At 40.5% G+C, this 232411-nt stretch overlaps 3 protein-coding genes, 1 long non-coding RNA gene, 1 other non-coding gene and 2 pseudogenes across 12 annotated transcripts; 4 read left to right on the forward strand and 3 right to left on the reverse strand.

Moving 5' to 3' along the window:
* The window catches only part of LOC117023122 (cleavage and polyadenylation specificity factor subunit 7-like), a 15036-nt pseudogene extending 1395 nt beyond the window's left edge, over nucleotides 1-13641 (forward strand).
* A 20698-nt stretch (nucleotides 13642-34339) lies between these two features.
* On the reverse strand, nucleotides 34340-34443 carry LOC117024366 (U6 spliceosomal RNA). The gene has a single exon (XR_004423435.1). It is a non-coding gene; the product is annotated as a U6 spliceosomal RNA (small nuclear RNA).
* Nucleotides 34444-44174: 9731 nt separating this feature from the next.
* On the forward strand, nucleotides 44175-148617 carry TRIM9 (tripartite motif containing 9). 8 transcript variants are annotated; one of them, XM_033107761.1, is made up of 13 exons: nucleotides 44195-45562; nucleotides 98949-99044; nucleotides 101316-101438; nucleotides 115694-115804; nucleotides 116922-117186; nucleotides 123718-123875; nucleotides 125302-125440; nucleotides 137519-137707; nucleotides 140256-140297; nucleotides 140699-140722; nucleotides 141573-141822; nucleotides 144245-144407; nucleotides 146424-148616. In XM_033107761.1, the coding sequence occupies exons 1-13, from the start codon at nucleotides 44741-44743 to the stop codon at nucleotides 146484-146486; spliced, it is 2445 nt and encodes an 814-aa protein (XP_032963652.1). In that variant the 5' UTR covers nucleotides 44195-44740; the 3' UTR covers nucleotides 146487-148616. The 8 variants fall into 8 exon arrangements, with proteins under 8 accessions (XP_032963657.1, XP_032963654.1, XP_032963652.1 ...); XM_033107760.1 differs by having other exon boundaries at nucleotides 44196-45562; nucleotides 141573-141876; XM_033107767.1 differs by having other exon boundaries at nucleotides 44203-45562; nucleotides 116922-117075; nucleotides 146424-148613.
* LOC117024040 (chromobox protein homolog 3-like) lies at nucleotides 112159-112760 on the reverse strand (annotated as a pseudogene).
* A 10298-nt stretch (nucleotides 148618-158915) lies between the features above and the next one.
* LOC117023647 (uncharacterized) lies at nucleotides 158916-160544 on the forward strand. The gene is made up of 3 exons (XR_004423236.1): nucleotides 158916-159047; nucleotides 159441-159553; nucleotides 160308-160544. It is a non-coding gene; the product is annotated as an uncharacterized LOC117023647 (long non-coding RNA).
* A 7304-nt stretch (nucleotides 160545-167848) lies between these two features.
* On the forward strand, nucleotides 167849-215072 carry PYGL (glycogen phosphorylase L). The gene is made up of 21 exons (XM_033107510.1): nucleotides 167849-168238; nucleotides 173196-173297; nucleotides 175533-175611; nucleotides 178721-178824; nucleotides 184981-185112; nucleotides 188329-188440; nucleotides 188879-188961; nucleotides 193387-193530; nucleotides 193743-193835; nucleotides 194541-194687; nucleotides 195025-195188; nucleotides 195668-195782; nucleotides 196326-196427; nucleotides 196554-196701; nucleotides 196821-196879; nucleotides 196985-197126; nucleotides 198542-198749; nucleotides 199656-199790; nucleotides 200231-200297; nucleotides 202825-202997; nucleotides 214610-215072. Exons 1-21 carry the CDS (start codon nucleotides 167996-167998, stop codon nucleotides 214620-214622), a joined length of 2565 nt encoding a protein of 854 aa, XP_032963401.1. The 5' UTR covers nucleotides 167849-167995; the 3' UTR covers nucleotides 214623-215072.
* ABHD12B (abhydrolase domain containing 12B) lies at nucleotides 203004-223744 on the reverse strand. Its single transcript, XM_033107511.1, has 13 exons — nucleotides 223611-223744; nucleotides 219214-219341; nucleotides 218274-218376; nucleotides 216443-216562; nucleotides 214457-214487; nucleotides 212054-212099; nucleotides 211819-211948; nucleotides 211361-211398; nucleotides 208336-208415; nucleotides 205720-205802; nucleotides 204498-204576; nucleotides 203788-203906; nucleotides 203004-203667 (listed from the first exon to the last, which is right to left on the reverse strand). The coding sequence occupies exons 1-13, from the start codon at nucleotides 223670-223672 to the stop codon at nucleotides 203640-203642; spliced, it is 1047 nt and encodes a 348-aa protein (XP_032963402.1). The 5' UTR covers nucleotides 223673-223744; the 3' UTR covers nucleotides 203004-203639.
* Nucleotides 223745-232411: the final 8667 nt, after the last annotated feature.

A 232411-nucleotide genomic window follows, 5' to 3' on the forward strand; every position in this document is an offset into this window, starting at 1 on the left:
CCCAGGTGTTCGTTCCTCTTAAAAGGTCCACACACGGACTTGCTGACTGATGGACTCACTCACTCTGAGCTCCAGCACTGGGGCAGCAGCTAGAAAGGCACCAGGGACACACAGGGAGGAGCTGAATTGTCTGGCTTCAGGACGAGGGCTGGAGGGGCAGCTTTCTCCCGGAAGGACCAATTATGCTTTAACTGCTGTCATCTCCCTAGATTCGGGTTCTTCTAACTCCCCTTTGAGTTTTTGGTGCTCCACACCCCTTATTTAATAGATGTAACTGCTTTATCAATGATCATTCTCTAAGATCTGACCCCCAAACTTTCAGGACAATTATTCTACAACTTTCTCTCCTTTTTTCATGGAGAAAGAAGCAGCACATGAGAAAGGCTTAATACATTTGCTTAGAAAGAACTGGGTTTTCATTACTGCAATTTACACAAGAGTTTTTTGTTTAGTGGTGGACAATGTGAAATGAAATATCTGCTACTGTGACATGATGCTAAGTGAAGGAACAGCCCTCCACAGACAACGTGTCAGTAAATTGATTCCCTGCTGTTATTGTAACTGTTCTGAGAATCTCAGTCATCATCCCCCTTTATGAATAATTCTCTATTCGCATATATGGGTGTCTGACAGTTTGTTTACACGCACATTGGGGAGAAAAGCCAAAATTATTTGGCTTGGCGTCAAAAACTGCCTCTATTTTTGTTGTCTGCTGTGCTCTCATTCAATGCATTTTAATAAGTTTTGAACAATGTGTGAATTTGAGTCAGAGGAGCTAGAGGAAAGGCTGGGATGACACGCACTTATTATAGGATATAAATGGATGAGACGTCATCTATTGTTTGCCATGCCAACAAACCTTAAATTAATGCCCTTTCTCCTTCACAATTGAATTGTTCTCATTATGGCATCTGGGCACAAGCAGCTTGGCATAATTTGGTGATTTCCTTTAAGAGGTTTTAAATCTGAAGTCATGCTTGAGTTAATCTCTAAGTTCTATCTCAACCAGATTTTATCAGTTTTCTTTAGGGGTTGGGCTTTGGAAGGCTTCTTCCACATATGGCCCTTAGACGTTTGTAGTTCATTGTGTGGGGATTTATCCTGACCCAACCAAAGGCAGAAAGAAGTGCAATATTGGATTCCTTAGGGGATGGAATCTCCCTTTTTTTGCACACTGCCCTCCTGCCCTTTGGCACAATATTAAACCAACAGTGAAACAAACTAAAATTTAAAAAGCATTGGAACACATTAATTTTTTTTCATAAGTGAAAAAGTAACTTGGACTCTCTCATTTAAGTCTTATTGAGTAGCCCCTTAAAATTCAGACTCTACCTCTAGCAACAGAAAGAAACTTCAGGTAGCTTAAATATCCTTGTTTGTCTTTCTGTTGCTAGAGGTAGAGTCTGAATTTTAAGTTGCTGAAACTGAAAAACTGCTATTTGGGGGTCCATAACTAATTTCTGCATGTTAAAATGTAAATTGGAATCTATTCTGTGGACAAGCCCTTGTTAGGTTTTGCATTGCAGATAAATGTAAAGCAAATAACTCCACATTAATTTTGGGAAATCCCCAAACCACTGAAATAATACAAATATTGATGCTTTAGACTGAGATGTTTCACTCAGTTTAGAAATGGGAATTGGACATGTTTTAGTAAGACTGTGTCCTTGAAGAAAAATGTCTTTTTTCTAGATATATATTTGAGCTGCACTGAATGTGTCCCAAAAGGGTAGTTATTTAGGACTGAATAACCTAAACTTTGATTGATACGTTGCCATTAATTGTGTGATTGCATTGCAATAGACGGGATGGAGCATCAGACTACACTGAGTTTCCCACCTGTCATTCATACTAGGATGGAAAAAAGAAAGGTGGGTTTTATTTTATTTTATTTATTTTTTTTAATTTATTTTTAATTTATTGGGGTGACAATTGTTAGTAAAATTACATAGATTTCAGGTGTGCAATTCTGTATCACATCATCCATAAATCACACTGTGTGTTCACCACCCAGAGTCAGCTCCCCTTCCATCACCATACATTTGATCCCCCTCACCCTCATCCCCCACCCCCCAACCCCTTTACCTTCTGGTAACCACCAAATTACGTTCCCCAGATTAATTTTCAAGCCCGTGGCCATCCTATGGTCACCGATTGCCCTCCAGTCCCCTCACCCTCCCCCCCACCCCCCCACCCCTCCCGCCCATCTAGCAACCCTCAGTTTTTCCTCATTGTCTCCCAAACTGTTTCTGATTAGTTCATTCACTTATTCTTTTCTTTAGAATCCGCAAATAAGTGAGATCATATGGTACTTATCTTTCTCTGTCTGACTTATTTCACTTAACATAATGTTCTCTAGATCCATCCATGTTGTTGCAAATGGTAAGATTTCTTTCTTCTTTATGGCTGCATAATACTCCATTGTATAAATGTACCACAGTTTCTTAATCCAGTCATCTACCGATGGGCATTTTGGTTGTTTCCATGTCTTAGCTATTGTGTATAGTGCTGCAATAAACATAGGAGTGCATAAAGATTTTTGAATTGAAGTTTTGGATTTCTCCGGATAGATACCTAGGAGTGGAATTACTGGATCATAAGGTAGTTCCATTTTCAGATTTTTGAGATACCTCCATACTGTTTTCCATAGCGGCTGCACCAATCTGCAATCCCACCAACAGTGCACAAGCGTTCCCTTTTCTCCACATCCGCGCCAGCACTTGTTGTTTGTTGATTTATTGATGATAGCCATTTTGACTGGGGTGAGGTGGTATATCATTGTGGTTTTTATTTGCATTTCTCTGATGGTTAGTGAGGTTGAGCATTTCTTCATATGTCTGTTTGCCATCTGTATGTCCTTTTTAGAAAAATGTCTCTTCAAGTCCTCTGCCCATTTTTTAATTGGATCGTTTGTTTTTTTGGAGTTGAGTTGAGTGAGTTTTCCATAGATTTGTGATATTAATCCCTTATCAGATATATCATTGGCAAATATCTTTTCCCATTCAGTAGGATCCCTTCTTGTTTTATTGATGGTTTCCTTTGCTGTGAAAAAACTTTTTAGTTTGATATAATCCCACATGTTTATTTTTTCTCTTAGTTCCCTCGAGCGAGGGTATATATCAGTAAAAATCTTACTCCGGGTAATGTCTGAGAAGTTTCTTCCTATATTTTCTTCTAGGTATTTTATGGTTTCAGATCTTACATTTAAGTCTTTAAGCCATTTTGAATTTATTTTTGTATATGGTGTAAGGAGGTGGTCCAACTTCATTTTTTTGCATGTGTCTGTCCAGGTTTCCCAGCACCATTTATTGAATAGACTGTCATTACTCCATCATACATTCTTGCTTCCATTGTCGTAGATTAAATGGCCATATAGGCGTGGATTTATTTCTGGACTCTCTATTCTGTTCCATTGATCTATGTGTCTGTTTTTATGCCAGTACCATGCTGTTTTGATTACTGTAGCCTTGTAGTATAATTTGAAGTCAGGTATTGTTATACCTCCCACTTTGTTCTTATTTCTCAAGATTGCCTTTGCTATTCGGGGTCTTTTATGGTCCCATATAAATTTTAGGATTATATGTTCTATTTCTGTGAAAAACGACGTTGGCAGTTTGATAGGAATTGCATTGAATATGTATATTGCCTTAGGCAGTATGGACATTTTAACTATATTAATTCTTCCTATCCATGAACATGATATGTGTTTCCATCTATTTATATCTTCCTTCATTCCTTTCTTCAGTGTCTTATAATTTTCTGAGTATAGATCTTTTACTTCTTTGGTTAAATTTATTCCCAGGTATTTTATAGTCTTTGGAGCGATTGTAAATGGGATTGTTTTTTTAATTTCTCCTTCTGATGTTTTATTATTGGTATATACAAATGCAACTGATTTCTGAATATTAATTTTGTATCCTGCTACTTTACTAAATTCATCTATCAGCTCTAATAGCTTCTTGGTGGAGTCTTTAGGGTTCTCTCTATATAGTATCACATCGTCTGCATACAATGATAACTTTACTTCCTCCTTACCAATCTGGATGCCTTTTATTTCTTTTTCTTGTCTGATTGCTGTGGCAAGAACTTCCAGGACTATGTTGAATAGAAGCGGAGATAGCGGGCAACCTTGCCTTGTTCCTGATCTTAGGGGGAATGGTTTTAGCTTTTCCCCATTGAGTATGATGTTAGCTGTGGGTTTGTCATATATGGCCTTTATTATGTTGAGATAAGATCCCTCTATTCCCACTTTCTTAAGGGTTTTTATCATAAATGGCTGTTGGATTTTATCAAATGCTTTTTCTGCATCTATTGATATGATCATGTGATTTTTATTTTTCATTTTGTTAATGTGGTGTATCACATTAATAGATTTGTGGATGTTGAACCACCCCTGCATACCAGGGATGAATCCCACTTGGTCATGGTGAATGATCTTTTTAATGTATTGCTGAATTCTGTTCGCTAATATTTTGTTGAGGATTTTTGCATCTATGTTCATTAAAGATATTGGCCTGTAGTTTTCTTTTTTTGTGGTGTCTTTGTCTGATTTTGGGATCAGGGTGATAGTGGCTTCGTAAAAAGTGTTTGGGAGTCTTCCCTCCTTCTGGATTTTTTGGAAGAGCTTGAGGAGAATTGGTGATAATTCTTTTTTGAACGCTTTGTAAAATTCACTTGTAAAGCCATCTGGTCCAGGGCTTTTGTTTGTTGGGAGACTGTTGATTACTGATTCAATTTCCGTGGTGGTAATCAGTCTATTCAGGTTTTCTGTTTCTTCTTGAGTTAGCCTTGGAAGGTTGTACGCCTCTAGAAAATTGTCCATTTCTTCCAAATTGTCAAATTTGTTGGCATATAGTTGCTCATAGTAACTTCTTAAAACTCTTTGTATTTCTGCAGTGTCCGTTGTCACTTCTCCTCTTTCATTTCTGATTTTATTAATTTGGGTCCTCTCTCTCTTTTTTTTAATGAGTCTGGCTAAAGGTTTGTCGATTTTGTTTATCTTCTCTAAGAACCAACTCTTGGATTCATTGATCTTTTGTATTGTTTTTCTGGTTTCTATTTCATTTATTTCTGCTCTGATCTTTATTATCTCCTTCCTTGTGTTCCCTTTGGGCTTATTTTGCTGTTCTTTTTCCAAATCCCTTAAATGTGAAGATAAACTGTTGATTAGTGATGTTTCTTGTTTCTTTAGGTAGGCCTGCAAAGCTATGAATTTCCCTCTTAGGACTGCTTTCGCGGCATCCCATAGATTTTGGGTCGTCGTGTTTTCATTTTCGTTTATCTCGAGATATCTTTTGATTTCTTCCTTGATCTCCTGTTTGACCCATTCATTATTTAGTAATAAGTTATTCAGCCTCCATGAATTGATGTGTCTTCCAGTTTTTTTCCTGTAGTTCATTTCTAATTTCATAGCATTGTGATCAGAGAAGACAATTGGTATGATTTCAATTTTCTTAAATTTATCAAGACTTGTTTTGTGGCCTAACATATGATCTATCTTGGAAAATGTTCCATGTGCGCTTGAGAAAAAGGTGTATTTTGCAGCATTGGGGTGAAATGTTCTGAAAATATCGATTAAATCCAAGTGGTCCAATGTATCATTTAAGGCTGTTGTTTCCATATTGATTTTCTGTCTGGAAGACCTGTCCCTTGTGGTCAGAGGTGTGTTGAAGTCCCCGACTATAATAGTGTTACTGTTGATCTCTGCCTTTATGTCAGTCAGTACCTGTTTTATATATTTAGGTGCTCCTATGTTGGGTGCATAGATGTTTACTAGGGTTATGTCCTCTTGTCGGATCGATCCCTTTATTATTATATAGTGCCCATCGTTATCTTTTAGTATGTTCTTCATTTTAAAGTCTATTTTGTCAGATATAAGTATTGCAACTCCAGCTTTTTTCTCGTTTCCATTTGCATGAAATATGTTACTCCAACCCTTCACTTTCAGCCTGTGTGTGTCTTTTGTTCTGAGGTGAGTCTCTTGTATACAGCATATACAAGGGTCTTGCTGTCTTATCCAGTCAGCCACCCTATGTCTCTTGATTGGAGCATTTAATCCATTTACATTTAAAGTGATTATTGATAGGTACATAGATATTGCCATTTTTAAATTTGTAGTTAGGTTGTTTTGATCTTTCTTCTATTTACAGAAGTCCTTTTAGTATTTCTTGCAATGCTGGCTTGGTGGTGATAAATTCCTTTAGCTTATTTTTTTCTGGAAAGCTCTTTATCTCTCCATCAACTTTAAATGATAGCCTTGCTGGATAAAGCAATCTAGGTTGTAGGCCTTTGTTTTCCATCAAGAAAGGTGGGTTTTAGACTGAGGGAAGGAGATTCTCTCTCTCTCTCTCTCTCTCTCTCTCTCTCTCTCTCTCTGAATGGCTGAGAGAGGTGAGAAACTAGGCTCTTGGAAAAAAAGAACATGGGAAGTACTATTTTGGGGAATAAGCATGTGTCTGCATATAGTGACAGATCAGGAGAAATGACCTGTAGGGGACCTCTGTGACGGGGCATGGTCCATGGACTCTACTTAACTTTTCCAGCCCAGAATTTCCTAAACTTATTCAAATAAGGAAGCCCTATGTAGCATAATACTTGTTCATATGCCACAGAATACTTTTCTGAAGAATACACTATGGGAAATGGTGTTAGCCAGACTTCCTCCTAGCATGTATTAGAATCACCCAGATGGCTTGTCAGACCACAGATTTCTGGCTCCACTCCCAAAGTTTCAGATCCAGTAAGTCTGGGGTGGGCCTGGAAGATTTACATTTCTAACAAGTTCTGGTGCACATGCTGATGCTGCTGGTCCAGGAACCACACTTTTCGAATGAATCACAGACTGAAATAGTCTGATTTTTTTTCTCTCTGGAGTAACACAGATAAAATCAAGAAGTAGTCATTGAAATAAAGGCCAAAAATGAAAAGCCCATAACTAACATACTCAATGGCAAAAAACTCAAAGCTTTTCCTCTAAGATCAGGATAAAGGCAAGGATGTCCACTCTTGAACACTTTTCTATTCAACATACTACTGGAAGTCCTCACCAGAGCAATTAGGCAAGAAAAAGAAAAGCCATCCAAATTAGAAAGGAAGAAGTAAAATTATCCCTGTTTGAAGATGACATCTTAATCTTACTATATAGAAAACCTTAAAGACTCCACAAGAAAACTATTATAATTAATAAACTAATTTAGTAAAGTTGCAGGATACAAAATCAATATACAAAAGTTCAGTTGTGTTTATATACACTAACAAAAAGCAATCTGAAAAGGAAATTAAGGGGAAAAAATCACATTTACAATAGCACCAAAAAGAATAAAATGTTTGTTAATAAATTTAACTATGTAATTTTACTAACAATTGTCACCGCAATAAATTAAAAAAAAAAATTTAACCAAGGAGGTGAAAGACTTGTATACTGAAACTACAAAACATTGATGAAAGAAATGAAAGGAGACACAAATGGAAAGACATCTCATATTCATGTATTGGAAGACTTAATATTGTTAAAATGTTCATGCTGTCCAAAGCAAGCTACAGATTCAGTGCAATCCCTATCAAAATCCCACTGGCATTTTTTACAAAAATAGGACAAAAGAATTCTACACTTATATGGAATGAAAAGCCATGGTAGCCAAATCAATCTTGAGAAAGACCAAAACTAGAGCCATCACACTTTCTGATTTCAAAATATATTATAAAGCTGCCATAATCAAAACAATATGGTACTAGCATAAAGACAGACATATAGACCAATGGAACAGAATAAAGTCCAGAAATAAATCGACACACACAAGGTCAACTTCAACAAAAGTGCCAAGAATACACAATGGGGAAAGGATAGTTTCTTCAACAAATGGTGTTGGGAAAACTGGATACCCACATCCAAATAATGAAATTGGACCCTTGTCTTACACCATACAAAAATCAACTCAAAAAATAAAGATTTAAATGTAACATTTAAAACTGTAAAACTCCTAAAAGAAAACATAGAGGGGAAACTTCATGACATTGGTCTATGCAGTCATTTCATGGATATGACACCAAAGACATAGGCAACAAAAACAAAAATAAACAATTGAAATTACATCAGACAATCAACAGAGTGAAAAGGCAATGTATAAAATGGGAGAAAATATTTATAAATTGTCTGATAAAGGGTTAATCTCCAAATATATAATGAATGCCTATAATTCAACAGAAAAGAAAAAAAAAAACCAACAACACATAAATAACGTGATTGAAAACTGGACTAAGGGACTTGAATAAACATTTCTCTAATGAACACACATAAATTTTTTCACATATATATGAAAAAATGCTCAATGTCATTAATCATCAGGGAAATACAAATCACAGCCACAATGAGATATTACCTCATATCTGTCAGGATGGCTGTTATCAAAATAACAAAAGACAACAACTGTTGGCAAGGATGTGGAGAAATTTAAACCCTTGCACACTGTTGGTGGGAATACAAAATGGTGCAGGCACTATGGAAAACAGTATGGAGATTATTTTAAAAATTAAAAATAGAATTAATGTATAATCCACTAATCCCACTTACAGGAATTTAGCCAAAAGAACTGAAGTCAAGATCTCAAAGAGATAGTAATACTTCCTTCCATGTTTGTTGCAGCACTACTCACAATAGCCAAATGTGGAAACAATATAAATGTCTATCGACAGATGAAAAGATAAAGAAAATATGGTATATACATACAATGGAATGTTCTGTAGTCTTAAAAAAGAAGGAAATCCAGCAATATGAATTTGACATATTGGAGTGACAACATGGAGGAAAGTTGAGGACATTAGGTGAAGTGACATAAGCCAATCACAGACAACAAATACTGCATGACTCTATTTATATGAAGTATCTAAAATAGCTACGTTCATAGACTCAAAGAGTAGAATGGTGGTTGCCAGGGACTGGGGAGAAGGAGAAATGGGGAGTTACTAATTTAAAAACATACAGTTTCAGTTAAGCAAAGTGAAGGAGCTCTAGAGATCTGTACAACGTTGTACCTATAGTCAACGATAATGTATTTTACACTTAAAAATTTATTAAGAGGGTGGATCTTACATTGATGTTACCACAATAAAAAAAGAAAACTAAACTAAAAGAGAAATAGTCATTGAATTCATATCATGAGCAGGGTATAGAAGGTTTGTTCTGCCCCAGAAGTGAAAACGCACATTGATGAAGAACATCCCAGAGAAAAAGTTTTAAAACAGTGACCCCTCAGTTATAGCAAGGTAATTTTTAAAATTAACAAGTACTTACTATATTATCCATGCTTTCTGGCTATTTTGACCATTTTACAATTTAATTGTGTTTTTATTTCAAGTGTAAAATAATTGAGAGGAGTTTTACTAATTAATATTAGCTATAGTAAATTTTCTGCAATCTTGCCACCTTAAGCGCCATTTGGGCATGCTGGTTTATATTATCACAGCAGTTCAACATCCAGTCAATTAAATCTGAAGAAGCCCAGTTAGTCATTAGACGATTTGAATGCATAACAATCAACAACTGGGTTTGTTGATTGCTTTGGCTGAATTGATTAAATGCCTCAGAGAAATAGTAGAAACACTTCAGTTTGTATGGCAGCGTTACATTTCTGCTTTCCAGTAATTATAATCTCTGATGAGCCAACACTTCCAAAGGAAAAACTGAACATTTCTGAATTGGCGTCTCATTTACAATATATTATTATCTTCATTATATTTACCTGAAATAGAGAATTAGCAAAAACAAAACCAAAGTACAGCAGAATAGATGAGCTACCTGTTCCCAGCCAGAATTCATCTAGAGTAGTTAAATATGCACACAATCACTATTTCTATGTGTGCTTCATTCCAAGTAGCTTTAGGCCTTGCCTCTTGGCACATCTGCCTATAGTGATGAACTTCAAGAAAATGTCAAGGTCACACTTAGGGAGCCATTCAACTACACATCTTGTAATGTGCATCTTAATGACTATGGCAGCCCTGAACTTGTGCTGCTCAAATATCCGCTGTGATGAGCATAATTGACTATGGTCCTAGTAGCTGCTCCTCTGAATACACCACGGCATTTGCACTAAGGTCACAAATCCCACAGTCAGTGACTGAGCATGATGCAGGTACAAATATGAGCCGGTTCCTCTGCAACGTGAGACTCCTTCCATGGGTAACTTGGCTCAAGGACTCCCCGTTGGTTTGGCTGACTCTCTCTTGGAACTGCACTGCAGTCTTAGACTCTTACCACCCAACTGTCCTTCCCCCTCTGCTTCCAAGGGGTCAGAACTTTGTTTCCCTCCAAGGACTCTTTCTGCCTACTCCAGCTCTCTCCCCCTTTATCCGTGACAGCTGTTACCTTCTCTTGTGCCGCTAACCCCGTCTTGATGTCTGCTTCTTGGAGGACCCAAACTCACAATGACCATGATCTCTATACTATCTCAAAGCAAAATCAAGGTAACCTGTGGTTTATGAATGAATTTTAAATAATGGGAAAAATAATGCTGGACCTAGAGTAAAATAAAAATCTGAAAGTTTAATAATTTTCTTGTCAGGATCACAAATTAACTATAAAACTGGTTGATATTTTCTGGTGTTACTTCCTTTTATTTTGCATGGCAAAAATATCCACAGCAGCACATCGCAATGATAAAAAGTCTGGCTTCTCCTGATTTGCCCCCTCTATTATTCAAAGATGGATGTAGAGATATTGAAAACTCTTTTGTGTTAGAATTTATAGCTTTTCACTAATTCAAAAAAATATATGCATCCCTATGTTTATTGCAGTGCTATTTACAATAACCAGGACATGGAAACAACCGAAATGCCCACTGGTAGACGACTGGATTAAGAAACTGTGGTACATTTATACAATGGAGTATTACTCGGCCATAAAGAAAAATGAAATCTCACCATTTGCAATGATATGGATGGACCTAGAGAACATTATGCTAAGTGAAATAAGTCAGATGGAGAAAGACAAATACCATATGATTTCACTTATATGTGGAATCTAAAGAATAGACTAAATGAACAAACCAATCAGAAAAAAAGAATTTATAGTTTTTGATTAACTAATACGTTTTAGAACAGTATTTAAAAAAAAAAATTAAAAACCACCACCTAGTTCAAAGATACCATGACAACCATAGTTACCATTTTAGTATGCTTTTTTCCTGTATTTTTTCTATGCATATATTTATACCTACAAAGATGAGATAATAGTTTATGCATAAATTTAGTATCCTGCTTTTGCCCACGGTATTAAAAATTTTTATAGACTACTTTTAATGGCTGCATAATATTGCAGTATGCATTATCCTATCATTTCATTTTATTATTTACTCAACTATTTGTTTATTTTTAGAATTCAGATAATTTCTAATTTTTCTGGCTATTGTAAACAGCCTATAATGATATCCTTGTAGTCTGCATTTGGGGATTTTTTTCTTCCTTTATATACTCATAGATCCCTAGAAGTCCTTCCTGGTTTCCTGATAAGCTTGCAGCTTGAGAAGAATCAAACAGCCTTACTCCCCACATCCACACAGCATGTTAGAAGGACATGGGCCTAGCACGCAGAAGCCTCCTTATTCCACTAACTATGTGGAGGTCCTACACAAGTCTCTTTACCTCAGAGTCCATGAGTATAAAATCAGGGAGTTGAATTAGATTATCCTTATCATTCCACCCATGTTTAATATTGCTTAAAGTTTCATTTAGTAGACCTAGCTCCTATCCAGCACCATACTTCTTCTCCTCATACAGTTAGGGCTGTATAGACACAAAGGAATGCCGCTGGTAATGGATCCCAGGATATTACTGTATTACTATCTTTGTGCCACAAAGAACCCTCAACATTATATAGGAATATGGTTGGTCTTGTGACTCACCCTCTCAAACGCATATTACTTATTGTTTGTGTGTTTTCCCATTACTTTTGGCTTCTAAGTATTAAGAAGTATATTATAGCTCTGTGAACCTGCTCACTGATCCTTCCAATATTAACCCAAGGCAAAATGTTGTTCACCTGCTAGATATTAAGATATCGTATTTAAAATTTTTTCTTCTGTGTTCCCTGAATTTACATCTGGCTCAGTCTTCATATAAAGACTATATTAAGTGTTCCTCTGTGCATGAGCCTGTGCTAGGAATTACAAAGACATTTATTTTGATGAGGAGGAATTTCTAATTAAAAAACCACAACACTGATGACAAAGGAGCATCTAAACAACCAGGAAAGGAGCGTTCTGAGGAATTGAGTTTGGGGAGGCTGGAGCTTCTGCAATATTGTGCTCCTCAGAGAGAAGATAGGATTCCAGAAGCTTTTCAAATGAAGTGGCAAGGCTTAGGGTCTGCCAGAGAGAGAACATTTCAAGATCTGGGATCTAAACTAGGAAAGCTATTTTTCCTGATAAAGGTGGAAAGAGCCGTCTAATGTTTTACAGATTGAAAATAACTCAGATACAGAATAAATAGGAATGATAACTTTAGGAAAGGCAGGTCTTAGCAAATGGCGCTGCAAACAAGTAATGGGAGTTAGTGTGGAGACCAGCAGCTGATCCAGGTTATTCCCTTTGTAGGAGTCTGATGTGGTGGAATTGAAATTTGCAGAGAATGCACCCAATGGGCGATCGGAGGGGTCTGCCTCTGAAGGAGGAGGTGGCAGCCTCTGAAAACTCTGTCCGCAAATTGTTGGAACTCCTGCCAGGAAAAGTTCTTAAAGGAAAAAAGTGGATGTGAGACCAGCCACCTAGAAGAACCTGTCACAGTTTAAGGCACGAGCTGAGAAATGTGAGTATGTTTGAATGTCCAGAGTGGGAATAGCTCAATCATGCCCCAGATTCTAGTAATTCTGCTTATGGATGAGCCATACCCTCTGAGAACCTTGTACCTACTCCTTCAGGTTTTTACCTGATGCATCTGCCCCCACCCCCATTTCCGTCCACCACTTTCTGTCCTCAAACTTTGGAGTCCCTCCTCCTCATTCTGGCATCCACTACTAGCATCTCATGTCTTTTCCATTACTTCATTTAGCTGTACCGCCCCCTGGGCCATTTCACCGGCCCTTCACCTTAATTCAGCCTTCTTTCCCCACCAAATGCTATGGTGAGGCTGTGGGGACAGAGCCAGGAGTGCAGTTTCCAGGCTCTCGGCCTCACGTGGAAAGGTGCTGGCTCGGGTAGTAAACTGGGATTGGATGGCCATCAGCTGTGGCTAGTTGGCCGTCAGCTGTAACCAGTGAGCCATTGGACACTGATAGAACTGCTGTGGCTACGCTAGCAGAAAAATGGGGGCCAGCAAGAAGATGGTGGCTGAGCTAGCAAGGGGCGCAGTGAGGGATTGCGAAAAGTGTGGCTCCTGCTTCCTGTGTCTCCAACCCAGCCGCCAGTGAGACTATAGTGGTATGACTCCCCCATCTATGGCTCTGTGGGTGTTCCTTTTTGGCCTCACCATGTCCTGCGTTCTTATGTGGGGAGCAGGAGCAGAGACCCCGCAGGCTGCCCCGCACGACAGAGGCCTCCACCAGATATTTACACGAAGGCTTTTGAACTCTCTAACCACCATGGAAGCCAAGATTTGGGCATTCCTCCCTCTATGGTGAGTGAAGCTGAATTTGAAGAGATCATGAAGTGATTTTTGTGTCTGTATTCATCAGAGATACTGGTTTGTAGTTTTCTTTTTTTGTGTTATCCTTACCAAATGTTAGTATCAGGGTAATGTTGGCCTCATAAAATAAGTTAGGAAGTATTGCCTCTTCTTCAATTTTTTGGAAAAATTTGAGAAAGACAGGTATTAAATCATCTTTGAATGTTTGGTAGAATTCACTAGTGAAACCATCTGGTCCTGGACTTTTGCTTTTGGAGGGGTTTTGGGCGATTGTTTCTATTTCCTTACTGTTGATCAGTCTATTTAGATTTTCCAGTTCTTCATTACTCAGTCTAGACAGGTTATATATTTCTAAAAACTTGTCCATTTCTTCTAGTTTATTGAATTTGGTGGCATATAGTCTTTCAAAGTACTGTTACATGATCCTTTTTATTTCTGTGGCATCTGTTGTAACTTCTCTTTAATTTCTGATTTTGGGTTTTTTTGTGTCTTTTCTCTTTTTTCCTTAGTGAGACTAGCCAGGGGTTTGTCAATTTTATTAATCTTTCAAAGAACCAGCTCTTTGTTGCAATTTTTATTATTTCTTTCCTTCTGCTGATTTTGGGTTTCATTTCGTCTTCCTTTTCTAGTTCTTTAAGATGTAATGTTAGGTTGTTTACTTGGGATTTTTCTTATTTCTTGAGATAGGCCTGTAATGATACAAATTTCCCTCTTATTACTGTTTTGGCAGCATCTTAAAAGTTTTGATATGTTGTATTTTCATTCACATGTGTTTCTATCTTTCTTTTGATGTCTCCTTTTATTTCATCTTTGACCTAGTTGTTCTTTAGTAACATGTTGTTTCATTCCTACATATTTTTGGTTTATCCTGCTTTCTTTTTGCATTTGATCTCCAATTTCAAAGCATTGTGGTCAGAGAATATGCTTGGTATGATTTCAATCTTGTTAAATTTGTTGAGGCTGGTTTTGAAACAGAGCAATTTCCAGCAATTCCATTTCCAAAGCGATGTCTGGAACCAGTGCAGGGGATTACAGGGACTCTCCTGAGATGCTGCTCACAGCCACTTTGTTGTCAAACAGTCTCAGATGGTCAGTGGTGAGCACTGACAACCTCCTCATCTCCTCTCTTAAAAGTGGTCTTCATCACATTGATGCCAAGTCCTACAGGGTGGGTGCCAGCAGGAGCTCTTCCCAAAACAGACATCTGTCCCGGAAGAGGTCACCTAGCTAGCCACGTAGCCAGAAGAGCAGCAGGATTCACTGGAACCTGCTTCATAATGAAGATTAGCCTGATGATTATTTCCAAGACAGGAGCCAAGAACATGGGAGATAGAGATAGCAGAGTGGAGAATGGGACCCGCTTCACTGAGAAAGGAGTCTGGTTGGAAGCAAATGCTGTTTTTGGGGGGTTTTTTAGCCTATTTGAATTTTATTTTTTATTTTATTTTATGATTTCACATTTTATTTTTCTGATAATTTTTTTAACCTTCATGTTTGCATAATAGTTTCTTTTTTTTTTATTAGTTCCAGGTGCACAAGACAAAGTAATACTTAGACGTTTATCATTTATATCCCTCACACTGTGTGAACCCCCCTCCCCCATCCACTCTCCCTCTGACATCGCACCGAGCCATTACATTTCCACTGTCTCTATTCCTAATGCTGTACTCCACTCCTAATTCTGTAAGTATATACATATATATATACATATATATATATATATAAAATTATAGTTGGCATTCATTATTGTTCAGCTTCAGCTTCAGGTGTACAGTGCAGTGATCAGGCATCTACATCATCCCTGAGGTGGTCTCCCAAATGGGACAAGTGTCCATCGGATACCCTACAAGAAGCAAATGCTTTTTAATGGACTTGTATCTCTTCCCTTTAATCAGGACTAAAGCACCGAGGCCTCTCCACCGCTTCCCCTTCCTCCAAGCCCTTAACCCCCTCCAGACATGCAAAGAACAACCTTTGCCCTACAGCAATGAAAATTTTCTGGCATCTCTCTCCCACATGTCCTCTTTGCCAGTGTAAAGAATCTATCAGATAGACTGTAAGGAAAAGAAAGGGATGATCAGGTTAAAACTTAAAATGCCTTTTTTTTTTTTTTACTGGGCAAGACTATCTTATAATGTCCAGGGACGTTTTATCATAATTGGGTGGTAAAGCTATTTGCAAAGCAGCAAAATAACCGTAAAAGTAATTGGGGAAGAAACTGTTCATCATTGGAATTGGGCTCATGGAAAGGGCTTCTGAAATGGAAGGCAACGTTTTATTTTTTGACAGTAATAGTAGTTACTACAATGTTCACTTTTATAAAAATTCATGCTGTACATTTTTGTGTAATTTTCTATATCTTTATTTTATATTCCAATAAAAAATTGTGTTAAAAGAGAGAATGATACTTAGGAGACACAGCAACCAAATATATTATGTGGAATTTGTTTGGACCCTGATTTGAACAAACCAATTATAAAAGATTTATGAGCTAATCAGAAAAATTAGAATGTTGACTGGATCTTTGTTGATATTTAGGGATTATTGTTTAACTTTAGATGTGACCATGCTACTGTATATTTTAGAAAAAAGAGTTTATTATTTAAAGATCCATTGAGGGTAGAAATGGCAGGTTGGGGTATAAATGAAACAAATTTGGCCATATGTTGGTAATTGGTGAGACTGGTTGCAGAATACATGGGGCTTCATTGTATTATTCCCTCTACTTTTGTGGATGTTTGAAAATTTTCATAACAAGAAATTTCATTTATTGATATGATTTGGATGAGGAGTTCATAAGTAAACGAAAGATGATGGACCCCATAGGTTCTATGTGGGGGTGCTCAAGCAGCTTCCTCTCTTCAATGAACTGTGCTGAAAATTCTCCCTGCATAGGATAATTGTTTAAGTAAACCAAAATTTTAGGGCCAGGTGTCATTTGTCAGGTAAAATGGTCCTGAATACTAAATATCCCAATGCTTCTTTCAAATCACACGGGCAAAATAAACCTGTTTGAATTTCTCTCTGGAAGGCTGGAGACAGTGAAGCACAGGCTGAACTGCAGTGAGTATATTGTCCAGGAGGATGCACCTTATAGGACACCACCTTCCGTTCCATTTGGCAGAGTTTCAGGTCCAGACCTAAAATCTGTCTCTGAAACGCCTCCCACACTTGTCGAGCAGCTGCTCAGTCTCAAGTTAGCACCCAAGTAAAACATAATAATGTGGGTTGTTTTTTAAAGCCTCACTCCCTTAATTTTGTCATGCTGGCATCAGCACCATATGCCTACTGGTGTGACAAATTGAGAAGAAAATGTTTCTATGACTGTGTGGCTGGTTTTTAAAATAACTTATCTAATGAGCCAGCTGTGATTAGACAAAAAAAAATTAATCATTTCTGCAGTTTATTTTATCCTAAACAGTTCTCAAATATTATTCTATCTTTTCAAAACTGTAACACAGATATCATAAAGATGGCCCATTTGATGGATTCTATCTTAAACAAGCCACCTAGTTGATCACTGTTTTTATCAAAAAGTACGAAAATTATCCCAGGTCAAATGGGAAGAACTAACATAAATCATCACTTTGACGAAATGACATACATTTGATAAAATAGTGTTGTCAGTTCCTGGAGATACAGTGAGTTGTCCCCCTGGAACTTGAAAATAAGGGAAATAAAGATTGACTTGAGTATGAAACCATGCAATAAATATATAGTGATCAGGACTGAGAATGCAAATCTACTTACAGACCAAGTAGCTGTCAGGTCAGCAGGACTGGGCTGTGAAAGAATGAATATATTATACTTAAAGAATTTGTTCATCAAAGGTGTGTGGAAGGGGGTGATGTTAGCCTGTCCTAGAAATCTAGGAAAGTGAATATCACTAAGGCAAGTGTTGGCTGTGGGCGTCTCAACACTGTTCAGGGGACAGGGAGCCTTCACCAATAGCTCTGAGTTACTTGAGTGTCATAGCAAGACCACCCTCTCCTTGCACAAGATGCATCAACCTATGGAAACTCAAGGCAGCTCACACACTGGCGTGCTGGACACCTAACCTGGCTGACAGATGGATTTGTCTGGCTCCTGTAGGTTTTCTTTTTCATATTCAAATTAACTGGAAACATTTTCTTAAATGAAAAGATGTTATATAAGATTCTCCATTTATTAATTTTCTTGAAAAATCTGGTATTCCCACGTGGCACCAGTTAGCTAGAACTGTGTAAGAACTGTCCCATGCAGACAGCGCTCCGGCTCTACACGGCCCCCACCCGCATCACTCAGCTCTCTTACTTGCCTGGCCCCCATTTAATACCTTTAGCTCATCAGTGGGTCTCACTTCCTGTGTTTGGAGTCCATGCTCATCATACAGTCTTCTGGTGCCAGCCTGACTTCCGTTGTTAGTCTTCTACAGAGAGGAAATGACCTGGTCATGTCAATGTGAGGATTTCTGCCCATGTGACAGTTTTATGTTGCATGGTACAGTAAGAAACTGGCATTTTGATTTTACATGTCAGTCTCCAGTAAGTCAGCCTGGAGCGATGGATCCACTCTTGGTGTAAAAACAAAACCTGTGTCAGTCTCTAAGGCTGAGGATCAAAACCCCATTGCTGCTAAACACAGTGGCATGCTCCCTGGTACAGTGACTTGGCACTGAACAACCCACTGTCACCATATGGAATCTTCCACAGAGAGGAAACTTTCTCATTTTAATTTTATATTTGGAAGGTACTTCATACTCTAATTTTGTTTTATAAATCATATTTGCTTACATTATACTTTTGTATGTAGGGGTGTGTGTGTGTGTGTGTGTGTGTGTGTGTGCGTGTGTGTAAAATCCAATGACGGAAGATAAGGTTAGTGGAAGAGGATACAAAATGAAAGTTTTGGTTCAAAAACAAAATGATCTTTGCCTTTCTGGCACTCCTCCTGCAGAGTGCTGGGTGTATGTTTTTGGTTGCTTTATTCTTTCTATTAGTATCACATTTCATGGCTCTTTATTAATTGTGAAAGAATTACTGCGTTTTCTAACTCTCAAAGCTTATCTTCTCTACTTTGTTAATGTCATTGCCTCTGCCATCACCCACTAGCCTCCTATACTTTATCATTTAGAAAATGCCCACCTACATATTGCATCTCAATTGTGTCATCTGCCAGAAAGCAAGATGATTGGGAAAGAAAATTTTAAAAACACTTCCTACACATTCACACATTGCAGAGACTTTACCTCACAGGCACTTGGGAGTCCCACTGTGTCTGGGAGAAGTTGAGAATGATTCATAGAGGAAACAACTTGGGAAAAGGTGAACTCTCAAAGATTCTCTTTGGCATGGGTGTTGTTTTGCTGACTCATGTAGCAACTCTGAGATATTTAAGATCCTCCAACTCTTTCCCCATTTTGGCCATACACATAGACATCTCATTCATTCATTTTTGAAAAACGGTTTTGCAGGTGACCAAAGATACCATTTCCCTGAAAATAAGACCTAGCCGGACCATCAGCTCTAATGCATCTTTTAGAGCAAAACTTAATATGAGACCCGGTATTATATTATATTATATTATATTATATTATATTATATTATATAAAACCTGGTCTTATGTTATAGTAAAATAAGACCGGGTCTTATATTAATTTTAGCTCCAAAAGATGCATTAGAGCTGATTGTCCAACTAGGTCTTATTTTCAGGGAAATACGGTATACCTAAAGCCAATAGGAAGTGGTTTTCCTAAACTTAATATTAAGGATCATAATAATGATAGTGACAACAATAAAACAGATAAGAACATTTTTGCCTTTGCAACCACATATGTGATTTCAATTGTTTCGTTTTCTGCACTACAAGATATAGGCTCTAGGGCAGCTTACAAGAATTTCCAGAAAGTGCCAAGTAGATCTATACTTAAGATTTGTGTTTTCCTTCTGTAAAGATGTGTCTTTGGACATCAAATTGAAGTTTACTACAAAACACAGGCTGAAAGCTGGCAACTACTTAAGGAATGTTTCTCAATATTGCTTCCAAATAATTTTGAAAACATACCAGACTGCCAGAAGCTCATTTTCTATCTCTGTCCCCCCGATATCATTTCTATATCAGCATCACTTATGGTTGAAGCATCTTAAATGAAAAGTCAATATGTGGCATATTGAGAAATAATAAATAGATCTCCTAAAATTATTTTTTTGAAATTATGTATGCATTTGATTAATAAGTCGGGCTCACATAAAAGGATCCTAACTGTGCAACTTCTCAGACCTTTCATCTTTACAAAATAGAATAGTTCTAAAGCTGACATTTCAATGACTAAAATACCTCTTCGATGACAGAGATGTGCTGGGGCCAATTCTTTATCAGGGTTACAGACTTGAAGTTTATTTTAGATCTTGCTTCCTAAGAATCAAAGAGAATGATAAAAGAACAGAAAAATGACCACATTTTTGAAGGACTAAATATTGATGTTGTAACTATAGAATTGACAGTCCAGCTCCAGCAGAATAAGGCACCTAGCATTGGCCAAGGAGTAGGTTTTATCCCATAAAGATGTTATGTTTCTTGCCTTTAATGAGTACTTAGAATTCAGATAGAGACAGGAACATCAGAGATATAATTTTAATATAAACATTATTCAAAGTGGGATTTTTTTTTTTTTTCCTAAAATAGATCTGCCTGTTCCTTCTCCTGTAAACTCTGTCAGCAACAAGACAAGGAATTTAACCCTGACAAATAGAGTTCTGGAAGTTATGTGAGATTGTGTGTTGTTAAAACTGTTAACTTTTAAATCACAACTGCGCTAGTTTATCATAGGGACAAAACAATGACTCTGTGAGTTCCACCTGGGAACCCTGCAATGAACTTTAAAACTACCTTAGCTTACCCGGCAGGTAAGCTTAGAGCTCTGACAGCCAGTGACGATATTTGATGGCTTCACAGGGATGGGTTTGATATGGTACTTTGTAATAGAAGGGAAAACAATATCAAGCTGAATGTGAAGTACTAGGCATTTGTAAGTAACCACAGAATGACCTGCTGGGAGGTAGCATGCACATTTACCTGTACTATGCGAGCTTCTCTGAACTTGAAGGACAGAAGGCAGGTGATTCCCCTGCCTTGGCAAAGCAAGGACTGCAGTGGGATCTATTCCGCTCAAAACCCTTGGGCTTCAGATTTGGGCACTTAGGATTTTTGGGACCTTGACCAGTTTCTATAACCGGAACCTAAATTTTTTTGTCTATAAAATGATTGTGTTCAATCTATAAAAATAGGCTAGAAATACCTATCCCACAAGAATGGGAGGCTGTTGTAAGGGTACCGTGAGGGAGAAACATGCTTAGCAATGTACCTGGTGGATAGTAAATGCTCGGCAAACGAGCATTTCCTACACACCGCCTGCCGCTGCTGGAAGCAAAGGAACAGAGCTGCCCATTTGCTTTACTTGACCTGATCGAAGCGGTCACCGCAGCTGAACTACAGCAGCTCTGGTTTCTTCCTAAAGGAAGACAGGGATATGGAACAAAATGTGTGTGAGTCCCCCTTACTGAGACACCAAGAAAGAGAGATGGTTTTCCTGAGGAGGGTTGACTGAGGGGCAATAAGTGTATCGACTTCTTGTGGCGGTGTGTGCTGGCCACCCCAGTATAATTTAGAATGCCACTTGTGCACTTAGGAAATACAGGTGAAAACCATTTTTCTCATTATGAATGAGATTGAACTTCTCCCCCGACCACGAGTATTTTCCAATTCAGGTCGTTGCTTAAATATCTTAAATATCACTGTCTCAGTGAGGCCTCCTCTGACTACCATGTTGAAATTGCAACCCACCAACCCGTACTGATTCTCATTCCTGAATGTTTTCTTCTTCCTTTACTAATCTAATGGAAAATACTGTTTTCAAATTGATTACATCTATTGCGTATCATCTGTCTCTTCCAGCTAGAATGTAATCTTTTGAGGGACAGGAATCGTTGTTTTATGCCTGGAACACTTGATAACTTATTGAATGAAGAAAGAAATAAATAGGTTTATTCATATTTGCTTCTATATGCACAGAGAAACTCTGGAAAGCTGACTGAGAAAATAATAACAGTTGTTACTTGGGCAGGGAAAGTGGGAGAGGTGATCTTTATGAATTGGGGTCAAGGGTGGGAGGGAGATCTCAATTTTTTTTTGTATAAAAATATATGAATGATTTTATACATATCAGACATCACTGTTTCTAAAGTCACCTGCCATCACTGACTTCCTTTACTTTCCCTTAAGAGACCTCTCTTCCTTCTTTTCCTGTACCCCCTAATGTCTCTGTCAAGCCTCAAAATAGCAAGTTTTCTTCCTGCTACATATGCATATGCATCTGTACATATCTTTTCTGTGTCAATGAATGTTGTAAGAAAAAAATGGAACTTCAGTTTCAAAACAGAGATATTTTACTCAAATACAGAATGTAACCAAAAGTCTTTGGTAAAGGCTTACTGAACAAAAGCAACAACAAAAAGGTGAATCCAAAGAGGAATGCCAACCAGATGAGCAGTGGTGACTTTAGAGGGTTTGATAAACTGATGACACATGATGACGACTCCATTGCCGGGCACTGGACTTCACTCCCTGGGGTCCCTTGATGGAAGGCCCATGGGGTTACAGGAGAAGTGGCCTCTGGGCTGGGAATAGGTGCTCTGGGATTCTCCTTGCTGAGCATTTCCCTGAGGCCAGGATATCTGCTTTGGGCCTCACCCTCCGCCATTCTGTGAAAGGACTCATTGGTTTTAAGGCATCTGAGGCAAATGCTTCAGAGAGACTGAGAGAACACAAACGAGCCGAACTGCCACGTGGTGTGAAGAAAACAGAAGGGACACATGAGTTGGGACGTGTTAAACATTATGAATTTATTTACATAGTCACCAGTGGAAGCAACATGATCTGAAGTCAAGACGAAGCCAAGAGCCTTGCCTTTCAATCTCCAATGTGTTAGAACATAAGTAAAATTTTAAAATATAGATGCTTTATTTTTTCCTTTCAGCTTCCTTTTCAACTACCCTCCCATGTGTGCCAGGCAGTTCTAGGCAAGTGAATTACTATTCTAGTCACATTCCTGTAAGAAAGAAAGAATAAACTCAATCCATCTTCATTTCTCTCCTTTTACAAAGTAGGTAAAACAGTGATAATATCAGTCTTTTAACTCACTGGATTTTGCTAGTGTGGATTTAATGAGTATTCGTTAACACACTGTGATAAGCAATGCAAAAATATGAAGCACAGCAAAGTGATAAAGGCCATAAATTATAAATTCCTAAACCCTTATTATGCAGAAAACCAATTTCTTGTTACTACATTAAGATCTATCTGACCATCTCTAGACCCAATGCCTTTTATGTACTCCTATGAAAGAAGTTATTTTAAATACAAGAATTTATTCCTAATTTCCCACAAAATCATTTCTCTTTCTAAAAAAAAAGTAAGTGAACAGTAGTCCAGCCCTGAAAATCACCAGTCACATACCACAACGACCTATAAATGTCTTGTATGAAAAGAAAGTCTAAAAAGAATTTCTAAATCAACTCGTTAGACTGTATGTTGTCTTTAAGCCACTCATTTGGGAAATCATGTTAATTAATTAGAAATTGAAAGCAACATTTTCTAGATTGTTGCTAGTTTTTTCTCAGTGTTGGCTGTTGCTTCTATCCTGGACCATTATAATGACACCACCCCTTGAGACCCTGCCCCCAAAACAAGACTGTTGGTCACATGATGTCTGAGCAGCTATCATTTCTTTGCTTCCCTTTTACTTGCTGCCATGACTGTCGTTATTTTTTCATTGTAGGGGTCACACAATGAAAAAGGAGCAGACCCATCACACCTCCGGGTTACAGAAGCACCCAGCCCAGATTCACCCAGAAGCACCCAGATTCTCCGAGCAGCACCCACAGCTAGAGGACTTCAAACCCCCAAGTAGAAGCTTTGCTCTGAGCAGCAAAAAGAAGGCACAGTTCTGTTTGTGATACTCGTATTCAGAAACTGCAGCCCACTCTGTGAAATGGACTTTCCTAGTGCATGAAACAGAAGTCATGCTTCAGCAGTCCACTGCTGGACCAAAACACAATCAAAAGCTCTAGCAGTTGCCATGGCAGCAGCAACAGGACCCAGAAAGGTTTCCAGAAACAGGTCTGTCTCGGGAATTTATAATGCAATCACATGCTGTCTGTGTTTAACACATGCCGAAGGAAGACAGATACAGTCTGTTTTCCAACTCCCTCTGTCAGTTCGCATTAAGATTATCTGGAGTGGCAAGTGTGATGTGTTCTCTGACCCAGGTCTTCAAGTTAGTCTGCAGCGAAGGCTCAGGCCTTGCCTCCCAGCCTGTGTAGGCAATGCAGCACAAGCCAGTCACTGATGTAGGGTTAGCTCTGTTGGCTCTGACTTCCGATTATACTGGAACACGTACCAGTCTCTAAGTGCACAGTGATTGATCTAACAACAAAACTGATTCGATCCCTATAGTATTAATTGGCAATATTAAGGGCTAATACACATGGAGCTGGGAAATGTTCTTTGAATCTGAATTTGTTTCAGAAAGAGCAACAACGGGATTTTTTTTTCTTTATTCCTCTCTAAGTGAAAACTAGGCTCTGATTGTATATGTCAACTTTTTCCTGGTATAAAAGGCCAGACCTTTAGATGTGGGTTCATTCTCTAGATAAATTTTACCATTCCCCTATCCTGGGGGGACTGAGTTACTTTTGTTTATTGTGGCAAAAGGCACATGACTTAAAATTTACCATTTTAACCATTTTTAAGGGCACAATTAGTGGCATTACATACACTCGCAATGTCGTGTAACCATCACCACTATCTATTTCTAGAACTTTTTCATCATCCCAAACAGAAACTCTGTACCCATTAAACACTAACTCCCCATTACAGCCCCCACCCCACTCCAGCCCCTGGCAACCACTCTTCTCCTTTCAGTCTCAATAAATATGCCTGTTCTCAGTACCTCATATAAATGAAATCATACAACAAATGACTTTTTATGTCTGACTTTTTTCACTTAGTATAATGTTGTCAAGGTTCATCCAGGTTTTTGCATATATCAGAAGGCTGCATATTTATAAGGCTGAATAATATATAATAATTATAGTAATATACACACCTTGTATGTACGTTTTTATCCATCCCTCTGTTGATGGACATTTGTGTGGTTTCTACCTTTTGTCCTGAAGAGTGCTGCTGTGAACATGTGGTGTCAAGTATCTGTTTAAGCCCCTACTTTCATTTCTTTAGGGTATATATCCAGAAGTTGAATTACTGGATCATATTCATAAACATATTCTATGTTTAACGTTTTTGGGGAACCACCAAACTGTTCCTCACAGCGGCTGCACCATTTTACATTCCCATAAATTTCCCCCTTTTAATACCTTTGGAAAGATACAACCTGTCTGCCACTTTCCCAAATTTCAAGGTGCTGGGGGAAGATTGCCAGTGGAGCCAACCCTGTAAGTCTGTGTTGATAGATTTCCCTGATGTCACACTGAAATCCTGTGAACTAAAAGTCAGTAAACGTGTTGAATGCCTATTATGAGCTAGGCAAAGTGCCAGGCGTTAGATGTACAAAGAGCTCATAACTTAGGAAGACAGACATTTAAATGCAAAAGTGTAGTGTGATGAATGCACTAATAGAAGGGTGTGTACAGCGATACAATAGCAGAAAAAGCTTTGCAGAAGGGATGACTGGCCTGGGTTTTGAATAATGAATTAGTTTGCAAGGTGGGAGGAAGGAGAATAGCCTAAGTAGAAAATAAGTTCAAAGAAGTTCCGAGAGAAGGATCAGGCAAAGTTTACTTGCTCTATAAAGCCTGCAGGAGAGCAAGAGTTAACAAGAGGACTTTTATCTAATGTAATGTAACATAATCATGGAATGACATCCCATCTCCTTTGCCATATTCTGTTGAGTGGAGGTAAGTTACAGATCTCACTCCCACTCAAAGGGAGGAGATTATACAGGGCATGGTTACCAGAAAACAGGGATCATTGCAGACCACTTTAGGGGCTGTCCACCACCGAGGTACATTATGTAGTGCCACATCCCAGGAATATCTATAAGGAGGTTTCTCACCAACATCAAAGCAGAGTACTGACTGCCCATGTCACCTTTGGCGTGCTAGTGACATAGTTTGTCCCATAGCCACAGTATTGCCCCGAAAATAAGACCTAGCTTGCTCATCAGCTCTAATGTGCCTTTTGGAGCAAAAATTCATATAAGATCAAATATTATAAAGACTCAGTCATATATTATAGTGAAATAAAACTGGGTCTTATATTAAGTTTTGCTCCAAAAGACACATTAGAACTGATTGTCCAGCTAGGTCTTATTTTCGGGGAAACACGGCATTACCTACAAATGTTGAAGAACACAAGATTTATTAGTTTTTAATTTGTGTATTTTATGAAAGCTCTAAATATGGAGACATTTCAAACAGGACAGACAAGTATAAGGACCAAGGACAGATTCTTTATCTCCTTTCCTATTCACAAACCCCCAGTACCACTCCTCAGCAGTAATCTTCGGAAATAGTTTCTGGATAGTGCAGGATATCAAGACTATCACCATTTCAGGAAAACAAAAGCACCATCTGTCAAAAGAGAAAATGGAAATCGTCCTGGGCAAGGTCAGCTATTTAGTTTGCTGAGGTACCCAACGTGAACATCAAAGCGTAGGAGATTGGTTAAGGCAGCAAGAGGGGCAACAGGGAACAGCAGAAGCAGCCTCCATTGTACTCAGAGTACCAAGTTCAGTGGTAGCTTAAGGAGAGGTTAAAACCTAAAGGTTAATTACAAAATAAGAGAATTAAAAGGAGCGAAATAAAGAAATTTACATAGGAAGAAAACCAAGAGATTATTTGAAGAAGAAAAATAGTAATATGAAAAGAGTGCAACGTAAATAAAGGGCAAAAGTTAACACCACACTGCAAGTTGAAAGTCAAAACAAAGAATTACAAAAGTTAGGCTTATTTTTTTTTTAATATGGATGAAGAGATTAACTGACAATTTACGAGAAACACAGATGGTCTATCTATGTGGGAAATGTGTATCTGAATCTCTCTTTAACCAAAAAAATTAATAAAAATCACAAGATACTATTTCTCACACATTGATTAAGAAAGATTCAAAAGTTTGATAACATGAGGAAAACAAGTCTCATACACTGTTGGTAGGAATATAAATTTCTGTGGCCTGTTTAGATGGCAATTTGAGAATATCTATAATAATTTTTAAAGCTGCTTGAATTAGCAGTTCCACTTCTAAGAATATCTTGTAAGTATATTTGCATGGTATGCACATATAAATACACAATTTATCTTTAGACACAATATAGATAGATAGATAGATAGATAGATAGATAGATAGATAGATAGATAGATAGATAGATAGATGATAGATACAGATACATAGATTCATAGATGGGTCATCATTGATTGAGATAGAGAAATGGTAGAACAACCTACATGTCTATTAATTGAGAACTGGTAACATAAATGATTATATCTCCATTAAATATGGCTTATTTTTACAATACAGCATTTACCCACCTGAAATGGGTTTCCCTTCATTCTCCTCCTACAGGAAGCCTTCTCAGGTTATTCCACATCTTAATGATGGTTTCTTTAGTAGATGCTAAGGTGTTACCCACCATATCAATTTTCACTAACTTTAACTTCAGGGAAGTTAAACTTCAGGGAAGTTAAAGTCCCAATCAATGGCCTCCACGGTCATTACCTGAATGGTCCCAATCAATGTCCTCTCTTATGCATGCCCTCTGACTTGCCACTCTAGTTCTGGCCCAATTTGAATCTAGGTTTGGCCATGTGACCTGTTTAGGCCAATAGGAAAATAGTAAACTTGACACACACACACACACACACACACACACACACACACACACACAGGCTTGAAAAAAGCTTCTGCTGGACCCCTGTGATTGCCGAAAAAACATGACTAGGCTAGCCTGCTGAGGATGAGATATGTGGAGTGAAACCCAGCCATCCCAGCTGAAGCCATCCTAGAGCCACAAACTGCCAGCTAATTGTCAAGCCAGTGATTCAGCCTCAGCTAAAATCAAAGCATCAGCCAAACCAAGTGAAGATTAGCAGAACCACCCAATTGGCACGTAGATTAGTAAGAAATAATAAGTGGTGGTTGTTTTAAACTACTGTATTTTGGAGTTGTTTGTTATACAGGAATAGCTAACTGACATATTTGCCAATTTACCTTTTTCAAAAATATGTATATATTCCTAAGCTACTTGTGCTTATTAACTACCGTAGCATTCACTATCTTTAGAAACAATCTATCATTAAGTTCAGGATACTGTATTATCAATTATATAATTATACCTTATTGAACCTAGAGTTTTTTTTTATGATGTAGTTGTTTCTTTTACTCTTCTTAAATCAACCTCCATTAATCTTTTTTAAAACCAAGCTACATTATGTTCAACAATGTGGCAATTAAGAGGATAGTGATTGTGAGCAAAGGAAAGAAAAATCTCTGGAGAGGAATTCCTAAAGTCACCAGTGTGGGGGTTTCTTTTTACTCTCATCTCCGTTTCATTAGTGACTCAGGACCTCAGTTAACACTGAACTGGTTTCAAATAAAGGGGAAAGAGGTGTATGCACAATCAAATACCATGGTAAGAAAAGTTTAAAAAAAAAAAAAGCAGGAGCCTTTCAGATGGAGGTGTGTATGCCTTCATTTTGATCTTGAAACAACATCAAGCATTTTTTGCAGTTGTATACAACACAAATTGATTTCATACGCTGTCCTCACATTTATACTTTTAAAAGCCTATGGAAAATACGTACTACAAAAAGGAGAAGATGCAAATATTAACATTCTAAAACTCTAACTTTTAAATCCATCAGTTTTTTCTTTCTGCTCAGTGCCTTTTCTAGAATCTGTCTTTTTTTTTTTTAAAACCATCTTCAATTCTCTGAAACAAAGGAGGATTGATTACAACTTTCACTAATGCTTTAGGTGCCCCATTCTTGGAGGATGAAATGCTTCAAAAATCCTTTCTAAACAAGCTCTCAAGTCAATTACTCTCCTTTTTTGATAATGTAAAATAAATTGTACCATTAGTCATTTAACACCAGCAAAATGTCTTTCCCTTTGTGAAAATCACCAAGCCATTTGCTTTAAAAAACTAAAGGCTAAATCACATCTATCTAATGGAACAAATCTGATAATTCCTCCATATGTTATTCCTAAAATTGACATAGCAGAAGTTGCCAAGAGGACACAATAAATGGTACCTCTAAAGAAAAAAAAATCTTTCTTGAATACTCATTAAACATATCTTTGTTTTAAAGTGTCACTCTGTTTCCACCAAGAAATTGACATTTTCATTAGACTTTTGCCTAAAATTAAACAGCTTTAAGTGAGCTGTTTTCAGAATAACTATCCCTAAAGCCAGTCTTTGGGAAAAGCAACATTGCCAAGTTCCTTTTCATGATTCTTAGTTTACCAACCAGTGGCTTGTGAGTGTGCCCTTTTTATATTTAACAAAGCAACAACAACAACAAAATGCCCACATCTGCATCATTTGTATTCTAAGATAGTCAACCTTTGCACTGAGCATTAAACAAGAAACCTGAACCTTCCAGAGTAAAATGACCTAAGTTCAAATTGCTTTCTCTAAGTCCAACCTGACCTCCTAAGGTCATTGCCCATATTCAAATGTACCCTTACATCTCCTGGCAATTAAGCTATATACCAATGGAGCTTCCTCTAAGAAGCTGAAAATTCTGTTAATTTCATTCAATCTCTTTTGCTATTTGACAGTGTTTTCCCAAAAAAATTAATTGAAACAGCTACAATGGCAACGAAAAATCACTCTTACTCAATGGCAAGATACCACTATTATATATATATATGTATAATATATATGTATAATATATATGTATAATATATACATACATACACACATATATAATATATATAATTATATATAAATCTATAAATTATAAATATATACAATTACATAATATATATGTATATATATATGTGTGTGTGTGTGTGTGTGTGTGTGTGTGTGTATATCCTCATTAGTCTCCTTTGTTTTAATTTTTAAAGTAGTTTATTTTTACCTGTCTGGACAGGTCATGGCAAAGACTGTTTTCTTTTATAATAAAATCACATTCATGTTCTGATTTTTTGAAAAATATCTCCTTCTATGTCCACCAAAGAGAGTTGTGTGATTCAAAGAGAGGGAATTATAAACTAATTTGGTAGTAACCGTGAGCCCAGTGCTTTACGTATAGTATTTTATTTAGTCCTTATAACCACACGATAATTTAAGTATGTTATCTCTGTTTTGTAGTTGAGGAAATTAAGGCTCTTGAATAGATAACTTGCTCAAGACCACCTATGGAGTCAGAATTTGATCCCACATGGCTCTGATTCCAAAGCCAGAGATCTTCCCATTTCTTCTTATTACCCAGTCAGATTTTGATAAAACCCATTTGAATGACATTTGTAAGAAGCCAGCAGGATTCATCTAATTTCATTTTGGATCTAGGATTATTTCCTCGTCTTTTTTATTAAATCTACAACTTGCTTGACCCTTCTTAGTTGTCCAAATGTAATTTAAATTCCAGTCCCCTATTACAAAAACCAAAACATCTGTGACTTACAGGTAAAAGAGGCAAACTCTTGGCAAGCATCATGGTTTAAATTCCTGGCTCTGTCATTAAGCAGGTGGATATTCAAATCCTCAGGGAGTCTGAGGACTAAACAAGGTCATGTGTGTTAGCACCTGAGAGATGTCCAATAAGTAGTAACTTAATGTGACAAATACTAATAGCGTGACAAACAAAACTGAGCTGATTCCCGTCACCATTAGACAGGCCTTGGAAGAGGAGAAAGGGAATGAAAAGAGAAATGGGTAAGAGTCTTAGGGCCACGGGGCCAAATGCATCTGAGGACACACAGAGACCAAAGCTTCCACTTTACAAAGTCAAGGGCTGTGGCTTTTCATTATATCTGGGAATTGGTAAAGCTTCCATCTCCTGTTAGAGAACGTTCCAGTTCCCACTTGAGAGGGAAACAATCAAGCTTGGCAGATAACAAGCAGCTCTGCCGATGACAACACTGCTCAGACATCAAGCCTATTTGACACAACAAGCTGACAAGTTCATACCCTCTCTGCGGAATGGGAATTCTCAAATGTGTTTTGCCTCCTTCAAGTGTGGACAGATGTATGTAGGAAAAAAATGACTTTATTGCAAATGAGATTTTTTTATGTGTTGCTCAGCAGCCCCTGCAGTTTTGACAGGTGCAAGAGAGGCGGTGGAGGTAGGTTTGCAAAGCTAGCCCCAATGCCTCCAACTATGAGAGGGGGTGATTAGCTACATGTGCTGTTTCAGTTCCTGCAGGCATTTGTTCCACCAGGATGTAAGTGACAAGTACTGCTTGGAAGAAGCCTTCCTAGCTAAACTCAGCCCACCTCCATCTTTCATCCTTTAGGGAGCTTTCTGTTCCCAGTGCTGTATATGTAATAAATCATTTTATCATCACATCAGCCTATGAGGGAGCCACTATATTATCCCCATTTTACGAATGAGGAAACAGACACCGAGCAGTTAAGTAACGGTCATATTTGTAAGTGGCTGGGCCATATTTTGAAGCCAAGGAGGAAGACACTGGAGTCCACACTACAGGAAAAGCCTTGTATTTGAGAGGCTAGCAACGCTAGGATTCAGTTCCTCATAGCAGAGGCTACATTCATGGAGTGCATAAAGTGGGCCCCACCCTGTACTAAGCATCATCAACACATTTCTCATTTAATACAACACCTGTAGAAAGTGAATACTATTGTCATCCTTACACGTGAGTTAACTCAGGAATTTGCCCAAGTTTACAAAAGTAATAAGATTTGGAGCCAAAATTAAAAACTTAATCTGTCTGATCCCACAGCCCATGGTCTTAACTACTGCAGTTGGACCCTTATTAGTTGTCTTGAGTATTTGACCTCTAAGCCTCAGTTTCCTCATCTGTGAAATGGGGGTAGTATTAACTACCGTGTTTCCCCCAAAATAAGACCTAGTTTGACAATCAGCTCTAATGCATCTTTTGGAGCAAAAATTAATAAAAGACCTGGTGTTATATTTTATTATATTATATAAGACCCAGTCTTATGTTATATTATACTATATAAGACCCAGTCTTATATTATATATAGGAAAATAAGACTGGGTCTCATATTAATTTTTGCTCCAAAAGACACATGAGAGCTGATTGTCTGTCTAGGTCTTATTTTCAGAGAAACACGGCATCAAAAGACCAATGGGGATGAAACAAAGGAAGGTATAGGAAGATGATCCACAGACTATCATGAACTAGACAATCTTAGTTACTATCATTTCTTTTCTGAATTGCTCTAGATTTGCTCCTTAGCTCTTTCAAATACTTATAAAACCATTCCCCAACTAAAAGCAAGTTTCTGAAGGGTAGAAACAATGGCTTCTCTGCTTGCAATTTTGGCTCCCATAGAGTTTGGATATATAGTTAGGCACCTAGTTAAGACCTAATAAGTGCTTCTTAAATAAGCATAGGCATGTGGAACAGCAATGCCAGACGTTTCGTCTAAGGAGGAAAATTGGTGAAGCCATTTTGCAAAGGCCAATTCAGGCTTTTAGCCAATAGTCCTATTTATAATGATCATGAAATATATGTATATTCTTTTACTTTAAAACAATGCATAAACTAATATAAATCAATCTGAAATCAATGTTGGAAAAGACCCAAAGGAAAACAAAGCCCTGTCATTTCACTGAGTCCCTAAACCTGAGGTGTCCATCCAAGTACAGCACATCCAAAGGAATATGTGTCTAGAACAAATGTAGCAGGACAAGTAAAAATGACTTCCCCCTTTCTTGAATTTTCTAACCTGTTCTCTACAAAGTTAAACTCTCTAAATTGTGTTAATAACAGTATTCTTTCTACTCCTAGTGTGATCAGTGTGTGACGATTATATTATCAATACACACTTTCTAAAAGAAAATTCATATGCTTTTCCAAACAAATTAATTCAGTCCTTCCCAAAGCTGAAGGTTTTGGCATGTGTAACCCCTCACTGATTTATCAGCGAAACACCTTTAGAGGGTGGAGAGGAGGAAAGTGAAGCAGGAGGGCAAACCACTTTGCCTCTGTCTCCCCCACTAAGTGGTTTTGTGCAGGAGAACCCCACGCAATCTCTGCCCCTTTGCTATGTCTTTGGACTTGAACAAGGTAGTGAGCGGCAAATGAGCCTTTTTCCTTCCAACACAGTAAGTTTCTTATATGACAGTGTCTGCGTTTGCTGCTCCTTCTGTCTGAGGCGTTTGTCCCCAGATTTGCCCAGAGCTACCTCTTTTCCGTCTTTCAGGTTTTCTCTCAAGAGGCCTTCATCCCCAGCTATTAGCAGCTCCCCCCTCACTCAAACGTAACCCCGTTTAAGCATCTCCATCACATGACTCTGGACCTGAAGTTATGTTGTGTGTTTACTTGTCTCCCTCAACTTGAGCGTAAGCTCCTTGGGGGCAGGGAACTCTGCTACATCCTCAAATGCTGACAAGAGCAGGTGCTCATTAAATATGTGTGGACTTAACTTTGGGAAGACAAGTCCTCCTCCCTCAGACCCCACTCCCATCTCCACTCATCTCCAAGCCAGAAAGGCTGTGTCAAGAGCACATCTAAGGAAGTGGGGCTCCCTGGTCCCTGGTGGTACCTTGCAGTTTCATTGTGATTGGAGCACCTGAGCTCTGCCTGTGGCAGCCTCGGCTCAAACCCTAATCCACTCACTTGGAGTATTGTTGCAAGGAGTCTATAACGTGACTGCCAGGGTTCAAATTCCTGCTCTGGCTCTTACTAGCTGGGTGATCTTGGGCTACTTATTTAATTCCACTATGCCTGTTTCTTGATGCTTACAGAGGGGATCTATACCCCCTATCCTGCAGGTTGAGAAGATTCACTGAGATGATGAATGGACCAGGCTGAGCCCAGTGCCTGGCACAAGGTAAGATCTCAATGTATTGTAACTCTGAATTTATTAATGATGCGAGAAAATTTAGACTTGAGCCACTAGTTCCTCTCCCATGGTAGACCACACTAGTTGATGATACCATTCTTTCTTTCAAAAAAAAAAAAAACAGCCTCACAACCTTTATAACACCAACGTCGCCTAGACAACCACTACCAATAAATCATTCAGAATTGTTGTGCAAACTGAAATCTATTAGCCTTTCCTAATTCAGGAAGCTCTTAACAGGCCTGTCAAGCAGGATTATTAACATTGAGCTTGGTGTCCGAGAGTAAATTGGTAGTTAATTTTGCCTCTGGACAAGTGGTGAATTCGGCTGTATATATCCATGGACAAACTCACTAGCAGGAAAGGAGGAGAGGAAGTAATGGGAGACCTGCTCTTGATAGATGACGGTAGAGGGGAAGACCCTGCCTCCTCCCATTAGGTTTGGCTACTGAGAGGTTATAAAAATCAGGCCTATCGGAAGGTAGGAGGTGAGCAGCCTCTGATTTACTTTCTGATATATTCCTTTAGATGAAACAGCTCTGATGGAAATTGGGAGTTCACCAGGAAAAATCATCTCATGATTCCTTTGAATTTTTTTATAATTTTTTTATATTTCAATTACAGTTGACATACATTATTATATTAGTTTCAAATGTACAATATAGTAAAAATATGGAGCGCTTCACGCATTTGCATGTCATCCTTATGCAGGGGCCATGCTAATCTTTGTATCGTTCTAATTTTAGTATATGTGCTGCCGAAGTGAGCACACTTTTGAATTCTTCTTATATTAAACATTCCAAACACCTCCTAACAATTTCTGGATTCCAGTCCATATCAGCAGAGTTCTATAATTTTAATTACTTACTTTTAAATGATAGAGAATCTAGCAGGTTATCACTATTTGAGGTGGCACTGTTTTAGAAGTGGCAGTGGGATTAGTTAGAGCTTTTTCTAAGAGCTGAGGAACCTGCCAGACTGAATGGATAGCAACGACATTTTCAGAACAACAATGTGAAGAAGCTAGAGAGACGAACTATAAAAAGAAAAAGAAAAAGTAATGCGCATGTTGCATTTACTTCTGTAAGTCTGGCCCAACCAGAAATAGCAAATTAGGAGATGCCAGGTCTCCAGCATCCTCAGGTCCTCTTTCTTGTTCCCACTTTGGGTGGTTTTTCTTCATTCTTTAAAGGACCTGGTGCCCCAACTTTCTCCATAAGTTTCATCATGAGAATCTTCCTGATGGAAATTACTTGGGGAAAATCGAATTCATACCAGAATGGAAATGTCTATCGGGTTAATATGTCCTCTTATAGGTAATACACAGACTTCATGGCTTAAAGACCATTATGAATTATGTCCCCCGCCCACCAAAATCATATGTTGAAGTCTTAACCCCTAGTAACCCAAAATGTGATTGTTTCTGGGGATAGGGGCTCTAAAGAAGTAATTAAAGTTAAATAAAGTCATTGGGGTGGGACTTAACAGTATGACTAGTATCCTTATAAGAAGAGGAGATTAGGACAGAGATAAGCACAAAGAGAAGACCATCTGAAGGCAAAGGGAAGGCAGCCGTCTATAAACCAAAAAGGCCTCAGAAGAAGCCAATCCTATTGACACTGATCTTGGACTTCTTGCCTCAGAGCTGTGAGGAAATGAATTTCTGTTAAGCCACCTAGGGTGTGGTATTTTGTTATGGCAACCTGAGCAGACTAATACAAGTAAGTAGCTTTGGAATCAGTGAGATTTGTGTTAGACTCACAACTCTTCCCTTTAGTAACTGAAACCTCAGGAAGTTAATTCTCTGAGCTTCAGTTTTCTCAGCCATAACTAGAGATGATATCATGCCTACCTCATGGGTGGTTGTGAGGATTAACTGAGAGAAGACAGTTGGCACAGTGTCTGCATGTTACCTGGCACTTAGCACTTCATAAAGTACTATTTATTATTACTGTTGGACTGGAATTTTAACTGGAGACAGATAGAGGAAACCAGCACTTCTGTACTATCACTTGTATTTGCACAGTAACTACTCCAAAACTATTTATTACTGGATCGCACTGTTCTAGTGGCTTCTCACTCCCAAGGGGCCCTCAGTTCCTATACATGTGCCATCAGAAGCTATAGGTGTAGACTTGGTCTCCAAAATGTAGACAGGAATTGTAGAAAAATATAAGTAAAGTCCATCCTGCAATAAAAGAGGCAGAGAAGAGTCTGCACCAACAAATGAAATCAATTTTAAACTTATAGAAATATGGATGATTATGGTTAAATAGTTTATTAAACCATTAATTCTAATAACGAAGCAATTTGTTTCTAATTAATTTTCTGAGAAAGCCTATTAAACGTAGGTGCTCAAGCAAATATCTTGACACGGAGAATAGTTATCTAATAATTATAGTTTGTGGTCAGGCACATTAAAATTCAGGTAAACATTCTGAATTTTGACATTTAAATAATTTTTAGTATAACTGGTTTCTCTAGCAATCCAAACTCCCAACATAGGGAGGGAAGACATCACTAAAATTTACAGTATTTCTTCTAGCTCACAGCTTTACAAAAAGAGTATGAAACAGATCACAAATCTGTTTACCCACAAGGCATTCTACACAATCAGTGTATGTTATGTTGCCTTATATCCCAACAAGAAGTAGAAACAGAGCCGCTTTGGACTTCTGGGATCAGGGATTTTAGAAGTGAGCACGTTAGCACTCAATGTCTATTGTAAGGCTTTTCCCACGCGCTTATCAATAAATAGAAGTAAAGCTGAGGTTGAACCAGCCAAGTACATGACACCAAAATACAAAACCAGATGTAGTCTTCCCTCTGAGTCTTGTCCTCAATGTACACAGACAGTCTACCCCTAGCCATTCCTTCCCAGCAGCAGACAGCTGTCCCCTCTTTGTCTCTCTGTCCCAGTCTGGCACAAGATGTCTCCATTCATTAATCTTGAGTCTGTAATGTTACCCATCCTGCAGCTGTATGTTCTATTCTGTCCTCCTTGTTCCCTAGGCCCTCGTCTCCAAAACCCACTACACCACCCCTTCTCAATTACTATCTCTTATCTACTTCCCTGTGCAATACAGCTCATCCCATTGTGCAATAGATTCAAGAAATCCTTAGCAGAGAGGCTGAGAGGAGGGGAGAACTGGCTTCCATTCTCACATCAGACCTCTGGGAGTTCCTGGAGCATGGCTGTTAAAAATGTATCATTAGCCTGATAATTCAACACCTCCCAATATCCAGAATTGACCCCAAGTGAATAAACATTCAGATCTTTGGAAAAGGACACTAACAAAAGAAAAACAGACAGAGGTTTGATTTTCTAGACTTCTTTTGTAGTTGATTTCCTCTTCAAGAAGAATGTAAGCAAGATAAGTTGCTTTGAATTGAAGTAAGATTCTTTATTGTGAATGGCTATTTACACGAGCCTTGCAGAAAGCTATTTCTCAACATCTCCATCAGAACAGAAATTACCACAATGATACGTTCACTTAGCTCCTGTTAACCTGGTACCGCCCCCATTGTCAAGCAGAAGAGAAAAGAAAGGCTGACTTGTGGTTATTATAAATGGTATAACTGAAACTTTATTGCATATATATTTTTACAAACTAAATCACTAGTGAAAATGTATATTTTTACCCACCTAGTAAAGATGTATTTGTTTTCTGTTTTTCTCAAGTAATGATAAAGCAATAGGTTTATTTGGCTTAGACTCTCTATGCTGACAACTCATGGTAAATCCTGAGGGTAGAAGAGAGCACCACACTTAACTTCCTTTGTATTGTACCCTTCAATCTCCAAGAAGCTTTTCTCACTGTTCAGATGACCTCACTCCCTAGACTAGCTTAGCTATTTAGGCATAAACTTGTTTTGCAAGTATACACCCATAAGCTTTGATTCAGTGATTCCCCACATCACTGATTTTGCATCTGACTTTCTCTCTTTTCATCGCGTTGTAATTTGTCAATCAATTTGATGACCAGTCAGTGTGTTTTATTTTTTAAATTATTTTAGTCTATACTCTACCGTTGAAAGAAGACAAAAGCTGATAATGTTCTAATCCTCTGAATTTAGGGTTCATGGAGGAATTTGGATTGATGCTACTGGAAGTGACAGCTTCCATGAATGTCCTGTGATGTCTCTTGCAGGACCTGATAAAAATCTTCATATGCTTTCACAAGCATATCTATTATACACGCAAAAGAACCTACCAGAGCATATAATATGAATAGCTCAATTACAGAATTCCCCTAGAACACTAACTAAAGCAATAAAAATAGAGGTTTAAAAATAAATAAAAAGCAGCAAATAAAATGCAGTGATCCCCATAAGCATTTAGTAGATACTCATTAATAGACTGAGAGACAAAGAAGATCCCAAAATGTGACTGAGGTCTGCATCTTCAGAGATGTGCAGTCACTGATAAACCAGATACTTATGATGTGAAGCTTCATCAGCTCCTGCAACAATATAAATGAAGAGATAGACACACACACACACACACACACACACACACACACACACACAAACTGAAAATTCTGGAGCTGAAATTAATATAAAAAGCAGAACGGGCAAAACACTAAAAACGAAGGAATAAATAACAACTTTATGAGATAAAGCTTCCCGTCATGGCCTACGTATGCACACAAAATGGTTACCTTGGTTTGTATTCTTCTCACTCAGACATGCATTTAAGTGTAAGTATTTTATTTGGGGTATGATCCTAAGGAACTGTGTTAAGGAAGTGAAGGAAGAAAAGACAGAGTTTGCCAATAAAAGGAGAGTTACCAAGTTACTTTGGGCAACTTGAGCTGATCCCACTGGGGAACTCGGAGACAGTGAGGAACATGCCGCAAAATCATCTCATCCAGGAGATATTAGGAACCTGGGTATTTACCTACCAAAACTTTCACCTACCCAGCATCTTGGTTGGGGCTGCATCCAGGGGCCTTACCCCCCAGCCCTTCTGGCTTTCCCCATGTCTTGGCTGAGCATGCCCCCTCAGCTGGAACAGCCATCAAAAGCTCACAGCTTTCTGCACTAAGCAGCCTTCAGCATGAAGAGGTTCATACTAAGGAAAAATGGACAGAGCATCAATAGCATCTGAGACAATAGAGGTCTGAATATGTATGTAAGCGATTAAAATGTGACTAGCTGAATAATTTGATTTTTGTCTTTTGATTGCAAGGAAAGAAGGCCCACTTAAGATAACCAAGAAAAATTAAATTTATTTTAAAGTTACCAATATGTTCATGGACTTACAAGTACAGAAACCAAATTAATGCTGGGTCTAGTGGGAACTATTAGCCATTAAGAAATAATGAAGCTACTTCGTCTCTTTCAAGGGCCATTCTCATGACTAGTCTCTGCAGATCTCTTCCATTTATCTCTCTTTACTACTGGATTTAGTCAGGTTAGGCTACACTATGTTGCTGTAACACAAAACCCTCACATCTCTGGCTTAACACAACAAAAGTTAATTTCTCCTCTGTTGTTTTCCAGGCAGTGAATGAACAATTCTGATCGCTGTTTTCCATGTGGAGAGCCAGTGATCCAGGCAGCTTTGATCTTATGCTTTAACAAAATCTCAACACATTTTCCATAACATGGTGCAGGAGGTTTTTACCGACTCAGTTTGGAAGTAACACACATCATTTCTGCATACATTTCTTTGGCCAGAACTGGTCATAAAGTTTTGTCTAACAACAAAAGCTTGGGATGCATAGTCCCCCATAAGCCCAGGCAAGAAAAGAGACCTAGACATTGCTAAGCACGGATAACATCTGCCATGCCAGACATGTTCCTCAAAACTTTAGCTTCCATATAACTATACTGGCTAATTTGGCTTCTAGTACACTTCATGACCTTTCTGCTTACCCCCCCCCCCCACACACACACACACTAATATACTCAGTCTTTCAGGTTTCCAATTTCAAAACGCTAAGAGAAGAATTCCTATATTTAGTGTCTTCTAGCATTACCAAAAGTAGTAACACTAAATTTAAAAGAAATTGTGGTGTAAATGACTTCTGACTTTGAGACTTAAACATCAGAGAAGAGCCCAGGGCAGTGTTTACTGAACACCTAAAGGAAAAGGATTCTGCCAGCACCTTTATTATTCTAACAAACTGTCATCTTCTTAAAGGCAGGAAAACAATATTTGAAAACATACAGTATGTAGAGAAATTCACCAGGAAGACAAACAGCTCCAGAGAACGTTGTAAGGAACAATGGCATTGGAAGTGTATGGGGAAGCTTAAAGGAGAAAGTAGCTATGATTTCAAATAAAGATAGAGTATGTAATGTAAGGTCATATTAACACTATAACAGCAAATATAAAGTAGAATTCCAAAATAGAAGATCTGAAACATAATAGATGCTTCTAAATTCTGGTATATGACAATGACGATTAGATAGGAGAAAAGGTATTACAAGTACAAGGGCTCACACTTCTTCAGAAATTACCTCAAAATTCTTCTAAAAATATTTATTAGATGTTTTTGAAATTATAACATGCTTATTATAAGAAATGAAATAACCTAGTTCAAAGTTGTTTAATGATGTGTGCATATAGAGGGTGGACCTCTACCAGGTTAACCAGTACGAACTTCAGAGGAAAGAGCAATTCCTGGAATTGTAATACAAACAAGTCTCCTTACCTATCTTGAAGATTTCTTTTTTCCTTAAAGAGTTCAAGAATTGTATCTGTATATGCTGTCTTTTTTCATCAAGATTATTTGTAATTCTAAAATCCTTTCAATCTGTAACCTCAGATCTTTCTTTGATTCAGGAAATTATTTTTTCAATTGTGATTTTTTTTTCTTCCATCTGTGCCTTTTCCTATTCTGGGATTCCTGTTATTCACAAGTTGGGTCTCCTGGATTTATCCTCCAACTCTCTTAAATACAAGATTCATTAAACCTCCATCTTTCCAGTTTCCTGTCTACCCTTTCCAAAGTTTTAGTAATAAAATATTTATAGTTAGAAATACTACAGAATTTGGATAAGGTCATCTACCAGTACTAAATGGGCAAAACACTCTTACTACAATAATTGCATAATTAAAAGACAAAGGAATATCAACAATAAATAAATATGAAAATTATTAAAGGATGTCACAAATATAGCAAGCATAAAATTAAATAATAATGGGCTAAATGACCCCATAAAAAGTTTGCTCAGAATTTCTTTTGAAATAGAACATCACCCCAATCGCTTTTCAAATAATATAAATTTCACAAAACACATTCAGCAATATCATTAATCACAAACTAAATACAGAATATTTTTATCTGTGTCTGAGAATCTTAAAGGGCCAGCACCTACAATCAGCTCCTTTCATTGATTTTTCCTGCTGCACTAAAGATTGGTGGCTCTAGGAGAGCATGAAGGGAGATGGGAGAGAATTCTTTCTTCTCTGAGTGTTCGTTCTTTAGAATCAAAAAGACTGTTGTGTTAATAATTAAGCATTGTAGTCAGAAAATAGAAACCCACCTAAATTTTTCATTGGTAAACATTTGTTTAAAAAAAATGGAAATACTGCTAGAACATTTTAAATTTGCTCCGCTCATTGCTAAAGAACATTGTTTGGGTGAATAATTTACTAAGTTTCAGAGGATAATCAGGCACTTGACACAAATGAGAACATCTGCAGTCTCTGCAGGAGTAATGAAATTACAGGGCTATCAATCCTTGTGCTTCAGGGCATGGGCTGATCACCAGCTGGAAGAGAGAAGATATCCCCTAGTATTTCTATAATATCATCAATTACATTCTGATGTTTATTTCCCTTTAAATACAACTCATGGGTGGGGGCAGTTTGAAAGTACATTATGGCCAAATAGTGCAACATGAAGGGAAAATCTTCAAAAGTTTACAGAAATATTTTAAAGAAATTATTATTTTTTTAAATTCCAGGGAAAGTAAGCAGAATAGCATAGAAATTAACAAAGATCATTTTGGGTATTTTATCACACACAGAGCCTGACAGAGAGTAGAACTCAGCGTTTGTTGAATGAATGAATGAATGAATGAATGAATGAACAAAGAAACAAACTTTCATGTGCCTGGGTTCAAATCCCAGCCTCACCAATATTCGACCTTGAGCACTTTGCTTATCTTAGTTTACTCATCTTTAAAATGGAGATAAGTGTACCTACCTCATCTTTTTATTACAGGGACTGAACTAGGTAATGCATGTAAATAAATAAACCCATTGCCTAGAGCAGAGTGAACACACAATAAAAACCAGTCATATTAAGGGCTCTCTTGGGATTGATATGTCTAATTCCTGAGGTCTAACAAATCATCTCAATATATTTCATAATAGATCAAATCTTTGCATATTGGCTATATTATAAATCTGTATTCTATTGAGTCTCTGTGGAAACCAAAAGCATATTACATCACAGACATTCCCTAAGACTATCCCTTATTCTGAACTAAGCATGAGCTTTGTGCTAATAAGCAGACCTCTTAGATGGTGTCTTCATCAGTTTGGGCTGCGGTAACAAATTGTCACAGACTGGGTAGCTTATAAACAACGGAAATTTATTTCTCACAATTCTGAAGTCTGGGAAGTATAAGATCAAGGTGCTGGCAGATTTGGTATCTGATGAGGACCTGTTTTCTCACAGGGTGGAAGGCACAAGGGAGCTTTCTTGGGCCACTTTTATAAGAGCACTAATCCCATACATGGAGGCTCTTTCCCCTGTGACCTAATCCGCTTCCAAAGGCGCCACCTCCTAATACCATCGCACTGGGGATTAGCATTTCAGGATATGAATTTTGGGGAGACACAAAAATTTAATCTATAGCAGATGGTATACTGTGATAAGCAAAATTCAAACTCATAAAAAGAGTAATAGCTGCTCACTTTGAAACGTCCAAAGCCTTGGCCCAAGGTTACTGTGACTTTGGGCCAAATGCATACGAAAGTCATAGAAAGAGTTGTAAATTAGGAGCAGTACTGACAATTCTTCCTAACAGTTTCTTAATACTTACCTGCCTGTTATTAGCAAATTTTCTTGGGACTCCTAAATTAGGTGTATCCTGCAGATACAGATAACGTTCCAAACCCAAACAAAGAAATTCTATGTAAACAGAGTACATATGCCTTTGGATATTCTGGATGCAACTAGCTAAAAGACAGGTTAAAAGTAAATTTTATAGCATTTGTGATAACATAACTTTAAATAACAATGAGAACATTTACCCCCAGTAATCAAGTGCTGTTGTTTGTTATTTTTATAAATTTTTACTGGGGAATATTGGGGAATAGTGTGTTTTTTCCAGGGCCCATCAGCTCCAAGTCAAGTCGCTGTCCTTCAGTCTAGTTGTGGAGGGCACAGCTCACTGGCCCATGTGGGAATCAAACTGGCAACCCTGTTGTTAAGAGCTGGAGTTCTACACAACTGAGCCATCCCGCTGCCCTCAAGTGCTGTTTTCATTGTAACTGAAAAGAGTGTTGGAGGGATAACCTAGTTTATTGGACTATTTTTCCAAGGGCAAGGTTATAAAAAGTCTTTTTTTCTGGGCAATAAAGTGGTTTTAAATTTAAAATGTAGCTGCATATCATCAAATTATCTTTTTTGAGAGATGGAAAATTAGAAGATTTCTTAGAACTTTGAGTTCTTGTTATTTATTTCATGAATCACTCAGCAAAAGGCAACCGTTTCATGAGTTACTACCACAGAATGTCATTATGTCACTTGACTTAACGATTTTTCTTTCTTTTTGTTCTCTATCATGAAATCAACAGTTCTGCTGGCAAGGGGCAGGACCAGATCTCTCCAGCAATGTTTGGGGAGAGGGAGGAGAAGGATGCTTAATATATGAGAACTAACACTAGGAAACCCCCACATCCCCCCACCCCCCATGGTCACTTAAGGAAACAGAAAGAACCCAGCATTCTAAGCTGTGGTAAATGCTCAGGCCACGTGACACCGAATAATGCCGTTTGGAGTCAAATACTGGGGCTCCTCATTAACACCGTGATTCATCTGGAGCTAGTTACTCAACTATGGGCCCTCAGGAATGGGCAATCCTTTCCTGCCTCAGCTGAACCAAAGGTCCTGCTGGCCTTGTGAAAGCTCAGTCAGACGCTGAGAGCCGGATGAGGACAAGCTTTGGGAGGCAGGGAGAGTGAAGAGGGGACCGAAGCACGTTCACACCATACGGTAGGAAGCCACTGGGCTAGCCCGAAGTGAAAGCGGGAAATGAATGGGGCACAGATTTGAACCAATGTACTGAGCCTTTACATAGGTCACGTGGTTTAAATCTCTAGGAAGCCGATACCATTAGACATCAGGGAGTGAGAGGGAAAGACGCTAAGAGGCTCTTGCCAGGGCTCCTGCACGGCGCCCTCAAACTCCCGGAAGGGGAGCGCCAGGGGCAAGCTTCAGCGGGTTCATGAGGAGGACAAAAGCCCGGCTGCCACACAGAAACGTAGGCCTGAGTGAGGACCAGTCAAGGCTGCCAGCAGCGGAAGGATAAGGTCGGCGCAGAGACCATAGCTGGAAGCCAAACGCAGACTGCTGGCGAGAAGCGCCAGCCCACTCGCTGCGCGGAGGGGTTTCTCACGCCCCCTGCTCCTGGGTGACTGCACCGGAGGTCGGAAGGAAGGGGGGCGAGGGATGAGTCATCCCGCCTAATACCTTCTTCCGGGTCCCTTCGCCAACGCACGCCAGCCCCCTCCCGAGATCATGCAGCGGGGAGCAAAGACTCCGCTCATCCTCAGTCCTCCACCAAACCCCCTGTGGCCTGCGGAGGAGAGGAGAAGAACGGGGCGTGTGGCCAATGAGAGCTTCGCTCCGTCGCTGCTGTCCAATGGGCGGGACCTAGGCGGGCAGGAGGGGGCGGTCCCGGGGTGGCGCTCAGCCCCGCGGTGCTGTAGCTCACCGAGAGCGGTTCACAGGGAGTCCGCGCCTCGGCTACGCGAAGAGGCGCCGCCGCTGCCACCGCCGCCGCTGCTGGCCAAGGTGCTGGACACGACAGGCCGGTGGCCACCTCGCCAGCTCAGCCACCCGTTGCAGCCGCCGCTGCCTTGCTCCCAGCCGGGTCCCCATGGAAGAGATGGAAGAAGAGTTAAAATGCCCCGTGTGCGGGTCCTTCTATCGGGAGCCCATCATCCTGCCCTGCTCTCACAATTTATGTCAGGCGTGCGCCCGCAACATCCTGGTGCAAACCCCGGAGTCTGAGTCCCCCCAGAGCCGTCGGGCCTCAGGCTCCGGTGTCTCCGACTATGACTACCTGGACCTGGACAAGATGAGCCTGTACAGCGAGGCGGACAGCGGCTATGGTTCCTACGGGGGTTTCGCCAGCGCCCCCACTACCCCGTGCCAGAAGTCCCCCAACGGCGTCCGCGTGTTTCCCCCGGCTATGCCTCCACCGGCCACCCACCTGTCACCGGCCTTGGCCCCAGTGCCCCGCAACTCCTGTATCACCTGCCCCCAGTGCCACCGCAGCCTCATCCTAGATGACCGGGGGCTCCGCGGCTTCCCCAAGAACCGCGTCCTGGAAGGGGTAATTGACCGCTACCAGCAGAGCAAAGCCGCGGCTCTCAAGTGCCAGCTCTGCGAGAAGGCGCCCAAGGAGGCTACCGTCATGTGCGAACAGTGCGATGTCTTCTACTGCGATCCGTGCCGCTTGCGCTGCCACCCGCCCCGGGGGCCCCTAGCCAAGCACCGCCTGGTGCCCCCGGCCCAGGGCCGCGTGAGCCGACGGCTGAGCCCGCGCAAGGTTTCCACCTGCACAGACCACGAGCTTGAGAACCACAGCATGTACTGCGTGCAGTGCAAGATGCCCGTGTGCTACCAGTGCTTGGAGGAGGGCAAACACTCCAGCCACGAAGTCAAGGCTCTAGGGGCCATGTGGAAACTGCACAAGGTGAGTCCTAAGAAAACCCTGCCCTAACTCCCCGCGCCTCCGATCCTCCAGTTTTGCAGCATAAAGTCCTCTTCTTTTGCGCACAGTGCATCCCAGCTGGGGCGCAATGCAGGTGCCTACAATATTTGCTTCCCCCGTATGGTGCATTGCAGGAATCGCAGGGTGATCTTAAACCACGTACTGGGGAGTTGACTGTCCCCACAGAGTTGTTGCGGGGGTGCTTTAGAGCAGGTCTCCCCGGGCGCGCAGCTTGCGAGGTAGGCGCAGGACGCCCCCTCTCCGCTGCGGATGTGCAGCTCGCGGCTGAGGGCCAGCATGCAGGAAAGCGTTGCGTGACTGGGTAGAGCGGCGCCAGTGCCCTACTAGGCCGACAGTGCCCCTCCAAGGCCGACAGTGCCCCTCCAGAGCAGAGCCGGCTGCGGGGCTCTGGCCGTGGTCCCCGGGAGACGGTGGGGGAGGTTGGGTGGTGCGGACCGCCGGGGGCTGGAGCTGTTAGGCAGGCGCGATGAGTCACCGCCAGGGCGGGAGAAACGCGGCGGGAGGAATATTGATGAGTTCTCGCTGGCCCAGACCCTGCGAACCAGCTAGAGGGGTTGCGAGTCGAGGTGCTATGCTCTCAGGAGGCAGAGGAGTGGGGTGGGGAAATCCTATGGTCGCCTTGGCAACACGGCTTGCAGGCTGCTATCCTAATCCTCCCGGAGGGGACCTGTGGCTGGAATACGTAGCAGCAGGACCGAAGATTTCTGTGTGGTCGAGGCCTGAAAGCTAGTCAGGCGTGTCTTCCAGGGTAACCCCCTCCTCCCAAACACCCACACACCCATTTGTCTGGGAGTCAACCCTTTTCCTCTTTCAGGAGTTGTCTGTGCAGACTTTCAGACACCTGTTACCGGATTTATCTTTCCGGTCTTTTCTGATGGCGCCTACACCAAAGCTCGCTTCAAGAAAAGTGCCTTTAACGTTGTAGGTCATGCCACTCCTCTACTCAAAATCCTCCAATCATCCCCCGTGTTTCTCAGGCAGTCCTTAGAAGGGTCCATCAGGACCTACGGGACCTGTTCCTCTTTGGCCTCATCAACCTCATTTCCTCCCACCCATTCCCTCTGCTCCAGCCACAGTGTCCCTCTTGCTGTTCCCCAACCAACACCAGGTACCTCTGGCCCCAGGGCCTTTGCATTGATGTTCCGTCCACCTGAGATGCTCTTCCCCAAAATCTTATATACATATCCAATTGGCTCACTCTCTCACCTCCTTCAGATCTTTGCTCAGATGTCTTCTTTGCCACAATTGCTAACTTTCCTGAACACAATTGCTGCCACTCACCTCAAACACTCGTTAGTTCCCTCCCTGCTTTTTCTCAATAGTAGTTACCACTACCTGGCATGTATATAGTTTAGTGATCATGTGGTTTTGTATATCTATTGCTTCCCTCCCTGTTCCCCCCACTGGAAAATAAGCTTCAAGAGGAAAGAGATCTTTATGTTATGCCAACATGCTTGGAAGGAAGGGAAGCACTCTTGAGATGTGCCTTAATTTGACTTCTACTTTTTAAATAATCCACTTAGTTGGGGGTGTGAAGGGAAGGGCAGGAGTTTAGGATTCTTCTAGGGAGGGTTTCTTCACATCATTTAATTGTAAGCCTAAGGATAAGGCAGGCAGTAAAGATGGTGTTCAGCCATTCCCTGGAGACTGGAAAGCCTAGCTTTTAAGAGAGGCCATTGATATTTTATTTACAGAGAGAGAAAAAAAAGCACCATTTTCAGCAATCAGGAAGGTTTTCTCAACTCAATATTAATTGAATGTGATTCACGTTTACAGTCATTTGTGTTCTTACATATAACCTGTTAAACCATATTAGTCCTAATGGAGATTTAATTCTGCACAAACTTGAGCCCTACGAGGCATATGTCACTATTTTGAAAATGCTTCAATTTAATTTTTTTAGGAGACACTTAATTTTGAAAGTTTTAAAAATTTAGTTTGTGGCCAACTGTTATTTCATTTTATGATATCACTCTTAAACAGCCAACTATAGCCTATGTAATGCCGGACAAAACTATTCTTGGAACAAAGAAATTAATCACCCTGTCTGGAAAAAGAACTTAGAGCCACACACTAATTATGATGGTCAAACCACAGCATTATTTTTCTGTGAAGAAGAGCCTATACTTCATAGGTTAAGACTAAAAGCAACCTTTAAATCTATCTAGCCCCAAGTAGCTTTGAAATGTTAAACCATTTGTTTTATCAGTAATGAAAGTGTAAGTAGACACTGTGGTGTGGACTTGTTTGAAATTTGGATGTCTGCCAAAAAAGAATAATATTCAAGCTCTTCAAACATGACATAAGTAGGCCAGCAAGGTTATGTTGGTTTATTTAAAAAAAAAAAAAAATTCTTCCCTGATCTTTTGCACATTTCTTCCAAAATGGTAAGTAGATATAATTTTGTTTTGTCAATATCAGGATTATTAAACTTCCAAGAAAAAATAAGGCAGAAGGATGGCAGATTTTAACATTCACTTATCATGTGTTACATGAAAAACAAACATTACTCCCCCACCTTATCTCCTTAATATGGCAGTAAATGGTAAACGCTGGATTTTCTCATACACTCTATTTATGTTCTAGTTAATGATACCTCTATCTTCACAAAAGGTCATGAGCCAGAATTTTTATGCCCTTCAAAATATAGGAGAGAGCAAAGAATTACCCTAGGTAATTCTCCTAAAGTTGGGCAGGTAGTTGTTAACACAGGTGATTATTAGACCTGAAAGTTGTCATTAATATTCTACCATATTAATTAGCCATTTCTAGTGATAAAGAAAATCCTGTGAATAAATCTTTTCCTTGGACACTAAGTTATTATCTTACACACTCAGGACAAAATGTCTGAAGTTAATTTTTTAAGTGGTTTTAAAAACAACTGGCTAACATTCATTAGTTGTCAATTGACCAAATTAAAATGGTTTTCAGATATATATGGCCTTCAAAATCCATCAAAAATAATGCATGAAGTGGCCTTATAAAGTATCTGGTAACAGTTTTTATTTAGTATCAGCATTTGCTATATTCCTTTACCTAACTTTGGTTGGTATAAAGAATTGCTACACACACAAAAAAATGATTTTGTAGACATTGTCAAATAGACAATTGGAATAATTGTTATTACTTTGTTATTTCAACAGTTCACGTTCCTAAATCTAACATTATCCTTGAATTCCTAGTGTGTTTTCTCCATCATTGACTCAATAATATATTTGTAACCGTTCTTTTGTGTTTGTGCTTTTGAACAAGGATTTTGTTTTCCTTTGTATCCTAAACACCTGACTATTCATTCTGAATCTGGTCTCAAATGTTATTTCTTATCTTCTTTTTTTGATGAAGATTTGCAATTTAAACACTTTACAATGAAGTATCAGTTGTTATGCTTTCATTCTCAAAATATTCTGGAAAAAATTTCCTTTGTACTGTGGTGACATTTCATCAAGTATGTCTGTAGCAAAATGTGTCATTTAATGTAACTAAAATAATCAGTTAACTATATATCAACAGTAAACACAATATAATCTAGGTGTTCCTGTGGTAAATAGAACAGGTACATCTGTTGCATGATTTTTAATTTTTAAAAAATTTACCCCTAGTACAATCAGAACATTCTGTGTGCAATGTAAACATTCTTAGAAGTATTAAGGAGAATGTACAGAGACATAAATTGTTCCTCTTTGTACTGAGACATAATGGAAAGAACTCGATGACAGGAGATCTGGGTTCCAGACCTGGTGCTGCCACTTGCTTGCTGGTAATGTTAAGCAAGTCTCATAAGCTCTCTGTGCTTCCTACCCACAAGGATGGAAAGGAGCTAAAACTATATTTGTGAAGGTACTTTGAAAAAATAATTTAAACATTTGTAACTTACTGATTTCAGTTTGACCCAAGAGAAAGTTTTTGTATAAAACAGAAGTTATGGTCTGACTATTCAACAAATACTACATGAAAATCTCATCCCCCAGGTTGGGGTATTTTGCTCCTTTCAAAGCACAGAGTGCAGTACAAAGGCTGCTCTGGAAAGTGGCCTAAAAAAGTGAACTACATCTTTATAGGTCCAGAGAGAGTACTCAGTTGAATTAAGCTCAGGGAATAAGAATGCCACACAAAGACTTATTTATGTATTAAACAAAGGTATCTTTTTCAATAACAAAGCTAAAATGATAACTGATACGACTCAGTTTTTTTCAGATTTTCCAGTAAAGATATTGGTATCAATTTGAAGTTTTGGAAATTGTTCTTTCTGTATATGCCATGAAAATATGCCGTTAATTAGAATTTCAGGTCAAATCACAGTTTGCATAAAGTAAGAGCAAATGATCACAGCCATCTGTTAAGTAATAAGATAATGCATAGGCAAAACTTACCTTTACCATCAGTACTCGTACAACACATTGCACTTCTTTCACCTAAAACCTTTTCAAAGTGTGTATGCATATAACTTAACATTGACACCGAGATAGCATTCATTACAAGATTAAGAACAAAATAGTTTTAAATAATATCATTTTTATCAGTTTTATCAGGGATTGTTGGTTGTAAGGAACAGAAACCCACTTAGGTGATCTCAGAGGAATTGATGGGAAATGAAATAAAATCAACTCACAAGGATAATGGAACTGGAAAGCTAGAAACTAAGTTCACTCTGTATCAGTCAGTTTGGACTAAGTTATCCTGCAGTAACAATTTCCAGATCTCAATGAATTACAAAAACAGCACCTAATTTCCTTCTCATGTCGATATCTCAGCTATGGCCATCCTCCACATCCTCCTTATTCTTGAACTTAGGCTGAAAGAGAATATTTGGGATATGCCAACCTTATGGCAGAGGAAAGAGAGCAAAGCAGAACCACTCACTGTCACTTAAAGGTTCTCCTCAGGTGTGACATGTCACTTCTATTTATATTCCATTGGCTAAGACAAGTCATGTGGTCAAACCTGATGTTCGTGTTTCAGGAATTACATTTGTGGGGACAGAGTCCCAGAGAGCGGTTTCCAGGCTCTCAACCTCATATGGAAAGGTGCTGGCTCAGGTAGTGGATGGCCATCAGCTGTGACTAGCTGGCCATCAGCCATTACCGGTTAGCCGTTAGCCACTAATACAACTGCTGTGGCTACGCAGATTGGTTGGTTGGTTGGCAGGCAGAAAAGCTGACGGCGGATTGTGGATCATGTGGATCCTACTTCTGTGTCTCGCCTGACCACCAGCTAGACTGGGGTGCAGGAAGACTGCTTGTTGGGGTACTGGCGGATGTTTGCTTTTATGTCTCCAACCCAGCCGCCGGTGAGAATATAGTGGTATGACTCCCCTATCTATGGCTCTGTGGGTGTTCCTTTTGGCCTCACCATATCCTGCATGACCAGAGTCCCTGCATGACAACATTCTTTCAACAGAGAAAGGCACAAGAGAGGAGTACTGTAGAGTTGGATAGAGAATATTTTGAACATACAGTACAATCTGCCACATGCTTAGCTTTCTCATTCTCTGTTTCTCTCTCTTGGGATGGGTCTCCTTAGCCTGTACAAGGCCCAACCTGGCTCCTCCAGCCCCAACTCACCATGACATTTCAGTTTAAGTGTCCACTGTCATCTAACTAGTGACTCTGTGTCTCTTTGTTTACATTTTCAAGTTTAGAAAAAGAATCTGATTGGCTCAGCTTGAGTCAGGTGTTTAGTGATGATCGTCTGGCTCATGGCCCCACCCCTTTGGTTAGGTGGGTGCAGAAGACTAGGCACTGACCTCAGGTGCAAAACTTAAGAGGGCACCAAAAACTCAGTATAAAAAATATTGTAATTCAATATCTTAAAAATAAAAATGAATATAAAAAGAATCCACAAGGAGCAAAATATCAACATTTTAAATAAAGACAGGATCAATAACAGTGCCATGCTGAGCTGTACTGTGGCCTGAGTCAAAAGGAAACATCAGTAATATTGATCCTGTTTTTGTTTACAATTTTGATCTTTGTTCACCCTAGATTTTTTTTGCATCAATATTTATTTTTTAAAAATATTGCATTAAAATATTATATATGTTGATTACTGAGGTTTTTGGCACCCCCTTCAATTCTGCGCCGAGGAGAGTGTCTCCCTCACTCACCCTAGCCCTGGCCCTGATGAAGACTCACTTGATGCAGACCTGGGTCCTACTGTCACCCTACAGCAAGTGGACAGCCCAGAGCAGAAAGCCTTGGAGAGCAGTAGGGCCAGTGAGGCACTGGCAAGCCCCTCTTGTACAGTCTAAGAGAAAGGCATTCCGAGTGCAGAATAAAGAAAGCCCTTTTACTCTGCCTAGATCTTCTGCCTTTTAGCTACAACAATTTCTTGAGCTGCTTGGGAAGGGAAACCATAGAGTTGACGATGATGGAAAAGAAAACACAAGTAGAGAGAACACTGGCAGCTGTAGCTCAGTGTGCTTCCTGTCCCAGCAATGCTCCCACCACCAAGTGGTTTGTGCGAATGCTCCTATTATTATTCTGTCTTAGGTGACTGTGGCCACATCAGAGCTAAGTGGTCCCTCACTTTGCAAGTGTAGAAGTAAAGGAAGGAGGGCAGAAGGTGCCCAACATGATTTCGCAATGACTACGCAAAGAGGTGTTTGGCTACCTCTTTTAAAGTATGTAGGTGGGTTGGGAGTGGGAGGAAAATAAACCTATATAGTTTCATTCCAATAATGCCATATATTTGTTAAAAGATAAGAGCTTTAGTAGCCGTGGAGTTTAGTAGTCTGTCTATTCATCCGTTGAGAGCCTTAGTTTGTGGAAATATTTGGAGTATCACACAAGTTTGGGAAACAGGATTGCAGACAATGGTTAGCCAATATGTCAGTAAGGATGTTAAGTGTTCTTAATTTCTTGTGTAGGCAGATTAGACTACTCTAAAATTCCAGGCTCTAGATAAATGTCCATAATAAGCCTACTTAAATCTTATGTTAATTCTTGAAACAGATATTAAAGTCAAAGACAAAGAGGTTAAAAACAATATAAGGTTTTGTAGTATTTACATGCATACGTTGAATATAAATTGACTTGGATATGTGCTGCTTCCCTTTCTATTGTAAATAACTCTTAAAAATGATTTTAGACATCAGTAATACTAATGTAATTAAAAATAACTGCGCGGATCTACTTTGGACTACTTTCAGGCTCTGTACACATGATGCCAAATGACTAGCTTACTTGAGTTTTTCATTAAATTGTGGTGAATAGAAATAGATTGTTTTTAAAGTACTTTTGATAAAGCAAAAAAAGAGAAGCAAAAAAAAAGGTTAAAATTCTAAGTTGCTCCTTAGAGTGACAACATAGCACAACAATTTGTGAAAAGGAATGGAGTAGTGCTTTGCCTATTACATTCCAGGCTTTGCCAATATTTTCATATTGACATTCAGGATCAGTTTTTAACCATGAAGAAAAGTTAGCTATAAAATGGCCGCCAGCAGTGTAACTAGATCATCAGAGACCTACTAGGTTTTGTCAGCAGCATGTTTAATTCATCCCAAAGCACATCTCAAAGCCAAACACATTCCCTGGGGTGTTCTCACAGCTGTTTCATCCCCAAACTTAAACTGGCCCCCTGCCTTAAACTGAGAACTATTTCAGAGTGAGATTACTCAGAAAACAATCCAATATGAATGCACAGCATGCACTTGATATCATCATCAGGGAAATCATCACAGTTTCTATTCCTGTTTGGCCGTGGCTTTGCCATCTTTTTAACTTTTCTGATTTACAGTGCAGCATGTTGGCCACGAATCTAGTCCTAGTCCCTTCTGCCTAAGTTACCTCTTCCTTCCTGACTTTCATGACCTTCCAGCTTCCCCACCGAGCCCTTTCCTCCACCACCTGCCCACCACCAGTGTCTTAGACCAGACCTTCAGATCACCCAGCTAAGCTTGCCAAGCCCCGCTCAGATGAGCCGAACTTGACCCCTCTGTCCCAGACCAGCCCGCCAACCGGGAACCTAGTGCTGCTCCCCATTACACAGAGTTACCACTGCACCAGCAGCACCCCGACCTCAACTGGGTTTGATTATTGAGACACTTTTGAACTGCAGAAAGAGGGTTTTCTTCATTTTGACTGATTTATTTTAAACTGTAAAAGCAAGAAAACTTCTCTTGAGTTTCTAGTCATGAATAAATAAACATCACTGACTTTTCTCTCCTCCTCATGTGCCCCATCTCTAGAGACTCATCCACCCCATGGTTACAACTCCCATTTGTACCCCAATGTCTGAAACAGATCTCGTAATCTCATTCGCCTTCCCTTTCACAGTGTGGTCCCAAGCTTTCCATTGTCTTCTGTCCACCCACCTCCATAGCTCCCATCTCTGTGCTCTAACACGAACATGCTCCCACTGTATTATAAGTGCCTATGTTAGAATCTCCCACTTGACCCTAATAACTCAGTCATGGACTGTTTCTGAAATGTCTTTATTTCCCCCATTTCTGCACTTAGTAGATGTTAGAAAAAGGTTTGTTTAGTGAAAAAAATAATTAGTAGGAAGATTAATGATTAGCAACATGTCCCAATATTTTATTTCTCATAGTAGCCTGACAGTAATCATTAAATTTAAAAATCTATATTTTATAGTTGTTGCCTAAAAGGAACTGAGCACTTGGTATGTGTCAGGAACTGTTCTAAGCTCTTTACAGGCCCTTTGTCATTTCATCTTCAGAATTCACACATCCTCCTCTGAGAAAACTAGGGCACAGAGAGATTCTAAAGTCATACCAGTTGTAAGTGGCAGAACCAGGGTTTGAATCCAGGTTGTCTGAGTCCAGAGCTCATGGATTTAACTGCTATTCTGTGCTACCTGCTGATAATCAGAGGAAATATGTGACCTATACAGCACAGTTTTATGGTTTGATGCATTACAGTGGCATAACTGAGATCTTTTAGTTCTCATGTATGGAAAGTCTGAGAAATTAAAAGTCATTTGTCTCCTAAGTCTTCTTGTGACAAAATAAGTTTAAAGAGGAAAGTACAGGACAGAAAGAAGGGAGAGACATGCTGAGTATTCCATAAACCGGATCACTGGAGGTGCGCTGAGAACGCCAGATTCTCTTGTGAGCGGTCCATCCTGCCTCCTTGTCAGAACCCAGCAAGCAACAGATGGGCAGTAAGGTCCTATCAGCTCAGCCACGGATTCGTTATCCTTCTTCTAACAAAATAATCATCTTAAAATTGATTGACAGAAATGACATAAAAGAATAAGTAGAAGGTTTTTTTGACATTTTTCAGTATCTTTATTTCTGCAGATCTAAAACATTTATAAGTCTATCTTGGAAAACATAAAAATATGTTTAAACCTGTAAGTAGGTATCTGCTGTATGTTTACCTTCAGTTTTTTTCTTGTACCTTTTGCCAAGGTGGTTGAAGGAAAATACATGTATTCCTGTTTAAGAATATATGCCTGACCCGCCTTTTACCATAAATTTAAAAAGGACTATATGAATTGGAAAAGCCTATTGTTTAAGATTGGATTTAAGCACTGTCAAATAGAATTGTTTTTTCATAAGCCTTACATAGGACCAGGATGTGGGTTTTATACTAATAGCTCTGGTCAAAGAAGAAACTGTTCCTTAAAGTAAAATGCTAAATATTGTTGTTTGGTGTGGGAATCGCGACCTTCATTCATTAGCCTGTACACATCGATGGTTAACTCGCATCTACTGCTAATTTATTCATGTGAAGCTGACTTTCCAGCCAGATAGCATCAATTCAGCTTTATTGAGATTTTTATTTATCCTCTCTTTACTCTTACTTTGCTTGCAGCTTGCATTTTAAGAAGCAACTGTTTGACACCAAATACTTATCACTGTTTCCCATGCTCTAAGAAAAACCTGTTCTCACCTGTGCTGAGAGGGGGCCAGACTGTTCTCACCTGTGCTGTACATCAGTCTAAGACATTATCTAGTCTATGAACAAGACAGGTTGAAGAGAGAAATAAATGTAAACATGGGGGGAGGTTTAAACAGTTTCTACCTAAGGCTTTTTGATGTTGGAGGGAGCAAATGCTTGGCAGATCAATTATACACAGGTTCAACTGTAATTGCAACTCACCAACAGCTTGAGGGAAATGAGTTTATAACATAATCTATCATTTTTTGATCATCTATACTTTACTTTTCATCAATGCCAATAACCAACGGCTGATTTTACTACAGATGTGCATAGTGTACTACGTAGTGTTACTGGTGATATTCACGTCATCACCCACCCACACCAATTCATGAAATTGATAAAATGATGTCACTTATGCTCTGCCATCCCCCACCCCTGACGTGTACGAAATGTTATCCCAAGAGCATTAGTCACATCAAATCAAGTATAAAATTGGACTTCCATCCAAACTCATAAATTTTACATGACACAGATAAATCTGCGGTGCTTTTTAACAAGCAGTTGTTATTGATATTATTGACCATCAATCATCTGGCCAAGACTTTGCAAAGAAATATGATAAACACCTTTCAGCACACAATCCATGCAGTATGAAGAAGCTTGATGTTTACATTCAATTCATATTATCTGGCTATCTTCTGCCATTATGGAAGTGCATCTGACATTGGTGGAATTAAAACATCATTCAATATTAAATAAAATTTTCTCTACTTTCTACTTTGAGGACCAAGAAATATAGTATATAAAAACTTGTATGAGCTCTGAATTTCCAAGCTGACTTCAGCCAGCACAATAAGGGTACAGAAAGTAATTACCATTCCCTTACATTTCAAAATTGGTACCTTTACACCTAGATTAGGACATGGATTTCTGAGTCCTCTGGTCACTGCACATAAAAATTTTGTAGAAAAGTTTGAATTGATAGTGAGGTCCCGCTATGTAAATACAAAACATGTGACTAAAACTATTAGTATTAACTGATAAAATCAACACACAAATATTTTACATGAATTTTAAAAACCATAAAACCAAAGAAGAATTCAATGCTTTTTAGCATTGAGAATATCCTTGATTCTTGTTTTCCATAAAGGCTGTTCTATTTTACATTTCTACCAGCAATGTATAAGGGTTCCAATTTCTCCAAAGCCTCCCCAGCACTTGTTATTGTCTGTCCTTTTGATAAGACTCATCCCAGTGGATGTGAAGTGGTGTTTCATTGTGGTTTTGTTTTGCAATTCCCTAATGACTAGTGATATTGAGCACCTTTTCATATGTCTGTTGGCTATTTTTATATCTTTTTTAGAGAAATGTCCGTTCAAAGTCTTTGCCCATTTTTAAATTGTGTTGCTTCTCTTTTAATGTTGAGTTATAAGAGTTATTTTTATATTCTGGGCACTCATTTTTAAAATGGAAGGGACAGAGATGTGAGCCTCTCATCTCTCAGAGATATTTACAGGAAATAAAAAGTAGATACAGAGCTGAGCGTAAGGCAAAACTTGTCAAGACTGGCCCACCAGGACCTACTGCGAATTCCTTGCCCAGCGACCTTTATTAGCCGGTTCTGAGGCAGAACTTGAATAAGCTCTGCCAGGATTGGCTCCTGACAAATAGAAAACATGGAAAAGTGCAAAAGCAGGCGGGGAGAATAATTTAGTTATCAAAGTCCCTGGGTATGGTGGCTGTGCCTCCTTGTTACCTCAAGTTCCACTTCTCCTGACTTCGATAATGCAGTACAGTATGATAAACCTCCAGTGGTGCTATGTTTTCTGTTACTTCTGTGTGTGTTCAGTGAAGCTCAACTGAAACACTAATTCTCTCTTTTGGAGGCTCTCCTGTGCCCCCAACTACAATCACAACTTTTCTTTCTGTACTCCTGACCACAACTATCAAAGTTTACCTTCACCTTGTTACTCTCTCTTTAAGGGAAAATTATATATGTCTATACAATTGAATAATGTTCCTTCATTGTAAGTAAGATTTTATTTTTTTAACATTGGCCTTCAGTATTTGCTCGAAGGATAGGAGGAAACTCCTAATGGTAGGAGTTTCAGCATGAGGCTGGAAAAGGAAAAATTTATAGAGATTAGGTTTGCCTTTGTCCCTTACACAGGGAGAGCTGCTGCATTACAGCATGGCTGTCCCCTTGGATTGGCTGTCTGACTGGCTCCTGCTCTAGCCAAAACCACAAAAGAAGTTTATAGGATGAAGCAAGAGGGTCTCCTTGCCTCTCCCCTGCTGGTGCACTACTTGCCAGCTTTTGTTGGCTCCTTACTGACCACCAGTACTCTGCAGTCCTCCCCTCCGCCTCTAGTCCCTGGTGAATCTTCTGTCTGTAAGCCCTGATTTGGTTCCAATATGTGTGCCTTCTTTCCTAATCATCTCCATGCTTTGTTCTGACTAGTGTGTGTCTGGTCTGCTCATCCAGCTCCAGAACCTTGACCAGCAACTTCTGGGGAGTCTTTCTGTCCAGTCCATCTGGCTTGTGCAGATTCGGCCTCCAGCCTGACACTGGCTTCCCAGCCCTGGCTTCGTTCCCAGTGAAGGTCCAAGTGTTCACAGCTCCTCAAATCCTATCTCATGGGTGGCACCTTCAGGGCTGGCAGGGATCCCAACAAGAGCTCGCTGTAGCGTAGTTGGCTGATCACCTGTAATGTTAAAATAAGATTATAATGTACATATCTGGGCTGTATGAAAATGTACTCACATAACTCTTTTCTTTTGAAACATGCCATAAAATGCTTTAACTCCACACAAACACAGAATCCATTGACATATAGCCACTACTGAAATGAAATATGGTGGCTATTTGGTAGAACTTGGAAGCTCTGCTTATACTGAGGACAAGAAGTACAGAGTAATTTATACATTTCATCTGCTAACAGGGAAGGAATGATTTAGTAGGTAGACTGTTATTACCCAATTTGGAAGCTAGCCAAAGACTGGTCAATTATTCTCTTCTGAGGGGAGCCAAATAGTTCAATTATATTATAGTTTGAGTCCTTTCAAGTCTTCTGTTTACTTTTATGAGAACAAAGTCATCAATTTACCATTTGCATTATTTAATTTGCATATTATGATGGCTTTTGGGTTATGGGCAGTTATCAACTTTTCTAAAACTATATGTACAAAAGGTCATTATTGTGAGATACAGCCATCAAAAATTAACCCAGTATTTTTAGAGAAATTCTTTAATTAGTATGTCTGAAGGGATTGGTATAAAATTTACATAAATACTAGGTTTGAAAATCAATTTCATTTAGTATTTGTTTACATGTCCTGATTTTCTTCAGGGATTAAATTATATTTATCAGTGGTAGACTAAACACATTACATTCCTTCCTGTCATACTGTTCTTTAATCTTCCCAGCCATGCCAAGGAATTTAGATGATCTGTATTTAGGGCTCCATCCTCACTATAACCACCTCTGTGTAGGCCCTGTGTAGGTGGGTGCGGCTTTTCCAGTTGATACAGATTCAGGATACTGACAGTATAGCATGGGACCACTCACTGTTTAGCCAGTATGGAGCTCCCGTTTTATTCAGCTGCTCAACTGGGGAAATTCACACAATAAGGGAGATTTCCAGTTTGATCACATAAACAGAGCATTTTTATATGCCCAGAAAGAGAACTGGTTCAATGGTTACACAGATAATGCTGTGTGACCATTTCAATTCCCAAGTACCTCAGAGAAGAACTAGTTCTTACAACATATTAAAACCAAGGTCATGGAACAGCTAGAACAAGATTTGCTGTGTGAACTGTGCTATGAGATGTGATTTCATATTCGTGTTTTGTCCACCACGAACTATTTCTTTGATTTAACACTGAGGATCATTAGAATTGGGTTAGGAGGACTTTGTGCAAATTGAAGCTGAGGCTGAGGGCCAGGACTTAAGTAAGACAGCTCATGGTCATCTTACCTGAAACCTTAAAATACCCTATTGAAACCACCATGTTACCTACAGGAAACATGAGACTCCGTCCTCCCCACTCCTAAAAAACATGAATCATGTATGTTATTGTGAAGTTGCCACATCAGTACCTTGTTGGATGAGAGCAAATGATGACAGAATTTTGACACTATATATAAGCTAGGAGAATCTGAAATGCACAGCAGGATTTAGCTAACAGACAATAAAATAGTCAGGAGAAACAGGAAATAGAATGAGCATGGCAGAAACGCAAAAACTAGTCTCTAGTTTTTGCCTTTTATGGCAAGCACTAAAATGAGAATTAGGGCCAAAGAACTAGAGCCCAGTTGAAGAGGGCTTTTCATGATAAAGCTATAATGGGGACTGCCTACGTGGTATTGTGCAGCTTAGGGCCAGAAAAGCTGGGTTCTCTTCCTGGATCCACTATTATTCAGGCAGCACGATGGAGGGATTAAGAACGTGGGCCTCGAAGCTGACCACCTGGGTTGAACCCCTGGCTTTTCTGCCATTTAGTTGTGTAAACTTGGGTAAGTCCCTTGGTTTTCTGTAAAATAAAGATAATAACCTCTAACAATTATGAGAATGAAAGGAATGGTAGACAAAAAGCCCTTGGAACAGAGCCTGGCCAGAATAAATGCATGATTTCTGTGAACTAGTGTTACCTTTTAAATGGGGCTGGTAATTTCTGCCTAGACCCAGGATGGTGATAAGGCCTGGATGAGAGAATGATTATATGAAAGCCTTTTATAGTAAATCCAAGTTGTTGTTTTTTTTATTAGTATGATTGTGCATCTATAGAGATGGAGGGCTACGCAGATAATGGAGAAGACAGCTGAAACTCCTGTGATTGGTTCCTTACATATTGGTCCCTACTGGGGGAATGATGGAAAGTTAAGCAGCCAAAGACAGAGCACTTTTCACAGAGAGCCAGAGGATAAAGAAATGGACAATAAAGGAAGGTCCCGGAGATAGAAAATTTTAGCAGGAGGTTAGGACAGTCCCTTAGAGTCATTCCTGACTTTGAGAACATATCATTCCATGAGAGAAGGGGTATAGTACACTGAGAAAGAGCCCAGGCTTTGGATTCAGAAGAGGTCACCTTCTTCACTCATTTGAGTTTATCTTTGTCATTTAACCTATCTGTGACTCAGTTTCCTCATCTGTGAAAACACCTTCCACCTCCTTGAATTATAGAGCAGGCTCAATGAGATTGTTTTTGAAAAGTGCCTAGCATTAGCAGTCCTTCAATAATTAATAGCTATTATTATTCGAAGATCATCCAATAATTTGTTTTGGTGCCCAGGTACTATTGTAGGTGCTGGGAATACAGCAATGAAAAACAGAAAACAAATTTTAAAAATTCCTGGTCGCTAAATTAAAGTTTATATATGGAAACATTTCTTGAATTCTTGCTGTAATCCTCTTTTAGGTTATATGTTCTTTGACAAGAGAGCACATGAACGATTTTTTGCATTCAGTGCATCTTGTACCAAATGAGATAGAAATTGGGTGCATTAGCCAGAGGTCTTCAGAGAATATAATAGAGTCATTAGAATATATATACATACATATATATGTATGTATATATATGTATATATATGATTTATTATAAGGAATTGGCTCATGCGCTCAGGGCCTGAGAAGTCCCATGATCTGCCATCTGTAAGCTGGAGACCCAGGCAATCACCAGAGGAGCCAGTGGTAATAGCTAGTCAGAGAGCAGAAGACCAATTTTCCAGCTCACATAGGCAGCCATAGAGAACAAATTCTCCCTTCCCCCATCTTTTTGTTTTATTCAGGGCCTCAGTGCATTGGATGATGACCATCCACACTGGGGATGGCAATCTGCTTTACTCAGTCTACCGATTGAAATGCTAATCTCATCCAGAAACATCCTCACAGACACACCCAGAAATAATGTTTAAGTATCCAGGCACCCTGTTATCCAGTAAGGTTGACACATAAAACAAACCATCACTTTGGGTTAGTTACAAGTTGGCCAAGAGCATGGAGAAATTCAGATAGATCAGACCCAGCCCCCCAAAGTCTTGAGAGTTGGGACAGCTCAGCCATCTGCATTGCCAAATGTTCCTCCTCAGAGCCTGCTACAAGGCTTCCTGACTCCCACTCACCTGTGGGTGTTTGCAAAGAATTCAGGCCGTGATATGTAAGAGGGCAGCAAAAATGAGAAAAAATTGATAGGCAACAAACTGCTAAGGAAGTTTTCCAAAATGCAGCCCCAAGTGGGCATATGTTCCTTGAAAATTGTGTGGACTACATCATATTTTAAATGTAGCAGAGACATTTTCAATATAAAAATACCTTTAAAATATATGTATTTTCGAATGTAAATATCTGTTGTAAATTCACATTGCCCAGATTCCAGGACACAAACAGGTTAATAACGCCTCAAATTTTGTTTCTGAAAAAGAATGTTTAAAAAAAGAATTGTAAGATACATCCCAATTTCAGAAACATTAACATAGAGTGAGAGTATGCAAAGGGGTCTCCATCAAGGAATTTGGAATGGCGGTGGCCAAGTATAATAGAAAAAGCAGGAGACACGGGGTTAGAGTCCCTGTTCTGATCCTGTGTCCACCTCTTGGGGAACCTACTTGACTGCTCAGGACCTCCAGCTTCTCATGTGTAGAATAAGGATGTAGGATGAGCTGAGCGCTAAGGTCCCAGTCAGGGGCAGATTTAATTGGGATCTAGATTCATTGATGTTTCTCCGGCTCAGTTCCTGACAAGAGTTTCTTGGATAAACACTGTCTGCTTCCTGTTGCGTGTGCCTTTGTAAGAGACACTTTAATTTTCCGTCTATCTCAAGTTTCTCAGTTGGAGCTTCAACATTTGGGGATCAAAGGAAGATAGACCAGGTAGCTACTGCATCTTTCATTCGCCTTATTTTACCGTGGCGGTGGAAGTACAGAGCTATGTGAGAGGGAGGCTGACCATGCAGGAGGCAGCTAAGTGGGGAGAAGAGAGCACATGCTGCCCAGCTTTGAGCTCTGCTTCCAGCTCCCGGGTGAACAACCCACTGGTTGATCTGTAATGTCGACAGACTGCACTCATTGTCTCTTACTTGCAGAGAAAGAAAAGGGCTGGCAGAGGGGTGGTCCAGAAGGAATGAAAAAGCTGTTTTGGACTATTTACTTCCTAAAATGAGAAGTAAGATATGACTGGGAGAGATAAGAGATGAAAACAAAGAGTAAGTGTGCTTATGCCTTCTCACTCTTTCATCCTGAGGATTTCGAAGCTTGAGTTGGGATGTAAACCTGGTCTGCAGTTCCTTATCCCAGGACGAAAACCACACCTTGGTGCTGAACTTCTGAGAGGAGGAATGTATTGTTCATTTAGATGCCAAATTCCTTCAATTTGAAGCAATTACTATTTATGTAGGAGAAACAGATGTGGGGGGGTTGTTGTTGTCATTGCTGTTATTCAGTGCTGTGCTAGTAAATGTGTAAAGCCCTGATTTGTAGCATTTGCCAGGCTGACTTCAAGCTCCCCCGACCTGAGGGCACTGACCTTGGAGTTGGGAAGAGAGTCAGTACAAGCCAGCTCCCGCACACCACTGCTTGTTGTTAGCTCTTTTGCTTTAAGTCAGATGGAAGGAACTGCCAAGCTGTACGTTTTCTAAAATAATTTCTAAAATTATTTAAGCCTGCGCCTGCAAAAAAGAAAAAGATATGTTACAGAAATTTTTTAGCGTAGAAATTATGAATGCACGGCTCAATGAGTTTTCACAAACTTGTCACATCTGTGTAATTAGCACTAAATCAAGAAGCAGAATATTATCAGCCTCCTGGAGCCTTCCTCATGCTCCCTTCCAGTCAACAGTTCCCATCTAACCCCTGCCAAGAGGAACCAGTATCCTGACATCTAACAGCAAATCAGTCTTGCTGGGTTTTGTATTTCACATGAGCGTAAGCAGCAGCACGCACTCTTATACATAGCTTCTTATGCTCAACTTCATGTTTGTTGGATTCATTCATATCACTGCATGTAGTTTTAGATCATTCATTTTTATTGTTTTATAGTATTCCGTTAGGAATATTCCACAATTTATCCATTCTACCGTGGATGGGCATTTGCGCAGTTTCCAGGTTTTGACTATTATTAGCAGTGCAACTGTAAACATTATATACTTGTCCTTTTGGGCACACATATAAGCAGATCTGTTGGGTGTATCCCCAGGAGGGGAATTGCTGGGTGACAGCGTATTCATAAGCTCAGCATTAGTCCATGCTCCCAAGCACTGTTACCGAATGGTGGTACCATAGCACATTCTCACCAGCAGTACTCCTCATTCTCACGAACACTTGCTAGTATGTGTGTTTTCCTTTTTCATTTTAGCTATTCCAAAGGGAATATAGTAGTATCACAGTGTTGTGATAACCAGGGGTATTAAGCATGTTTTCATAAGTTGGTCATTTGAGTATCTTCTTTTATGTGGAGTCTGCCAAGTCATTTGCTCACTTTTCCATTGGGTTGTTTGGCTTTTTCTTACTCATCTTTTAAATTTCTGTTTCATCCACAAATACTAAAAAGCAAAACAAAAAACCCCCATCTAATTCTGAAATAAGCTGCTTTTTCCTTGTGGCCAGAGGTACTAATTAGAAAAGATTTGCCACCTCTGCTTTCTCTTGTAATTTTCTCTAAATGCAAAGCTTCTGCTACACCAGGCATTGTTCTTTATCAAGTCTTTATCAGATTTTGTGCACATTTCAGAGCTTCACTTAGAAATACTATAAAGCAATTTAGGGAAAAGGGTTTTTTTAAGCGCAAACAGTGCAAATGCAAATACATTTTCAAAAGAGAACAATTCTTTCTTAAATGAAAGTAGGAGCTCTTCAAACAGTCTGTAAGAAAATGAATTGGAAACTCAATAACCTCAAAAAATAATTCTGATTTCATATTAAATACGAATTTCAAAATGTTTCCAGAGGTAAGGCTTCTTTTCCCAACCTATTATCTCAATAAAAAGGCTTTCTTCCTTATCTACAAGTCTTTTCTTCTAAACCTTGTACACTAAAAATTGAATTCCTCTTATGTATTGTGTGACCTGTCTTATTTTAAAAATCCTTATTTAGATATGGGAGTGCAATCTGTTAATCCATAACTGATTTTATGGCAAGAAAATAGAAAAATTTAAAGACGAGTTCACTATTTTATAGGTCAAGGAACTTCTTGGATGGATGGATGTGGGTTACACATACCAAACAGACTTTTCATAGAAGCTTAATTGCTTTACCTTCCTTCAGTATTTTTTCTCATGTAATAAAGTACAAAGACTATTATTTCGGTAGCAAGAGTAAAGTCTCCCCATGAAGAAGAAAGTCTTGAAGGTCCAGGCAAATTTCCCCCAAAGCCCTGATCAGCCTGATGGAGCCATGTGTGCCTTTTCACTGCATGCGTGCAGCTTGGGCAGCGCAGAGCGAAACTGGGAAGAATGGGAACTTTCCCTTCCATGCATCTGCTCCCTTTGTCTCTGTGCTGCCCCTTTATGGTACTCCCTCACATTCCTGAGGCCAGGATTGATCGATATACGGCATTTGGCCACTCCTCTGTCTTCTGGCCCCTGGCAGCCATTACTGTCAATCATGACACTTTTTTTCTCAGTGGGTCCAGGTGTAACCCAAATGCAGCTCAGAATTCTTAAGCATACATTGAGAGACCAATACCAGTCTCTCAGATTTGGCATTTGTGATGGTGTTTTACTTGTCATTGCTTTCTTAGGTGATATGATGGTTATTTCGCCTTTCCCATCAGCCCCAAAGTGTAAATGGACAACTTTTCCCAAGGTTGTTTACATTATCTTATATGGCAGTCCCTGTTGTCTGAATCTCTGGCTCATAGTTTTCTATCATGGTTCTGGACACTTTCCATCACACACACACAAAATATGTGCCTAAGACGGTGAGTTGAACCTACAGGGACCAAATGATACAAGTTAAGTAGCAAGGTTTGCACATTTACAGTTTAGACCATAGGAATAGGAATAATAGCAATAGTTTTCAGCTTTAGAAAGAAACACTGCCTCATTTTTCAGGTACATGTAGCCCTAGGTCTATCTTTGGTTTGTCCACTTTTGAAAAAGACATATAGGTGATTTTCATTATTCGAGGTAGTTAGGTTCTATAAACTATGAAAACTGAGTTAGCAAATACTGAACCGTTGCTCCTACGGGAAACACAGAGTTAGGTTCCTGCAAGCTTCTGGTCACAACATTTATGTCAACCTATCAACGTGTAACCTTGTTTTGTGTGTGTTTCTGTTTATAGATACCTTATTTTATATGTCTTGTTAATTTATTATCATTGAACACACGACCAACAGCACTATATGAATGAAGCTTACCTAATACAGGTTAAATTCATTGTCGTAAAGCTATTCATCATATTTCTGTATTATCCTTTTAATGTTCGTAGGATTTGTAATGGAAGAAATATTCTGTCTTTCATTCCTGTTATCAGAATTTGTCTTTTCTGTCTTTGTTTCTTGATCAGTATTTTTCAAAGAACTACTAACTTTAAAATTGTTTTCTATTGTTTATTCTCAATTTCATTGACTTCTAGTCTTTTTCTATCCTTTTTTTTTTTTAGCTTTTGTATCTTTAAAATGCAAATATTTAAAGTATCTCTTTTGTAGACAGCTTATAGTTGGGACCTATTTATTCACTCTGTCAGTTTCTGCCTTTTAATTGGGGTCATTAGACTTAAATTTGATGTAATTATTGATAAAGTTGGATTTAAGTTTACCATTTTCCTGTTTGTCCCATCTGCTTTGCGTTGATTGGTTGGTTGGTTGGTTGGTTGGTTGGTTTCCCTGTTTTTCTTTCCTGCCTTTTTTGGGGGGTCATGAGGTATTTTTTAGTATTTAATTATAATTCCTCTATTGGGTTTTTAGCAAAAGTTGTTAGCGTTATTTTTAGTGGCTGCTCAAGGGAATCTAATATACATCTGCTAATTCCAACATTTGGGTTATCTTGGGTTCTATTTCTGTTGACAGATTTTTTATTCCTTTTTGCTTTTCAATTATGGATCCCATTTCTTATTTCTCCACATGTCTCATAATGTTTTATCATATACTGGAAATTGTAGATGATATATTTTTAAAATTCTGGATTCTGTTATTTCTCTGAAAAGTGTTTTTCCTGATACACATATACATTACTAGGTAATCACATTGATCTTGTAGAAGCTTAATGTTTCAAGGTGTTTATCAACTACTCAAACTTGGATTCATCTTAGAGTCTCTTTATTACTCAAACAGCTCTTCTCATTTACTTCACCCATATAGCTGTTACTAGGTTCCCCTAGGCTCTCCAGAATTTCTCCCATACATCTACAGTTCAGGGATTAGTCAAGCATGTCAGGGGGATTTAAAGGCAGACTTCAGGGATCTGCTCTCTAGCACTCCCCTTTATAGTATTACCCTCTAAATTTCCAGCCACTCTGGCATATATGAACTTTGATTTGACAAAGGAGCCAAAAACATACAATGGAGAAAAGTAGCCTCTTCAATAAATGGTGCTGGGAGAATTGGAAATCCTTGTGCAAAAGAATGAAACTAGACTGCTATCTGTCACCGTGTACCACAATTAACTCAAAATGGATCAAAGACGAAAACATAAGACCTGAAACAATAAACTACATAGAAGAAAACATAGGTACTAAACTTATGGACTTTGGGTTTAAAGAGGATTTTATGAATTTGATCTCAAAGGCAAGGGAAGTAAAAGCTAAACTAAATGAATGGGACTATATCAAACTAAAAAGCTTCTGCACAGCAAAAGAAGCCATCAACAAAATGAAAAGGCAACCAACCGAATGGGAGAAGACTTTTGCAAACAACACCTCCGATAAGGGGCTAATATCCAAAATACATAAAGAACTTTGTATTCCCTAACTGCAGGCCAGTAAGACTTCAGCTTTTTCTAGCTTCCCTTGCTCCAAAGGAAATTCCCTATAACACAGATCTACATGTAATTCCTTCCAGTTTATGTCTGCTTTTGGTCGTTCGCCAAAACCTTTAAGTACTTTTTAAATATATGTTTTGCCCAGAGTTTATAATTGATCCTTGTGTGAGGGTTCTTTCAATAATACCTACTCCATCATTAGCAAAACTGGTACTTTAATTATTATTTTCAATGTGATATCTGGCATACAATCAAAAATTGTGAAAATATGACCCATGGTCAAGACCAGAAGCTGTCAACGTAGCAGACCAAAAGATGGCCCAGATGGTACTATCGGACAGGGGTTTCAAAATATGTATTATAAGCATATTAAAGGATTTAGTAGAAAAGTTGAGTAACATACAAAAACAGGTGAGTGATTTCAGCAGAGAGAGGGAACCCATAAAAAAAGAACCAAAGTTAATACTGAAAATGAAGAATTTATTGATTGGGCCTAATAACAGATGGTACGTAACAGAGGAAAGAGTCAGTGAACTTGAAGAAGAAACCATCTAAACTGAAACACTAAGAGGGAGAAAAGTGAAAACCAACAAACAAAAAAGACAGAACAGAGGGTGTGAAATTTGTGGGATAATATATGGCCTAACATACATAACAATGGAGGCCCGCGATAGTGAAGAAGAAGAGTGGGACAGGATAAATATTTGAAGAGATGATGTCTATGAATTTTCTAAAGTTGAAAAATTACTCCAATCCATGGATCCGAAAAGTGAACAGAACCTCAAGTAGGATAATTGTGCTAAAACAACTGCAGATTGTATATATTAATTAGTTATTTTAAAAATGAACCTTAATCCTACATCAATCTATACACAAATATTAATTTGAATTGGATCATAGACCTAAAAGTATAAGTTGGAACAATAAGTCTTCTAGAAGAAAATATAGTAGAATATATTTCAAGTTTGGAAAGAGCAAAAAATTTTTAAAGAGGATACACAAGTGCTAACCACAAAAGAAAAAAATATGTGAATTAACTTCATCAAAATTTAAAAAATTTTAACAGTGCCTCTGATAAGGGACTAATATCCAAAATATACAAGGAACTCATGCAACTCAACAACAAAAAAACAACCCAATGGAAAAATGGGCAGAGGACCTGAAGAGACATTTCTCCAAAGAGGACATACGAATGGCAAATAGACATATGAAAAAATGCTCAACATCACTAATCATCAGAGAAATGCAAATAAAAACCACAATGAGATATCACCTCACCCCAGTTAGAATGGCTGTCATCAACAAGACAAATAGCAACAAGTGTTGGAGAGGCTGTGGAGAAAAAGGAACCCTCATACACTGTTGGTGGGAATGCAGACTGGTACAGCTGCTATGGAAGGCAGTGTGGAGCTTCCTCAAAAAATTACAAATAGAATTACTGTATGATCCAGCAATCCCTCTCCTGGGTATGTACCCCAAAAATCTGAAAACATTTATCCATAAAGACACGTGTGGTCCAATGTTCATTGCAGCTTTATTTACAGTGGCCAAGACATGGAAACAACCAAAATGTCCTTCGATAGATGAATGGATAAAGAAGTTGTGGTATATACACACAATGGAATACTATTCGGCAGTAAGAAAAGATGAAATAGGACCATTTGTGACAGCATGGATGGATCTTGAGATTATAATGCTAAACAAAATAAGTCAGACAGAAAAAGCAGAGAACCATATGATTTCACTGATGTGTGGTATATGAACCAAAAACAACAAATGAGAAATAGAAACTCATAGACACAGACAATAGTTTAGTGGTTACCAGAGGGTGGGGGGTGGGGTGGTAGATGAGGGTAAAGGGGATCAAATATATGGTGATGGAAGGAGAACTGACTCTGGGTGGTGAACACACTGTGCGATTTGTAGATAATGTAATACAGAATTGTACACCTGAAATCTATGTAACTTTACTAACAATTGTCACCCCAATAAACTTGAATTAAAAAAAAATTTTTTTTTAATTAAAAAAATTTTTCCAAATCAAAAGACATCAAGACACAGACAAGGAAAAAATAAAATATATCAAAGAACTTGAGTCTGGTATATCTAATCCTGCAATAAAAACAAACAATCCAATTTAAAAATGACAAAAGACTTGAGCCAGACACTTTACAAAAAAAAATATGGGAATGGCCATTAACCATATGAAAAGGTATTTAATATCATTAATCATCAAGTAATTGTCAATGCAAATCACAATAAGATAACATTTTATATTATTTATTATTATTTTACACTATATTACATTTTATATAATTTTTATATAATTAAAAAGACTGACAACACGAAATATTAGTATATAAAACAACTAGAACTTTCATTCATTGCTGGTGAGATAATAAAATGATTTTTGGAAAACCAACAATACATTATAAAATCAAACATCTATCTACACTATGAATCAACACTACTACTCTTTGGTATGTACCCAAGGGAAATGAAAACGTATGTCCACAAAAGACTTATACAAGAGTGTTCATAGTCATATTCATGATAGCCTAAAACTGGGAACAACCCAAATGTCCATAAATAGGAGCATGGATAAACCAATCTGTGAAATCTCCACATAGTGGAATACTACTCAGCAATACAAAGGAATGAGCTCACAATACGTGGAACACTATGAATGAATCTCAAAAACTTTCTGTTGAGTAGAAGCAGCTGACACAAGAAAACACACACTGTATGGTTCTACAAAAATAAAAAAATATATGATATATGCAGAGAATGTTATGATGATGACCTAAGAAGTACTGAAAGAGTAAGGAGGTCAGCTAGGTGGTAACAGGAAGATGGGGCAATACAGGACTTTGAGGGGTAGTCTCACGGAATGAGAATTAATCAAACAAAATAGTAATATTTAGATTCTTGACAGATTAAAAAACATGAAAATGCTGTTTCTGAAATATTATCCTGACACTCAAGTACAGTTTGAATTAAAGAAGGAGAAACCAGAAAGCTAGATAACGCATTACAGATTCTGAAGTGTTCCAAGCAGGAGGTGATTCATCTGTGTCTTCCAATTTGATGGAATTCCTTTTCAAATGAGAGACCCATAAAAATCTTCAAGTTAGGGCAAAACATTTCTTTTACAGAATTTATTCCATATTTTCCACTTAATACATTAGTTGGAACCTGGTTTGGGAGACTTGCTAGTAAGGAACATTTTAAAAAGGTACACTGATGGTAATATGTCCAAAGCCATAGTAGAGGAATATTAAATTCCTTAGTTGGGTTGTTTTTTCCCATTCTTTTCATTGTACTCCCAATTCTATTCCTCCATTTCAAATATTGGTAAATAATTAAAAGTAATTGTTGAAAGAAAAAGAGTCCCCATCATACGTATTTTTAACAGGTGGCCTGTACTTCCTATTAATTTATTAATGAAGGCACTAGGATAAATGCTATGTTCATCTAAGATTTCCACAATTGCTGTTTCTGTAAAAATTAATTCCTAAGTCATGTGGTAACCATGGTAACATGAGGCAAAGTTGTAGAAGTCGTGTTTAGGGAGAATGAAAAAATCTCTGCCCTTCTTCTACAATCCAATCTTCTGTGCTCCACTGTTTTCCTCCTTGGAGGAAAGAGTTGATTTCCCAAGAACTATTATGGGGAGGAATCGGGAGGGGGGTGGGAGGAGTTGCTGATACTGGGTTGATCCTTGGCCTAAGTTTCCATTTCATCAGTTCTTCCTTTACAAACATATTCTGAACTGACCTAGAGAACTTGGAGAACCGTGTACTTAGCCCAAGTGTTCCAAAAGCCTTGTTTTCTACAACAATCTCTGAAAAAAAAATGCAAATCATCACATGAGAATTCTTACTTGTTTGTGGAGAGCTAAGAATATAATTTTTAAGCTTAAGAATCAGCAGTATTTTTCTTATTCTTCAAACGTCTCATAACAAATCCCATCTAGAATTTTCGTGGCATTTGTTGTTCTCAATTAGTGTGATAGAAACAAACCACATGCAGCAGAATGGAAGGGGCTTAAACAAGACAGAAATTTATCTCTTTCACATGAAAGTCTGAGCCGAGTGTATTTGTTCTGCTGGAGCAGTCGTCAGAAATCCAGGCACCTTTGGTCTTGCTGCCATCGTCCTCATGGCCCAGGATGGCTCACCACCACACCTGCATTCTCACCGTCACAATGGAAAGAGAGAAAAGGCGGGCATGTCCTGGAGGGTGCACACGTGACTTTCGCTCACATTCCAATGGCCAGAAGTTCTAGGGCCACACTCAGCTTCAAGAGAGACGAAGAAATGCAGTCTTTTTTCTGGTGGAGAGGATTCACATGCAGCTGAATCAATAACCTAACTAACACATACATGATCTCATTTGGTCTTCCCAACTCTAATGTTAATAAAGTAGGCAAGGCAGGAAGAACTCTCCCCATTCTGTGGATGAGAGGCTCCCAGAATGCTAGTAACTGTTAATAGCTCAAGGGCACTCAGATAAGAAGTGGTTATGTCTGGACTAGACTTCCAGTTTCAGCTGAGTTCCAGTGCATGATTGTGTTGTGCTGTAATGCAAGGATACCTGCAGCCCTACTGTGGGAAGTTGAAATCTGCTAGCCAAGGCCCCCAGATTACCACAGGAATTTTCTTCATTTTCACTTGTTTTTCAGTCTCTTTATTAATAGGTTATCAGTTGTTGCCTCTTGCTGCAATCTGTTTACAGAAACGTTACTTTTTGAGTTGTATGAGACTTAGAAACTAAATAATCAGGTTGTTAGAATTTAATTTAAAACCAGAGTAAATTGGCTTGGAATCAGGACCCAAAGTTCTCTCCCTTGAGTAAATTATATTTAAGTGGTCTTTAAACTTACATATCAATTTATTTCTTCAATTCCAGAGAGATGGTTTAGCCTTGTACAAATGCTTTAGTCTCATAAGAATTTTTTAATTTATGGATTTTATAATCTTGGCCTATTTTTTCATCAGTAGACTACATTAGTAAAAGAAAAATAAATTTAATTTATGGATGATGTGATACAGAATTGCACAACTGAAATCTATGTAATTCTACTAACAATTGTCACCCCAATAAATTAAAAATAAATTTAAAAAAATAAAATTAAATTAAATTAAAAAAAAAAAGAAAAATAAATTTAAATTAAAAGACCACAATTTTGATTTTATAACATTACAACAAAAATCAAAACATCATTTTCATACCTTCTGAAAATTGCTGATGTACCATGCTGTTCTGCCCATATGTGTCATATTTTCAGTGGGTCACAAATGAAGTTGACAAGCAGATTTTAAAGATGAAAATAATCTAAGAAAAAAATTTAACTATGACAAAGCAGTATTTTAAATTTAGTGTATTTTATTTTGGCAGATAGAATATTACTACAAGAGATAGGGCACTCGAGTTTTAATATTAATTATGAGGACTTCCAAAAAACAAATCCTTTCATCTACAAGAGGAAATAATATGACTTCCATTATAACCTTGAAGGCAACTGAAGGGATATCTGTAAATTGAGAAGACAGAAACCTTTGAATTCTGTAAAACAGAGCAGCACGCCTAATAATCAGGCTAATAGCAGTAATATTAGTAGAACACTATGTTAGCTCTGTCATTGACTGTCAAGGCCACCCAAGTAATTTGCTTTCCTCGAAAGTGTGAGCGGTGATTTCTACCAAAGAGGGTAGTGGGCTTTTAGAGTAATGAAATAAGAATCAGAAGATTTAAGGCACAGCATCAGCAGCCATGAAGATGTAGCATGTCTGAGGCCCTGTGCTGGCTCCCCACTTACCAGTAGAATACTCCAAAAAGTAAAAGGCTCCAGAATGGTTCTGTTAATGAATGGGAGATGGGTTCGTTTATTCATTCTTTTATCTGATGTGCAGAAGCTCAGATGAGCCAGATGAATATTAACAGGTACAAGACACTGCCTTAAATCTCTATTTCACCTTAATAAATATTTGCTTCTTGATCCTAGAAGCTGGAAACACTGACCTTTGGTATGAAAGAGATAAGGGAAAGGCTTGGGCAAATTGCATTATGTATGACAAGACAGCAATGATAGAGGAAACAAAGCAATAAAAAGAAAAAACCGTTTGCCAGAAAAATCAAGATCTTGGACCAGCTGCAATGAAGATCCTAGAATTGTGAAACTGGAAGGAAGGATAATGGCCTAAGAATAACAAAATAATGGTTTTCTTTGACGGCTTGCTGAGCTGTTGATCCAAACCAATTGCCTGAGTCACCTATTTTGTATTCAGAGTACTATGCCCTCTGAAGGATAGCTTGCTGTGCACGTGTGAGGTGACATTTCCAAACTGCCTGAAAAATGTTGGACTCATTTGTTTAATGTCAAGGTTTTATTTGTGAGATTATGAGATCTGGGATCTTGAGTATAGCGTATCTGGCATTAGGGATTATTTCACGATGAGTTCTTTTGTTTTGTTTTTAGAAATTCAGCTTTGGATTTAGGTCATACAGTTGCAAACTATGCATTTGTATAGAATTAATATATTTATGTGCTGGACTGAGGGCCAACACAAAGAATTTGATATTTTAAAAAAAATTTTAAAGAAAATAAATATCAATGAATGTTTTTTATTTCATTGCATGATAAAGATTCACTGATAACTAATTTCTGGTCTAGTTAGACAGGTTTTTAATACTTTTGAAATATTCTAACTTTGGATATTAATTCATCCTGAATCAAGGATGATGAATGCTTTGCATAACTTTTGTCCCATTGTAAAGGTTTGCTTTTCCATATCTGTAAAAAATAGAAGTGAAGGAAACATCAGAGATCTGAGTGGAGTGTTGAGTAGTGAGGTAGGTTTTTGGACATATTTTTCTGAATTTATACATCCTAATGAAGGTTGTTTCCTGTGGCAGAGGAGTGCATAATTAATCTTTTCAGGATTGTCTAAAATTGTTTATTTATGAATAATATTTTAATAATTCTCATGAATTTACATATCTAGTAAAATATAAATATTATAATTTCAAATTTGTGCAAATTATTAATATATAGTATTCATGGATTCTAAGATGTACATTATATTAGCTTCCTATCCCCACCATACAAATTATACAAACTTAGTAGCTTGAACCAACACTAATATATTATCTTTGACCGTTCTATAGGTTAGAAGGCCGATACGGGTCTCTGTAGGCTAAAGTCAAGGTGTCAGCAGGGCTGCATTCCTTTCTGGAGGCTCTAGATGAGAATCCATTTCTTTGTCTTTTCTGGCTTCTGGAGGCTTCCCACATTTCTTAACTCATAGCCTCTTCCTCCATCTTCAAAGCCAGCAAGATTCTTCTGTGATCACATCTCCCTCTGACTCTTCTGCCCTGTTTTCCACATTCAGGACCCTTGTGGGTACATTGTGATTAAAATCCAGGACAATCTCCCTGTCTGTTGATTAGCAACCTTAATTCTATCTGCAGTTTTAACTCCCTTTTGCCATGTAATGTAACATACCCATGGGTTCTAGGGACCAGGATGAGATCATAACTAGGCACCATTATTCTGCCGACCACACACATTTTTTTTTTTTTTTTTACATTTTATGATCTCCGCAATCGGGATATGTCTTACGATCAATGTGATAACAAAACATTGTTTTATAGTTTAATTGGCAGTGCTTTTCATTCTTACTGGAACAGAAAATAATGGTGCTTCTTACAATTGATGGCATTTAGACTTAATGAAATAACTTTCATAACTTCAAAGTAATAATAAGCCAAATGAGTATAAAGAAGATCCAATCCTTTGTCTTCTGTGTGAGTCATAAATCATACTCTCAAAATGATGTCAAAATGATTTCTAGAGAAAGATTAGTTAATTCTGTGAAAGTCTCTGGACTTCAATAACTACATTTTAAGATAATGAATTTTTAAAATTCAGATTGACCATCTATCTTTGGAGATGGTGGCTGATTAAATTGACAACTTTCTTGAGTAAAAATTTTAAGACAGCAGACCCTTGTAGATTTATCCTTGCCCATAAACTTTTTCTTCATATTTTATAGTTTTTATCTTTGGGTGATAGTTGGTAACTCCTCCCATCCATAAGAATACCTGTTCTGATCAATTTTACAGTTAAGGCTTTGTGTCTGAGATACTCAAAGAAGGTGAAATATGCACTACAAACTGAATGTTGAATTAACTGTTCTGCATTTGAACTGAAGCATCCCCTACTGTCAGCATGCACTGTGTATCACTTCCCCACCAATCAAAGACACCCCCTCCATAAAGACTCAGTTCCTTAGAATAAAGTACCAGGAAGAAGATTTCCCCCAGGACCTTGGTAGGAAATGGACATTTGAAACTTGACTCATCTTGAGACTCTCTGATAAATACTATGAGAGTACCTAAAATAAAGCTCATCTTATTATCATTAATGAAACATTTCATGTATCTGAAATGATAGTGCTTTGTGCAAGGCATTTTTCAAGATTCTTTTTGATTCTGAGTTTTGTTTTCTTTTGTTTTTACTCTAAAGAGAGTAAAAGGATAAATTCTCTCCATCAATGTCAGGAATAAGGTTTGGGGCTAATACATATGGTGCACCAAGAAAGTGGCATGACCTGCTGAACCCTAACTTTCAACAAGTAGAGATTTATGGGCAATGATATCTGAGTCTGGAGTAAAGAGTGAGGGCTTAAGAGGAATCTGCTTAAGTAATAAAAGTCTGAGTACATGGTGGAAACAGCTAAACTAAATGTTATAGAATCCTGGCAACCTCTTTGCCTACATCAAAACTCCTACTTTGAAATCAAGGTCTCATACCATTGAAGAGTGATATGTCAGATCACCTGTGCTGCTTCAGGCAATCAGAATCACAGTCTCCTTTCCATTGAAAATTAAATCCGTAGGGAATAAATACAAATTAAATGTTCCTAATAGCAATGATAGACAGCCAAACATAAATAGTGCTAAAGGATGAGGCTGTTGGTGATAAAATTTAATCTCCAGGAGAAGAGGAATTCCAGCAGACACACCATAGGAGCTAAGAAGATTTTGAAGAGTTCTTAACTAAAAAGTGATTCCTGATCTTGTTCACAGACTTTGGCTTTTTTGTTATTTTTAAAGGGGCTCCATAAGTGTTAGGGCGTTGGTAGTTTGCTTTACAACATTTATAGGTCTTTTTTCTGCCATTGGAAAAATATGTGTTGAGAGGATTAATTTAATGACAAGCCAGATAAGGACATTAATAGAGTTCAGTAGCTGGATCCTTGTGCCTGTCATATAAAAGACTTTAAGTATGGTTTGCTAGACGGTTCAATCCTTTTCTTTGGGGAGCCTTGATACCTCACTAACAATCCAAGTTTGGGATGATTTAGCTATAGGTCGGTGCAAAAGTAATTGCGGTTTAAATGGTTAAAATCAATTCCAAAACTGCAGTTACTTTTGCACCAACCTAATACTTGCATTATACTCCTCTGCTAATTACATCCCCACTAGCAAGTTCCATGAATGCATCTTCACGGTGGTGGTTTGGCTAAGAGAGTCACAGCTCCTCTGAGTGGCCTTGGGTAGGCCAAGGAGGGAGGAAGTGAGAGCAGCTGAGAGGAAAGAAGGGAGCAACAACGAATGGGGGGAGAGAATGAGAGAGAGAGAGACGTTAAAGGGAGAGCCAGGATGGAGGACATGAGATAAATAGGTAGAAGGAAGGAGAAAAGATAGATGAAATTTTCAGGGATAAAGAGGTTTTCCTGTGGTTATCTGGTTTAGATGATATATACATTTTGTAACTGGTAAATCAGAGCGTAGAAGTTCCTTACTAAAAACTCTCCAATGACTTCCCGTCACACTTAGACTTAAATCCAAGATCCATACCGTGATCTACAAAGCTTTGTAGGGTCTAGCTCTTAGACATGACCTAGAGACTATAAAGAATTCATTGTCTCTTACAGTCTCTGTGGGTTAAGAATCATGCACTCCTTGGCTTGGTGGTTCATGAGGTTGCAATCAGATATTAGCTGCTGCCAAAGGCATCTGAAGCCTTGGAGAAGAAGGCTGAATTGTAGCATCCATCTCCAAGGAGCCTCTCTCAAACAGCTGGCAAATTGGTGCTGTTTGCAGGAAGCCTCAGTTCCTCTGAATGTCAGCGTCTCCGAGTGCTGAGCTTCCTCACAATCGGGCAGCTGGGTTCCAATGGTGATCATCCATGGAGAAAAAGAGAGAGGGAGAGAGGGAGGGAGGGCGGCAGAGATAGAGACAGAGACAGATTGGAAGCCAGGCAGAAACTTTATCCTTTTTGCTGCCTAGCCTTGGAAGGCACCTAAGGTCACTTCTGTCATACTCCATTCGTTGGGACAATTCCAAGCTCCTCTCCCCATTAAAGGAGAGGGAACATAGAACCCTTCTTTTGGCGTATCACATTGTTAGAAGTACATCTAGGACAGGATAAGTATCTAGATATGGACATTCTTGGAGAATATAATCTTCTGCAGGGAGGGTTTTATGTGGTTATATGGTTCTAATAATTCTTTTATATAACTGATAAATCAGATCATATAAATCTGTCCAATGGCTTCCCATCAATTACTTCCAAAATTCCTTCCCTACAAAACCGTGCATGACCTAGCCCTTCACCCTTTCCTACATTCTTGACCCACCCACACCTCTCTCCAGGCATATCCATATCCATCTTTTTGCTGTTTCTCACACATACCAAGTACATTCCTTTGCTTAGATTGGTTTTCTCCCAGATAGTCACATGATTTGCTTCCTTGCTTCTCTGTGTAAAAGTTACTCTCTGAGAAGGGCCTTCCCTGTGACCCCGCACTAGCTATGGTTTCCATGCACACCCTCACTTTCTCTCCCTCTGCCTTTCCCCTCTCTACTTTTGTTCAAGGTAGTTATTACTACCTGACGTTATGGATAGACAGCTATATAGATAGAGAGATAGCTAGATAGACATATCTATCTATATAATGTGACATATATAGATAGTGTCATGCATTATATCTATATCTATATTTAGCTATTAATACATCTTTGTTCTTTTGCCTCCCAGCAGAGTGTGAGCTATGTGACGGCAGGGACTCATTTTGTTCACCACCCTCTTTTCCATGCATGGAACACTGTCTCCTCCGGAGTGGATGCTCATTGTGTGTGTGTGGGGTTGTGTGTTTGGGTGTGTGTTGAATGAGTGAATGACAAAGCAAATGGACGGTAATTCTTTGTGTAGGCCATTTCCAAGTTGCTCTGACCAGTAGTAGCAGCACTGTAATGAATGTGTCTGGGAGAAATAGAAGTGGCAGAACTCCACTGTGTGTACAGATTCTAGCTGCCAAGAGGTATTCACAGTACTGCAAGTCACAGTGAGACCCAGGGTAATATTTTCAGTCTTGAAGAAAGAATAAAAGTCCATAATGGTGCTTACACTACACTACGTTCATGCAAATGATAAGACTCAGCTGTAATGACTTTCAATTTGTACATTCAGGATCGAACCCAGCCATTTGCTTTTGAATTTGTTGATTGTTCTTGCCCAAATCAATCATCTCTGAGGCTTTTTAAAATAGTGTAGTGCTATCTTAATGATGATATATCAAAGGATTAAAACTTCAGGGTAAACAGGCCTCTATGAGGGATTTTAAAGCGGTATCACTGGATCTTGTCTCGCATGTCACTGGGTACAAGGTAAATTGTACTGCTAATGAGATGGTAGTTCAGATCTTTTCTGAAAGCCAGAGAATAAAGCCAAGCATAATGCCTGTGCCTGCTAATTTAAGAAATTTAGCAAGAGCTTGATCAGTGATGGCTACATCACTGTTACTACAGGAAACAGAAGAAGCATCAGGAAATCTCTGGACCATGTCCCCTCATCGCCCTGCTGCAGCCATGCTGAACTGTCACCGTTCTTGACCAAGCCAGGCCCATCCTAACCTCCATGCCCATGCTCGCTACATTCCTTCTTCTGGGAACAATTCTTCCCTGCAATTCTCGAGCTTCTCCTCCTCCTCCTCCTCCTCCTCTTCTGAGGCTTCTCTCAACCCACACCCACTGCAAAGTAGAAGTGGGTGCTTTTTTCTGTTAACCCCACGGTACCCTGTACACATCTCTCTCATGGCACTGGAACACTTATGCGTTTATTTAACAGTTTGCATGCCTGCACTCTCCTGGATCACTAGTTTCTTGAAGGCGGAATCTAGGTCATGTTGGTCTTGGTAACCCCTGCTAACAAACCAATAATTTTTACATAGGACATGCTCAACAGAAGGACTTAATGGATGGACAGGCAGGCAGACAGACAAATACATGAAGTTTCTTAATAGTGTCTGCTAACAAGAGCTCTTGAAAGTATATGTGAAGATGCTGAGTAATCAGCATGCCGATAGCACACTCACTGGGGAATCGGTTGGTGGCTCTCTTCCTAGATTGTCACACTGAATATGGCTCCTGTCTGCAAGGTCTGTGAGATGAGAATTCTCAAGACTGCCCTTCGGGGACAGAGCTGCGTGATGTTCAGTCTGGCCTCTACAGCATGTACAGTTAAACATTCATAAGGAAGGGATTACCCGTGCAATGATTCTTCTCTAAACTGCTAGACAACCATTTTAACCCTGAAAACTGCACAGCAAAACAATTGGGGAATTTAATTTGGTTTCGCCGGATATTCATCATTCTAACATTAACAGAGTCTTGCGTGAGTAAAATTTCGGAAATGACATCTTGGAGCAAGCTATTGTCAGGAAGGAAAATGTTACCCTTCGGTGCCTGAATGAAGGCATGTGTTGTACAATGATAAGATTTGCTAAGGGGATATTTTAAAAAGAATAAATGATATAAGAATATATATGCTTAAAATAGATTGTTCTTGTAGGTGTTTTTTAAAATTAGAATTAAATGTAAACTTTTGTTAAAAGCTATATATTTCCATTGAAAGTTTCATTCTTGTTCTCTGAGAGGTGTTGCATTATTTTTACTTGGAAAAGTAAAAAGAATCTCTCAGATTCACCCATCCATCGCATTTGGTTGTTACCCTTCCTTGGCCGTTTTTCTTACCAGATACATATCGTATGTGTGAGTCTTTCCTATCCTAGAACATATGTCCCTTATTCTGTTTGTCTTTGTAGAGCAAGGCCTGGGCCAGTGTTTTGTCCCTGTTAGTGACAACTTGAATAATTTAATTAGTTACCAATCAAATAACTTGCTGCAGACGCTTAATTGTCCTCTCTTGCTTCCTAATTTTGCAACACCCGGCAACCAATCAGCCTCATGATTCCATCATCCGACAGGATGGTTTTCTATGCATTGTCTTCATTCCCCAATAGTCAGTCATTGCTTAATGCACCAGTATTGGCCATCCAAGAGCTCCAATGGGAAACAATGAAAGAATGAGTGCTGCCGCAGAAGTAGATGAAGGTGCAGGCTGGGTGGTGACAGATAGTCCTATGTGGGGCGGGGCAGTTAAGGACAGCATCTCAGGGGAGGTGACATTTGAGCTACAGGGCTTGAGAAATAGCACAATATGCAGACAAATGATGATGCCCCTCTGTGCCCCTCCCCAGCAACATTCCCTTCCCCGTTCCCAGAATTAATTACATCCTGCATTTGTATGTATCACCTCCATGCATTTCTTTATAGCCTTACTCTACACATATGGATCCCTATTCTAGTATCACCTTTTCTCAAACTTCGTATCAGTGGTATCATAGTGTTTATATAATAAGAGCCAACAATCTACTGGTATGCCAGCACTGTTGTAAACATTGTACCTACCTATATTGAGCCAGGTAGCCGTTACAACACTTCGATGATGTGGACAGCTATTGTTATCCCATTTTACTAAAAAAGAAACCAAGGCTGAGAGTTGTTTTCTTGTTTTGTCTTTTTAAAGGCAGTTTTATAATTTTGTTAGACAGTCAACAGTTAGTTCTCATCCACTTTAACTGTAGATTTTTGAAAGTGGTGACAGGTATATAGGTAACCAACGTATAGAGTTTATTTGGTGAATCTTCATCCTCGTTACGCCTTCTGGACAACCACACCTGGATGCGGTATTAGACACGCGTTCTTCCTTTGGCCCAGAGAGCTTTGTTGAGTCTGATGTCAGTGAGCACATCTGGAGTTCCCATCTCCTTCAGGACAAATTTCCGATCTCTGTAAGTGCCTGAGGGGCTCGCTTCTTGAAACCCACTTCATGGATGTGCTTGTGAATGCCGGTGGTGTACACTCTGGTCATTACCTCACTGAGGGTGGAACGGCCCTTCTCGCCACCCTTCTTGTGGGGGCCATTCTGCCAAGCCTAAGGTGGAAAGGAACAGCGTGAGTTATTGTGGGTTCAGAGTTTTTATTTGTCCAAGATGTCACAGATAATAAGTGAGAGAGCCAGGATTCAATCCCAGTCAGTCTGGTTCCAAAGTCTGAATGTTTCCCCATGGCTTTCAAAGTAATTTTCTTAATGAAAATCAGATTGTTTTTTTCTGTGAGAATGAAAAAAAATTATAAGCTTCTATCAGAGAAGAGAAGACCAAGAATATTTTCCAGGTTTTTCACATTTGAAATGATGTTTCCTTTGTTTTTTAATTGAGATGACTATAGCTTCAGATGCAGTTGTGAAAAATAATATAGAGACATCCTTTCTATGCTTTTCCCCAGTTTCCCCAGTGGTAGCGTTTTGCACAGCTGTATAATAGTAAAGTGTCACAATATCACATTGATATGTGACATCGATACAATCCACGGCTTTTATTCGGATCTCCCGATTTTACTTTTACTCATTTGCGTGTGTGTGTGTGAGTGTGTTCTGTACAATTTTAGCATTTGTGTAAGTTTATATAGACATCACCACAGTCAAGATGATCAGTAGGTCCACCCTACAAAGGTCCCTCATGTCGCCTTTGTAAATGACTGAATAACTGTGCGATCATCTCCAAAGAAAAGCCTGTTACAAGCTTGCACGAGCAGGGGTGGGTGATGCGAGCTGACTGCTGAATCTCATTCCCCGCCACCACCTACCCCCACCTCCAACCCCATTCACTCCCAACCTCTGGGACCACTAAACTGTCCTCCATTTCTAAAACGTCATCATTTCAAAGCCTGAATTTTTAGCCTCTCTATTATATTGCAGTTTGTTTTCCAAAGAACATTATATTTCCAAGATGCCATTATGTTGAGGTATGTTGCTCTGGTTCCTCCATTGTAACTGCTGGGTGGTTTTCTCAGATTTACCTTCGCTTCTGCTGATGGACATTGAGGTTGGTTCCAGGGGTGTTTTCACCACTACAAACAATTCCTGAACATGTGTCCTTCCGCATACTGTTGCTTCTTCACTCTTGAATTGGGGTCTGTCTTTGATGACCAAAGAAAGATAAATGAGAAAAATTATTTATTCCAAGTAATAGGCCTGTTTGTTATAATGAAGCTCACTAGAAGGGTCTTATCAGGGCCAGTCACTATTCTCTTGCTAACAAATACTCGAATTACTAGATCTGTTATTTTTAATGAAGGTGTTTGAGTTAAGGCAAACAATGCCACAACATTACTGGCAATAACATCACATGTCCTCTATTCTAACGGGAATTTATGTTACAATGCTCCTTGAATCACAGGATATCTAGTTGGAAGGGAACCTCCAGGTAACCCAGACCCATTGGGTCTTGAATCCCCTCTACCATGTTCCAATATAACCTTGACATCCTTTGCCTAACTTCCAGGGTCAGGTAACTCAGCCCCTCTCCAGGTAGCCCATCACACCTCGTGATAGCTCTGCGAGCTGAAAGTTCTAGTTTATATTAAAATGAAATCTGTTTTGTCCTAAGCACTCATTAGCTAGTGTCATTAGCAGAGTAATTCCTCCACCCCCACCTGCCAATAGGACTAGGCCTCCACTGGCCTCGGAGAGCCGCTCTTACCCTATGGAGGAAGATACCCAATGGGAGGGATGGAAGAAGAGAAGCTTCATCCTAAAAAGATAAATCAGTTTGCCTTTGTGGCCAGCGAAGTCAAACTAATATAATTTTAAGGTCCCCTTTCCTCACCAAAATTATTCCCACTTTTTTCCACATTACCAAAAATTCCCTTAGCTACAAAGTCTTTTGTTTGACAACTAGAAATAAAAGATTTAAAAGGGAAGTTTTTGGTTTAGAAAAAATTTAATGTGAATGAATTTCAATGGAAGGATAATGGATGGGGTAGTTGGCAGATCGTTCTTAAGTGGCTGGTATCAGGTCACTCCTAAGCTTTGAGAGAAAGAAGGAAGAGAGTTGGCATCAGGGGACAGGCTGAAGGGACAAGAAAGGTACACAACACGAGATGAACACTGTAGCAGACTTGGCCATAATTATCTTCTGCTGGGTGGCGACAATGACAGGCGGTGACCTGAGGGATTGCTCTCGAATACTTGCAGTGGCTTTTAAAAACCAGCTCACTTAGCGTGATACACCACAAGCTGGGGGTGGGAAGGAGTTGATGGAGCTACGGAGTTTGCACTTTGCAGAGGGTCCTCGTCCCATTTTGAATATTTGCATCGTTATTCAAAGCTACACTTTTATTTCCCTCCTCAGGTCTCTGTCAGGACACAACCTCACTCTCACAGAACTTCCTGCTTCAGCAGTGAGAACCACTGTTCAGAAGGAAACAAACATGGCTTAATGGATTCAGGAATGGAGCTGATGGAATTTATTTTGTTAATTATCTACCACTAGATTGCTAGCAATGTTTTCCTTACAAATTGGGATTAACCGTGATGATTTGTATAAATGTGATTAGGAAAATATGTTTATAAAGCATTATTTGAAACAACACCATGTTAGGTTTAAAATGAAAATTTAAAAACCTGAAAATGTTTCTATATAATTTTTAAGTAACAAAATAAGACAGATTACTAAGAGGGGGAAATGATGGTAAAGAAGTACAATATCAGTCACAGTTTAACAGAAAAATAGATAATAAACAAATTCATTCCATACTGAATGCCTTTCCAAGGCACTAATAGTTTCTGGAAACCAGAGGAAAGACATTTGAGGGTGAACACTTGCCATTTGCTATGAGGTGCTCTAAAATCTATTCCCTCCACCTCGGATTAAAACATCCTTGAAATTCACAGGAGGGCCAGGCTGTGTAGCCCACACTTGGTGGGTGCCGAGCAGAGCAAGCTGCTGCTCAAAGCAGGCAATTCCCTGCACGTCGCTCTGTCTGTGTGATAATAGCGGCAGATTCAGCAGTCACCTCGCATCACCCACCCCTGCTCGTGCAAGCTTATAACAGGCTTTTCTTTGGAGATGATTGCACAGTTATTTAGTCATTTACAAAACTCAACCCACTCCCATGATGAGATTTATTTCTGTGGGAGTCAAATCTCAGTTTCTAACTAGCAGAGCAAAAATTTGTTGTCATGGAAACCATTCCCATTTATCTAGGCTGGAGCTGCAATTCACTTGCATGGAGATGGAGTGACAAAGATGCAGAGGGGAAGGGTGACGTGGCTTAAATTCATTTTCCTGAACAATATTGATGATCGCTATTCATTTTGCTTTGGATGGAACTTGACCCATAAATATTGGATCCTAATAAAAACCTTTCCATTGGGGGTGGTGCAGGGAGGGCAGAACCTAAACGTGTTTTAGAAGCTATTTAAGATATCTCAAAAAGTTTCTCTTTTGCCAATGAAGAGGATCATATATTAGAATAATAAGATTGTGTTTTACTTTGTTCTCAAAGTAATTAAAACCATAGTACCGCGTTTCCCCGAAATAAGACCTAGCCGGACAATCAGCTCTGATGCGTCTTTTGGAGCAAAAATTAATATGAGACCCGGTATTATATGATAAGACCGGGTCTTATATTATATCATATAAGACCCAGTCTTACATTATATTATGTTGTATAAGACCTGGTCTTATTAATTTTTGCTCCAAAAGACGCATCAGAGCTGATTGTCCGGCTAGGTCTTATTTTGGGGAAAACACGGTACTGACAGGGAGAGTTATATTAAGAATAATTTAACTTCCTAATATTCATTAGGACTCTCAGAGAAGGAATATGTAAATTTATCATCATTATAAAAGGATTACATGTCTCTCAAACTCATAGGCCAAGTAAAGGAACCAAGCACATCTGCATACGAGTTCTTCCTACAAACTTATGGCATCATGTGTTGACCAGGAAGGCACCTGTGTAGTATGAGCCTGCTGGTATTTGTGCCTTCCTACAGGATGGGACATCTCTGAGGGTGGGCAAAGGTATTGGCAGAGGTAGTGTGTGTCCTCCCGTTTCTTACTCCGTGGTCCCAGTCATTCCTGCTCCCCCTGAGGAATCGCCACTTTTCAAATTAGGCATCCATTTCCTTCTAAAGGACTGTCAGCCAGACAATCTTCAAATTTAAAATTATGTGATTGTGAAAGAGCACACAAAGCCGAGTTAGCAGTTGCCATGTGACTAGATTTCAGGTGCTGCTGGGTAGCTGCAACAGAAGAAAAATGACAACTTGCCCAGAGGAAGGGTATGAGAGGTAACTGTCTTTATCCAAGGCCTCTGAGTGGAGCGCTCCCAATATCAAGTATTAAAAAAAAAACTCAGTGAAATCTTTCTATTGGTGCTTGAGGGTTTTGTGGGTATCTATTTAAATCAGAGGGTCAATTGGAAAAAAGAAGAACATCTGAAAAAATACTTTTTTTCTATACAGCATAGACTTCTTAGTAAACAGATAACTTCATCAGGAATATTAATCCTTAGAAAAAACATCCTTTTTTCAAAAGCATAAATTATCTACAGGAAAACATACAAACCTTACATTTGCAGTTCGATAAACTTCTACATACAAATGTATGTAGGTGCATATATAGATATGTAACTACCGCCCAGATTAAGATGTAGAATATATCCCTACCTCAGAGAATGTCCTCTCAACACTTTCCAGTCAATCCGCCCACCTCCACATGTCACCATTTTTCTTACTTCTATCATTGTAAGTTAGTTCTGCCTGTTCTTGATCTTTACATAAAAACAATATGTACTTTTTCGTGTCTGGCTTCTTTTGCTCACCATAATGTTTTGAAATTCATTTGTTTTGCATATATCATTAGCTTATACCTTTTTATCACCAAGTAGTACTCCCTTGTTTGAATATATGCAATTTATTTAGCCATGTTATTATTCATAGACATTTGGGCTGTTTCCAGCTTGGGGCTATTATAAATAAAGCTGCTATGAACATTTTATCAAGTCTTTTGTGGACATAGGCTGTCATGTAGGGTAGGGTATATATTTAACTTGACTAGAACCCACCAGTTTTCCCAAGTGGTTTTCCCATTTTAGCTCCCACTAGTAATGTGTGATTTTCCCCATCCTCACCAATACTCAGGGTTGTCAGTCTAGCAGGTGTGTAGTGGTCTCTCCTTGTGTACCCTTTGTTTTAAAGAAGCTGTGCTAATGTCTGCATCAGGGTTGTAGTAGTGTCCTGAGATAAAAATTAAAATGGAGATATTGTGATTGACATTTTCCAGCCGCTTAATGACCCCATGCCTTTAAAAAAAAAATGTAGCTTTTCTAAGATACATAAAAGTTCAAGTAAGCAGAAATTTCAGGGCAGCCATAAGCTGATGACCAGAACAGATTTAAGTTGGAAAGGAACACTTCGGTATCTGAAACACACATTCATTTAGGCTTCTAAAATGAACAATAGCCACTTGACCTGAGGAGACCAAAAATCTATTCTCTATCCCAATTTTTAAGACATCATTGAAATTCAATAACTGACTCCAGCCTGATGGGGAAGCGTCACTCTTGGTGATTAGCTACAGGACTGTTGAGCCAGTTCAATCTCATGGAATTGCTAGTTTATCAGGAGGTCAGGTGTCTCATGTATATGAAAATAGCTGAATAGCCAGATCTTGTTCCTTCACTCAACCTTGAAATGTGTCCACAGATTGCAGTGTGTCCGATTCTTTATATTCTTTGTGGCCATTTTGCTTTCCATCTAAAGCTCAAAGGGAGAGCAGAAGGTGCCACAAGTGTGGCTTTTATCCCTCCCAAGGTGTCTTGAAGGCTGAAGAATGGATGGTAATGCCACCAGTTATATTTGCCTCCCAGTAAAGTTTAAAGGAAACTTGTGACTTCATTCTCAGATTTTCTACGATCTATTCTTTGATGTTATGAAAAATATTTTTAGAAGAGAGAGAGACCATTATATCTTGCCATGAATCTCATAACTTAATACTGGGAAAAAAAGACACTCTGAAATTACTGAATGTTCAGAACATAAGAACAGTCTGCCTGAGCCATCCTAGATGTAATCACTTAAGTGCAAAAAAAACCCACCTCTTTCTTTTGAGATCTGGTCACCACTGAGATTCAGCTTTGAAAGTTATGAGGAGTGGGAAGGGTTGTATTCCAAGTCTAAGGGGTGCAGGATAGGAAGAAGGGAAAGGTTCCTGGCTTTTCCAGTTTCATCTAAGAACATATCTAGTGGGAACAATGTTATAAAGAGTATTTGGGTTTCCTAGCTAGCCTAAATATCATATTTTAAAAAGCAATGTATTTTCATAACTGTTTCTCCTCATTAATATCTAGATAATTTACAAACTTACGTTTAATTTCCATTTGATCCAGGGGTTATTTAGAATGGTATTTCTTAATTTACAAGAGATACCAAAGATTAAGTGAAGCATTTTGGGGAACGTAATGAAATAGGAGGATCAAAATTATTAATTAACTTTGACTTAGTAATGGACAAATGTAAATTTACATGTGAAGAAAGAGGGGGAAGGTAACAGTTTGCAAAATAGAAAGGTATTGCAAAACATCCAAATTGTTGAGTGGGATTAAGATATTAAAACTGTGATGAAGGTACAGAATTTTAAAAAAACAAGAAAAATGGATTATAACAAATAGATATATAAACAATATCGATGGAATAAAACCAACTATGTCAATTAACACAATAAATGTAAATAGCCCAAATTTTCCTATGACAAAGGAAAAAACCAACATATTGAGTTAAACAAATAGTTTAAAAAAAAAAAAAGCAAAGCTATGCTAGAGAGAGAAAGAGAAAGAGAAAGAGAGAGAGGAAGGTATGTATAATAGTATCAAGTGAAATGGAGTTCAAGGCCAAAAGAACTAAGTGAAACACAGAAGGATGTGATTTAATGTTAAAGGTATAATGAATGCACAAAGAAGATATACCAAACAACAAAGCCATATTACATAAAGCAAAACCTCCTAGAAATAAAGGAGAACATGATCAAAGGACAATTCTTGTGAGAAATTGAATCACCTGTTTATTTTAGAATTTTATAAGTCAAGTAGACAAGTAATAAACAAGAATACAGGGTTTCTGAATAACCCAATTAACAAGTTCAATTATGTTTATGTTTACAAATGTATTTTAAAAGTTTATATTCTGAATATTATTTTTATATTATCTATCTCCTCTCCTATAAGAGAATGTATTCTTCTCTTACACGCATTGAATATTTACCAGAAACTATCATGTACATGCATCTGTCCACAAAATAATGATTATATTGTAAATTCTAAAGAGGAGAGATTTTTTGTGAACCAGACATGTGATCATAATCTACTAAAACTAGTAATCCATGACTTTCCACTTTCTCTCCAACAGACCACCTGAATTTTCCAGTTTCGGGAACCTAAGGCTTTCTTGGTAAACAAACACACGGTGGTGAAGCCAGCCTTGTCTACAGATAGTTATCAGCAGTGGGAAGAAACTAATTTGTTTAACAGACACCATGAGCTAGGACCTCTTCCAAGTGCTTTACAAATAATGCAAGAATTTACACCTTAACTAGGAAAACGATCAGTAAGAAGCTTAAAAAAAAAAAAAAAAAACACCCTCATAATTTTAAAATGCAGATTTGAAAAATGAGATTCCTTTTTTTGCCTATCAGATTACAAATACAAATACAAATCATAATATTTGGAGTGAGATATACAGGCAAGTGTTGACTCTCATGACCTTATAAATTGAATGACCACTCACAGAGACATTTTGATGACATGATCTTAAAAACCCTCTAAATTTAGAGTTTGTTGATCAAGAAATTTCACTTCTGGAAATGAAAATAATTAAGACTGTATTCAGATATTTACTATGTGAATTCCATTTCAGCTCTTTGCAACAAGATGGACACAAAATAAATGTCCTGAAATAGGAGGTTAGTTAAATAAGTTATGATGCACCTACACAGTAGGTTACTCTACAGTTTAGCAGTCAGTAGCACAGATTCTGGCCACAGACTTCCTAGGTTTGAATCCCTGCTCTGCCTTTTAACAGCTTTATGACGTCTGACCACTTAACTTCCCTTGGCTTAATTCTATCACCTATAAAAATTTGAGTAATAATAGTATCCACCTTTGCTGGTTTATTTTATAGGAAAAGATGAGTTAATATGTGTAAAACATTGCAAGTAGCCTAACACTTTTTATCAGTGTTATATAGGGAGTACTAGTATGAGGTCGGGCAATAAAGTATGCGAACTCATCCTAGAAAAAGTGCTATATATTGCTACGGTCACCTTTAAAATACTCCTTTGGGAAGCTATGCACTGACGCCAGTGCCTAATCCACCCTTCAAAGCAATTGTGGAACTCTTTTTCTAGAATGACCATGAGAGCTGTCGTATTACCCTTGATGTCTTGAATGTCATCAAGATGTCTTCCTTTCAATATTTCCTTTATCTTTGGGTAAAGAAAGAAGTCTTTGGGGACCAGATCAGGTGAGTAGGGAGGGTGTTCCAATACAGTTATTTGTTTACTGGCTAAAAATTCCCTCCTAGACAGTGCCGTGTGAGCTGGTGCATTGTCGTGATGCAAGAGCCATGAACTGTTGGCGAAAAGTTCAGGTTGTCTTAACTTTTTCACGCAGTCTTTTCAGCACTTCTAAATAGTAAACTTGGTTAACTGTTTGTCCAGTAGGTACAAACTTATAATGAATAATCCCTCTGATATCAAAAAAGGTTAGCAACATCGTTGAAAACAAGTTTGCGAACTTAATTGTCAGAGCTCATATTTGCATAGTTAGCCAGATGGAAAAATATTTATAGCATCTTAAGTGAAAAGATGGGTTTTAAGAGAGCAATGGGTATATGACATGATCTCTGTTTTGTTGGTATACATTATATAGAGACATACATATCTGCCTATGAATTTATTCAAGATTTCAAAGGTTCATTATCAAGGTTGTTAATAGTGTGAATCTGGTGAAACTGAGGGTTTTATTTTCTTCTTCTTTTAAGTCTTTTTATTTTCTGATTTTTCTGAAATGGGCACATTCTGCTTTTGAATTAAGGGGTAAGAAGTTATTTCTTAAAACAAATAGAAAGTCTTACTCCCTCTAGCTATTTAGTTCTTGTCACTGGAAATCCGAGGGGATGAGTAAGAAGTCATTTTTGATTTAGCACTTAACACCTGACTCTCCGAAAGAGCACAGTAAAAACATTTCTATATGAAAGATAGTTCAGTGGGTTCTTTTTGTTTGTTTTGTTTTTTCACTTTATCACATGTATTTCTAAGAGCATGTTTTTAATTATTTAGTGAAAAGCTCTTATTTGTACAACTGAGAGTTTCTAGCTGAGGCAATTACATACTGTAGAGAAATGAAAATTTATGGATCTCAAATCTGTTTACTTATCTTAAAACTGTTCCCTGGCAGTAACAGACAAAACAGAATGCTATACCACCTGGAAGAACATGGTGGACCGTGAAGTGTGGACGTGAAGGCCGCCAGAGGGGTCAGTAAAGAACACAGTTTTCTGGAAAGGGATTCAAAGCCTGCTGGTTGGGGCCCTAGAATTCTCCAGAGAAAAGACAGCATTTGCACCAAGGAGATCAATCCTGTAGTCCATCTCCAGGATGTGAAATCCAATATTTACACAAAGGCTTAGCCCAAGGAAAGCATATTTTTGATCCTCAGCTGTAAGTACTTAGTAACTGCCTAACAACACACATAGCGTTGTTTAGAGTATCCGCAGAAAGGTATGCTCTCTGACAGAGCCTTGGGCCGAGTCGAGTTGACCTTACAGCCTGTATGCCTGCTGCTTTATTAAAGTTTCATGCCTTCAATCACAACTGCTGCATGAATGCTTTTAAAGCCTCCAGCACTCTAAGCTAAAGCCATAGGGACATGGCAAATCAATTTTCTCCGAAGAAACTATGAACATTGGGTGAGGGAACAGGTTTTTAACAAAATTTTTTTTTTCTGTGCTATGAGGCGAAAACTGGCTCCTCTATCTCATTGCTGAAAAAATCCTCCATGTTGCTTTATATCTCCAGTTTCAAAGTTTCCTGTCCAAGGCAGAGAAATATCTTAAATTTGAAGAGTTTGAAAAGCTCATTAGAGTCTCTCTGGAATTCAAACCCCGGCCCCCACTGGCTACATTGTCCCTGAGTGGTAGAGAAGCTACATTTCTGTTCTTGGTTGTTAGAATATTCTGGTCTTCTTCTGCTTCATTAGAGAAACTCCATGAATATTGCTTAAATTAATAAATCATGAAGGGAAAACTTATCATTGTCATCTGTATTAGTCAGTTTTGCTGCATAGCTACCCCCACAATCTCAGTGGCTCGTGAAACAAAGGTTTATTTCTTATTTATATTAATATCATAGGAGGTCGTCTGAAGTTCTGGGCCACATGTCTTCTTTCTGAGGCTCACAGACTCTGTGTGGGATATGCTGACCTGGCTCGTACCAGCTCCTCTCTCAAAAGAGTGGATGGTGCGCATGTCTTCCCAGCTCCATGTTCGGGGATGTTATTTGGATAAACATCAGCTATGTATTTACACCATGGAAATTGGTAAACATGACAAATCAGAAAGCCACTTTATCTTGTTTTTTGAGAGCTAGCTTAGGAACACACCACCAGATTTATGTGTCAAAGAGGAAGAGCAAAACAGCTGGCAGAAAATCACAGAGTGACGTTTTAGGCCAAAGCAAATCACGTGACCAAGGGTGACAATGAGGCAGGGACACACGCTCTGTCTACAGGAGACCCTGCAAGTCACGTGGCAAAAATGAGGAGGGAGCAAATGGTTGTAAACAATACTACAGTCTACCACACTGAGTAATTGTAATTGAGCAAACCCCAAACTGGGACGTGTGGTATGACAGAGAGTTTTCATGATGTATGTGTATCTTTTAACATAACTTTTATTATAAAAATAATACTATTCATTAAATGTTTACAATATGCCACGTGTTGTATAGAAGAACTTTATATATATATGATTTCGTATAATCTTCAACTCAAGGCAGTGGGGCCCCAGCAGTCACTCATGGGAGACCCAGAAGAGGGCATAGCCTTGAGCAAGGCAGTTCCCTGTTGGCAAGAGCAATTCCTAGTGGAATCGATCAACAGCGATATTCCCAGCAGCCGGAAGAGGGATGCATTGGCCTTTAAAAGGGGCTTGATCTGGACAGAGCATCTCAGTATCCACTACAGTTAGGTAATGTGTCCATGGTCACACAACTAGTCAAAGGCTAGAATTTAAACCTAAGTTCATCTGACCTTCACGTCTGTCCTCTTAACCCCAATGCTACGTTGGTGCCATTGCCCCATCTGTCTCATTCATTTGCTTCTATCTGATGATATAATGGCATTTCTGGTACATGTTATGGTTTAAACAGTGACTGAAACAGAATGTTTGAATTGTTGTTTTTTTAAAAAAAGGGGGTAAATTATGCATTAACTTTGGGTGTGAATGTTTGTGTGCTTGTGTATGCAGATCTAGCACTGCGGAGTGGGAAAGGGGATTATAGGTGACATTGTGTTTGATTAGATTAAAAGTGCATAAGGTCGTCCTTTCTGGCCTCTTCATAAGTTACAGGGGCAGGTTCACAATAGAAACGCTGCGATTTGTTTCATGTACGAGAGATGTGACAGCTTCGGCGGGGAAACTTGGACCCGCTGGGGACGTGCTTCCTCACTCATCCTTAATGTTAGCCTGGGCCTGCTGAAGGGCGGCTCGTTGTCCAGGGATTGCCAGCTCTCCCTAGGTCACAGCCGGGGTTCACCACTGTCAAAGATAAACCAGGCCAGATACTAGTTACATTGATAAGGACAGATTTGAATTAGTAATATACTATTGCAGTAGGGAAAAGCGTCCAGCATGAACTGAGCTCAACTTCAATTTGCGCAGAGGTGACAGGGTGTTTTAAAGGGAGAATGAAGGAGTAGGGAGGGGGAGGGCAGGAACTCAGCAGAGTCAGAGAAGTGAAAAATTACACAAAGTGGGAAGGAGGGGTTGGCCCACGTGACACTCATCCAGGTTTGCTAACTGGCGCTGATCGCTTATCGAGGTTAGACTTCTCTCCCACCGAGACGGGGAGACAAGGGCGCTTTCTTTATGTGATGGCTAGAACAACAGTAAACTCCTCCGGCAGCCTTGAGTTTGTCAGACAGACCCTTTGATGGGGGCTGGTATCATCCTAAGGATGTGGCCTTGAGTTGGTAGCCACTATGTTAATGTTTTATTCAAATCTTCATTGGCCGAAGTTGAGGCCCACTTGAGAAGACAGCTCAGAGGAGCCTAGCTAGAGTCTAGCCACAGAGAGAATCTTTGTCACAACCAATGAGAAATAAGCAGCAGTTTAGTGGACCAAATCCCTACCTGTAGAACTCCTCTGACACCAGGCTTCCCCAAAGCCAGGAGCCTCCCAATACACCACTGATGAGAAATCTCATATGCACACATTCACATGTTCTCACATACTCTTACACTTACACTATCCCCACATTCACACTCGCGCACATATATACACATACAATCACACATAGACTTTCACACACACACGCACACACAGAGCCTCATACGCATTCACATGTACACACACACACACACACACACACACAGACACACACCTCCCCCCCTAATGTGTGTTTCAGTTCCCAGGCTCAGCTACTCAGTTTGCAGATCACACCTATTCACTGCCCAACCCTGCTGCTGGGTTTAGAGCAGGGTGGCATCGCCAGGCAGGCCAGCCTCTGTGGCTCCTGCCCATCTAACTACAGTGAGCTGGGGCTAGGGCAGATCCAGGAACTTTCATCACCACAGAAATCAGGGAGAGATCGCTCCATCGGGCCGGAAGGGTGCAGGCAGGGCAGGAAGAACAGAACTTTGAGCTAGAAAGAGAATCAGGCCATTGGGCAGGTCAACTTGAAGGTTCCCCAAGTACTGGCCACACGGTGAATTCTCCTTCCTTCATCTCATTCCACATTCAGCCCAGTTTCTGACCGAGGTCACATCTCAGGTCAGTAGGTGATAAAGCCAGCACTGGACCCCAATCCAAAGCTTCTTGTCCTCTCCCACGAGGCCCCTCTCTTTGGCAGGGATCCTTTTCAAATTCACCAAAAAACTTTATGCAGAAAAAAGAAGATGAACAGTTCATAGGTTAACTAGCCATGCTATGGTTTACCTGTTGTCTAATTGTGAAGCATAATCTTATTCCCTCATAATCAAGCTCCTCATCATCTCCTCGTCAGTTCAGCTTTGGTTTTACATGCTCTTCCCATAGGTTGTTTTTGTTCCTTCCTGCATGGGTGGGGGAGGAGTTCTCTCCTTCGGGAGGCTGAAACGGAGAATGACTTTGGAGTCAGACAAAGAATTGTGTCCTGGCTCTTCTGTATGTGAGTGATCAAACCTGTCTCACGTGTATCCTCCCTGAGCCTCTGCACAGGGGCAGGGTGGGGATTGGGATTCAATAGGAGACACAGTAAAAATACCCATCCGAGTTCCTGGCTGATAAGAAATGGCCAGTATACTGTAACTATTAGAATTTCTTGCTTTTACTTTTTAATTATATAACGTCAGTAATTGTAGTGAGACTCAAACATCTGTATTTCTTCAAGAAAAATTGTTATTCTCCTGGGGGTGGGGGTGGGGGTAGGGGTGGGCCTTCCTTCAGAATCACATTGCATGGATTGTCACTTTGCTCCTGTGCTGCGTTGACCTTGGGAAGGAGGTGGGATGGGATGCAGTCTTGAGCATCGCGCACTGTGACAGAGCTGCCAGGGGAGGCAGAAAGGTTGTGCGTGTAACTTCAGATCCCAGACAGCCAGGAAGCCTCCTTTCGTTTGCTCCAGTTTGTCTGCATCCAGTAGTAGTAGTAAATTAGGGGGTGGAGGGTTGGGGGGAATGACGACATGAACAATGTTCACAGCAGGGAAAGGAAAGGCGACACTGTCTTCTGTCTGGACGTGCTCAGATGCACGGGCCAGTGAGGAGTTGGTCAGGATGCATAGAATTCCATTTCCCATTTGCTGAGCCTAAATAATAATAGGTTCTGAAATAGCCTCCATGGGCGCTCCCAGACTGAACTCCCCATCTCTTATAACATGCTGTCCTCTGGGAGGTGAGAGGAGCCAGTCCTGGTGGAAGTGGGAGCGGGAATGCAGGAGAGGAGGGAAGGAGGAGGCAGAGTTCTTTGTCTCTTTCAAGCTCCAGACAACTTGCCATCTTTCTGGGAGATCTTGGTTATTTAGAGCATGCTCTGAGCCCTTGACTGGAAATTTGTCACTGCTTCTTTGGCTACATCATTTTTCTACTCTCATTCACTTTCTGATCATGACACCTTTTCAGGAAAATGGAGAACAAATATCCAAGAAATCAGAATGCCATTGCTAAAGCATTATAAACAGCTTCTAATGACATGTATAGCCAAAGATGCCGTAATGGAAACACACGCTTAATATTTGCATCTTCAGTGTTCCAGTATGAATTTACAGGGCTGCACTGTGGTCCTGAATACAGAACATCTCTTAGCACAGAGCAGGAATTTAAATGCTTCCGGAAAACAAAGTCAATCAATAATAATGTTCTTCTACATCAGGCGTAGTTTGTAAATGTGATCAAAAGACTATCCTATAGAAGCAACACACACATAAATGCTTAGAATAAGAGCATTTTCTAGTGATAAATTGTTTCCAGAATTTTTCATTGTCTCCTGCTCAATTTCTGAAAGTTGTCAAAGCTTAAGAAAGAGGTTTCTAGATCTTTCTCTTATAATGCAGTTGTTTATCAAATACCAGAACAGTCATTTGCCAGGTATAAGGTATTCTTGGGACTGAACATAGACACAAAGACAGAAAATCCGCAAATAAATAGATTTTTGCAATTCACTTATTGTTTTGCCATGTAAAATACTGGGAGTGATTTGAATCAGTAGTACTCTTTGTCAACTACGGTATAATTTTTTTTTGGATTATATAGCAGTCAACAATACTTTATGGGTGTCAGGTGTGAATTACATTGTACAGACAATTAATTGCAAGGCTGGAATACAAGAAATCAGGGCGCTTCAGTTCTGGGTAGCTGAATGAGTTTGGCTTCTGTACTCCAACCTCCAAATGTTACTAAGGCACAGGTTATCATAAAAAGGTGGAGAAAACTGTGGTAGCCCAGCCAGCGTTTGCTCATTCAGAAAAAGAAGGGCTATGAATTCTAAAGTAACAATGAAAGAAATATCTCCTTTAGAATATGTCTCTCATTTTATTGCCCGCTCTTCCAAATGAGACCTTCTTTCCTTCCTTCTTCCCCAGAGCGCCTGGTAAAACTTCTTGAGGAGAAAACTTTTACCCCAAATTATAGTGCAGCTGGGACCTAGTGATAAATGAGTAGCCCTTTCAGCAAGGGTAAATCTACTGTGTGCTTTTTCTTACTCAGCTGTGTGGGTCTAGCCTCCCAGCGTCTGAGTCCATAAATCAGAGCACAGGTGATAAAGGATATTCTCCAACAGATCCCATTCCAGGAATCTCCCCTTCAAATGTCCCCAGTCAGTTGGCAGGTATTTGTGAGCAAGAAGGAAGGTCAATAAGAGTTAATAGCAACGAACAATTATTAAGCATCCACCATGCGCCAGCAGGATTCTGGGCTTTAGACATGTGTATCTTGCAATGCCCACAACACCTAAGAGTAACTGTATTCTTCTCATTTTATACATGAGGTAAAACTATGTGTAAAAAGTTGAACAACCAGTAACCGGCAGCGTTTATGAATTCAGAGTAGTTTCCTTAACCACTACCCTTAATTAGCAGGAGATTTCACGTTGATGAATGCACCAAACCCTCACAATAAGCCAACTGCAAAGTATTGTTATTATTCCCATTTTGTCCATTGGAGTAATTCAAGCAGAGGTTAACTTTCTCCAGGTCAGACTTAGTAAGGGGCAGAACCAGAATTTGAACCCTTCCAAAGCCTATGTTCTTTCTACCACCCCACAATGCTTCCACCAAGCATTTGCATGCATATTATCAAAGAGATTTAGTGCCGAACTTTGTATTTTTTAAGTAAATATGCGAAAAATAATCATAAGATCAAGAGATATAATTTTAAGATTCTGTCCTTTTATTGAAATGAAAGAATGGATGAGGCATTGTGTTCACAAGGAGGAGAGTGGGTTTAGTTTTCAAAGAAGGCATGTGGGAAAGGGAGTTTGTCCCTGTAGTTTACAGGACGGAAGGAAGGATATGGCCAAACTGCTAGGACACGGAATTTTGTATCAGGTACAATGATAATGGCTGAAAGTAATGGAAAACTTCAGGACAGGGACTTAGCCAGGAATTTGTTTTCCCCACGTACCAAGAAGCCAAGTGGTAGGAGACTTCAAGTATTGGTTCAAGATGCTCAAAAGATGCCGTTGAAACTCAGGCTCTTTCTCTTTCCACCCCTGCTCTCTTATCATGTTGGCCTTCTTCTCATGAGAGTCACAAAACATTTGCCATAAAGTCAGGAACAAAAGGGAAGAAGAATGCATCAGCCACGCTGGTCCCCTGTTAGCAGAGGCTTTCTCAGACCACCCCCACACACACACCAGCCACCAGCCAACTTCCACTTAGATGCCATCAATCAGCAGTGTATCCCGTAGCCGCCCCAACAGACAGGGAGGCATGTCTAACTTCTCTGGACATGTGGCTCTCCGCAGAACTGCATCCCCATATGGAGGGGGCAGTGTGGGAAATGACAAAGACATCTTGGTTTAGGAGGCTGGTGTGGAGAAGAGTTAGGGTAACAGGGCTCTACTTGGGAACAGGAAGACAGTGTTGATGAGAAAGAATGTTGTGATGTCCTTTGTGATCTATCTTTACAGGGAAATGGTCCCAGAGCATCACACCTTTGATGCTTCGTTCCCTCCCTCATCCTGTTCTCGACACTCTTCATTCTTTGTGCCCCAACCCCAGATCAATTATTTAGACTTCAGGCTAAATAATTTTGATAATTATCTGATCATCTGACTCCCTGGTGTTTTTTTTTAATTCTTGACAAATAATAGGCATTGAATAAATTATTGCTGAATTAATTACTGATGAGATGAGGAAATTCTAAGCAAATATCACCTGGAGAGGGCCTTTGACTGCAGTGGCCAGAGGTTTTCACTACTACAGAGGAGAAACTATTCAGGAGCTATGGAAGGTGTCCGGACGCCATTGTTACCAGAATCCACATGTACAAATGTTGGCCAGGTGGCCCCAGTCAGACAAGAGAAATCTAGGAGGCCGAGGACTCTTGGGTCTCGGGCCCACACAACCCTGTATGGTCTTGTTGCTACTTCATGTGATTATAGCTCCCTGGTTTCCCTCTTGGTCTTTGCAGAGCCAGCTCTCCCAGGCGCTGAACGGGCTGTCGGACAGGGCCAAGGAAGCCAAGGAGTTCCTGGTGCAGCTGCGCAACATGGTCCAGCAGATCCAGGTATGGGCAGCACCTGAGACAGAGCAAACCCTGGAGGATAAGATGTACTGTGCCATGGGGGTGTTTGTCCGTTTCTTCTCTTTTATTTTTATGTGTTGTGAGGAAATTCCTATTTATTTTTTTCTGCTCTGTGTCTTCTAATACATACAAATGCACATGCAGACCAACTTGGAACATACCCCTGCCTGAGGTGGTTATGTTTGCCAACGAGCCAGAAACAACCTGGTTTTCCAAGTGTTTCCTGTCTTCCACACGGAGGTCCTAATTCTCCACTACTGTGTATTTAGGAAGAGATCTATTTCTTTGTGAACTCAGAGTCATTATTGTTTAGTTTTTGAAACTCTATAGGTTCCCAAAACACCTTGCAATAATTATATCTTATTTTGACGGTAACAAACAGGTCATACTTTTCCTTCCTTTTTTCCTTCCTTCCTTCTTTCCTTCCTTCCTTCCTTTTCTAGCTTCCTTCTTTCATTCCTTCCTGCACCATATTCTATTCTTCTCCTCTACTTTGGTACTTAAATTTTTTCAACCATGATCTCCTGGTGACTACAATTTCATATTGCTTTATTTGAACACAATGATCATCAGATCAGCCAGCATTTAGTAGCTCATGAATTCTCCACTATAGGTAAAAGGGATAAGCCATTAACTGCCTGAGACGCTAAAGTAATGAATTTCCCTACTGTTTACCATTCTTATGTTTTGAGATTTGCCTCACAGAAGTAATCTTTCTATAGGTTACTTCTGTAAATTGTCTTTCTAAGTGAATATTTAACCCATGTCAAGGCAGAACTGGCTTTTTCATGTAAGCCAGGTTTCCAAAGCGTCTCACAACTGATTTCTTTGCCCTTTTTTTGGCATGCATGTCCACGTTAAAACTTTTGATTCCAAACAACCTAACAGTTGTACACTTCCTTCTGTTTTCCAAAGCAATAGAGGTTATCAGTCAGTCCCTTCTTTGCTTTTGCTGGCATAAAATATGCAACCCCAGGCTCGCCTCTGTACCTCGCCTCCTCTTCAGAGCAAGGCTTTCTTTCTGGTCTAAATCAGAGCCTATGAGGACAAGGCTCCCCCTCCCTCCCAATATTGCCCTGCGTGGGACATAGAGAGCTCTTAAATGGTGTTTTCCAGGGGATTTCTCTGAGAACTCAAAAGCAATTGCCATGAAAACAAAACTTAATGTTTGTAGACGTCATTGCTCAAGTAATTACTAATGCACACCTTATATAAAGAAGAGCTGGCATTTGAAATTTACCAAATACCTCTCAGTAGGTCATTATGTTAAGAGAGACACACAGTTCTTTATAACTTTGGGAATAAATTAAAATTTAATAGGCTAAGCTGTTTCTTCCTTGCCAACCCCCAGAAGTTTACAGTTTACTCAGTTGGGTGCTATTGTTTTCAGTGCTGTTAGTGTATACGTGAGTATTCAGCTTTCACTTGATATAAATTACAATAGTTTTTCAGATTATGGTTTGAGAGTCAAAATTACATAAGTAACTTATTGAAAGGATTACCTTTAATGGATGCTTATAATTTAGCGAGAGAATTGCTTAAAAACAAAGACGATGGCATGTACAGATTTAGCTCAATCTAAAAGTTTAACTCCAGCATTCAATTTAAACACCACAGGGAAGTTACCATTCATTTCAATCATGGCTACCCTTCCCCCTCAAGCTGTTGGTTCATGTCTGACTTTTACAGCCTACCCGTGTTCACTTTGCTTTCCTTAATGAAAGGAGGAAGTACGTTTGCCCAGGATTATTCTTATAAACTTCTGTTGTCATTGAATTATTGTTTCATATTGGAGACCGCTGCCATCCTCCTTCATCTTTCTTCCCCTGAATTTAGTGATTCTTTGATCTCTCATGCCTCAATAATACCCCACTCCCTTAGGCTTCCAGCCTTTCTGAATGCCACCTGCCACCACACACAGGTGGACATATGCCAGCTTTCAAAAGGATTCATGTTCAACTTTATTTTATTTACTATAATGCAAACTTTGGAGGTGGTGTCCTTTTGATAAAAATGAGTTCATTAAGTAAGATTGATCTGTTTCAATTTAACGTGAAAGCAAAACACTACCACTGTCAAATGAAATTTATCCAGTTATTTTGAAGATGCCGGATGTGCCTCATGGACAGAGTTGCTCTCCATTCCCGTCAGCAGGGGTCTCCACCCCTCAGATGGGTTGGGGAGCTCTGTTCTCTCTGGCAGCCCCAGGGCGCCCGGGCGCCTCATGGCTGAGAGGTGTGCTTCCTCACGCAGGAGAACAGTGTGGAGTTTGAGGCCTGCCTGGTGGCCCAGTGTGATGCCCTCATCGACGCCCTCAACAGAAGGAAAGCCCAGCTGCTTGCCCGCGTCAACAAGGAACATGAGCACAAGCTGAAGGTGAGTGCTGCGCCATGAGGGGACCGGAAAGCCCAGGAGCAGGGCTGCCAGGTCTGTGACCAGGCTCCAGAGGGGGCAGGATGCCCACAGCCTTGGGTGGCCAGGGGCCAGGCTGGCAAGGAGTAGGCATATCTCTTCCTTCACCACTTTCTTCTTCATTTACCTCACCAGTATTTGTTGAGTGACTCCTCTGGGCCAGGAATTGGTTTAGGTAAACGCATAGTAAAATAAATCGCAAAATAAATCCTGCCCTCATAGGGCTTACATTCTGCCAAGAGGGATAAGCAATGAGCAAGATAATTAAGTAAAAATATCCAGTCTACTAGTAAAAAGTGCTAAGAAACAAACAAGGAAAAAAGGATAGGGAGTACTGGAGACGGGAGTTGAAATTTTAGACAGGATATTCAGAGTGACCGTACAGAAGCATAATGTATTTTTTAACTGAGAGATGGAATCTGCACTTTCCAGAAAGCAAACACAATTTGTCTTAACTTCTGAGGTGAACCATGCCATTGGACAGCTGTACAGACTTTTGTTTACACAGTGGAATCAATTGATTACAAGTCTGGGGCACTAACGGCAGAAAGACTGGTCCTCCTGGAGGTACCTGGTATCCCATCCCTTGTCCATTAAAGCAGCCTGGCTGGATGGGAAGAGCCCAGCAGAGGGGAGCTCAGCAGTGGGCAGTCAGCAGACGTCCACATACGTGTCCAGTAAGCCTCAGCGTGGCTACCAGTGGGTGGTGGGTGGGTAGTGTGCAGAATCGGCCCGGGATTGGGTTGAAGGAGGAAGTGAGGTCGGACTATAGACTCTCTGTTGAGGTTGGGCAGTGGACATCAGGGAACTTCAATAGTGGGCAGCAGTGAGTGGACACAACTGTGAGGGAGCTGGTGGCTGGTGAACAGTCCAGATATCCCCAGCAGATTTGGAACAAGCTTTACTCCCTGAAGGACAAGAGAAGGCCCCATTTCTTAAAAAAACAATAGGATTCCAGTAGGAGGAACCAAGGAAGAGTTTGAAAATGAAGAAATAAGACATCACAGCTTACAAGATTTAGGACTAAAGCTTGGTGGCAGGGAAGCTTCACGCAGGGCCAGGACCCAGTTCGTTGTTACCTGGAATAAAGGATGGAAACCAGTTGCTGACAGGGACGTGAGACCTGGGCAAGACCTGCAGCAAGACTGGCAATGCTGAGCCCTGAGCAGCAGGGTCGTCCATGCTTCCTGTGTGCCTACCCCCCCCACACACACACATCAGGACCCAGAGTCCAGGACAGGGAGCTGGGCAGCATGATAAAGAGCAACGTTTCCCCAGGGAAATTCTCTCCAAAGGTGAAGAAAACCCCCACTCTAGCTGCCTTCTCTAAGGCATCGTCCTCCCTCATCGACCTGCTGTTCCTCAAAACACATTTAGAGCCTGCTTCTTCCTTCTCCAAAGCCAGGGCAATAATATGGCTGGAATGGAAACCTTTCTCCCCTGCCTTTGTGACTTTCCCAGCTGTCTCTCTGAAAGGGCCTGTGGAACGGAGGCAGGCAGAAGGCTGAGCTGTGACCACAGGGTCCAAGCCAGAAAGGGCTGGTGAGGCTGTGCCCCATGGTGCGGTTTGCCAGCAAGACCTCCTCTGGTGCTGTCTCAGGGCCATGTCTCTTTGAGTTTCCTCATGAGACGGCAATAGCGCAGTTTTATCAAGGAGAGGCACAGCAGATTCCTTGATAAAAAGAACTGCACATCTTGAAGTTGAATCTGAACCAGGGCTCTAGTGTTCAGAGAGCCTCAGTCTGTTGATTTAGACCGTGAACCAAGGCTGAGGATCATAACGCTCCTTCCAGAGAGGCCAGTAGTGTTTCCTGGTAGTGAGTCTAACTGGAAGACCCTCTCAGGTTCATCTTCGAATGAACTCAAGCCCCTGAGGGGCACCACACTGGCCCCTGCCTCGTGGGGCCCTCGACCTGGACCTGAAGATAATCAGGAAGGCACCAGGCTTTCGAGGGAGTCACCCTCAGTGGCCTGTCTTGTGCACAATTCACTAAGCACTGAACAATGGCAAGTCTTATTGACATGGCTTTCTCTAACCCATCAGTTCCCAGGCTCCAGTCTCCTAAAATCTGTGATCAAATTATTTGCTTATAATTCCCTAAAGGACTGCTGGACGGTGTCTCATGGCAACATGGGTAGTAATTCCTAAAATGCGGAGGAAGAAAGTGGAGGCAGTATTAAAGATACTGTTTTTTACTCAAAACGTTTTACATGTATCAATCTTACATATTTAACTGCAACAATCTGGGAAATGTTAGTAATCCATAAATATTTTCATCCCAGATATTCACACTAGGTTTGAATGAAAAATTCTTCTAGAGTTACCATTTTTTATCTGAATTAAAATCTAGAAATGCTCTCAGATGTGATTCTGTAGTTGCCCAGCGAGCAACATAGAATGAGAATCCCTAGTGACCAAGCTCTGGCTTTCATAATAGCAATAGCTAACATGTGAGGACACTTTCTTTGAGGTGGCACGATACAAATGGTGCTACAGGGATCAACTATTCCGTTCCTCACATCACCTCTTCAAGGTCATTATTACTATTATTCCCATTCTAGAGGCGAGGAAACCATGGCACCATGATATTAAGAACTCGTTCAAGGATCCAGAATTCCTGTCCTAGTAACCTGGCTTCAGAGCCCAGAATCTGGGCCACGGCACTCTACTGCCTCTGGCTGGTAGAGGTACAAGGCAGAGAAGGCTTGTCCCCACCCACATCCATTCGTCAGTCAGCCAGCACCTACAGCACACCTGCTAGGAGCTGAGTGCAGGGCAGGGCGGTGGGGGGAGAGAGTGACACAAAGGTGACTCAGGATGAGTCCTGCCTTTACGGAGCTTTACATTGCAGTGGGTGAAATAAGTCACATCCACAAAGGACTCCAACACAGGCAGAGCGAGCTTCCAGGACAGAGGTGGCCAATGCCATCCATACAAGTTGGGAGGAGGGAAAAATTACTTCCAGCTCAAAGGGTCAGAATGCACCACGGAAGAGCTGGCATTGGAGTAGCCCAAAGTTTAGGAGGTTTGTGTTAATGGCGGCTTACATTCTTGCCTCCAGGATTCGGTAAAGCTGTGAGTGAAGAAGATGGTGGTGATTAGTCCAGTGCACCCTGGTCTTGCTCCATCCAGTGAGTCATGAGGACCCATGGATGTGTTCTGTTCCTGCCACCTACTCTGTTAAAAAAAACTCACTATAGCTCTTCATTTTAGCATGCTTCAGAAACCCAGAATGTTTATTGTTATCGCAGAACTCAAAATGCCATTTGAATCACACACAGCTATCTAAAATAAAAACACAATTGTCTTTAGGAAATGAGCTGGACCCTTGGGGTTCTCCCTCTAAATAGGGGGCCAACCATTTTAGTATGTAGCCATAAAATTTTAACTTTTTCTCAATGGAAATCTCGCTTTTAAAATATTGCAGACACTTTCCTGGCATCTTTAAACAGAAGAAGGTGAATAGTTTGTGGTAAGTCATAGAAATGGTGACTGCAGTGGCGATTCCTCCTATGTGGGAGAGACATAAGGGCAGGAATCCGGATGGAAGAGGGAATCAAAGATTGACAAAGCATCACTTATTTATCATTTATTTATATCGAAAAGTGGCAGAGGGGCGTGAAAGCTCCCAGCCCCCCTTCTCAGTGCTGCCTACGCGGGATGGGACTGTATGAAAATCATTTATGGGCTGTGCTGTGCACGCAGATGGAGACGACACAGGAATGGCTGTAACACGTCGGTCGCTGGGACTCCATGTGCCGTGACAGTGGCCTGCCCCACAAAGTGCACTGAAGCGCTTGGCGGACGCTGAGCTGAGGCAGCTGCCTGCCCTCATTCTACCCTGCCCAGGGCGGAGTTCCCTGCCCCAGATCCCAAAGGGCTACAGAGACAGGTGGCTGGTCATCCCCCATGGCAGCAAAGCTGTTCTGTCTTCTGTCTCAAGCGATTTGTTCCTCTGCTGTTTCAGCTGATTGTATCTGTCACTACTTCTAAAAACAGCCAGCAGTGCCGATGCTGTGACTGCTGATGCCAGCCTCCATGTCTCCTTCCCTCTGCTTTTCCTCTGCCTTTTCCCTTTCTTGTCACTTCTGTTGCTACTCGGATTTGTGAGAAAAGACTGGTCTTTTATAGACATCACTTGCCAAGCGCAGTTCTCTTTTCTGTCTTTGTTGGCTAACCCATCACTCACACTCCGGCAGGGATAATCTTACGGTCTTCCGCTTCCCTTTGGCTGAGTTCTCGGGGGGCCTGCTTTTTGCTGACACAGGAGAGTTGTGTGTGTATTTTTCTGGCAACTTTCTCTTTTTAAGCAAGCCAAAAGGCTACGGATGCTGGAAAGTGAGTGCATATAAAGACAGTCTTTATCATCTACTCAGGCCCCTCTCTGAAAGCACTGATTGCCTGAGCAGATTGAATAGTTCTGCTTCTGAGGCAAGATGGATCTGAGCGGTGAAGAGCCCAGACTGTGTCATAGAGAACAGGGTGTGAGAACACACTTTATCATTTACTAGGTCTCTAACTGCGGGCAAGTGTACATCTCAATTTCTTTCACCTGTGTGTCAAACAAGGCTGAAGTAGTCGTCACCTCATAGGGCCTTGTAAAGCACTGAGCACAGTACGCAATAAATATTAGCTATTCTTATTGGTGTTATCACTGAGAGAGCATGACTGGAAATCTCATTTCATTCAGTACACTGAGGAAGGACTCCAGGGTTTTTCTCCCCATAATACCAGAGTTCATAGCATAGAATTAGCCTATAAATGGGTGTCATGGTCTCTAAACTTAGGAAATTGTTTAGTGGACTGAGTTTGTATTTGATCACCCTATAAAATAGTTCACAGAATTTGGCGATCTATTTTTAAAAGCTGAAAAAAAGGCTTTGAGACATATGCAGATGTGACCATACTTTAGAAACACTGTTTGAAATGTAAATTACAGTTAATGCTAGTCTGTGGTTTAAAAAAACACTGGGACCAAAATATCTATTATATTTTCAAGATGTGATGAACTAAAGCAAATGTCAAAAAGCTACTGGAGAGAAAAATTGCTTTTGTGTTCAAGAAATATTACTAAGTCATATTTGGAACGACTGGGCAATATCTGGTGGCCAACAGAGTAAACTGGATCCCCAGGTTTCTCTCCCTCTGTATGTTTTGTTAACGTCCTTCCCAGGTCTTCCTTGGCTGAGTAAGGACCTAAATTGTCCTCTCTGTCTGTGACCCTCACAGGAAATTTGTGACAACACTTAAAATGCACCATTATGAGATCTGTGCTTTTGGGGGGAACTTTACAAATGTCATTTTTCTTTTAGTAAACTGAAAGAAATATCTGAGAATTATTTTTATTTATGTAATATTCAGAATTTGAAGTTATTCTACAGCCATCTTAAAAGTGTTCTCTCTCCAATATTTTAGAATGAATTCATGTGTTGCAATAGGTGTCTTCTTTGTTACCTTTCAACTCCAATGTCCTCTGGAAAAAGAAAATTATAGTTATTCAAAAACATTCTGGAAAAAAAATCTAATCTTTAATTTCCACGTGTGGTTGGTAAGTTAACATACCAACAAAATTACTCAGTGAGAATGCTGAGGGATAATGATAAAGATTATTGTTTCATAGAGCTTTTCCTTTTTACAGAAGGTTTCCACGTCCCAATTATAGTTACCGGTAGAATGCTTGATTTTGAATCCTACTGTACTGCTGGATTTTGTTAGAATCATTATTATTATTGTCATTGCCGTCTTTGTTATTATTTACCATGTATTGCCTGTTATATTCCCATTATGTTTGCAAAAAAAAATAATTATATGGCCATATCATTGAGTACAAATTTACACTAGGGATATTATTGCTTGTCAAAGTGCTTACTTCAGCTAATTTGCCATTGTTTCATAATAGGTAAGTAAGAGAGAGGGAGAGAGAGGAGAGAGAGGAAAGAGGTGGGGGAGAGAGCAAGGGAGGGAGAGAGGGAAAAAGGAAGGAAGGGAAAAAGGAATACCTGCCCAAGCTCACAAAGAATTTTAAAATAATTAGATAGTATTTGACCGACTACAACCATTACTAAAAAGAAAAGACAACACATTTAAACCAGTAATCAGCTCAATCCCAATAAAACTACTGGAAGGAGGTCAGTTGGTTCATTAAAATGAAGACATTTGGGAAAATTCGGCACACTGTGGTAACTCAAACCCTTCAACTGCCCTCAGCAGAACTCTTTAGGGGTCCAAATCTAATAATTTACCCACAATAATTATTGATTACAAGCCCATCATTAATGAGGAATTCCTTTCAGTCTCATTTGGCAAATTCTGTGATTCCCTGCTTCCCAGCGTGTCGGAGCAAGTCACAGAAAGTCTGTCTGGACTAGAATGTCCAGGGTGCCCATGGAATCACCAGGATGTCATCCCAGGCAGCTGGAGTTCACCATGGTTAGGGGACACACCTTTGAAACTCCCTACCCACCTTGGCAATGCTAATGAAGGGCGGTCACAAAACTTCTTTAACACCCTCTGCCTAAACCCAAGCATGAATGACACTCCTTACCTCCAGAAGGCTTTATACACACTTTGAAGATGATGGAATGATCTATTGTTCTTCACTACGCCTCACATGCTACAGAATGCTGTCCTGCACGCATCACTTTTACTGCACTCACCATTGATGGTACATGTTCTCTTGTGTGGGCGGGACTACACTAACATGCTTACCTCTCCAAATGGCTTGTGTTCTTTCCTTCAGTAACTTTTCTATACCAAGGTATGGTATTCCATGCACTAAGTGCATGCTTTGCATATGCCACTCAGTGTTTATTGATGAGGCTGTCGGTGGCATTCACACTCTAGAATAGAAAGTTCACAGCTTTACTGTTAAAATCTCAAGTCTTCCTCAAAACAGGTACATGTTTTATTTATTTACTAGGCCTAAATGATCCTTTACTTGATTCAAAACTAAAAGCCTCAGGCTTGTCTTTGAAATGGTTACTTGCCAGTGTGGATGAATGAATAACACCAGTACAGAGGGTGATATCAAGAGAATGGGGAAAATATTTGCCTAAAACCATGTGGGAGGATGGTGGCATGTGAGAAAATAAATATGTTCTTTCTTAATTTAAATGTCTCTAAAGTTTCATTGAATATAATGATAATATAGGAGATAACATTCTACTCTAGGAAAAACACAGGAGACTTCTTTATTTTAGTAGATGAATCTAATGGCCAATGCACTTCACCTATAACTCACAGATAGATGAGTCAGTTCCAAGCATTAGTTGGTCATCTTGCCTCACGATGTGATGGAACACATAGAAACTCCCCCTACTGACCAAAAGGACCTATGAAGAATAAATTCTTCAAGCTTGCATCTTTAAAGTACTTGTACCTTTAGAAAAATAGAAAAAAAAAATGCCTAATACATATTTTTAGGGGAAATTGTTTTAAACTGCGATAGGAAGGTATAGATTATATTTTAAAAGAATTTCTTGAAATAGGAGAGAAAGAATATTAGTTACTTAGGCTAAAAATGGTATCCCTTCAGATGCCATGATGAGAAAGAATGATATGAGAAAAAGCATTTATCAGAAAGAAGAAATAAAGAAAACTTTAAAAGAGCCACATGTAAGATACAGAAGCGAATGGAGGAAGGGTGTCAAGGTCAAAATCGAATAAAATAATAAAATTCCCCTTAATTAACCTGAGTTCTTGCTGGTGGATGTATCACATGAGATGAGTGGAAGGAGGAGATTAGCCTGTTAGAGATGGAATGGGAAAATATAGTTGTGGCGAGGCAGAACAAATTTTGTATTTGTATTGTATAAGTTATCATGGGTAGCTCTATGCTGCTGAAAAAGTCTGAGCGTTCAAAGGAACACAACACTCGATTTCTCAGATTCCCCTTTCCAAATAGGTATTAGTGTCATATCCTGACCCAAGAGATGACCTTTATAAATTTTCCACTTAACAAAATAAAGCTGTTCAAATGATTAATAGGCACTCGCCATTCAGAACAGACGGTGAATGCTGATAAAATGGGGAAAGTCTTCTCTGAAACTGTGTCCCACCAATTAATTCACGGTCCCTGGAGACCTGGTTTAGTCTTTAATGAAGATGGAAGCAGGAAGATTGTATCCCAGTCCCTCTTAATGTCAATTGCTGCAACTTGCACGTTTCCTAAGAAAAGGAACTCTTTAATCCAGCCAGCTGCTGCAAGCATGGTGCCAAGGGTTTCTCGGGAACAGCAGAGCCACAGCACAGAAATGTGGAACTCAAAGGAAAAGTGACATGGCCTGGCTGCCTAGGAATTATTTTCCATAAAAAAATACAATGTAGAAATAAATAATAAGGGGTAGAAATAACAGAGTGAAGAAGGCAGCAAGTAAGAGAGCTAATAAGGACACTAAATTAGAGAAAAAATCTTTATAGTCTTAAAAGTTCTAATTATCTGGCTGATTTCCAGAAGATGGGAAATATTGCTAAATTAATTCAGAAACTAGAAGTCAATTATAGCACACCCAAGAATGCTGCTTCCGGGAACCCTGTAGTTTAATTTTTAGCAGTGATTTTTATCACGGGCTATGGTGATTATTGTGAAGTGGTTGGTTAAAATGTAAAAGACAGACCGAAATCCATGGTTGCAACAGTGGGAACTGAGAGCCAGGAACTCAGGAGTATTGAGTCCTTCCAAGAAGCTTGAGCCATGGAATTCAGGAACCAATTCAGCAACCTCCCCATCCCCTTGCACCCCTCCCCTGCAACTCACTGACTCTTTGGCAGTGCAACAATTAAGCTTCTTAGGAGTAGCCAGAGAAAAAAAGAAAAAAAGGGTAGGCAGAGAGCCCCAACACTTGGACAGCTCCTTTGGCACCAAATAATCCTTGCTTGAGAAGGAAATTCATAGAAACAGACATAGAATTTTATGAGGCCTGAGTATTGTATTTATTTCAGCACATTTAAGTCATAAAATTATCATTGAGTTGAATGGTCTGGAAAATAAACCCAACAATTTAGTCTATTTTGCCTCAAAAGCAGACTCACTTTGGGTTACTGTGCTCAGCGCCAGTTTCTACTTGTTATTCGGACTTGCAGTATCAGTCAGGTAGGCGTAGTCCTAGGGTAGATGCCATTTGGGTAGATTCAGTGATTGCTGAGGTTTCTGCTACCTAGCAGTGTTGATGCACTGGCTACCAAGATATAGAAGTGGTTTCTGGGAACAATTTAGTTAAACGTCATATAGCACAGAGCAGTACCGTATTAGCTATAGGTCACTTGTCTTGCATATTTAAATGTTTTACTTAGGGTGATTTTTTTTGTTTTTTTCCTCCCAAGAAGCAGAACCTTAACCTTCTTGTTTCTTTTCTGATTAAAAAAATAAAATAATTTGCCTTCCTTGAGCCCAGGCCAACAAATGGTTGTGATTTGAAACATACTAGATGCCAGCAGAAAATAAACCAACCAGTGAATCTTAAATTTGATTTCCTCCACTCTCCCCACCAAAACAATGAAACAAATAATCTTTATATCAAAGTTGGTTTCTTTAATCCATTCCAACAAAGAGGTTTTATTTTTTTAAAAGGAATACAAAACTATTTCTTGACCGCTGTTACCAGTATTTATAATAAACAATAGTTAGCTGCATAACATTCTGATTACTACCAAGTTATTGTTTTTCCTGGCTTATCCTTACCCGTAACCCAAATACTGAGATTAAGCCTACATGTAAGAAGTGAATTGTCTGTGGGGGGAGGACAAAACATGCAGGTCAAGAAGTGTTTACATTGCAAAAGTTTGTTCACCCATTTATTCCAGCAGGTCCTAAACTGCCAAGTGTCTAACCATCTATAACCTTTGTTCCATGAATGAAGTCATACATTCCGTGAATCCTGACCTTTTTTAGTCAATAGCCACAAGGATTTCAACTTCTTGTAAAGGAATGGTTCACTAGAGGGCTTTTAAATAAGTCTTGCTTGCCTAATTAAAACACACCAGGATTTGCCTAGTTTTCTCATTTGGGTTGTTGGTAGTGACAGAATTTTCCTTTAAGGGGTTTTGCAAATAAACTTGCATTTATATGATTGTAGCTATGGATATGGAGTCTGATATGGCTGCTTTTAAATTGTCCAATTTTAACTGGACATTATATTTTTTACATTATATTTAAATTGTCCAATTTATTACTTTTGCTTCAAATTATCTATGCAATTTCAAAGGTTAAAGCTTCAGGAAAATTTCAATTTAACTTGAAGTGATTTATTTGTTAAGTTGCTGAAAATGATGGCATCCCAGAAAAATGGGCTTATCCATGGTCGTGAAATTCTATTTTTGTTTTAGTAAATGTTTAAAAAAGAAAGAAAAAAAGAAAACCATTTTCACATGTATTCTATGTATACACACCAAAACCCCCTAAATAAACAAAAGACCCAGAGTGATCCTTAGGCATATATGAGTTAAACACAAATTCTGACTGAGTAATGAAAATGGAAATTTCCCCCAACATTTAGAAAAGTTGTTCTCTAATTTAGAGGAAAAAAATATACTGTGATATTAAATGTTCTTTTCTGATAAAGGAAGCAACTACAGAAAGCTTTTGTTCAAAGTAACCAGTGTTACAGATGCAAAAAAACAACTCCCCCAATACTACTTCAAACCAAACATATCAAACTTGATTTTCATTAGAACGTAGTTATTTCTTCACACTAATAAGTCAAAAACACCAAGACCCAGATTATATATGTATGCAAACAATGATTGGGCTTTATCTTCTGAACAAGAGTGCCAAGTTAGTCTCTCTTAAAAAAAAACAATTACAATTTGAGGACAATTCACCATTGCCTCTTTTGCCAGCACCAATCTGCCTCACTTGAATCTTTCCATTTCATAAGAAATATTAATTCTCTATAGTTGTCTGTGGCACCAATTTTTCATTCAGGATCAAGACCTCTGGCAAAGCCTCTTGGTTTATCAGCAGCATCTCTTTTCTTTGCTTTGCTATCATCAGACTCACTGTCAGATACAGATTTTGTTTTTGTACCATCTATTTCTTTAACAGCTTTTTGAGAATTAAGAAGTGCTTTAATTAACTCTGGACAATCTAAATTTTCTTCAGGTTCCCAAGTATTGTTAGCATCTGTGAATCCCTTCCACTTCAGAAAATACTCCACCTTCCCATTCACTATGCGTTGGTCCAGTGCTTTTTCCACCACAAATTCTTCAGGCTCTGCCTCTTCAACTTTTTTACTTTTTCCATTATGTTCCTTTCCCATTTTTCACAATGTAGTTTTATTGGAGGCCATTTTTTATTGCAAACTTGAAGAGCTGTTATTCACCACCTTCAAGCTGTTCCAGGTCTTGCATCTCCAATAGAGATTTTAAATCCTGCATTCATTTTTTTATTTTTAATTATATTAAAAGTTTAAAAACAATAACAAATTATCTGTCAAAAAATTAGAAGACTCCAAATAGCCAAAACAATCTTGAGAATGAAGGATAAAATTGAAGTTCTTATACTTCCTGATTACAAAACTTACTGCAAAGCTACAATAATAAAAACAGCATAGTACTGGCATACAGACAGATACATAGACCACTGGAATTGAATAGAGATCCCAGAAATAAACTCTCACATATATGGTCAAATTATTTTTGACAAGGGTTCCAAGACCATTCAATGAGGAAAGAGCAGTTTTTCAACAAATAATACTAGGAAAACTGGCTATCCACATGTAAAAGAATGAAGTTAGACCTAACACTATATGTATAAAAATTAACTCAATGTGGATCAAAGAGTTCAGTGTAAGAACCGAAACTATAAAACTGTTAGATAAAAATATAGGGCAAACACTTTACAACACTGGATTTGGCAATAAGTTCCTGGATAGGACCCCAAAGGCACAAGCAACAAAAGGAAAAGTAGACAAATTGGACTTCATGAAAATGTATAAGTTTTGTACATCAAAAAAAGATAACAAAAACAAACAACTCAATTAAAAATGGGCAAAGGGCTTGAAAGACATTTCTCCAGAGAAAATACACAAATGGTGAATAGCACATGAAAAGATGCTCAACTTGTCATTAGGGAAATGCAAATTAAAACCACAATGAGATACTACTTCACACTCATTAGGATGGCTGTTGTTTAAAAATAACAATAATAACAAGTGTTGGTGAGGATGTGAAAAAACTGAAACCCTTGTGCACTGCCAGTAGAAATGTAAAATGGTCTAGCTCCTGTGGAAACAGTATGATGATTTCTCAAACAATTACAATAGAATTACCATATGACCCAGCAATTCTACTTCAGGGTATATACCCAAAAGAAGTGAAGCGGGCTAGCACAGATATTTGTATGCCCATATTCATAACAGCTTTATTCACAATATCCAAAAGGTGGAAGCCACCCAAGTGTCTATCAATGGATGAATGGATAAACAAAATGTGATCTATAGATTCAATGGAATATTACTCAGTTTTAAAAAGAAGGAAATTTTGACACAAGCTACAACGTGAATAAACCTTGAAGACATATGCTAAGTGAAATAAGCCAGCCACAAAATGACAAATATTGTATGATTCCGGTTACATGAACGTCCTAGAGCAGTCAAATCCATAGAGACAGAAAGGAGAATGGTGTTTGCCTAGGGGTGGGGGAAGGGAGAGATGTTGTTTAATGGATAAAAGTTTCAGCTTGGGAAGATGAAAAAGTTCCGGAGATGGATGATGGTGATGGTTGCACAAGAATATGAATGTTTGTAATGCCACAGAATTGTCCAAATAAAAACAATTAAAATGGTAAATTTTATGTTGTGTGCATTTTATCACAATAAAAAAATTAGTCCTCCACATTAAAAAAAAATTAGAAACCAAGACCAGTAATAATGAATGGATGGATAGTGAAGAAATTAGGAAGAACTTAAATGTCCAAAAATATGGGAACAGAGATGGTTAAATAAATTATGATAACCCACTCAATTGGATATTTATGTGGCCAATAACATTTATTGGTGGTGGCAACATGGAAAATGCCTATGATACAGTGTTAAATGGGAAAGAAATAAAATTATCACATACTATGATTGCAGCTATAAATCTAGGTCAAGAGGGAAAAAATAAAAGGAAATATCAAATGCTTTAAAATTTGCATTAGAGAGGTGAGATGATTTGTTTTTTTCCCCATCTACGTTCCAATTGTTTTTGGAAAGTATGTGTAATGATCTTTAAAGGAGAATAAATTTATAATGAAAAGAAGAAGCAAGGAAAAATTGTTAAATAATTATTATTAAAACTTTTACTTATTATCTATAAAATCAGGAATGCTGGACGTTTTTGAGGCTTTTGCAAAGAAGCAAATAGCTAGGATGTGAGGGATTGAAATTCCTAGAAAACTCTCATTCAACTCTATACTTCAGAAACCACTTCAGGATTCGGGTGACTGAACAGAGGACACAGAAGATGAATATCTCCAGAGAAAGAAACTTTTCAAGGACTATCATTCATTTGACACTGGGCAAAGATAACTTCCCAGAGGAAGAAACTGCCTTTCTAGGTTAAAGCTGACTCAAGCTTGGCAAACAGAGCAGCCTTTAAAACTGCTTTCCAAAATGAGTTGATTCTAAGTGGGTTATTCTTAAAACTTAATTCTGCATCCATCTTTCTCTGGTTTACTTGTCATTAGCTCATTGTCTAACAGCAAGTCCCACCTCTAGCCCCACCCCACCACCCACCCAAAGAAAGAGAATTAGAATGAGAAAGGAACTGGGTTCAGATGGTGATGTCTGCTGTTTAGAAGGGAGAGGCAGTGGGTGGGAGAAAGTGGACTACTGTGTCACAGAGCAGTAGCTGCCGCTGCACTTCAGGTTACTCAGCTCCTTTACAGACTCTTCACAACCTACCACTTAGAGCAGCTTAGGGTTGTCAGCTTCCCAGAGGAGGGGAGTAAGGGGGAACCTGTGTAAGATGTCCCTTGAGGTGCCAAGGTAACCCTCTTCCCAGGGTTCCAATCTGCACTCCTTGCTGGTGGGTCCTTGTTGTTACAAGTTCCTGTAAGAGTCATTACCCAATCTGTCCTCTAGGGCCATTGTCCACAGCAGACTGCCACAAAACAGTCTCATAAATCTAATTCCATTCCATGATGCTCTTGGATTCTGGTTTGAAGGAGCTTTCCAAAATCCCAGTTTGCTTCTTTTCTGCGCTCTGCCATTTTGGACCGTTCTTTTCTCATCATTCCTAGGTGGTTCGAGATCAAATCTCTCATTGCACAGTGAAACTGCGACAGACCACAGGGCTAATGGAGTACTGCCTGGAGGTGATTAAGGAAAATGATCCTAGTGGCTTTTTGCAGGTAAGTATCAATTGATTTCTGCTTCAGATTCTCAATGTCCCGAGTCTGAGGCTATCAAGACCAGACTCCGAACGGCCCTGGCTGGGCATGGGTCCCTCCATAACAGAACCTACCTTCACTCTGCAGTGTGTATGTGGGCGCCTGCTAACCTCTACTGACTTCCTGGAAGTCTCTGCCACCACATGCGACAAGATTGGGAAGTGCATGGGCTTTTTTGTTTGCTTTTGTTCTTGTGTTTCATCATGAAAACACAATTCCCTATAGTTCCTCCAAAGTAGAGTTATTTATTGCCTTGCCTAAGAATTGGGTCCTTTCCCACTAATATCTCCTGAACAGTTTTGTCTGCTAGAATGTCTAAGTATGCAAGGTTCTAGCTTTTTGATACCTGCTACGGCCATAAGTCAGTGATTTCCCAAAGAAAGTGAAGTTTTGTCCATCCCTTGGATGTCTCATGATTTCTTCAGCATCGTTTTAGTGAGATGCTATGATGTCAGCTGAATTTCACTTAAGTTTCTATCCCAATAATTAAGGGACCTTTTATTAAGGAATGTGAAGATCCCTTGCAACTCATTTTCTGCCAAATTGGCCAAGAATGATGGAGACCAAATATAAGAAATGAAATCGTTCTCTACCAAAGAGTGTGATACATGACGATAATGGTTTAACGTGTAAGAAATTCCATTTTACAGACTGCCATATGCAACCTCTCTAAACTGTTTTGTAAAACTCATTTCCAAGTCCTGACAGGATACCCATACCTCATATTAGAATCAGGGTTATTGGTTCTTGAATTATTTAACCACCAGCACATCATTATTTAATGTTGGCTTTTAGCTGATCTGTCATAAATAGCACGATCATATTTCCAGGTTTGTTTATTAGAGCAATTAACAGCTAATAACTACTTAACGAGCCCTCTCTGACTCACAGAAGTGCCCAGATCTGAGTGATAAATCACGGGTCACCCTCATCCTAACAGGCTCCTCGCTGCCTGCATGGAGACCAGTAGTGTGGGTCCCACGGTGGTTTGGTGCTAGCACTCCAGGAGTGTGGAGAAGCAGTGTTCTGTGTCCGGTGTGGGGTGTGTTTCTTAGGCTGTGCTCTCTGCTGTGATTAGATTTCTGACGCCCTCATAAGGAGAGTGCATCTGACTGAGGATCAGTGGGGGAAAGGCACACTCACGCCCAGGATGACCACAGACTTCGACCTGAGCCTGGACAACAGCCCTCTGCTGCAATCCATTCACCAGCTCGACTTCGTGCAGATGAAAGGTGCGTGCCTGCGTCCCCCCGGCCATAGCAACGTCCCGAGTGGAGACTGGTGCTTGAAGCAGGATAAAGGCAAACAGAGCGCAGCTGCCAGGTTTATAAATCACCTGAGAGGTGAGAAAGTAAACACACGCACACTCCTCTGGTTAATGTTACAAAAACCTGGAGTGGCTCCTCTCTTATTGTGCAATGGAAGCGTACCCTTGTGGCTGTGGAAGCTCCCTCTCAGAAAGTCACATTAATTCAGATAAACTCAATGCTTGCCACCTTGAGAGTATGAGAGATTTCATTTGCTCAGCATCAGAGAGTAGCTGACATAAAAAAAGAGAGGAAGAGAGAGAGAGAAAGAGAGCATCACTGTACATAAATATAATCTTGTTACGGAGAGTAACCCAGAAATATTGATATAAATCAAAGGAGTTCAGAATTGAAATAACTGCTTCCTCATGGATAGAGATAGTGAGCAAGTGGTTGAGCATGGATTAGTGGGAATTGGAGAGGATCAGTCGGCTTGCCAATACTGGTCAGGAAAATGCCAACCTGGATACAGAAAGAAAATGAAAGTTTGAAATAAACTTTTTAACTTTTTTTAATTTTTTGGTTTATGTGATTCGGAAATACGGCAAACATCTCTTTGATTCGGAAATACGGCAAACATCTCTTTGAGATGTTTGGGTAGATGCAAGGGGAAGTACAAGTACTTAAGGAAAATAACTTTTTCAAAGGCAAATAAAAACACAAGCCAACCACACAGTGATAATTTAATGGCAAGTGTAAGTAATATCCATTTGAAAAATATTTCCAATAGGTTTTTTTAAACCTTTTATATTGAAATAATTATACCTTCACAGGAAGTTGCAACAATAGTAAGGAGAGGTCCCATATACCCTTTCCCCGGTTTCCATCAATGGTTACATCTTGCATAACTATCATAATGTCAAAAACCAGGAAGTTGACATTGGCACAGTGTATGTGTCTAGTTCTACGCCATTTTGTCAGGTGTGTAACCACCACTGCAATCAAGATACAGAACTATTGCACCACCACAAAGCTCTCCCTCGTGCTACCCCGTTATAGTCACCCCTTCCTTCCACCATCCCCAACCCCTGGCGACCACTAATCTGTTCGCCATCTCTCTAATTTGGTCATTTCCTGATCTTTTTTAAAACCGAAGAAATTGATTTGCTCTTTGCTTCTCCCAATTGAAGCATCCACGTAATAAATGACTTAGAAGTCAGTGCTTTAAAATTTGTGTTTCTTAAGAAAATACACATGCTTCCTTTCATCCGACAGAGAGAACCACACAACCCAGCAAATTTTAGGGCTGTAGACCCTGATGGCTCACATCACCCAGTTAAATTCACCCTGTACCTGCTACATGTACTTCTCTCATCCTGTCAGTGGATTTTTGCCCTCTTTTATTTTCCATTTTCTTCTTTTTTTGTTTAGCAGGTATTGCTTTGGGACAATGCCTTAACTACTTTTTGAAGTAGTTATCGCTTTGTTGTGGTAACAAAAATGTTTAGCATCATTAACTGCTTACCAAACCAGACACTCTCCTAAGTGGATTAACTCATTTTATTCTCACAGCCCTAGAAGGCAGCTAAGGAAACTGAGGCACAGGAAGACTGAGTTGCTTGCCTGAGCTCACATAGCTAGTGAGTGCCAAGGCCAGGATTCAAACCCAGGGAGCGTGGCTCCAGAAACCAAACCTACAACTTCCAGTTTGTGCTGTAAAGTTAGTGCCTTACTAAGCAGCTTCTTCAAGGAATAACTGAATTGCTCTCTTAGACTTAAGAAATTTAATCTTTGTTGCAGTTATTCTTTCTTGCTGTTTAAATTTTTTTCTTTAACACCTACCTGGTAGCCTGTAAAATATACCCATGTGAATAGTGTATACAGCCCCAGGTAAACTCCCCTCCATCAGCCTCTCTCTGTACCCAGTTCTTTCAATGAGGTAAAATCGTTGAAAGGTTATGTCACAAGTAGCTCAAAGGAGAAAATATGTCACAAAAGGGTAATGTAAGGGCATTCTAGCGGAAGAGGAAAAAAATGAGCCAACCCACTTAGACTTGGAGAGGGGGCAGGAGGAGGGGCAGGCAGAGGGTAAAAGCCTCAGGACTTTGAAATGTTTTCATCAGCTGGCAGAGCCCACTCCTCCCCCATCCACTGTAATTCTGTCGTGTCCATCTGCCCACCGTAGAGTACAGTTGGCAGGATGGTAACAATTGTGTTGGAGTGAACACAGTCTGGCATGGGAACTGCAGGTTCATGCGCGGGGCATCCCAGACCACATTCCTAAAGCTCTGTCACTTGGCTTTGTCACTTAGGCTGCACACAGAACTAAGCATGGGCATGGCTGTGTGTGCAGTTCATTCACGTCTGTACACACAGCCGTGCTAAGCACCCTGAAAGCCATAGTGCAGAACTCTCTCATAGCAGAAATTCACCAGGGACACAAAATTATCTGGAACAGTTATTTAGGAAGGTAATAGAGCAGACCATTTGGTATGAGACTGGATTGATTCCATTGTCCTTTTCTTTTTAACACTTCATCTTAATTTAATTTACTTCTGATTAATTTATATGCTTTATTTTGTGCTCTTTAAATTTAATTTATTCAGTGAGAGCCCAGTCCTCTTTAGAATCTGAATAATTGTTACCTGTCAGATGCTCGTGATGGAAAGAAAAGGCTAAAAGGTCATACGCACTACATCTTGATTGAATGTAGTTAAGACTTCTCCTACTCGCCTCTTTGATATCTGTTAACGTATATACAACTTTACCAGTGTAGTGTTAGGTTTTTATATTTTTAGGATATTCATAGTCAGTTAATAAACTGCACTTTCACAGCTTCTCAGAAAAAATATCTCAAGAAACTGCTCTCCAAAATTCCTATACAAATGGCCAAAATTTAAGTAGCACTTGGAATGGTGTTAAAGGAATATGACCATTGTGAAACTAGCAATACGTGTAATTAATTCAATACATTTTCTAACTGTTCTAATTGTTTTCTAGTTATGGATTACAGTAGAAAGTTAAAATATTTTCAAAATTACTTAACATATACATTTAAAGTTATGATGCAAACTGAAAACCTGAAATATCTGCTTACTTCTTAAATCAAAATTTTATCATCTCTGGGTTTGAAATTTCATCTTAGATGTATTTTTTTTCCCCTTAGAATCAAAGAAGATAGCTCTGTTGTTGGTTTTTAAATGTTTCCACTTAGGCTAGCTACTACTATTCAGCAACAGTGCACTGCTTAAACTTATTCCGTTAGCTACGAATTTAACTAATCTGTTCTTTCTGATTCCACATCACCAAGCAATTGAGATCTATGTCGTGAATGCTGGTTTCTTCTTTGTTCAAACATCCCTAAATTGTAATGACATGTTTTCTGGTTGCATTTTAATTAGAAAATCATCTTACCCTCTTTCCACGCTATTGGGAATGGTGTTTGATCTCTCTTTTATAGAAAACAGCAGACTAAGCTTTGTTTTCTGTTTTTATTAGAGAGTAATAAAAACATTTTTTCCTTAATTTTAAGTTGGTATTGTCAACTCTTTCCCAGTTCGTGGGAAGGAAATGTTAAGATTCTTTTCTTAGTGCATCAAGGGCTCTGCTGCTTGACTTAGAACAGATTTCAGATACCTACCCCCTCAGAAAAATATCACCCCGGAATTGTCTGGGTACACAAAGAATCCCCAGATCCCCAAGTCATGGTGCTGAAATGAAACACCAATGTGTTCATCCTGAACCAGGATGAAATAGTGACCTAACACCCCATCAGGCCTTTTTAGTACATAGACCAATGGCTGTTAATCGCCTTAAGTGCCTCTACCCACCTAAGGACACACTTATCTTCATTAACTCGTGTTGAATGTAAGAGCCCTGGGGGTGCACCAAGGTCATGGGCAAGGACAGTGTGATCTGGACAGACCCTCCTATAAACCATGGAGAAAGAGCTCCCAGAGGTGTGGCAGTGATGACGGGCATAAGCACACACGCTGACGTGCACGTAATCTGTTCATGGCTTGGGGGCCTGAAAGGCATGTCCTCCAAACCGGTGTTACACGTATCTTTAATAGTGTACAAGTGACAGCTTTCCTGAAACACCTTCTTGTTCCTCTAAAGTCTAAACTTCCCTCAGATGCCAATTGTATTGTTCAGCCACCATCGAAAGGAATGAGAGTTCACAAAGGACACTTCAGGGAAGACGACTCAGGAAAATTGCATTCCCAACCACCATGGCGCCTTCAGCGAAATACTCCATTGAAATGCACCAGCAATTCTGGGGAAGCTTTATGGTTCACACATAGGAATTTGTTTAAACCTGGGTTAATATTAAGATCTAAAAATGAGTGAGCGATTAGGCTTTTTTCTATCCTTTCGGTCTTTTAAAGTGTATCCACTGAAGACTTATAAATGAAGTTCACGTGTTTTAATTACATATGACACCATCTATTTCAATTACTCTTTTAATTATACCTATGTCTATACAGGGAAATTTGAGTTTCTTATTAGAGACATTGCAATTATTTGTATGATTCAAGTTGAAACCATGTTATTGGTTTCTTTTTTTTTTCTTCTTTTTTTAAGAGAAGTAAGCCTTTATTTTCCTTGTTTCACAAATAAAGTTGGCTGTGCTAGTTGCTTTTCATGTTATCGGTTTCTTATTGTGACCTTATTCTTTGATTTTAAAATTAATGAAATGTAGACTTGCCTGAAACATGAGCAAAGAGAGAATGAAGACTGACAGGGGAGCTAATGAGATAAAGAGAGTCCTAGGAAATTGTTGTTTTATGGTAGCTCTTTATGTTGTTTAACTGGTAATAAAGCCAGTTAAAAGCAAATATCCCCGGGAGAATCATTTCGTGTCCCTAGAAGCCGTTTGAAGAATGGTTTGCTTAAAGTTATCATATTGTACTCCACAGTTAATATGTTAAAATGTATTCTTTGTATAAGGGAAAAAATGTTTAAGTGACAAAGTACGTTCCCAACATGTATAATGACCTCAAGTTAACCCTCTAGTTACAACTCCGAGGTGATGCCCGTTTATGTGTAGATGGTCATTAGAATCATTAGGAGTTTCGTCTTCTCTCTCTCTCTTCCTTCCTCCATCCAGTCCTGTAGTCTTTGTATTGAACAAGGTGATGAATTTATCTCCTTTCCTCCAAATCCAGATGTTCTGGGACCTCTGAAGCTGCTGAGGCCATTGTTCTCTGATGAGATTCCACCTGCATTCTATGCCATTGAAACTTGAAACACGATGTCCCTTCCTAAACTGTTCACCTCCACTTAACTGGTCATGATTTTAATGTCACTGTGGTTGAGCTAGTAACTCAGGCATAGTTTTCCTGCAATGTATCACAGTCTTTTCTTAAGTATAAGATAAGTGACCCACTTCACCTTCACATCTGTCATGGGAGCGTCACTGCTTTTGTTTTCCAGGTTACCCAGCATAGAACCTGTTTCCTAAACTGCTGTTAAATTAACCATCTTCTTGGTTGGGGTGACTGGCAAGCAGCACATTTCATTCAATGCATGACACTCAGAGTCCAGTACAGCATACCAGGTGTTCCACAATTAGCATTTGTGCATCTGAATATCCCTGGGTGTGGTCCACACTGTTCTCTCCTATTGTTAAAGTACTACAAAAATAAATGAATGCTTTGGTTTTGAAAAGACATTTTTAAGCAGTTGGTAAAAAACATTGTTCCCAGATACATATATTGAGTTTACATGTTAGGAACTGGGATTATTCATTACCTAACATTCCTATTCGTATGTCTGTGTGTCTCAAGGCTCAACTAATCCGCAGTTTTAAGTAATACAGAAGATTCTCGGCACCAGATAGGGACAGGGGGTGTTGTGACTAGTAACAATGTGACAGATTCTCACAAGGTCACAAGGACACCTTGACCCTCCTCTGCCAGGCCCCACCTGCTCCCATACTGCTCTCTAGGTTCACAGTTGACTGTTCTGTACCTACAGAAAGAATGGACTTCAGCTAGTGCTATTTTCAAGGTATAGCTACTTTCAAAGAATGTCAAGTTCCTCGGAAATTTCAAAACGGAGAAATCACTGTTTGTATCACTTGATAGCAAATTTTCAAAAATCAGCTGTTATAGCTACTTATATGCACAGGCTTTGAGCAGAATCACTGGTTAAAAAGAAAAAAGAAACAAAACATAATAGGACCTTAGCAATGCAGTGATTTCAGAGCTATTTCTCAGAATAGATAGTTCCAAGTTTATAAACTTGGGGTTTAAGGTACATGATAAGTTTTATGATAAATTTATGAGCCATGTTATGGTTAAATAGGCGTTAGTGGGCTGGACTGGAAATCTATCCCCCACGTAAAACACTTCCCTTAGGGATGATGTCTTTGATGCTCAAGGGGGTAAGAACAGAGCAGTTGTCTCCCCTCTGATGAAAGGTAGGAAATGCCACCTGGAGCGTGAAAAAAGGCAGTAGCGTAGCTCAGGAGCCAGTCCCACTCTTGGAGACCCAGAGGCATCCTGTTCAGGTCCCCCATGCACCCCGGGCTAGCTACCTAGTCTAGCCACATGTTTTGTCTTTTCAAGATTCTGCAATGTTTGCAAGTGAACAGAAGCCAGGGTTACACTAATTTCTGTTTAGCTTCCTCTCCAGTGCCAGCAATCCCCATCCTACAGCTGGAAGAGTGCTGCACCCACAACAACAGCGCGACGCTATCCTGGAAACAGCCACCTCTATCCATGGTGCCCGCGGAAGGATACATTCTGGAGCTGGATGACGGCAATGGTGGTCAGTTCCGGGTAAGCAGAGAATCTACTCCTTGGTAACCAAAACCGGTGCCTACCTCAGAGGACCCACCGTGGAGTCTCAGGCCCAACTATCCTGCCTCTGCTGGGGCAGGCCATCGCTACAGGGCCTGCCTACTCTGCCCCTGAGGCCTGCTTTCTCCTTGTACCATCACAGATGGACAAAGGAGTCTCTGAATAAAAACTGCCCTGCCCTTCTTAAAAGAAAGTACCTGCAGTAGTGAGAGCTCTGGAGTCAGAATGCCTGCTTTCAAGTCCAAACTCTGCCACTTAGCTGTGTGACTGTGCTCATTTCTCACCTCCTTGAGACTTCAGGTCCTCATTTGTAAACTGGGGATGATAATACTAGGTACCTCGTGCATTGTTAAGAGTCAGTTAGATAATCCATATACAGAGGGTGCCTAAAAAATGTATGCACATTTTAAGAAAGGAGAAAACTGTATTAAAATTGTAATAGTCAATATGTACTGATAACAAAAGATGAAGATGAATACAAGTCACGTTTGACTTCTGCAATTACAAGAGGTGCTCAAAGTGGTTACCATCAGTGTAATTTTAATGCAGTTTTTTTTTCCTTGCTTGAAATTTGCATACATTTTTTTGGCACCCTCTGTAGAATTCTTAGCATGCTGCTATCTCATATTCCAATCAGTATTGCACTAGAGAGTTGTCATTTTAAAGCTGTCTTTGGATGCAAATTATTTTTACTCATTACATCAGCATAACGTTGCAAAGTATACAGCTAAAGAGGGAAGCAAATGCCAAACCTATGCTAAAAATGCATTATGCTAGGATTTATTTTAAGCCTTTGAAATGTCATTCTTCCTCCCTTTTCTGTTTCCTCCCCCTTCCTTCTGTATTGTGATGACAACCTATACTTCCGTGGCTTGAGTTTAGTCTTTGTGACAGTTTCTGAAGTTATTAGTGGAGTTGTAAGCATATTATAAGCATAGCATACAGACCACCCTCATGTTTTCAAACCTTTTTTTTTTTTTTACAAATCACACAGATGGATAAAGAGTTTGGGAGGCATAATACACTGTATAAATGCCATGTTAATAATAAGTAAAACGCAAACTATAACACCCAATTTTAATTTTTTAGCCCTACTTGCTAATAACCCCCATTCATTAAGCTGCCAGGCCCATGCTAACTACAAGGCACTATGCTAGTCATTTTGTACACATGGCCTTATAAAATCCTCACACCAACCTCATAAGGTGGGTATTACTGCCCCCATTTTACATTTGAGGAAACCGAGGCTAAAAGAGGTCAATTAAATGACCCAATATCTCACAGGATTCGAATCCAGATCAGGCTGATGCCAAAGCACTTGCTGCTAACCACTGGGCGACACTACCTCCCTAACCCATCACAAGGGTTCCCATTAAGTGGTGGCCTGTTATTTGTTGACCCTCAGGAAGTGTACGTTGGAAAAGAGACAATGTGCACCGTGGATGGCCTTCACTTCAACAGCACATACAACGCTCGTGTCAAGGCCTTCAACAAAACAGGAGTCAGCCAGTACAGCAAGACCCTGGTCCTCCAAACGTCCGAGGGTAAGGCCCTTCAGCAGTATCCCTCAGAGCGAGAGCTGCGGGGCGTCTAACATGGCTGGCAAGCCGGAGGTAACCCCACCACTGCCCACATTCTGAAGTGTTTCCATGACTTGCTCTGCATTCTGGCACAGAGCCGCTGTTCCTCTCCCGCCGCTAGAGAGCCCATGGTATGTGGATGGGATCAAACCAAAGAGCCCACAGCAGCAGTTCCAATGGCTTGGGCCGTCGGCTTCCTTTGATAACACTCTAAATAAGCGGCGGTTGAAGAAGCTGAAACATGAAGGCTGAATGTCCCCTGGTGTCTAAGACCAATGTATCTAGGCTCTAGGGCAGGCCCCCATTCTCCTGATACACATCCTGTGCCACTTTTGCCCAGATGATTCTAAATTGCTTTATAGTGCTTGCTTGTTCCTGAGGGTGGGGCCGAGGTTCTTTCCAGCTGTGGATTTGTCTCCCTGACTGTGTTTCAATGGGTGTGGGATGCTAGAGCTATTCAGGGAGGACATAATGGCCACTCCTGGCTTAACCAGCACGGACCGCTTCCGTTTCACACCCAAAGCCCAGGCCGCCGGCACCAGGACTGAGGCTTCCTGTGGGCACCAGACAGGAAGAGACCAGCAACTCCGCTTTCCCTCGCCATTACATCTTTGCCAGTCCCTCTAGGCGTGGTTAGGCTGCCCAGGGCCGCCAAGCAAGGTCAATCAGTCTCTAGAGAACTTTTGCTTCTTGGCTATACTGTCAATATTTTGGTCATCCAAAGCAAGCCATCCATCTCAGAAAAGGGGCTTGAATTTGATGGCCAGGTCCAACCGTGGAGGCTTTTCACACTTTCATTTTAAAAGCAATTGCAACATGAAATCAAACCTATGAAGAGGTTTAAACCTATCTGTGGTCAGTGCCAAAGCATTTTCAGACTTTCTGGATGTCATTTTAATCATAGAAGTCACCCCACCCCACCAGCATTCTCCTTAACTTCCCTCTGCAGAGCTAATTATGTTGATTTTGGTCAAATTCAAGACATTAGCTAAAAGAACTGTGATGGTGTTTTTTTCACATACACACCCTCATTTCCCACAAACCTCAGCATGTGCCAGTCACCCCTAAAATGGTTCACATGGTTACAAACAAGCACAACTTCAAATCCCACAGCAAGGTTGATAGGCTCCTGGCCATGAAAACCACGCGTGGGGAGCAGTCGTAAGCCTATGAGAGATGCTATTCAGAGAAGGATTTGTTGAAGGAAAAATGTCCACATGGCCTATTCCCATTTTGGTTACAGGGATGTGGTAGCTACAGCCTCCCCTGGAATGACTGTTTTAGCAATTTCTCTCTGGGATGACCTATGAGCTTGAGAGCAGTTGCCTCTTTTCCTGAAGTACCATGCTAAATGCTCACGCCCTCCAAGAGTTTTTCCTAGAAGCAATACAGAAGGCCCTTCGTGGTGATGGCCTCATTTCCCACATGTATACAGGAGGTTTGATTGAAGAGCGAGATGCATGCCGTTAGAGCAGGAGACCCTTTGCAGCAATGTTGCCAATATGTCATCAGACTTACGAGGAAACTATTTCTATTCATAATATGTCATGGAAATCATACTGTTCTGCTGAAACCAGTTATTAGCATAGCAGCCTGAGCACTTACGTCTCTCTTTTCATCCTGCAGGAGGATGTAGTATCTAGCTTTCACTTAATGTTCATAAGATTATGGTGTCTAATAAATTACAAAATTGGAGCTGCGATCCTTGGTACCATAGTCCGCAGAACTGAGGTGATTTTCTAAGAGAAATGAATGGATCAAGTCCTCTTCCAACAAAGAAACTGTACTGTAGAAATTAATTTCCTCCATAAATTTTATATATTGTGTACAAATATAAGGTATGTATCTAAATACAAAGAAAACCTTATCATCGTGTAGATATCAGTATTCTCTGTTACTGCACAGAAGTGATTTTCTCATGATGAAATAAAGTTCGCACACATACTTTCTCCATAACTTTGGTTTGTTCTATTTGTTTCTCCCTCACTCTAATTCATTCAAACAGTGAGACAAGATTTAAAAAGTGAGAAAAAAATATAATGAATAGCTTATGTTGGGGAAAAAAAAGATTTGAGCAATCTGTAACAATAGAGAAAGCCTAGAGAATTAAAGAAGTCTCTCATTTTTGGTTTTTAGAAATCAGTGAGAAAAATGCCATTAATGGAGTTTTGATATGTGAACTGAACTTATACTTTATTAATCTTATTCCCTACAGTTCCTGGAAAGGTTTGCGTTGGAGATTTTTTCTTTGCTGCTCTTGTGAGTGATATGGTGGTTGGTTTTGGCTTTCTACTGTAATAAAATCTTTTGCATCCTTTTTAGCAAGAGTTCACCCCTTTCCAAAGTTGAAAACAAAAAGTCTGTATCACAGAAGGGTACAATTCCATAGCAAGTCTAACTTGTATTTACATGCATTAAGTCTGAGGTTTAAATCACTCATCACTTATACTCTGAACTATCACAAAACCTTCTGCTGACCGAAAGGTAACATTATGCAAGGGAGATCGTATGTCCACATTGTTATGAATTCTGATCGTTGTTTTTTTTAAAAGCAAATTTGTTTGTTTGTTTGTTTGTTTATCTATTTGTTGGGCAGTGTTTGAGAAGTGCCATTGTGTAGTAGGCTGTGGGTATAGAGTGTGGAGCAGACATCACCTCTGGTGTCATGGAGCTTACAGCCTAGGAAGAGTAGGCCTTAAATAAATAAACACACAAATAGTTACATACAAGTTATTATAGACACTGTGAAAGAAGGAAAGGGAACGAGCAGGAAGACATAACTTACATAGGGGAATTGGTCAGGAAAACAAGAAAAATAATTTAATTTAAATAGAAATTATAAAGAATATGTTATTAAAAGAGAAAAGGAAAGGAAGATGCATTATTAGGAGTTCAAGTGTGGTGAGTGCCCTGAAAGCAAAGTTCTTGGGGATAAACTTAATACAGCCATGTGAATAAGGCCAGTTGTAGTCTAAATCAAATTACCCTGACTTAAGAAGAAATACAACGATAAACAATGAAGAATTTTAATGAAATTTTAAAATAAGGCCCACAACCCTGGTTGTATACTCATATATCTTTAAAGTCATTCATTTACTAGCCATCATGGCTAGTCTTTGAAACATCTGCAAAAGAGCCTCCATTAAAAACATTATGTAATAAGACCTTAATACATGGAGTTCTGGGCTCCTTCTGTGTCGAGTAGACTGCAAAAAAAAAAAAAAAAAACTAGACAAGGCTGAGAACAGGATAGGAAATTTTTCGGTTCATTATTCCCTACTTTCCACCTGCCTTTCTGAACAGACTATACGTACCTTTTTTCTTTAATCTGGAGAGAAAATGAAATAGACTGAAGGTAAAATTCCTGAGGTCACGTAACTAAGAAAGACAGTTAACTGGCTGAAAAGAGGTCTCTTTCTGACCCTGCGTAGCTCTCAGAGTCAGGGAGGGAATTGCTTCTTACAGCCTTCACAGCAGAGAGGGAGCTGCAGCTCACCAAGCCTTTAGGGGATTAGAACGCAGACCCTCAGCAATCAATACTCTAACCCAAGTCTTTGTGTAAAAAGATGATTTTCCTTGGACAAATTCTTAGAAGTGGAATTACTGGACCAAGGAGTATGAACATGTTTAATGCCTTGATCAGTGTTTCCAAATTGCTTTCCAGATAGATTTTTATACCAGAAACATATGAACCGTTTTCTATCAGTTTAATTCTACTATTTAGAGTTTAATTTTGGCCTACAAGCAGCCTTTTCTGAAAGTAAAAATGTTTCTAAAAGGGGTTGTTGTTTTTTTAAATTTATATTTTCATAGGAATAATATTCTGATTGTTTTAGTCTAAAAGCTACATGAAATAAATTTACAACGTATTGCATGGAAAATGACCATGATCTAAAGAAGAGGGAGGTCTTCCCAGTGGGGTATGGAAAGAGAGAGAGAACAAACAAAGGGACGGTTTGCAAGGCAAAAACTTCAAAATCTGCCTTGATCTGACCATGAAAAGGAAACCTCATTTATTCAAAAAACATTAAGTAAGCGCCTTGAGTTTGTCAGGCACTGGTCTGGGCCCCAGTACCACAGAGGGGCATAAAGCACGGCCCCTGTTCTAAGCATATGGGTTTTACTCCTCCTCCTTCCTGAACTTCATGGCAGCTGACTCAGAGCGCCTAAAAACTGTGGTACCCCCTCACCTCTCTAGAACTACAGTATCCACCCTAGATAGTCATTTTACAATCAAGAAGTAAGCCACAGTGACCTCTGATTGGAGACAGGGGGTGGCATTCATGCATAGAAGCTCCTGTTCTGTCCTCACATCGGAGCCCTTGGTCTCACTCAGCTGTCACTTTTAATTTACACACAGTTCCACTGAGCGCATTGACTCATTTGCGAAGAGCACATCAGACCATAAGCATCACATTAGAAGAGAGAAGGATTTGGTGTAGAAGTGAGTTGAGACTATTGGCAGCATTGAGCAGGGAAGGTAACTGGAAAAACTGAACAGACCAAAGAAAAAGTCAAAAGAACATTCTGTGGCATATCTTCTGATTAAGGAAGTCAGCAACTATATAATGCATTTTAGAAAAATTTCCACCTATTACATTTAAAAGTCAGTATATTATCTGGAACCCTTGGTAATGAGGTATTAGGTGTATCTCAGAAGGCTTTACGGAATCACAATACGAAATGAGCCCCAAGAAACTATGATTATATACCTTAATCCATTTTGTGTTTAGCTTCTAAGAACTTTCTTCATTGTCCATTAAAATATTTCATGAAAAATGACAGTACATAGACTTTAGATTATACCTCCATACGCATTGCTGGTTTCTAAGCCTCTTCCTGTTCTGTGGCTGCAACATTCCAGATTTACCCTATGTATCTGTTTCTCATTGCTGCTTTAACACATTACCACAAGTTTAGCAGCTTAAATAATACAAATGTATCACCTTACAGTTCTAGAGGCCAGAATCCTAAGTGGGTTTTACTGGGCTAAAAGTGAGGTGTCAGCGGGGCTCTACTCTTTCAGGCTGTTCTAGGGGAGAGTCCGTTCTCTTTCCTTTTCCGGCTTCTGGAAGCCACCTGTGTTTCTTGGCTCATGGCTCCTTCCTCCGTCTTCAAAGCCAGAAGCATAGTATCTTCCAATCTGACTCTGACCCTCCTATTTCCCTTTTATAAGGACCCTTGTGATGACCTTGCACCCACCTGCATAGTGCAGGATAATCTCCCCAAATCAAGATCCTTAACTTAATCACATCTGCAAAGTCCCTTTTGCCACGTCAGGTGACGTAGTCACAGATTCTGGGATTTATAGGCCACTATTCCACATACCACACTCTACGAGGAAAGTGTTTTTATTATTTATCATCATCCCATATGAGCACTCCACTCTCCATATGGGAAAACTGAGCCTCTGAGAGTTTCGGTAACCTGTCAGACCCGGGCCTATCAGCCTCTAACACGCAGCGCAGTGCATTTTGGTACTAACTTGAGAACAGTGCTGTTTGCTCTCAACCAAAGGGAAGGGAAGAGGGAAAGTACCCTAAATCTGCCTGCTAGGTGTCTTGAGACATCTTGTCAAAACGAAACAGTTGTGTAGCTGCCTGATGTGTTTATCCAGAAACCCCAGCCAGAAATAGGAGTGGAACACTGTGAAAGTGTCATGGTAGTGTTTTGTTGAAAAGAATAACATTGCTACTTTTTAAAGGAGGTGTGGGAGTAGCTGTCGCTTCCAGCATAATACCCCAGCTCCTCCCCAGGTCCTGTCCTTTCTTCCTGTCTCTGGGCTTCCTCTAGCTTTTCCCCTTCTCTTCCCCCTGTGAGCACTCTCAGCCAGCGAGGCCCTTGTCCCCATTTGGTACCAGTGGGTGCTCTCTTGTGGCAGTGACAGGTCACTGCCTGGGAAGGAAATGGAATGTTGGAGCCACATCTTGGAGGTCCTAGAAAGACCCAGAGCCCAGCTCGGGTTGAAACCACAGAGCAGTTTAGTCCTCTCAGCCCCTCAGACCACAACAGTGGGGAGAAGGTAATCAGCGATAATTAGCGAATGAGGCTTTAAATAAAGCAGTAAATTCCAGCACTGCCGGCAACTAGGTGCTCATAGCACTGAAAAGACTGCGCTCAAGCACCCTCTTAGTTGAATGTCCACAGGAGCCAGCTCCCCAACACTTTCTAGGATTGTTTTGTCTAATGACAATTTTAAAAGCTGGGATTCTTAGTTACATCTTAGAAATTGTTTTCTAAATGGGGACGTGGAAAGCGTTATTCATAATGATTAAAATGCCCATTTTCCACCCATTAGACTCTCAGCATCACACCACCCCTTCCAATGGGATAGCTTCTTCTCCCCCACATCAAAGGAACTAACCCGGAGAATAGTCACCAGGGCAGACAGAGTGTTGCCCCAGAACAGCCCCTCATGCATCTGTCCAGAAGCTCTCTGCAGATGTGTTACAGTGTTTGGGGGCCGGCATGAGCACTATGCTCCTAAACCCTGATATACTGAGACCCTCCCCAAGAGAACTTGTAACCTGGTGGTGGGGAAAAGAACCTCATCTGATCTCAGAGACAACAGGAAATGGCTTAGCCCGCCCACCCGCTATGGCCAAAATCCCAAACGGGAGAGTGGATGGAGTGTTTGCCTTTCTATCCCTCACAACCACAGTCTGCGGAACGACTCTATTTGTGAAGAAAGATTCATCCTCATTACAGTTCACGGTTTGGAGAATGATTAGATCATCTGCACAAACCTTGGTCGCCCCTGAGACCACTGGGAACGTGGCCTGTGGCCTGTGGCCTAAACTTTACCTTTCATGCATTTCCAAGGCACAAAAGAGCAGCCACGGCCTTGTCACCGCCAAAATGTTATCTACCAGGAATTGATCCTGCCGCAGGCCCTATCCTGCTGGTACCTACCACAGCTGGTAGTGAGACTCACATATGTCCCTGCACTTCTCGGGACTTCAGGGCTTTTTGTTTGGGGGGATTTTTTTTTTTTGTATCTAAAACTATAGACTTAGAGCAGATGACCTCTAAGTTCTTCAAAATTAGTATCCCCTGGTTTTCTTCTATTGCTTCTCTCTTCAGAATTACTGCTGAAAGCTGTGAACTATTTTAGAAAATGCTACTATGAACAGGCGTAGACACCTCCTGCCTCCTCCAAAGGTCTTAGTGTGTCTTTGAGTTTTACCTGTGACACAGAAACTTCAACACTAATAGGAAATTGTTGATAAGTATTTGATAACTAATTGATAAATACTTGAAAAGTATACGCTACACTGGAGATATTTCTCCTATGCCTCTGCTTTGCTTGTCCTGACCCAGAGCCTCCCCCAAAATAATTTAGTTGGAAAAATATGCATGTCCAGGACGAAGTCCTTCAAGGGAAGTAAATCACACCTGAATAACTTTGGGTCGATTTTATAAAATCCAAGGTGAGATGCATGATGGTAGGTCTCAGAGCCCAGAAAAGAGAGTACTTTGTTTCTTTTAATTTTGACAGTATGCATAATATCACAAGCAAATTCCTGAATTTTTCCATGGGACTGAATTGAATGCAGACCCTGTGTTTGGTTCTGGGCAATGTGCTTTGCAGTTGACACTTTGGGAAGCAGTTTAGTCCTTTGGAATCCTTTGTATCTATTTGAAATATAGGAATTTTCAGTTCTTCTGATGATAGTTCCTTATAAATAATGCCATGGTATTCTAAATTGGAGCGGAGGACCTGGTGACAAAGTATGCAACTGTCCTAGGGGTGGTAAGAGGCTGTTTCATTCCTTCTTTTAAAAGGTTTTCAAGACAGATTTGTTTCTCACTTCTCAACTGCAATTAATGCCACACTTGAGAAAGCTTAAAATACCACCTTCCATTGTAAATTATGTACCAGTTGGACATAATTGTGACTTTGGATCTTATTAGCTCAAGGAAACTCAGCCTCCTTCATTCATTTCTTTTTTTCTTTTAAACTCTTCCCAACAAAAGCAAATTCTTTTACAGCTGGTTTATAATTGAACTGAAACTCATCTTTAATGCTGCTCGTGCAGTTCTTAGTGACATATCTGGCTTTGCTGCACTCTGAAATACAACCGTCATGTTGAACCAGTGCCCAAGGCTGCTTAAGTTATGAAACTGTTCACTACTAGACAGGAAAATAACCAAGAATTCTGCCAGGGCACAAAGGACGCTGGATTAGCATACACTGTCATAAGGAACCCCTGTCACTTTGCTTTTCTTTTTTGAATTCCAAACATAACACCTCAAAGACTGTACACATCCAAAACATCCTACAACATCCATAGAAATCGTAAGTAGTCTGTTCATGTTGGAATCAGTCGAGAAATTCTACTCCCAGCAGTATGAAAATCAATCAATAATATAAGACACAGATTTTCTCGAAATTATTTTTCTTATGGTTAACTGTCCCATCAACTTCCTGTTTCCCAGCTGCTCAGTTTTCATGCAAGTTCTGGCACACAATCGGTGTTCAATAAGTGTTAGGTAGTGAGCAAATAAAAGAAATATACAGTAAGCCAAACTGGAATACACCAGCCAGATATTTTTTTTCTCCTGAAACCCAAAAGTCAGTAAATATAGTGGGGTCCCCTAGCCAATCTTTAGTTTGATAATTCTTGATTGCTTCTTTCAGAGGCCCCAAGTCCAGAATCCAGCAATCAGGTGGGAAAGGGAAGCAGTCCAGACAAGAGCAGGGGAAAGTGATGGTCATGGGCCGAGTTGATGGATAACGTGTCTTAACCCGTCCGCACTGTGAACACCTCCCCCTCCCACAATCCCACAGGCCTGGAGTGGCCACACTAGTATTCAGGGGGCTGGCTCTTTTCCACTGCTCTTTTCTACTGAGCTGTTTTTACTCAGCGAAGCTCTTCAACAGACAGGGTCACTGCATGTCATGAAACATGACAAATTTGAAATCTTTTAAGGAGCTACTTGTGTTTCCCTAATGATCTATACATTAAAAACTAGTGATAATTTCCTGGAGATTAGCTATCAACCTAAACATAGATTTGTGTCATATATTCAGAAGAAAACAGTAACTTCCTTCCCATTTGTCTTGACTAATAGAATAGCAATGGCTGAGACATCTCTTCTCCAGACCTCAATGGTTGTGCTTTGAAGGGGAGAAGAGGGAGGGGGATATGAATCCTTCCTGCATCCCATGGGTACAACACAGATACACACTTGGGTAGCTGTGTGTATGCTCAATGTGAGTTATGTGATTTGGCTAAACCAGGGAGTGGCAGTACTGCTCTCCCAATATTGTCCTATTGTCTTTGGTTCATCTCTTTGAACATGTCCAGCGGGGCATGACAAGAGTAAATATTTGAAATCCATACTATAGAAGAAAAGTCGGAAATAGATTCTATTTATCCCAAAAAAGGGAAGGTTTAAAGGGGATTGGTGACTGCCCTCCAATACTTAAAGAACTAGTGATCTTTCTGTGTGGCCCCAGACAGTATTGCCACAGCTGATGAGTGGAGCTCCCAAAGAGGTATATCCAGACCAACAGAAGCCATAAGTACAAACGAGGGGCCTGCCCAGACGCGATGAGTTCCTCAACCCAAGGGATTCCAAGAGGAAACTTGATGATTGCTTCTCAGATGTTATCGAGATAAGTGTATTCCCCCTAAGACTCCTGCAATCTAAGATAATATCAAATGGCATAGATGACCTGTAGGCAACTGACCAAATATTTACACTGTGTGCCTATGGGGATGGGCATAAGAGTCACTGCTTGTTTAGTCTGGCTGGGATCCGGTGGGAAGTGCTGTCTCTTTTATATGCATTTGGAAAGTTTTCATGGCGAGGTAGGAAACTGTTTTGTTTTTTTAGGAACTGCTTAGAATGGGGTGAGAGCCTAGCTGGTAGGGTATGGGGGGCCATAGATGGGAGAAAACTCGAAGACAGAGATGGACTTGTTGGATAATGTGGATATTAAATAATCTCGCCTGAGCAGAGGGCATAGTTTAAGAATGAGAAGAGTCAAGGAAAACTGGGTCATCAATTAACAGTAGATCCACATACAAGGATAGGAAAAAAAGTAACTATTTTGGTGTCAAGTTATTAATCCCATGAATAACCATAATTACCCTCGGCCCCCACCCCACAGAGTGGTGTCATCACCAACTCTAGGTTCTTCTTCCTGGTGCTGAGAATAGAAAAGGTAAGTACAATCCATGATGGGCTCGTCAGTGCTCCCCAAGGTCTGGATTCAGTATACATCTCTTCGCTGGTTTTCAGATGATTATTCGGGTTTCAATATACTTTGAAATTCATTTTACGACATATGTCCTTTCTCTTAATTTTTAAAGCAACAAGTATTTCTAATATAATTAATTGATTATTACTACCTAGTGAAAAATACATTTCCAAGCAAATTTTTGTTAATAAAAACATTTTGCCCTGACATAAATATCACTGTAAATGCCTCTTCTCTCTAAAAGAAGCCCATGTAAGTTTGTGTTGCTGTATTGTTCTTCAGATTTTTCCATTAAACTAAAAGACTAATTTCCCCTTGAGATAGTTATAACAGGAATTATTTCTGATTTGCTATTTCTGGACAAAGAAATGATTACATATGTCAAGTCATCCAAACCATATGACGTTTAGGTAGAAGAAAATGTAAGTATATTATTATTGGGACCACAAACCCTTAACGCTATAAATAGCAATTCCTTTTCTCTGAGGTCTAGTTTATACTTTTCTTTACAATGAAATAAAATTAAAAAATCCCCTCAAGGACAAAAGCCTGAAATGTCAACTTTAATATTCTAAGTTCAGAAATGAAAATGAGGCTGACTCTTCATAGTATCAAAATTAAAACTCTCCAAGCCCTTGTTCTGAGCACTTCGAGTAGACTCATGTTCCACACACATGCACTCCAGTTAGTTTTGCTTGAACATGCCCACAGTAGTATTTTCACAGGATCAAGGGCGTATTCAACATGGTGAAGCATGCTAACAGACTCAAACCGGAAAGATATTCCCAGGAATACCCTTTGACTACCAAAGAAAAATTATTTTTTTCAATGAGGAGAAAGTTCCTGGGTGGTTTTGGACATAGACTATGACCATCATGCCATCTGTATTTCCTAAATCATGACAATCAAACTGAGGAAAAACATCTGTCTCTGACCAGACCACGCTAGTGCAGAGAACCAGTTATTGACTGACAAAAGAGAAAGGAGGGATTTTAGTAACTTAGAGAAACTACTTCACGAGCCTTTCTAAATCCAAATCAAGTAATTGGTAAATTCTCATTCTGGTGTAATAGTCATCTTCACACCAGAGCTGACTATCTGAAAATAAAGACTTTTTTTTGCCGTCATCGCACCTCACTGCTGCCCACAGTCTGTTTATTATTACAAAACCAGAGATGTTCAAGTGACGTCCCTAGGGCTTGATCATAATTCAGAAGTAGAAGTAAAGCTCCTTCCCTAATGACTTGTTCAGCCCTATCTTCCTCTCCTATGCAAAGAGCAAGTCTTGAGTGTGCAGGTATAGAAAAACCATCTCATCCAGTCAGAAATAGAAAATCTGTATTAAGAGAGAAAAGGGAAAATACAGAACAGCAAAGATTGGTTTAAAAAAAAAAAATCATCATTTCCTAAATAGAAACCCTTTTGAGAGGCCATTGCTAGACAGGTAGTAACTTCCGAGACAGCTGAAGGGAGTGAAGTATTAATCTCCTTTTGGTCATCAATGAGTAAAATTTACCTCTAAAGTTTCTAAATTCAATTCTAAAACTATTTAATTGAAAGGAAACCTTCCAGAATACTTTCTCTACCACGAAATATTGGGGGCAAATGAAAACAAATGTCTGTGGTGTCCGGGGTGTGCTCTGGTCTTGGGTTCTGACCTGCCGAGAATTCCCTCCCCAGTCCCAAGCCACTTTGGATTAGTAAATGGCAGTGGCTTCTGTGGCTGGATGAGGCTTTGTACAGATGCATCGGTAAGGCAGGTCTTGGGGAGGAACTGCGCACGAGCAGGTGGCAGATTTCTGATCTCTAGTTTGCATTGATCTTACATTTAGACACAGATTCAGAAGAACAGACACTCCCTTTTCCAGTGCCTTCGGAAAGATTGCCGCTCCGTAGAATGAGTCCTTTCTCCTCCACCCTTAATCTACAACCCAGCTTCCCGGGGAGATCCTACTTTGATTTCCGATCCTCACCCCACCAGCTGAGCTTGCATTCCTCCTTACAGTCTCTCAATACATCCGGTGAGCTGAGCTCGTCTGACCTTTCCTCTTAATCTCTGTGCCTTGGAGGCATCTCTGAAATACCTGTTTTGTTCTTGCCATTCATGTGCGTGGAGAAGGCAGTGAGCTAGTCTCTGTCTGTGGCCTGCTTCTGGTATGAAGGGTATTTGGATGATGGAGCTTTGTGGCGTTCTTGTTTGTGTGGTGTGAGGACCCACCATCGAATTGTGGTCAATGTGTAATGGCATTGGAAAGTGATGAGTGAAGTTGTTCTTTTTGCACCAGCTGGTACCACCATGGATAGCCTGCTCTGTCATTACATGCAGTGGCACAGCTCGGCCTAGGCACTGCCTAAGTGGACGCCTTAGTTTGGAGGTTTGCAACCCTGCTGCATCCAGGAAACCAGACTGGATGTGTCTGGCAGACTGGATCAGTGCATCCAGCCTGGAGTGGTCTGATTAAACATAGACTCAAGAGATCTTTGTTAAAACAATAAAGTCAAAACCGGCCAACAGCAGAATGCACTATACAAAGCAGGCAAACCAGAGAGCAGAAAGTGAAAGTTTTTTCTGCAATAGTCTGTGCTCACTGGTAGGTCAGTCGGGCTCATGGCTGTTTTTCTTTTCTTTCTTTTTTTTCTAAGCAAAGGGGAAGGACCACCACTAGCTGAATTAGAAACCCTTAACTAGCCTAAGCCCCAAAGATTTGAGTCAATGAGAAGTCTGGCCTCCCCAAAGTTTTCCACAGCCGAGGGGCTTGTGACAGGGCTCTGGGCTGATTTCAGGGAAGCTAGACTTTTGTTACCGTGCAGTGAACTGTCTAGCAAATAGTATCTTTAAATATCTCCAATGCAGACCTACTTGATCTCTTCAGGACTATATTGTAATCATGGATACACGTGATGCACATTTCCCATTGCCAAAGGTTTCTTTTGGTTTGTATTTTATTCTTTTTGCTCATCCCACATCTTGGAATGAAGGCCACAGCATGAGAGTGCATAAAGGATGCAGGGACTTCAAGCGCTCTTTAAAATGACATTTTTCTTTGTGCTTTTACGTTTCTTCTTGTTTTACTGTGCACTACTGGCTTTCAAACATGCTTTGTTATGGAATTCTTTTCACTTGTGTCTAATGTACTGAAATATTGTAATAGTCTTTGTAATGTATATTGTCTCAAGAATAAAATGAAATGTGGGTTTGGGAATATTTTATGGCTGTATTTGACAGCAATGTTCTAGTTGTATCATTAATTCTTTAATGTATGATGGTGTGTTTAACATAGTGTAAAATGATTTCAGAAAACTTGTTTTGAAAAAGACTTGCACAAGGCATGATTCATTTAAAAATTTTAAAAGCCCTATTCAAATTCTACAAATTTATTTCCAAAGCTGGATATGAGATTCAGTTTTAAAACTTCTGTACTCACTAAGTTCTAACCCAATAGGAATAGGAATTGAAGTGATAATTGATGAAAATTAAACAAAATGGAGTTGGAAGAAAATGATTCTTTTGTATGTGAATTCATCCCAGAGTAAAATAAAGTTACCAAAAGTAAGGTCATAATCTTTAATTTTTGTTTTTTAACTCAAGCCTTAGTTCTTTCTAAGTTGCTTTCTTAATTCTTCGGAAATTCGTTTAATTTGGTGCATTATCCTTCAATTGTTTTAGAAATTAGCATACAGTAAGGGCCTTACTGAGTTGAAAAAAAATTAAATGATCCCTTCCAGGGGATACCCTAGTGCTCAAAAACCCATTTTCTAGATCAATGCCTGACACCACTTGAAATCGTAGTTCACACACTTGAACATTTTAAGACAAGACTGCTTCGTCCACCCCGATGCAACTTGTCATGGGGTAGGTAGTGGGATGGCTGAAAAAGTCCCACAGATGCTTCTAATATATTTTTGAGACCACTCCCACCCCCACCATTCACTAGCCCTCTCCCCCCCTTATATGAGAAAGGTTGATGTAGTGAAACAATCTAAGAAGGAGGTGAGGTAATTCTTGGTTTTACTACATTTAATTCATGTTATTATTAATAATTATCAGATGTATTTATTAACATACAGATTACGTTTCACATTTAGTTATATGTGGGTCATTTAACTTGGGCCCAAGTCACAACAAAGGCCTTTTGGCATTACCCCGAGTTAGAAGTACAGAGAATAGTGATGTAGAATGGAGTTTTATCAAGATCCAATGTTTTCTCCATTTCAATTGGATGAATCTGTCTCCTTTTTAAACAGTAAGCGTTCTTGATATGGAAATTTCAGTGAAAAAGATTGAATCAGGAACATGATGAGTATTTAAGCTGTACAGTTTAGAATCAATTGGAGAAGGACTTATTAAATGGCAAAAAAAAAAAAAAAAAAGATGTACTTTTCATATCCAAAGAGCAAAGAAGCAATTGTTACCCAGCAAAGAAAACAAACATGAAAAAGGGCTTTGGTTTTTCATGAATCAGGCCTCTGACGACACGGTGTTCAGCTGGTGCTTTTTAAGTGTATACAAATAATTTTTATCAACCTGGTTGTTGTTTCATAGCTTTGATGTGTAGTATCTCTTTATAGGATGCAATTTTGAGACACAACCTGCACCTTACTCTCAATTAGGCAAGTATACCTATTGTACTTGTTATCGTTTACTTATGTGATTGGTATGCTCCCTTCCTTCACAAAATAAATGGCAGTAGCTAATTTTATGTCAATAATTGTCTAATTGTCATTCAAATCCCATTATAACAGCTTCTCAAATGGAAGCAAAACCTGTCTTTTTAATTTTTATCCCTCAAGATTACTCCCCCCCTCCCCCCCCCCGTTTTCTTGCACATCAATGCAGAGCACTCTTTATGAGTGCTAAATGTGGGTGAAGGGACAGCCAGACCAACTGTTGTAGAGTTTTAAACTGAACCCTTTTGTTGGTATTAGCCTATCAAAAGAGCCACGTTTTCTTATCAATGTCAATTTTGCTTCCTGTTTCTCTCTCCCATGCCTTTCACTTGGAATGACAACAGTTGACATTAAAAAGCTGTTGGCAGGTATGAAATAACCTTGTTCTGTTACAAATAGCAAAGACCAAAGTGCATGTGAGGTGATTCACAGGTTCAATAAATCAGCAATGACATCTTTCCAGAGTGTGTTACTGATAGGCAGCATTTAGAATTTGGGGCATAACAATGTGTACAAAAACATCATTCTGTCTGCATCTCATGTCCTAAATACCTAGTGCTCCAGCAAGATATTTGACATCTTAGTGTTAGGAGTAACACGCAAGCTGTATTTTTAAGTTATGAAGGAAGCAACCTGCTTTATGTCCAAATCACAACCACTCACGAAAATTAGTTTGCGTTGCTGATAGCTTCACAGCTTTTGAGCTTTCACTAGCACTGAGGACATGTTCAAAATGACAAGATGTTAGCATTCTGCCAAAGGGACATTTCCTAGTTTCACAGTGTGTTTTATCCCTCCTCCATCTAGGACTCTAGATCCTAGCCTCCCTGCCTCAGGGTTACACAGGCATCTTAGTGCATCCCTCTCCCTTTATGTCTCTGGTGTACTGTTCTGCCAGTCACTGGGTGAAGGGACTTGTACCTTCCAAAATCGATGTCACTTCACTCCCGGATCACCTGGTTGGGAGTGCAGTCTGAGCCAGGTAACCCCTGCTGAATCGGTCGTGTGTCCTCCGTCTGCTTCTGGGTGCCGAGAGTACCAGCTCCCAGGATGTGTCCCCTGTCTGCTCACTCACGGCCCCTTCTGGCCCTGGATGCCTCCTTCCTGCATGGCAGCATGAAAACGGGACACAATGCTCCTCACCCTCCCAGAAGTCTGTTACGGTGTTGCGTTCCTGAGGTCTGTCTTAGTAACCCCACTCCCTTCTCTTGTTCCCAGTGGCCTGGTTTGCTTTTGACCCTGGCTCGGCGCATTCTGACATCATCTTCTCCAATGACAACCTGACTGTGACCTGCAGTAGCTACGATGACCGGGTGGTGCTGGGGAAGACCGGCTTCTCCAAGGGTGTCCACTACTGGGAGTTAACTGTGGATCGCTATGACAACCACCCCGACCCTGCCTTTGGCGTGGCTCGCATGGATGTGATGAAGGATGTAATGCTAGGGAAGGACGACAAAGCTTGGGCAATGTACGTGGACAATAACCGGAGCTGGTTCATGCACAACAACTCGCACACCAACAGGTACCCTGCAGCCCCCAAACCAAGCCTTCTTCACGTCGGCTTCTGGGCAAGAATGAAAGCCCAAGTTCAAAGACCTATTAAATAGACAACATGAAGGAAGTCAGGCAGGCAGTCTTCATTAAGTAGCACAGGAGTTCCACTAATCTTAACTGAGTCCATCCTGGTGGGGTTTTTGGGTTTTTTGTTTTGTTTTGTTTTGTTTGCCTAATGACAGAGACACGAGCACTTTCCTAGGTATTCATTGCTATAGTCCACCCATGACTGGAAACTAAGAATCCTCATGCATATTCATTATAGGAGAACATTCCAGGATTCTAAAATCCAGTCCTACAACTCATCAGGAAAGCACTTTTGAACACGTTACTTAGTTTTTCTAAACCTTGACGTTGTACTCCACCAAATAAGATTAATAACATTTTTGCATGCAGGTGTGTTCCCAAGATGAAATGGAATATGCAAAAATGCCTCCCATCAGAAACACCTGAAAATAGAAGCCATTGTTCTTATTGTGATTATTATCAATACTGCTGCTCAGAATAGAAGCCATTTTATGAACTAAATCTTATGGATGCCAATTTGCATAGATTTGTACTTGAAGAACTGTCTTATGATTGTATGGATTCAGAGTACCCAGTTAACTGGGAAAAGAGAACATAGTAATCTCCTGAGGTTTTCCTCTACCACCAAAATATGGGCAATTATAATTTAACCCATACTGTAATATTTTTCCTTACACTTCCTTTTTCAGTTGGTCTGTGTTTTCTTCCTCAGATGTATTTTTTCACAAATTTCCTAAAGAGATAAGTGTCTGTCATGGGTGCTGGTCCTTCTTATTCTCAAAGATTTCCCCAGAATACATTCTTATTGGTGTCTCTGAAAAAAGAAAAAAGTATATACAGTTTTATTCAGTCAGATCAAAAGGAAAGTGAGTCAGGCAGTTGTAGGATAGTAGACTCCACTGTTTTAGCTTTTTCTGTATGCTCATTGCTGCTCCTTCTCTCGCCAGCACAACTCCTATCTAGAGTCTCCACTTCCTGTTTCCTTGGATATTTTCTATACACCTCATTCTGGTGTGTATTCTTCACTATCATTCTAAGTGAACACACATACCATTTCAGCCTGATATCAACTCCTACTAGATGTAGATAAGCAGTTATCATCAGTGATTTACACTTGGGGGGAACCCTGTCACTAGCTATCTGATTCTATCACCCATGTACCACTCTTACGTTTCCCTTTTAGTTTCTTTATTTTGGAGTAAAGGAATGAATAATGACACAACTGTCACACTATGCAGAGAAACACATTCTGAAAGCTGAACCCATCTGTTTGCATGCAAACTGCATGTCACTTGTGCTGTCATTGTTGAAGCTGTGAATTAACAAGGCACACTGTATAAACTGTCTTTTAACAACTATGTATAGTCTGCATTCTGCATGCCAGGGGAATAGAACGACACACTTAAATTTCTGTGCTCTGCTAAGATGAGGATGAAATTCAACATTGCTGGACCTCAGAGAGGGAGAAAAAGACAAATCTGGTCATCTATGCTTTAATAACTTTTGTGAAACCATCAATTGAAACATAGGGCACAACTTGTCGTAAACTGACATTTGAATGCAGGTTCTTTAAAATCACTCCATCTCCTACACGGTAATTACTTTAAAAAGAGAATCCTCTTCTTCAATGTTGTCAGTTTACAGAGAGACTCCAACTTCTCAATTCAAACTCAACATGTCAACAATTACCATCTTTCTGGAGTAAGTTTTTCCGTTTCATGGGTAACATAAGCCCAAATCCAATATTTCCTGCATATGTTTTAGGTTCAGCTTAAGGGCTTCTTTATTTTGATTTCTAAATTAATTCACTTTGGATTAAATGATGCTTAATTCACACTGTGCAACACATAGGACATAGCTACGGGTAGAGCTCTGATAACCCAAAGGCTACTTTTTCTCTCTTGGTCTTGAATGCTTTGTTTTCTGAGCTGTGTCCCAGTGCCCTATGTGAATGAGTTCACTCTCAGCAACAGCAGAGCAGTGTGGTTGAACCTACACATTCTCAACACCAGGCGAGGCCTCCCCCAGGGGAGTGAAAATTGGTTTGGGGGAAATAAGCAAAACAACCTTACTCTTTTTGTATATATAAAGCACAGATATACATACAGCACATAAACAGACACACGGTATATATGTGATATTAAAATTGTTATATGAGGAGAAAGTATGTTTTTAAAGGCTCCTGGGGTGGGGGTGGGGGGTTGATCCTTTTAAACAGGTTGAGAAACATTGGTTTCACTATACAAGAAGGGAGCTTCTTCTAGAATGATGACAGCCAAGTGAAACCCAGTTGTTTTCTTTTCCCACAGAACTGAGGGAGGGATCACAAAAGGGGCCACAATCGGGGTCCTCCTCGACTTGAATAGAAAAACCTTGACATTTTTTATCAATGACGAACAGCAAGGGCCCATAGCGTTTGAGAACGTGGAGGGTCTGTTTTTCCCGGCCGTCAGCCTGAACAGGAACGTGCAGGTAAGCGCTGTCGGCCTGAATATAGAAGCGGCTTCTGCTGCCTCTGCTTCACAGGCTGCCATGGGTGGGCAGATGCCCTGCGAGAGGGAAGCTGACCATGTAAAGCCCAGACCGAGATGTGCAGGAAAGGAGGAGGGAAAGGGATCAACGGTGACAACTGGCATGATTCCAAACCAACCTACGCCCCTTTGTTATACCTGAACACAGTCTAGTTAACAGCAAGTAGGAAACTGGAATTATATTCGTGGTTTGCTAATGATGGTCCCTCTGAGCCCTGATTTCATCTCGAATAGAAATAAAACTCTTGAACCAGCTGGCATGAAAACAAATAACTTGTAAAAAGTTCCCTGAGTGCCCAAGAAGGGAGGGTGTAAGACTGAAGTATCAGCACCCACATCAGAAATGTTGAGCATCTTTTCTGCACTCTTATTTGGTTCTATGGGGATAGGAAACATAGTCCCTGCCCAAAAGTTAGTTACTTGTGATTTATTGTGAACAGAAAACAACAGGTTCTTCTCATTCATTCAACAAATATCTATGGAGTGTCTTTAATAGGTAAGCCACTATTTCAAGTATGTTGTTTATCAGTGAAAATAAAACAGATAAAAATCTTGCCCTCATAGAGCTCACATTCTGGTTGTAGGAAAGACAGCAAATGAGAAGCCAGTTGCCGTGTTACTTATATAGTGTGTTAGAAGGCAGTAAGTGCAATGGAGGACAGACCGAGGGAGGGAAAGGGAATCAAGCACGTTAGGGCTGGGAGGGCACTGCAGTCTTAAACAGAGCGGTCAGTGTGGGTGGGCCTTATTGCAGCCACAGGTGAGCTGAGCCTTGAAGAGGGTGAGGGAGTGAGCTGTGTGGAGCTTTCCAGGCAGACGGAAGAAACGGGGCAAAGCTTCTAAGACATAAGGGGCCTCACCAGGGCAAGGAAGGGCCAAAGAAGGCCCAGCTTTGGGCTGGAGCAGACGGAGGTGGGGGGCAGTGGGGAGAAGATCAGAGCCATGCAGGGAGGAGTGTGCCCTGCCAGCCTCTGATAGGACTGGGGCTTTCATTGCCCTCTTGAGCTGGAACTCTCATTGTCAGCGGTGAACCCCATTCGGCAAATGGCTGCCTTAAGATAGTTAGGATTTGAGAATCAAAACACTGCAGGTGATTTTTGCTCTATTCAGAGCCACAGTCTTGGGAGTTATAAAAAAAAAAATCCATTGTTGTTTATCAGTATATACAGTAAGAGTGATGGTGACCCCGTGACCTCTGTCCTCCTCACTTCCTGCAACTAGTTGGGGTTTTCTGGGAGGCTGAAATCTAATCTATCAAGTACAGCCTCTATACTGGAAGAAAGAAAACCATAAATCATTCTAGAAGTGAGTCTTAGAAAAACCTCATTCAAAGTGTTCTACATTTTCAACTGTTCTGAGTATCTTTGGATAAAGATTCTTGTGCTGGGAAGAAAGGGATAAGAAGGGGAGAGATGACGTACTGTATGAAATGGTTCTAGCCTTGTCCATTGAGGTTGGACAGAAGTCACTAAACTAGTATGAGTACCCATGTTTCTTCATACCTGGCAATCATCTATGCCATCCCCAAATGAAAGGTTTATTCTAGTTAGAATAAGTAGTGGACACGTAATAAAGGAAGGGTTGTCTGCTCCTGTGTTCTCTCACCATGGATTTGGCAGTGATCCCTGCTTTGTGGCCAGTAGGCTTTGCTGCTTGCAGATCAATGCCTGCCTGGTCTTCAGTCCTAAAGAACATAATCTCCCCAGAATCTTAAAAGTGCCAGGTGGATGAGAACCGTATTATCAAGTGTGTCCAGGATTTGGGAGCCCACCGTGGTGGCCAGGTCCTCAGCACAGGCAGAATTCTATTAGAATTCTCTTTAATGGCTTCTAGAATAGACACTAAAGAAAAGTGAACCGGTCCCCTTTTGAATTAGGAACACACCTGCTGTGCCCTGGGGCGGAGTGTGCAGGGGGTTTCTTGAAGTGGCTCCAGGCCTCACAGTCTCTTCCCCCAGGTCACGCTTCACACCGGGCTCCCAGTCCCTGACTTCTACTCCAGCAGAGCGTCCATAGCCTAAGGATGGCTGTGGAGGCACCAGCGGCCTCGTCTTACTTCCGCCTGAAAAGCAACAGCACGGAGCTCAGCCAGAGAGTGGTGGGATCCAAGAGCACCGGAAGGAGAGGGAAGGAGGAGAGCAAAGCTGGTCCTCTACAGTCTTCACATCCCACAGCTCCACACCTTTCCCTTCCAACCTCTCTATTGCTGTAATGCCTGCATTTGCTTCCATGTTCAGCAATTCCAACCAACAAAGGACCTAGACAGTCCACCATGTCACTTTGTTTCCACTCCCAGATTTTACTTTTGTTTAACTTAATTTTTTATGTAGGTGAGTTATGTTTTGTTCTTTTCTGATCATGTGATTGGTGACTTACTGAGCTGGCACAGCCAAGAAAAAATTCTCCTGATAGCTTTTCTCTTAAGCTTTCTGTCAAAGAGGTTGTACGGAGAGGTAGGGAAGAATGAGCTGAATTTGGAGCTTGCAGTTTACCTCCTAGAATGTTCTTGCCCTATTACCTCTCATGCAGTGTTAGATCTGCATAGCTAATCTTTGGGAGGTGGGCAGAGTGAATGTAGCATTGAAAGGTTTTATTATCCATTGAAGCCCCAAAATATCTACTACACAACTACCCAAAGCTTCACGGGGGTAGGATCATTAGGATAGCTGGCTCATTAGGACAGGCCAGAAACCCTGGTCATTCAATGAAACTGGAAAGTCTCCAGACATAGGCAGACCACGGGACTTAATAATTTGGTTCATTTATTTAATCCAAGTTCTTAATTTAGAGCCTGCTATGGACCAGGCACTGTTCTAGACACTGGAAACACGGTGTCGAATACATGGATGTGGTTTCTGCCTTCCTGGAGAGTATATTCTAGGAGAACAAACCAAAAAATAAAATAATTACAAACTGTTATAACTAAAAAGGAAATAAACAAAGGGCAAAGAGACTCATTGGCAAGATCTTTTATATCCCCTACAATGATGCTAAAAATCTACATAGTCTGGCCATCGCACCAGAAACATACCAACTCAATGCCTTTCCAACCGTGCTATTTTAATTACGGCACCTGCTGCCATTCATCACAAAGCCTTCTTTGGTAGAAATGATGCTGGCATTCTTATTTGTTAATGCTGCAACGATATTAAGCCTTAAAAATGAATGTGAAAAAAAAAAATAGTGGCCAGAGAGAGAAGGACCCATTCTCAGTACTGGAGGATCTGAAGTTGCAGTCCACCGCATTTACATTCTCAGGATAAACATGCTTGTCTCCATATATACTCTCTGTGCCTGTTACAAGTGAAAAATCCATCCACTCTGCTGCCCTTTTCAACCTAACTTTCTGAGGTAGTTCAAATAATGGTAGGAAGACAATGAAATTGTATGTCATTGCTATGACTGACAGCAGAATAATAATGCTTATTACTCCTAGATAGAGATAGACTTATATAAGTTACCCTTCAGATACTTTAGTTTGACAAGAAGTTTTAGGAAATGTAGGGACCTGGAAACAGGTTCTGATTAGTTGTCTAAATATTTGCCAGTGAGCTAAGAAATTCACCAGGAAAAGTAAAACAAGAATGACATATAAAAGGGAAGATGGAGGATGGGAAAACTAACAAATTAAAGTTTTGGCAAAAAGTAATATATGTAAATAGCTAACTATTGACTTTTGTGGTTACTTGATTTAGATTCTTCCTATCAGTTACAGTGTCTTTCTAGTTATGTGTACCTAATTTATTGAATGGGTGCTATCCTGTTTATGTCTTGGTTTTTCTTGGCTGCAGAAGAACTCTGTTGCAGGGCAACACTAGTTTGATGTTTGATTTACTCTCCAATGAGACTCGATGATTGGGCCACTGTAGACTCATCGTTACTCCTGTTCTTTATTAAATTCCTCCTGCTAATTAGATTTCTAGTGACTTGTAACACATAGTTTACACAGAATTGCCATTATAGATGCATACAGCTACTGTACTAGGAAAAAAAAAATATTTCTGGTGTGCCAATAAATAATTTTTATTAGAGAACATCATATGTCTCTTCAGAATTTCTTAGTTTTTGCCTGTTTGGGATGACAATTCACCTTTGTCTGAGCAATATTTCTTCAGTAAAGTGTCATCGGAAGATCCCCCCAGTGCTCTTGAAGGCACGTGTTCTTCACCCCATTTCCTTGGGAAGGCTGGCAACTGTCTCCTGGCGGTACTTCACTCCTTGATCTAAACTTAGTATGAAACATTTGTAGTTTGGATGCTGTTGGGGATCTGCTTCCAAACATTGGGGGTTCATGCTAACAAACCTGCTCTTAAAGAAGCCACAAATGTGCACTGCAAAATATAATGTCACTGGCTTTTTCAAACCTGGTTCCTTCAAAATTTCTTTGAATGTTTGTATGGCTAAATAATACAACTGTTTTTTGTACATTTGTACGGCTGGCTAAACAATAGGATTGTTTTAAATAATTACAACATTATGGATCTCCCTTACACGGTTAATAACGTTATAAAATGAGCTGCCTTTGATTTCTTTTATTAAAAGAAAAACATCGCCTAAAAGTATATGACGTAGGTTAGAATCTCAGAGTGAAACTTTGAGCAGTTGGTAGCCACTACTTCTCTGCATCCAGCCAGGCTTCTGCTCATCCTTCTTTCTTCACTCCCTACCCTGATGCTTTTTTCTTCTTCCTCTATTGGTCCCATCTCTCCTCTGTTTTCATTCCCTTTTGTTCACTCCCTAACGGCACACTTGAGCCATTTTTCACTCTTCTCATGGTACTAAGATTAATGAAACTTCTGATCCCTGGTATTTCCTCATAGGAATAATTATGTTATTTATAAGAAATCATCCCAGTTTCTGGAAATGAGATCCTTTTTTTCTTCTGCCTGTAAGGTGTGCCTTAATCTTTTGCGCATCTATTCGACTCTCTGATAAGAAAGGAGGGTTTGCTGTTCAATCAGCATCTCTCATTATGGATCAAGGGAACTGTAGTAATTAAACAAAGAGGTTCTCAGATTACACTGCCTCATAAGTTATACAAACATTCTATAATTTATACGAACATTCTAAAGACACCTAGACTGGTAGGGAAATTTGGGTCTGACATCACACATAACTGAGGCTCCCTAAATCTTGTCTTTATCTGAAGAACCAGCTTTTTGGATACACACAGACTTTGAGGTACTGAATAAGAGTGAACAATGGGAGCCAATTAAATACACAGAAACAGTCTGGTCCTTTGAATTTATTATCTGCTCCACTCTGCCACAGCTGTGCTAAGAACAGTTCCAGGTACATAATTAGCTATCACAGAATTAAATGATGATGATGGCTGCATAACCTAGTGAATATACTGGAAAAAAAAAATCACTGAATTGTACACTTTAAAAAGATGAGGGGCCATCTTGGACATGACCAGATTCTCCTTTCAACCTCCCTCACGCTACATCTCATAGTCTGTTCCTATTTTGTCAAACCTGTGATCGTGGTAAAGCCAAAGGCACAGGAAGAGCTGACCTCCTGACTCTACCTTTTCTTTCCCTTCCCACCTTCCCTCAGTCAATGGAAGGGCTTTGACTTGCTTATTCTCCTGGTCTGGTGAAGACTGCATCTCCATTTCCTTCTGGGCCTTCCTGTCAGGGATTTTAACCTGCCCCTTTTCTGAGGGCCACAGTGATGGAGAGAGTGGAAAACCCGCTACCATTAAGGAAGCAATTGAAAATCACTCTCACCTACCCACAGTGGTTGGGAATCTGGTTCACATCTCTTTTTCCTTCTCCCACCAGGTGAAAATAAACCCTCACCATGAACTCTAAAAGGATTACTATTTTGGCTGGTAATCAATCGTGCCTTTTTTCCCTCCCATGTTTTTTTCTAAAATTCATGGAGATAAATAAAGATAGTTTCATTAACAAGCATGGCGGAACGTTAAATTTTAATTACCTGTTAACAACTTCCAAACCGTCTTTTGATGTTGGCCATGATTTTTAATGTGTATGATAAAGGAAACAAAAAAGCTCAAGAAACCACCTTAATGACAGAATCCTCACAAAGGTATAAACCAGTGGTTCTCAACCCTCGCTAAAATTCTTTAATAAGGACAGTATGTTCAACTAGGCATTTACATATGTTCTGCACAAAGGAACGGGCACAAAGTGAGAGAAAGCATATACGTAGAAGTGCTTTGTGTACTGGAGATGAAAGACGTGTTCAATATAAGTATTAATTGCTAAGAAATCTCGACACTGCATTATCCGACAGTCCTGAGGATAGTAGTGCAGTGGCTGAGAGCCAGTATCTCTGGCTCTTGACTGAATTCTGGTCCTGGCTTCAAGGTGTGCCACCTGTGGGAGTTGCCTTATAGCTGCCAAACCGTTTGTTCCCCCGCGCTCTTCCCAGGGTTTCACAAGGGAGTCCCTCAGCAAACTGAGACCCGATGGAATTATATCGGTCCCTCCCCTTCAGTGGATTCCTTGGAGATGTGCGTGTGTGTGAAGGCAAACTTCAGGCTGGAACACAATGGGAACTTTCGGAGAGACAGCCCTCAGGCTACGTAGCACACAGATCTTGAGATTAACAATCATTACCTCTTTAGAAGTTTACCAATAAAAACTACACGTTGGCTCTATTCGGGATTCAGTCCCTGAGACTGTTCCCTTTGGCCCGTACTTGTACTCTATTCGTGGCTACTGTCTTTTCTTAACCCTGTGCCGCCCTTCTCCTTCCCCACAACCCACGTCATGCTGGACACAACAGTGGGCCCTAGAGCAAGCAATGAAAACTCTCCCCCAGTTTCCACATCTCTAAAGTGGAAGTAAAAATAGTATTGTTTTGAGGGTTAAATCAGACAACACATGTAAAACACTCTGAACAGTACCTGGCCCATTATGAGTGCTCTAAAGTGTTAGGTATTATTCATTTGTGTACAACCTGTTAATGATGCCACAGTTCCATCCCCTCCCTTTTTATTACTAAGATCAGATTTGAGTGTCAATAATGATTTTTACTATCATCTTCTTGGGAGACAATGCTTATTGTTTTTTGGAAATTGACAAAATGTTTGTTATATTCTTCTGCAAAAGTTAATGGAAGAATATAGGCAAGGAAGTTCTGAGAAAAAGCAGTAACTTGACTTGTATGACACATTAAAATCTACTTCTCTACTTCAAAGCCACAATAATCAAAATGGTATGGTATTACTAAGATCAACTACAAGATAACTCAGAAATCAAGATTTCAATAGTTGTTGAACAGAGAATCACAAAAGAAGAAATAAAAATTACTCAAAAATGTTGAAAAATATTATTTGAAATTTGGTTAACTATTTGGAAAGCAAAACTATTATTGTGGGGACAGAGCCAGGAGTACAGTTTCCAGGCTCTCGGCCTCACGTGGAAAGGTGCTGGCTCGGGTAGTAAACTGGGATTGGATGGCCATCAGCTGTGGCTAGTTGGCCATCAGCTGTAACCAGTGAGCCGTGGACCACTAATATAACTGCTGTGACTACGCTAGCAGAAAAATGGGGGCTAGCAAGAAGATGGTGGCTGGCAAGCGCAGATTGCAGTTAGGATGGTGGAGTGTGCCGGATTCTGTGGCTCCGGCTTCGTGTGTCTCCAACCCAGCCGCCAGGGAGACCATAGTGGTATGAGTCCCCTACCTATGGCTTCGTGGGTGTTCCTTTTTGGCCTCACCATGTCCTGCGATCTTATGTGGGGAGCAGGAGCAGAGACCCCGCAGGCTGCCCTGCACGACAAACGACGCAGTGAGCAGGGTCTCCCGCGCTACAACTATATTCTTAATCATACCACTTTCCAAGTGTCAAGGTGTTAAAATATTTAAAACTTCAAGAAACCAAAAGAGAATGGAAATACTCATTTTTCTCAAGGAGGCTTAAGTCACTATAAATTACTTCATGCAGTTGGCTTATTAGTTTTCTAAAAATCCTCTCCAACTTGTATTTTACATTGTAAACCCTTCTTTCTTATCCCTGCCTATGTAGCATAGCCATCTGTTTTCTTTAATTAACTGAGGCCATCTTTATCCTGTCTAAACCCACTTCTAGTACTATAGATTTATTGAATGTATTGATTTATTGTTATGCTGCTGTTTAACAAACTACTTTTAAGGAAAGACTGAGGTATTAAATATGAACTACTCTGCACTCTGTTTCTGGACTGTGTTTTGAACCCTGTAGTTGATGAGTTAATAATGAACAAATTCATCTTAAGTAAGTGAGGATTCTAATGCTTCCTTCTGTAATGTTGATTTCCACGTGTGGTCTGCGGGAAGACCACTCCACGCAGTATATTCTCCTAATTGCCTGGTGCGTTGTGTGGCTATCAGATGTGAAGAAATAAGTTTCCAACCTTACCAGTTGGGCAGGCTGAAACTGATGAGCAGGTGAAAGTTAACTGCAGCTTCTCAAACGTTTGGTTTCCTGGTTGGCAATACCATAGGCACTGCCGAATATGCAGACCTTAGCTATCTAGGTATAGTGATGCACTCAGACCTGATACACCTGCAGATAAAAAAGTACAACTACCCATCAGAAAGAAATCAGCCAATTTTAGAAACTTCTGAGGATCAGACAAACCTTCATGCCACTATTAAATTCCATCTTCAAGGTTTCAACTAAGACCAAGAATTAAAATGCAGTGCAGTTACCACCCGTATCACATATACGGTGTGGAAGCTAATTGTCTATCACCAAGTTGAGGGGACACTTGATGTTAAGAGAATCTGAGCTTCTGGCTCTCCATACCTTGGGGATGGACAGAGAATCTCAGTGGATCAGATGAAGAACTGAGGGCCAGTTCAGGGGCAATGGGGATGTCAGATCAGCGGCCCAAAGGAAACGAGAGAACAGCACAGAGCAGACTAGGTAACAATATTCAGATGCATTTCACACCTGCTTCTTTTCCTGTAGAAGTCTCAGGTGTCAGGCTTCATCCTTAAGCCTCTTGCAGGTGTTTGGCAGTAACTAAAGCAAACTTAATAACCACTGGGGCACAGGCCTAGTAGAAACTTACGGACACTCTAAAAGAGGACAGCTAAGGAACATCATTCTTCCACAAAATGAGTCTGACCCAAAATGATATTTTTCATGTTTTGAATCTTCTTGAGGCTAGACTAATAATAACCATAACAATACTACCCTGTTTTCTTATTTCTCAGATGCAGGAGTTGTTTGTTTTTTTGAGTTTTGTTTTCACACTTTAACTTTTCTGCAGTGAAAATCTATATCTTACATGTGTCAAAAGAAACTCATCAGCTACTAGTAAAGTGGTGGTTCTCAGCCTCCGCTGCACATTGAAATCATCTGGAGAACTTTAAAAATATTGATACCAGGTTACTAATTTAATAGGTCTGGATGCAGCCTGAGAATGTGGAATTGTTTAAGCTCCCGAGGGATTCTAACCTGCAGCATAGATTGAAAATACAGAGGTAAAGAATGTGTGGGTGGCCTATACTCAGATCGTCACAGCCTGTACATTTGTAAAATTAATAGGCTGCGGGGGTGGGGTAGCACCAGTTCATCAGTCTGCTGCTTCTGTGAGGTATTTGCAGCGGTAGCTGATAAATCTAAATTCACATCATAATTGTCTTTTAAAAGGTCTTTTAAAAGATTCCACTATAATGCAAAATAGAAAAAAAATATTGTATAGGCACAAAATTAATAATCCACTGGATGATATAAATGAAGACAGTAAAAATTGCCAAAATTCTGAGAACAGATTTTTAATTGTTGGGACCAATTGATGTGTCAATGTGGGGACAGAGTCCCAGAGAGCAGTTTCCAGGCTCTTGGCCTCACGAGGAAAGGTGCTGGCTCAAGTAGTAAATGGCCATCAACTGTGATTGGATGGCCATCAGCTGTGGCTAGTTAGCCATCAGCTGTAACCAGTGAGCCATTGGCCACTAACATAACTGCTGTGGCTACGCTAGCAGCAAATGGGGGGTAGCAAGAAGATGGTGGCTGGCAAGCGCGGATTGCAGTTAGGATGGCGGGTTGCGGACAGTGTGGTTCCTGCTTCCTGTGTCTCCAACCCAGCCGCCAGTGCGAATATAGTGACTCCCCTATCTATGGCTCCGTGGGTGTTCCTTTTTGGCCTCACCATGTCCTGCGTTCTTATGTGGGGAGCAGGACTAGAGACTCCGCATGACACCCTGCATGACAGAGACCCCTATTGTGATTGTCCTTCTGAAGAGGAAAGTAGCATGTACTTGGGGGATAAATGTACACTATTGTAAATAGGTTTTTTAGGTTGTGTACATTTAATGTGGTATTCGGCTTGGTTTTCTTCAAGAGAGCCAACATTAAGTCAGTTGGGCATCTTACAATCTCTGACAGAAGCGTTTTACAAGTAAGAAATACTCTAATAATATTTGTAGCCATATAATGAATATTATTGTTTTCCATAGGATGTACGAAGGACTTTAAGTAAATCATCTTACTTAATCCTCATCTGACTTACGCATGTTTACTTTTACCACTTTAGAAGTGAGAAAAATGAGGCAAAAAGAGGTTAAGTAACTTGCCAAAGGTCGCATAGCAGGCAAGTGTTCGAGGCAGGATTTGGACCCAGACAGTCCACTCCAGGGCTTATGCTCTTAACCACTTGGTCACAGGTGATTGCTACACATAGCGTGCACCACACACAACACTCTCGTTCACTCAATAAATTTGTAATGGGCACTTATCAGGTGCTAAACAGTTATAGCTACTACGGATACCAGTAAATAAAACAGACAAGGTCTCTAGCTTCTTAGAGCTGATATTCTAATAGGGAAATGCAACTAATCAATAAAGCTCAAGATAATTTTAAATAGTAATGAAGGCTACATGAGAAATCGAATAGGCGAATGAAATAGAAAGGTTTGGTGTGGTCAGCAATTGCCTCTCTGAGGAGATGACATTTGGGCGAAGCACCAAGGGTAAAGCCCTGGAAGAAAGAACAAGCAACTACAGAGAGTCAGTGCCGCTGATGCAGGGGGAGAGAAGAGAGGAGAGTAGGGCAAGACCACCAGGCCCCTGCAGGCTAGGAACACCAGTCACTAGACTCTGGATATGAAAAACCTGAACCTGACTCTGGCTGACCTAAAGGCACAGAAGGAAGCTATTAGAGTGGTGCAGGGTAGCTCAGAAAGACAGGAACCAGGGCAGCTCTGGGTATCGAGGGAGCAGGAACTGATGAACAGCCGCTCTTCTCCGAGCCCCAAGTCTGCACAAAATCTCCCGCTCTTTCTCGTCTTTTTGTCTTTGCTCAAGATTTGATTCCAGAAAAACAGGCTCTGCTGTTGCTGGGGTCCTGGGTCTGCCTCTTAGCTGAGGGAGGGCAGGACATCTTGACTGAGAACCCCAACCACTGCCTCCAATCTGTGTGCTGTTTCCAGAAAACGGGATGGGTGCCGGCAGCAAAACGAGCAAAGTGACAGATTCCATCTCTGTCGTGCTTTGAATGAACAAGTGCTGCTTAAGTCTGTGCCTTTAATTTCCGGGATGTGTTCTTTGTTTTACAAAAGCAAATGTTTTAGAAATAGCAGGAAGCACGGAGGCTCAATTTCAATCTCTGCAGAAAATAAATAGTGAAAGGGGGAATTCTCTTCAATATTGACTTTACGTCTCAGAATACCAAACGCTCACAACTGATTTAGCTCAAAAAACAACAGAGCTTCCACAACTGAGTTGAAACTGGGGCCACAACCAACACTACCTAATAGATCGTTTCCAAGCAATGAACACAAAAAACTGCTGCCTGTAAACTACTCAAAACTGAACTGGGAATTTTTTCTCATGGCATAAAAATCCACTAATCTGATAAGAAAAAAAATTCATTCTTTGGGTATTGTTGGTCTGAAAATCTATCTCAACATGGACTCCGGAGTTACAAAAACCAGGTTCCCAGCCCATACTTATTAGTATGAGTTTAGACAAGTTAATTTAACCTCAATCAGCCTTAGTTTGTCACAAACTAGAGGTAATAATACCTACAGGATAGGGTCATTGTGAGGATTAAGTTAGAAAATATGTGAAGTGCCTTAATTTCTCTTGATTAAGCTCTTTGATCTTTGCAATGCAAAATGGTCAGCATATAATTAAATACACATTGCTAGAATGCTTGTAGTGCTGCGGGGAGGGGAGATTTGCAAAGGGATTTGGCCTTGAATAACTTTAAAATTTTTACATTCCTTAAATGTAGTTCACACCAGTGTTTCTTAGGGCAAGTAATAATAATAATAATAATAACAATAATAATAATAATAATAATTGCTACTGTTACTTTAGGGCTCACAATGTGCCCGGCACTATTCTAAATACTTTGTATTTATTAACTCATTTAATCTATACAACGGCCCTATGAGGTTGGCATTATTATTATCCCCCCATTTTAAAAATCAGGAAATTAAAGCAAATAAGGTTTGTGTAATTTGCCCAAGGTCACACAGCTGTTGAGTGACAGAGCTGGGATTTGAACCCCCACATATCAGTCTGGGGCCTTCACGCCTAACCATTCTGCTCTATTCTCCAGATAGCAAAGAAGCACCAATCTCCGTATGGATCGTGGGGGCTGGTCCCAGTGGGCTGTTCCACTTCCTCACATGCAACGTTGTCCACGTGAGATTTGCAGTAACAAAACTTCATTTTTTAAATAATGTGTGTTTTGTGAATCCTCAAATTATTAAAAATGTTCAAATTTTAAGTTTTGTTAGATAAGTACCTTATGTGACTATGAGTTCTTTGAGGAGAGACAGACCATGTCTTCTTCAGTATTAATCCACGTGGCCAGTGTTCTCTAGAAGCTGCTGCATGTAGTACCTGTAAGCAAAGCAACCACACTACCTATGCACAAACCGTCAACATTTGTCAAGCTTCTCAGCTACATCTGTGCATTAGAGTGGCCCGTGTGACCGGAAGGAGATATAATCGACTGAGATCCGACAGTGATCTGAGAGAAGAGAGAACTAAGTCTTCTTTCTGTTTCCTAGATGTGCATGGTTTATGTTCATGCACGTAACTGTTTTAGATACCTCATGTAAGTGGAATCATGCAGTGTTTGCCTTAATGTGACTAGCCTCATATATCACCGAGCATATGTCCCCAAGATTCATCCACGTTGCTGCATATTACAGCATTTACTTCTTTTTCAAGGCTGAACAATATTCCATTGTATGTGCATACCATATCTTCTTTACCCATTCATTCATAGATGGACACTGAGGTTATTTCCATAGTATGATGGCTATTGTGAATAATGCCGCAAAGCACATGAGCGTGCTGAAATAAAACACATAGAATCAAAGAGTGGAATGGTGGTTGCCGGAGTCTGGAAGAGGGGTCAATGGGAGTTGCTAATAAACAGGCATAAAGTTTCAGTTAAGAAACATGAACAAGTTCTGGAGATCTCTGCTGTATAACACTGTACTTATGGTTAACAACACTGTATTGTCCACTTAAAAATTTGCCAAGAGCGTGGATCTCATGGTAATGTTCTTACCACAATAAAAAATTTTTTCAAAAATTTAAGGTTTATGTCCAGGACCTGGAGAAATTCTGAGAGAGACCTGGCCTCCCTGCAGTCTGGCCCTTGACCTTGGAGGATCACCAAGCTGGTGGGCAGAGTCTGTCTTCTCTAGACTTTATTTCCCATCTACTGTCCTAGAAGATGGAGAACAAAGTCAACGCCAGACAATATTCCAAAGTAAACAAGGTGTTTCTTTGGCATCCTCTCACTTTCCTTGCTGTGTCCATCACTCTCACCAGAATATAGTATCTAAAGTACTGAAAGCTCCTAACACCTACAACTTATCCCAAGCCTCAGGAACCATACTCGCTCAATGTCTTTCCCATTTATCTTATTCATCAAATCTCCCAGTCATCAATTTCCGGGTTATTGCTAAATCAGGGTGAAAATCTCTATTATAGTTTCTTACAACTTCCCACTAAGGAATCTATATATGTTTCTTAAAATACAAAAGTTTCAACAGGATTCGAAACCATTTGACAGTGCCTAAAAAGAATCTAGACCAATGTCAGCATAAGGAAGGCCGGACTAGTCAACTGTGATTGCAAAATAAGTTAAAAAATTTTTTAATTTAAACAATAAAACTGAAAAAAGGGGGATGTGCAACATGTGAGGGAGATCCTAAACCTGGAGTCAAGTTGCAGCTGGCCCACAGACCCATGTGGGAGAAATACATGCTTATTGTGTCAAGCCAGAAAGAAAAAAATGTTTGCCCGTGAAACATAATTGTGGTCAAGATGCAAAGGGAACTTGTTGAAATAAACAGACTCCACCTTCTGGGACAGAGCAAGTTGGTCACATGGAAAGGAGAGAAAAAGAAGTTGGGTCACCCCACTATCAGAACCCCGCTCAGAAATGCAAGGCCTGCACAAAATAATGTCCAGGAAGTTATGCCTTGCTGTAGCCAAGAGGGCAGCCACCTCCTCTTTTCGTATCCTTTCAGGACCACGCCGGTCAGTACACACCACAGCAGTAGGCAGAGGGGATGCTCTCATGTGGAGCTGATGTTGCCACATGAGAGCTGAAGACGGAAGATCTTCGGAGGCCAGCCATGCTCAGGTGTTTTGCTAATATTCTTAAAGACAAAAATTATCTTTCTCAGTGAAGCAAAACAAAAGGGAGGGAGTTAAGAGCAGGATGGCTAGAAGGTAAGAATTTTTAAAACTGCAGCCATTGCTGCACCGAGGTCACTACAGTGCACCGAGGACAACTGCTTGGCAAGGAAACTGGTTTTTTTCTCCCTGCCCCCTTTTCTTCTTAAAATGTTTTAAAGGAACCTCTGGTTATGTAAAAAGGAAAGCCCCAGTGTAGGCCAGCAAGAGTGACTGACAGAATGTGGAGCTAAATTGTTCTATGTAGTAATGTGAGAGTTTCACCTTTGTGCATAAGGGTTTGTTTTTTGTTGTTTTGTTTGTTTGCTCATTTTAAGGGACTTTGTTTTCCTCCTAGCAGCCCAGAGATCACAGCTGGGGTCTCAAGGGAATGAAGAGGTGGAGAAAGCTACTCCAAAAGGATGGTGTCCAGGAACATGGAAGCAGAATAGGACCCAAGGAAAGAGCGAGCCTGTAAGGAATTCCCTCTGACAGCGTTTGCCTAATGGGCTTTCGGCACCATGATGATGTCTGATATCTGATTTAAAGATACTTCCTGTGTTGTGAGATATTTCTCTTCTATTACTACCCTCCCTGCCAAGTATTTTAAGAAGCTTCCTGAACTTATATAAACAAGTGCCCCTCTTAAGTGCCAAGTGCCTCTATGCTTGAGACTAAGTGAGTTGGGAATTGGAGAGTAAACCAAAAGGCCCAGGATTTATTGAGAATAAAATTATGCTGCATTCGTAAAATGAAATATGATACAACAATGCAAACATATGATGTTTGGTAAGAACATAAATAAAACTTTCAGACATAATGTTAAGTAAAAGAAGTTAGGCAAAATAGAGATAGACTGTATGATTCGTTTATACAAGGTTTAAAATAGCCAAAGGTCATTTGCAATATTGGAAATCAGGGTAGTGATTCCTTTTAGGATGGGAAAGTGGGGGCACAAAGGAGGCTTCCAACTGCTCATAATGTTCTGTAGCTCAGGCTGAGTGGGATCTGCACAAGTTACTCATCTGTAAAAATTCATTGCCATACAAATTTAAGATTTATACACCTGTCTGTCTGTTGTAGTGCTATAAAAATAGTACTCAAAAAGGGGGTTTCAGAGAGCTTAATACATCAAAAGAGACATCGTTACTAAGGTTCTTCTGGTAAATGTTCGCTAAATCTAAGAACTTAATAGATTATACATAATGCCCGTTTCTCCATTTCTTAGGAGACTTTGAGTCAGAGGACATCTCATTACCTCCAACACAAATGTCACCGGTCTTGCTCCCACTTGCCTTACCAAACCTCCACCCCCTGCATGCCAAGTCCTGTATTTCTGGGAGTCTCCATGTACTCCCCATCAGGCTGGCAACGCCTCAGCCCCTGGAGCACAGCCATTCCTCTAGGCCCTCCTCCAAGCTGTGCAGAAATAAAGTGCAAGAGGATAACTCACCTTCTCTTGTGGGAAGGTAAAACTGTTTCTGGGATCTGAGTGTGCTTATAAAGCTTAGTGAGAAGAGTCTTTCAGTTTTTACGGACAGCCCTTTGTCCAATGGAACACAATGCTTCCAGGTAGCTATACCAGAGAACAGAATCTGCTACAGATTTCCTGCTTCCCTCTGACAACGAAGGCTTCTTCCTGCCTGGAGCTAATCACCAGACTCCTTCCACCCTTATGCTGAGTTGTCCCCCAGGAAGCTCTTCAGCCTCCATCTGCCACCCACAGCTTGCTCGACAGGCCCATGTATACCTGAACCCCAGCCATGGGCATGGCCTCACTTCCTTCCTGGATGACTCCAACCTCCCTTGGACACACTGGCCTCACTCAGGCCTGTCTCACCAGTTCACAGACTTGCTGTAAAGCCTGTGGTAGACCCCACTTAAAGCAGAGACCCCTCTACTCGGCACTGTAAACTCATATGGTTGACTGGGAAGCCCCAGCCACTAACACATCTAACTTTTGAGTGTTACAAATCCAGCCTAAGAATGTTAATATCCCATGCTTTTTCTCATTGGTAAGAGATCTTCGATGTTCTATATCAGAATAAATTATATATTTGGATTTCAATATATTTACATCTAAGGTTTTTAAAGGGAGTACGTGCCATCTACTTTATGCTCTGGCTAGAGTGATGAGAATAATTAATTTTGATTTATCTTCTTCAGAATATAGGTATTTTTTCCAAAGTATTGTGGTGCATAACTATCTGCAGCAAAGAAAGAGAAATAAAGCAGTAGTTAAAATTACAATCACGTCTTTCGCTGAACCGCTCGATAGTCAGATGTCGAATTCAAACGGCAAATCCCCCCACCTGCTGGTGTACGCCTGTCTCTGCAGCTCTCACTCCGAATCTTTTTCCTCAAAAATATAAAAGATGATTTGTCATTAAAATTATGAGTAGAGTGAACTTCATATTTTCATCTTACACTGGAAATGTTTTTTGATTCTACAGCTAAGATACTATCGTTCCAGAGGGTGGAGGAGGAAATAGAACTTCCAGGAAGAAAGAGAAACATCTGTTGTCATTTGGCTTCAAGATAAATACAAGATGCTCTTTCCTTCCTGTGAACTTACATAGCACCTAAGGTCTGGGCTAATTGTTTTTTCTCTAGCACATTCTGCCTTGTATTTTCATTTGGGTGTAGTGGTTAACCTAGTTTCAAACTTCTTGGTGAGACAGAGACCATGGCCTGTATTTTTTGTACCATTAACAGCAGGCACAATACCTTGCATATGGTGGGAGCTCATTCAAATGATGTTTTGTTGACTTTCCAAATTGGCCAATACTTTCAGGTTATTCTTCCATCAGGGATATGACCATAGGGGGAGTCCTATAGTCATGGTTGTAAAACCTAGTCAGGTTAGAAAATGACCACTCTCACAATAAATATATGGACTTAGGTTTAAGTATAACAGGTGGGAGGGGGGGTACGCACAGATAAAGAGAGGGAGGCAGTTTCCAGAAAACAGGGTACTGGGGAAACTTGTCTGGCTACTCTCTAGTCAGTTTGGTTTGCGGATGTATCCCAAATACCCAGCATATGCTGGACACATAGTAGGTGCCTAACAAATACAGATGTTTTCCTAGTAAGTGAATACATTAAAACTCTGAGTTTGAAAAACAGAGATAGGTTCTGCTATGCAAAACTATGTTTAATGAACAATAATCCATCTAAGACAACAAGAAATATAAACACAAAAGCCCCACACATGTGTATGAGATCAGCTTTCAATATATTTTCCAGACTCCCAGGCTCCATCCTTGAAAATACTAAGTGAAAAGGAAGCTATTGTCCCGGTATTATATGTTTAAACCCAATACATGTTGCCCGCAGCATCTAAGCACCTTACTGGTTAGAGCTTTAAAGGTGGGTAATTAAACAGCTCACAGAAGTTAAAGTATTTGGCATTTGAGAACCGGGTATTTGTGATTCCTTAGCTTTATCCCTTAAGGGAACAAAATTCTAAAAGTCAATAATATTTGTGTGGAGCTATATGTTTTACATAGTAAATCCTGCAATTAATCAATGGGACACAAAGGGTGAGTCCCAATGTGGGCCCAACTAAAGGTTTGCATGACAAAGGCCCTGAGGAAACAAGGTGACAGGGAGACAGTCTCTAGGGCACGTTGCATCACAATTATCTGCTGAAACTCTAGGCTTAGCACATTTCTCACTTCCCTTCTTCTGTCAGCATTTGTTCATATCTCTTGGCAAAATTTTCCCAGAATTAATAGCCTCATTCATTCCTGTAACAAGTTGAAAGTTTTTTCTGAAACGTAAGTCTTGCTGCATTAGTAATAATACCAGAGGTAAAGCAAATACAAATGGTATATAAACTCAGGTGTGCAAGAAATATAAGCTTTACAATATAAATAATCAGCTTAATTTCTAATTTGAAACTTCATTCCTCTAGGAACGGGTAATACGTAACCTCAACTGGTCTATTCAACTGGGGACCAAGACACAAGTGGCAGGGGTGAGGGTAAGAAACCCCAGGCCTTGATACCTCTCCCCTTAGGTATTCTCTGAGTCAGCTTCCACACTCACTCTTCAGCCCATGGCTGCCCACGGCCTCCCGCGGAATGAATGGGGCATCTTTGTCAACCTATCTAATCCCCAACTGGCTAAGAGAAGCTGCTTCCTCCCCAGGGGCCCTGCTACTTCCTGGATCTTCCCAGGATGCAGAGTCAAGACCCAGCCAGGCTGCTCTCAGATACTCCGACTAGCTGGGGTTTCTGCTGTCTCCCCAGGGAAGCAGGCTCCAGGCTACTCGCTCTAAGACCACTGACATCTCTACTCCTCCTGCACCCACTGTGTCATTTTCCTGGGCCCTTGGCTCTCACTCTTAGTGTGTCTCCCAAATGTTAACCTAGGTCAGCAGTCCAAACCCAGGAAGGCTCACGTCCATCCTTGGAGATGATAAGAACAAGTGCTAGAGTGGCTCCTCAAGGTAGATAGGCAAAAAGTAAACTACCAGGAGAAAAGTCAAACATTGTTTGATATTTCAAAATATAATCCAACTCAAAAGTTATGCTTTTAATAATGCTTAATAATTAAGCATTTTAATATGCTTAATAATGCTTTTAACATTTCCTAGCACTTATCCACTCCTAACTTTTTTTAACTTACTTTGCAGACATCGAAATGGAAGCACTAAGTGATTCTCCGGTCTCAGCATATTCCATGACAGGCATATTAAAATTGTCAGTGATTTGAGGGACTGGGAGAAGATAGGTGTTAAATATTTCTGGCTTCTAGGGAACTCCCACTGGACCACACCTCGCAAGCCAAACTACTGTATTAATGAGCAAATCAAATATGACAGGACCTGAAAGTGCCAGCAAGACCCACTTGTTTCAAGATAAGCCAAATATATTCAGGTAACAAGTGAACGGTCACAGTCACAGGCAATTATGGAGATGGCAATGTATTCGGCCATGCCATCCACAGATTCTAAGGGCATTCAATTGTATAGGAAAAAATCCAGGTTCTCAGTCTCTTAGTCAATATTTAAAACAACAGCACCTAGGTAGTAACCGCGGTTGACAGAGTCATACATTAAATATACTGCATGGAATGTACTTAAATTCACTCATCGAACAGAAAGCTCAACTCCTCTTTTACTCTGCCCATCTCCAGAGTGAAGATGGCCTGTTTGTGGGGCCACTTGGGACCTCTGGCATTTCCCTGGATTTCAGAACTGACTACACCTAGGTCAAAAGGCCAGAGAACAGTACAAAACAAACCAAGTGGATAGGGTAAGAAGGTCAGACGAGGTGCAGGCAAAATTCAGGTTTACTTAACAGATCCCAAACCCTGTTTTAGAGGAGGAAAAACAAAATGCAAAGATTTGAAAACCTCTTCAGCCACTTCCTTGTTAAGTGCTCTTAAGCCTTGGTTTCTTCATCTGTGAAATGGGAAGAAAAATAGAACTTGCCTCAGAGAGCTGGTGAGAGGATTATATGAGGGAATGGTCATTAAGAGTCTAGCCAGAGCTCTTAGAAAGTGCTAGTGGCAGTTTTGATGAACTTGTAAGTGGTATGCCAAGGCAATAAGCCCTACGTTGAAGCACATTGGCTGTTAACCTGTTTGTTTATCTAAGATCTTTCTGTGGTGGCCACTAGAATGGGCCTCACAGACCTCCAACTGCAGGGAGCATTCACTGACCAAGGGCCCCACATATCCTTGCTGTGTTTGTGCAGAAGCCACGCCTTCCACGGGGTGCTGCCACCAATGACTGAGAGATGGGGACTCCTCTGATGGCTGACTTTGGTTCCAGAACTGCCCAGTGGCCTTGCTGGATCGCCCTGGGACTGCAGGGCAGTCTGGACTACTTCCTCTCATTCTTCCCTCCCTCCCCCACTCTCCTTCACTGGGGGTCAGGCTTGCATCACATTAGACATGCCCCCAGGCTAACTTGGCTCCTTCCTTATTTTCTCTCCCACAGGCATTTGCCCTAATAAAACCCTTGCATGTTTAATCCTATCTCAGCATCTGCTTCTCTGAAGAGTTGGACTAACAAACTTTCCCAATGTTCTTTTCCAACAGTGGGCAATTTATATTTGTCCTGTGAGGTGTGGACAGTTTGTTCAGCTATTTACAAGTGCCACTTCACCACAGAAACCCCAGAGAAGAAGCCGATGAGAAACAGGAACAACACAGGTCATTGCTGGCAAGGCTGGTGGTGTAAAGAGATGTAAGCAACTAACTCATACTTTTCCAGGGAACCACAGTTTTGGGGGTTTCTGGTCAGGGAGAGGTAAAAGGAAAGTTTTCTAAAGATAATCTTGGTCAAGTAACTTAACCTCTCTATGCCTCAGATCTTAGACCAGTACAAAATCAGCAGATGTTAGATTTCTACGAGATCTAGGAGACTACAAGTTCTGTGTTTCCCAAACTTCATTTATAATTACACTCCACTTTTTGGCCAACTCATGTACCACCCAAACTCTATTGTTTTTCTTTAAGTAAATTCACTTTAATGTAAAACTTGAAAAGCAAATTTTATTTCAGAATGTTAACTAGAAAAGTATCATTTACCGTAAATGGAAGACAATGTTATTAAATTCTAGTTAGACGCTAAAACCTGAACAGAATTTGGAGCCCAGGCCTGCTTTATGTTAAAAGTACAGTTAAAGACATGTTAACACCAAAAACTTTACAGAAAGAAGACTAATGAAGAAGTTAAAGGGACCAACTCTCTGACCATGTCATTTATTATCATTTAAGACTGGATCTATGGTGTACCCAAATCACCTGGTCCCATCATGCTCTGTTTAACATGAGGTTGGATAGTCTCTCCCCACATTCTATAGTTTGGACATTCTGTAGTTCACAGTTTTTCCTCTTTGAGAGATTCAGCTCAGGATGCAGACTCACTGACCAGATACTCAATCATGTAAGTAGGGTGTTTATTAGTTCATCATTACCCTGCATTTCCAACAAAAATTTAGTACGGCATTTAAGTAGATAGCAGGGCTAGGATCCACCTATTTGAAACTGTCTTAAGCTAAACTAAGAAAAAGCAAGTTTGCCTTTGGGATCTTCTCTCTTTGCATGCCCTAATTCCTCACTGACTATTCAAGTGCCCAGATATTATTTTGCCTTTTGCTGCTGAGAGAACTCCCTGGAAGTAAAATCTACTCAGATATAACTTCCCCTCACTCCACCACTGCACCCTAATCTTTTGTCCAGCTGTTCAAGCTGATTGAGCTATTTCCCACCAACATGTGAGTGACCAAAAACCACCGAACGCTATGACCATCCAAGGAGTACTCAAAGCTGATTTTAAAAAACCGTTATTTTATTATCTAATTTGTCAAGGGATCTTCTTTTTCAGTCCCCCACCCCCAAACATTACCACACAGCCATAGTTATTTTTAAGATCAATCATTTTGATGCCAGTCCACTCTCACTCTTAATTCAGGGTATGTCTGGCCTCTTTGAGGTGGCCACGCCTTCATCCCCATGTGTCCTATAAACGCTTTCTTACGCAGGTCATGGTAAGGCAGGCATTGCATGAGGCCCAGATCAGTGTCAGCACTGCCCCAAAGGCCTATGGTCTAAAACCCTGAAGCTGGGAGGACACAGGGTTGGATATTTTACCAGACCTATGAGATGTGAACTTTCCTTTTTATGGTGAGGGCTGCAGTTAGTCTGAGTCAAATTATCCCACCCCTGACCAATGCATCAACTCAAAATAATCAGCTTTGGTTTATTAGTAGAAGTAAAGTTTATTAGTTCTACTAAGATTCTTTTTTTTGGAAAACAATTCTGACAATGGACTGTTTCTAAAATAATTGAATACCACTACTTCTTAGTGAAAAAGAAAAAAGCCTATGACATCCTAAAATACCATGTGTCTGCCTTTGCCAAGATTTGGGTAAAATAAACCACACACGCGTACAAATAAATACCACTAAAGCTGGAGGTGAACGGTGCAAAGATCAGCCTGTACTGCAGATGAACACAGACTGCTTTGTTCCATGTAAACAAGGCAACTGGCTCAGTGAGTTACGCCTTCATTTCCCACACACACACACACACACACACACACACACACACACCCCGTCTCTTTTCTCCCCACTCTGCCCCCCTACCGATAAAAAGTAATTCAAAGTAAAAGTCCCTGCCTCCTAATCAGCCAGAAGGTCCGGCTCAGGACTTCCTGACTCTTACTAACCCATCTCTACAGATGAGCAGTAGGGAGCTTTGGACAAGGCGAGCATGGGTCTGAGGAGTCAAGAAATCCGAGTCCATGAGTCCTCAAAAAATAAAAGGAAAGGGGCCACTCAGGAATTCCTTTCTGAGGTCTGGGATCCAAGATGGGGCAATGCCAAGGACGGTGGGACAACTGAAGTAAGAGTACTGACCCTCCAAGATCCCTTGCGACGCTATGGAAACCCATTCCAGATGAGAATAATGATGACATAGCAAAGAAACATCTGTACAACAAAAGTTTGCAAGCAACGTGCTTTCACACACAGACATCCTCCTTGTACCCCAAAAGTCGAGAGTGGTGATGCAGGACAAAGGCTGCCCTCCCAGATTCCACAGATCCCGAAGGGAGCCTCGGAGTGGCTACGTGACTCGCGGAAGGTCCCACCTCCAACCTCAAAGCGGGATCAGCCCTGGTCCCGGGATCTGCAGCTCACAGCCCCGCCCCATCCGGGCGCACCCGCCGCGCAGTCTCGCCGGCAGGGGTCCCGCGCGTGCCCGCTCCGAGGAGGCCCGCCTTCCGCTGCCCCGGCAGGCGGCCTGCAGCAGGGGCCACGCCGCGCCCAGGGGCGGACCCTGGCCATTTCCTCCCACTCAAAGCAGCGGCTGCGGACGCTGCAAGGCCGCCTCTGCGTCTGTCTTACTGCGGGGCGCTTGGGGCCTCCCGTCCCTCTCGCAGCGCAGCCCGCCGCCGCCATGGCCAAGCCCCTGACCGACCAGGAGAAGCGGCGGCAGATCAGCATCCGCGGCATAGTGGGCGTGGAGAACGTGGCCGAGCTGAAGAAGGGCTTCAACCGGCACCTGCACTTCACGCTGGTCAAGGACCGCAACGTGGCCACCCCCCGCGACTACTTCTTCGCGCTGGCGCACACGGTGCGCGACCACCTGGTGGGGCGCTGGATCCGCACGCAGCAGTACTACTACGAGAAGTGCCCGAAGGTACCGGCCCGGGCGCGGCGGGGCCGGGCTGGGGCTCCTCCTGCAGTGCGCGTCGGGGGTGCCGTCGCCACCGGCCGGGAGGAGCCCCCGTGGTGACCCCTCCTCACCCCGTTCTCTCCTCCCCGGGGCGGCCAAGCTCCTCCCACCCCCTGAAGTCCGGGAAGATGTCTCTGAGCGGTGGGTGGGCGGCCCAGGGAACGGCCGGCGTTCCACTGACACCCCCCTCACGACGCCCTCCAGCCCCATCCAAACCACCAGGCGCACTAGTGCCCCTGGGCACCGCCTGGTGAGCACTCGGGCCTCCCTCGTCTGTCCACTGATCTCAAAATCTTTTTTAAAGCGTTTACTCCCAACATTTAATCAAGAGAGATGCTGCTTTCCGTATTGCCAAGCACCTTTCTAGTACCCTACCCCCCACTCCGTACTAGGCCCCCAGGCAGTCCGCCCTGTACTAAAGGGACAAATGTCCTGCCTCGGAGCAGCTTTAGGGCCAAGGGCACAGCTCTGCCTGACCCCTCCCCCCAGGTCCAGTGCGTGGGGTGTGGCGTTCCTGGACTTCATGATTCCCGAGGGATGGAGGCTGTGGGCCAGGGCGTGCGCTGGGCCCAAGACCTACCCACCTACCCTGGGAGCTGCTGAGGAAGGCCGTTCACAGGCCACCCCCGTCCACTGCACGGGGCTGGAAGAAGGGTTCCTTAGGATGCTTTTGGGAGCACAGAGGGACACTGTCTCCACCTGGCCGACCTAGGAAGGTGGGAGATGGTGGGGATTGAGGAGGACACAGGGTGAGAGCAGCTCTGGCTGCTGCAGTGAGGTGAGCTTGAGTCTGTTTTGGGAAAGGAAACGGGAAAAGCTGGTTGGAGGCATATTGGAAGGGGCGAAAGAGGGATATATCCTGGAGGCAGTGAGAAATACATTAGGAATTTTTTTAATAAGTAAAAGCATGAAAAAGAAAAAAATGATCCATAACCCAGTGCCTAAAAACCTTTGAGCAAAAGAAAGTAAATTCTTATACTAAGAAACTGCAGCTGAAACAACACTTGCAAATGGAAGGTAACTCTTCCTCACTCCAGAGGCCTAGGCCTCTACCCCGGGTAGTAACTGCTAAAATATATCCTTAGAAAACACTTTTTGTATACATATATTTATGGTCCTTTTTTTGTTTTCATAGAGGGGATTGCCCCTTGCGTTACAAGTTATATTTTCACTTTTTAAGCTGGAGAGTGAGATGATGAGTCATATTTTAGAACCTCCCCCCACATACACACACACACACACAGACACACACACACACACCTCCACAGCATTTAGCACCAAGTATCACAGAACACACTCGCTTTGTGTGTTTCTCCACCAGGGGCTTATCTGGTATGTTACAGTTTTCCTTGTTCTTCGGCTAGTTTCTTCTCTGGCCTCTCCTTCCCTACTTGAGTGCAGCCATAAGCCAGGTATTCTGATAGTCATACACCGGGGTACAACAGTGAACAAGATTCATTCCCCACTTGTTAATAAAGTATCTGCTCTGTGACAGTTGTTCACCTAAACAAGAGGTCCCTGCCCTCACAGAGCTTGGAGTAGAGCCAGTAAGTGTCCCAGCTCCTTTCCCACCTCCCCTGCTCGCTAGTAACTGCAGATGAATCCCAAAGCTGGATCTCTAGCCTGCATTCTTTTTGAAACTCCATTCCTAAATATCTAAGTGCTTGGTGAATATACCTAGATCTCTATTTCCTCAGACTCAAATCATTATCCCTCCCAGGCCTGCCCCATTCTCTGTGTTTCTAGTTTTAGTGGCATTGCCATCCTGACAGTCACCCAGACACGAAACTGTAGTCCCACCTTTGCCTTCTTCCTGTGTTCCCCATTCAACTGGTTACCAAATTCTGTTGATTTCTGCAGGTTCTGTAGAAATTACTCTCTCTCTTGCAGTCTCACTTCTCTGCCTGACTAAGACCCTGGCTACTGGTCTATGAATTAGACTTCCAAGTGGTTACCCAGCTTCCCAGAAGTGGTAAAACTGGCAGCATGCGGCTGAGTATGGCTAGTGGATATATTTTGTTTGGCCTTCGAGACATCTTTAAGCAGTTGAATTTTCAGTACCCGTGGGCAGAACTCGTACACTCCAGTTCTTGGCCCAGTACTCCTCGTTGTTTTATGTGACCTTCATTACACAGTTATTTTCTCTGCCTGACTCCTGAAGGTCATTGAGTTTGCAATCCCATCTCATTCTATGCATTGCAGTCTGATTAAGCTTACAAAAGCAACACATCTTGTCCTCTGCTGAGATGTCACTGGCTCCCATTGCCTGCCACAGTCCTTAAACAAGCATTTAAGGCCCTTTTCAGTCCAGGTGAACCTATCCTTCCCATCTAATCTCTCATTACCTTCCTGGACTTACTTTGCTCTCCCACCAGACCAATGTGCTGTCCCCATCCATGCTCTGTTCTTCCCAATTCTGGGCCTCTGCCTGCACTATGCTCTTCACCCAGAATGCCCTTCCTGCCTGTGCCTCTGAGCTCAATTCTTGCCTGTCCTGCAAGCCTCAGTTTTGGTGCCACCTATTCCACATGTCTTCCCAGAAGTACCCAAATCCTCTGGTTAATGCTAGGAATACAATTAAACTTATTTTTAAAATATTGATTATTGTTATCTATTTTATCTTTGCATGCTTTTTGAAAATGTCCGCTTTTTCTAAAATACACATAAATTACTAGTAATAGTAGTGCATGCATATACTTTCTAAGGTACATCAGAGATGCAAACATTTTACTACAGGAGTATATAATCAGTGTTTAGAGACCACTAACTAAGAGGATGGGGGAGATCTATTTTTCAAGGTCTTATATATCCCCAAATATAAAGTGAGTTCCCCCCAAAAAAATGTATTCATGAGAAAATAGGAAATCACCTTAAATACATGTTTTTGTAAACTCTGTCACATAATGAGATGCTCTCTAAATTATTTTAAGCAGCAGCATTTTTTTGGAAGACCTTGAGGTATCTTAAAATGTCTTAAGTTCATGCTAATTTGCAATTGTTAAAAGGGAGGCAAGGAGTGGCGGCCCGATGGCTCAGTTGGTTAGAGTGTGAGCTCTGAACAACAGGTTGCCTGTTTGATTCCCACATGGGCCAGTGAGCTGCTCCCTCCACAACTAGATTGAAGACAACAAGCTACCGCTGAACTTCTGGAGGGGCAGCAAATGGCTCAGTTGGTTAGAGCTTGAGCTCTCAACAAGTTTGCCTGTTCAGTTCCCTCATGGGATGGTGGGCTGTGCCCCCTGCAACTAAAGATTGAAAATGGCAACTGGACTTGGAGAGCTGTGCCCTCCACAACTAGAATGAAGGACAACTTGGAGCTGATGGGCCCTGGAGAAACACACTGTTCCCCAATATTCCCCAATTAAAAAAAGGGGGGGAGGCAAAGAAATTTAACAGATACAGCCATTATGACTTCACAATTCCAAGTGTGGGATATATGTACTGTATAAGCAAGATTTTTATAGATCACTAAAAAGTAAAAAAGCAATACATAGTGGTTATATTATAGAGATCATGAAAATACAGGGAAAAATGAAAAAAATTGCCGATATTATGCAAATGGATATTTGTGGCTCAAGATAATACCCTTTCCTGCGATAAAGTGGCCTTGTGTATGAGGGCACCAGCCATGAGGGTGAGTGGCACCATGCACCTCTTTGGCCTATGTCTGCCCACGAAAGATACCTTTTCCCAACTCACAAAGGCATCGAGTCGGCTGATGAGGGCCCTAATGACAGTGGAAGAGAAATTCAAACAACTCAGATAAAAATAATGATGATGTGCTCTGGAAAATAGTATTAGATGACTCACTAAATATGGATATTGACTACCTGTGTGAACACTTAACATTCAATTGTTTCATTAAAATGAAAGTGGAAAAATGAAATTTCTAAATTGATATTTCCATATAATTATTTAAATATATGTATAACTAATGAGTTAAATGTTAGAATAGACATTTGTTGTATTGAACTATATGTTTTTATATTTTTAAGTTGACCAAATATTTTTCTTTCTGGTTCTTTTTATTGAGAAGTGGGGGTGTCCCTAAAATTCGAGGTAACTTTATATTGATGAATTTACAAATTTTTGTTCAGTGGAAAAGAAAAGGGGAACTGATAAGGAGAGAAAAATATTGTAAAAGGAGATGATAAAGTTACTCACTGATCCCGTTTTAAAAAATGATATATTGCACTTGTATTTTAAAAGGTTTTAGGCAAGTGTGACCTTTGCACCTTTTACTTTCAACTCTGATAGTATTTACCTGGCTTTTACTTAGTGAAAGGCCGTTTCTAAGTTGACAGAGAAATTTCCCATTTTATCAAGAACAAACACTAATAAACCTGAGGTAGTCTTTTGTTATTGCCAGTCCATAGACTTTCTAGAATGAATTAATTCTAAAATAATTAACTGTAACATTATTTATAGCAATCAGTCAAGAAGGAGTACTTTCTAGCCTTGGAGTGTATCTTGAAGGAGTTAATCTTTGTTTCTTGGATGACTTGAGATAGTCACAGCCAACCCCACCTGAATCTCATCCTATAAATATTTTGCTAATGAGTGATGAGCTATGCCAGTCTGACTTCTATTTGTCCAAAACATATGCTTAATTCAGGAGCCTCATGAACAGGAAGAAAAAACAAAACAAAACATTGAACCTAATTAGTTGAATGAGTTTACTTTTTTCCTCCTTGGGGGTAAAAGATACTGAACTATTTTGCCAAAAATAGGATATAAAATGGTTTTCCCAAAGCCAGTTGTCAGTATGTTTTTATTTAGCCCTTTATACATGTGAAGGAGTTTTATTTGCACCTGTGTCAAAGTAGTTCTGTCTGTGTGTTCCTTATTGGTGACCTTGTGTTTTTATGTTGACAAGTAAGATTGGCCTTATAAAGTTAACAGGACCTTTTCTTTGTTTCAGAGGGTTTATTACCTTTCTTTGGAATTTTACATGGGCCGAACCTTACAGAATACCATGATCAACCTTGGCCTGCAGAATGCCTGTGATGAGGCCATTTACCAGGTACATTGTCTCCGTATTTCTCTTATTCTCTCAGACCCTTAAATTTCAAGTTCAGTTCTTCAGGAACCTTGGGGATGCAGCACCAAAAAAAAAACAAACGAACAAACAAAAAAAAAAAAACTATTAGCTATTAGAAATAAACTACTGGTGATCTCCGGTTAAAGAGAAACAAAGTTAGAGAACCACTTTTGCCTAATGAGAATTTTCTTTTGCAATCAAAGTTTCTAACAGCATTCCCCAGCAAATTACATTTTAGAAATTAGCATCTGAACAAGCCTTTTATAAGGGCTTGAATCCTTGCTATCAGAATCACAAGCTTTACTTTGGGCTGCTATCTACTTTTAAAAAGTCACCAAAGTTTGACTGTTATTCATATATCAAAGCAATATGTGAAAATAATAAGCTCTTAAAATTCCGTCCTCATACTTTATTGCTTAATGAAATGTGAAATGTACTTCCTCTTTAAATGAGGAGGCTACAGTCTTAAAGCGACTGTGCTAATATGTTTTTATGAACATATTTAACTGTTTCTTCCCTGAACTTCTGGGATCTCCGTTTCAAAAACAAATAGTCCTTAACCTTTTTGATGTGGCTGAAAGGAGGAATGGGTATTTGCAAAGACACATTCTAAATGAAAGACTGTTCAAACTGCTCCTTTTCTTGCTGTGGTATTATCCCCTCATGTGGTCACCTACTTGTCACTAGGTTAGGAAGAGTATTAATATTTCCTGTGAAAAACCATTGCAGCTCCCTTCCACTTCCCTTTTCTTATCTTCCCCTGATATCTTGAAAACAATATACCTCCCTTGGACTAGCATGTAACCAGGTGAGATGAAGTGACCCATGTCTACTTGCTGCAAGTTTATGTCCTACTTTAGACTTATATTTTTAGACTTTAAAGAATCCTGAATGTGTTAGCATTAGCAGTTACTTTGCATGAGTAAACTCTAGTTATACCACAGAGCAAATTTGAAAACCCCTGCAACAATGAACAGAAGCACATCCATTTTTGAACTCGTAGAAGATTTAGTTATCAAGGCTGTGTGAGAAAGCAACTTTTGGTATAAGGGTAGGGATCCAAGTAGGTAGCCATGGAAACTGGGGCATCAATTTCAAGCAAAGTTACATCATTTTATGCATATGTTTTCAAATATATAAATTACGTTTTCATTTTAAATACCTAATTTCATTGATTGTATCACTTTCAGATAAGGATGCAGTCATTTCACAACAGACTATCATTAGCCAAGCATGGGCTAGATTATTACCTCGTCATCATAGGACAGGTCATTTAATTTATCTGACCATCAATTTCCACATTGTAGGTTGAGCACTTCAAAGTGACCTCTAGGGCTGCAGCATTCTGACCTGAATCCACAGTTGTGGTAGTGGCCTCTGGCTGTGTAGATCCCAACACTTTGGGATAGGGAACTAGCTGGCAACCATCTGTATCCATTCTCAAGGTCACAAATGCCTCTTGGCCTCCTACAGCCGTTTACCCACCCCAGAGAGAAGTAGATTTTAACCATATCCAGCTGGACCGTAGGGCTGCGGTTTTCCTGACTGCTATCTGGCTCCAGGTCTCATGGGCAGTGACTCACTAACTGCTTTTGGGTTAATAGCCATTGACCCTACTGAGTAAATATGTTGTGGTCATGAAAAGATGAACTTTACTCCATCCTGGAGAGGCTAACCTCATACCTTTGCATAATTTTAAAAATCCGTCAGCCCAGTTAGTGTCAGCTTGGTACTGGACTGTTGCTGAGGTTTTATCCTGAAAGCACAGAAAAATAATTTTAAGAAATAGTAGTAAACATTTATTTAGGAATATCTGCCTGGGAATAATTCTAAATTATTTGTATAATCTCATTTCATTCACAGCAACCCTAAATAAGGTACATACTGTTGTCCTCGTTTTTTAAAGAAGAGAAGTGAGGCATAGAGAGATTTAGTAGCTTGCCCAGGATCATGTAGCTGTGAAGTAACAGAGTCAGTATTGAACATGTAGCCCACATTTCTCTCCAGGCTGCTGCTGGACCATTTCGTACGGTTTATGTCTGTGGTCATCAGCATCTGCCGTGGGCATCCGATGCCAGAACAGGTTGCAAGGAGCTGACAGGATTGAGTACACATATGAACCTGGGCGCCTGACCCAGAGCTTTAGGAAATGACTGTTCTGTCTGAAATGGCCTGCGTTTGTATCTACATCCAATGTTGTTTTCCTTTTGTCACCAGCTTGGATTGGATATAGAAGAGTTAGAAGAAATTGAAGAAGATGCTGGGCTTGGCAATGGTGGTCTTGGGAGGCTTGCTGGTAAGTGCCATGGTTAGTGTGTTATAGTGTCTGGCCAGTTGATGCCCTTCTTACATGCCATGCATGACCGTGCTAAGAAAAAACAGACTGGCTTCCTAGGAGAAGTGCAAGGTATGACTTGGTTACAGATATATTTGTTTTTGAGTTTGCGCGGTGGTTTGATCAGTTCTAGACTAACAGTAGAGAAGGGAACTTGAACAAAAGAGACATTGCTTAAAATCCTTGGAGACATTGCTTAAAACCCTAAAGTTAACCAGATCCTTCCTGTGCACTTAAGTGTTTCCAAAGTGGCCCCTTTACCTCACTGTCATTTGTTCACAGCTGCTCAATTCACGTACTTGTGTGGTACGACTTAAGTTGTTTAGCCATTGTGTTGTTGTCTTGTGCACTTGACAGTTTGCGTTTTGATTGACTAGTAGGTAATCATACACTTATTATGTTATTGGTATGATTTAGTTAATTAACATTCTTTTTTTTATGGATGCAGTTTGAGTGCTTTATTCAGGAAATGATTTTTCAACAAACATAGAGGAATACATTAAAAATACAACATCGGGGTCGGCCCCGTGGCTCAGGCCGTTAGAGCTCCATGCTCCTAACTCCGAAGGCTGCCGGTTCAATTCCCACATGGGCCAGTGGGCTCTCAACCACATGGTTGCCAGTTCAATTCCTCAAGTCCCGCAAGGGATGGTGGGCTCTGCCCCCTACAACTAAAATTGAACACAGCACCTTGAGCTGAGCTGCCTCCCGGATGGCTCAGTTGGTTGGAGTGCGTCCTCTCAACCACAAGGTTGCCGGTTCGACTCCCGCAAGGGATGGTGGGCTGTGCCCCCTGCAACTAGCAGTGGCAACTGGACCTGGAGCTGAGCTGCGCCCTCCACAACTAAGATTGAAAGGACAACAACTTGACTTGGAAAAAAAGTACTGGAAGTACACACTGTTCCCCAATAAAGTCCTGTTCTCCTTCCCCAGTAAAATCTTAAAAAAAAAAAAAATACAACATCAACTCCACGAAGTTAAAAATATTCCTATGACCAAGCAATTCTACCTCCAGATATCAACCCTAAAGAAATACTCAAACTTGTGCACAAAGAGGCATGTGAAAAGAATTGTTACACTATTGTTTGTAAAAGCAAAATATTAGAAATACCCTAATATCCATTGATAAGAGAATAGGTAAATAAGTAGTGGAACATCCATGATACAGGATAATACTCAGCAACCAAAAAGAATAAGATTGATCTGTATGTAATTCCCTTGATAGAGCTCCAAGGGGGAAAAAAGCAGTTTGCAATAAAAGCCACACAGCATGCTACTCTTTATGTTTTAAAAAAATTAATATTTTCTATAGATACAGATATCCATTAGAAAAGTCTGGAATTTGAAGTATTAAACTGCTCCCTGTGATCTTCCCTAAAGAAGAGTGCAGAATAGGGGGTAGCAATCAAAGGGGATGCTAATCCTGTCTGTAACATTTTAATTCTTTTTACAAGGTGGATGTATTAATGTATGACTCTTGAAATTTAAATTTAATAATAAAAATGTAGTATCACATGTGAGAAATAAATACCTATTTCTTCTCTTTTAGTAGTGATTTTACACACACTTTCAAGTTATTGGAGTTCCATTAGTATGTGTTTCATAATATTTAATCCGTACTATATTCATTGCAGTGTGCTTTAACGTTGCCAAGTAATAGGAAGCACTGCTTTTGCAATATTGCTACCTCATGAAGTCAGTCATCGGGCAATTTAGTAGGCTTTGCATGGGGCTGTAAAGACCAGCAGAGCCAGTGGCACGTACTTCTAAGAATGACAACCAGCCTGCCTTCCTTTTATGTACAGGCCCAGAAGTTCAATGTATAAATTGACTGGGTTAACCCACTCTGTGCCTGCCATTCATGACCTTCAGTTGGCTGATAAGGTCAAAGTGAAATGACAAATGAAGCTGAGTAATTCTCATTACATGACCTCATCTCTTACCTAACTGAAAATATTGGGACCCTGTTCTGGTCAGGCTCTAAGGATAATTAGATCAGAACCCAGTAAAAGCAATAGCCACAGCTCTGAGAGATCAGGAACTAGAGCAGAGCCAGGCCACATTGCATAGGGACTGGAAAACCATTGGTCTGTATTTTAGGGCTTCACTGTGAAACTAACTCAGTTCATTTCTGTTTGATCTACAGTTGTCAGTGTTCTTTTCAGTTTTAGATCCTACTGTACATTTCCTCATTCTCTGTGTATTTCTTAGTTCAAATTCCTGAGAGGGCAATCTGATTACTATAACCTCTCAGGTTGCACCTGGCCACAAGATAGATCCCTACCCAGCCTGTTGACTGGCTTCTCTGGGTCAGGTGCTCTCTTACATGCTTTTGGCTACAAGTAACAGAAAACCTAGCAAAAAAATAGTTCGACCAACAATGACATGATATAATCTTTCACTGCACCCATAGTCTCCCTGGTACCTCTCATTGGATTGTCATTGCATATCCATGCCAAAACCAATAACTGGTGAAGGAAGTAGAATTACTGTGATAGGTTTAGAGGCTTAGACTAGTCAAGCTAGATTCACTTCTAGTCCAGCCTCCCTGAAGCACAAGTCCACCTGATATCTGAACAACATTGGAATTCCATTAGCCAGAAAGAGAGTCTTCCACAGATGTCCAGATAGTCAGCCATATGGTCACATGTAAATTTTACTGTCCTTGGGCTGTCGTTTCAAGCAGGGGGCCATGGAGACAGCTTCCCTTAGAAAGGGTGGTATGAGCGACTGACCCAATAATCGGCATATCTAAAGCAGGCCAGCTTACTCACCTGTTCTCAAATGTACACTGGTTATTTCTAGATGGTGAGATAATAAGTGATGTCTGTTTTCTGCTTTATACATTTTTATGTTTTCTAACTTTTCTATAGTATTCATTTTATAGTTTAAAAATGTTATTTAAAAAAATTAATACCTACTATGCAGCAGTCTCTGTGCTTTAAAATACAAATGTGGTTCCTCGTAGAAGTATGTTTTGTGACTGCCATGTGTTTTTTTTTAAAGAAAGATTTGAAATTTTGACTAACCTTGATATCTCTGCCTTTTGCCTGTGTTTTGATGAATTTAGCCTGCTTCTTGGATTCCATGGCAACCCTGGGACTCGCAGCCTATGGATATGGCATCCGATACGAATATGGAATCTTCAATCAGAAGATCCGAGATGGGTGGCAGGTATGTGAGCCATCTTTTTCGGTTCTGTCGTTAAAATACTTCTCATTTATAGTGTTCTGTATGTTTTACAATTTACAGTGTTCTGGATGATTTACATTTAGCATAGGGCTCCACTAATTTATCTTGCATTTGGTTGATCTCAGTGAATACTTTCAATCTTCTCCCTCTGGGATGTAAGTTCCTAAGAGCAGAGAACCTGCCAGTATCATTCACCACCAGATCCATAGCATCTTATGCAGTGCCTGACTCACAGGGGGCTCTGGCAATATTTATCACTGACTGTCTGAATGTGGACCACTTGCAATGTGTGACGTTCGTTCTCTGCAGCATGCAAAGCGGAGGAGCGCATTTTCTGACTGGTGATCTCTCCCAGTAACCCTTCATGGTAGGAATCATGTTGCCATTTTATAGGTGAGAAAACTGAGTTCTTAAGAAGTGGAGTTACCTCTTATCACACTGCTGACAAACATGGGATTGTCCCCAGATTTCCAGGGTCACAGATATGTGACCTCAGTGTTCTAATTTTTTATTAAGATGAAAGCGGCAATCTTATTTGCTATTATATCAAATAAATCTGTCACGTATTTAATATGTATTATTATAGTTCTCTAGATTTGCACAAATTGTACTCAATCCATACAAATGGCTCTTGTTTTACTTTTGTATGACCAAACCAGATTCTTAGGCATATGTTTCTGTTACCTTTGGGAGCTCTGAGTCTACAGTTAGCCGTAGTATGAAGAGGTTTCCCTGATTCTCAGTGTGATTTGGGCTTTCTCTCTACCTTTGTCCCACATACAGCATTGACAAAAAGATACTGGATTAGTTTTCCAAAAAGCCTGAGTTCTCTAAGCCCCTCCCACACTTCCAAGAGTCAGTCCAGGGGCAGCATGCTCGAGAGTTTGGATGGGAGGCCCTAGGCTGGAGCTCATCCCAGTGGAGAGGAAGGACAAGCTTGGGATCGCCACCGTCTTCTTTCCCCTCCCGTGGTATTTGGACACTCTTTGGGTCAAGGAAGGAAGGAACTAAGAGATTTGGTATGATGAGAGAATATACCAAGGAAGAAGTCTCAGAAGGAGAATATTGAGAACGTATTGAAAGATAAACTTCTAGATTTTGCTAAGGACCAGTGTATCTTTGGCTACTACTAAATAAATCAGGAGGCAGCATTGTGTAGAAAAAAAACATTTGGGCCCTAATTTGATATTTAATTTCTGATTTGAGGCCTAATTGCAGCTCATTACAAGGTGTATTGCCTCACCTAACTTCTCTGAGCCTCATTTTTCTCATCTGCAAAATGGAGATACTAACTACTGGCATTAGGTTGGTGCAAAAGTAATGGCGGTTTTTGCAGTTTTTAACCCTTTAAACTGTAGTTATTTTTGTACCAACCTAATAGCTTCACAAAATTATTATGAAAATATGTAAAATATCCAACACACAAATAGACACTCAATAAAATGTTAATTTTTGCCTAAGAAAAGGAGGATAATTTAATAAATTGTGTCATTGTATAATAAAATATTAATGTAGCCAGCCATTAATATTATATTTTTGATTTAATGAAATGAGAAATTGTTCATTGAAAAAAAGGAAGTTAGAATCATATGAATGGTATAAACTCAACTTTCCAAAGGCAGCCAAAAAGATAAAGTGCTAGGAAAAAATTACATCAAGCTTCAACAGTAATTATCTCTGGCAGGTAAGATTACAGGTTATTACAGGTTTTACTGTCTTCTATTTATACTTCTGCATGTCCCATTCTATAAGAAGTGTGTATTTTATAATCATAAAAAGCTATAAAAACAGAACAATTGGTTCCCTTCCCCAATGAAATAACCTAGAGTTACATGATAAGAAGCCTAGCTTAGCAGGCATTTTCAGTATGACCAGCATTTTGACACAACCTGATACCAAGCAATGCATGGTATCCATTTTCAGGCTTTGGAAGTACCCTGTGTGGTGCTCATTATACCCCAGAACGTTTAAGGATTTTGTTTCTCATCTTTTAACTACTGTTGTGTGAAAGATTTAAAAGAAACTCAGCAAATCAATCTCAGAAAAAATTGTTTTCAAGTGCATTTTCCCCCAAATTTTATGAAAGGTCACTATTAATCACACATACTGCCTCTGCTACTTTTAAAATGAATTTTATTCCAAGAAACCATCCCTTTCTCTCCTATCATACAAAGGAAGTATATATCACTCCTATCAGACCCAGGAAGTACGTATTATCCAGTGTTCTTTAAAAAAAAATAAGAGGCCAAGTGACTTTTGTTAATCTCCAAAACTAGCCTCATTAGCCATCCTCACTTCTTTCATTATGGCTTGAAATTGAGTAAGAAGCACATATAATTTTATTTGCCACATCCATTGTTTACTGGGATGGGATTTTAAAGAGCAAACATAAAATACACCATACCATAAAAAGAAACCATTTCCATGAACAACAAAAAGTATTTCCCAGGAAATCAGCACGCCTCTTCAGGGTATAGGCACACACCCATCCACATTAGATACATCCTTGCTCTTACAAGGGCAGATACAGAGAAAGCTGATCAAAATTGTACAAGCTGGGAAGATTTGTAAAGGGTGATGGACTTTTAATTTTCAAGGAAGATTTGCAGTAATAGTGTGTTCATTGTGAACCCCCCTAAGGAATATAATTTTGTTGCTAAAATTCCTGACTTACCTTGAACTCGAATGGGGATCATTAAAGCTTTATCAGTAATAGTCCTCTATGAAAATAACTGGCCACTGGGAGGAACAGGGGAAAAGATAATTGCGACCAGCTTACATTAAAGTTTTAACTGTCACACATCAAAGTTCTCACAGTAGGTGTCTTGGAGTAGAACCAACCAGTGTCTGCTGGACCCTCTGTCTCTTAGAACCCGAGCCAAGCCTGTTACGACCAGTCCTGCACGGTTCCCATGACCCCGCAATCTTCTAGTTACCATTGTTGAATTCTTGGCGTTCCCAGAAAAATGTTTCAATTATTTGTACCATCAGAAAGCAAAGTTTCTTGTCTACTCCTGGTGTTTGCTCACTGGTTCTTCATGTCCTGTGTATCCCACAATTGAGGGGAAAGGCATTTCTTAGAATTCAGTCACTGACAGAGCCCCCTGAGCTGACCTCTGCTTCCTTGCTGGCTGGAACTCAGATTGCATCGAGTAATTCCTCTAGGGAGATGCCAAGTCCAGGCTGCCACCCCCACCCAGACTGGCACATTGCCCCTCCCTCCACAGAGCCCGCTGGCTTCGTCTCAGCTCTCTTTCATCCGGGATGTTCAGCTCCAGCGGCCCCTTGGCTGTAAGTGAAAGCTCTTCTCCCTCCTGCCCCCGCCTTCATATGGCTCAGCACGTGAGAGCATTCAGGGATCACTGGTACATGGAAATCGAAATTTACAGCCCACTTTGTTGATTCATTGGTAGAAAGCAAGGTACAGGAGTTTATCACCATCCTACAGCTTCTGTGGATTTAGTAGGGGTTGCGGGGGGTACTTCTCTTTCTCCTCTGATCTGCTCAGACCAGCTTATGGTTATGAAATGTCTGTTTTTCAATTTACCTTAAAAACAAGCTTTGTAAAATTGAGGGAATTATTAACTGATTCCTTGCTGAATCAGGAAGAGACTAAAAATAAGGAACAGCAAGCTCAGAGTTCTGTTGTCCTACAGAACTCGTTAACCTGGTGAAATTAAAATCAGCCATTATTTGGCAGGGAAAAACCAGACCAACATTGGATGGCATTAAGAATCATCAGCAGACTAGTCCCTTGTCACTTAACAGTGCACACTCAAAAGAGTGAGGGCAACTTCTGATTTCCCTAGAAGGCTGGACGTGGGCAGATGCGTGGGAAGCCGAGAGCCTGTCCTCTCTTCTGGGAATATTTTAAGCTGCTTGAGTTGTATTTCTCAGCAGAAAATAGGTTGTCAGTTCTCCTATGCACATGATTTTTGAGAGGAACACTGTTCCTGCCTCCTCATCTTCCTGTTTCGTGTAATACCTGCAAGTGTGTTTTACAATAGTCCTGAGAGCTGAAATGAGGCAAAAGGGCCTTACAGTTCTTTCCTGTTACAGGAAGCTGTGTGCACATTGCGCAGAGTTTGAAAACCCCAAACTTGCCCTTGCCTAAGTGCAGCATGGAGTATTTTGTAAACAAGTCAGGTGTTTTGATCCTTTGTGGATATCCTCATTTATTTTGTCGTTGAGTTTCTAGTTACTAACACATGCTAGTGGACTCTAACTTAGTTTCTTATCAGCTGATAAAATTCAGTTGTTTCCTTGTTAAATTTTAATAATTTTTTGTTGTTCTCTTTATGACTGGGATAGTGGAAGTCTAAATTCTGCATTACTGATTTTGTATCACCATGTAGCTCCTGGCTGTGCCATGTAGCCCCTGGGGACTTGTTAAAAATGCAAAATTTCAGACCCCTCCACCGACTGTTGAGAATCTGCATTTTAACAAGATGCAATTTGCTGATTAGTTCAAATCTAGCTCCAGCCTTCCCTAGGCTTCATCCTGCCTCCGAGTCATCCTGCTGCCTCCAGCAGCTCCCTAACTCCCAGACCTTCTGCCTAAAGATGTTGTTGCTGTGAGTCCCCTTTCATTCACCATTATGTTTGTAGTCAATATTAATGAGTAACTTAGGAAGTAATCACCCTGCTTTCTTGATACAGAGTCATGATCAGTGTTTGAATAAATGAATATGTATTTGCTTATCTGGCTTTTGAGGATAATATTTTGTCTAATATCTAAAAAAAAAAAACCAGTAGCTGTATTTGCTTCTCTCTAACTGTGCCTGGGGCAAGCGTTGAACTCATATTTAGGAGATCATGAGGCATCCAGCATAATATGTCCTAATTCATCAGCAATATCTTCTTAAACCAGTGCTGAGTTTTCTAAGAGGAGAGAGCAAGGAATCGAAGAGGTAAAGTAACCACATTCCAGTCTCACTGACAAGGGTACTTTGTACTAAAAAACCTTACTCCTCCCTTCTTGTGAGAACACAATTCCATTTTTTTAAGATAAATGTAATATTTTAAAGATTTCATTAATAATATCTTTATATGAAAGACGCATTCCCCCAAATGTGTTTTTTGTTCTTGCTGTTTTTGTTTGTCTATTGAAGCCAAAATTCATTTGATGTTTAGTATACCCTAAATACAAATTATGATTTTAAAATTTTTATAAGAAGTGTTTTGTTATAATTATCATAAATGCATGTAAAATATTGAAATTGTCAATATAAAAAAAAAAATCCCTTACCTCTTAGTATGTTATTTTTAAAATGAACTATAATTAATAGTCATTATTATAAGATCAAAATGACATAAGGATTAAATTAAATAAAGGCAACAAAATGTAATAGTCTTCTGTACCTATAATAAAATGAGCTTTATTAAGGGAGCTTTCTGTGAGTAGCATATCTTAATCGATTCTGTGCATTGTAGGCACAAGAATCTTGACTGAAACCACCGTCAGGACCCATCAGGTCCAGGTGCCGAACTACAAACATCCCTGGAGGACTTCTCTTTCACTCAAGCTGGACAATTCTGTTCACAGATGTTAAGACACAGGCTCTAGAATACATAAACCTAAAGTCAAATCTTAAATGTACCATTTACTATCTGCAACTTTGAACAACTTAAAATTTTCTTATCTGTAAAAGGGGAATCAACATATAAAAACAGTCACAGGGATATAAAGTACAACATAAGGAATATAGTCAATAATATTGTAATAACTATGTATGGTGTCAGATGGGTACTAGACTTATCAGGATGATTACTTCCTAAGTTATTTGTCTATAATCACTGTGTTGTACACCTGAAATTAATGTAATATAGCATGTCAACTGTAATGGAAAATTGAAAAATAAGAGTCATAGATTCCTCCTATAGGATTGCAATGGGGATTAAATGCAATAATACATGTGTACAATCAACATTGAGAGCTGTATTAGCAAGTAGCGGTGTTATAGATTTAGGCTGTGAGACAGTAACAAAGATGAATTGAGATTGACAGAACCAACACTCTTTCTTGCCAAAACAGTACTCTCAAGTTGATTCAATTAAAGATATTTTGAGTTCAGTATAATGAAAGAGCTAGGTCCACATTGCCTGAAAAACAAATTCTAAGCCGTATCCTTTTTGCAGGTAGAAGAGGCAGATGATTGGCTCCGGCATGGAAACCCCTGGGAGAAGGCCCGCCCCGAGTTCATGCTGCCCGTGCACTTCTATGGAAGAGTAGAGCATAGCGAGGCTGGGGCCAAGTGGATCGACACCCAGGTATTCAGGGTTCTCCCACCGAGCATTTCATCGTGTACAGCGCAGTGCGTACATAGCATAGTGTATAATGCGTATATGATATCGAGTATAGTATGCTATGTATTGAATAATAGAGTATGTTTTTATAAGTAAATGTGATACTCCTCTTATTAAATGTGCAACCCACTCATTTTGGAGATGAGGAAGCTGAGGCCGAGAGAGAAGTGACTTCCCCAAACTCAGTGACTTACCAGGGTCATTTTACAATCAGCTTTACCAGAGATTAACTAATTCTATAATCCCAGCATGTCTAGCTCTCCAGTTTTCTATGAAGTTGTTGATACCAAGATTGAATAAATTTAAATGTCCTTCCTCACCCCTCTGCCACATGTACATTTACATATGTACATTTACTTGTAACTTCTCAGGGGTAAATATTTTAAAAATGAAGTATTTATTCAAAGAATTACCAAAGTTTCCTATTCATTGCAAAGTCAAGAAAAATATTGCAGAATATTGCAAAATGTACTCTTATTTTGCGCCAAATCACTCCGAGAGAAATAATGCTGGTGTCAGTCAATCCAAGTGTACTTATTCTGGCTACTAGCTTTGGTGTTACCCTGTCTTTGAGCAAGTCGTTTTTTAGCACCCCAGTAGTGGTTTGTGCTTTGCTGTCTATGTACTTCCTGAAAAATAACCTCTATTAACTACTGCAGTGCACTGTCCAATCATCAAAGGCTCCACTTGAGATATTTGTTTAATAAATAGAGCCTCAGGCTGGAAAAGATGTATCACTGGTCATTCTTTTAAAAGCTTTAAAAAAATGGTAAAGATCAACTAAATGTTGTTCTTATATATCACAATTGGGAGTGAAATTCGGTATTGTAATGCTAAATTCAGTTGGTTTGTGGGTTATTTTCCATGAATAAATGCTTCATTTTGTCTTAGAAGAACCTACACCCATGTTATAGCTGACTTTTTAAACTGATGGTCTATTCTGCTAATCCATATAGAGCTCATCACAGGTTAGAAAAATAAGACTAAAAAAACGTTTTCCTATCTAAACATGAATTTATTCAACATATGAAACAGTGGATTAGAAGCTAAAATAGATCATTATAGTATAATGGTATAGGGAATAAACTAATACTGTGATTTCAAGTCGTCTTTATTTAGGTTAAACAGATGACAGTCTCAGTTGCAGTTGGTTACAAACAGGATTAGGAGAGCTGCCAACAAATCAATCGTTAATACGTCCAAAGAATTCATACATGTTTTTGGTATTAAACTAGCAAGTATTTGATACAGATTTGGGGTCTAAAACTTCCAGTGACTTCTGATCTCTTTAAATGTATGCAGTTTTACACGATCGATCCTGGAAGCATTCTGTTTGCGCTATAGGTCCCACTGTTGAGCTACCTTGTATTTAAAAAGCACCTCTGGATATTTTTATAATATATGCAGAAATTCAATTAGGGAGAGTGTGTTTGTCCGTGCTCACAAAGGTAAGGTTATGGGACAGATGTAATATAAGGTGAGTGACCCAAGCAGTGCAGAACTTGATCGATTTATGCAAGCCGTCACTGATCAGCCCCAGATTTGTAGCTGGTGAGGTCAGAGAGCATGAGGTCAGACGTGGCATGTGTGTGCTGTGGGTAGCTTCCAATAAACGGAGCAAGTCATTTCATTCATGGGTCAGTCCTCTGGGAAGCGGACCCCAGAGAGAATTAGAAGTGCAGGTGATACATTGGGGAAATGCCAAGATAAAGGGGAGAGGGATCAGGAAGAAGTGGGAAGTCTTTCAGACTGTAGTGCAGGTATGACACATGTAAAGAGACAAGGGGAAAGAAGGAGGATTCTCAGGAAGAGCCTCAGACAGCTGTGCAGCTTTGAGCAAGCAGTCAGGCTCATGGAGCCTGAGATTAAAGATTGCTCATGAGAGGAGTCCCAGCTCTCATGCACCACAATGGAAGCATCCCAGAGAAAGCATGGCCTCAGCCGAAGCTCAGAGGTAACAATTCTGCCTGAAGTTCTTTAAAGGGACATCCGAGCCATGTACTTCCATGGCTGCCTCAATTATTCTTCAAGGGTCAGCAGGACAAATCATGTTTGAACTCGAACTCAACCCACTCTGTAAACAACTCTTCCTGATTGATCACAACTTGCTTTAAAAATCTCCAGAGACTTTTATTTCCTAGTGAAAGATAGTCAAAGAAGGGTGACTTATTACTTCAAGGACATGGCGTCCATGAAAACATGATTGAATGTGTGTGATTGATTGATATAGGTTATAATGCTTCATTCTTTCATAATTCAGCAGACTCAAATAAAAAGATTTAATTGTTTAAGTTTTTAGATTTCAACCCTACCACTGACTGTGACCTTGGCCATGTCACTTCTTAGCCTCATTCTCCTCAATTCCAAAATGAGTGGATTGTACTAAGGGATCTCTATTATCCTCCTATTCAATTAATCTGTCATTCCCCCTCCTTGGAGCTTGATTCTGATGAGGCGGGGAAGAGAAATGAGTCTTTTCCCACATAAATTTTAAATTCACGTGAGACATAGTTCATCTTCCTGTTCTTCTCTGTTTCAATGACTGTCACAAAGATTGAGCTAGATTTTCCAAAACTCACTTCTTAGACTCATCTTGGCTAATTATCATCAACTCATTTGTCAGATCACTAAAATAACTTTTCATCATGCAACTTTGAAAAGCCTAGACTAGCATGTTAAATATCATATGTAATATTCTATCTTCATAAATTTCCTGTTCCATTGATTTTTTTTACCATATTTGAAATCAGATCATTGAATAACCTACACTACACTTATCCTGATTACAGTTTTTTAATGAGTCCAGATTCACATTTGTCACTTTGTTTGCACATCATATTTTATTATTCTTAGAGCAGTGGCTTGATCTGAAACATGAAAGCTCCTCACCCAGATCAAGGCAAGGGACACAAAGAGAAGTCAACATGGAAATGATACAGAGGACCGACTGTCGTTCTGGATGGTTCCAGCCTTCCAGTTTGTTCCAGTGGAAGGAGGATCCACAATGGCCCCTGAGACCCCCTCCAGCCCTAGGACCCTTGTCTTGGTTTAGACCTCACACAATTTGAGTTGGTGATAGAGCCAGGAATAGGATGCCAGTTGCTAGGTCCCAGCCCATTGTTCAACCTACGTCATCACACGTGGGAGACAGTGAGCAGTGGCTTGAATTGAATCCCACAGGTGGTCCTGGCCCTGCCGTATGACACCCCAGTCCCCGGGTATAGGAATAACACCGTCAACACCATGCGCCTCTGGTCTGCTCGGGCACCCAATGACTTCAACCTCCGAGACTGTGAGTATAGCGTGGGCTCTTGTTTGTATGTGCGCGCTTTGTCTTTCTGATCTCAGGAGCAAATTAGGACTCCACAAAGCTGGCACAACACAAGGAACTTGTGGGGACTAGGACATAATAAATGGTTGCTTTTTGATCAATAGTTAGAACCACATTGAGCTTGAGCAAAAGGCCTTGAGTTTCTGATTGGAATCTTCAGTGACTAAGCAGCCCTTTCATGGAGCAAATATCAGGACATTTTTATAGCAATCCTTCAGACTGTCCTTCTTAGACTCTCATGTGAATCACAGCGTGAAGGTTTGTTGAAATCCTTTTGGATGTTTAGGAATGTTAGGAATCCCACATGCCACACCGCAAGCATCAGGTGAGACCAAGGGACTTGGATGACTAACAGTGGCTGGCTTGTCTGTTTATTCATTTTTCTAACATTCCCCTCAGTTAACGTTGGAGACTACATCCAGGCTGTGCTGGACCGAAATCTTGCCGAGAACATCTCCCGGGTCCTCTATCCCAATGATAATGTGAGTGACCAAGGTGACTTCCTCAGTGGAAACAAGCAGCTTATTTCAGAAGTGCCTGTTTAGCTCTATAAAGCACAGCTTTCATTTTCATTTTCTTTCTTCAATGCAAACTAATCTCTATATATCTTCCTGAATTGTCTACATTTCCCCTTTCACCCAAGTAAGGAAAACAAATTTGTGCAATTCATGAAATCAGAATTGATATTTTGCTCTTGATTAGTGACTAATTGGGAAGATCAGTGTGTGTTTCAAAACAAACCTGGATATAAAAGATGAGGTGAAACACTACTTCCTTTCATCCATCATCAGAATCCCTGGAGGTTTCCTGCCTGGCTTCTTCCCCTCAATGACAGGTCTTCTGTCCCTCTGCCCCCAGGCGAAGTGGGGTGATGAACCTAGGAGAGGACCCAGTAGTAAACCCTTGTTTCTTATGCCACTTACTCGTCTCTTTAGGTGATTATTCCTAATTTTACACTAAGAATAACTTAGTTTTTTTAAAAAAAAGAAAGAAAACACTTTGAACTGTATCTCAGATGACAGCTGTGGATTCTTAGTTGGCTTAAATGTACTTAGCTCTAACTTTTATATGGATAACAGTCATTTTCTTTAAGCTATAATGATTTTTTTTTTTTTTTTAATCTCAGAAGCAACCAATTTTGTACTCTTCTCTACAAAGGTGGCACAAAACAAAGATTTGGGGACTAGGACATAAATGGTCCTTAAGGCCAGATGTCTATTTGGTATTAAACCACAGTCTCTAAGTGTATGTTATTTTTCCTTTGGGAGAAACATTGTGACTTCATCACATTTCAGAGAAATCTCTAACCCAAAAGCAAAAGGTGGTTCTAGTTCATGGTCAGTTAAAGTAAGAATCCTTCCAAGGCTGGGCCACACCGCCTAGCCAAAGCCGGCCTGCAGGATTGTTTATCTGGAAGGGGCTTGCACTTCATCCTTCTGTCGTCAATGAGGACCCAGCCTAACTTTACTTGGAAATAATCATCTGCAGCTATTGATGGCGTACACTAAGTTAGCATGAGGTACAAAGTTGACCAAATTCATTGGGTGACACATAGCTTTCAAGGTCATGCTTGTTAAGTACAAGTTGATAAATCATTTTTGTATTGTAATTACAAGAATAAATTCATTTCTTCTCCCCGACTTGGCCGTAGCCCTAATTCAGACATTAGTCTATCTGCCAAGAATTTTGCAACTGTCCTCCCTCTGCAGCTAGTAAGATTTTTTTTTCTTGCTTAAAGCTCTTTAAATGCTTCCAGTCACCTATAAGAGAACTACAGAAGTTTAGATGTGCTCCCTAAGTTCTGTGAGTTGTCTGATGCACCCTCCATGTTCTGGCCCAGGCAATGCAGTCCCAACATGCAGGACTCTCTGCCCTGTGCTTTCTCACCTGAATGCCTTGCCCAGGCTTCCTCTGCCTGCACAGACTACTCTGGCCCTCTGTGCTCATCTGGCTTACTCATACTCATCTTTCAGGGCTCAAATAAAGAATTACCTGAGTACCCAGGTTCCCAAAGTACTGTGTATGTATTAGGTTGGTGCAAAAGTTATTGCGGTTTAAAAGGTTAAAAATAATTGCAAAAACCAATTACTTTTGCACCAACCTAATACTTAAATATAACATTTTTTTAAATCATCACATTTTTACTTAAGCCTTATTTATACATCTGTCCACTGGTTTGAACTTCCTGAGGTCAGCGATTATGTTTAATCGTTTTATTTCTAGAACATTAAAAATTCCCTAACTCAGTAAATGTTTAAATTCATTTTGGATGGATTCATAGTGCTTTTTATAGAATAATGATTTCGTTATAATTTTTACCATGATACATGCCATTAGAAAAAATATTAAGTACCAAAAAGAAAGTGAAAAAATTCTGGATTCCACCTATAATTCCCATTGATGACATTGATCCAGACAGTTTGCTATTAATGACTTTTCATTTTTAATTTGGTTTTTAAATTTTCGTCAAAGTTATATATGCACATAGTTTAAAGAGAAAAGCAGTTCTCTGAGGCTTATATAAAAACTAAGCCTCTCAGTTCCCACTTCCAAAAAGCAACTACATCCCCTTGCTTTTAATTGATTTTCTGGATTCTTCCCTCCTTATTTCTAATAGCATGCTATTGTTACTTCTTGGTTTTCCTGCTTTTACAGTTGTTTGTTGACTCTCCACTTTTGAAGATGAGAATATAGCTCACTCTCTCACATACACTCCCACCCCCAGCACACAAACACTTACTTCCTATTCCAATTCTCTCAACATGATTACATCGTAATTTTCACTGGCTCCTTAATCAGTGTTTAAATTATTATGACCATGTAAATGCTTCAGGCTGCTGGTCTGTGCATGTATGTATCATTATATAATGATTGTTTTTCCTATCCTTAAAAAGTTTTTGTTTTTCTTGGAGGCAATAATTGTTTTGTTTGTTTGGGTTTCTGAGTGCTTTTCCCTAATTTTACCTACACTCTACCTCAGCTGTAGAAATTTCCTCTCAGTATATTCAGACACATTAGGTATTCTGTTATTCGGTCTTTTTGAAAAGCCTCCTGTGGATCTCTTCTGGTTGGCTTCTCCACTGTCATCTTGGATCTTCTTCCCCATTATCCTGAGAACCCGTGTGCTCATTTACTTACTGGGGTCATTTGTTTCCTGGATTCCATATCTTTCTTTTTATTTGTTTATTTATTCCCTTGTTTTGGTAGTGCACCTGCTGTAAGGTTTTCCTGGGAAAGGATGTATGTAAGGTCAGTTATTTTGAGACCTTGCAAAATGTCTTTATTCTGCCCTCACGATAGCTTGCCTAGATGCAGTACACCCGGAATTTTTTGTTGTTGTCTTCTAGTTTTCAGTGTGGCTAAGAAGTATAATTCAATTCTGATTCTTGATCTTTTGTTTGAATCCCGTTTTTTTCCTCTTTGAAAATTTGTTGTCTCCCTCTGTCACTCTACACTCCCCCTCACCCTCTCTTTCTCCATGTTTCCCTCCCTCAGTCACCTACATCCAAGTGTACTGAATTTTTTTTGGTGGGGGATGCTTTGGGGTGCGTCTTCTTTCACCTATCAGGCGTGGGTATCCTTTCAGTCTGGGAACACAGAACTATAGTTCTCTAAGAAGTGGTCTAAAATTATTGAACATCCTCAGCTAGTCCTTTAGTTTTCTTACCTATTTTCTTACATGTATCATCTTTTTTGTCTTCTTGCTCAACTTTCTGGGTGATTACAGCTCTCTCTTCCAATCATTCTATTGTGTTTTTCATTTGGATATCATGTTTTAATTTCCAAGTAATCTTTTTTCTCTAGATACTGTCTTAAAGCATCTTAATCTTATTTCTTAAACACAGTATCTTCTCTGATCCATCTGAGGATATTGATAGTATTCTTCTAATATTTTTTTTTCTAATCTCTATTTCCTCTAAGTTGGCTTTTGTTTATTTTGATCTCTGTCTGTCTTTCACAAGGTTTTCTTAAATGTCTAATTATCCTTAGCTGCGCATTAAAATTTAAGAGAGAAGTACCCACTTGCTTTGGGGTAGCTCTGTATAGTTAGGTAGGGTCTGTATACTTGGGTTTCACTCTATTATCTGGTGGAGCCATGTCCTGGGGTAGCACTTCATGTCAGTGTCTTTAGGTCTCCCTCTTGCGCTTGTCAAATTCCCTAGAGAAGACTCTTGCAGCTTCTTTCCTGGTGGAATTAATGTTGGCTGCCTGTATTCTGAAATTTGGTTGGGATGAGGAGACTGAGAGTCTTAACACTCAGTACTCAAACTTTCACTTAGCCCCCTTCTTCCCGTTTTCAGTATGGGATGGTACCCCACATCCAACTGTACCTGCTGCCCTGCAGTTCAGAGACCCTTGTTCTACCATCTCCACAGAATACACCTCCGATTTCTTTTTCAGATGGGAAAGGAAATTGCTCAGCTGAGGGAACTGGGATGAGGCCTAAGGCCAAACCACTTCTTAGGCTCTCGATGAACCTTTTACCCTATCTTTATTCCTATTTCCCAAGGCACCAGTGCTGTCATTTCCGGAGCCTTTGGGGGCCTCAGTGTGTAAGTTGAGTTGTTTTTTGGCTCTTCTCCACTACCAGGTCAGGATTCTGCTTTCCTGGGTCTTCTGGCTCAATGATCACTCATCCATCTGGTTTTCAGCTTCTAAACAGTTGTCGCTATTGTGTTCTCTCCCACTCCCTTCATCCTTTATCAGTAAGCCTTTTTAAAATCCCTTTACTATCATTTAAGTGGAGTTTCAGAAAAGAGCTCAGGCTAATGCTTGGCATCCAACCTGCCATCATTCAGATGCCCAGTGGATTTTAGCCTTAAAATTCTCTGGGCAGGAGACACCAATCAGAGTTTGGCCTTGCCCAACGCTGTGAGCCACTCTCACTCAGTCTCTCTGGTTTGAAGTTTTTTGAAGGGAAGGAGCTAAGATTGAAGCAGGAGTACTTTGTGGTGGCAGCTACCTTGCAAGATGTCATCCGACGTTTCAAAGCCTCCAAGTTTGGCTCCACCGATGGTGCGGGAACTGCATTTGATGCCTTTCCAGATCAGGCAAGTATTGAGTCTGTGAACACAGGTGAGCACCACTGAGGGGACGAGGACTTCCTATCAGATTTACTCCTCTATCTCAGTGCTAAGAAAGTTGAGTGGGTACAGCATAGAGGGTAGAAGATTTTGTTGGTCTTTACCCAGCAGGTGTGAGGCCAAGGAAGCCAGAGCTGGGCCGCCAGTCACCTTCATGTTGATGTCTTTCCCCCACACAGGTTGCCATCCAGCTGAATGACACTCACCCTGCACTCGCCATCCCTGAGCTGATGAGGGTTTTTGTGGATATTGAAAAATTGCCCTGGTCCAAGGTCTGGATAGTTTGGCTTCTTTTTTCATTTAATTAACTAACCAATATATCTGTGGTGGAGAGATTGTGCCAAAAACTCCTTTTATGGTTTTCTAAAATAAGTTACTGTTGCTGACTTCCAACAGTTAAAGGTAAATTTTGCCCTGGTGCTGACATTTCTCCAGTCTTTACTGCTTTACAGGGAGTAAGACTAAGAAATAAACACATTCCTGATGGGACTCAGCTTAATAGCTGTCTCAAGGCTTATATTGTGTCTACCATTTTTGTATCTAAAAGGATTCTAAATTAAGCTCTCTAACCTCAGAATACAGCTAATTGAAAGCGTCCATTGCTTTGGAAGTCAGTATTTTAAACATACTTTGTACCTTCTCACAATATTCCTTAAGTTTTTATTCCTCAGATTTTTTTATTTAATAAATGAAAGACAGGATAGTAGAGAAGGTTTCTCAGTAGGCTGTCTTAAGTTTTCTCAGTTAGTTTTACAAGTAGCTGCCTTTTTCTTCTCTGTGAAAAATACGTTCCCACTCTCTGGACCATTCAGGAACCTGATGGAATGAGGGGTGTCTAACTGTATACAAGCAGACAGAATTATTCTGTTGCAGACAGGCGGGAGTTGAGGAAATGTCTGGCCCCGTGTCATGGGGTGTGCACTTGTAGGGCAGCCTGTCTTGCAGAGGAAGGCAGCTAAACCCCCCCTTTCCCTCAGGCGTGGGAGATCACCCGGAAGACCTTCGCATACACCAACCACACAGTGCTCCCAGAAGCCTTGGAGCGCTGGCCTGTAGAGCTGGTGGAGAAGCTCCTTCCTCGACATTTGCAAATCATTTATGAGATAAATCAGAAGCATTTAGATGTAAGTTATTTTGAGAGGTTCATACTCCCTTTTTCAAATGAGGTCTTGAAATGTTAAGGGTGGCTACGGTGTTCCCTCTTACCAAACGTGAGGCCCAACCACTTTCAACCATTGATACATCAAATGAATCCAAGTCGGGTGGGACTCTGGTAAAGACAACTTTTTCAAAATACTAAAATACTAAGGCATCTCCTCAGGCTAACCCAACCCCTCCCTGTGGGAGTGAGGTTTTATATTCGCTCCGTCAAAGATTTTGCTTGGGAAGTGAGCAGTGTTATCGCAGTGTTGCTGTAAAGCTTGAAAGTGACCAGTCAGGCCTTTCTCTTCCTTTGACTAGAAAATTGCGGCCTTGTTTCCTAAAGATGTCGACCGTCTGAGAAGGATGTCTCTGATAGAAGAGGAAGGAGGCAAAAGAATCAACATGGCCCATCTTTGCATTGTGGGCTCCCATGCTGTGAATGGTGTGGCTAAAATCCACTCAGACATCGTAAAGACCCAAGTGTAAGCTTCCGTTCCCAGGGTGGTGGGCCTCATGGTGCTCCATTAATGCAGTGGTGCTGGTAAATACAGGGTTGCTTTGGAGAGGAGGAAAGGCCCCTCAAAGTGTTTAATAGTATTTTGTTCTATACAAAGTACCCTTGGGGGGGAGAAAAAAAAGCCCTTCCTTCTGAACCATCCTAATTCTAGACTTAGGAGCTAAAAATAAAAATTAGAAAAAACTATTCTGCTGAAAAGTCTGGTATATATGTCAGTGCCAGGAAATCATATGGAGGTGATTAGATTCGGAATTTTCTTCTATTTTGAATTGCAAAACGTTTCTATTTAGAATGACAGCTGTAGCTGCTGTCAGCTCTTCCCTCCGCTTGTATTTAATCTTTCTAAGCCTACACTTGGCTTCTTGAATGTAACTCTGAACTTCGTCCTGTATGCTGGGCACCTGCCGTTTCGGCCAAATTCAGTGATGTCTCTTCTATTTCCAGGTTCAAGGATTTCAGTGAGCTAGAACCAGACAAGTTTCAGAACAAAACCAATGGGATCACTCCAAGGCGCTGGCTCCTTCTCTGCAACCCGGGGCTTGCAGAGTTAATAGCAGAGGTAACTGGGAAGTGCTGAGAGGAAGGGAGGCCGGACTGGAAGGCAAGAGGCACCTGAGTGCCCTTATGATTTGCAAATCCAGTCTGCAGCAGGGTCAGCCTCATCCGTGTGTGACTGGTGCGGCCCCACAAGTGCCTGATTTAATTCTCTTTGGCTATCATGAAATTCTTAATATTAGGTACCTTGTCATAGCTAACAGTATTCATACGACACACAATGGAAGATGGTAACCCTATTTAGTAAAAGAGGAAAACAAAGATCATATTAGCAACTAGTGGAACCTGGCTTCTTTGTCACCCTCTTTAGGTAGCTTTCCTGTTTTTAACATTTAATGCCACTGAAAGTACGTTTAAGATACCAGCAAAGTATTCTTCCCACACGGTATTTCTAGCTTCTTCTGTGAGTAAACCATTCAGGGCACTGTGTGATAGGTGAGCTATCGTGTTGTAGGTGACTACAAACAATTGCCACCAAGTGACAGAAACTGCTCGCTTGGGCTTGATTGCCACCCCTGACTTGTCTCCTCTTCCTTTAAACTGAAAGAAAATCGGGGAAGACTACGTGAAAGACTTGAGCCAGCTGACAAAGTTACACAGCTTCCTGGGTGATGACATCTTTCTCCGAGAAATTTCCAATGTGAAACAGGTGAGGCTTCCCTGGTGGGTTCTTCCCCCAGCACTTGCTTTGAGTCTGTTACGCTCCCGTTTTTAAAACAGACCACCCAATGCTTCTAAGTCAAAAGGGCCCTGGCACCGTGTACTGTCCCAACAGGAGAACAAGCTGAAGTTTTCTCAGTTCCTGGAGAAGGAATACAAAGTGAAGATCAACCCATCGTCCATGTTTGACGTGCAGGTGAAGAGGATCCATGAGTACAAGCGGCAGCTCTTGAACTGCCTGCATGTGGTCACGATGTACAACCGTGAGTTGGCCCTGTAGCCCCCAAGCCACCCAGCAGGTGGAAGCAGCACTCTCGGCACAGGTCTCACCACCCCAGCCATCAGCCAGTCTCTGTTCCATCCACTTCTCCATCTTTTACAGGCATTAAGAAAGATCCTAAGAAGTTATTTGTGCCCAGAACAGTTATAATTGGCGGCAAAGTAAGTTGAGTCTCTTCACTAGGGACTTGGGGGCTCTAATCCCTTACCATTTCTCCATTTCATCATGCCTGCATTCCGTCATTGTGTTGGACATTCTTCCCCAAGGCTGCCCCAGGATATCACATGGCCAAAATGATCATAAAGCTGATCACTTCAGTAGCAGATGTGGTGAACAACGACCCCATGGTTGGAAACAAGTTGAAAGTCATCTTCTTGGAGAACTACAGAGTGTCTCTTGCTGAAAAAGGTAGTATTTTCATCACAAAACATGTGGGGCCAGGCCAAATTCTAGGGAAAGATTACATGATACTGAAAAATGGGGCAGCTGAGCTCAGGGAGTCAGTCACTTGGGGTAGGTGTCACTGTTAGGCAGAATACGCCCCTAAGCCAAAAGCTTTTACAGTGACCCAGCTGACAGTGAGATTGCTCTCCCCAGAACCAATATCACAGATAACACTTGCAAGCACATTTTCCTGCCAGCTAGTGAGAGGTTTTGGTCAAGTGCAAACTGTGCTCTACAAAAGAAAGGAAAGGTCTTCAGTTCCTAGCCCCAGTTGGCAATAGAACACCAATTCCCCAATTCCCACACATTCGTCTGGTCACTTCGTGGAAGGAAGAGCTCTCATTTGTTCATGTGTCAGCAGGGAATGAGGGCAGATGTCGGGCTGCCAGAGCACAGGGCTTAGATATGCCTCAGGTGGGCACTCTGAGATCAAGCATGGAGTTCCCACGTGGCGACAGACAACAAACATCCCTTTCTGTACCACTGGCACCTTTGCTCATTTGCATCCCCTGCTCACAGAGCACCATCCACATGAAAATGTCAACTGTGTATTCACCCTTCCCAAAGTGAAAAAGGACCTTTCTCTTTTTGAGGTGTTTTTGGATTCACTGATGTTACTGTTTAAGAACTGTCTGCATGAATAAAAAAGAGTCAGATTCCTTTGGATGCAAATGAAGATATGAGTATATCTAATCCACAAATAAGCTCTCAAACTGAAGCAGAGAATTAGTCCTGACCTTTGTAGTCAAAGGGATGGGATGGGATGATGCAGGCAGCATAATTTGTGTGTAAATCAGGCTGAAAGGTCAGAGGCTTGGGGTCCAGCGCCAGACACACGTCAAGTTGTATGTGGCTAATTTCCCTGCAGTGAAAGTGGAAAGAGGGTGGTGAAAAGTGGAAGGAATGCAGACAATCCCGTTTCCTCAGATTGCAGAGAAGGATCAGTAGAGACTCTGAATTTTAAGGATCAAAAAAGAGAAGTTTCAATATATTTTGTAAAGTTATAAAATAGAAATAAAAATCAAAGATAACAAAACAAAAATTGGAAGGAAGGGGAGAAGAGAAATGCAGTGTCAGCTTTTATAGCAGAGAATCAATAGATGCTCTTTAAAGTTTATGGACCAAGAGAGAGTCGTATAAGCATATAGTTATTTAGCACTGTGGCGTAACCACCAAGATAACACATCAGAAAGGGACAGATACGGTTCCCTGAGTCAAGGGGAAGAGTGAGATCTGTCCTTCATCATTTGAATATTTATCTTGATACATGTATTACTTTAGTGATCAAAACAGATAAAAGCTAGATAAATGCTTGGATGCAATCCATGCAGATCTAGAGAGACAGAATCACTAATTTTAACATGCCTGCCTGAGTGCAGTCATTCCAGCTACAGATTTGTCGGAGCAGATTTCCACGGCAGGCACCGAAGCCTCAGGAACGGGCAATATGAAGTTTATGCTGAATGGGGCCCTGACCATTGGAACCATGGATGGGGCCAACGTGGAGATGGCAGAGGAAGCCGGGGAAGAGAACCTGTTCATCTTTGGCATGAGAGTAGATGACGTGGCTGCTTTGGACAAGAAAGGGTGAGAGAGCAGCTCTCCCAGGAGGGTACCTGCCCACCCAGTAGACAACTGAGCTGGGGCCACATGAAATGTGGCAGCACAACGTCTCCCATGAGTCAGGGGAGCCTCCTGGCCACAGATTAGTCTTATTAAACCCAGCAAGTGAAAGGAAAAGGAGCTTGGGCCCAGCTGCATGGGTGGTTCTTTGTTATCAGCCATTGCAGAGCTGGCCTGATGAGCTAGTCCCTTCTCCGCATCTGTGATTTTACTTTGATCAAAACACGAATCAGTTTCTAGTTGAAGTTTTTGCCTATAATTTAAACCATCTAGTGTTCCTTTAAGATTGCAAAGAGATGGACTAAAATGTGGGAGAGGATAGATACGGATATAACAGAAGCACCCAGGGATACTTGTTTCACTTAATATCTGGATAGGTTTATTAACCTGGGTTCAAACAAGAAATAAAGAGCGCTGCTGACCAAAGATACTCCAGGGATCACAAAATTTGGAGGGTATTGGACGCACTTCGTGCGTCTTAGAAGTAAATTCTCACTCAGTGGGAACAAATCTGGGGATCTGTGGGTGCAAAAAGCAACTGGTTCACTAAACACAATGCTTGTTTAGAGCCATAAAGTCTGCTTTGAAATGAACCTTACTGTATTCTAGATTGACTATTGCTCTGTGACTAGAATTTTTATTACCTACTGTCCTTTCTGTCTTCAGTTACAAGGAATTAATCAAATTTCGTGGGGAAAAGAATTTCAGGATCTAGTCAAATATTTGTATCCATATTGAACTTTATAATGACTTCTATAAATGCGAGTATTTCTGAATGCATTTTCACAGCTGATGTGGTGTCTAGTGTGTTGTTAATCACAAACACTAACAGAACCTTTTTCTTCTCCCACCCGCACCCCCACCCCACAGGTACAAGGCAAAAGAATATTACGAGGCACTTCCAGAGCTGAAGCTTGCCATTGATCAAATTGACAATGGCTTCTACTCTCCCCAGCAGCCTGACCTCTTCAAAGACTTAATCAACATGCTATTTTACCATGATAGGTGAGTTCCCCCAAGAAGGTGATGTTGTTTGGACTGTGAAAATGGGGCAAGAACATCTTAAATCAACTACAACCCAACCATCTGTATCTATGATCTGATAAACTAACCTAGGTTTAGAAATAAAAATTAAATATTCTCCGCTAGCAATGCTAGGAAGCTTTAAGAATAAGACCCACAAACCTGCTCTTTTTCTCTTTCCACTGGTGAACCCAGATTTAAAATGTATCCGTATGATGACATTCTTACATGTAGGAAAAACCAGAAAAAGGTTGAGGGCTGTTTAAAATTCTTGTGAATAGAAATATGAGTTTAGTAAACCATTTGGTATGCCTGACATTAAGCAAAAGAGAATTTTAAATGGAATCTTAGCACATACCTGTAATGAAGTTTTCTGTTTTGTTTTTTTTCTTCTAATCACACACACGCACACACAAAAACAGGTTTAAAGTGTTTGCAGACTACGAAGCCTATGTCAAGTGTCAAGAAAAAGTCAGTCAGCTGTATATGGTGAGTACATTGCTGAGACTTATCAAGAAAACCAGCTTACTATATAGCTGATCAAGATTTTTTATTTCTTTTTATAAAATCTAAATAATAGGGCCCCATTGACCAATCAAAAACGGGAAGTGAGACAACTGTCTAGGGTATTCAGATCAAAACTGGACTTTTCCCAATTTAGGCAGAGGTTGGGATTTGACATTTCCATAATAGTTATAAGTTTTTTAATATCCAAGTAAAACATTCACAAATTTTATATTCATTGAGCATGTAACAGGCATGTCCTGGAAACTGAGGGTGTGAAGCCAAATTAAATCCTGCTTTTACCCACTCACTTATTCTACCGAGAGGCTTTGGGGCTTCCCCACGGCAGGCTCTGCTGGGCACTGAGACCCCGGCATGGACAAGCCCAGAACCCTCCTTCCCTTCCCACTAGGAGCCTGTTTAACGTGCATTAGAATTTCCAAGGCAGCTTTTTCCAAGTACAGATGCCAGTTCCCCTCTGAGAGAGTCTGACCTAGGAGTGGGTGCAGTCACCATTAGTATTGGAAAAACCTGCTAAAATGATTCAAAGGCTGAGCCTTAGTTTATTGAGATAAAGAATATAAATGTATAGAAAGAGGGGAACTTTCATGTTTGGAATTTAAAAGAAGGAAAGGAACAAGAAAGACTATGCTTTCCAAAAAAACCAAACAAAAGACAAAGGCCAGAGTCATGTGAGTAACCGTTCATATGCAGTTATACATCTTTATCAAATACCCCAGCCCTCTTTGTGTTTAGTAGAAGCATGGAAAGGTTGATCATCTCTGATTGAAAAGACTTTTAGTGAATTGCAGACACCGCCGAATAGATACAGGCAGAGCTGGCTCTGTGCTGAGGCTCCAGGGTGGGTCTCTTGAGGTCTCTGGCCTTCTGGCCACGGTTGCCCTTGCCCACTGTTTTTGCCCTCCAACTAAAAAGCCATTATACAGCAGAACAGCGGGGGTCCCTAACATCACCACCTCCTGCTCTTGGGACACATCAGTAACTACTTCCAACAGAAGCATACTTCCCTGACATTTCTTGCTTTTCCTTTCCCAAAGTAGGTAACAGGGTAGTTCCTACAGGTAATCCCACCGGGGTTTTAAAATAGGATCATTCAAGCCCCCTGCTGCTTCACAGCGCTCATCTTCTGCTAGAGTCATTATCCAGTCCACCAAAAATGTACAGACCAGAGAAATTCAAGTGAATGGCCCTAAGCAAGTAGGGCAGTACTAGAGTCCAGCTGAGTGGCTCACTCGCTGCTTCCTGAGCACTGGAGAGAGCAACCACATTCAGCCTTCAAGAACTCAAAGACAGAGGAAAGAAAATGGCCACCTCTCGCTCTTTCTCTGGATTTCAACCCACACTTGTATGTAGAAAGGCTACAGGGGAAAAGAAGTAGAAATAAAACAGCAGGAAAGGAAAATGTGAGCAAGGGCAAGTGCAAACAAACACAAATGTTGGATTTGCACAATGGGTTTCCTCTGTTAAAATGATGGCCCCCAGCCAAAGGCTACCCATCTAGAAGCCAAGCATTCGGTCCAATCTTTCTTGTTCATTAGTACAAATTGCAGTTTTACTCTTAACAATAATTGTATTGTTGAGGCTCAGAAAATAGTCCAACGTGGTTGGGAAGTCTAGTCATTATCCGTTTAAATAAAGAAAGTGAAGAGAAGAAGCTTTTATTCTCTTCAGTAAGTTTCCAAAGTCTGAAGAAACTTATTTCAGACTCTGTTCTGCATTACCTTCAGGAGTGACAGTAGTTTTAGTTTTAGTTTTAAATACTTATAATGCATTGCTATTGGTTTTGAATAATGTCCTGGTCATTTCCAATGAACTCTTAGAGTTCTTTACAAAATCATGAGGCTATAAAATAAATAGTTTCTTATATTCTTTTATATAAAAATTATGAGATTTGGATGTTACGTATTTTATTAAGGATAAAGCCTTACTTGATCCTGTTTTGAAACCCCAATGGAGTATTTGGGACTCAGTATAAACCTACTGGGGCATCTACCTTCAGAAAGAACAAGAAAAGAGAAATAGGTAAATAAAGTCTCACTGGATTGTGTGCCTGACAGAGGAGCTAGAGTAGTGTTTTTCAAACTTGTGAGGCACAGGTTACATCTCTTAACATGGCATCTAGCAGATAACGTTAGTCCCTTTCTTTCCCCTGCAGCTTAAAGGGAGGTATCCTCATTTGAAATAAAGCATGGGACATACGGCTTACATGGCAAAACATTGTAACTATAGCAAAAATTATCAGTTAGGTAATTGACATCCATGGTTTCTCTGAAAATGAAAAATACTTTTTTTTTCCTTCTTAAGAGAAATATACTCTACATAGGAACAAAGCACAGTCTACCCTATTTAACTCAACTGTGAAACAAATGTATTTATGATTCACTTTAATTTGCTCCTGTCATTTTCCCCATGAAATGTGCTTGGATATGCTGGCCTGTTGTTTGCCATAAAGCTCGATGCCCTGGTCCATATATGCCTGTATTGTTTACAGAATCCAAAGGCCTGGAACGCGATGGTACTCAAAAACATAGCTGCCTCGGGGAAATTCTCCAGTGACCGAACAATTAAGGAATACGCCAGGGACATCTGGAACATGGAGCCTTCAGATCTTAAGATTTCCCTATCCAGTGAACCTAGCAATGGGGTATACAAGGCCAATGGAAAGTAAGTTATAAAGTGTCTCTTGGAAAAAAATAGCTTCTTTTTGGACTTGAGCATTTCTGCAGCATTCTTTGATTTTGTTTTGTTAGCTAATCTAGTTAAGTATCTCTGGGAATTGGGAGGGAACAGTATATGACTGTATTAAGGCTAAAAATAAATGTCCGTTTCCAGGGATTACATGAGTGTCAAAATGTATTATTTTACAACAAATTGAGTAGCATGCTAGGACTTTGCCCAACGCTATTCAGAAAGCGAGAAAACTGCTTTGAACTTTTTAATGCCATTTAAATTAAACTAAAATACAAATTATATAACGACATTGGAGCACCTTTCTTACACTGCTTTTTATGGCCAAATCAAAGACCATCTGATTCACAAATATCCCAGTATGTTTGGTAACTACACATTTTTAGATGGGATCCAATTTTTACCAAGTTCTCATTCTCCACAGTGAAGTTTCAACATACTCCACAAAGTAGACTATGATAAGCTAAATGAGAATGTTCCATACCGCCCAGCATCCGTGCTTTGTAGTGGCAAGTAACTTGTAGAAATGCCAGGGACTTCCACTCATCCAAACAGCCCCCTACAATGATTGTGGTGTTTGGACTAAGCTTCGCTGAAGATTTCCACTTCTCTCAGACCTCATGCCCACTGCTGGCTCAGGAAATCTCTGCAGAAAGAGAACCTAGATCAGCTCACAGAACTTTCGCCATCTCATGGACTAAGTAAGCCAGAGCAACCTTAATTGCCTTTAAGGGGAGAAGATCACAGTTAGCAAAGCAACTCTTACCTCACAGTTTTTAACAGTGTGGGGCATCTGCAAAGCAAGTTGTGTTGGAAGCCAGGAGGAAACGTCACTATCTTGACCCTCTCTTTGTTCCTGTATGCATTGTATGCGATTTCATAGAGCTGCAAGGAACAGAAAGACAGGTGCAAAGGCTGACAGTCAAAGCTGTTTTCTAGTCTAATTTTCCTAAAAGGGGGCAGAAACCACCAATTTTAGGAGTTACTCCCAGTAAGCCAGAAATGTGGGGACTATCCACATTCTCAGCGGGCTACCTCTGCAACTAAAGAACTGAAAGCTACACAACTAATGTAGAATACTGATGGCACCTCATCCTTCCACTGCCCCCACCACCCTACAAGGGGAAAAGGAATTGTGATGGACCCACTCTGGTTAAAGGAAAAGAAACTACATCCCCATTTTTAGAGCCACTACAGGAGAGATGACGTGGAAGTTTCCACAACAACCTGGGATCTTCTCAACACTTGTAGATTCACAGACCCCAAATGAGGAACCAGAGCCGTCACAAACACTCCTTTGGGCTGAGTAGTGTAAGGTACTGATGCTGATGCACCAGGCAGCGTGACTATTTAGAGGTGTGGAGGATCTCTTATAATGTCAGAGACCTTCCTTTGGGCTCTAATCAAAGTTCGACTGGAAGAGAAGATGGTAAAATAAGTACAGTAGTCTCAGTTAGGACTGAGCTCTCGGTTTACCTGTTTTCCTAACGCCAAAGGCACTGTACGGTCATCCTCACAATGAAGGATGAGAAGGGGAGAAGACAGGAATTTAACACTAGGAAAAAGGAAGAAAAGCTTTCAGTTCAAGAATTACACACTGGGATTTCTCTTGTTCTAAGTTGAAGCTTTAGCAAAACATGGTTTGCCCCAAATACAAGAATTGTCTTTCTTTCCCTCCCAGGAATAACAACCTCATATATAATGAATTTCACATAGTATTTTTTTTCCTCTAGGCAAGTTTCTCCCTCTTCTATTCACTCACACAGTTTAATTAGGTATTTCATTAATTCAGTCTACTTCAATGTGATTTTTTTAAAATAATGAAGAAAAACACTGAAATGCTAAATTTGTACAGAATTAGACGAACCTCATCTTGTTTTCTTATTCCAGCTTATTTCATAATATTGGGAATATTTTCATTAAAAGACTATAAAAGAAAACAAAATAACTCAAAACCCCAAAATAGCAAAAACTACCACAGACCAAAGAAAATGCTTTGTGGCTGTTTATTTACTTTTCCCCATAAATGTACAGGATGGACATACAGTTAACGGGTTTGATTAGCTTCCTTGTCAGCCTCCTAGTTTGATAATTCATAAAGGCTGTGGCATGAAGAATGGCTTGTTCCTCACTCCAGTGACATTCTCAAACAATACTTCCGTATCCCCCCCAAATTCTGATACCCATCTATCCGTGACTCACTGTTAACTCCTGAGAATGTTAGATTCCTCAAGTGTGTTGAAACAAAAAATACTATGACAATTACCTATTTGCAGGCATTCAAATTCCCCAACTGTGAGGGTAACTTGCCAAATTCTAGTCACTGGACTTGCTGTCAGGTTAGTAGGCTGGATTGTAGATGGGTTTTGGTTACATGGGGAATGAGGCCCAGCAGTCAAGGACCCCCAAAGAATGTCAGGCCCTTTAAAAGGTCCTGATAGGCCCTAACTCTGCAACTCCCTTTATGACTTCAGAGAAAGTACTGAATCTGTGAAGTCATCGAGTCAGTCATGAGGAAAGCATCAAATACTAAAAATTTGTGGATACATTACCCCAAATCCTAGTGCCCACCTAAGAATTCCCATTTACTCTTTCAGACTTCTCATTACCCACCCACTATAAATCACATGATAGTTATCCCCCAGAATCCTACAGATACAATAATACAGTAATGGACATCTTTTCATCATTAGCTTACTTTTCATCATTAGGGAAGACTAGTTTGTCTTTTTTCAGGGCGTCTGTAAGTGTGCGTAAAAATCCTGGAAGTTTCCGGTAAATCTATTATTTAAAAGAAAAGAATTAAAACTTGGCCTGTAGCTGTTATTTGTTACAGTTCTCCACAATGAGCTATGGTAACATAGAGAGTAGTAACGTTCGAAATATAGTAAACTTTTTAAAAAACAAAACTTTAAGATTTTCAAAGTAATAGGTCTTTATAGGGAATTTGGAAAATGCAGAAAGGAGCTCAGAAGCAACAAATCACATATAATCGCAACATCCATAAACTATCACTGTTAACATTTTGTTGTTTTTACTTTCTATTTTTTAAAAAAATACAAACAGGACCACTAACTTATTTCTTCATATTCTTAAAGAAGCAATGATCTGCATAATCTAAAAATTGCTTCTACAGTGAACATAATTAACTGGTTTAGTTGGGGAATAGAATATTCTGATTAGTCAAAAATTCTGATAAAAGTATGTAATACATAGATAATTGGTTTTAAAGTGTTTGAACATTATAAACTCTGTTGAATACAACCTTGACTCTCAATCTCCCTTCCTCTCTGTGTTACCTCGCTGCTCTCCCTCACCTTCAAGAAAGAAGCTTAGGTCCTATCAATCTGTAAGTCTTCGTCAACCACATCTGCACACAAGACTTCTCTTCCTGGAATTCTCCCTACCCTGAAATTATTATGCTGGGTCCTCCCCTAACACTTACTTTAGTTTTATTTTGTAATACAAAGAGTGGGGAAAGAGAACATGCATTTGTTGGGTGTCTACTAGCAGCTGGCTACTTTGCATAGATTATTTTACTTAATTTAATCTTTGTAACAACCCTATGCAGTGGGTATCATCAATCCCATTCTATAAAAATGGGAAAACTCAGAGAATAAAAAAAATAACTTACCTAGGTCATAATTGGTTAGTGGCAGAGGCCAAGTTTGAACTCAGATATTTCTGGCTCGGTAGCCTGTGCTCTTTTCCATTACATCATGCTGCCTTCCTATTCTGAGTAATGAAATTGTTTCCAAAGTGACACATGGAAATCCCTATCATTACTTTGTATCCTCCATTAATTTCCTACTCCCCGACTAGACAGGAAGCTTCTTGAGGGTAAGGACTTAGCCTTTTACTACATCTGTATGTCTCACACAACATGCACCTTCTTATTCCACAGTAATGTTCAGAGTCATGACACTACACTGATAATAAAAATAGCTAAGGGCTGCTGAGTACTTTCTCTGTGCTGGGCACTATTAGAAATGCTTTTCATATATTCCTTTAATTATCACAACCCTCTTCAATAGACTTAATACCCCATTTTACAGATGAGGCAGTCAAAACATTAAAAGCAATTAGCCCAAGTTTACACAGCTGTTATAGGACAGCCCTGGAAATCAAACCCAGGAAGTCTGACACCAGAGGCATGGTTCTTAAAGATGGCAGGATACTGCCAGACCGCTACACTTCTAGACCATTGCAGTGCCTATTAAACTAAAGTTTTATGACATTTTTAACTAAAATTCCAAACTTCAAAATAATGGGAGATTTCCCACTTCTAATAATACAGGAATTGTTCCAGACCAAATCTTTTACCCAAGAAAGCTGGAAATCTTTTGCTAGCAAAGCTAGAAAAGATATTTTAAAAACTTTTATTTGAAGGTGTCAGAGATCTACCAAGGCAGTAAAGTCTTGAGTGGTCCAGATCCAAGAGAAAAGGGAGGCTCGGAGAGGTAAGCCTGATAGTCAACACCACTTTTCTGCTTCAGACACAGCTGCCAAGTCAGAAGAAAGCAAAAAGTAGAGGCAAAAGAACTCAGAACAGTTGACACAAATAGAAGAGTCCCATGTACATCAGGCCAAAGCTAGACTTTACCTGAGTCTAGGTAAAGTCACGTTCTATTTTGAAGTCACATCTTGTTCTGCTCTTTCCCCTTCCCTATCCTACAGCCCTCATTCAAAGGACCTTGCAAGGCTTCCCTGAAGAGTACTCTTTCAGTAAATCACACCAAATCCCTGCCATGGGCTCTGCTTCTAGGAGAACCTGACCTAAAACTGAAATTAAGAAAGCTAAATAATAATTTAAAAAATAAACATTAATCTACACAACAGATTTAAAAAAACTACATCTTGTCACCTAATTTTTTATGCATTGTCTTAGAAAGATTGTCGGCTTTCCCTGGGGTATTGTGTGAAACCATTTGGTAGCTTCCTTGAATTCTCTAGAGACTTTCTTATAAAATCATGAAAGAAATGCCTGATATTCACAGGGCCAAAAATGATGTATGAGAGGTTTGTTTGAACTTCAAAAAATAATAATAAACCTAAATCAAGTATCTATTAAAAATTGTAAAAGATAAGAGGTAAAGATTTGGCTCTTAATAAGTCACTCACTCTATTAGAAGAAAATAAAAAGACTATCAAATTCATAAGCCATTATGCCCTTCTTTAATGGCAACTAGCTAATAACCTGTCTCAAATTAGATTAACTTAGAAACATATAAAACTAGTTAAGAAGAGGAATGTAGTTAATAAACATAAGTGTATGGAAACACTGACATCTTGTGAAGATGAATAAAAGACTCACCTTTAACAAGGGATAATTGATACTTGCGTCCCACACATTGGTAAATGGAGCTTCCAGGATCATAGCATCAACTGGGGATCCTTGAAAATAAGAAAAAAGAAATAACTCCCCTATCATTTAAGTTTCACCTTCCCTAAATAAGGGGTACTCAAGGTCTAGTACATGAACTACCTGCATCAAAAGCATTTGTGAAACTCATCAATAATGCAGATTCCTCCTGGACCCCCACACGAGACTTACTGAGTCAGAAGTCAGAGTCTCAGGGGGATGAGGGAGGTAAGAATGTGCATTTTTAACAAGCTCCCACACACCCACACAAGATTTCTATGCATATGGTAGTTGCAAACCACTACCTTCTAAAACACAACCCGATTTTCATGGCTTGGATAATTTAAGAAAGCAAAGTATGGTAGGAAGGAAGAATGTTGTGCAGTCTGTTGTTAAGAATGTGCCAGAGGCTGAGTAGGTTGTTTTGGCCAACATTTTCTCTGAGAACAATTAGAAAATATGTGTCACATGGGGTATGTGTATGTATATATCTATGTTTGAAAGCACCTGAGGACTACTAAATAGGTGAGATTTTGGAGAGCCAATGCCAAAAGAAAAATGCCAGGAGTTTGAGCCACCGTTCTCTTCAAAGAAGTTGAAACTTTGAAACCTACAATGGTGGCTGAGGCTTAGAACTAGACAGAACTTTCAGCATTCTCACAGGACCAATGGACAAAATTAGAGTTCAAGATCTGAGAAGGAGGAGGTCCTTAGTAAATTTCTCAGGCTTTTTGTTGTGACTTCAAAGGATGACACCTTGGGAGTAATGGTGAGCTAGAAATAGACCAACCCTCATAAAAACTGAAAGCCAGCTTACAATCAGCTCTGTCTCTGATAGGATTAAGATGATCTCCCTCCACTATAACTGCCTTTCAGGAGAAAAATAAATTCTAGACGAAGATAACATCACCCCTAGCTTCAAATTATGTCTAAAGTTTTCATAAATAATGTTTAGTACTTAATTAAAAATAACTAGACATAAAAAAGAAAAAAATAGTACCCCTGTCCAAATTTTAAAAAGCCAATAATACAAATAGATCAACAAAAGATTTAGATATTGGAGTTACACATGAACTTTAAAATAACTTATAGTAAACAAATAGTAAAATTATTAAAATTTTCATAATTATTAAAGCTTTACTGTATTAATATTAAAGTACTAAAATTCTCACATCTAAAATTATTTACACATATTTACGTACATGTATTACATACATAGACATAATTTAAATAAATCAATGGAAAGAAAAATGTTAGCAGAAAACTATAAATTCTGTAAAAAGTAATCAAATAGAAACTCTAGAACTGAAAAATACATGTTAATTGAAATTTAAAAATCAAACTAGTTAAACACCAGACTAGAATAAGCTGCAAAGAATTAGTGAACATGTGTAATAGATCAAAAGAAAATAAACTAGAGCACAAAGAGAAAAAAGTATGGAAAACCCAGAAAAGAACACTGGAGACGTACAGGACATGGGAACAGAGCTAAATATATATACATATAATTATGGTCCCAGAGGGAGAGAAGACAAGAATGGGGCAGGCACAATATCTGAGGATACAATGAATTTTCCAAACTAGATGAACATCAGGCCACAGAGTTCAGATGTGCTATGAACCCCAAGCAGAATATGTACTAAGAAATTCACACCTAGGAAAATCACAGAAAAACTGCTGAAAAACAAAGACAAAAAAAATCTCAAGAATAGCGAAAGGAAAAAGTAAGCATTATCTTCAAAGGAACAACAGTAGGACTGGCAGCTAACTTCTTAATAAAACAGTGAAAGCCAGAATGAAATGGATGACATCTTCTAAGTATTGAAATAAAGTTACTACCAACTTAGAATTCTATGCCCCGTGAAAATATTCTTCAAAATGAAGATGAAATAAAGAAATTTTCAGACCAAAACTGAGAGAATTCCTACAAGCAGACAAGCAGAATAAAAAATCCCAGGTGGAAACACAAAAATGCTGGCACTAATAAAGAGCAAAGAAAAGAGTAAATCTATTGACTTTCTAACATAAGAATAATAATGTTTTATGGAGTGTGTAATATAAGAGAAAATTAAAATACATAGCAAGAGTTCATAAGTTGAGGATGTAAATGGAATTAAAGTGTTCCATGGTCATTGCATTTATCTAGGAAGTAAGACATTCATTTATGTGAGTATTTAGTTCAGATAATACAGCATTGTCAACGCTGTGAAGGAAGTGTGTACAGAGAGCTCTGAGAGTTTATAGGAACATTGAAATAATGTTTATTTGCATAAGTAATTAAGATTGTGTATAGCAGGTGACTTGCTTTAAAATGTTTACGTAGCTCAGCCTGACCTGTATTGCCCAGTAGAGAACATAATGTGAGAGATTACAAACTTTTTTTTTTTTTTTTTTTTTTATAAAGGTAGTTTTAATTTTCATCAGTATGAACAGCAGTTAAAGAGTCAAATAGTGAGAGATTACAAACTTTTAATGCACATCAAAATCACCTTATTCTATTTACAGAGATTGTAATTCATGAAAATAGCTAGGATCCGGGAAACCAGTGTTTTAATAAAGCACTCCCAGGAGATTCTGATACAGGCAGTTCTCAGCATACTTTGAGAAATGCTGACAAATATTATGTAAGAAGGGCTGCAGAAAGCAAGCCCTGCCTATTATTTCATAATGCATTATTTTCCTCTCCTGTAATCCAAATTACTCCATAATAACATTTATTATCACTTCACAGTGAGGGCTCTTTCAAAGGTAATTTTAACTCTTTCCTTAGTATTTATTTATAATGTCATAATCTTGAAAAGCAGCTATTGTTTTACATTAAATAGAGAGAAAAAAAGTTTGTTACACTATCAGAAACTGTCTAAAGTTGGCATGCTTTAGGTATCTCTATGTTCAAAGTGTGCACAATAGTCTCTTGACTGTTTCTAGTTTCCCATCTCAAGCCAAGAAATTATCCCATGTAAAAAATTTATAGTACCTTTTTCTTCTAGTACTTTGGCAGCATTTGTTACAACTCTGTAAAGCAATGAAAATTAGTACATATGTGAAGCAGTGACTTAACAGTCAAGTAAATAGTACAAAATTCAACATCCAGTATGAGCATCTGATAGAAACTCTGAACCCTCTGGTTAGAAAATGCACATAAACACAAAATTTTGCACAGAATTTCAAGGGGTTCCACTGAATCTAAGTTAAGAATCCTTTTCTTTAAAACACTCAAAGAGAGTTCTGGAATGGGCTTCAGTGTCACAGATAACCATAGATCTACGTGGACCCTCCCTTGTTTTACAAACAAACCCACCGAGAAGGCAAGGTCTCCAGCGCATGTAGGATGTGAGAAAGACCCTGTCTCCTAGATCAGTGCTCCTTCCCCTGCTCACTGCGGCCTAACTCCCCAAGGACCCATATAAGGACCCATCTTCAGGCCCCACTTACCCTGTTCCCAGAGAGTGGCCCCAGAGACACACGGGCGTGTTACCGCTTCTCGCCTTGGTCCACTCATAGACACACACAGCGTCTGCAGTCAGTCCCGCCTCTGTGGGCTGACCCGTAGAGTCCCCGAACCCTGGCAGCAAGGAAAGGCAAACACAGTAGCACCATCCCCAAAGTGAAGGTTCTCAAAAGCCTCCCGCTTCTTGTAAAATCTTTGTACACTGTTCTTAACACATACCTCTGTAGTCAACAGACAAGACATGAAAGCCACCATCACTCAGCATCTAAATGACAAAGGAGCTGCTATCACTTTCATTAGAAGATGTAAACAGAAAAGGTGGTATAACATCCTCCACACCTCCATAACCCTAGTTGTGATGGTTTAACAGGTAGGGAGAAGGTCTGTTTTTGAAATCTGATGTTTGACTTCAATCTTGAGAAGCTCAGACTCAATGGGAAGGAAGGAAAGCAGCATGGCAGAGCAGGATCCGACAGCCTGGGTCACCCTCTGGTTCTGACACTTCCCAGCTGTGTGACCTTGGGCAAAACACTTAATATTTAAATATGTAAATATTATTCTAAAAACTGAAAAACTGTAGTAGCTACCTTCAGGATTGTTGGAAGATTACATGAGATGACGTATTAAAATATCTTGGTACATAGGAAATACCTTTTTTAAGAATTCCCTTGAGAATAAGAACTCAACAGAATTGTAGTAGAGGCAATCAAATAATGGGAAGATACTTAATATTAAATATAAACAGATAAAGAGGTAATACCAATCAAAAATAAAGAGATCGCAGGAATATATAACACCATTGCCAAGCCCCATGTAGATAAATGAGGAAAGAATATGAAAACATAATTTTAAATGAACTGAGTTACAAAGATAGACAAAGAGAAGAAAGAGAAAAGGACAAAATTAACCATGCAGATACTTTTAAAACTAAATCCTCACAATAGTTATAAGGTAGGTATTATCCCCATTTTATAAATAAAGAAACTGAGCCTTGGAGAGCTTAAGTAACTTGTTCATGGTCACCCAAATGATTAGAGGCAGAGCCAAGATTCACACCAGGGTCTGTATATGTCCAAACGCTGTACTTCTCTCCCTCAGTGTAGATGTGGGTGGCTGAAATCTCATTAGGAACTTTTAAAAACAGATTGAATTAATGAGGAACTAGATGAAACATTTTAATATCTATTTAAACTACATTCCCTTCCAAAAAAAATTTATCCAGAAACAGGGCAGTTAAGCATCCAGGGAGATGGGAATTTTGTGTTGTCTGTGGTGCTGTAAATTGAAGGGCCACTTGACAATACAACGCAGAAACAATAGCAACAGATCCTACTCCTAAGAATTTATCTCTAGGAAAAAATTCCCAAAGAAGAATCAACTGAATGTTTCAGGTTTTCTGTAGCAATACTATTTTTAAAAAATCACCTATCCAAAGGAGAAAATGAAGGGCTAAGGAAATTTGGTCAGGCTGCTAAACAATGACTGATAACCCCAGAATCTGCTCAGGGGAAGGAATCTTATCTTCCCCGCGTCCCAACTACCACAAGGATAATCTGGCTACTTTTCACACCTACACCAACTCTTCTCCTGTCTGTGCACATGAGAGACATTCAATTCAGCTTTGCCAAGCGTGGGAGGAGGAAAAAAATACATGTTCTCACAGATACCAGCTTCACCACCATCCCACGTGGGAAGTGCAAAGAGTAGGATGCAGGATGGAAAGCAAACCTAACAATTAATAAGCATCCTCCTCCTGAGGAAAACTGCATCCAGCCCAGCACTGCTCCGCCAGAGTCAGCTCTGAAAATGCAGTGATGAAAGAGGAGTTTCCTGTCTGAACAGGGGAGGAGGGTGAAGAAGGCCTTGCAGGATTCTGGGACCCACTTATACTGTTAAAGCAGGAAAGAGCCGAGGTGGGAGCTGCCACGTGGGAGGAGAGATCATACTCTATTGAGTTATTGACTCTTGTCAATAACTGGGCAAGCCGCCTGGCCACCTGCGGCAGAGATTACTAACTAGAGTGTGGGAGGGGATAAACAGGTAGCTCGCCTGACCAGCTCTGAGTCAGAGATGGCTTAGTGGAAAGCCTGACATCTCATTCACACTTGAAATGCAGGGGCTGCCCCAGCAAACTGGAGTCATATAGCAGGCAAGGAAGGAGAGAAAAAACGTGGCCACCATCCCCCTCTGCAAAATCTTTTACGGAGCCGGAGCCAGGGCCTGAATGACTTAAAAGCAGACATTCTATGTCTTTATCCTGTGCCACCAAAAAAGGTTGTTTCTTGTAGAAGTGACTTTTCATACTTAGTATATTCTCTCAATCCATCCCATATTCCTCAGAAAAAGCAATACACATGTCTTCAACTCCATCTGGTGATGAAGGTAATACATTCGTGAAAGTGTTTTGGGACTCAGATATTCACATCTATTTTGATCCCCCCCATGGTCAATGCAAGAAGAAAAGTCCATTTGTGGGACTTGGGGCCCCAGACACCCAACCCACTCCAGGCAGAGAGCTCTCCATAGGTAACCGTGCTGAGGGCTGAGGAAGATCTTATGACTGTAGCCCAGAAGAGAATAAATGGAGACAAAATTGGTGCCCTGCGGCCCCTTCAGACATACCTTAACTAATTTAAGCCTGTGAGAAGCTGCCCTGTAGGGAAGGTTAAAAAAAAAAAAGAGAGAGAAAGAGTGAAAATTAGGAATTGGGATGACAAATTCAATAAAAATCGCTATCATGCTGCTGGCATCTGATCTCACACCTTTCTTTTTCAGGTTAGAGAAATAACTGGGAGAAAGGGAACTTTTTTGGCGTCACAACCCACTTGGATGTGTCAAGGTGAATGATTGATGGCTCCTCACTGCTGCCTCGTTCCTCTGAGTGCTGGGTCCCAGATCGCTAGTGCTTCTCAACATAAGCATTTGATGAATAAGCATTTGAATCCATCTCCTTACCCTTCTACACAGCAAAACTTATTTCTAAGAATACTTTTGGAAGCTAAAGGAAAATAAGTTCCAGAAGTGGCCTTTCAGAACCAAGGATAAAATAGTCATGTTCACTAAACTGAGAACTGCCTGGACCCTGTCCACTTTGCCGTGAAGTGTAAGATGAAGGACAGGAGAGACTCACAGTCCTGCAGGTACAAGAAACCTTTTGTTTTCCCAAAATATCCATATTGTCTACACTCTATTAACTACATTAATAAACAGACATAAAGATGATTCAAAAGACAGCGGATTCAAAAACCATTTGAATTTTGTCTTAGACCCAAGTTTCTTAAACTTTAGTGGGTCATGTAGCCCCTTTGAACATGTGGTGAAAGCGATGGACCCATTTCCCAGAGGAAAAACAAATGTATTTACACTTCAAATTTTATGTACCGTTTTGGTGATGGGGTTCATGGCCTCTTGAGGGATTTTATGGACCCCAAGTCTAGAACTACTGTTTTAACAAGGTTCCTTATAACCTCCCATTTGGCCTACTTTTCAGCTCAGCATGTTGAGCTGATAGCGTGAGACTTCTGGGCAGGCGACAGGAGGAAGCTGGGGCTGGCCCCAAGCCAGTAACGATGCGGTCACTGGGGAAATGGCAGATTCACAGAGGGGCAGACATGAATGTGGGACCACAAGGGCCTTTAAATAAGTATACTGTAGCACTATGCCCAAGTTTGCACTGTCAGAACAATGTGGAACAATGTTAAATCCATAGGAAATCTCTGTAAATGTGACTCTAAAATGGATACCTCAAGAAAGCCCCTTGAGCAAAGGCAAGTCTTGAAGAAGCCATCGTCTGACAGACAAAGACAGTGAGAAAAAGAGACATAGGCAAGGGGGCCAAGGGGCAGATTCCAGAACTTGACATTTAGATTAAAGTGTCTCTCCAGAGACGGAGTTCCAAGGTCTGTGGGTGTCTGAGGCACGGCACCCCTCCCCCAAGCTGAAGAGGGGCAGTCAGAGCTGATAATCACCACCCACCGTAATTAGACAGGCCCACCGAAGGCTCTGGCAGCACATGAAAGGACAGGCAGACGTCTGGGAGGTGTTCTTTGTTACAAAGTAAGGTTGGGACCACAGAGAGGAAGATGAAGCATCAGTATTCTAGGCTAGAATTAGTCAGATGGTCCCCAGTACCCATGGTCAGAATTCTAGGGGAACCCTCGTAGGGAGTTCATACTTGGTTAAGAGGATTCGTGCTACGTAAAGGAATCTTCACATAGTTCGGTGAAAAGATCATTGATATGGAAACTGGTCTTCCTTTTCCCATATCTCATGCCTGTTCCCTTTCCAGTCATCCACGGGTTCAATCTATCATTTCAGATACTCGTAGGGGATTAAGGAACCATTGCCTTCTTTGGAATTAGTATCCACACTTTGGAAGTTAGTGTCCCTCTCAGTTAAGGATCCACATTATTCTACACATAGAATATATAGATTTTTTTTAAAAAGAGAAGCACTGCCAGAACACCCTCAAATTTAAACAAAGGAAAAATATATGTAGAGGCATGCTTACAGAGTTGAAAACTGAGCCCTGCCTTTCATTCTCTGACAGATGAAATGCTCTGTCTCTCTTTAAAAAAAAAAAAAAAAAAAAAAGTCCAGGACACTGACCTGTGTTCTGCACTGCCATGAAGATAAACAATAATTGGGTTGCCATCGTGAAGGGCTGCTTCATACCAGCAACGGTCCTGCCCCATAGCATCTTGCCCCCGGCAGCTGGGAACTGTGTGCCTGAAGAGCAAGGGAAGTTTTTAACAAACATGTACAGAGAGAAGAATTCTCTGTCCTTGCCAAAGTTTGAAACACTCCTTACCTCAATCAGATAGATAGATAGATAGATAGATAGATAGATAGATAGATAGATATGTTTATTTAGATAACTATATTTTATATAAATTTATATATATATGTATATATTTTATCTGTGTAATATATGCACATGGTAAAAGTTAAAATACAATACCACAAAACATCTATAATGAAAACCACTATTGCTCTGCCTGACCTCTCCCATGCAGAGACAACCCCTTTTAACCATGTACTGTTTTAGTTCTCCTGTCTCTTACACCTAATAATCTTCCAAGACTACAATTCTTAGGTAAATGCAGTCCAATGAGTGGAAACAAGTAAAAGATATGTAATAGATATTTATCACCTTCTATTGGTTTGGCTGAATAGATAAATTGGAAAGAATTTAAAGGGAAACCAGTTTAGGAGAAAAGAACTTCAGCCTGGAACTAAGCTCTTCTACTCAAGAAACCCAGCGACCTTGTGATTTTAAAAACCCATCTGAGCTCCACTTCCTCCACCTTGTTAATCCAATGAATGAACCCTGAAAATATAAACACGGCCATATGACATGTCATAAGGTGACTTGGAGAACTGGCTACATGGTGACAAGTCTTCAGTCCTCTCAGTCTTTAGGGGCAGCAAGTCTGACATCAAACCCTAGGGCCTCTGTAGTGAGAAGACGGGCAGCGTGCCAGCTAGACGGCTGACTCACCAAACCAAGGACCAATGGGGCAGGAGCAAAGAATACAAAGATTTCCAATCCCACCGTTCTTAACTGAACGATACCCTCCCTGCAGATTAGGAGGAAGTAATGTGAGCCCGTGTTGGTTCCTGAACATTCTATGATCACACGTTTAAACTCAGGGAGATGAAATGTAAAACGGCTCTGGAAAATTGGCAGCCAAGAACAAGTAGTAGAACAAAACAGAAGCAAATATTGAGATTAGCATAGCAATAGAATGCTCATGACTTCATTTGACAAATAGATACCGAGTGCCTTCTCTGTGCCAACATCGTGCTAAGCAATGAAAACCCACCAACAGAGTCACCTACAAGCTTATAAGCTTGTAAGGAGGAAAAACATGAACCAAATAATAGCACAAACATTTATTTAATTACAGTGGGAATAAATGCCATAAAAGACAAGCACAGGTTGCCACTAACATATACCTAAAATGGGGACGAGGAAAGGCTTCCCAAAAAATTACCAATCTGAGACCCAAAAGAAGAGTAGGCTGTTAGTTAGGCAGGCAGAAGGCGGTAACAGGAAGCAGAGCGATAGAAATGTTGCAGACAGAGTGGATCTTGTGAGGTGGCTTGTATGCAAGGAGGCCAGTGGGTCTGGAGTAGAGTGGGGAGGGTGGTGTGGAATAAAGCAGGAGGGGGGCCTCGGGCCGGATCCTTCAGACCTGGTGAAAGACCCAAAGCACAAGGAAACCCCTAAAAGTCATCATACTCCAAAGTAAAGTTCCTAAGAAGCAAATTCAAGCAGGTCAAATATCAATACAAAGGGAAGGTGTATGGAGCAGCCTGCAGGTGTCCCAGGAACACCATCCTCTCCACAGGCAAGTAACGCAGCACCGCTCACCCTTGCTTTTGTAACATGAAGACCACGTCCATCAGGCAACCAGTGTCCACTCAGTGCACTTACCAGATTCCCAGAATCACTCCAGGTTCAACTTTGATATAGAAGTTCACCGTGTGAGGCATCTTTAACTCTGGATCCTTTAAATCCACAAGAAACGGTGCTTTGACTGGAAAGGAAAAATCATTATCAACTCCCAAAATCAAATTCCAGGTCTTTTCATCACAATCATAAAAAAAAAAAATGTAATTAGCCTTGTGGTTAACACGTTTCTCAGTTGCAAGCTACTACATTAAATTCTTAGCAAAGTATTTTATTTTCTAAACCTGGACTCGTCCACAAGAGTTGCAAACAAAAACCATCTGAAGCTAGATTTTAAAACAGCACCAGCGTAGTAGCTCCTAATAGAGTTTATTCAATCCTTATCCTTATCTCAAGCTAAAAGTGGGGGAGACCATTCCCTTAAAAAGGAAAGAGGATCTAGAAACAATGAGTGTTCTGCTACTGTCAAGCGATCACGTTTTTAAGGGAAACCTAATTATTAGGCATAAGCCATGAAATGTCCAGGATAAACACACACCTGAGGAGCAGGTGAGAGCGTTACCATGTGCTCAGAGGACGATGCAGGACATTGACTAACACAGGACTCAGTAGGAAAAAACATGGGAATGTAGAGTCCTACCATCGGCATCTGTCTCTCGCTCTCTCTTTCAAGGGATAAAGGTAATAAGAGGAAGTAAAAAAGCAGAGAATACAGTCAGACATCCATATTAATAGCTGATTTGAAGACTGAGCTAAATTGACACGCTACCTACAAGGCCGAGTCTTTCTATCTCCAACAGATTGCAAGGACTCATGCTAGACCCCAAGTCAATATTAAATAGCTTTCAGACCGTTTGACTCTAGCCACGATTTTATAACTGACGTCATTTTTGTTGTACCACAACTGTAAGGATAGTGAATTCTTTACTTGGGAAAATATATATATAGGCAAATTCATACGTACAAAAATTAAAAAAAATCAGCATGTCCATCAGAGGAGGGAAAATGTGTTCTTTTAGTGATTTACTACAAAAGCTGTTGTACTGAGCTGCAATTTTTCTTCTGAGTGTTGCACAGCAGTGTGGAATAGATCTGCAAGATATTGTGAAACAAGGCATTCGGAGTTAGTCCAGGTTTTGTCTTGGTTTCTTTTTCTCTCTTAAGGTCCAAATCAAATTTCTGAGACTAATGCAGGGAATTCCAGGTAACTTGGCATTTCAGCCTGTACAGAACTAGCTGTGGGCAGGGCACTAAAGGACAACGAGGGGAGGAAAGCAATGAAAGCCGGGCCCCACCCAGCTGCTGGAAAAGCCCAAGTGTGACCGGACAGGAGGGGAGGGAATGTGGGTGCACCAGAGTCAGGCTGTTCCCTCGTTGCAGCCCATAGAAGGCCAAGGCTGGACCCCAAAGGCATCGGGAAACAGGATTCAGTTTCACAGGTGCCAGTTTTTAAGCATCACAATGTATGTATGTATTATTACTATTATTCTAAAGCAGCAAATAGTCATCAGATTCCCACTCTTTTGGCTGGGTCTTCGGAAGAAATGAGCCAGTGAGAGGAAACCCCCACTTCTGCTGTGACATCCCTGTTGAGAGGGACCATGGAGCAGAGGGGGCAGGGGGGGACCTGGAGGGTGGCTCAGCAGGTTGGGGCCTGGTCAGGGAGTAGGACATAGTGGGGCCATGCATCTCTTGTTTATCCCACTGTTCCCTGTGACACAAATAACCCAAACCGAGGGGCATCAGCAGACAAGTTATGATTTGTCCGTGAGGGATCACTAATGCCACCTCTGTCTCCAGCCGTATCTCTCATGAGGGTTGACTGTCTCCTACCTTTGAGAAAAGAGGGACACAGGAAGTCAGTGTCACCACTTCCTGCTTCCAATTTTTGTCCACATCATCCATTAAATAAATCCCTTTTCTCTACTGTGAGCAGTCAATGTGAAGACAGCTCAATGTAATCAAATCGTGAGGTTAGGGCACTGGAGAGCATTTCTGATGGACTGTTTCCCCTGCCCTGGTTCCCTGCTAGACCAGAAGCATTTTAGAAGATGGTTGTTATTACCTGTACTTTGCCAATGAGGAGACTGAAGCTTTAAGTAACCTTCCCAAGGTCACCAAGCCAGTGAATGGCAGAGCCATGTGTACCCAGGTCTGTCTGACCACAGAGCTCTCTGATGGGCTCCAGTGAGCTCTCACACTCCTGGTAAGTTCAACTTGCCATCCATGAAGCAAAACTACACCCCAAGAACAAGACTGATTTCTGGCAAACTTCAGCTCTTCGAGAAAAGGCTGTTTCTCTCCTTGCCCGCTCAGTCCCTTCCTCCTCCCACTTTCTCCCCGCTTCCTGCTCCTGTATTCTCAGAAGCCTTCAGATATCGAAGTATCGAAACAAGACCTCTAAAAAAATTTCTCCCTCCCAGTGTTAATAACTTAAAACTCAGAGCGCTTATATATGTTTGGAAGAGGCATGAAGGGAGAAGATAATGAATCTCTGATGACTTTCCAGCAATTCTGCAGGGAGTGGAAAAGATGCGTTGCCCGGGGGTGATGAAGAGCTTTTCAAATACCTCAGATACGGAGAACTGCCTACTCGTGAAATCAGCTAGAAAGAAATGAAAATGGCTGTTGCATAATACTTTAAAATAGCCTCCATGCAGGTGGGAGAAAGGAGAGGACATTGTTGTTCTGATTTTAGAGATAAAAATTCAAAACCCAGAGAAGCCACTTGGAGCCACCGATCAAGCCAAACCGGGCAGAACTGAACACAATCTGAATTCTTCTGCTTCCTTCCAGTTAGCCAGCTCCAGCTTTCTTTCTCCTAACGCTCTGAACTCAGGCTACCCTACCTGTTAGGCTCCCGCTAAGTTATCTTTTGAAGGTAGCAGGGTGCTTGGGAGGCAGAGGCAATAGAAGGAAATATGTTTCTGTTTTTAAAGAATAATTCATACAGGACCTTCTCTCAAATAGCTCATGGTACTTCTGTGAGAAGAGCTATGGGAAGAGAACAGAGTGACCGGACCCCTTGGAGCATCAATAATGCACAGCGGCTTCTTTTAACTAGGGCCTTATCAATTTGACTCTCCCTAGATCAGAAGGGGATCAAAAGTCACCAGTGGCTACTAGACCGTATTTGAGCAGAGGATGCAGTTTCAGCCCGCTCCCCGCTAACAGCCAGCCACATCAAGCAGCCACTTGGTGGGTGCTCCGGTGTTCCTTTGCCTGCTCTTTGATCAGCTGTGGCTGTAACTGTACAGCGTCTCACAGGGGCCACAGAACCTAACTGGACGGGTCTTATTGGAGAAACCTGGAGGCGTCGGAGCTGCTACAGAGCAAATCATTCATGCTTCATGCTCAGAGGTGTCTACAAAGCAGCTTTGGGAAGCCCACATCTAACCACATTTGGCAAGATAGCTATTCCAAATATTAAGACAGGCTGTTCACCCACCCTCTGTGCTCATTCGTTCAGCCAACATGTATTGATCACCACGTAAGATCTGTATCATCCCCTCTTCTTTCCTCCCAACTAAATCTTCCCCTTCCTTCACATCCACTCAAGTGTCTCTTCTTTGTCAAAGCCTCTCTAGACAGATCTTCCCATGGTGACCTTCCTTTTCACTCCTCCCACTAATTATAATCAGGGCCTCAGTTTGACCCGTAATGGTTCTCTGATTGTTTTCCCACCATTGTCCCTGTCTTCCCAACTCTCTCCCAGGCCTCCGATGACAGGAACCACGTGGCATATAATGTTGCTTTTACCTTCCACCGGGTCTAGCACAGGGATAAGCTCCATAAATATTTGTTGAGCAACAGGTTGAAGTTGAAAGAAAGGGCACACAGCCAGCCCCCCATGAATGTGTGCTGATCGAAACGAACCTGGCTGCGAGAAACAAAAAGGACCCAGGATGCTGGATATCAGTCTGCGCCTCAGCCTCAGCACATCTTAAATTAGACCAGTCATTTTCTGCTCAGATGAAGGGATGCACTAGTATTTTAGATGTTCAGGAAGCATCTCTTGAGGCTTAATTTTTAGTAATTAGTAAGGCAAATAATAGAGGGTCCCCAACTCCTCATCTCCCATTCTGTTTTCAAAAAGGTTCTCTAAAAGCATGAACTGCAGCTTTGATTCTTTGCCAAATAAATGTTAAATTATCAGCCACCAATTCTACAGAGAGCATAAAAGAGAAAGGCAGTAAATGCCAGCTTTTCAACTGGCTGTATCAGGAAGGTAAGGCTCGTGAATGTGAAACTTGAAAAGTGCAGTGAGTCAGGATATCTGACTGGTAGTCAGATCCGACCCAGAATGGGGGTGCGGCCGCACTGCTGGGCCAGGGGAGAGCTGCGCTCTGCTCCCTGCCCTGAGCTACAGCCAGAGGAGAAAAGAAAGATTGGTGTTTGTCTTCAACACTCAGACATTTTGAAGTGAAATTTCCTGTGTCTGGATGTGATTCTTGGATATCTTGTAATCAGCAAAAATTAAACAAAACCAAAGGAATAGCAAGAAGAAAGGTAACCAAAATGCCAACACCTTCCCACACCAGCAAAACAAAGCAAGATAACCCAAGTTCCTGGGCCCACGGTCTCCAACCAATACCTGGCTTCATTGTAAACAAGACTGGTAATGTATTGCTTCTCAATTCAGGTAGTTTTTAGATTACGGTTTAAGCCAAGGATTCATGAGAGGAAGAAAATTGAAAAAGCCACTGCCATAGACATTTCAGATGTAAAGGAGGTAAGAACTTGGCACAGGTGATGCCAGGTTATGGTTTCAATGTACTAGTATTATTCATCTTAAGCATTTCGGAGGGGTGTTTGTTCTCTAAATACAAGCCAGAGAGCTCACAGTCAGGGAGCTGGCTTTCCCATCCTTTTCATCTACCAGCTAGGCCCTTCATCTAAAAGGATGCCATCCAAGACTATGACATCGATTATTCTTGTCATTAGTAATTTTCAAACCCGCCCTGCATCTTAGTAAAATCATGGAGGCAGATAAAAGATTCTTACAGGAACCTGAACCATCTTTCTGGAATCTCTATTTCAGAAACCCCAAAGGAATAAAAGTTCCTAAAAAGTCAAACCCATGTGTCTGGCTGGCCAGGGTAGAGGCTGAGGCTGAGGATGAAGATTTGTCCAAAGAGCCCCGGGGTTCACAGAGCTCTGGGTCCTCCGAAGCCCGTCTCCCCCGAGAGCCACAGTGCCCGCCCTCGGGCCCCAAGGTGGGCCATTGCGCCCTGGTCACGGCCGGGCCATTCCCTCCCCTGGCGCCGTCCTCCCCTCCCTCTGCCACATCCCTGGGCAGCCCGAGCTGTCCCTGCGCTCCCGGGGTGGACGGGGCGCCCGGCCGCCGGCGGCATCACTCGCCTCAGGTTCCGTAGGACCATGTCCCACCAGGCGGCCACGCAGTCCTGCTCGTCCGTCTCCATCCCGCACCGTGTCCCGAACCGCCACCAAAAGTGCTGCCGCCGAGAGCCAGCGTCCGCGCCCCGCCCGCCTCCGAGGCGCCCAGCCCGCCCACCGGCCCCGCGCGAGGCGGCCGCCCAGGGCGGCGACCGCGGAGCCTGCTGGCCGGGGCGGCGGGAGCGGGACGCGGCCTGAGGATGGGCTTGGGGGCTGCTCGCGGGGCGTCCCGGGTGCACACACAGATGTGTAAGAGAAACGGGTTTCCCTTGCCTGTAGCGAGCTCGGCACAGTTTTATTTTGTTCTACTTTATACATGCGTGGTATGTGTGTGCCATCACCCTGCGAGATGAAGTAGAAGGTATTTCCTACTACGCTAGTAGTAAAACATGAGTTTGAAAGTCACAGCTGTAGAGATCTTCCTGCAAAATATAAGCTTTCCGCTGCCTTGACTCTTTCATGTTTTTCCTGTCTCCCTTTTTTCTTTTTCTGAAGCGTCCCCATCCCCAATCACCGCTTCTCTCCCAGAGGCGCACACACACCTGTCGTCATTACTGTACAAAGTATTTCTTTGACTCCTTTCCGTTGAGTAATGGTTTATCTGTCCACGGGGTTATGAACTACACAATTATTTTTTTTTTTTTTTTAAGATTTTATTGGGGAAGGGGAACAGGACTTTATTGGGGAACAGTGTGCAATTCCAGGACTTCTTTCCAAGTCAAGTTGTTGCCCTTTCAGTCTTAGTTGTGGAGGGTGCAGCTCAGCTCCAGGTCCAGTTGCCGTTGCTAGTTGCAGAGGGTGCGGCCCACCATCCCTTGCGGGAGTCAAACCGGCAACCTTCTGGCTGAGAGGACACGCTCCAACCAACTGAGCCATCTGGAAGCTCAGTGGCAGCTCAGTTCGAGGTGCCGTATTTCAATCTTTAGTTGCAGGGGGCGCTGCCCACCATCCCTTGCGGGACTCGAGGAATTGAACTGGCAACCTTGTGGTTGAGAGCCCACTGGCCCATGTGGGAATCGAACCGGCAGCCTTCGGAGTTAGGAGCGTGGAGCTCTAACTGCCTGAGCCACCGGGCCGGCCAAGAACTACACAATTATTAATGCGTCCAAAATTAAACGTTTTTGGTGTTTCGTTTGTTCAGCAGCAGGTCACAGAATCCCACCCTTGAATCAGGAGTTCACACCTTGAAAGTCTTGGCAGGATACAGGCTTATATAATGCCGTGTCACCTAGGAGCAGAACTGACCTCCACCAGAGCTGCTCCAGGGAACTCGCAGGGCAAAGTGTGGGGACAAAGGAGGAAGAAAGGGAATGGAGCTCCGTTCGGGTGCAATATGATGCCGACATCAAGACTTCACATGGGAGGCAAGCTGCAACCTTGGGAAAATGTGGGTTTTCATGGTGCCCTTGCTTTGGGCTTTGCCAGCTGGGCAGAGGACACAGCTGGAGACTGCCAACCCACAGAAAGTGCACAGGGACCCATCTGGGTGGGGCTAGTAGGCCAGTCTGGAGGAAAGCACCACCCCTTTCAAGAAGGGACCGTTCTCTTCAAGGACTAGGCCATTTCATACAACTGGTCAGGCAAGGGACAGTTCTGTCCACTCCTTGTAATTGTCCGGAAATGTCAATTTTCTGATTCACATCAAGATGAAAGAGGAATCAGATCAGATGAACCAAGGGACTCTAAGCCTGACTGTTGAGCCAGCAGCAGGTGGGTTTTCATGGGGCCACACCCTGCATGATGAGAAGGTCAAGGTCGGACTCCAGGAGAAGGCAGATTCCAGCCCATGAAGTGGCTCTGGGATCTCATAGAACTTAATCAAGGAAGCTCTGGATGAGAGCCTGGACCATGCCATGTGGAAGCAGGAGGATCAGAGATGGGGAGCAGATGGGAGGGGACAGCAGCAGCTGCATTTGGTGCCACATTTTATTTCCATCTGTTTATTCAGGTGGGGAGGGTAGAGGAGCACGTGCTGGTTTGAGCAGACAGAGTTGTAAGCCCCAAGTCTAAGGAAATGTTAGAAGTGCTCAGTGCAATCTCTGCAGTTGGAAACCACTATGTCTCTTTTTTTTTTTTTTTTTAAGACTGTGTAAGTTAAAACTCTAAGAGAAAACTTCTTCCAACACTAAGAGCCCCTTTTCAAATGGCACATCCTGGAAATCAGAGAGCAGTGTCCTCGATATCATTTAGGAGAATCTGAAAAACAAATGATTCATTCATTTATTCAGCATCTTTTCACTGAACAACTTTTCGGTGCCGGGTGTCATGTTGGGTACTAGAAGGATACAAAGCCGGATCCTGCCTGGTGGAAAGATTTATCCCAGGATAAATTATGAAAACAGAATAGAAATTGAAGAGTGTCCTAAGGGCAGAAATCAGATCAGAAGTGCCAGGACCGGGATGTGGGGATAGGGCCATGAAGGAACATTCTAGGGTGCTGGAAATAGTCTATATCTCAAGTGTGCTGGTGATTACCAAACTGTAAAATTTCACCAAAATTCAGAGAATTGGAAAACTTTCAAGGGTGAATTTGGTGTGGCCAGTTAGCTCAGTTGGTTAGAGCGTGGTGCTAATAACCCCAAGGTTGCTGGTTTGACCCCTGCATGGGCCATTGTGAGCTGCGCACTCCTTAAAAAAATAAAAAATAAGTGAATTTGACTGAATGTGAATTATACTGCAACAGCCTGACTTTTGGAAAGTGACCTAAGAACTGTACAGATAAACAATAGAAGCAAACATGTCCTATGTGATGTCATCATAGAAATGTCAAGATGAAGCTCCACAAACGTCAGAAATAAAGAGATAGATGTTATTTTGCACTTCAAGTAGAAAAAGATATCTCAATTAGAAATAGATTAATTTTACCACCTATAATTATTCTGGAAAAAAGGAATGGGATATACGAGCAACTGTCTCTCAGCTGCCACACAGCTGTGGAGGTAAATAAAGCATTTGAGGAATGAAGAAGGAGCAAACAGCAAATGACTGATGTTTTTACTATTTGGAGAAAATTTTATCTTGAAAAGAAAGTCCTCCTTGCATTCTCCTCCCCTTTTTTTAATAACAGCTTTATTGAGACATAATTCATGTACCATAACATTCACCCTTGTAATTTAGTGGTTTTAACCTATTCAGAGTTGTGCATCTATCACCACTATTTAATTTTAGAACATTTTCATCACACCAAAAGGAAGCCCCATACTCCTTGCTGGATCGTACGGTAATGTTTTTCCTTTTTGTTTTTACTAATTTTTAATTTAATTTTTTTTTCAATTACAGCTGATATTCAATATTATATTCGTTTCAGGTAGGTCCTGTGGTCATTTGATGTGTAATTTTTTGAAGAACTAGGCTGCCGCACTGCACAATCCAGCCAACCCAAGCACTCTGGAAATTACCACTTTGCATTCTCCCTCGCTCATCTTTTTTACGCTTTCTCAGCTTTCCATACACAAACAAGGAATTTTTTTAAAAACTCGATGCTGTTGAGATTGAAATGAAACATTAAAGGGAAGTTTGAGGAGAGTCCCAGATGATGAAGAGTGAGTCAGGTAACTAACTCAGCACATTGATCTTTTCTGTGTTGTTAAGGTTTGGCATTGTCTTTGCCTGTATCTGATCAAATTTAAGACAATGTCTGATAGTTACAAGATTGGACATTGGGGTATTCTTGGGTGCTTAAACTTGAGAGCGTTAATATGAGCTTCCTTCTGGCAAAAGGTGATTTCTTGGAGAAGAGACGGTGCTAAGAGAGTTGAATCTGGAAGTGCTGGGGAGTACCTTCTTCCTTCCAAAGAACTTCACACATTCAGGAGCCAGTGCCCCCTGGTTCCATGGCAAGAAGTAGGCCTGGGTTTTTCCCTGTATCCCTGTATCCGTGGAAGGATGGAGCCAGGATTAAAGCCCAGGGTCTTTGCGTGCTCCTTTTCAAATTCCTCCAGTCCTTCCTTAAAGGTCAGCTGTTCTGTGGGCGTTCTTCACAGCCCTGCTTCTCTTCTTATTTTATATCAGTGTTTCTAAAACCATGTCCAACTATTTGGGAAGCTTTGGGCTAACCACAGTAAAACATGTTCCTTTGGCCAGGATCTCATGTCTCGGAATTGTTACTTGGCTAATGTTCTTTAAGACGCTCCAAGAAGGAGGTATAGAATGCAGCTTTTCACTAGATTCACTTCCTCTTTTTTCTCCTCCAAACATGCTTCCCTTGCAGGATCCCCTACCTTGAAAAACAGCATCATCAGACTCCAAACCACAAACTTGGGATTCACCCTCGATTCATCTGCTTCCTGTCAGCCCAGAAGTCCTTCTGGACAGAATTATGGCTATTTCTTGATACGATATTTATTTATTTAACAAATATTTACTGAGGGCATTTTATATAGTATCTGGCTTGAGACGCTTACACTCTAATTGTAAGGACAGAACCTACACAGATGAAAAGCTAATAACCTCAGCGGTATCACCAGATAATAAACAAGTGTGTATTACAGATAATATAATGCTGCAGGCTCAGCGAGAAACATCTCTGTGGGCTGAAGAGGTCAGGCAAGGAGCCCAGGGAAATACTGTTCTGTTGCTTAGAAACAGCACTGGAGATGGAAGAGAATTTTAAATGGCTATCCGAAAGGACCCCTAGAATGTTAAAACTGGAAGATATATAAGCAATCATTTGCCAATATTCTCAATTTACATAGAGGAAACTGAGACCCAGAGAGACCAAATGGTGGATGATAAGCTGCATTCATACAGTGTTTATTGAGGGGACACTGCATGCCAGGCACACCATGGGCTTCACTTGTTCAAAAGAACAAGCAAGGTGAGACTAATTCTCCAAGGGCAACTGGTATCTAGTAAGAAACTGACCTGTGTCAAACATCCCCAGGGGCTGGGCTATGATGATAAGGTGGTGGGACCAACTGGTAGTTATAAACTGGATTACTAATCCTTTGTCTCACCATTCAGAATAGAAGAATCAAAATAGTTAATCACAGCTTAGTTATTTTTGCTTTGTGAGTAATCAGGGTGGAAGCCTTTACCCACCACCTACAGTGTCCAGTCACCCCATCAGATATCCAGGTGGGAGATACCTGAAGCAGTCTTCACAGTGTCCATCCAGTCCAGGGAAGGTGACACAGCCTGAATTTTTGTGAAGTGGAAACACGACGTTTGGTTTGGGGACCATATAGACAGGGAGTCTCACCATCTTGACTTCTACTGGAGTTATTTTTTTTAAACGCCCCTCTAACAAATTCAGAGTAAGAGCTCTTTCATGGTCCAGAGTCCAGCCTTAGGGAAAACAATGACATGGTTTTTTTTTTTACTCTGAAGGAAGTCAAACAGGACGAGCTAAAAGATTGGGCGAGAATAGATAAAAATATCTCCCTGAAAATGAAAGCACACACATGGAGAAATTGGAGGAGACAGGAAAAATGTCACAGCCGTAGATAAAGTAAACAGGAACTGGCTTTTCAGTCTGAGGAGACTAAAGGTTCCCAATTCTGGGCTCTCTGGAGAACTGACATTAATTTGAAGTAATCGATTCCTCCCTGTCTGTTAGACCCTCCAAAGGTGTTCCTAAAAATAGCCTCGTTTTCTTAGTTCCCCTGTTCATGACCCAAGTGTTTGTGTGCTCCCAGCACAGCTTGAAATCAGTGTATTTTTTCATCTTTGCCTTTATTTTCTAAACAAGCAGGGAGAGACCCCCAGGGACCTCGATGGCGGCACACTGTCTGAATGAGGCTAGGGAGCCCCAGGCAGGTCTTCACTATCCTCACCCCGCCTGGCTTTGCTTACATGGAACAACCTGCCCCTAGAGAAGAGTTTTATAACAATGATGTGTAGTGAGTGTGAGGTGAGATCATAGATATGAAAACTCTTCTTTGAAGTTAAAAAAAAATTTCAGCCTACATGTGCACAGTATTGATATTATTTATTACTGAATGTGTTTGATGTGATCTTTGTCAGGGTCCTAGCCATATTCATTTAAAAAGACAATCATCAGCATTATGGCTTATAGACGAACACAGAAGTTTAATTATCAGTAAATACTAATACATACACTAATGTACCAAGGAGTCCACGCAGCCACTCTCTTCTACTTCATCGCCAACCAAAAGGAATTAATAATTGACATCAGTAAGAGACTCCCTCCCTTCCTTACAGTGAGAGACAAAGGAATGTGTGAGGGTGGGGGCGGGGATGCTCTTTCTTCCCTTTCCAGCGTGCTACATGTCAAAGAGGACAGCAGCTCCCAAAGGAGCCCTCCCAACCCAGCCGTCACAAATTACTTAGCAAACACCAGCTCATTAATGCAGAGGTGCGTATGGAGCAGCTTTGTGAGGTGACCTGCTACACAATTTTTAAGCAAAAGGACTATAGTGTTTACTGTGCAATCCTATACTCTTGCACTATATGAATCACAAGAATCCTTGTTGTTTGGTGTTACCTGTCAAGTTTGGGAGACAATTTCATGCATGCAGTCTATGTGTAGCCCCAGCACCCAGCATAATGCCTGACACAAAGAAGCAGGTGCTCAATAAGTATTTTGTAAGATGAATGACTAATTAAAAAACTTGAATCTGTGCAGTAGCCAGTCCAGTGACACAAAATTCCAATCTCCACATCACATACATTCTCTATAGGCCTCTCTGGCATTCTCTGATTCATACCTATAAAATTCTGAACTGCACAATGACGGGACAGAGAAACGCAGGACAAGCAAAAGTGCTGGGAGGGCTACCGTGGTGGCCTGCTGCAGGGTCTACTGGCCAGTTCTCACCTTCTCCACCCAGAGCCAAGTTCCAAGCTTAATACAGCCATCATGCCCTGTGTAAAGTGGGATCCTGCCTCACTCTATCTTTGACCCATCTGAAGATTCGACAGGAATTCCTGCTCTTGTGCAATCCCACTCAACAAGCATTCATCAAATACCAGCTCTATATGTTATGCCATGCTAGGCACTGTGGAGGAGAGTGGAAATATAAGATCTGACTCCTGATCTCAAGAACTAATATTATAATCAGGGAGAATCTGCATTATTCTTAATTGATCCTACAAATATATTGAGCATATGTGCTAAGTACTGTTCTAGGTGCTGGAAATTCAATACCAACCAAGACAAATACCTTCCCTGCTCTTATGATGCTGATGTTCTAGATGGGCAAGACCAAAATAACAAGCATACAAAAAAACACATCATATAAATTCAAATAAGTGCTATTAACATGAAATCAGGTCATAGAGAAACTATTTTATCTGAGATCTTCATGACAAGACTTGAGAGCAGAGGAAATAGCAAGTTCAAAGTCACCCAGGTGGGAGTGCAAGCTTGAAGTGTTCAAGACCCAGCAGGAAGCACAAGGGGTGTGAGACAGAAGACGAGGTTGGAGAAGTAGGCAGGGGCCAGGTCAGGCTACTCAAAGTGTGGTCCACGGACCAGCTGCATCAGCATCGCCTGGGACTGTGTGAAAAACTACCCCCAATCTCCATTTCTCTTCATTTACAGTCATAGGACCATCAGATTTCAGGTGGCATGCATCTGCCTCCTATGAAGACCACTTCTCAAAGTCTCCCTTGCAGGTAGTTGTGGCTATGTGACATAAAGGAAGTAATATATGTGACTTCTCGGAAGTGTCCCCAAAAGGACATCCTTTCCTTCCTCCTGCTGTCTGGAACACAAGTCTAAAGGCTACTTCTCCAGCAGCTATCTGGTACCATGAGAGGTCTTTGAGAATGGAAGCCACTCAAAGCCAAACAATAAACAGAGGAGCGTGTGTGCCTGAGCCTCTGGAAGGCCTGACCAGCCCTGGCCTGACTACCTCTCAATTTCCTGAACATAAGACAAAAGATTTCCATTAGCATTAAGTCACTGACATTCCAGGTTTTTCTATTACTTACAGCTGAACTTAATTCCAACTGATTCACACTCTATAATATGTCATTATTTCTTTTAATAGAACTACACATTTCCTTATCTTTAATAAAACCAACAATCCAAGCAGATAGGCTATATTTATTTTGTAGCTTCAAATAACTCCCGCCCAACCCCCCTCACCCACCCCACCCCACACACACACACACACACATACTCCTCTGTGGATGCACATAAGGCAATCAGAGCAGCATGGCCCGGACTGGGAGGTGGCAAGGAGGGTGGACACAGCAGAGGTCAGTGGCAAAGGCAGAGGCACAAGGTGAAAGGTGGGCCTGGGCTCCAGGTCTTCTGCTGCCTCCCTCCTAAGGGAGGGAGGCACTTAGAGAAATGGACCCCTCCAGGCTGAGTTGCCAAGCCTGAGCCTTGGTGGCATTGCCCCCCACTATGCTGAGACTTCTAAAATTGTTAACCAATCACAGATCTCTTGCTCCGTTGAAGAGACTTCAGCCTGGACTTATTAAACTCTTCACACCAGGTTTCTATACTTAGAAAGAGCCCATTATTTAAAACACTGAAGGACTGACCAACTGATTCCCTTAAGTGGCCCCTCCATTGAATCCAAAGCTTCTTCCGTACAGAAATTCTGGATCCCTGCTGCCCAGGTTCTCAGCTGCAGATGTTGACAGGCATCTTGACTGTTAGAGTTAAATGTCTACAGATGCACCGAACCTGGCAAAACACTAGAAATATAGGGAAGACTGTTCAGAGCAAGTTGAACGGCCCAGAAATACTGGACTTGTATCTCTGTTTGTATCTTATAATCTCTGCCTTACGCTCCACTGTGATAAAGCTGGTCTTGACCCAGTTCACAGGAGCCTCAGACAGGTGACTG

The sequence above is a fragment of the Rhinolophus ferrumequinum genome, chromosome 6, assembly GCF_004115265.2.
Source record: "Rhinolophus ferrumequinum isolate MPI-CBG mRhiFer1 chromosome 6, mRhiFer1_v1.p, whole genome shotgun sequence".
In the NCBI taxonomy this organism is placed as follows: Eukaryota; Metazoa; Chordata; class Mammalia; order Chiroptera; family Rhinolophidae; genus Rhinolophus; species Rhinolophus ferrumequinum.

Bases quoted from the DNA above. Each gene is read 5' to 3' on its own strand.
- TRIM9 (XM_033107760.1), top strand. From the start codon at position 44,741: ATGGAAGAGATGGAAGAAGAGTTAAAATGCCCCGTGTGCGGGTCCTTC. The intron at 137,708-140,255 runs GTGAGCTGAGCT...ATCTCTTTATAG, and splicing joins ACAGTCTCTCAATACATCCG to GATGCAATTTTGAGACACAA. The intron at 140,723-141,572 runs GTATGAAATAAC...TCTTGTTCCCAG, and splicing joins CATTAAAAAGCTGTTGGCAG to TGGCCTGGTTTGCTTTTGAC.
- PYGL (XM_033107510.1), top strand. From the start codon at position 167,996: ATGGCCAAGCCCCTGACCGACCAGGAGAAGCGGCGGCAGATCAGCATC. The intron at 175,612-178,720 runs GTAAGTGCCATG...TGATGAATTTAG, and splicing joins TGGTCTTGGGAGGCTTGCTG to CCTGCTTCTTGGATTCCATG. The intron at 178,825-184,980 runs GTATGTGAGCCA...TCCTTTTTGCAG, and splicing joins AGATCCGAGATGGGTGGCAG to GTAGAAGAGGCAGATGATTG.
- ABHD12B (XM_033107511.1), bottom strand. From the start codon at position 223,672: ATGGAGACGGACGAGCAGGACTGCGTGGCCGCCTGGTGGGACATGGTC. The intron at 214,488-216,442 runs GTCAGTGTCCTG...CCTTCCCTACAG, and splicing joins CATGGCAGTGCAGAACACAG to GGCAGCTTCTCACAGGCTTA. The intron at 205,803-208,335 runs GTGAGTCTTTTA...TTTAAATAATAG, and splicing joins TCAATTATCCCTTGTTAAAG to ATTTACCGGAAACTTCCAGG.